This window comes from Pipra filicauda, unplaced genomic scaffold, assembly GCF_003945595.2.
Source record: "Pipra filicauda isolate LSUMZ 115617 unplaced genomic scaffold, ASM394559v2 scaffold245_size1146780_pilon, whole genome shotgun sequence".
Taxonomy (NCBI): Eukaryota; Metazoa; Chordata; class Aves; order Passeriformes; family Pipridae; genus Pipra; species Pipra filicauda.
The window spans coordinates 596,879-851,955 of NW_024104360.1; the positions used below are offsets into that span (position 1 = coordinate 596,879).

Below are 255,077 nucleotides of genomic sequence, written 5' to 3' on the forward strand. Positions count from 1 at the left end.
CATCTGGGCCCTAAAAATGAGCTATGGTACATGGAATATTGTAGTACCTAAAGCATCTTGCAAACCTGTTTTATATGCCTAGTAGGAAAACACATGTCCAGCTGTGCCCTTCTCTCACCAGATGCTGACGTACAATAGAGAAGGAAATGCTGATTTTAAATAAAGAACAAAGAAGCAAACCTAACCCGAGCTTACTCCAGAGGATTGAATTCTTATTTTCAATTACACTTCCTTATACTGTGGCAAATGTTTCCATGAAAGCACATTTGAGTAATTGGTTAATAAACTTTCTTTAAAAAAGTAGCAGTTGTGTACATTCCATTTGTTCTGAAAAAACCTGATTGCAGTTCAACACTTCTCTGTTAGTCCTCTGCCATTACAATTTTACAAGATATTTATTTTATTAAGAAATTCACTAGTGCTATAAAGTTTATTTTCATTTGAATTTAACTTCACATGTTATCAATGTTCTTCTATTTCATTTATTTATGCAAAAGTTCTATTAAGGATAATTCTCTAAATGTAATTATGTTTATTTGTCAGTCTTTTTTAGAAGAATAATATTTCATCTCTTAAAACTGTATATAAAACCATAGGGTCATTAAGGTTGGAAAAGACCTCTAAGACCATCGAGTCCAACCATTAACCCAGCACTGTCAAGTCTACCACTAAACCACGTCCACAAGTGCCACATCTACACATTTTTTAAATGTCTCTAGGGATGGTGATTCCACCACTTCCCTGGGCAGCCCGTTCCAGTGCTTGACAACCTTTTCATTGAAGAAATCTCTTCTAATATCAAATCTAACCTCCCGTGGTGCAACTTGAGGCCATTTCCTCTTGTTCTGTCACTTGATGCCTGGGGAAGAGGCCAAACCCCACCTGGCTCCAAACATCCTTTCAGGGAGTTGTAGAGAGTGATAAGATCTCCCCTGAGCTTCCTTTTCTCCAGGCTGAACAGCCCCAAGTCCCTCAGCCTCTCCTTATAGGACGTGTGCTCCAGACCCTTCCCCAGCTCTGTTGCTCTTCTCTGGACATGCTCCAGCACCTCAATGTCTTTCTTGTCATGAGGGGCCCAAAACTGGACACATGATTTAAGGTGTGGCCTCACCAGTGCTGAGTACAGGGGGACAAATCACTTCCTTGGTTCTGCTGGTCACACTGAGATACACGCCAGGATGCCCTTGGCCTTCTTGCCCACCTGGGCACACTCTGGCTCATATTCAGTGGCTGTTGATCAGCATCCCCAGGTCCTTTTCCTCTGGGCACCTTTCCAGACACTCTTCATCAGCCTGGAGTGCTTCCTGGGGTTGTTGTGACCCAAGTGCAGGACCCAGCACATTGCTTTGCTGAACCCTAAATATATAGTTATACATATAAACATGTATTTATTCCCATTCATAGAACTTTCTTTCAGAAAATGTATTTAGAATTGAAAATAATTCCTGCCCTTTATAACATTCTTTCTTTAATTCTTCTTATCAATATTTTGCTAAGATTGGTACTAACACCACAAAACTTCCTGAAAAGAATGAGCATTACACTTTACAACCATTCACTTTTACTGTTTTCAGTAAGAATATTTTGTATATTTGTTTGTCTAAAGCAGGTAATACTTTCTTTTGAAGTTTCTGACATTGTAAAACTTTTATGAATTCAAGCATATTCTTAGGGCAGAAAAAGGAGAAAAACTGAAAAAAAAGGAGGCATGGAAATTGTGAAAATATGAAGGGATGAGAGGCATGAAGTCCGAGTGGTCTTCTTTTTTATCTGTGTGTTAGATACATCACACGAGATATTTACAGACCCAGACGCTAGGGTGCACTGCTCCTCTGGGGCTTCCAAAGATGTTAGTTCGTGATCAAGCATTTGGCATTTGTAAATACAGAGTCTCATAAAGCTTTGATAAGATACAGAGAAGTTGCAGCCGTCCAGAACTTACTTAGAAAAATATTTATTGACCTATCCAGCAATTTTATTTCTGTTAGGATATGTGCCAGACACATAACTGATCCCATCAAATCTGCCAAAACATTCATAGCGCATCTCACATCTTTTTTCATGGTTCTTTGTCGTATTCTGCTGACCATGTACGTCTGACACAAGGAAGCAGGATAAAAGCTGTGGTGCTGTCTCAAGCACACCGGGCTATCAGCCATCATCTTAGAGGGCAATTTCTTTAAAGACAGTCTAACTCTCCTGCTGCTCTGTGCCATGGGACTTGGCATTCCTGATTCCATCCATTCTCTGTGCCCGAAGAGGATGCTTTATGTTAATCAAGTGACCATTTTACTCTGGTAAGTCTTAAAAATCAAAGCATCTTGAGAAGAAAGAGAAGGATACACTGAGAAACTTCCAGTCCTGACACTGTTGCTTAAGCTATACTGGATGCATCAATATTTACCCTTTCTAAACTGTTAAGTCTAAGTCTTACTCTGCTTAGGAGGAGGACAATTATATAAGACCTCAGAAGTCCCATATGAACATAAGCATAACTTCTTGGAGTGAAAAACTCCCTGGATATAAGCAGGGCTTTGCCTAAGGATAGGTATCACACCTTGTTACCATTTTAGAATCTGTTTCTTAAAAGATCAGACCCAGTGCCTTACTGAAATCTAGTGATTTGTCAGGCTTCTGTATTTGGGTGACAGCCAAGGGGAAATGTTAATGCAATACATTTCAGTGCAGGTGAACAAAAGCTGAGTGGTTCACCCATTGCATCTGTGAAACACTCATTTAAATGTCATTGCTGTGGTTGTTGAGCAGCTGCTCTTCAGTTCAAGCTGGGACATTCACTGCTAAGTCATCAATGATGATGTGGGGTAATGTTGCCAATAAAATTTATTTGAAGTACCTTTGTGTTTTTCTCAAGAAAAATGTAGGGAATAGAGAAAGTGCTAGTGTTGTACATAGTCTTCAGAGCTGTGTGGAAAACCGAACCCAAGAGATTCAGAATTCCATGCTCTGGTGCATTGGTTTAAAAAAAAAACAGACTGTCAATCTTTGGACAAAGTGATAGAACTTGGCTGTGAGAGCCTGGTACTCATCCTGTTTCTTATTGATTTATTATTTTTATTTAAATAAATCCATTTAAAACTAACAAACTAACTCAAAAAGTACCACAACATGATGTTGCAGTTCTAAAGGATTATTTAATTATCCTCACTTTACAGGGATACAGAAGTGGGATAAGACACAGAATAAATGCTGAATAATTTTTTACTTACCACAAAAAAAATAAGAAACCTTTTCTAGGCTGTATTTCAAGTGTTGAGCAGAGCAGGTTCTTTGGTGACAGCCAGGAAGCCACAGGGATGCCTTGAAATGACCTCACTGAGTCCAGCTGTTTTGTGAAGAGGTGACTTTTGATGTGTTTCCCTTCCTGTCTCATTCAGACACAAGACCACATAGAAATGCTGCAACACAACCAGGGGCAGAATTCAAGCAATTTCCCTGCAGAGGATATTCCGTTCACTCATGTGCCATTACTGTGTTCTCTATATATTTTGTTTGCAGTTTCATAATATTTTAGCATATTATTATCTCTAATATGAATGTATTTTCCCTCAGTTTTCATTTCCCCACAGACATATGCTCAAAGCTGTATAAGTTACATGGACACTAAATCAAAAGAAGTCACAAACAGTGGGATCTACTGTGTACTGTATTAAAACAGCACTAGCTGTGGAAGCCAGACAAAGCCTACTTGTAGCTGTGAGTTCAGTCCTGCCTAGATGAAGTCAAAAGGGTCTTTGTCAATGTCTCTGCTAGGAGTACATTTGACAATGTGTTCTTTGAATATGCGTGAAGATATTGTGATTTAAATGAAAATAAATCCATCCGCATCATAATTGAAATTTCTATTTATTAATAAGTGGTGCAGTTTTTAAAGACAGAACATAAAAAAATCAGTTAAGAAGTATTGTTTGCATAATATATTGAAATAAACATATTAAAGTTGTTCAAATATTGGACAGTGCCAGAATAGAAATTACACATACTGTTTAAAAATTACAATAAATAATATTATAAAGAGCACTAAAGGCCACTTGTATAAAAGTTGTGTTCCCTTGTCAGCCAGAATCTGAAAAAGCATCTTTGTAGCATGGAGAAAATTTCAGTGAGCAAGGCACAAATACTAGTAATAATAAGATGCTATAACTAGAAAACAAAATGCAGTTGGCTATGTAACCTTCAGTCCCAGCACGTTCTCGACGATGGAATAGGATCCCACTTTCAGTATTTTGTTTCACTTAACTTCAGAGGGAAGCTACTCAAAGCTGAATTTGGAAGAATCAATATTTACAGCCTAAATAATCAGAAGCAAAACTGATACCCAGGATCTTCATTCCCACAGCGCCCAGCTAAAACCACTTGAAAATGGCCCCTTATTCCTCCGTACCTCTGAAAATAGTCTTCCAGGGTGAACATCCACATTCAGCTGGGCTCCTGAAAAAGTGATATCCCACCAAATTCAGAAAATTTAGGTTTGCCCTCTTAGGCACCTAAAGCTTGGTAGTGGGGGCTGTGGGGTGCAAGAAGTCAAGATCCAGCTCTTTTTCACCTGCTCTTCTGTAAAGCAGTACGAATTTAGCTCTTACCTAAGCAGGTATGACACCTCTGCAGCAACTGGGCTCCCAGCAAGGCCAAATTTGCTCCTTACTCTGAATTTTCTGACTGCTTTAGGCTGTGATCTTGCAAACTGGTTGGACCTTGGTGCTCGCCTGAAGGCCACGAGGCAGTGGCCCCGCTGAGCGTGGGTTCAGGTCGGGTTGAGTTTGTGGTGCTCCTGGGCCACAACTTGGAGCAGAAAAATTTTAAACTACTTCCACTCTGAACCGTAACAATGCAGCAAAGTTACAGATAAAAACAGAGCAAATATAGCCGAAGTCAGTTTAGGGACTTTTTAATCAATCTCTTCACATATTGAATTCCCTTTTATTTTGATGGGAGCCAAACTGATTAATTCAGTGCAGGGAAAAGCCAAGGCAGCGACAACAACCATTACCTGACTAGACCTTTTTTTAAAGTTCTCCTTAAATAGAGCATAAACCACACTTTCTATACCTGCATACTTCAACTGAACATTCCCTTCTGCCTTAATCAAGTATTCCCACTTTGAATCTAAAGTGAGGAACCTCAACTGATAATAATGCTGCAAAGAGAGGCACACAATGTAAACACAGATTCACCTTTTTGAAAACTTTCAGATGTGTGGCATTCACTAGGGACTGAAAATCAGGTTAAAATGTAGCCCAGAAAAATGTTTCCAGATCAGTACTGTCTATCATACGGAAATTCACAAATAAAGGCAGGTTAGGACTCAGCCTTGCTCCCACTGCATCACTCTGAGAAGGTTTCTGACTTCACAGAGAACAGAGAAAAGCTCCACACTTTGTGATTATGAAAAATATCTCAAGGACTTAATTAAGAGTTATCAAAGAGTGGATTCCAGTGGTCAGTTCTCTTTTATATTAACCACATGTAAACAAAGTGTCAGTTGATATGCTAAAAAGATCTGTCCCGAAGAGCATTGGTAGCTCTTAAACTGAACCATCACACAGAAACAGAAGGAATAAATCTAATTCATTCCTATTGTGAAGACTATTGTTGACCCAGACAGCTCTCTCAAATGAAATTGTGAATTGCATGTGGAAAAAGATCCTGACCTCCTAAATGTTACCAGGGTCACACATAGTTTATTTTGTTTTGTCCAGTATCTATGGCAGGCACATAAACTGCAGTTCAAAGGTGGATGCACTCTGTGGACTCATCTGAACTACAGTCTGATGAAGTTCGTGTGCACATCCCAGACCAGGGATGGTCTCCAGATCTCTCCTGGCTGGTGACACCTTGACACATTGTCTGTGGTCATCACAGACAGCAGAACTGATGCACACCCTATTTTTAATCCAGATGATGTAGAGGGCAGAGAGCTGCTAAGCACATCACCCTTCTGAACAGAGCAGCGACTGGTTTCAGTGTGAAGAAGTGTGTAGGAAAAAATAAAAAAAGCCAATCAGATCTTCCTTGTCCCATTTCTTGGGTCTTCTCCACAGATTCCACAGATGTCCCCTGCAGAGGGTCTTGTTGAGTTTACCACCAGTGCTATTTAAGAAGAGGCAGACCTCATCTGGCCAGTCAGCAAATCATTAAATATTTCATGATGTGGCTGCTAATACCTGACCTGGTGCCTTTAAGCTGCATATAGCAAATTGGTGATGACAGGCCATAAAAAACACTGACTTAAAGGCAGTTGAGCTGGTAAGTGTGTACACTTACCAGAGTGCAGGGCAGCCCAAATCCTGCTTTCTCTGGGGCTGCAGTCTGTGTGCAGGTGAAGGCTCATCCAAGTCTCTACCCTTGCTTGGATTTTCTCTTGGAAAGAACATACCTTTATAATGAGGCTATTTATGGATTTTCAGCCAGATTTAATAGTAAGTGAAGATTCCTTTTATATCACCTGGCATGGGAAAGAATAGAAACTCGAACTGAAGAATTTAAGTGGGAATTGGACAGGGAACTGCATGGCACAGACACTGTCAGTCACAAATAAATTTCTCAGATTGTACCTGCTTTTTGGCTGCCTTGGTTTTTGATTGCTCCGATCTAGAAAGCATTTTAAGAAGGACCAAACTCAGATGAAATCAGTAGGAATGACAGGCCCTTGACAAATAAGCAGGCTTGTCTAGCATGCACTTACACCAATTTCAGAAGTGTAGCAATGTCAGAATCATTTTTCATTGTTTTTCATTCTCTTGTTGTGTGAGGGTTATATCTCATGATTTGCCACAGGCATCTATTCTTATATCAGAAAGCCTACAGCAGGTGCAAGACAGGTATTTCCAAGAATCATCAAAGCCCAAAGAATTCTTCTCAATATACCAAATTATAATGAGTTTGTGAGTTAGTTTTATTCTCTGCAAATTTAGCCACAAAAATTGCACCAAACAGAGATTATCTTTCACGTCAATGGCTATTCTGTCAATTAAGTAATTACCAAAATTGTGCCTCATGTTGTCATAGTTACTAGCCTCAGAACAGCTCCATGGACTCAGGCCAGTCTTCAAAGGCTGTAACTGGTCTGCATTATTTACTCCACTAACAACAGCAATTTGTTCTCCCTGAAGATCCATCCCAAAAGGATGCAGCATGATTTAGCAGAAGAAGCAGATGAAGTAAGAAGATCCTAATCCTTTAGATGTCTCTTCCAATACAGAATAAACAATGAAGATGAAGGCAATGCCTACATCTGGAAAGGAACAGAAGCTCCCTGGATGGAATTACTGTTAGGAGATGTCAACAATGCTGAGGAATTGAACATGAACTTTTCCTATGGTGGGCAAAACCCAACAAAATATCGTCTATTCAAGTGCACTCTATCCAGGGCTGTTCAATACCCAGTAAGTACTGGGAAGCCCAGTAACATGTTCTTGTGCTCTGACTGGGTGTGCAAAGGATGCTCAGTTATGCAGCTGCAGTATAATACCAGCAGTCACTACAGAAAGACCACTTTCTAACATCTTACATGAACCAAATGCTTGTGTCTTTGTTGGTCAGTGCTCTGGCCATTGTGTGGAGTGACAGGTGTCGTTTTGACGGGAGCCATGACAGAGAGGCTGCACCTTGGATCAGTGGGGTAGAGGTGAGAGCCTTCCCACTGACTGTGGGTGTCTCTGATCATTTGACATCGAAGTAAGTCACCCTCTGCTCCCTGTGAAGCTGGTAGTAATTTGGTCATTGTAGATAATTGAGTTAAAGGTGAGATGAATCTCATCCTAAAGCTGACGTGTGCCTTGGTTCTTGTACCCTGTGCTCACTGACTGCACTGCTTAATTTCCCACCAGCTGTAAAGAGTGTACAGCCATCAAACTTGAAATCAAATGGATGTTATTTTATGGACACCTTGATTGACACAGGTAAGATCTGCATAGGATATTCAGATAGGCTTAGCTTCACTAGGTTTTTGGGTACTACATTCCTGCTGGTGAGATCTTTGATTTGTTTCTTCCCAGTGGGTTGAATGAATTTCCTGCTCTCCCTCAATATAATATCCAATTTCTGTGAAAATAATATTTGGCCAAGGCTTAGGGAGCATCCTGACCCCTCTGCTGCTCAGGGACAGGTGACAAAAATGGTGTTTATTTATTCATACATAGATTTTAAATATGGCAAACATTCATGGATTTGGAGCAGTCTATTTCCAAGAGAAGCAGTAAACAGAGAGAAACAGATCCTGACAGCATCTCACACTGTGGGACTCACAGAAGACAGAACAATGATGTTCTGCACATCTGAGGAGCTCAAAGCACTTGGCAAATATTAGTGACTTGAGCCTTACAACCTGCGTTTACATGTGGAAGTATAACTCCCAATTAACAGACTGGGAAACTGAGGCAGTGTTACATTATGCATCTTACTTAGCAGCACACAAATCAGTAAACGAGTGGAGTGTATAAACCTGGACTTCCCTACACTGAATAACCTTATTTTTGGAACAGAAAGAAAATTTGGCCCCATAAGTAACAAATCGACTTAGCGAAAGATTTTCTATAAAATAGCACTGCAGTCACACTTTGAGCAATTTTATAAACACTAGTGAAGACTTTCAAAGTAGTTTGAGGGATTTATATTTACATTTTACAATAAATAGATAGCTATGATCAATCCCAGAAGGTGGCTTTGATGATTTAAAATTCTACCCTTAACTTAATTTCAGCATTCTATTTCAGGGGTAATTATATAAGAAATCACATGAGAAACACTTAGTTCAGAAACCCATTTCAATAAGGTCATACTTTGTCTCAGCTTTTTCCCTGCTTTTGACATTAGAAGTTCTTGGCTAGGTTGGTTAGATATTGACTTATACTGAAAAATGATTAACACATTATGTTTCCACAAAGGGATATTGCTCCTGAAAATATTTTTACTTTGCTGCTCTGTTTACAAAATATAGCAAGGACCACCATATCTTGCCTGTTATCAATTCACCATTGTTGTATTGAAGAGTATCAGATAGATATGTATCATAGAAGAAATCAGCTGTACCATTTATACAGGGTAAAGTCATGCAAACCATGCTCAAAACTAAGCTCCTTAGTTTTGGTAGCATGAAAAAAACTGCATTATTAAATCGTATGAAATGGTGCAGAATGACTACCACTAATATCACATGCATCTTATGCAGCCATTGGTGTTTGGAACTAGTAAGCTTTGGGTGTAGAGTAAGTGAGATATACAAAGTATGCTTACATTACACGGAGAAGTCAACCAGTGACTGCCCCCACATGCACTTTTAGACTGGCTTGTTCGAAGGGGTCCATATTGAATCTGAAATCCCATCTCCTGTAGAAGACAAAGGCATGGAGCCACTTGGTGTGAAAGGGTCTGTGTCTGTGTCTGTCTCCCCCTCTGCTAGGTAGCGTTTCTCTCTCATCCACGCCGATCCCCCGTTGGGGCCAAACGGGAAGTCGTCTCTCTCCTGGGAGATACTGAAGCCACTTGGGGAGCGCTCGAGTTCCTCATGGTTGACTGAGAGAAGGGACAATGGAGTGTCACTGTCTCTTGTTAGGCTCCTTCTCTGCCTTGGAGACACCTTGTCTGAATAAGGGCTTTGTAGGTCTCCTTGGGAGTGGTAGCTAACCTGGGAGTCCATCAGCGTGAATATAGGCAGAACTGTTGGCCTTTCTGCATACGAAGTTGAGGAAGGTGTGGCTTGCAGTTTGCCAGAGTTTTGCCCACCTGTTGATAAAGGTTGTGAATGAGTCATATGACCTCGTGCTGAGAAACCATAAGGACTGACTTTGTTGACTGGAACCTGCTGGAAGTTGTAAGGAGTTTCACGAGCACACTGCTCAGTGTATTTATATATTATTGTTTTTAATTCAGAATATTTGTTTTCTTCTCTCTTCTCCCTTGCAGGAGAAGCAGTTTCTTTCAATGGACTTATCTCGGCGACTTGTATTTGCAGCTGTTCCATATGATGCATATGCATATCAACAAGAAAATCCAGTTTCTTCCCCATGTCATTTACCTGAAAAATACCAATGTCATGACATTGCCTCAAGTCAGTTGTTCAACAAGAGAATCCACGCTTCCACACATGCACTGCCTCCAGCAATGGTGTGCTGTCATCTTTATTGATCATGAAGGTAATTACAGGATAATCATGAACTTCCCTCACAAGCTGGACTGCAGTGAATGCCAGCTTATCCTCTAACTGCCTCAGAATAAGAAGACTTGTCCCTATGAACTGTGCCGAAAAAATTCTTAGTGTAGCTGGATATTTAACAGTCCAGTAGCCACCAGCAGTCTACAACATTATTACAAAATCTTGATACCATATGGTAAATAGCCATTACCAAAATACAACATATGGAAGTACGTCTGCAGACAGACCTATTCTCTAACTCTTAACAGTCCCACAACATCAGGGTTACATTTCAGGACTCATTCCCTTTATCTTTTGATAGGGTCCAAAAATACCTTTGGGGGCAGTCATTTTGGGTGCCAGACCCTGCAGAAGAAGGGGTTGCTCACAACAGAACATCAGGTGTGATGAATATGGTGTTTAGGGAAATGAAAAAGTCCCACTTAAACGTCATGGTTAGGATCTTCTGCCATATATAATGATATTGATTCAACAGGTTTCAAAATGCACACATCCCAGGTAAGTAAATTCTATCATGAAAAACTAACAACCAGCAGTAGAATTCTTCCTGGGTCAGCCAGAGTCATACAGAATTTATGTCAGCTGTACCATTTCTGTACAAGCACCTCAGCCTCCATCATTGTCATGAAATTACATACCTGTCGTTCAACTTTGACAAATTTGCCCATCATACTTTGGTCTTCAGTGTCTGCTGTAGATGCTTTGGCTACATACGGATCATTTCTAAAAGGAATTAATAACTCTAATTAGTGCTCAATTTTTGCATCGCAGTAAGCAATTTCTATCAGAAACAATTCACATCTTGGTGATGCATTCTTATAGACCCTCGGAGACCATTTAGTTATTTATCATAAAAACAAGAGTAAAAATTCTGTGTGATTCTAATTCAATTCTAAAAATTGTACTCTTGATTTTTAATTTAATATTTTTTGTTCACGATTAAGATAAAAATTAAGAAAAAACAAAAGCAAAAAAAATTTCAAAATAATGTTGAAATTAATCTCTGACTTGGTGGAATAATTTCAGGTTTGTGACAAATATCGAGATAGTCTAGTTAGTGGGTCTGCAGATGGCCATGTGTTTTCAAATCTAATTCTTTATGATTAGTGTATTTAGAGACTGAATCTGAGTTTCAAGGATGAGGGTGGTTTTTTTCTCGATTTCATTAAACCAAATAATAAGTGGCAGAGACTGGAAATGCTGAAAAGAGACAGTCTGGCAGCAGATTCCAGAGTGAATTTTCATTTATGCAATTTCTTCCTTCCTGTCCACCATATGGACAAACTTCAGGAGGTAAGAAGATGATCTCTAACTAAAGAGCTTTGATTTATAACTTCATGGGAGCTAGGCTGCTCATGATCAAGTTAAAACTTTATCAAATGGTTTCTAAACCAACCTCAAAGGAATATGTGTCTTCCCATAACTTATGCCAAAGTTTAGGAAAACAGTTTCTAAGCACTTGCTCTTTAACATGAATTGTAACAAATACACTGTAAAACTTTTAACAGGTCCAGTTCTTTGCCTTCTGACAAAATCCAAAATACAGCTGTGATCTTACCAGAGCAGAAACTATAACTAAAATATGTCAGGTTTGCCACATTGAGTTATTGGTGATATGGGCTCATTCAGTTTTTGCAATCTGCTTTGTTTCCCAAATGACCACTGTCTCTTCCATATGCTTATGTCTCTCTCTTCCCATTTACATGGGTTCAGATTTTTTCCGGGGTGGATAATTTATTTTCTGTAAGATTGTTTTTGTTCTGAGCAACTACAACAGCTTTGGGGACAGATTGTTGATGGTCTTGTGTGGTTCTTGATGGGTATTTATTGACAGATTGATAGTTGTAAACAACAGAAGAAATGTCATTTATTATTGAATTCTTGCTATCAGGAATGCAGAAATACAATAAGATGCTGCAACTTTCACACCCAGAAACCTGGTATTACAATTTATTTTGAGCATCTCTCAGCAGTCATTGTTTTAAAAGCAGCAGCATTAAAAATCTTTGCTTGGCATTTGGTGGGGACCATAATGAAGCTTTTTTCACTTTGGGAAGATAACTAGTTTACTTTCGAACTACTGTTACTTTCAAGCTTTTAAGTGAGTTTACTAGTTGAATGTTAGAAATTCAGCACATCAGCAATCAAATGTGTGTAATTAATTTAAAATCATATTTCCAAACTGTGGAGAAGCTGACCTAGACAAATAAGAAGCCATTGCTTAGATTTCCATCATACTTTGTTTTTATGGAAGGTAATGACTTTCTGGCTCAACATTTACCCACATGCATATCTTACAGCAACATATGCTCTCAGTATCATCACTATAACTGTGGATGAATAAAGGTCATGCTTATTGGTATGAATAAACTTTTTATTTCTGTATTGGGCTGTGCTAAATACTAGGTATAAAAAAATTCACCTGGGAGACTGTTGTGAAGGGTAAGAAAAAGCTCCTCCTTTTTGGGATTTCTTATGCTTGGGAGTAGATGGAGGTCCAGGTGTAAAAATCATATCTACTCTGAAAAAAAGAAAAGTGCAACCGCATAAGTCCATCTCCAAATGCTAACACGTGACAAAATATGCTATGCATGTCTGAAGCAAAGATTCAAAAACAAAGCAGGTGTTGATTTGGTAATATGTTGAGGGTCATGGTGTGTTTGTTCTGTTCTGGGTCCACAACCAATAAACTGAATTGCAATTACGTGGTAATTTAATGGCAATTAAGTAATGCTCTAGCTCACAGTTTCCAAATTTCAACATTTGAAACACATGACTTCTTTTCCTTCAAAGGAACCAAACAGCATGATTGTCAAAAAATCCCCAATAGCAGCTGCTCTTTAAAATGTCAGGAGACCCATCAGGTTCTGTGCTGGATAATGAAAATCAGAACTTGGTGAAAGGTAGAATTCCTTAAATTCTTAATAAACCAAAGACATTCTGGCAGTTGCTGTATCTAATTGTCCAGTAATATTTTTGTATTTACTATTTTATTTTTTTTTTTAGTTTAAAAAACATAACTTTAAATGAAGTTTCACAATGAATCCTACTTGACTTTTTATTTGGCACAAAAGCAAAAGGACTGTTTGGAAGGCTCCAGCACATTTAATTACACTCTTTTACTATATCAAAATGTTCTTTCATTTGGCATACCCAGCTGCTCAGGTGCAAGCAAGGCTCTGTTCTTTCAGCCCACACCCCAAACTGACCTGATACCAGTCAGCACTAGTGCACAGACCAGCTGCTTGTATGATCAGACAATCCATGCATTGCATGGCTTCACAGTGCCCCGTGGAGTTTTGAAAATGGAACTTGAAAAAGCTCAAGGCAAGCCTCACAAAAATAGCTAGATATTGGCCAGGCCCCCAAGCACTGCTGAGACATCAGTCCATGTCTCCTCAAACTTCTATGGCCCCTTGCTATTCATAAACTCAACAAGTAGGATGCACCTCCCTGGTTGTGTCCAGTTGCAATCAGTGGAGATCCAGCCAACACGGTGAAGAAAATTTGTGAGACAGTAAGGGAGATTCAGCTGATCACATGAATACATCTGGTTTAAGCAGGGATTAGATGGGCCATAAAGCACAATTGTGCTGGCTAGCTCTCTGTTAACCATAAGAGGAATCTCATATGGTTTTGCAGGATTATGTTTTTTCTTCAAAGACCTCTAAAAAGGTCTGTATAGATGCAACATGGCTGTTGAAATTTTGCAGTTCTGCCACTGGTGATTCTTTATGGTGTTGCTGAGTTGAACACCAGGGCTGAGGCTGTGCTGTGATTCTTGCCCTGACTGCCTGGAATGTGACTCCATCCCCCAAAGCTCTGACATAACCACTGTGTGAGATGGACCTAATCATATCAGGCACTTTTAGTGCTGCCAGGAGTCAAGAGAGTATCTGAGAAGTGCTGTTGTCCAAAATCATGCAACACCTCAGTCTGAGGTAATGGAAGAATCTCTAGTATAAGACATATAGAACCTGCCATAGATGGTGGAGATTTCTAATATCATGAGCACTCCTCAACTTCCTGAGTTCAAGAAGATATTACTGCATTAAAAAATCTAAGCTCATGTGATGCAGAGCTCATTTTACAGAGTAACAAAGGTGGTTTGTGGAACATAATTAAACAAAGAAAGAAGTTTTTCTAGAGCAATAATAGTGAGGTAGGAACCAGACATGTTATATACTTGAAAAAGAGATAGCCCAGTACATGGAAAATCACTTCGAAATAAGAAATTACAATGTCCAACAAAAGGACCAGAGCAGCCTTACAAAGCCAAGGTCTGAGTGTGCAGCAAGGGTTGTTCTCCCTCAGCCCATTCATGAGAGGAATTGTCTGTGTGGCATTTTGCTGCTCAGAGTGACTGGGGGCCTCAGGAAACTTGGACAGTGCTGTACTGGGACTGAGCTAAAGAGCTACACACGTGCACACACGTGCACTCAGGACCAGACAAGCTCAGGGCCTCAAGCTCTGACCTGTGCTCATGGCTCAGGGTGTGAGCAGCACAAATTTGTGTAGACATGCCTCAAAAGCACATTGCGATGAACCGATTCTGTGAGGAAACAACTGCGGGGGAAGATTGACCTGAACAGTCACAAAGACCATTCTTTTTTCAGTTATGTCAATTTGCACCTGAATGAAGGGGATGTGAAACCTTCTGTGCTGAGGCATTTTTGCACTTATATGAGATGTTTCACTTGGCACAGGTCAGCAGAGAATCCAGCCCAAAGAAAAGCTCATGTAGAGCAGCTATTGCTTTTATTTATCATCTATAACATATGGATAAAGGAGAGAAACTTGATCCAGATCAAATAAGGCAATGGTCAGGAAAATTCACAAGACTTTAATGTCCTTGTTCTAAATCTGAGCCAGTGGCCTCTTGCTGCAGTTATCCCTGCTAGCTACTCACTTGCCTTTTTTCTTGGGTGAAAAAGTTTTCTTATGGACCAGCTACACTATGCAAAGTCATAGCTTCCGGGTGACCTTACACAAATAGGCCGAGTATGCCTTTATTTTGCCAGCAAAGCTAAACATTTTCCCCATTAACCAGAAGATTCTTACCTTGCCTGAAGGTATTTTATTCTGGAAAGCATATCAAGATGCCCTGCTGAGTATTGCTCTATCACATCCTTTACATCGTAAGGCCTCAAAGTCTCCTTGAATTTTTTTTTATAGAGACGAAACTGTAGTATTCTGCATAATAAACAGAAAAAAATATTAATTATATAAACTTCATAATGATAATTTCCAGCTTCATCAAATAATTGATAAATACACTGGGTGTTTGGAAATTGAGCACGTTATTTCCAAACAAGTCAATAAAATATAAGCAGAGAATCTCTAACATCATATCACATTTGGAAATACTTAATAGTTGGCTTTTCATAATTAATAGGATAAAACAAATGGTTAAAAGCTACAGAATCTTATTTGGAGTTTGAATTTGAACAATACAAGCCATGGGAGATTTTGAAGTTGTGAAGTTGAAGTTGCTTTTTAATGCTTTGGCCCATTACAAAGCTAATTTATAGTATATGTAATGCTGAATCATTTTCATCTTGGGTTTCATTTTGCACCTGGGAGAATTTTGGATAGGAAACGCAAATTAGATATAAATGTGGAAGTTAGGAAGTTAGCAGCAGTTCAAGTTGTGAAGAGAAGAAAAATTATTAAAACTGTTTGAACTGTCCTTGAAGAATCAGCAGTATAACATTTTTCTTGTTGTTGTAATGATAATAATATAATTGCTGTTATTATTGCGATTATTATAAAATGACCTAGTAATTAGTAACAGAATTCTTATAATAAGGACCACTGCTGGCCAGAGCACTTAAAAAATATTTGGCATTATTTTTTTTCATTCTTTTCTGTTTATACATTGTTTTAAACTGTTAAGTCTTGGTAGATTAAACAAATAGAAGAAACATGTTTAAAGAATGAAATCTTTATCTTCATATGTTTTAGGCTTGGGTTCTGGGGGTTTGTTTTCTCAGTAGTCTTCATGTTCTCATTGGTCTGAATTGGGGAATTCCTGTTATCTGTTAAGATTCTGACTTGTTTTTTATTTAATGTTGGTGGGTTTTTTAATGTTTTTAAAATCTGCATAAATTTTCATTTAGCAAACATAATTCTATTATGACTCTCTAAGGGCTGCTGACTCTTCAACTCTGTTGCTTATAAATCTTTCAAGATTTCAGAATTATATCTATGCCTATTTTAGCCAAATCATATATGATAACAGCAAAACTATACATTAAAAGAAAATGAATGAAAAACAGAAATCACACTGTTAGCAATTTCAATTTAAAATCTCCTTGGTCATGACCCTGAAATCCATTAAGTGGTGTTGTCTGAAAGAATTACTTCCCATTAACATTCAAGGTCTGGATAAACTACACAAGAAAAAAAAAATCTTGGCTCCTGATTGAGTTTAAAGGGAAATTGCATGAATCAATTAGATTTGGACAGGATGTGGGAAAGAAGTTTTGCAAAAGTAATAAGTAGCATGTCTCTGAGTTAGAAAGCAAGCAGGTATCAGGGAAAGAAAGGGAAAGCTATGGAGGACATAGGGATGAAGAAACTTCCACTGGGAGGGAAGCAGTCATGCGTAACACGAGCAAAGCCTGTGGGACAAAGCTTTCAACAGGCTTGAGAAAACTTGGGATTTTTAGTGGCTGGTTCTCCTGCACCCAACTGGAAGAGAACCAGGAGAGTATATACTATGGTTATATACATATAATATATGGTTATATTTTTACAACCATCTTCCTTGAAGTTTTTCTTAGATGATTTTGGGGCACTCCAGACTTGCAGTATTTCACCTGGAAGGTGATAAGTCCCTGACCCAAAACTTAGTAACTTCTGGAATAAAATAAACAGCAATTGCAATGAAAGCAGAGTATTTTCACATGGGAGCATTTTTCAAGGGAAAACAGAACATTGAGAAGTAACAGGGCATCAGTGAATGAATTCTATTTGCTTGATGTGCTAAGCACATTATCGAGACTTACTAGGAGTTTTCTAACCCCAGGGAATATCTCTTGTGACAGGAAAATAGAGGTGACACATGTCACAAGCCAAAAACTGCTGAAATGGAGACCTCAGCATCTATTAAAAGATGATAGCTGAAAAGTATATTGCACACTCATATGATTGTGAATAAAGAAGAACAGAGTCAGGTCAGAATTTTTTGTTTAGTGAAAATTCCAGTTTAATACAAATATTAGTTACTAAACTGAGTAATATATCATATTTATATAGTATTTTAATGAGGAACTGTATACGATATTACTTTATAATAAATGTAATTATCTTGCAAAAATGACATGGTCAATGTTATTGAAAAACAGTCTCCTTTCTGCATCTTTTCAACAGCCTTTGAATAGGGTCTGTCTTGTGCTTTTGAATGCAGTCAGAATTATCTATTCTATTGCATTTTAAAAAAAGCAATAACAGCAACAATGAATCAACATGTAGCAATATAGTAAAGTGATTTCTTGAAGCATAAACATTGGGAAAAAAAAAAGGGGGAAAAAAGAGAGGGGAAAAAAAATAGGCATTGAGGATCAGTGGAGATATTTACCTGACAGCTCGGATGGCTGTCTTGAATGTGGGGATCATATCTTCCATAAGAAAGTCATTACTGTCGCCTCTGTCTTCTGCCATGGGTTCCCCTGTTCCTGCATCTGCAAAGCAGGCCAAAAACCAGCTGTGTGAACATCTGACCACACAGTAATTAGAGGGATGTCTGTCTGACTAAAGCGCTGCTTAAAGTAAGTGCAATTTAGTAAAGGACCATCTCTTACATGTTCCTCTTTCGCTGTTCAGCTCTTGAAAGGGATTTAATAGTTCTGGGACATCTATAAGTCACATTATTTGAGGGATCTCCTCTCAGATTCCAGCATTTCTGAAATATTAGGAACATATCTTCCTTTACAGTGGATCTTTGCCCGAATATTTTACGTAAAGGCTAAAACAGGTTTAGAAGCCACAGGCAAAGCTCTCCTTTCACTTGCACTGCTTGGAGCTCATGTACCCTCATGAAGAAGAATAGTCAAGTTTCCAGTGTGGACACCCAGACTATATCTATGGTAGCATGTCCAGCACTGATGCCAGCTGGTTCAATAAAGGAGAAACTGTTATTTAAAGACCATTTGGATGCTATAGGCAAGAAGAGGAAAACGTGTGGTCAGGGAAGCTGAGAGGGAAAATGCCCTGTGGACATTTTTGTCCTGTGGAGAGGAAAAATGTGTGGACACCCAATGGAAATCTGCTTAGGGGCAGAGGGCCTGGGGAGAGAGGAGGGGAAGAATACCTTGACTCTATAAAACACGTTTTTATGAGATGGCAATAAGGAGATATTTGAGATGCCTGGACACAGGCTAGTGCAGGGCTGGATGCAGTCTAGGAGGGAGCTACCTTAGGATAGCAGCCCTGCTGATAAACCGAGCCATGATGGCATGTGTTTTTTAGGGGATACACATTCACTGCCCAGCGTGCCCTCTTTTTCTAGGTCAAATAGGCTGATTGCAACACTGGCTTTATCCCATATCAATTGCTGTTTTCATGGATGGTTCCTGTCTTTTTTCAAGCACTGTGTTGCCTGGACTCCAGGATTCATTTCTTGGGCTTCCCCAATTGTACCACGTAAAACCAGGTACCAGACGTGCTTAGCCCAGAAAGTCACAAACCTTCAACAGAAGATGCAGAGGAACAAAGTAAAATGGGGAGAACAGGGGATGCACAGAAACAAACCAACACAGATGGGCTACCTTCTGAGCTTTGCCAAAAAGCGTACGCTTTCATTCGGAATGCAGTGCGAAAACGCTCCTTATTATTCAAGACAACATTCTTAGGTTCTTTTGAAGGACTTTCTTCAATGGCATCTACATTCAGAGGGGTAAATAGCTTTCCTTTAGTATTGGTACCACGAACCCGATCCAAGAGACCCAGCTTTTGGCTACAAAATAAGCAAAAGTAAACATTTTCCTCCTTTGTACACTATTAATTTGTTTTCATGGTGCTTTAAGTATATAATGGGTTAAGTAAATGTTTTGTATACAAGGACACTGCTGGGGCTACCACAATAAATGAATGTCTTCATAAGCAACAGTTAAGCTCCACAGATAATTAAATGCTTTTTATGAGCACTTTTGTATAAATGTTGAAATTGTTAACAGAGGGTTTTGCTATCCTCTCCGTGCAGGTATCATAGTGCTTCAGCTCATGTAGCATGCCTGAAGCATTAGTTTTAGTATTAGGACAAAAACACCACTACTGCCATGAGCAGGGATACCTTCCACTAGACCAGGTTGCTCAAAGCCCCATCCAGCCTGGCCTTGAACACTTCCAGAGATGGGGCATCCACAACTTCTCTGAGCAACCTGTTCCAGTGCCTCGCTTCCCTCACAGTGAAGAATTTCTTCCTAATATGTAGTCTAAATCTGCCCTCTTTCAGTTAGAACCCATTCCCCCTTGCCCTGTAACTACATATCCTTGCTAAAAGTCCCTGTCCTGCTTTCTTGCAGTCCCCCTCTTGTTACTGGAAGGTGCTCTGAGGTCTTCCCAGAGCCTTCTCTTATCCAAAGGCAACAACCCCAACTCTCTCAGCTGTTTATTCATAGAAGAGCTGTGCATAGTCAGGAGTAAAAGAAAGTCAGATGTGCTGTGAACAAAGTAAATTACCAGCAAAACTCTGGCAAGGCATTGCCAAGCAATGACTATGTACATGGCAGGGCAGGTTGCCCTGTTCTCTCCAACATTTGCTGTCAGCCATCTCTCACTACCCCAAGAATTGAGGTGACCTATGTGAGTTGTAGTGAAGTGACATATTTTGTTCCTCTGATGATTCCTTACACTGTCCTCTTATAGATTTACTGCCCAAAGACACTTGTCCTTCAGTGACAACATACAGCTAGAATTTCATCTATCTGCCATTTTACCAGCATCACTAACCCTGACAGCCTGATGACTGAAACCATCTAAAAGGCAATCACTAATACTACTGAAAAGAGCAGCAGAAAAGGAATCTGCTACTGAGTATATAAGCTTATATATGTTCTGAACATTTTTTAGGTGATAGATGGTATAAGTATTTGGTTTGCTTGTTCACTTTGCTGCTCAAACATTTGTTAATTTGTTATTTAAAAAAAAAAAGCAGGGCTAAGCCATGGGAAGAAAGCCTGCCTTTTAACATATTCCTGGATGCTGAAGTGTGGGACAGCTCTAGGAGAGGTGAATTGTGCACACATGATCAAGAGGCAGTTCTGTGTGGGATACCAGGTCAAGCAGGTTGAGTGTGGGGGGAGAGGGAGGGAAGAAGCCATCATAGCTGGCAGGTTTCTGAGAGCCACGGGTGAGAGCAGAGCTGAAGGATAAACAGCCATGGTTACCAGAGGAAAGAGTTAATAGGTATCCAGTAAGGGATCTGTGCAGTAGGATCAGCTGAAGCCACTAAACCTGCTGGCAGGAGAGGCAAGTCTGGGGAGGGTCCACCATGCAAGGACATAGGAGACAAAGATGAAGACTTGGCTGCTGACCTTGCAAATGTGAAAAAAGCATCTATTTCTATCTGAGAGCTCTGTCTGTTGCAGTATTCCGCCATAATGGAAGTCCTTTGGAAATTCCTCTTAAAATGATAAAGGACAGACTTAAAGATATGCTTGATGGCAGCACAGCTTTCATAAGAGTGCTAACTCTAGTAAAAATACTGTAATTTACAGCATACAGAATTCACACCTGATCTGAGCATTGAACATCACAGCTGTTGCAAGTTTTTTTGTTGTTTTTTCTACATTAATTACTGAGGTCCTTATTTCTACTAGCTGTTTCTGATTAATATATCTTTGACCCTGGAAGTAATGAAATATGGGCTTCCCTGTCACAAAAAGATGAAAGCACTTAAGCTTTGGGTAGGAAGTTTTTTCAGCCCTTCTGAATTTTCTTGTTGATATGCCAATACTTGTGAATGCAGCCCAGTAAATTCAGACTCTTGTCCTGTCATTGCATGCATATGTGTGTACAAGTATGGAACTAGAAACTAAGAACGACTTGTGTATGGAGACACACAATTAGTCCTGATATATCAGCATTTCCAGGAGATGAAAGCCTGGATTGAGTGAAGAATTAGAACAGTCTAAGTGAATGATATCAGTATTACTCAGACTTTGCCCTATTGTCATTTCCTGAGGAATTCATGGCACAAAGTGCAGACAAATGTAACTAGCAAAAATCAGGGATTAATTACTTCTTTTTCATGGATGTCAACAAGTAACATATATTTTTTTACAAACTACGTTTTGGGAACCCATTTTAAAAATTACTTCCATAGTTCTTGCTTTTGGGTTGGAATCTTGATCTGATTGACCCACCAAGGTGCTCTAAATGGTGAGTGCAGAATGCCAACAAGTGTTCTACTCAGGAAGAATCCTGTGACCTCTTTTCTTTCACTTCTCTACTTCAGAGGCCATGTTTGGAGCAGTATTGCTTTACAAGACAGATGTCTTAACTCCATGGCATTTCTGTGAAATTTGCTTTCTTCAAGCACTTGGCTACCCCATGTAGGAAAAATATACAGAGGAGAAGATAACAACTACTGAGCAATTTTGAAAGGGCATGAAAAAATAAAGGCGAGGAAGTAAAAGTCAGCAGAATGATTTGTGTGGAGGTTTCTTGGGAGGGTAAAGGAGGGAAAATAAATTCACGTCTCAATAATAATAAAATCAAAGTTTGAAGGAGGAATCAATTTTGAGAAGGATGGTCAAGAAGAGTCTGGAATCATGCATATCACTGAAAAGAATTTTAATGCAAAGAAATGCACCAAAAATCTAGCTGAGTGATAACAGAATCAGCCAGGCAATATAAACTGATGAGCTAAAGGTGTTAGAGAGAATGAGCTTGTGAGAGTGAGCATTTCTTTAATATAAAGAAAAAAGAGCACTTAGGCAAGCATGGTATGGTGGTGATCTTTGTAGACAGAAGGAGACCGAAATAAGCTAAGCTACAAGAAGGAAGAAATCGAAGCAGTTTTAGAATGAGATCTGTTCAATGATAATAAAATGAAGAAATTTATCGCTGGATCTGAAAAAAAAGGTACATTCAAAAGGCTTTTTGTGGAGATCAGTTTTTTCCTGGTGGGAGGATTAACAGGTCACCAATGATAGATAATTGATAGACGAATCTCAAATGAAAGGAAGAGTGTAGTCCACCTATTCTTCAGGATTTTAAGATTCAGAGCTTCTGGAGAGACCTTATGGGATGAGAAGGATTAAATCTAGCAGTGAAAATCAGATGATTTCAGATGATGAGGTAATTTCCTCAAAGGCAAGAAGAGATCACATACTACATACTGGCTTCGAGCAACATATTAAATGTGACAAGATTTGAGTTAGTAACACTACAGAGAAGATCTCAAGAGAATACATTTAAGGTATGGAACCTGAAATATGAAGAAGCAGAAAAATAGATTAGAAAGAAGATTGCTACTGTTTATAAAAAGCAGTTTAATACTATACAAGAAGAAAATACTTGCCATTACAGGTGGTCTTTGACTCTCTCCCCCGAAACCTGCTTAGTGCTTCAAAATGCATATCCAGATATCCCAAAATTTCCCCCTTAAAACTCCTGTTATAATTGCCTTCCTTACCAAAACACAAGGAGCCAGAAAGTGCACTGCAAGGCTCTATAAGAATCAGACCAGAAAGAAAAGGGTCAGTGGATGATGCAAAGTATCCAAAACATTACTCTAGTGAATTTTTTTTTTCCAATGGAATAGGAAACATATGCAGAAAGCTCTGTCATGGAGCTATACAAGAATAGGATTGACCAAAATTTGATATCATTCTCATAGATCAAAACAGATCAAAATAATCCTCTGCATTCAACACAAAACTCTACTTATTTACAGTGACATTTTCTACTGGATATGTAGGCACATGCATTTGTGGGGTGCTTCTTTTTTTTTTTTTTTTTTTTTTGTGGGGTGGGATTTACAGTAGATAACACGAACTAAAAGCATTCCCAAACTCTTTCCAGGGAGTTTCTCAGCTATCCTCATTGATAAATGTCAGTGTAGGAACAAACTATTCTCCCAAGACTGTTGCTCTAGCATCTTAAATTTAGGAGCTAGAACTCATCTGATCTGCCTTAAGCTGTTAAAAAAGCTTAACTTCCTGTCTAAGATTAATCTTTAGACTTATTTCTGTAATCAGTGGGAAGTTAGCAACCCTAACCAGTGAGTGGGAAGAGTGTGGTTCAGCTTGGGAAGACTTTATGCTTGGGGAACTTGGCTTTTTTTACTGATTACAGAAAGATCTAGATGAGAGGTCATTTAAAAAGCAGGTCTCTAGTCTAAGTTAAAATTACCTGAGCTGAAGCCCTCCTTTTTAATTGAATCCTGATGATTAACCCTTAAAGTAACATTCAGATTCGTAACAGTATGTTTATGCAATAAATATGACAATTGTGTTCATAACCAGGCAGCCAGAGCAGTAGAATCATCAGAAAATAAATAATCAGCTTCACATCCAAAAATACAACAGTATGTTGTATACAAAAGAACCCAAAACAAAACCCAAGCTTCTTTCCAGATAATGACTAGTTGTCATCAGGAAAAGAAATGGACTTTATTCTCATTTCCAAGGGATGAAATCTGGATCTGCTGGGGTTTTTGTTTTCGTTGATCTTTTTTTGAAAAGACTTAGGCAACATTTGTTCTCATGACACAATCTCCTTCATTAAGGCAGCATGCGCATGGCTCAGTCCCGGGGTATGAAGCATGCGCAGGTCACATCATCCTCCATGAGAATGGCTAGGACAGTGGTTCCCACCCACAGCTTCATGTACTGCTGCCTGCCTCCTTCAAATCCTCCTGCTGGTGTTAGCTACTCTTCCTCCCCTTGGAACAGTGGGCCTGTTTCATTTGTCTCTCTTACATTCAATAAAACGTGATTCCCAGCTTCCAACACAGTTCCAGGAACATCCCAAACATGCTGCTAAAAATGCAGGGTAGTTTCTCTGACTACCTTGGATATGTTTCCATTGCTTGTCTTGTGTGCTATTGCATCCTCTCCCTCATGTGTTCCAAAACCTATGTGTTTGAAATGGGGGCCCAGGATGAGAATTCCTTAACTCTGTGGTAGATAAATAAAGGCAGGAAGGTGGAAGCAGTGCAGATAGCTTCTTCCTTCCTAAAGAAAAATTCAGCTCTCAAATTCTTTTTCCCCAAGAGCAGTGGGAATTATTTTGGACCACCTGAGGGATTAATTTGGTGGCTGGATATACAAGAGATGTCTGGCTTCTGCAGCACATGTTCTACCCTTGCTCAGAATAAAGAGTGGGAACCACTGAACTAGAAATACTTTTCCAGAAACAGACATGCAAAGAAACAATGCAGTTACATCCCATCATGCAAGCCAGATACTCTCCTCTCTGTCCTCTGCCTAGTATTGGAGTTTCATAAACAAATGGCACATGTATGAGGAGGAAAATAATAAATTAATGCTAACAGTGAATCAAACAGCCCTCTGCCATGTGTTTACCACTTTCACCTAACAAGAAATAAAAATAATCAGGGAATTTTTCCATATTTTTCACAGGTTAGCTAATCACTGGATTCAGTTAGTCTCAAGCAACTAGAAGCAAAAGGCAGTCATGTTTACTCCAATATTTGTATACCTTATCAGCTGAACTTATATGGGTGAAATTAGATTTGGAAAAAAAAAACATTCTGAATGACATTTCCAGAAGTAATCTGATTTGAACTCTTCTTAATAGAAATTAGAACAAAACTAATGTTATGAAGACAGACATGAATCCTGCAGTGAACGTGTTCAAATGATCTCTGAGAGTCCATGAGTTTCCTTAAGATAAAACAAAGAACATTCTGCACTTCCAAGGTACTTCTGAATTTTGGCCAATCAGCTTTCCCTTTTATTGAGTAACATTCTTTTCTGCAGAGAAGATCTCACAAAAATGTTTAATCTCAAAATAGTTGACCCCAACTTCCTGACAACTAAAATTGTCACTTTGCATCCTGAACCTTGAGGTCTAAATTTACAAGTTTCTAATGTCTGAGGAGGAAACATCCCTTCTAACTCAATACCTCATTGGTATTTAAGGCTGAGTGTGACTCCAAATCCAAACTCATCTACCACCCAGATTATCTACCCAGAAACAAGTCCAACTTGGGTTTAATTTTGATGCCCTTCAGAAAGAGAAAGAGACCTTGTGCACACTAAAGGCCTTTGCTTAGCCCCTTTTCTCATCCACACTTTCAAAAGTGATTGGGAATGGGTAAAAATAAACAATGTCACATAAATCTATGGGAAGAATAATCCAAATCCAATTCTTTGTCAAAACAGGATGGATATTTTTCACCAATGCATGCAGCCATTGTAGGTAGAAAACATATGGATGTTGACCCACTTGTTGCTTTGAAGTGAACATATCTCCATGTATCAACCACTAGAAAGCAAATCAAACTGCAAAATCAGTGTCTTCTGATCATTTTGTATGGGCAAATCACCAAATCAAGAAACAAAGAGCTTCACTAGCTGCTCTCCAAAAGTTGAAGAGCTTCAGCTAGAAAAGCTGAGTTGTGTGTTGATGATTTCATGTTTGTTGAATGAAGTGGAAATGAGAACAATGAGCTAAAGTTGAATGACAGCAAAGTGTTTGTATGAGATAGGATAAAATGTTTGACAATTCAGTCAAAATATTATTTCTAACGATATTTCTTTCTTATTCCTGAAATGAGAAGGATTATTTCTATGACTCTTTGAAGGAAGATAAAGTTCTTGCCCCTCATCTTAGGTCACAGTTCAGCAAGATATTCAAGCATGTCACTAACTTTTTCAGGTGATCAAAAGCATCCACTTCTTTTCCATTTGCTGAACCAAAACCTGCAAATACACATGCAAAGACGCTCTTCCAGTGAACTCAAATTCCAAGTAACTTGCATGAATTTGTGTTGGCAGGGTTGGGACTGCATAAGGAACAGTGTTTAGCTCTTACAGTATATATTTTTTACAGTAAATTTCAAAATGATTTGCAGAGTAGGTTAGTATCACTCCCATTCTATGAAAACAGAGAAAAGCACTTCTTTCTAAGCATATCATTGGGAGAGCCAGGATTATATTCCATATTTTCTGAACAGCAGAACAATTAACTATTTGCAAGGTCATGCAGCTTCCTTTTTATGCTTAATAACTTTTCAGTCTTATTGCCCCTTACTTTTGATGGTAGTAGGTGAACTACTGTAGTAAAAACAGAAAGTGCAGGCAGGGAATGGCATGCAAGAAATATGAAAAGAATAAGGCTCAACTGTTACTTGAATGTATATACCTAAGTTTTCTTGTGAGGCTTGATCCAAAGAATGACTCCCTACTAAACATGACATTACTGTAAAGTGAAGAAAAGTTATTAAGATGAGACGTTAATGATTACCCATGAAAAGCTCTATGAAAAAGAATGGGAACAGCCTTTCATTTGTAGTTAATGTAGTGTGGAGATCAGAGTGGCTTTTTTCTCCTTCCTGTTTTGGGCAGATGTATTAAGATGAAATGCTGACAGTGAAATTTTACACCTTGCAAAGTATGGCTTTATTTTCATTTTGTCGCTAACACTGACAATACAAAAATGCGCCACATTTTATGAATTCTTTCATACATAATAGGAAGGACTGGTACTGATTATGCCACTTAAAAAAAATGAATCAACTTTCCAAAGGCAGAGAAATATTATTTATCTTGTAGAGATAAGGAAACAGGGATAAATGACTTTTCTGCAATCACATAATAATAGATCAAGGAATGAACATGCTCTCCTGATGTCTAATTCTACAGCTGGAAAATGAGGATTAGGAACAGGACCCTAGGAGAAAGTTCAAAACTCTTCATTGAAATGCCTGTCTATTCAAGTGCTGAAGTTTCAACACTAGTCAAAATCAGTTGAAGAGCTGCTAACAACAGCACTGAAAAATTAGGCCCAATATTCATTACCAAACTTAGACATAAAAAGTTGGTTCAGAATAAACAATATATCCATCAAGCAAAGGCCCATCTTAAATGCAGGTCAGGCTACCAAATGTTTGCTAAATGATTTGCTGCACTCCAGTAGAAATGAGCATTAGTATCTTCTTCTCATAAATCTTCCTTCTTGAGAGCTGAACAGATGAAAAGGCTTTGCAATACTGGCAGAAGAGCAATTGCTACCTGAGATTTCATGGAGTTGGTAGGTTTAGGCACTGATTAAGGGAAAAAAAAAAGCTGGAGGCACCTCTGGCATAAAATCAGTAAACTCCCCACCAGTGAGCCATGGATAACACAGCCCCAGTTCCTCCTGGTTTGGGGAACTATACAGAGCCTATAGGGAAAATGCTATTCTTAACAGAGCTGCATCACATGTTCCTCTTCCCTTCATTGCTCACAGGACCCAGTCCAGCTCCAGGGCAGTCAATTGTCCTCTTCATCATATCTCATATCTTCACAGTTTTAGTTTAAAGGGAGCTTCAGTAAAGCCTTGAAGGGCTGCTGCCAAACCTCAATTGGTTTTCTACTATGACAAGTCGTTTCTTGCAGCCTTGCCTTGGGTTCCAACTTCCGAAGTGGACTCTTCCACTCTATGTGTCCTCTATATTTTTCCCAAATGGTCCAAGAACAAGGAGCTGTATGTAGCTGTGTCTTTTTCATAATGTCAGCTCCTGCTTCCAAGGAGTGATCATAGAAGGATCTGTCACAGTGTTTAACTCTAGAACTGTGGAGTTCCTAAAGAGTTTTCACACCACTCAGTAGAAACCCTGCCACTTAAAGTGCTCCCAATCCTCAAATTTTGAAACAGCCAGGTGTAATTTTTACCTTTATTAAAAGCTTCTGTGAAAGCTTTGGACCAATTCTTCTCTCTTCTTTATCAACCACTGATTAGACAATGCCATTTATTACTACAGCAACTTTCCCATTAAGTACCTAACTGATGGAAGAACCTGGAGACTGACGGCATTTATGGGCTGTTCTCTCCAGTAGTACCACGTTCCTTTATTGCTCATTTATTTCAGTACAGCCAAAGCACAAACTGCAGTGGAGAATGAGTAATACATTCTATACTAAATCACTGTAGGAGGAAGAAGACTTTCTTTTCCTTCTTTTTTTTTTTTAAATTATCTGGTCTGTAAATAAGAGTTTTATGAGAGATGGGTGGTAGGACTGTCAAAACAACCAGATTTTATGGCTCAGTCCCAGTTCTGCTGAAGTCAGTGGATGCTCCCACAAGTACCATCATTTGTCTGTTTACCTGGAGGGTTTCCAATGCCTTTAATTGAATGCTTCATTCCATAAACACATTCCTGCTAACAGGAAGGCTCCAAGGCAGGTTTACTGATGATTTTGCTGGAGGTTATTACATATGTAACAACATAAAAGCAAGATATATCCAGCTAGAATGAGGGGGCTTGGGATTATAGTTTTAAAGAGTTTGAGTTGTGAGTCATACTTTTCCATTTTCAATTCAGTGTGTCAAGATAAAATGATTTCTACTCATCTGAAAGCTACAGTAACTCAGAAACTACTCCACAAACTGTTTGGCTGCTGCAGGTTCAGGAGCTTCTCTGGGGGGCTGTGACCAACAGTCAACAGCAGCAGCCATTCACTTACCTAATTTTAATCTGCTGCTGCATGTGAGTCAGAACATTTTGACTCAAGGTATGGAATTACATGCTTAAAAGGATTTCAGCCCCTAAGCTCTCTCCTACATATTAAAAACCAGAATTCAGCTGTTGTTGACACTGCAGACGGCTGAAATCTCCAGACATCTATGTTAGTGACTGCTTAGCCTGGGCAGTGCCATGGATGTGGAGTACAAAAGATTCCTGAGGGTTCCCAAACTAGGTAGCTCCCATCCAGGCAGTCTTCGAGGAGTAGCAGGTTACCTCATGATTATGGTGGCAAGAGGGGGAAGACAACCTTTCCCAATAATTTGTCACTACAACACTTGCCTGTATTGTGAGAAAACTTGGTATAGGTTTTCCCTTTCTGTTAAAGGAGGTCTGAACCCTAAAAATTCAGAGAACAGCAAGTGTTAATATTTTTTTTCCAACTTCCTTTATTGAAGCTGTCGTGTGTTGCATGAAAAACAAACAAATAAAAGATAATTTTTCATCAGGCCAGGGACTGGAACTCAAGCCTGACCTCTGACTAACATTTTTCAAATATTGCTACAATTCTTGTTCCTTTTCTCTACACTGTAAATGGGGATACAAACAGACCTAGCTTCAGCAGGAGTCTGTGGAGCTGTTTTTCTTTTAATTGCTATTGAATTTCATTATGGATGATCCATTGATAACAGTCTAGATTAAACTTTTGCCTCAGAATTACTGTATGTGCCTTTGACTCTTCTACTTAGCTGAAGAGGATTATAAATATACCATTTCCATTTGAGACCTTGCAGGTTGACTGACAATGACTGCTCTGCTGCAGTCTTCAGTGACTGACCAGTATTAGGATTGATGACTCCTTCATTTTCATTGCTTGTAAATTCCCCAGTGTGATGGGGAGCTTTCTCATTTTTTTCAGCAGGGGTGGGACCAAAGCCTCAAATTTAATGTAGCTTTTACAGTACTGCCAGAGAGATTGACTATCCTGCTGTTCCATCCGAGACATCCATCTTAGTATTTATTGTTAAGAAATCTTTGCACATGGTAAATCAACAGAGACTTCATCCCTTACACCAGAACATTGCTCTATGCAAGACTATGAAACAACAGCATGAAGCAGAACTTTAAATTCCCCTCAGACCAGCCTGGATGCTAAACTCTGGCTCTATGTCACGGATCAGAAGAAATCTAGACCATGATTAATCATAACAAACAATAAAGCTGTTTACAGACAATCAGCAAGCAACACTGCCTTTGTACAGTTAGCATTTTAGCTGTGTTGTTATATTTGGAAAAAAGCAAGCAGTTAGAAAATGGATTGGTTAATAATTTTTATGGCTACCTGTGGTGTTAGTAGCATGTTTTGGTTAACAGCTCATGAATCCACAAAGAACTATTTAACTTGCGTCCTCCAATAACTGTATTAAAACATATATATAAAATAATGGCACCTACATACCTGGCAGTACCATCCAATTGCTCTTTCCTTTTATAGAAGAGAGGAAGCATTACAAGAAAGCAAGGAAAAAGGAGTCATATAATAAATTCAGCAATTTTTTAAATATAAATTACTAATCTACTGCTAATAGATTATACATCTTTTGTTCTGTGACCATAACTGACAGTAGAATAAAAGCTATATTTTCAACTAGCCATAAAGCAAAGAAAGTGATATAGATTCCTGAAACCAATCTGTGATGCTTAGATTGGCAATCCAGTCTTTGGTGAGAGGTGATCTCTTTTGCCCTCTCTCCCAGAGCCTTATTTGCAAAACACCTATTAAATTTCAGGTTATGTTCAAATCAGAGGAACCTACATACAGTGAACAAGCTTGAAGTCACAGTAATTAGTCTGGACTCTTCACGAGTCTGAGAATTCTCCTCTAAAAAAAGCCTGAGGTCCAGAAACCCTCTAGAAATTTCTCCATAATGGAAAAGGTGAGAATAGGCAGATAGTGAGAAAGGCTAAAGAAAAGGAAAGACATGTACTGAACCTTAATTAAACACTTATGGTGGGTTTATTTTTAGAGGTTTCCTTTTTGAAGTATATGAAATTGATCCTAAGAAATATATTGCAAATAAAACAAAGAGTTAGTATTTGCAATTTGCACTTTGTGAAGGCAGGAGCCTGAAACTTTTTAGGTCAGTTTTGAGCAACAGCTGGAGCTGCAGTATTAGTGCAGTGGGCAGAACTTACATGTGGAGAGCTCTGTTTGAGCCAAGCACTAGTTTAAGGGCACTTTTTTTTCTGAATGAGGCCCAACAGCAAGTCTAGAACGAAAGCTTAAAACATTAACTTGGATAAGTAATTTCTATTATTAGCAACTGATAATCTATTGCTAAAATCTCGGCTTTCATAGGGCCATATAGGTTTTTAAACAACATTTTAAAATTTAAGACCTGAGTGTGAGAAAGGTGCCTGTTTGACAGGCAAGAAAAACGAGAATCAGACAGACTCATGGCCATAAACACATGAGCATCCATTATATCTGAATGTCTTTATGTGTGGAATGCTTTCCAATAAACTCAGAAGTGATGAATGAAATAAAACCACAACCTCAGAAGAGTTTCCTTTTCCTCAGAACAGTTTTCTGGGAAATATTTGTTACCTACAAAAGCCTCATTGATATGTGTAAAGTCTGTGTTTCCTGTCCTGGCTGATACTTCATAGAAAATGATGACGGAGAGGCGGACAATGCACTTACCTGAAAAATGGAAATGATACAATTGATTCATAAAACCTCCAGGTAGCAACTAAATCAATCCTGTTGGGGTTAGTAGCATAGTATCTCCAAGCAGCCTGAATTACAGGGGAGAGAAAATAATTAGTGTCAAGTAAAGCTATTCCCCAGGCTGATTGCAGCCAGACTTTCAAAGAACACAACAATGCACCTGAGTGACTATCTAGAAATTAATTACTAATCAGCCATACCAAATGAGTAGCACTATATGGTACAACTACTGACACTGGATTATGATCTAGGAGGGCTGTAAAGGACACAGAACATGGAGAGAACCACCAATATCAACATGACATTACATTAGACTAAACTGGTTTTATTCTCCTTTCTGAGAGAGAAAGAGCTTAAAGAGCTTCAAGTGCTGCTGGACTTGTGCAGTAATTCTGGAAGTGCTTAAGATAGTTTATTACCTAATGTATCATCAGAGGAAATGTTGCTGAGCGATTTTCTATTTCAACATTTAGCTCCAATCAAAATTCTCCAAAGAAAATTCTTTAAGCACATACCTAAAACCCACTGTAGCTAAGCAAACTACCTGCTAAGGGAAGATGCTTTGATTTAAAAGATGAATTCCATTCACAACTCATGACTGCAGATCCTTCTGTTTGCTAAAGAGTGTTTTTAATGAGAACAGTGTAATATGCCACTCAGTCTGTTTATCATGAGGACTGGTTTGATCCTGGGCAGTCCTGAGCACCAAAACTTTCATCTGATATCACAGAAACTTTCTCTATCCCTCTGTAAAAATGCTTCTATTTCCTTCACTGCCATCAGGATGCGCTCCATATCTAGTAACTCCTGTCAAACTTCTCAGCACCAAGACTAGTAATTTTAAGCTTAATTTTCTGAATTAATAATAAAGGCTGTAACTGAAATCCAGGTGAGCTAAGGACTCTCTTCCCAATGAATTCTCAGATCATTCAGTGACATAACAGAAGATCCAGAGTGTGTTTTAGTTTTTTAAAACCACACATTCTATTTATTTGCCTTGATTGAAACAGTCGCTGTCTATTGTGTTACTTCTATTGCTGTTTTCACATCAATACCAGCGTAACTTTGTTTGCACATAAAAGCACTCTCTCAAGGGAACTAACAAAACCTGTATTTTGGAAAGAATATGTTTTCAACAGCTTGTTTTCTGTGATTTTGTGGCACTGATGCAGAAGTTAGTTGGTTTCCAGAACCTAGCAGATGAGACCCTTTCTTTAAAGACGTTTTTCTGAAAGATATTCTGGGAGTTGAACAATTCCTCAAAAACTGCAAGGACCCCTGGATTATCTAGCTCGGTGTGAAAAAAATAACAAACACAGCTTCCCACATCCTGGAATGGGAAATGAGAATTTGGGCAGGGGAGAAGTGGTGGCCCTTTTTAACATGATTGAGCAGTCTTCATACACAACACTTTCTCAAGGAAAGCGTAAGTGGCTGCAAACCTGAATGAGTTCAGCTGCTGGCTTTCTTCTTTTCTCAAAATGTTTTTGACGATGTTGCTCCTGGACCTTCAGTGCCAGCCCTGAGCCCAAAATGCCCTGAAAACACAGAGTGATACAAGATTTTAGAGAATTCTTAGAAAAAAATGGATTAATGATGAGAAGAAACAGGTCTGTGGGGGGAGATTGAGACAGCATGTCTTTTCCGCTGCTCCACTCATAAGACAGGAGATGTTCATGGTCTTCTCAAGGACCACAGACCATTTTAAGGTCCTTGACAGGCTTCTTCAATGTCTACTGCCTTTCCAAGCTGGAGGTGTCCATGTGGTGTATTACTTCACGCTCAGGGCAGAGTGAAACTGTGTTTTGTGGTACAAGAGCTATGCTAAACCATACTCTGGATTTGGGTGTGCAGGACTTGCCATCCTCTGTGAAATTCTTTCCAGGTCCCGATGTAAAGGAAAAGTATCCTAAAATCTGGGCTTGGGACACTTTCTGTTGCTATTCAGCCCATCTCACTCAGATCTTGTCTCATTCTCACCTGAGGACTTTGCTGGCAAGGGAAATACAAGGCTGGGTAAGATGGGCCCAATTCTAATTATCAAAACAATAGGTTGTAAATCCTTCAAAAATATGTCTTGTGGGGCCTATGTCAATACCAGTAAACTAACATGTGCCAGGGTACAGTCTCATGAACTACCTTGTGATTTCCCAGACTGTTCACTTGCTGGATTAATTCTGTTTGTGTGCCAGCCAGCACTGTCAGACAATGCCCACCCATGATTTGACGAGTAGTGGGGGTGGTATATTACTCTATGCAAAGTTGGGAAGAAACAGGTTTAGTTTACTGATATAGACACCCTCAAGTCTCTGAATTAATTCTTAAAAGGGGATTTGGTTCTACAGAAAGTTCGCTTTATGGTTTTTTTTGCAAGTCCACAGCACTGGGCTGTGTCTAAGAGAGGAGGGGAAAGGTACTTACTGCAGGAAGAGCAAAGAAAGACACTCCAATGAGAGAGAAGGTAGCTGCAATCAGCCGTCCCTCCCATGTTTTGGGGGTCTTGTCGCCGTACCCAATCGTAGCCAGGGTGATCTGTGGGCAGAATGAACAGGACTCCCCATGAGAAAAAAAAGCCAACAGCTCTGCTTTAAATGTCACCACAAAACCTTCATAACTCACTTTGCTCTGTGGGTGCTCATGCACAGCTCCTTGAAATAGGATCTTGATGATGGGCCAACCAATTTTCTTTAATGGTGTCACAGTCCCAAGGCATTGCACGGAGAATGCATTTAGTCCTGAAGCAGCTGCCTCTCTAGGATGCATTTGCTGCCAGGGAACTTCATGGGACATTGCCTGTACAGTGAGTTTCCCGCCCACCATCAGTGCACAGTTAGGAATGGGACTTGCCAGTTAACAACTTACAGGCCTTTAACAATCAGTCAGGACGAGCTCTGTGTGAGCTCCTGGTCTTTTAAAAACAAAGACGACTTTGTGAAAACTTACTCCTTTCCTTCTCAGTTGCTAATTTCCAATTGTGTACCTTTTCTCACCAGTGAGACTCTGTCTAAATGTCCTGGATATGAAAGGATATGAAAACATCCAGGTGTTCTATGCAACAGTACCTTTTGACTAATAATGGGGAGGTTGGGGAGATGCGGGGAAATATCTTGCCATTTATGAGTGAACTACATTAAATAAAAAATAAGCTGCTGAATTTTAGTTACAGCATTACATAGGATTCTCTGACTATCAGTAGCAAAGCAACATGAATGCTGGAATGACAGGAATATTTTGTGATCAAATAAGTTAGTGATGTAAACCAATAGTCCTCTCTTCATCAGAAGAGACAAGAACAGATGTATCAAAGGTCCCTCTTGTTCAGCATCCTATTACCTGATTTTTGTGGAATACATGTAAGACATGAGAATTGTTGAGTTAACCTTTCCAGAAATATTTTTCTACTTCCTGCATCTGAATCCAGAGACATCTTCAGTCACTGGCTCCTTAAGAACCAAACTTCCATGAATGTCTACCTCAACTGCCCAAACTTTTGGTGCTCTTTGCTTGTCCAACAGAACCATCCATTGGCAGCTCTGATTCTGCCATTTTCTGAGGGATGCAGCTCCCACAGGCAGGACACTGCTTTCATGAGAGCCAGGTCTTCCATAGGCATAGTGCAGTTGTACCTGAAGAGATATTCCTCTAAAAGAGAGGGTTCCCAGAAGCCAGGAGCACAGACTGATTTCTGAAGGAGGTTTAAGCACCTAAGGGCCTTTGTCTGACTGAAAATCAACCTGAAAATCAACCTGAAAATCAACAGGGATGTAAGTTCTGTTATTTGGTTGTAGGGTCACCCCTACTTTGGTAATTTTACACAGGTAACATGCCTTTTACCCAAATACAGCAGCCCTTGCACTATAGTCTCTAACATCAACATCTTATCTCTTCTTGGGTATGGAGTTTTTAAGAAGGGGATAAGGTATTTTTGGAGTCACTTACCAGTCCCCACCACAGTGCATCTGCATAGGTTTCAAACTCTTCTTTCATCTCCACTCCATTAGCATCTTTTTCAGGAACATCTTTTTCAACCAGATAAACAAGAAACGAGGATAAGATGAGCGTCAAGAACCCTATGTACCAAGCAGTGATGAGCTCCTGCAAAAGAAACAGATGGACATGAAGGGGCTGAAAACATCCTCAATACCCACAGTAGCAGAGTAAACATCAGGAGGAGAGAGAAGCACACAGGGTAACAGCAGAGCTGTCACTGCTGGCTTGGTCACAGACCCTGCCCAGCCCAGCTCAGCACTCAGTGGGAAATAATGCAGAGATTTACAAGAATTAGCCCTTACATGGCATCTTCCTGGGGAACAGCTCAGAGCAATCTGCAGTTGCAGTTCTGCGTAAAGCTGGGCTAAGGATGTAGCTGCACCCGTGACACAGCTGCTGCAGGCCTCTGTCCCTGACCTTGGCTCTTCACATCCCTTCTGCCCCTGGCTTGGTCAGTCTTAGCCAGCAAATCACAGCTCTGCCCTCTCCCTCCCTCCAGAGAGCCACAGCTGCAGGATGTGGGTGGAAGTGGCAGCTCCACAAAACCCCTGAAGCTTGAGGAGTTTGAAATATTGGATAGTGTTAGGCCGTTTCCCATGAGAACAGTAAGGCTAATTGGATGTTCCCATGGACACAGCCTTGAGTTTTAAGGAGTACAAGGACAAAGCTGTCTGTGTGCAGGTGTTACATTCCTAAGTGTTTTTGCAAGAATATATTTATATTATGTGTGTGAGAAAGTAGAGGCAAGCGAGCTCAATAAAGGCTGCCTGCTACGCTGAGCAGACTGACACCTCTTGTGTCATCACTCTGTTCGTGTGTGTGTGTGTGTGTGTGTGTGTGTGTGTGTGTGTTCTTTTCTTCACAGACCGAAACCTATCAACAGATACCCCACGACAGCAGGATGCAGTTCCTTCTCTTTAGCCATATCAAAGTGGATTCCATCATGAATGAATGATGTTTTCAACATGAATTCATGCAATAAGAACAGACCTTGAAAAGCATCTGTGTGAAAACAAAACCTGAGCCTTCCTGTTTTAGGGAGAGTGACTGAAGTGGAGTATGTGTCTAATCCTACTGAGGTGGGAGATGAAGCTACCCAAGTTAAAATCCCAACAATGTCTGATACAAAGAAGAAAAAAATTTGGTGAAGTTTTTCAAAAGTGGTTGAAAAAATCAATATTCCACTTAATTTTATGAGAACTGTATTGGAAGAAAAAAAAATAAAGCATTCAAGCTGAGAACTTCAAAATTGAATCTTGAGATAAGTGAACTTTCTCAGCTAATTTCTGGTGTGCAATCATAGAAGAAAACTGTTAGCAAAATTATTTCTTCATTGTCTCCAATAAAGCAAAGTTCTTAAACCCCTTCTTATCTCTCTGAGCCAGCTGAGATCCAAAGGGTGGTGGTGGGCAACCAAACAAGCAGCATGTGAATGAAATTCCACAAAATGAAGCCTTAAACAATTTCTAAACAATGTCTTTGCTACAAACTTCTTCCATGATCTGTTTCCCAGGAAACATTTTTGACTCTGTTTATGTGCCACCTGCCTTGTAGCAAGTTTATACAGGGAAGAAACAGAAGCTGGTAAGCAATGAAGCAAGGTGGGTATCCCCATCAGCCACCATGCAGAAGCAAAGTCTAATTATGCTGTACCAGCTGGCATTTTAATTTTCAAACCCCTCTAAAATGTCAGGAATGTCACTCATGGATAAGAAATAGCAGTATGTAGCACAGAGTCTATGTAATTTTTTTACACCCTTTGCAGATGAGAAATCTTATCTAGAGGATTATTATGCAGATAGTTTTTAACTTGTAATAATGTTTTGTGAAAATGCAAGAACACAAGTATCTGTCTGGTGCGAGACAGGGTGTGTCTGACTACAGCATCAAGTTAGACCAAAGAAAGATGATTTTAGAAATTTTCCCTGTCTCAGTTCACACTGTGTGCATTTCTGTATTGTCTGACCCATGCTTACACAGAAAAATTCTACCAGTAGTTCACTCTGAAACCACATTTCTGCTAATCAGCCTCTTGCCATCCCTTTGGAGTCCTGCTCCATCTGTTGATCAGACAAGTCTGAGAAGCCACTACAAACACGTTGCAGCTTCGCAGGCATTTCTGTCAAAGATTTCAGCATCTTTCACCATTAAAGGGTTGTCCCTGCTCTCATTCAGTGTAAAGGCAAAATTTCTGTTGTAAAGTGTGGGAATGAACATACTCTCCCTTCCCAGCACCACTATTGAGTGGAGAAGGGTAAAACAAGGGGCAGAAATGGTTCAGAGAAAGGAAGAGGGAATAAAACTTAAAGAACAAAACTATTTTTGGAACTACTAAACATAATCCCAAGGCATTGCTGTACCTGTGTATCCGTTCTCTTTTCCCTCAATCTTTCTCCCCAAGCCCCAGTTGAGCCCTGCAAGCTCCTCACTTACTTTGCTATGTGCACAAATAGCTGATCCTAAAAGTTTCCAAGTGCCGCCTCGCCTGTCCATTCGGAGCATCCGTAGGATCTGAAGGAAGCGGAGGCTTCTGAGAGACGTGGCCAGAACATTGCCCTGGTTCCCAACAGCAACCACTGGCACTGAAGCAATCAGCACAAAGATATCTGCAAGGTGAAAAGAACAAAGCCTGCCAACGAGAGTGGCCCTATCACCTGCTTCTTAATCCCATCTGGTTGTGCTGAAAATTTCCCATGGCAAATTTTGAAGCTGCCTGGAAATGCCTGCTCTTTCCAATTAAACAGATATCTGCACCTGCCACACAGGCAGCATCACAAACAAAACCTACCGGAAAGCCTCGGCATCTGTTTACAGATTGATGCACTGGACTTGAGACTCTGTCTGAGCCTGCTTAGGGATGCACAGAAACAGTGTCCTAAGGCTGACAGAAAAACAGACTTTTATTCATCTGCACCACAGGAACACCACAGTGAACAGGTCGGCAGACGAGAAATTCAGTTTTGATGGTACACCTAGTATTTGATTCTTTTGGCTGAGTTTTCTCATTAAAATCTCCAAGCCAGTGCAATTTTTTTTTTTGTTAAGTGCTCACAGGACCAATTTGCTGATCAACTGAAGAGGTTTGAAATGCAAAATCACATCACTTCTTGTTTTTTTCTCTTTTCCTTGTTTCCCTCTTGCTTTTTGGTTCTATACACATACAAGAAGAAAGTGGTACCAAACAGCTTCAAACATGCTCTGGGCATATATAAATAATAATATATAATTTAGAATAACATAAAATTTATAATAATATAAATTGTCTTTATATTCTATTTCCAGCCAAAAAGAGGGAATTTCAGATTTATTCACTTCCAATCATTCTCAAAACAAATTTGCAGCAGTGATAAATGAGAGATGATATTAATAAGTCCAAAATATTTTCTGTTCTTTACCCAGATATCAATGAAGATCCATTCTCAGAAGTGAGATGGCAATTTTACCAAGAAGGCATGAGACAGGGTCAATCCCATTTGCTCACACCACACTCTGCTGACTTCACAAACCTATTAGAAGTATAAGATGTATCTATACAACAGTAGAACATAAAAGAGCACTACCAAATTGAGGATAGCATAGATGCACAAACAAAATTTGTTAAAATTTTGTCTACAATTTAGACTCAAGAGGTGAACAAAAGGAGGGCGAGGGAAGAGAGGTGTGTATTCATGTGGCACCACAGCTCCCCAGAGTGCTGTGTGCTGTACAAATGAATGAATGGGGACGTGCAAGACAGGTGCTTGGGAGTGAGCTCCTAAATACTGGCTGGTTGGTCTGTGGTTATGATGAGGAGTTGCAGGAGGGGATTCAAACATGAATAATGAGTAGTTTTATGGATAGTAATAGGCAGTGCCTTCCAAGCCTGAAAGACAACATAGGTGAAATCACAAAGATACTTGTTTGCAAATGCAGACTGACAATACAACGATAAAACACAACGCAAACATGAAAGAGGGCTGGGGAAGATGGGATGGGGTTGGGATCTGAAGTCGTTTGAAACTGAAGGCAGAGAGTCTTTTTGGGGATGAGTTTAAGAAAAATGCAGTGGGACTCAGGACAAGGACAATGTGTTTGAAGAGTAGAAGGATTCATTTTTTTTCTCACTGACTAGATACCCAAGTGTCTCTCAAATTAATTATTGCTGGCTACTTCAAAAAACTATTCCAAGCAGGACACAGGTCCTAGCATAAAGGGCAGATCTGATTTCAGTGCTCTTTGCACTGCCACTCACCAGTTCTTCGACATTCCCCAAACTGGCTTAGAAGAAAAAGGACAATAACAGAGAAAATAGTAGTAGAGAGCTTGTGCCTACCCAGCATGCACAAAGGCTTCCTGGCGAATTTGAGTCTCCCCCTCCATCCTTTGTAGCGACAGCAACAGCCAGCAGCCCAGATTCTTAAGGCAAACTCTGCTCCAAAGATGAAAATGGCAAAAGTTTCCTGTATCAAGACACAAACTAAATTGTTAGTCTTATAACAAGTTTTGCAGTAATTCTGGACAGAAGGTCCCGAAGGAAATAGCTGAAGGAAATGAGGCACAAGTGTTAGGATATGTGTGAGAGAGAGAGGAAAAAAAGTGGAGGAAGAATACAGGTTGATGAAAGAGGCAAGGCAAAGTGGGAAATGCCTTTCCAGCCTTCTAAATAGTCTGCAGGAGGAATTTGCCCCTGCTGTTGGGTAAATGTGAAGTGCTCACCCTGCCTTAATGTAAGGGCAATTACTTCACAGAAAGAACTCGTTCCACACAAAAGGGGGAGATATATGTGAGTGGTGACTGCAAAGTCCTCAGTGCACTCTATACCCGTAACCCAGGATTACCCACCAGCAGCTCATTCATGCAACCATATCTATAGAGACAGGACAGGACACAGTATATTCATAGGGTGATAAATTTAAGGCAATGATAAAGACATATATAGGACAAATTTAAGGCATGTATTGTTCCCCTAAATTTTTGGTGGACAAAAAAATGGGTTTTTCCACCTTGCTCAATAACCTTTCTAAGTATGGGGAGGGAATGGGGAGGAGAGGGCTTCTCTGAGGTGCTCAGCAGAGATGGGCCAAGGGCAGCTTGGGCACGTGGTTACTCTTCCTCTCTGTGAAGAGCTGGCAAGGAGGAAAGGGGCACTTTTCCTCATGCTCAAACCCACAGCTCCTGGATGCTTCTGAAAACCGCTGAGAGCCACAAACAAACAAGCACAGAAGGAAGAAAAATAACCTCAGGCTTTTTTAAAGGTGAAAGATGGGCTATAAGCAGGGTAACAGAGACCAAAAGCAAGTTTCACATTCCCTAAGGGATGAGGGTGTTTTCATATAGGCACTTTTTGAGAAGGAACATGCAAGGGGAATTCACTTTTCGTTCCTTCTGGCATTTTGCTGTTGCTCAGATATACATGCCTCTGGGGGTACAAGGGGAAAGACAAATTGAGACCCCAAAATTAATTTTGCTGGGGATATTTTAGACAAGGACAGGTTAAGCGAGATGTTGTGCTCTCTATTTCATGACAGCTATGGGAGAAGAGGAAGTTCACTGTTAAGGTCATTTTCATAAAACTTTGAGTATGCCATGTTTATACTTAGTGTGGGGGGGTGTTCTCTATTTTTTAACTCTTCTGCCAAATGGGAGGCCTACAAAATAAAGTCTTGAGCATGAACTTCAACAGTCATAGAACCAGCATTCTGGAATATACAGAGAAAGGAATGTATTTGCTGCAAATACATTTTGTCTCAGAGGCACTGCCTGCAACAATTTCAGTTATGCTGTTATTGGGCACAAGCATGAGTCTGATTCTGATGACCTCCCTTGAAAGAAATACTGGGATTAGTAGACTACTATAGAGAGAATCAAAATATTTGAAAGATCCCCCCAAAAAATAGTTTTCAAATGTGCTTAGGTCTGGCATGGTTAATAGGAAATTTACTGATAATTTGATGGAAGGACTGTTAGGCAAATGCTCAAAAGCCTCAGGCTGGTATTTTTCCTCTCATTTTCTTTTTACTCAGGAACTTCACTTTCTTTTTAATCAGTTTTTGTTGACAATGGACTGGGAACTCTTCAGTAGGTAAGTGTATAGTCACTGCTCCAGGACCAATGGCAGAAACCTTATGACATGCAGAGCTGGGAGTAAGTTTCCATCCCTGCTGATGGGGCTGATTTCAATTCAAGGGTGTTACTGGAGTGAAGCACCAGCCACAGTCAACTTACCAGCAAGAGGAGCCAGTCTCCAGAAACAGTTTCATACTCCTTGAAAGTTGTCAGGACAGCTAAGATCAAACACCCCAAGACAATCAGAAACCTGGAATGAAATAAAAGAAAAAAACACAGCATTGTTACCCTTCTCTGTATTTGAATTGGAGATATTGCCTATAAAATCCATCAGGGGATGGCCCCTTCCTATTTGTGAGCAGAGAGATGGGCTGTCATGGTTTGAGAGCCCCAAAATCCAATTCCCTAGTTCTAGCCCCCCTCCCACATCTCAACCCAGTGTGAGATGGGTTTTCTAGACACCACACAAGACTCAAAATGGGGGGAAGGGATTATATATTACAATGACTGTACAAAATAAATACTACAATACATTATATACAATCTTAGCTATCTCTACCATGACATAAAAGTATTTACAATGGATCAAATCTCTTCTCCCCTCCAAATAAAAGTCCAGAAGGGAAGAAGGAAAAGATCCTTTCCACTCTCAGAGCAGCATTGTCTCTAGGGCAACAGGTTATCTCTTTTCTTCCCTGCAGCAGCTGTAGCTGGATCTCTGCCAGTACACACGAGGGGGGTATCCAAGCCCCTCGGCCCATCATCTCCAAGTGAGGGTCTTCTCTTCCATAGGCTGTGTTCACCCGGGCAAAGGTCACTTCACCACGGTCATATCAACGAAGTACAGGGGTCTTCGTGACGGTCCGTATCTTCAGGGGATTCAAGCCCCTTTGCAGAGCTCTGTGCTCTGTTTCAAGGTAGCGGGGGGGGTAAAGGTCACCCCCTCCGCATTCCTTCTCTGAGCTTTTCAGCTCTTCTCTCTGGTGCTGCAGCACTCCAGAACTCTTCTCAAGTAAGAGTCCATCCTCCTCCTCTCTCTAGGAGGGGTCTCAGAGGGGTTTGGGGTCTTTTGGTTCAGTTCTTACCCCAAAACTCTGTCTCTATCCATAGAGCTTAGTCCTGCTCTCTCTCTGCTGCTGGCTTTCTCTCTCAGACAACTCTGTGTCTTCCTGCTCGGCTGCATGTTCATTTACTGCTTCTTCAGTTCTTATCTGTTGTCTCTCTGCCACCATTTCTCCGTCCACCGCTGCTCTGCCGCCGCTCCATCTGCCCACTCACAATGGAGAAAACTTCTTCAGCTTTCAGCTACAGACACTTAGCCCAGTCTTACACTGTTCCAAGTCCCTGTAGCCCCCCAGGGGCTGGGGGGGCCAGAGCCCCCAACGGGGCTCCTGCCCCTTCTCCTCGTGGCTCTACAACATGGCTACTTCTTCTACAACTACTACAACTACTTTCTCTTCTGGTCCGCTTGTGATATGTTTATATTTTGCAGAAGCGCTCCTTGGCTCAAACTTTAAGGGTCACCACCCCCTGGGGATTTACCATTTTACAGCTTCAGGGGGAAAACTGTTTCCCCCCACCACATGGGCTTTCATGAAGATCAAGGATTCTCAGCCAGGATGGAGCAGGGGAAACTGGCAGTGATGGCAAGATCCTAAGTCAGAATATTCCTGGAACAGACATGCATTAATTAACTCATTTGCATTCTTCGAGAATGAAATGGGTGATACTGCATTTTTTGAATGAATTGTATGATATGGCAGAGGAGTATATTGCTCAGGAGGTCTATTCCAAGCTGACGTGCTGTGTGCTTCCCAGAATGGCACTGCAGTTACAGTGGAATGAATCTACTTGGCACTTCCTGAGACCTGGGAAACAGTAAACGCTTCTTTACAATGCAGCACCAGGACAAACCCTCCCTTGAAAACTGCACTGCATTTCTTTTTTTTTTTTCTTTTTCTTTTTGCACTCATTTCTATGCAGGTGAAAAGACGAAAAGGTTTGAAAGAGAATAGGAGAGGGTAAATTTCTGCTCTCCAGTAAACACAATGCATGATAAATCAGTCTGTCTGTGAGGCTCCAGAACGCAGAGATTTGACTGAAAATTTAACTCCCACTGCTGGTAAATCCAATTCAACCTCGTTGATCTGCTATTCCCAGGGCCAAGCTATTAAAAATCCTTTATATACAAAGAGGTAAAAAAATCAAGGGAGTCTCATAAGTGATTACTGTGAAGCTGAGTGGGCAAAGCTCATATTCTGGTACTTTGTGTACCCAGATCATGGGCATTTTAATGTGCTTCCAAAATCTGATCCACAGGAAGAGAGGGGCAAGTGGCCATAGAAATACTTTGAGTTTAGTAAATAAATTGGAAGGATGTCTCCATAAAAGCTCTGGATCCCCTGCTTTCATAGCTAGGGTACATCAAAGAAATGATAGGCATAAGGTACTGAAATCATCCAGGGGGAAAAAGCTTGTGAGGAATCAAGCTGTGTTTAGTCTGTACTACCTATTTTGAATTTCAATCTGATACCTGTAGTGTGATTTCATTTCTTGCTGAGTAAAACTCCACTTTGTTTCACTGGGTGAAATGAGCAGAGCCACGGCCTGCAGTGTGGAGGCAGCGTGCGAGGGCTCAGCTCAGAGACACGTGTCCTCTAACCTGCCTCGGGTTTTCATTTCCTTCATGTATGAAAAAACCTAGGGCTAGAGAACTGTGTTCTGAGAATTTGCAACTTCTTTGCAGGTGGAGTAAATGACAGAGTTGAGCTCCAGATAACTCCTGCTGCCTTTTGGGGGGAATTTCCATCCACTAGCAATCTCCATGCAAGGAAAAGACAACAGCGAAACACTTCACAGCAAACCCTGAAGGATTATTTTGCTGTGGCTTTCCTAAAATTAGCTGTTCAGACTGAAGTTTCCAGGAAGTTTTTCCAGGAAAATTTCAGATCAGCCATTCTGAGCAAGTTTAGAACAGAAATAAATGTGTTTTCTCATGCTAAATAATTTTTAATTTCTTTGACAAGTTTTGCCTTTTTCCACTCACCAGACACGCTCCGGAGCATGAGTTATGTAGTTGGTAGGAAACAGCTGTGGGGTCCAGAATGTGTCTTTTTCCATCTACCTATAACCACACTCCCACTGCTCAAGACATTTGGCCTTCACTTAGCAATTCTGTGATGCTCCTGTTATGTCCTCAAGCTTGATTTGTCACACCATACATTGTTGTCCCCACCTTGCAGTTATGAAACCAGTGGCTCTCTGGCTTGCCAAGACTCCTAATCCAGCTATTCTGCAACTCCATGAGCAAACTAGTGAAACCTCAACCAAGACAACGATTCCTTTGATTATCTATAAAGTCTTGATCTGCCACATTACAGCCATTATAGTAGTACCATCACTAACACTTCACTTAAAGCCTTGAGCAGCTGCCTCTTGGTACTTTCCATTACAGACATTTCTTTATATCATGTGAAAATTCAGTCACCCATCAGCTCACAAGCATCATTTAAATGATTTAATGAAACATGAAACACACTGAAAACAGTCCAAGGAAATGACATCATTGCATTACATCATTAGCTACTTAAACTAAAGGCGTGAATTTCCCATATCATCCAACAGAACACCACTGTCAGTTAAAGATGTACAGATTTTTGTCCAAGAGGAAGACAGAAGATGTTAGTAGTGAAATCGTCATCTTTTGCCTAAAAATGCCGGCGGTTTTACCACTAGAGGGTACCGGTGCTCCATAGAGCAAGGGGATAATGCTCGCTCTTGTTTTCCTTCCCCGTGAAAAAGGCTCAGGGCAGGTGATGTTCAGGTGATCGCACCCATGTATTTGATATACAAGAAAAGGAGTCTCACGGTGGTGAAAGAGCTTTTTCTTGCTCGCTAAAAATCCTAAGTGTTGATATTAATGGACAAGGGGTGCTGCTTGTTTGATTGCTACCTGTGGCACAGTTCATGCTGCAAGATCCAGTGCACGAAGTGAGAGCCCACCCATAAAAACAACAGATCATGCAGGACAAAAGCTCAGTAAAAACAGGGTGAGAGAGTGAGACAGGAGATCACAATTGACAATGAATAATTTTAAGGTCAAATCTGAGCAGGGAGTGTAGTCTGAAACCCTTGTTGCAGGAAGTGCATGAATGCACCTCAGAGAAGCAATTGCTGAATTTGCAGTCCCCAAAACCACACAGACCACACAGCCAGGCTCCTGCCCCTTCCTGCAGTAATCTGGGGTGTGAAGGGATGAAAAGCCTGTGTTTGTATACATAGCTGCAATCCATCTTGGAAGGGTCAGCTGTTCTCCTGCTGCACCATTTCCAAAGGATAAACACCAACTGCAAACACCCACAAGTTAATCAACTCAAATCTCAGAAATCCTTCCTGAGTGTTTGCAATTGCAACTGCGGTTCAGAGCACTCTGTGAATTTTATTTTGCATTGATGCTATGCAGCCCAGCCTCTTCTGTTTTGGATCTTGGTGTTTGTGAAGCCTGCAAGTCTTGTGTCCTCTTTCTCTGGAAGATGTTACACAGATGTCATCTTTTCTTCATAGTCTCCCTTGCTCAGCAAAGATGATAAAAAGGTACATCTTCCCCTTACTGCTTCTGCCCATACTGTGGGATTCATGGGACAAAGGCACCAAGGGTTAGAAGAAAGAAATAGGGTAAAAATCAAAGTTTGAAATGAAAATTGAGTCCTATTAAACCGAAGTTTACTGTTAAACAGTGTTTCAGCAGGTGGCAGTCCAAACTTCAAGACTGTAAATCACATATACCAAATAAGTACCTGAATGTGGTTCTTCAGCTTTTTAAAATTATCCTTGCTTTTATTTTACATAATTTTTCACAGCATATTGCATTGTCCCTGTTTGCAGCATTATGCCTAAAATCTGATTACTTTGTTGTATGCATAAATTGCAGATCACCAAATGGCAGTGCTCTTTTGTCACTGTCACACTAATATGTTTTTCTAGTAAATATTCTTAGTTTTACAAATCACGTATTTAATACTCATGTTTTCTAATTATGATGTTTTGGTGTATTAAAAACAGCATTCCAAAAACAATATATAATTTTCCAGAAAATAAGAAGTAATTTATGACTATGCATGATCATGAATCTAATGTTTCTTGGATGAGCTTCACAGACTGTTTTGTTTGGTAAATTGTTACTGATTTTAATATTTCCCATTTTTTGAGATTTTCTTCTCTATCAGCTTTCATTTGAAACCAATAGAATGTAGATCTAGCTGAGAACCTTTGCATTTTTTATATACAGGTGCTTATCATGTTTCCTTTTCACCATCCCTTTCTTCAAAATTGTAGGGGTAGATCACATTGTAATTTACCTGTAATCTATTCCAAACCATAGCAGTGCTTCTGAAGCTGTTATGAGGACTACATACATCATAGGCAGGCCAAATATTTGCATGTGGCATCATTTTGGCAAACTTTTGTGCTGTGTGACAAAATCTTAAATCTCAACAAGACTTAGTTGATAGTAATGTGTGCTTCTAGTGTTCAACTCCTGCTGCCTCAAAATAGAGAGCTCAAGCTTGTCAGAAGTATCTACAGAGGCCATTTCTCCTCTGTAAATGTGGGGACAGACTCTGGTGACCAGCTCCTATGGGGATGTTTCCTGTGTAAGTTAGCTGAATGCCACTTCTTATGTTCAGCCCTGGTTTGGATATAATTACAAGCACCACCTTTTAATAATGTTCATGTATTTCAACTACTAAAAGAATTTGCCTTCTGGCCACAACAGCCCACTTCTTACATGACCAGGTTTTTCTGAATTCCCTTGCTGTAAATTCAGGTATCACATCTACATGTGGTCAAGGATCCTGGTTATAAAATAATAATCCAGGGTCTGGGCAGGAAAGTCTCTTGAACAGTTATAAGTAAGAAATCCCCTGCAGTGTGACAGTGCAGACTTCTGCTTGCTCTCACTTCTTCAATACCATTTCTTGCAAACCATTGGGATTTCTTCTGCCTCCAAATGTTCATATGGATCTTAGATTTTTCTGCTTTGCTTCATTTCAAACTTTCATATCTTCCCTTAAAGCTTGTACTCTGGTTTCATTATGTTCTGCCACCTGGTAAATGCTAATGGAATTCTCTAAGATTGTGATATATAAGGAAAATCTGGCAATGTTTTGCTAAATTTTTGGTTTAGGGTACTCAAAGCAATATGGTTCTAAACCATGATTCCCACACACTTTCCCAAATTTCATATTGGAACAACCTTATTTTCTTCAACTCTTGGCTTTTACCCATAAGGATTAAAAATGCATCTTTTCTCACAGTTTTTTCAGTTGCTCTATATTCCTACCCACCATCTTTTTCTCTTCATCCAAACTTCATTTTTCACAGAACATCTGCAGTATCTTGCACTGATCGTTTTATGGTTGCTAATGAGAGGCTTGAGTTGGGATTTTTAACACTAAAAAAAAAAATGTCATTACCAAATATTTGAGAACAGCTCTTCAGAGAGAAGGGAATGCATGCCTGATTTCCACAGACTTGGGAATATTCACTGTTTAATATTCAGATCCTTGAATCTCTGTTCTTCCAAGCAATAGGACAGAGATCAGTACTGAGATAAGGTGACAGGAAAAATCCAAACACTTTGTGAGGCTACAAAAGTGCAGGGTGTGCAGGGAAAAGCATCAAGACACTTAGTGGAGGTCCTGGAGAAGGGAAAAAGCAGCAAGTCCTACAGGTAGGGATGTTCAAAGGTTCCTCTTTTTCTGGATTCACAGATTCCACTGAGTACATATGATTCCATGCAGGAGTCCCTGTTTCTATGCCATCATACAGCAAGGACAGGGTAGAAATGCCACACTCAGTAAGATGAATTACAGTCCTGCTCTGCTGCAGTGGCAGAGGCAGAGCAAGTTCCTCCACAAGATGCAGAAGAAAACTCTAAGAAGTAAAGAAAGTTCACCAAAAATACCCTAGTCTCACTGTCATACAAGCTCATCTGACAAGTGATGAGGTGGTAACCCAGAATGACACTAGTCCATTGGTGACAGAAGTGACAGACATTATCCCTTGCATGGTAGGAAGCTGAGCAAGAAAAGCCCAAACCCTCACTCATGCCAGGTTTTTGATGATTTTGTGTTCTCATTGGCAGGAATACCTCTGAATCGGATTCACTGCCCTTTCCTTAAGTCTGGAAAGCTTTTAAAATCAAGATCTGGGAGAGGAAAGCTGTGCTTCACAGCAGGGCACCCAGGGTGCAGAAGAACAGCTTTTATATCAGATGGTTCCTCTTTCCTTTCCTCTGTGTATAAGCCAAGACACGTTAAAGCCGCTTTGTCTTGTTGCTTTTTCTTCAGGTCCATCCTAAAAACCTTTTTCTTTGGTGCCTGTTGACTACCATTGCCAGCTTTCTTAGGGAGTCTGGCATGCTGGTACAAAGTTTTTTGGGTCAGCAATGTCAGATAGCACAGACACCATCAACCTGGATTTTCTGCTCCAGGGGACATTTCAGGAGAATGGCCTGACACATTTCCCAGGTTTGCTGGCATGAGACTGCAAAACAGCCCAGAACACTACATTTCCCTTCCTGGTTTTACTCAGCTTGGAAGACAAGAGTCATCCACCAAGATCCTATATCCCTCTTGAGACAAGTGTTAAAAGTGCTCCAAAAGGCCTGGCATATGTAAGTTACTAGGAGAGACCTAGACATCTCCTAGGTGACTGACTGGGGGATAGATGGCAGGAGCAAAGGAGAGGCAACGACAGAATTAGCTCCCAAGGAGTTGTCTTCTATCCTCCTGCAGCTTGAATAAAGACAGAAAAGCTTCTGACCATTGCAACTAAATATTCTGAGTTACTTCGTTAGGGGGTTTAAATTCTATTTTTATATTAAGTGAAGGGCATTGGACTGAACCATTGTTTGGGGCTTTTATCTGCCATGACCAGTATGCTTATCCATGGGATTATCTCTGGCTGGCAGCATGCTGCTAATTGAGTTGAGACACATAGACAAGGAAACACGGGAGAGCCATGCAGCACAGCAAAGCAGGGAGAGCACAGAGCCCAACTGCATCACCCAGCAGCCCCAGCTGCAGAACCCACAAATCAAAGGAGTTTCAGAAATGCTTCTGACAGGACATTCTCCAAAGAACATCAACAAACTTGTGTGAAGCCATTTGAAGGTAAACTTTAAGATTCATACATTGGTTTCTTCTAATTTTTGCAAAATAAAAGTGTAGGGCATTTGAAAGTCAGCCTGTAATTGAGCAGTCAAGTGCTCAGCCTTCAGCAACCCCTGTAAAGAAGTGAATTTACATTATATAAAGAGCCTAAGATAAGTGTGGTAATCATCCATATGAATGCTTAAACATCTGGATAAGAATTTCCATGAAGGTACCTTTTTAAATATCATGAACACTGCTGTGTCCAGAGAGAAAAAAGATCAAGGAGTCTACTTCGAACATGACAAAATCTCAGGGCTACACAAGAATTTGAATCTTTCACACAGACATGCACTGATCTTCCCACAAACCCTTCACATTTCTTTAGAAAGGAGGAAAGGAATGAGTTATATACTCTGAGTAAATTTTTAGAGAGCTCTAAAAAATGCAAATGGGAGAAACTTCTGAAATGTCTGTTGTGCCTTTTGCCGTGACTGAAAACACTGTCATTGACATTTTCTACCTTCCCATTTTAAATCAGTGAAAATCAAAAGACTGCAGGAGACAGAAAAAAAACCAAACAACCAGAAAAAAACCCAGTCAAAGAGCCCACCCACCCACTCTTTCTAGGACTTGACCAAATTCCCTTTTTTCACAGCCACTCACATCAAATATTTTAGGTCCTCCAAAGGTGATATAGCTGAAAGTGAATTTCTAATGTGAAGGCAGCACTGTCCAGAAATAGCCTCTGTAGTCTCTAATACAGAGTTTCTAGGTAGGGAATTGACAATATTAATTTGATGGTCAGACAGATTCTTACAGTGAGTCTTTGCTCTTTATCCAAGACTTCAACCAGTTTGGAAGTTTTGATAGTTGTGAGGTTTTTTTTCTATTTTTGACCCTACGCTGCAAAAAAAAAATACTTCTAAAAATTCCAATACTTTCAACCTGACATAGCACTTTCAGCCAGGTGGGATTGCCAAGTGATAAAACCATTTCCAGTTGGGACTGTATCTTCTTTGCATGTGCCTTCTCAAACTCCATCACACATTCACCTTTACGTGTGAACATGAGCACTTCATGCAATGATCTCAGTTTTCAAATGGAGTGGGACATTGAGAAGAAAAGTTGCATGCAATATCCATTCTCAATGGATATTGTAGCATGGTCAAAGATTTGCAGCTGTGTAAGGAAGAGCTGCGTGGCTGCACATGACCTGCACCCCACAACACTGCCAGTACTCTCCAGGTCCAGGTAACAGTTTAGTGGGTTTTCCATTATGGGCAATGAAGGGCGTCCTCATAATGAAGCTCCTGCAGAGCCAAATGTATGGCTCAATTCTCTCAGATTAAGTAGGATCTCTAGATTTTCTGGCATTAACTCCACAGAGAGCTCTATCATTTTGCACCTGAGGTGGTCATACATGTGGTTGTGACACAGGCCACCTGACTCAGGACTTTTCCAGCTAAAAGCATGAAGTATTACAGCTAGAATGGAAGAGAGTTCTTTCCCACACAGTGTTCAATCACGGCCTGCACTGGAGAAAAATCAGACAAAGGTCTCAGATCTTTGCTTTGAACAATCCAGTTGTTAGGTTTTTTTTATATCCGTGAGGACTTTCTGAAAAGTTTCTAATTTTTATATAAGTGAAGAGTGCAGAGTCATTGCTGCATCTTAGCCTATGTTACAACACTGCACATCAGCTTTCCTTAACAATCTGGTCTGTAGGCTATGACCCATTCACAGACCCAGTGGTACTGCAGAACAAGCTCACACCAATCAGTCATGGAAGGATTTCTTACTGTGCAGAATGCAAAGCAGATGAGCTACTCTCACTTTATCCACCGAAAGAGGAAAAGAGGAGAAAGGATTTGTGCTAAAAGATGCAAGGTCTAAACCCACATTACAGGAGCTGTGGATATAATGAACAGTGGTGGTGTGGAGGAGTGCTTTTTCTTGGAATACACAAATTGAGACAGACAGAATACTGTGTTAATAGACCCACTTTCCCTGCAAATTAAACCAGATTTTTAATCCAGTTTAACTTGATGCTGTTCCTGTAAACCTTTTCTTACATCAGATTCTTCATTTTTCCTTTGTGCTGCATAGATAAACAGTCTGTAGTTCGGTATTGATGATTGGTCAGGCAACAAGGATTCACAGCTCTGGCCCATTTCCAGTACCCCAGAAAATGGCATTAGCTGGAGGCCAGGGAAAGGCCACTGAATGTAGAATATTCTAAAATATCTCTCTAGAAAAGAACTGGGAATGTCTCAGAGGCTCTGGATTATCTCAGATACCACGTGAAATGAGCCATTTTTAAACATATCAATATAAGAGTCTTATCTCAGTCTGATTGCAAGGAATGGGCTTTTATCTGATAGTGATGGACTACCTGGTGCAACTTTTGGATGCCTTTAGGATGTTACCTGGGCAGCACAGTCTCCTAATCACACCTTCCCCAGATGGCTCAATGTTCTGATCGCTGCCATGTCCTTTCTCTCAGTGCAGAAATGAAACCACTCCCTGTAACTCAGACTCACGCCAATCAAACCACTGCCACAGGTCTTACACAGTTTATTACCTGCCTTTCAAAATGTATTTGAGGGCTTCTCTTCTCTGGTAGTTCTGTATGAACATTGGGATTTTTTAAAACATTTTAGTGGGAAGACAGAAGAAGGACAGAAAGTGGATTTCAACCCTAAAATGTCAGGTCCTGCTTTGATGGTTTAACAGGTAACAAGATATGTGATCTGGATAGAAATGTGAGGGTGATGATCAATTGTTTAGAGGCAAATACCTTTATAAGAGTGGAGGTTTTTCAATATTTTGCCTTTAAACTAATGAGAATATGTCAATAACTTTAAAGTGATTCAGCAAAGGTGCTCACATAGGCTGTGTCATATGGAATTTCTGTAAAAGCTGCACTTCACAGGACAGAGCACTGAAGGATCTGCAGATGCAGGTCCACAGTGCTAATGGAGCCACTGAGGCCAACACAGGAACAGCCGAAGTGTGTGGCACAGATAACTTATTTGTGCTTCTTTTTCATCTCCAGTTCACATTCATTAGTAACTGATGAGTTGTGTTAGCATGGCAAATGAATCACACCCCCCTTGAAGGTGAACTGTGGATAAGCTCTTTGGAGGTCATTGTATCCTCAGAAGTCTGATTTACACAACCAGGCAGTAACAATAGCACACGGTATTTCTACCTGTGTAAATTTGATGCTGTTTTAAAGTATTTCTGCTGTTTTGCATTACCATAAGCAATTAATCAGCATTCAGAATTCAGAACAATCATCTGTAAGCATGTGATATTTCATTTGAACTCTGAAGTCACTGGAGGAGGTTATCAGCCTTTTCCAGACCTGTCCAATTTTATTCCTGAAGTGTTTCACCAGCATCTGCAATAATGCTTCTCAACACAATGTATGATGGCCCTTTTGCTCAACTGACTCGTTAATATCTCAGATTACATTATCCCTGTTCAACCGGACAGGTTCAAACAAAGACAATTCTATGAAACCTTCAGGAAAAAATGGCAATATGGAAGGGAATATTATTATTTGTTTTTCTTTGAAGAAAGAGCTCTATTGAGTCAAATAAGTAAACTGAAATGGCACAGAATTCAGCATATGTAAAGTCCATTTAGAAAAATAAAGCCCAATTTGCAGGAATGAGTTCTTATTGCAGAATGCAATCTAGCAAAGCAGTTTAATCTCTGTTAACAACTCTGTTGGGACTCACACGTTTGTGTCCTCAAAATACATGAATCTTTGGGTCTCTCCTTAATGGAATAGCTATTTTTACTGAAGGATGTTCCTCTGTAACAGAGGAGAGCTGGGCACAGTGGGACACAGCCTCGGCATAACTTTCCTGTTCTTACTTGACATCCATGGGAACAGGAATTCCTATTCCTAATTCAAGCTTTGCCACCTCCTTCTGTTGTGGCATCAATGCAGAGAGTGGCCTAATAATGAATCTGTAAGAGTGGAGAGTTACATCCATTTTCAGGTATAGTACGACAGATCTGACCAGCCAGCAACGAAGCTCACTCAGAGAGCAGAACAGCCCTGAGCTGCACAGACTGTACCAGCTGGATTAGTGGGAGAGCAGATACTTAACTCATATGTGGGCACACAGATATTTGGGTGCCTGAACTGAGTATCTAAATCATCCATTGAATCTCATCTCATGCAGGTGAACAGAACAGAAAGCCTGGAGCAGAAAGCAGCAATACTGATGCTCTGCTTACAACTTCCAGTGCCTCTGCCAGTCCCGAATACTGGGATGATGGGGAAGGATTGCATCTGACATATAAAGCTTTGGCCTTTTCCTGTCAAATTAGGACTGATGCAGAGGGATAAATGTCAGGTCTAGGCTTTTACTGACCTCCCAGACAATTGTGATGGTTGACACAGGCATCTAAAGTGTATGGAAAGTCAGGTTTCCCTCCCTCCACATCCCACCAAAACATCTCCAGGGATAGGGTGACATACTTGCCATGTGACTACAGAAAACAGTGAGCACTAGGCTGTAACTCTTTCCTGGGTGAAAAACATACTGAATCAGATGATCCCTCCAGTATCTCAATGCTCTGATTACATAGGGATATTAGCCCTGGCTATCTACAGCATTGACTGTACATTTTTATCGGGTATAACATGACTTGAAGTTGTTCTCAACACTGATTAATTATTTAGCTCATAGGGTCTAACTGCTCCAGGGATGTTTTCTGAGTAGTCTTGATCAAGATGCTCATGACTGATTGCGCATTGATTTTTCCATTGCTTACCAGCAGCAGTAGTCCCACAAAGGTTCAGAATTCTGATCTATACTCACAGTAGTTCAATTTTTTTTTTAAACAGGAAATTAAGAAGCCAGTTCCAGGCGGCTTGTTAGCGGAGGGGGAGGTGGAGGGTGGGGAGGAGAGACCTTGAAACTATTAGTTTTCAAGTTATTAGAAGTCTGGGGGTGCTGTGGTAAATTTAATGATAAAGTTAATTACTCACAAGAACAAAATTTGAAAGGATTTCATGGTGAATACTTCACATTAAATTACTGGCACTATTTTGGTCATTGTGACATTTTAAAAGTAAGCACATGGTTATACTCAGCTTGCTTGCAAGGTTATTAGATGTGTCTCAAGATGCCTGCTTTAAGTGTGTACTAAACAGATGTAATGTGGCTGCGGATGCTGTTTATCTAACACAAGTGACTCAACATGCCCACAATAGAAAGCATGTAATTAAGTTCTGCACACACCACTGTTGGAGTTATGGGGCAGGCTAAGAAATATTTCATTCTTTAGACTCTTGAGGGAACTTGTGCTCCTTCTTCCAGCATGGATCACTATGTTCTTTCCTTCACAGGACAGAAGAATACAAAAGTGTGTGAAATCTTTCAAACACAAATATTTTTTTGCCAGGAATTTTGAGTCATTGTCCTTATGCAAGACATGTCCCACTGTGCACAAAAGCAGGAGCAGCTTTTCCCTTGGGCCAGCACAGCAGAAATTAATAATGCAATGGTCATTGTGTACATTCTGTCGCATCTTTCAACCTTGCTCCAGTGCTTAAGCTCATGTCAGCTTTATTCTTTCTGTAATTATTTAACGTGGAAATTCTTTATGTTGGACGATACTGTCACATATAAAAGTTTTCTTACCTTCTGAAAGTTGTTTCAGATTTTGTATTTATTTCTAGCACAGCTTTTATTAGTGTCCTAATTTACAGAGCATGGAATAAATTGTATGTCTGTCTATTTATCTTTTGTTACAGCATTAATCTTTCCATTTTCAGCTCAAAAGCAGGGTTTACATTGTAGCTATCAGATCCAGCAATGACTTCATAGGCTGATTTAGCAACAATCCCTATCACTTAATTGATGTCCCACAGATTCAAACATCATGAGTTGGATGATAAAGGAAGAAGCAAGAAATAACAGTTAAAAAAGGATTGAATCCAGGGGTTGCTGGTTCCTCTCCACTTGCTTTTATGGTACAGCAACCTAGGTAGATTGGAGTTACACTAACAATTCCTTCAGCTAATGTTCCTAATTGATAATGTAGTAATGCATCAGATCAGAAATCTTTTGCGTGCATGTTTTCCTTCATTCAGCTAGGAACAAATTAAGTATAGACACATTTTCTAGGATATAATTTATTTCATAGATATATATGAAATACATGCCTATGCTTTTGGGAGCTACCACTTCTAATATCTTAATGACTTTTTAGAGTCAGCATGCATTGGTATGGTTTGTAGGCTTTTGCCTGTGCCCTCAGGTCCTCCTCTCCATTTAGTCCCCTCCTCCTGCAAGATGGAATTCAGACTCCTCCAGGCCATGAACCAGCTTGCTTGCCTGGTGAGGAAATTCCAAAATGGAGGCAGAAAAGGTAATCCTTCAAATCCTATATGCTGTTTGATGGACTTAGGTGCCTCAGGACCTCTACAGTGTGGATAAAACTAACAGGTTGATGCAGAAGTGTCTTGGCCGAGGAATTTAAAAGACCACTTGAGCACTGTTGCATAAGACAGGATACAGAGCACCTCAGTGATCTGGAGACATGGCAAGACTCAAGCTTGTGCAGTCCACCTGCCAGCATTCAGGAGAACCAACATCCAGTGTAATGACATGACAAAGTTATCGTGGGTTAACTGTCTCCTGGTGATCCTCTCAGGAGTATCTTCTCTGTTACTCATTCATTGGTGCCCAGTCGGAACTCAGAAAACCTGAAATATTAACCTGGGCAGATTCAGATAACCTTAATTCTACCCTACTCTCAGCCTTATAGTCTGGACCTTGGCAATACTGGGCTTAGGGGTAGTTCAGACCACGTGAATCTGTTGCCCAGTCTTCACTAAGCACCACAAATTTACATTGATATCCCTCTAGTTACTCTGTGATGGGATTTCAATCCTGATTAATAAGAAAAAAATATTATCTGTGGTCCCTGAGAACAAGTTTCTCTACACACACCCTTAAATCTTACCCCGAAGATGGAGAACCAGATCTGGTCAAACAGCAGGCCACACTATTACTGTTACTTATTAGTACCTCTAATTTAATTGTAGGGTGTGTTAGTATGAAAGTGCTAGAATTAATGAATCTATAAAGGGCATTAAGACAAATGTAGCTGAAGTAGAATGGGTTAATTTTTCATGCTAAGAAGGAATTAATTAATGTGAGGGCACAAAGTCCTATGCTTTCACAGTTAATCTGCTTCCATTATCATTGTAGTGTAGATAAAGCAGGCTCAGGTATTTCTACATCCCACTGAAACCTGTGCCATACTTGTGTCTTTTGTTTATTAAAAGCAGTACATCTGCAAAGGCCATCACTGAAGGAGAGTAATGACAGCTTGAACAGAAGTGCATAAAATCCAGGAAGTCTTTGATGCACAGAATGACACACTTTATATATCTTACTTCCACAGTCTGAGTTAAGCCAAGCACCAGATTTGGCATCAGGTGCTTCACTCTGGCATTGAGTATTGGCTTAGGCCTAGATATTTTATTTTCTTTTCCCTGGAACATAAGGCATTGCCTATTTCTTAGGCTTATCTGGGAATTATTTTGTTATAGCAAGAAATGATTAGTGTCTCAATCTTCACACGCTTGGTCTTCAGTATAGGACTTTTTTATTTAAATGATTCAGACACATTGTAGAGATGACTTTGTCATTGTCCTGGTGAATGCACTGCATCTCTGATATCATCTGAAGAAAATAATTTTCTGTGACTACATATGACTGAAACTGTTGGTCCTTGTAGCCTTTTCCAGTGACTCTGGAGGCTGACCATCCAGCATGGAGGTGCTGGAGGGGTTGTAACTCCTGCACATGCAGTGGACACACCACTGAAATGAACATGGAAAGGTCATAGAATCATAGAATATCCTGGCTTGGAAGGGACCCATAAGGATCATCAAATACAACTCCTGGTCCTGCACAGGACAATCCCAATAATTCCACCATGTGTCTGAGAGCATTGTCCAAATGCTTCTTGAACTCTCTTGGGCTTGGTGCTCTGCCCACTGCCCTGGGGAGCCTGTTCCAGTGACCGACCACTCTCTGAGTGAAGAACCCTTTCCTAATATCCAACCTAAATCTCCCCTGACACAGCTTCATGTCATTCCCTTGGGTCCTGTCACCGTCATCAGAGAGAAAAGATCATGCCTGTCCCTCTGATTCCCCTTGTGACGAAGTTGTAAACTACAATGAGGTGTCCCCTCAGTCTCCAGGTTGAACAAACTAAGTGTCCTCAGCTGCTCCTTCTACGGCTTCCCCTCCAGACCTTTACCATCTTCATGGCCCTCCTTTGCACACTCTCTAATGGCTTAATGTCTTTTTTATATCGCAGTGCCCAAAACTGCCACAATATTCAAAGTGAGGCTGCCCCAGTGCAGAGCAGAGCGGGACAATCCCCTTCCTTGCCCAGCTGGTGATGCTTTGCCTGATGCCCTCCAGGACAGGGTTGGCCCTCCTGGCTGCCAGGGCACTGCTGACTCATATTCAACTTGCCATCGACCAGGACCTGCAGGTCCCTTTCCCAGCACTGCTTTCCAGCTTCTGGTTCCCCAGCCTGGTCAAACATCCAGGATTGCCCTGTCTCATATGCAGAATCCAGCACCTGCCCTTGTTAAACTTCACATGGTTGGCGATTTGCCCAGTCCTTGAATTTGTCAAGGTCACTCTGCAGGGCCTCCCTGCCTTTGAGGGAGTGAACAGCTTCTCCCAGTTTAGCATCAGCAGCAAACTTAATATACCTTCCGGTCCAAAATGCCTATCTTTCTCCTTATTCCATGTTTCTACACTCCCTGCAATTTTACTGACCAGCTCTTCTCCCTGGTTCCCAGAACAGCTGTAAGAAGCTGACATGACAGCACAGGATGTCAAGTGAAAAGTACTAAATAAAGGAAGCAGACATCAGTAGCTTCATTTTCCCCCTGTCAGGTTTAAAATAACTTTTGATGAATAGGGAGAACATCTTTTCATGTGAGCTAAAAATATTACAGGAAATTAAAAAGGGTTGTGAAGATGTTTAATCTGGAAAGTATATTCTATCATTATAACATCTTTTATGGCAGTTTTAGTTCTGATTTGAGCTCAAACCCTCAAACTAAACTTAACTTTGGAGCCCTCACAACATCTCCAGAGCGTATGCTGGTTGTTATATTTATAGACAGTGTTACATGAATGTTCTTCCCTCTTTTTGTGCAGCTATTCAGTAGATATCAAGGCAGTGGGTAGTACTCCGGAACACATCTGCTTGATATACCAGCATTATGGAGTCAGGAAGGTTTAATTTAGCAACTTTAACTGCATGAATTGTTCACAGAGCTTAGATGTGAGCAACCAGAAATTATTTAATTATTTTTAACATGAATACCAAATTACTTAGAGGCAGGTTTGTATGTGGGAGTGAGCATGTGAATGTGTATCTGAATTTATTTGCTGGCAACGAAACATCCTACAGATATTGGTTTGCTACTTCTAGGAGAGCTGAAAGATCTAAACTATCTTGATCATCACCCCTATCCTAAAGAGGATTTCCCAAAATGCTTGAACAAATCTGGCAAATCAAATTATTAACTGATTTTGTGAAGTGTTTCTACTCTTTAGCTAAAAAAAAAAAAAAAAAAAAGAAAAGAAATAGAGAGATAGAGAGACAAAATGAACACCTGTGCCTTGGGGAATGAAGCCTAGAAAGAAACATTTGGAAACTTAAGAAAGAGTATGAAAGGAAAGCCAGAGATTGATCTTATGCTTATAGAAATTACTGGCAAAACTGTCAGTGACTTTAATAGTTAAAGATCAGAGCTTAAAGCATGAACCCAAAGGGGAAGAAAAGAAACAGGCCAATGATGAAAGACAGTAGGCAGAGAGAAATGGTGACAGTCAGGCAGCAAAGCCTATAGTCAAACTCTTTCATGTGAAAATCTCCACGCTTCAGTGACCTAAGCACTTCTGATGTCTGGTGATTTCCCTCTTTGGGGGAGATGGCCCCAAACATACTGTCACTGTGCACTGAACTCAAGATGTTCAAAGTTGCTGATTATTTTTCTTTGATGTTTTCTCTCTTTTTTTTTTTTTTCCCCAGCCAATTTTTGTCACCTTAAGAATTTTTACCCCACCAATTCTGAGTACCTGTGTCTCTGGTGAATGTGAGACACCTTAAAGAGCAATTTAAAGAGATATCTTACAACTGTAAAAAAAACCTCTTCATTGTAATAGCTTGGAGTACAGGTGGCAAATTGAGCTGCCCCTTAGCTAATATCATAGTTTTATGTGCTTGCCAGCAGACAGATATGTACAGAATGGGAGAAACCTACTAAGGCAATGAAGGCTCAGGGAGTGGAAGCAGACAGGATTTAGCTAAGGTTTTATTAGGAGAAAGAGTTAGTTCTGAATTTTACCATGTCACTTCTGAAGGCCTGGGCCTTTAATCGTGCAAAGACTTTACTGTGCAATCTGTGCTGGATATTACACCATGATATATCATTCCCTGTTCACAACACAAATTCTTTTCTGACTGAGATTTCTGAAAACTTTGAGAAAAATAAAGCATATGATTCACCTCCCATTGATCAGCTGAACCACACTAGGCTGCAGAGCTTGTGAGGATGTAATCTTTTGGGGGAGTTAAATTTTAACAGACTGCTGGGGTTATTTTTGGTTTGTCATGTGCAAACTGACTGTAATCTCATTGGTACCCACTGAGAAGGCAGAAAGGATGAGGGCTGTGCTAGAACTGATGGTGAAAGGTTATTCTTAATTTTGATCTGGCAAGCAAGTTATCAGCCATCATGAATGACAAGATTCCTTCTCCCACTCAGTCAGCAACAAGCAGACTTTAAAACCTACTGTCATAAGAAAGCATAATTACAAAGCCATTTCAAAGTCAAGGTTGAAAACTTCAGATGCTTCATTGCCCCTTAGTATGAGAATATGAAAGAGCATCATACTTTTTCCTCCTTGCCTTCATTCACTAATACTCTAAACAAAATCTGCAGCTGTTCTGGGAGGCAATTGACAGTTATAGACAAGAAAGAATGTTTTATCTTAAAATGGAGAGAGAAAAGCTTTAAGGAAATGAGAGGTTTCTGGATATTTTTGGCAAAAGCAAGCTCTGGATCAAATTGTCTGGCAACAGAATGGAGGTCTTTACCATGACGTAAGAACAAATGATGCCACAGGCTGCTGAAAAAAACTGCTTATGACTGGATGAGGCTTTATGTTAATTTAAAATGTAGTGATTCAATAAACAGCAAAAGTGGGGATCATTTCATGGGTTTGTGGGATGACATACCACCACAAACTAACCAAGTAAAGTTTTCCATCAGCATCAGTGCTGATTTGAAACATCTGTTTTCAAAGCTAAAGCAAACCAAGAGAAAATTAAATAACAAATTTATTTCTTAAGTAAATGCTTCTATTTACCCTCAAGGAAATATTAAAAAGAGACATGTAAGAGGATCATTTGATCTAGTTATATAATGTGAACAAATCTCTGAGTAACAGCTGCAGCACAAAGAGGGCATCAATGTTAACTTTCCAGCATGGGCATCAATGTCTGACAATTGGCACTCATGGAAAACACTTTGTTGCATATGCAAAAACCAGTTGCTAAGAGGATCTGACAACTATTTAAAGCCAGAAAGTGGCAGGCATCTTTATGCATGCTCAGTGTTATGGTGTTTCTGTAATCCTCTCAACTTTAATGCAAATATTTGTGGGTGAGAGGTATCACCTAAGTTGAGTAAGATCTCTACAGTCTCACATGTAATGACAGAAGAGAGGAAGAACAGAACAGAAGAGTGATGTATAGCCCACATACAGAATGAGCCACTGGCTTCTATAGAGCCTGGTGCCAAAATGAAATGATTGCCTTTATTCAACATGTCCATGCTCAAACTATTTAAACCCTACTGCTGATGAAGACCTACTGAACCCTTGTATGCTACATGTCCTGCTGCTTTCCACAGACTGACAAATATGAGACATAAGGTTAGCTCACCTGCCTGATGTTTGCTTGCTGGTGACAAGAGAGAAACCTCAAGTGGGAACTGAAATTGTAGACAAAATGTCATCTGACACAAATACGTGCCAGAAGCCCTGTCTTGTGAGTATGAAATATTGTCCACACAATTCAAGATAAGATAATTCAAAGAAGCTGCTTGACTCTAATCACATTTCTGAAAATTATGCTTTTTTTGCTTTCTGGTGTCAGTCTGATATCTGACCATAAGCATACTTTAAGCATACACCTCACCAATTTCTTCTTGCAGACAGGAAGACAAGGTAACTTCACATACAGCCTCTCAGTGCAGTCTGGCAGTGCTCTTGTGATTCCCACAATTTTGAAACACTCTACAGAGGTAGGATCCAAAACAACAGAGGTAACATTTCTGATGGGAGGTTTCTCTTAGAACCGTATTAACAATAACCCAATAAATTAATCCTGCTATCTTCACAATTCTCCTGGGTGATGTCAGACCATACCTAATGCTGCCTTCCCCTGAGTTACACAGGCAACTGGAGCATGCAGAACAAATCCAGAGTTCTGCTGAAGGAGACCTTAGGAAGTGCAAATTTACAAAGGTTACAGGGCCAATATTTTCTGGAAATTTCCAGGACACACTGTGCTAACAAAACTTCAGTTAAGGGAGCCTTGTTGAGACACTCCTGAAGTGTGCTATTAAGAAACAATGGCTTGGTAATTTCCTTTGCAGGACATATTATTTAACCTGGAGCCAGCTTACAACCTTGGAATATGAATTACCTTGCACTAGTGCTATCAATACCAAACACACAGAGGTGTGCTTTTGCAGAGCAACTGGTCTCTTTATATAACCTTAAACTGAAATCATCCATTGCCTTCCAGTGCTTCCACATTAGTGTGTGATTTCAGCCAAAGCCTGACAGCGAAAAGCAGAAATTGAGTAGGAGATTAATGTTATCTGGTGACAAACAACTGTGGTGGATTTTCTAATAATGCTGATAATAGCTCATTAATCACAAATGAAACCCTGCCATAATACAGCCACTGGCTCATGGGGTAAGGAGGAGGTTACGCACAGTAAGAGCAATCACCCTCCCTGCACCCTTCCCAAATGCCATGCAGCCCAAGTGGTGTCTGCCAGCACAGCCCATTTTGATGACCACAGCTGCTGTCAACACAACTGTACCACTTCCAGGAGCACTTATTCTCCCGAGGAATGGGGAAAAATCATTTCTGGGACATGCAACACGGCATGTCAGACTAGGCAGAGAGCTCTCCCTGGGCAAAAGTTCATTTCTGCAGTGCTGTGAGCTCCCAGGCTGTGGGTGCGTAAACTGGCAAAAATCTCACAGGTAATATCATCACAAGGAAAGATGAGTTACTTTTGGTTACGCAGGACCACATCAAAGACAGCCACTCTTGGCTGTCTTGCCATTCTGAGATTTACCTCTCTCCACCCCACTGAGGCAAATAATGTTGACACTATGAATACAGAGGTAAAACAACTCCATCTAGTGCACAGTGGCTGCTGTGACCTTGAGGAATGAGACCACTTTCTGTCTGCCTGAGAGCTGCGACTTGCTCCCCCTCCTCTTCTCCATGGAAGTCTGGGACCTGCTTGTGTCAGTCCCCAAGTCCCCATGAACTCCAGTTCCTAACAGAGCTTTTGACACAGCAAGGTAGGATAAACTTTGCAAGGTGATAACCTACATTTTTAATCTTGCCCCTCTGCACTGTTTTTCTCCTCCTTGGTAATTCCTCATTACTTGCTGCGTGTTTCCCTCAGTCTCCCAGCCCACATCTGTTGGTCACTTTCTCTAAATCCCTTTAGCCTTGGCATTGTCCAGAAGCTGCAGAGCACAAAACATTACCTCCCAGCACAACCACAACCCAGAAGTGATGACAGCTCTAGGGAGCATCTCCAGCTGTAAACCTATATCTGGTATTTAGGATTCATTTTGTGTTATCTTTACACTGCAGACCAAGCAGCAATTTAAATACATGAGTAAACACACAGATTCAACATGTTCTCCTGGGATATACACAAAAGGCAACTTAGTGGTTTTTTTGCCTCTAAGGCTTGCCAGTGCCAAAAGACCTTGAAATTTATCTTGTAACTGCCCACTGCTCTTTTTTTCCATCTCATTGCTTGCTCCTTCCCACCCTGAGGACACACTGTACTTTGCAGTACAAAGAGATACAGAATTTGTCCTAGAAAAAAAATCAACACAAACCAAAACATTTTACTAGGAAAAAACAAAGCAACATGTTTCTATCAACTCCTTTCTCACCTTGGCAAAACATTGCTACCACCTTAATGGATGAGCATCTAAATGAATCCTTCCTAGTCTCCTTTAAACTTCAATCTTTTCATTTTAAAATACAGCCTTCTGGCTCTGAGGTATTAAATACTTAAAAGGGTGAATTCTGCCCTCACCTACCAGTTCCCATGGGATAATTGCCATTCCAATCCTACTGGGAAAGATACACTGGCTTTGGTCTCGGGTTAACCGATTCAGAACCTATAACGTGCAACTTCTCTCCCTCCTCAGGTTACAGCATTTTATTGACTTTTGGTGGCTAGCTGAGCAGACTGAACGTCTGTATATCTCATTGCAAGCTAAATCCAAGAATATATGGTGAGCAAAAGTCTAATACATTAATAAATAATAGCCGTGCAGAAGAAAGTAGGAATTCAACACCTTCTGCAAGTACTTGCAAGGGTAAAAGCAGTGCCCCCAGGCACCCCAGAATGAGCTGCTCAGTCTGACAGGCTGAAGAACCAAGGGCATGGTATGGTCATGAAGAAACAACTAGTGCTGCTCGATGACAGAAATTCATTCTTTGTTAATAAAATTTTATGGCTGAAACAGGTGATTTAAAGGCATTTTGGTGTCCCGTGTTTCTCTCAAGGAGGCAGCAGAAGTGTGTTAGTGGTAAGACAGCATGAGCCAAGTAAATGTCAAAGAGAACTCCTCGGAAGTTGTCACTTGTAGTGGTGGATGGACTCCAAGAGGTGATACAGCTGGACCTGCCTTGGCTCCTGCAGACAGTGCCTGGTGATATGTTATATTGGCAAAACCAAGAGTCCCCAAACCAGACAACCCAAAATAGAATTTGCAACCATCCTCAAAATCCATTCCTAGCACTGCAAAGGCCAAGGGCTTGGAAAAACTGAAATTCGTTTCCAGTCTAAACACTATTTTCTGTCTCAGCCATCTGTTGCTCCCCTGCTTTCCCAAGGGAGTTGTGCCAGCTGTCTGTGCTGCACAGCTCCCCACTGAAGGGCTGCAGCCCAGGGAATGGCCTGTGCTGGGGCAGGGAGATGGGGGGGCAGAAGGAGTAGTCCAGAGGGGCTGTGAGGGGCCAACCACAGCCCCATCCCCACCCGTGTACAACTCAGTGTGGGGGGGAAGTGCTTTCGGTCCATATTTCCGCAGAAAGTTTGGAAAAACCATCACACTGGTGGGTCCCATTACCCTCAGTGAACCAAATATCAGTTTATACATCCTGGATGTTTTAACATTTTCTTTATTACTTAATCGAAATTAAAAAAAAAAAAAAAGGAAAAAAGAAAAAATATTATTTTGACACTCATTATAGAGGAATTTTTTTTTGTTTTTGTTACTAACTTTCTGGAGTTAACAGAAATGACCACTGCCTGTCTGAGCGTCTGGAAGTCCAGTCACAGTCACAGTCAGGGGCAACCCTGGATGTGTGTATAGACTGGGGAATGAGAGGCTGGAGAGCAGCACTGCGGAAAGGGAGCTGGGGGTTCTGGTAAATGGCAAGTTGAATATGAGTCAGCAGTGCCCTGGCAGCCAGGAGGGCCAACTGTGTCCTGGGGGGCATCAGGCAAAGCATCACCAGCCGGTCAAGGGAGGGGATTGTCCTGCTCTGCGCTGTGCTGGTGAAGCCTCACCTTGGATATTGTGGCAGTTTTGGGCACCACAACATAAAAAAGACATTAAGCCATTAGAGGTAAGCAAAGGAGGGCCATGAAGATGTTAAAGGTCTGGAGGGGAAACCATAGAAGGAGCAGCTGAGGACACTTAGTTTGTTCAGCCTGGAGAAGAGGAGACTGAGGGGAGACCTCACAGTGGTCTACAACATCCTCATGAGGGGAAGCAGAGGCACGTTCTCTTTACTCTCGTAACCAGTGACAGGACTCAAGGAAATGGCATGAAGCTGAGTTGGGGGAGGTTTAGGTTGGATATCAGGAAAAAGTTTTTCACCAGAGGGTGCCTGGGCACTGGAACAGGCTCCCCAGGGCAGTGGTCACAGCACCAAGCCTGACAGAGTTCAAGAAGCATTTGGACAATGCTCTCAGGCACATGGTGTGATTCTTGGGATGTCATGAGCAGGGCCAGGAGTTGGACTCGATGATCCTGATGGGCCCTTTCCAACTCAGCATATTCTATGATTCTGTCTGATTCTTGATGAACAATTAGTGTTGTTCACATGCTATTGACCACTGTCAGAAATGTTTTTGTGTTCCTCACCTTAAAGAAAGATTATTTCAATGTTGTCGCTGTAACCCAATTACATCCCATGTCAGAGCAGAACAAAAGCAAACGTGATTTTGGCTTCAAGCCTGCCAGCATCGCTCAGTGCTTCAGTGATTTTATTTTCCCTAAGTCAGCAGTATTTAAATTTCTCTGTAAATTATTCCTGGTAGTTTATTCATATCTAAACAGCTGGATTGTGGCACCGTGCCCTACATTGTATCAGTGTAGGCTGAGCAACATGGAGCCACTGTGCCTCAGAGATCAACTCTGATTTATAGCTGACTCAGGCAGAATTTATTTTGGGATGACAGAGTGGATGATCCATTCCCAGTGGCCGTTTGACAGCAGGAGGAAAGCAGCCACTGCCTTGTGCATATGTGGGACAGGAAAAATCTCCACTTACATTGAGAAAAAAACACGGTAGATGAAGGTTATTTTAATGTAGCCAAAATTCAGAGTAGAGGTCTAAGCAATTGCTTAAGCCAAAGCAATCAATGCATCATTGTGTAACAGGTTATTGACTATCTGGGCATGGTAAGTGGCCATGCATACATCCATAGCCCTCTACAGTTGTGAGACAAAAAATGTTAGCTTAGAGCAGGAATTTCTGAACCATGGTACCATTAGTGATTTCAGCCATGGCTTTGGCTTTGGTAATAGCTTTGGTTAGGTTGGTAATTATGGTAACGATCTTTATTGTGCTCTCTTTTAGATAGTGTTTTTAGTGTCAGTATACAGGGTAATGTCCCAGCAGATTAATTTAAATTTTTATCATGTTCATATATAAAACCTGTAGCCACAAAGGAAAGCTGTCCAGTGTCTCTAAAAGATTTTCAGTTCCTAGTTCTGCTACAGATGGGCTTCCTTAGCCTCCACATACTGATCTGTGAAATGGAAACCTTATGATTTATCTACATTTCAGAACAATGAAATGTTTGCAATTTCAGCAATTTGAAATCAGGAAACATAACAATATTATTGTTGTTGCTACCAATGCAGGATATCTCAAAAAAAAAAGTTAAAAAAGAATCCTTACACCTTTTCCTACCTGAATGATAATGGCAACAGAGAAATGCCCCTAAAGAAGTTGCTGGAAATGCAGAAAAAGGAGTCCAACACTGCCTACTCCCCTTTCATGCTGGACTCACACACTGTTTAAAATCATTCTCTATATTCATCAGCCCAGAGAAATCCTCTTCACAGCACCTGTAGAAGCTCTCTGGGATGCCCCCAGCATCTGAGCATATGGGCTGAGAGTGTGTTTGTGCTTCAGCTCTTGAGTGCACTATGCACAGAATAAGGGGCTGTGAGACTCAGCACCAGCTGTAGCAAACATTGCTCAGGCAACTCCCCAGTTTCCTCTTCTTATGTACATTCAGCAGCAGCAGAATGGTAACTCCTGGGTATCACTTTCCAACCCCCAGTCTGACTCACTGCCTGACCCTGGCCAAATCAGTTAACCTCATTTTGCCATTTTATGCCTTGTGTTAAAAGAATGCAGCACTTACCCTCTCCTTCTGGGTGTTGCAAAGCTTTGGTAATTTATACTTATCAGCTGCTTTGGGATCCTTAGACCAAAGGTGCTAAAGGATCAATATAATATTTATGAGAAAGCCAGACCTATAGTATAATGCACACAAGTTGAATGCAGCTGCAAGCACTTTGCTGGGCAGTTTTACAGCATTGGGCCAATGGGTTTATTTCTGTTCACTTTTTACAGAGCATGATTGCAACTGCATCCTTGAGTGGTTGTGTCATTTAACAAGGACTTTATTTAGCAGTAGTTGCATGTTTCACAAAAAGAAATAATGACCTTGATATCCATGGTACCCCAAATGTTTCCCAAATCGACACACACATTTTGCAGAGGCACCTGAACACCTTGAACCTCAAGCCCTTCACTTCAGATCATGTATGTCCATACCCATCCAGAAAGCTGATATATTCTGTTGTGTGATAAAATGCTAATGAGGTACCTGCAGTTTGGTTATGTATGGGTAGATGTCCATTGGGGTGACAGGGCTTGTGCGTAGTCCACAATCCCCACGCGAGCATCCTCTGTCATATGCTCAGAACTTGTCACAAAATAAGATTTTGAAGCAATTAGCAGGTCTCCCAACATATAAAGTTGCTCCTATCACTTGATAACACATTTGATTGCACTTATGTGTCACAGGACATTGGAGCTGAGGTTGAGTGATGTCTTGGCTTCCAGTCAGATGGTCTGCATGGTTCCTGGGGACGACAACACCAGGGAGTACCTTCCTAAGACAGTTACTATAGGCTGTGGCTACAACCTTGAAAATGTGACTGCAGGTGATGGTCAGATGGTCTTTCTTGATCTGTTTCACAGGTGTGGCAGTTTGAGGACACCTCTGCAATATATAATTCCTTAGTTTCTTTCACATCCTTTACAACAAGTCTTTCCTTCTTTGATATGAAACACCGTTAGTCAAATTTTTATTGTGCTAACCAGAGTCCTGTCTTCCTAAGACTTTTTGCAGTGTTCAGACCTGCTTAATGACTGATTGCTAGGTCTGGACAGAGGGCTAATTATACACATCATGATTCCAGCTTTATAGAGCAAATTTCTGTATGACTGCAAGACAACCACGTCTTCTTGAGTGCCTGATTTGATAATAGAAGCCAACAGAAACGCTTCAGAGATTTCTTTCAATAAATCAGCCAATAGAGAGAGAGAGCTGTAAGTGAGAGTTGCTTGCCCAAGTCAGAGGGCAGACACAGAGTTGTGCTCCTTGCTGGCTTCAGGGAGCATCATGTGCTTTAGAGAATTGTTTCTCTGCCCTCCACCATGGGTGCAGTTCTACAGCTGCTGGGTACAAAGACCAGGTTATTTGCCTTTGTAGCTTTTCTTTGCCCAGGCAACCTTCCTTAAACAGAGTAGGAGCAAAGAAGGTGGTAAACATCAAAAACAGCTTTATGACTAGAAAAGAAACGGCTGTGAATTCGTTGGACAGAGAGACATCTCTGTCTCTCCCTGTGCTTTTTACAGTCTGGTCACATTCTGTAATTGCTCTGGTGATTTGTACTTAATCACAGCCATTATCCTTTGCTTCCCATTCCACTCCCCTGTCTGGCCCTGGGATGAAGTCATAGACTAAACCTGTAATGATGACAGTCAATGACATAGTTATAGGCAGTGTTTTGGTCTAACTATGACAGATCTGTGTCTTTACTGCAGGACTGAACAGGAGAAACTGAGCAGGGTACAGGATGGAAAGCCTTTATAAATTTCAAGGCAAGTAGCTCCTTTCCATCATGCTAGAGGATAAACACCCAAAATTATTAGCAAATACCCAAAACTAAACATTAAGGAGAGAGACATTTCTGAGTCTGGGGTATACTGTGCTTTAGGGATTTATGGGAACCCACAGTTCCATTCTCCCACTCCCCCAGGCACTCTTTTTCAATCTAATTAAGCATAAAGAAGAGTACATGCAACTTCAGGATGATGTAATGCATCTGCGCAATTGAGCACTGCATTGTGAAAGAGCATTAAGTGTAATGTTATGGATATTTGATGGAACAATTTCCACTATTAATATTCACTGAGGATTCCTAGAATTAACTGTAATTACTGAGGGAAAGGGCCTAGATATGGCTGAGCACAGCTCAAAGAAAACATCTGTTCAGTGCTCTGTGCTGGGTAACCACAAGGATGGTGTGAGGCTGCATTAGGAAAGGGCAAGGCAACAAAATATGAAAAGAGGCAATTGAAAAAGAGCTGAAATAATGAATAGCTTCAAAATAACAACCTAGTTATAAATTCTACTGCTGACCCCAAGAGATGGGAAAGCTGCAGACTATTGACCTAGAGTTACCTGCCTCTGTATGAGACTAGAGGATCTTGTAAAGCAAGCAAATCTCTGCTTTTATCCCAGAAAAAAAAATCCCAAAATTTCTGGTAATAAGTAGTTAACCTATTTTATGAACAAAGTGATATGTCACCATATAAATGTGCTGCATATCATAGCCCTAAAAACACACACCCCATACAAAGGAGGAGTGTGAGGGATTGCAGAATGTTCTTTCATTTATTACAAGAAGCCACACAGCACTTTTTGATTCATGAACAGACTAGGCCACAACATGGCAAGCAAAAGATTGTTGTTTGTCTCCTGCAAGCTTGTAAAGTTCTCGCTGATTTTCACTAATGTTTCAAAGTTTGTCAGCTCTAATGAATGAATTTTTCAAGTGAAGAGATGCTATAAAGGTTCTCAAAGGCACATATTTGACTAAGTAATTTTTTCTGTTATTGTTATCTTTCTAGCATTAACTTTTCCCATTGCATTAATAAAAGCTTGGTGCAGGAATGAGCTTTTATATTATGATTTTGCTACACCCATGACAATGGATCCTCAATGTTGTCAGCAATACAAAGATATGCAGGAAAGGGGACTGGTGAAGTGCCCATCCCCTAGTTTGCTATTTATTTTGCCCCCTGCACAAAACATAACTTCTTCTCTGGGTTGGGAGGCAAATCTGGTAGTCTGGCTAAATAACTACATCTTTTTAGGATTTCTGGTGGTTTGAATGTAGACCGGGTCTAACTGTTTTGGAAGGTCTCACCTACACAGTCTCTGACATCTGCCAGTGTCCAAGGTGTTGTGGAGTGACACGGTTTAGCCCTGTTCTCCCTGTTTCTAACCTGATTATGAAATTTATTCCAAGCATAGTTTTGGGATGTACATGTTGCATTTTTCTAAGGAGCAGGGACTCCTTATCAGCTGTGATCAGTCAGGAAGAGCATAGTTTACTCATTCTGGTGTCTTATTATAGATGGCCTTATAATAGATGGCCTGCCTTAAACTTCTGTCTTCCCAAATCACAATGTAGTTTTGGCCTATTTTGTTCCCCAGGAGTTTGCATTTTGCTGCTTATAGATTGGATTCACATGTGTGGAGGGTGCCCACACCACATACTGTTTTGTTGAGAACTGAATTCTGACACATTCTCACCTGATCTTACTCCCTCTGTAGATCTAGCCATTAAGTGAAACAAAACTCATTATGAATAGTTTTATCAGGTCATAAATTTTTAAAGCCATATGAAATCCTTTGAGCTGAACAATGCCATGTAAGGCTACAGTAAGATGTCATCATAACTACTACCACCCAAGCAACTGTGCCAGTTAAACTATGCTCTCTCTTGGATCTCAGGGAGGTGCAGAGTCTTGTGGAGATATAAAATTCTGAAGCTTTGCATGAAACTGAAACTCAAACACACAGGGAACAATTGTTATCTCGCAGTAGCAAAACATCTGCCTTAACCTTGATGGTACTGGGATTTTTCAATCTGACAGGTTATGGGATAAAAAGACCAGTGGGCAGTGAGGCAAATTACAGGAAAATAAAACATCTGAAGGAAATCAATCCCTTAGGTCATTACGTCCGTGCTCCCATGGGACGTCACATAATCCTGTGCAAAAGCAGGTCAGACTGCATCTCCATGGCTGTGTTTGTCTCTCCTCTGGTGTTTCTGATGCAGGAGTGTCACATAATCTTACTCCTCAACTAGTCATAACCCTTCTTGTTTTCAGCCTAAATTAATCATGAGAAGTACATTCCCATTTGTTTCTGCCAGCACTGTCCTGCCTGCTCACAATTGTGTTTGCCTCCCCAGTGATCACACACTGATGTATTGACAGACAGCATATATTTTTGCAGCCTCCACTTTGCTGAAGTTAAACAAGCTGACTCAGTGTGTCTCTCCTCATAAGATAATCCCTCTGTTTTGTCATTAGGGTGGAGGGTGGCCCACTTCTGCACCTGACCTAGTTTGAACTTCTCTACTTTCAATATGGATGGCCAGATTTGTGTATAAATATGGGCTGTAGCTTTCTCAGGCTCCATCTTTCCTGAAATTTTTGAATGAAGTTGAGGATCCTTTCCAAGTGCCCGAAAACAAAGCTGTTTTTCTGACCTGCCTTTTGTTCAATTCCTACAAATACTCCATGGACCTCGAATAAAAAACCACAGGTTTGCAGTATTTTAGATCTTAGTATCTCAGCGATACTTCCCCTTCCCCAGTGACAAAAACTTCTGCTGCATCCCACAAATTGCATTTGCTCTTTCTTAGTCATGTTACATTTTCTGTTTACCCCTGTCTTTTAAAAGAAAGAAACTCTTACAGCCCTATCTGCTCCTGAAGCCAGACTGCCAACTGGTATCTGCACAGATCACCTTCTCACCATTTGACTACAGGTAACATGTTGACTATTCCTCGTGCACCTACTTGCACTCAGTTTGATAGATTTACTGAAAACACTCATATGACGATCAATATGCCAGTTTTTTCAGGATTCTGGGACAAAGAGTGTGATGTTCTCCTGGTGAGAATGCCTTATTTTCTTTGGGTTTTGTTTCCATATTGGATCTGATAACCTGATTTATTATGTATTTACTTGGTATTTTTTTTGGCTTGTACTCAAATAATCTTTGCTCTTGGCCTCACTTCCCCTGCATTTCTGTTCTTAGTCTCTTTTTATTTATACTTCTAGAAAACCTTCTCTGCTTGCTTTCTATTTCTTTCATAATGTTTAAATCAGTTGGTTTTGCAGTTAGGACATCATGTCTTCATTTCCTGTAAAGATTGATTTTCTTGCTCAATTCCTTTTTTTCCCCTATTAATATATTTTTAACATAGATAGTTTAAATAGGTAGCAATTTTTTATCTTTCTGGGTTTTTTTCCAGATTGTTTACTTTCTTTGGGTTCAAACTGTCGATATCCAATTATACCTTTGGCAAAAGAAATATGAAGTTTATACCACATTCAGTTCACTGAGGTCTCTAGTCTGAATGGCTTTGGTGACTAAACCTCCACTTTTCTTGAGGAAAAATCTGTAGGAACAGATCTCTTTTCATTTGTTCCAAGTTAAATCATTGTAAGTCAATTAATTCAATAGCATTAAAAAAAATACAACAAACCCCATAGCCTTCAATAATGACCTTACTGTTTACAAAATGAAATTGAAAGTGGCATTACCTTCAACTAATTCAGTGACTATTTGGTGAAGAAATATGTCAGCTACATGTGCAGGAGTAGCCGGTTTTAACTGCAGCTCTTCTCCACATTGCACTGAGGATATTAAAATCTTCTTTACTGATTGACTTTAGGAGTTTTAGCAGTTTTCACCTCTCTAATAATTTCACAGAGTTCTGTGTATATAATTAAGATGGACCTACCCAAGGTGTCTTATGGCACGTTCCTGTGTCACCACCACTGTGGAGTCTTATACACAGCTATCAGTAGAATGATGGCAAGCAATGGCAATTTGAACAATTATTTCTTTGTGTTCAATGGAGTAAGAAGTAAAAAGAGAAGGGTAAGGAACAGAATAGCTCAGGTAAGTGATTCTGTTGAACAGACTTACAGATGCACTAGCTGAAGCATTACATTGAGGGTTACAAGCTAGAAGTGGACAAATGTAGCCAATGGCTTTAATCAAAGAACAGAGATTCAAAGTATTAAAAAGAAGCATAAATCCTTGGTTACTATCTTTACTACTACCTTTATTTTTACACCTGTATTCCTTGGACAGGTGATTGAATTCAGTCAATCAGCTGTATATCAATCATTACAGTAACTTCAGCACATTTTTATTTCTATAACTGTAGATTTGCTGTTCCCCATCAGCAGCTCTGGTGCCTCCTTTCTACTGCCTGGTTCAATAAAAAAATGTCTCAGTGGCTTCTCATTCTTTCTGGATCAACCTATCAATAACACTGTTTTGCCTAAAACATTTATGATCAATTTGAAATGTCCATTTGCTGTCAGGTAAATAATCAAGACTGAGTTGTTGCATCATTTTTCAGCAGGGCCTGTGTTGGTAGAATTAGCTTTTCTCTGTGTTCTTCTATGTGTTTCAGCCTCTGTTTTGTTTCACTTCAGGAGTAACCAACTGATAAGCTACACCAATGGTTTCCTTGTCCAAGTAAGAGTTTTGGTTGCCACAATCCATAATTTTACATATTTCAAAACCTTTTGACCTGAAATTTCAAATGCCATTCCGCCTCAGGTCTCTTTCTTTATTTTGAATTATTTTTTTCCATAGTTATGTTCTTAGAGCCTTTGTCACCTTTAGTAAGCTTCAGGATGTACAGGAAGATTTTTCCTGCTGGGAAAATTCTTGCTTTTTCAAGAATTGGTTTGCTGACTTTACACACCAGACCCCTCTATCGGTCCAGTCTGGTCATTGAAAGGATTAGCCTCCCTCACCACTCTTTTCCCACTGTATACAGGCTCGAGAAACCAAACTTTCCTGTGAGTTCACCTTCTTGTGTGATCTGTTTAGAACACACTTGCTCATGTGCTTGGTTTCTCCCGTGAGTGCAGGTTTCTGTAACACCATTTCATGTGCTGCCCATTCCACCAAAGCACTAAATGGAAACTACTTAAAAGTATTGAGAGTTTCAGAACTACATTTGATTCCTTTTTTTTCCTAGCTCCTGTGTCTTTTAGAAGCTGTGGCTTAAAACTTCCCCTCTGTCAATCTGTATTTTCTGCGTTTCAATGCGGTTTTCAACTCTTCTATCCTTCTTTCATAGTGTCCACTTCTTTTATTACACTCCAGGTGCCAATTCACGCTCAGGATTAACTCAGACTAAACAGATTTGCAGTGCTCTGAGTTACCCAATGGCCACTTTTTAAAGGACCGGATGGATTTGACTTAACTCTTACAGATTCAGATATGAGCATTAACCAAGGGCTTCTAAATGAAAAGAGCTGTGGCCATGGGAAGCCTCCTGTGTTATGGACAAAGCAGGATTGATTTTCTGTCAGAGCCTCTCCCCTGCCCAGGGTTCATAGCTGAATTTCAAATGAAGGCAGTATCCCCAGTGCAGTGCTAAACAACCAGCTCCAAGGGCATGTCAGAATTTAGGCTTTACTCTTCTACTCTTTACTTTTTCTTGACTAATTCACATGGTCATCTACTTGCAGGGACCTTACCCTCGGGTACCTAATTCTCCTCACATATTCTACCGCAGTCACAGGGCCTCACCTAACCAGTGAATTGAGCTGGTCTGGTGGGCGTTGAGGAGTATATTCTTATATGCTTAATTTTCTGGATTGTTCTCTCTGTGTTCACTGATTAGTTAAGTAAGAAATCAGAGTTTGGTGCAAAGGGATACCTGCAGAGAAATGGGACTAGAACCTCGTTGTCCCAGCCAATAATACTATCTGAAAAGAGAAATTTCTTGTAGCACCTCAAAGCTGATGGGTTATTTCAAGACATGTTAGGAAGCATAATTGTCGTTTTGTCTCTGTTCCAAATTGGAACAGATCATGAGTAATAATCCAGTGATGAAGACAGCCACAGAACTGTGGTCTTTGGTGTTAAAATTAATTTTAATTTAACTTTTCCTCAGGGACAGTTCTGGTTCCCTTGGGTCTAATATGGGTTTGAGAGTCAGGACTTGAGGATTCTGTTTCAGTTCTGATACCGAATCAAGCATTCTCTGAAAACTTACTGAGGCCAAAGTATCAATTTTGAAGCAAAATAAATTATCTAAGGTTCTCAGATTATTAACTGCATTCTGGTTATAAAGGACAGACAGCTTTATTTCCTGCTTGCTTCTTTTATCCTGGGAGTACTGTGTTGGATATTTCTTCACAGAACTTTGTAAAAAAACCTTAAAATCTGATTTCTTTCTAAACAAGATGCTCTGAAAAAGCAAAATTCAGAGAGTTCTTTTATGAATACAGAATGATATTGTGAGCCTTCTTGTCATTATAGGAATTGTTTTGACTATTGCTCAGCAGGATCCTTTCTTGACTTAAAAAAGAAGGTATTCAAGTATGAGAACACATGAGTTTCCATTTGAAGAATGAACAACAAATGGAATATATTACTCCACTTTGGCATATTCAGTAACAGTCTGTGAAACCTCCTTAGTAGTGTTCAAAAAGAGCAAAACATACTAAATCTGAGACCTGATTTTTACACATCTTCCCTAGTACTGAAAGGACATCAGCTGTGTTCTAGTTAAAGAATGAAATGGCTCTGTTTAACCAAAGTGCTTTATACTTGTTGACATACCTTTGAAATGCACTGTACACACCTTCCACAGGTGCATTTCATCATTTTCACCAAACAAGCTTCTTCCCACCTCTTTCCTTAATGGGAACAGGCTTCTGTGCAGACCTAAGGATCATGCCACACCTCTGAACCTGCCCACATTATTCTCAATCACAGCAGTCTGTGATCAATTGATGACATCTACTTTTCTTTTGGGAAGGAAAGCTGAAAGGCATTAGATTGCTCAGGATAACTGAAATGTCTTTTCTATTGTAGGTCATTTTGACAGAAACAGGACAGGAGGAGTTCATCCCACATCTTTTCCATCAGCCCTGTGAGAGTGATTCTCAGGTCAAGGTGGGAGGTGAGAATTCAGTTGAGGTAGGGGAAAAGGCAGTAACCTTCTCTGATATATCTCCATACAAGGCACGTTGTCTACAGTTTGAGAAGACAAAAACTTTCTCCCTTACCATTTTTCAGGTGAACTGCATGGTCTAGCTGAATACACAGTAGTCTGGAAAAGAGATATGAAAGAAGTGTCCTGCTAGCTCAGGCCTGTGATCCACTCAGGTGTTTTTTTTCCAGAAACAGGAGTAGAAGCTGTGTAGGAGCAATACTAAGAGTGCAACACATTTTCCAGTCTACTCTCTGCACTCTTCCAACATCCGCAGCTGCTGTATTAGCAATGTTGGATCTCTCCACCCCGACAGTATCCACCTAAAACACAACTTTCATAATGACTCCTTCCAAGAAGTTTATCCTGATAGCTCATCAAGGCTGATGTTATTATAGGTAAGTAAAATATAATCTGAGCATGAAAACTGGAGGGGTGATAAAACTGATATTGGAATTAAAAAAGTGGCACATCCAAATGTTTGTTGAGAAGAGCAAAAGGTCAATAAATAGTGGTTGGGGGGGGGGGATGTTGTAATGTCAAGGGGGACAGGAGGTGACCCACAGTAGAGACTCATGTTTTGGGCCATGGTCCTGATGAAGTCTGAAGACGAAACAAGGACTTGAGATCCCAGCTGCTACAGGCACAACAGGAGGGATGAATGGTTTGGGCTGCATAAGCTATAGCACAGCGACTGCATGGCAGACTGCATATTTTTTGGGCCCTCCAAGTTTCTCCTGAAACAGGAATAAGATGCAAACAGGCTATGGTGGTGGAGGTGGCTCTCTGCTTTGGCTCTGGAGACAGGCCAAACTTTGCACATGTTTCAAGTCAGTCTAAATGTCATCAGATAAAGCTGTCAAGTGTTTGGGGGTTGGCAGCCACAGTTTCAGAGATTGTCTATGATGTTGTACAGAAACTAAAACAGGAAAACTGAACAGTTGCACAATGTTCAAGTGTGGTCCCAGCACATCTCTCCAATGTCGTGACAGCACTATAACAGAAGAACTGGCAGTTCCTCCTGTTCAGAGCAGCCCATGAAAGTCACTCAGCACTATTTACCTGGTCACAGTAGCAACCCAGCTGTTATGAGAATTGCAAGTGTGAAAATGATGGCTCCTTCTTTGAAATAATAATCCCAAACAAAATATAATCATCAAGGCAGAGTTAATTCTCGGACTAAACACAGGTGTATACACCTATGTGCTCAGTCCACAGGCAGGCAAGGTGCCTATATTTACCCTTCCTATTAGTGGAGATCTAGGGCTTGGTTTATTTGAACTGACATGGTGCTGCCATGAGGAATTTTCTCTGTGTCCTTACCATCCCAAACTGATATTTTGGGTCATCTCGAATGTCACTAGATGCTTATATATAGACAATAAACTGGGTTCAAAATGGTAACTCTTTTCCCCTCCCCAGTCCTGTGTGCCTCTGCCCTGTTACAGTCCTCCCCAAATGAAAGAAAAACAAAACAAAAAAGTCTTTCAACAATGCATTCCCTCATCATAAGATGAAGACAATATGTTGATATCTTGCATCCATTTTTTACATCAAGCTCAGGCCTCGAATTTGGTCTCCTGAAAGTTGGGAAACCATGGGTTCAGTAGTTGCTCACACAACCTTAAATTAATGATGCCTTGATAGTATAGATGCTCTCATGCTAAGATCTGCATGAAAAAAGAGTATAATTGTACATATGTGTGTGTGTATGTGTGTGTGTGTGTGTGCATGTGTACATGCTGTTAATGAAGTTCTGGAGTTGAAATTCCCCCATTCTTGCTTTCTCATCTAGTGTTTGACCTTTAATTTTTGTTTGTAAAGGATGTTCCAGACTCTAGTTTCTTTTCAAGAAAGTTTAAAAATACCATCTACTCAGAAGTACCAGTCTCCTTTCTGTAAACAATAATTTAATTACATTATTTCTTGAGCTAGTCATAGCATGCCATTCTGCAAACCCCCTCATGTTATTGTCCTGATATAAATACATCCGCAGCTCATTTGCTCAAATCTGACTGTTTGCAATCACAGCAGGAGCTGGAAAATAATGACTTTGATCACACATTAAGGTAAGGAGGCTAGCCTAGCTTTCAGAGAGACTTTCTAAGTACAAAGCTTCCATTAACCCCCTAATGACATTTTCAATTGAATGTTTTAAGCCAGAGAATAAATATAACAGCAGCATGCCCGTGTTTGCTGGAAATAGGGTTTGTTGACAATATTCAGTTAACTTCCCATGTGACACAAGCTAGGGTGCTGTTTCCTGCCTGTGGGCTCCCAAGACCTGCAAAGAGAAGAGTTAACACTCAGATCAGAGTCAGTGAAGTGCCTAAGACAGTTAGCTGAGCTGGCTTTGGAGGGAAACAGGTGCCTCCACAGGAAGAGTCAGCGGATCTGAGATATTCCTCACAGGGTGAAATGAATTGCTGTATTGCAGCAATTTTAATTTGGAAGCCTCAAATTAATTCAAACTCACAACAGCCCCCTGGTGTGCAGCCGAGAAGTGGTTTCTTTGAAAACAGAAACAGAGGAAAAAAGAAAGTTAAGCTGCTTGTCTTGGACATCTTGCGAATCAGCAGCAGCTGGCAACTGATTTGACAAGCCTTGGATCCCACTGCAGTGATATGATCACTCTTTGGACATAAATCTTACCCGTTTGGAATCACAGAGGCCCTGGCAGGCAATTAAATGAGTGTCTGCAGATTGATGAGGCTCCCCATGTTGGCAGAAGGGACCCACAGGGGCCTCTCTGGCTGCTTACGGGGGATCTGGGTGGGGACAGTGGACAAAGTCTTCAGCTGTGCAGCTGGAAACAGTGATGGAAATGGGTGGAAAGAGGCTCATTCTCCATTGCATGAAGGGTTTTTCAGCTGCTCCAACATCATTTCAGCTGCTTCAAACGATCATTAACACAGAGTGGAAACGATCCTGTGAAATGTTCCCTGGCACAGCCCCCCGCAGTGTCAGAGGTTTGGCTTCAACACACCCCACTGCAACTGCTCCCCAGTTCCAAACTTAGGCTGTGCCTAATGCAGATATTCATGGTATAGAAAGGAGTCGAAGGTGCTGATCAGCCCGTAAAACCACTGAGAATGTGCTTCAGAAAACACAGTACTTATTTTATTGCTCAGATTTCAATTGCTGCAGGCAACCATGCACCCGCAGCCCCTGGGAGCTGTGAAACCCAGCTCACATTGGGGAGAATCCCTGCAAAGAAATTAACTGAGTGCTGGAGAGAGTTGAGTGAGGCTGCATGCGGGGGCAGGGGCACAGGGAAGAAAATCCTGCTTTGAGGTTGTCCCAGAATAACAATGATGGAGCTATTCTTTTGGATTCTCAGTCAAGGCACAATTTATTCTGGATAATCTAAGATGCATCTTGTAGATCTCAATTGCTCAGAGAAGCAATTCTTCTGGCAAATTCCAGCAGTATAACATAATCAGCATTTTTCTAAAGCCCCAGCTCCTTTAGTTATATGATTACTCAAGAATCTCTGCTTTTGGCAAAATAAAGGGAAAAAATGATCTGTTGATGTGACAGCTATACAGAAATATCTGAGAGTATCAGATATGAAGGCTCCAACTTCAGAAAGCTGCTAACTTTGCTTGGGTTTAGATTTTAAAATTTTATATTTTATTATTTTGGGATCATAATTTCATTAACACCACTGGGGTAGTGGACAAATAATGGCAGGAATCTTACCAGAGAACAGTTGTTCGTACTGTAGTGCCCATGAAAAAACATACCTTCTTATGTATCAGTATTGTTCAGGAGAAACAGTAAATAACAAGAATAAAGCAGATCTCTACGCTGTATACCAGAAACCAGAAACTCTGGGCCACAAAATGTGCTTGCAAAAGAACAAAGGCATCTTTACCTCTCTGAAAGAGAGCACTGGGTCATGCCTGCAAGCCTGGGGCAGCTTCATGCTTGGCATTTTGTTAATGAGGATTATGCACTCCAAAAGCTGTGGCTTGTGCCTTGGGTAAGTAACTCACAAGCACTGCACAAACCATATTATCTGTCCTAGGAGCTCTGAAGGCTCTAGCAGGGCAGAAAGTGGACTATACATGATTACATGGAGGAATGCAACCGTGCTTCTTGTCTGTGCAATCACCATTACCATATGCTCCCAATTCCACCTCCCTTGCAGAGGAGCCAACTCCTGCAACTCCTGGGCACTAGGAAAGCACAACTCAGCTCCACCTCATCTTCCTACCACCCCTTGCCAGGATTTGACTACACTTGCTAAGAGTCCCAGAGATATAACTGCTATAAACTCATCTCTGAGACCAAAGGCTTGCCAGACTTTTCTAGCTCACCTGTGGTTCAAATTGTCCATGAGTTTTGTCACAGCGCCCTTCATTTTAAAGAAAGCAGGTTCGATCATAATGAGATGCAGCAACACTGTTCACTGGGGGGGGGGGGGGGGGGGGGGGGAACAAGGTTGAATGAGACAAAATGTATGAAGGCTCTCAACAGAAGTGAGTGCGCAGATAGGGCTGTGTTAATGCAAACCAATTCAGTCAAAGGAATGACACCAAAGAGCATTCCCAAGTAAGGTTTCCTCACTATGTACCTCAGTAAGGAGTCTGCTTTTGATATGCTCTAAATCCAACAGGATTAAGAATCTCTAGCCCCAAAGCTAGCCAGCCAGAACCTATTCCTAAGGATAAGGGCACAAAGGAAGTTAGCAATGATTCTGCCATCCCTTGGTGTAGAAAACATTTTGGGGTGGGTTTTAATTCCTGGGGTGGTGGTGGTCCTTTCAACCTATCCATGCAAAGAGCCTGAGACCTTTTCTCAGGAGTAAATGCTATTAAATTGCAGTGCCTGAGACAAACAGTTGGGACGTTCCTGGCCTGATCCAAGAAGATCTGGAAACTTTTGTATGCACAGGCATATAAAGATTCCCCTGACTCAAACCTGTGTGCTTTAATTACATAACACTTCAGTGCTTGAATTGCAAATACTTTTTATTCTGCATCTTTATATTCTGCCTTTACCTGATGAAGAATTCATCACTTCTAGACCTGGCATAGTCATGCAGTTTTGCTGTGTTTTGTAAATAAATCACTTCTTTGTAAAGCTCTTAAAAAAAATTCAACCTAAATGTTTCTGCAATGTTATTTATGGTTGTGCCAGATACAGCTGTATGAAATGTGGCTTCTGATGCCACCTGTGCCCTATGAAATGCATGTCTATAAATCACTCAGAGATCCACTAGAATGAAAGTTCCTACATATACAAAAGAACAGTGCTTTAGAGCTTTAATATTTGAGTTCAAATTCATTAATGAACTTCTGTCAATTTACTGCAGGGAATGAACTAGGATTTTTTTGTAACGGCTATATAAAGTGACAGGAAAGTCTTAAAGAGGTTCAGAAGTTTAATTTCACTAGCTGTCTACAGCTCAGGTACTATGTTATTCTTTTGATCTGAAATGGTATTAACACTGAACAGATTTCCTCTGAAGTTTACCTCCCCTGTATATTTGACCACAATGACCTTCCGAACCTCCTGATGTTTTTTCCTTGTTATAATTCCTTCTTTCCTGGTAGCTTCCAACTATTTTACTTTGTGAAGGTCCAATTTTATTTTCAGGGCATAGCTATCATGCAGGGATTTAGTATCTCAATTTGCTTTTCCTAGTTCTTTTTCACACTTTTCCCTTCTTACAAGTAACCCCAAGGGTCTGCAAACTGCAGGTTGGAAACTGCAGTTATATGTTCAAAATAAAACAATTTTTTTTGCTGCACAGGCTGCTGAGGGACACCAAGGGAGTGAATGACAGAGGGAAGGAGAAAGGGGGGAAAAGGAGGAAGAGAGGAAGAAGAGAAGGAAAACGTTTGGGAAGGGAAGGTTTGAGAAGGGAAGGTTTGGGAAGGGAAGGTTTGGGAAGGGAAGGGAAGGACAAAGGGAAGGACAGATGGAAGGAAGGAAGGAAGGAAGGAAGGAAGGTGGGCATTGAGGCTGAAGAAATTCTAGAGAAATCCCAGTCTTAAAGAAATCCCAGCCTAATATATCTTACAAGGTAGTGGGACACTATACTGACACATAATGTTCTTCTAATTAGACCTTTACTGATTAAGCCTGAAGAAATTTTGTAGTAACTTAATTTCATAGTATTTCTGAGGTTCATTTACTTCATTTGAGGTAGACCCTGAAATTAATTTGCTATCTTTCACTGTGGATAAATTCTTACTGTGCCTTTCTAGCCCCCTACCCCACCCCTATGAGTTTGGTTCTGCTTTGAATCAGTTTGGAATTATCTCTACTCAATAAAACAAACAAAAAGAAAATCAAAAGGGGAGAGCAGACCTGCAGCACAGGCTTATTCAAGGTGAACACCCTTTTTATGTAAAAATCATCTTCGGAACTGTGAGGAAAGGCAGGAAAGACAGGAGCATATTGAGATAACTTTCCTTGTCATGAGCCTCTCTACGGTTCAAGGAAAGAAAGCAGCAGAGATTATCACCAGTGTGTTACCCTGCATTAGATCTGCGTGAAGGCGCCAACACATGGAGCCTCACCATGTCACCCACGAGGAGCCACGTCCCAATGGACAGCCTCTGACTGTTCTTTGGCCTCTCCTCCATATGGATCAAAAAGAGAGGGCACATTTTGAAGTTACCAAGAAGTTTCTATCACATTTCTTACCTGAAAGCCAGAGTTATAAATATTTTCTGGTGAAAATCACCAGGTGATTAGGATCTATTTCAAATTCCCTCATGCTACATGGATCTTGGGAGCAGCGGAGAGCAGATTGTTTTCTGAGCAGTTTGGCTCATTTCATTAAGCATTATAATACAATTATTTGGGAAACATCCCAGGCCTTAAAACTCTGTTATTAAAATAAGTCACCTTGTACAACTTGGCTGAGGAACCAAAGCTGTGACAACTAGCATTTTGTAGTGACTTACTACAAATTCTCTAAGGATTAGATTGTACGCATTTTCCTGTCCAGGTCAAAGGGCTGTACTCTTTAAAAATCTGTAAGGAGTTCCCTTGTACAACACATAAAGAAGGGCAATGACAGCAATGCTACACAGTTATTTATATAAAACAGGATGCAAGAAGGACATTGCCAGTCAGAACTGAAGGTTGAGGCTGCATTGGCAGAGTTTAAGCAAGTATGTTCAGAGGAGCTTCTGAAATAACTCTGTGTTTCTTTGCTTGTAGGGGAGTATGTGTAGGAAGGAAGAGAACACAGGATTCCTGAGACCAGCTGGGCCTGTACTCAGTCTTTGCAATTGCAGGTAATTATGGAGACATTTCGTCTGAAAGTACTCACAAAACCTCAGCTCTGCAAGTCACCTTTACAGATCACAATATTGTAAATGTACAAAGGATCAAAAGTAACCAGAACTACATAATATACCAAGGGAGAAGAGGAGAGCTTGAGGACTTCATTCCTTCAATTGCAAAAGCACTCAAGTGAAAATACCCTGTTCTTCAAGAGTGGTGGATTATACCCCAAACTACAGAAACAATAAAAAAGGAAAAAAAACCAACAAACCACACCAGCTTTTAATCCTCCAAAATGGAAAGAAATTCCTCAAAACCATATATCTGATAGTCATTTTAACCCGCATTGAATGAATAAAACTCTGGAACAAGACATCTAGCACCTGCAGGAACACCAGTGTGCTTCTGGCCATCATCCCATCTCTTGTCACAGCCAATCTCTGCTGTTTCACATAAAGGTGACAATTATTTTTTCCTATGAAATGAAATGACATGCCAGGTTTGGGAGACCAAGGGGGGAGGATATCCATGGTAGTTGTCATGGGCAACCAGTCAGTGTATGGGTTTGGAAAAAAATAAATGTCATAAATACAATAAAAGCTGATCAAGTCACAGCTGTCTGAGGACTATTCAGAGCACTGGGCTGGATCCTGTCCCAGGGTATGTATATCTGGATACTCGTGATGGCAGGACCTTTCCCATTACAAGAGGCAGAGTGTGCCCCCCCCACTGAGAAATGTGAAGGGCAAAACAAGAAGAACGAATAAATCTCCCATTTTCCTGCAAATTCTCAATAAAGACCAAAACTAGCAAGAGTGCAGGATAACCCCAATCCTTACTCCCTTATCAAATAATACAGCTTTGTTTTCACTAACAAATCTGCTTAGTGGCAATTATTCTGATTTGACCTTGGTATCAAGGCTGTTCATTACCACAAAACTCATGTATTCAAGTAGCCAAAATAGATTTTTAAAACCTCTTCAGCTGAAGTGTTTTGCTGTACCAAGAGACATGGAGCAAGGATACTGCCATCCATCAGAACACCAGAGGATACTGAGCAATTTTCACTATTAACACTTTCTGTTCTCTCCTGCAGAAATTCAGGCATACTGAGGTGGAAAAAAGCCAATACTAGTGACCTCCCCACACTTGAAAATTGAACTCCAAAAGCCTGGGAAAAAAAAGAGTCAGCCACTCTCAGAGTGAAACACAAGGGCAGTCAAGTTCAATAAAGTTCAGTGAAAAGAAACAGATTCTCAAAAATATTTCGAGCTTCTATATTTCAAAATATCCTTTAGCACAAAACACACAGTATTATGCAGAGAATAATGCTCCCGTATCAGGAACATGGAGAAAACTCACATCCATGCATTAGAATAGTGAAAGGGGGCACAGTTTACATATTTAGGAAAGGTAATTTTGTGATTCTAGAATAAGGAAGAAATTCTGCTGCTGTAGGTTCAGCTGTTGGTTTTACCAGAGATGTGGTGTATCTGTTGGCAGGTTCCATGGCCTGCTATGGAAACACTTGCTTAACCTACTTGCTTTGCACCAGGCATACTGGGCAGTTTAGGTATGTGCCTTAGTTAACTTCAAGGATATGCTTAGGATTGTACAAGAATTTAATATTTCTGCTAATTAGAGATAGGATGAGACATGCAATTAAGTGCTTTGCTGAATCATCCTTAACATGTTCAAATCACCTTGCTGTAAAAGAGCTTTAACAAAATTTTTCTCTCTCATGAGGAAAAGGCACATTTGATGGGTAAGGATTTAAGGTGCAACAGTGCTGGGTCATACTAGTAAACTGGCCCTAATTTGTTAGGTTGCCCCCAAAATGCCTAATTTTCCTAAGAGTGAATGAAGAGACAAGAAGTGCCTTGTGCGGTATGTTCTGCTCATTTATTGAGAAACTTCTTTTTGCCCATTCTTGCAAACTCTAGATGTGTTTTTACTTCTCCTCTGACTAATATAAGGAGATTAAAGCAAAATAGTTCTTGCCATACCCACCTTATATGCTCTAATTTAGACAAAATAAATTCTGGCTGAACAGGCAAGGTAATAAACAAAGTTGTTCACTATCTCACATTTTTGTCAGATATGATCTGCTTATGATTAGCAGACTTTCTATTGCTTCTCTTGTAGAACTACTCTAGTGTAATCAACAGCCAGTTTAAATTCCTTATGTCTCAGTGGCACTTGATTACTCCCTAATTTCCCCCCTCCTCCACCCACCAAATCACTCCCTTTCTTCTTTTCATACGTACATATATTTTCATAGCTTTCTCCTCATTTACCCATAATTTTGCAACTGAGTAAAACAGAAACTCTTTTGCAGACAAATTTCTGTAATAAGCCTACACTTTCCAAAGCAATCTCAATGCAAGTAGTTTACTCCAAAGACCCAACTCCACAAAAACAACTTAGGCAAGAATGCATCTGTAGGATGAGCATGGAATCTGGTTCAGAAACACGCAGTGTACCTTTTGAGAGAGATGTCACTGGGGTGCAGGCAACAAACCAAGAAGAGAAAACTTCCATTTGAGAAAAAGCTTTGTAAGGTCTATGGGGAACATTCAAGAAGAAAGGGAACTGGCAGAAGGAACAACTCTCACCTATAAGCCATAGGCAAAGAAACTTCTGTCACATGTGGTGATCCAGGGTCCAACAGCAGGAGCAGTTCTGCATTAGGGTTACCAGGTATGTATCCAGCAATACAACATGTCCCAAAGGTATATCCCTTTGATGTTTCACAGAATCACAGAATGGATAAGGTTGGAAGGAACCACAGTGGGTCATCTGGTCCAACCTCCCTGCTCCAGCAAGGTCATCCCAGAGCACATGGCACAGGGTTTTGTCCAGACAGTTCTTGGTATCTCCAGTGAGGGAGACTCCACAGCCTCTCTGGGCAGTCTGTTCCAGTGCTCGGTCACACACAGAGTAAAGAAGTTCTTCCTTATATTCAAGTGGAACTTCCTGTACATCAGTTTCTGCCCGTTGCCTCTTCTCCCATTGCTTGGCATCACCGAGAACAGCAAGTGCTAAAAAGATGTTACTGGTTAATAATCCTGTAAAAGAAGGCTACTGCTCTCCTCACTAATTCCTAGTGGTCAAAGCATATGACCTTACTCCCAAAAGTGAAATTTCATGTCTGCATAACACCATAAAATTATTTTGGTAGAGATATGTGGATGATGTTAAGACAGAGAGAATGAAAACATACAACATCTGCACATCAGCAGAGATGTCCAATACCAGGAATATACTAGTGCCAGTGACCATCACCATCACTTGAAGCCTGTTAAGGACCAATCAAAAATAATTTCTGTGATGCTAAGCTTTCCTTCAGGCAAAACACTGTCACAGTAACATCCCCACATCCCTTCTGGGCTGATCTTATACCTGTTTTTGGGAGAGGAGGATGCAAGCTGGAGCTCTGCCAGCCAGCTCTTTTCACAAACCTAAAAAATCTCAGTAAAGTAATTGCAATGGGTTCTGTAAAAGAAACATTTTGAAACTGAAGTAGACAATACCCAGATGCAAAGAGCCTACACAAATCTGTCAAAAGCACCTGAACTAATTTGGTGAATCCTCATTTCAACTTCCTTTCACATAGATGCTTGATCTTACTGTCTCTGTACTTTTAAGTGAATCAACTTTTGTAGCACTCACACAGAAAGGAAAAATTGTAGACGTGGCTGGAGGTACAGAGGAAACATCTCTGCTTTGTTGCATGTTCTCAGCTATCACCAGAGATCATGGTAATTCAATAGGAAAATGAAAGCCATTCCAAAAACTTGGGAGTGTTGAAAAGTGATGAAGTAACCAGCAGGACGTCAACTCCATTTAGAGATGGAAAAGAGAAAGCTCTGTAAAATAAAACTTCCTAGAAAGGGCTTATAAAGAATTGAGGTGATAAATAATGATTTGGCCATGTGAAATATTTCTTCCAGAATGAAATTTGATAACTGAACACTCCCTTAGAAAATATTACCTTACTAAATTAGAAAAAAGATACTGATATCCTCCTCTCTGTCTCACAGCTCTCCGAGCATCTGAAGAGTTCATATTCAGTAATGCTTTTTGGGTCCTCTGCTAAGGTAGTAATAAGGTATTAGCCTTATTTCACTAAGGATGAACCAAACCATAAAGTAGACTAAGTGAGCTACCTGAGAGTGCACAGAACTGTTGCCTGATAGGCTCATTTGATAGATATCCAGCAAAAATTGAACTGAGAATTAATCTCAGATCTCTTTAATCCAATCTACCAAATTAAATTTTATCAAAACTGCTACTGGGACTTTAGGACTTAGAGGTATGCACACTCTACTTGTTTCCCTCTAAGGCAGATGCAAGTTCAGGGTGATGTCTTGGCAACAGAAAAAGTGAGTAAGTAATGTGGTTGAACATAGATCTGATCAACCTGGCCTTGCTTTAAATTCTTTTCAGAAAACACTGTTAATCATTAAAGGATGAGCTACTGTTGGTGGCGTAAAAGGCTTCTATTTATTTCGGGGAAAACTTTGGGTATGACTAGAACCATACTTTGGGTATGAATAGAACTAGATAAATCATTAGAGCAACAAAATCATCCATAACTTCCAGGAAAACTCAGGCAGAACAATCTGTCCTGCTTGCATGGCACCACTGTTTGCACTCTTATGATGACCCGTGACAGCTACTCTCAGAGGAAGAAATCCCAGTCTTCATCCTGAGGAGTCAAATCCACAAGGAAAATCCCCCCTTGTGGCCCTGGGAGTCTCCTGCTACAGCCTGGCTCTCACCCAAGCTGCCATCTGAGGTGCTGGAGCTATGCAGGCCTTTACCACGGCACAGCAACTAGGTATTCTACATATCCATAAGGAGTAGCCAGGGCTAACTACTCAGGCTGCCTAAATCCCACAGTTTAGAGCAGTAAACAGGTAGATCATCTAGCCTGGAGCAAAAACAGCCTTAGCAACTGCCTAGCAACACTACTGCGGAAAAAGGCAGCGCCAGCCAGAGCTCAGCAGCTCCTAGTGCACAAACTGAACCCCAGTTCTGCCCTAGAAAGGCAGGAACTTTCTGTCAATAAAGCAATGAACACTCAAAATATGTTATAACCTTTCCTAAAAATCTGTTTTCCTCAGTTTTCTGCCTCACCAGGTTGAAAAACTTGCCAGGCAGACAAATTACTAGTAATTCAAAGGCTACCACTCACTCCCAAGACTGATAGGGTGGTTTTAATCTTTGGTACATATCATCATGATTTTGGTTTTTTCTTTGTCCTGTTTATAGAAATGACTGATGGGTTGTGGAACCGTTATGGTCATCTCAAATTCCTCCCTGGAACATTGCACAGTTGTAACTTCCCCCCTTGCAGTTTATAGCTTCCATAGTTGCTTTATTAACATTGCTGCAAAAGAGAAATATGACTTGGGCAGTATATTGGTGCCCATTAGTATTGCAGACTCAGTGTTATGCGTCACATTCTAATGTCTCTGATACCACAGCCAAAATGGTTACAGGATGAATGAGGCTATTAACTCCAGGGACTGCGAGCAATTTAAATTCAAATGCTGCTCCACCTTAAAAAAAAAGCCCTGCTGTGGGCTTGGAGCTTGCAAACCTGAAGTTAGTACTTTCCAACTGGAAAGGCATTCATATGAAAAACAGCCGAAAGCAGAAGCAAACTTAGAAATTTAAGAAAAGTGTTCACTTTGGCTGTCTAGTTGTCAAGTGTTTTTGTGTAATAGCAATTATTTGTGACAGAATGGAACGGAATAGAGTAGAATAAAATAGAATAGGATAGTTCAGTTAGAAGGGGCCCACAATGACCATCTAGTCCAACTGCCTGACCACTTCAGGGATGACCAAAAGTTGTTAAGGGCATTGTCCGAATGCCTCTTAAACACTGACAGTCTTGGAGTGTTGGCCACATCTCTAGGAAGTTTGTTCCACTGTTTGACCACCCTCTCAGTGAAGAAATGCTTTCTAATGTCAAGACTGAGCCTCCCTTGATGCAGTTTTGAACCATTCCCATGTGACCTACGACTGAATACCAGGGAGAAGCGCTCGGCACCTCCCTCTCCCTGTAGAGAGCAATGAGATCACCCCTCAAATTCCTCTTCTTCAAACCAGACAAACATAGAGCGTTCAGCTGCTTTTCACAGAACATGCCTTCCAGCCCTGTCATCAGCTTCTTTACCCTCCTTGGGACACATTCAAGGACCTTCACATCCTTCTTAACTGGTGGGTCCCAGCACTGGACAAAGGGCTCCACGTGAGGCCGCACCAATGCTGGACACAGTGGGATAATCACCTCTGTTGCCTGTCTGGTCATGCTCTGTTTGACGCACCCCAGGATGGGGTTTGCCCTCTTACCTGCCACAGTTTTGGAAAACTGAGTGCAATTATAAATAAATCTGTGAGGTAATGACTTGTGATTCATCTTCTTTTACTTAATATTGGCTTTGAAATTTTAGTTTTAGAACTAAAGTGGCAGGATGTCAATGTGATAGCAGGGTCATTTAAATTATAGATAAAAGACTGTAATATTTCACCTTTAGATTACTACCTATTGAAATATATTTATGCAACTGCATACAAGCTCTGACATTCATTTTTCCCTCATTCTTTTTATTTCTCATAATAATTATGTTTTGAAAGAATATGCTTTTACTTCTAAGTTGGCTCACGCTAATAGGTTTTTAAAGCAAAAATCTGTTGTCCTTCAAATGGTGAACTTCAGAAACTTATTAAGAAATCAAACTGTAACATCTGTCTTAGAAAGCTCTTCACATTTGCAGCTGGGATTTTACATCATATCATGGTAGGGGACACCACTGGTTTTTCTAAGTGTCTTGATTTCCACTTGGATGATTGTTGGAGCAAGGATAGATTTTTGCAACTATCACTGTGGGGTTTATTTGTGTGTGTTTGTTTGTTTGTTGGTGTGTTCATTTCCAGCCTAAATCCCCCCTGAAAGCTCCATAAAATGGCAAATTTAAATTGACACTTTGCTTTAATTGCTCAATGCTGCATATTTAAGCAGTGAAAAATAGTCTGAGCAGATCCTTTATCCCTGATACAATGTGCTGTAATTGATTTCCAATCTTTTTCTCAACAGATGTTGGATTTGAGCATACACTGGTCTGGATGGAAGGCAGGATGTCCATCAGGACAGTTCCCACAGAGACATGTAACTGTGTAACAGAAGTGAAGTGCCAGAAAGCTTCCCTTGGTGTCATCCTGAAATATAACTCCCACAGCCTGCAAATTACTTGCTTTTGGATGACAGTATCAGATTTTATTTCATTTACCAGCTTAATGCAGATATTTTCAGTTTCAATTGCTTTCTGTATAGATTATTTCTTCCAAACCCCACCGTATGCAAAGGCATAAGTGACCTTTCACTGTGTAGCTGAGTACTGGAATGAACCTGTCAAACATTTCTGTTTTAATCTAAACTACATTACAATGGAACATAAGCTGTCAAAACCTGAAAGTGGTGGAACTTGTTTAATACAGTTGAATGCAAAATGTTTCTGAATGTTTTTCCTGCTTTATAGAAGACAAAGAATATAACATTAAGGTTTGCAATTTTTAGATCACCCCTTACTCCTCTCACACTTGGACCTGAAATGCTTTTCACCTTCTCAAAACTGCACAGATGTTAATACTCAGTATTTCTGATCCCCACTAAGACCTCTCTGTAGTGTTTTGTCTTGGTAACCCCATCCTGATAGAAAGGGTGAGACAATACCCAGCTACTCATATATAGAATTATTCCTTTTCTGAGTTTGCCTTGAATGGAGCAAAGTAATGAAAGATTTAATAATTGCTGGGAGCAGAGTTTTCAATTTCCACAATCACCAAGCTTTCCTTATAAAATCCCTCATTAAAAATACAATTAATGCTATGGATTCAATTCATGGATTGCTTTCCCTGAATGTCAAAATGCCAGGTAGTTTTCACTATAATCTTGCTTGGAAGCAATGGTAAGGATTAACAAAGCTTACCCAGTATTATGGCTGTGAAAATGGCTGTGGATTCAGTGATGTGCGACGAGGAAGACAGGATGTTTATCTGAAAATGACAACTAAAAACGCTGTAATCTCAGTCTTTTATTAACTGCTAAACCAAGTTATTATTTCAGAATCACAGGTAGTTCCATGATGCTATTTCCTTGCACTATTTAAGGATTCTGCACTCTGCACTGCTGGTTTTTTTCACTCTTCATATAGAAAGGAGGCAAGTTACAGAACAACCTAAGACCTCCAGATCTATCTCTTCTGTTAGCCCCAGACTAAACCAGGTCTTAAATCAAGGAAGTTACTAAAATAGCTGAAAATAAAAAACTAACGACCACCTGCAGCATTAATTGCAGAGAAGTGGGAATAGGACTATGGAAGTCCCATGAGTTTGTAGAGGTGAAAGAGGCTGACCCCATCATTTCACTTGGGAAATCAGTCTGTACTTGTTGGATAAGCACAAACTGAGACAGCAGGAGGGTCAGGGCTCACTGTTAAAAAGTAGTTGTTTACTGTCTTACACCAATGGGGCAGAGACTCAGGGGGAAAAAGTGTTAAATCCTTGTGTAGGTCAGACTCTCAGTCATGCTGCCGGCTTGTGCTGGCAAAATCCAGTGTAAATCCAGACAGGATTTAAATATAAAGCTGCATCTTATAAAAGTGCATCTGTCTTCTTGTTACCAGTGAAAACAAACAGCAGGGCAAGTGAAGGAAAAGCCAATATCTAAGAGACAAAAAATACAGACTGAAAATCAGGAAAACAAAGAAGATATGCTGGGCCGTGAATCAGACTCACCTTTAACCAGTGTACTCAGAACAGGTAAAGTTAGTGTAGACTATTCAAAATATGGTAAAGAATAAATTTGTGAACAGCTTAGAAATGGCTAAAGGACAGACAGTTTTGACTTCAGCAAGCTGTTGATCTATGTCCTTATGAAGTGGCATTGCTACCGGACATACTGACACCAGATCTTGCTGCTTCTAAAACTGCAGAGGCAACAAACATCATCACAGGCTTCTCTGTGCATACTGAAAAGAAAATCTCTTTTTTTAAAGTCATATGAGGGGATTGTTGATACTTCTATCTTAGAAACATTCCATTTTAAGTTGCTCTTATTAAAACAAATGTCTGCAAACCACTCCCCCAAACTTTGGTTTCCAGTGTATTTTTTAATATGAATGCATTTTTCAGGGCACAGTAACTTACATGATGATGTACTGGTTTTGCAGGTGAAACTGGAATTTTTTTGTCCTTCATTCTAACTCCAGAATACATAGCCAAAACGAGTATAAATTTATAACTTTAATTCTCCCATCAGGATATCTGTGTCTCTTAGTAAAATATTCTTCAATGTTAATAAACTAATATTTTCAAATATTGTCCTAATTAAAAATGTATATGGCAACATTCAGGGAGAAGGTTGGATTCATAATGACCCAAATTATAGGGAAAAAAAATCATTAATAGTAAATCTGCCAGTCTCTTTAGTAAATAAATATCTGCATATGGGCTCAAAAGACCAGATCCGACACTTTGTTCTACCAGCAGCCTCACAGTATATAAGGAACTATATTCAACCAACAGTCCAGGCATAAGTTACTCAACTGCCATTTCTTTGGATCTGTAGTGATAAAACTATAAATTGGGAAACATTTCAATCACACGGTTTTAGCTCCTTATGTTTATATGCACCTACCTGACTTCTGTTCACTGCCTCATTCCCATCTGCTTCACTTTGAAAGCAAAGTACCCAGATCAATTGTTCATCTAAGTCCCTGTGGGTTACAGTTTGAGCAGTTATGGACACTGGCAAAACCCCACAATATTTATATTGGCCATAAAAATCTTCTATTAAAAAAATCCCAGAAGTTAGGTTGAGTGTCAAAATAACAACGTCAGCAACAGCTGAAGACTCAACTCTTCTTGTCAGTGACAAAGAAGCATCCCTCAAAAAGCAGCATTCCAGTTCTCCAGGTCCTTTTTATCAATGAACCTCCATAAATCTCTGGGGCTCTGGGATAAATTAGCTCCTGCTGCCTTAATCTAAAACCCACATAAACATGTAGTAGGAGTCCCATTTGTTCCAAGGAGGTTTGAGTCTGACCCTTTGTCTATTTAAATATTGGCTTTTCTGCAGAGTGCTTCAAACATCCTGACACTCTGAGCCAACAGCCCTAGGTGGTGGCAAGGCAGGTTGCCAAAGCAAAGAGGTTGTCCTGATTTTCTCACTGGGCTGATATAGTACAGGGAAGTATTGTTCCTGCTGTGATGGCTAAAAAGGATTTCCCCATGATCTGCTTTCCAGGTTGTGAAATGCTGGAGCCATGGCTTTATATGTTTGTTCTTTCACCTTTGGCTGTGTCATTCTCATGTGATTTGTCCCCAGTGCAAGACCGAGACAGAAATGTAAGTCATATCATACCTTATTTCAGGCTCAGGCCATGTACTGCCATGAATAATGTTCACCTGTTTGGGGATTCCGAGTGATCTGTAGAGATTGGCACTAAATCAAGATTTATATTTTATTCCCAGAACCTCTGTGCTCAGTAGAAAATAGCCAGTAAAAACTGAGCATTCTAAAGCATTAGAGCACAATGTCACTAAGAGAAATAACATCCTTCCTAGAAGAACAAAGAGGTGAGAAGGCTTTTAACTTCACCCATAGTTACAACCATCTTACAGATAATTTTTCTGGCCTATCTTGTCACTTCTGCCTTGACACTTCAAAATTAGACTCCCCTCTTTGTCAGTGGTCAGCCTGCTGCTCTTTGCTGTCGTTAGCAGATATGACACGTATTTTCTTTAGAAACCTTCCAGCTGTACAGTGCAAGGTACAGTACAGCCTGGCTCTGGCATCAGCCTGTGCAGTGCTGCAGCTCCTCAGCTCCTTCCTTGCTAAAAGACTTCCACACCATTTCTAGCCCTCTCACTGTCCTTGCTAAGCAAGTCTTTCACACAGCCACATATCTCACTTTCAATGCTCTGGTCTCACACCATTTTTATTCTCTTTTGTGTACCATTTATTTTGATCAATATTTTCACTCTTTCCTGTCTGCTGTGGAGGTTCCCTAAAAGCATCAAGCAAGTTTGGCCTTTTTGCATGTTTGTTTTTGCTGACCTGCTTTTGGTACTTGTATTGGCTGCCTTTAATTACTCCATCTTACCCAATTTTGTACAAAAACGAAAAGCCAGTAGTAATTATTCATTTCTGGTGCTCTTGTTGCCTGGCATTTAACATAAAACCTCCAATAAAAAGTCTCCTATACTGAAGAGGAATGCCTCCAGATAGAAGTGAGCATAGACATGTCTACAAATAATTACAGAACCATTAAGAATAGAAAAGATCTCCAAGATCGCTGAGTCCCACCTTCAACCAATACCCCCATGCCCACTAAACCACATTGTGTAGTGCCATGTCTACTCATTCTTTGAACACTTCCAGGGATGGTGACTCCACCACTTCCCTGAGCACCCTGTTCTGGTGCTTAACCACTGTTTCAGTGAAAAACACTTTCCTAATATCCAATCTGAGCCTTCCCTGGAGCAATGTGAGCCCATTTCCTTTTGTCCTGTTGCTTGTTGCCTGGAAGAAGAGGCCAAACTCCACCTTGCCACAATCCCCTTAGGAAAACAAGACTCAGGGGTAAAGTTTGCATAGCTCAGTCCAAATGCCTCATTACCATACAGGGCCAGTGGCTGCAGAACAGAAGTTATTTTAAAGCAGAAAGAATTATGGTTTTTAGTCCTTTCCCATATGGGCTTGAAATAAACAGGTAAAATGGTAATGTAATGTAATGTTCCCCTGTAGAGTAAAGGAAATAAAGAGGAATATTGAAACTGTAAAGTTTATTTCAGCCATGAAGGTGAACAGTTACTGAAGTGATAGCACTGAAGAGGCAAAGATTCCCTCTCCTATAACTTCCATGTCTGCCTGGCCTTGCAACAGCATTTCTAGTGCTCTGCATTTAGGCCTGTTAAAGAATTAATGTTCAGTTCTCCTTAATAGGATAATTCTAGCCATTTCAATGTCAAGACTTAATTTTTTTTTTGCAGTGATTTGATCTGGAACATCCAGATAATGTTTATCTACCGCAAATGGATTTTGTTGAAAGAAAAAGAAAGTTTTAAACAGGCGTATAAGTGAGAGGTCAGTCAGATTAAGTAGGTATTTCTCTCTGTGTATTTAAACGTGCCTGTCCTTTTCTTGTCTGCTCTCTCCATCCACTGTGGTGACAGAAAACTTTCTGGCTGAAGAAGGAATGTGTCTGTTGAAAAAGAGATCTGTGACGTTTGGAAAATCCTCTGGCAACGAATGTGAAGAGGCCTCAAAGAGGTCAGGTTTGCAATTTATAAAGATAAAATTGGTTGAAATCATCTCCATTGGCTTCACTTCAAGCTCTCCAGGCAAATTTCTTGTAGCATGGACACCCTTAGAGAGCCCTGGAATTTCACTTAGTGGTTTTTGTGATGTCTCTATTTTCAGAACCTAAATGTTGGTCCTGATCTGAGTGGATAGGGCTAGGCAATCACTGCAGGGCACTGTAGTGATTTTTGTTGTGTTTAAAAGTTACTACTTCAGTTGGAAAGCAGCTTGTCTTCCCTCAGCCTATTAAGAAGCAGGGTGCTAATATCCCGGGTAGCTAATTACAGAATCACAGAACATGCTGAGTTGGAAAGAACTCACAAGGATCATTGAGTCCAGCCCTTAGTGCTGCACAGGACCATCACCAAACCTCACACCATATGCCTTCAAAGGCAGCTCAGGTATTTCCAGTCCTATGCCGTGGCCTTTTCTATCACTCAGTGTGGACTTTCCCTCAGTGTTCCTGTATTTAATACAGTCCGTGCTGGGGACTGTGAAAAAATAAGTAACCTTGTGTCTCTAGTGATACCGGCACTATGAAATCTGATTTCTGATGCTAGAATTCCTAGAGAGCTTTCCAAAGCTTGAAGAATGTTTCATTTTTAGGGACCCAGCTTCTAAATCATATCTGCCACTGTAAAAGTGATACACATTTAAACTCTATACTCTTCATGCATTTTTTAATATTTCTATTTAATTATTTGCTTGCTTGCCTGGACCAATTTCTTTTCTCTTAATAAGAACAAAATGAAGTTAAAGTGTATGCATTATTAAATTTAATGGGAAGTTACAATTGAATTACAAAATAGTAGCTATTTCTCTTATTTATTATGATGTACTGGTCTCTCTCTTTCACTCACAATGGATCTGCTTTTTCTGCTTGTAAGATATGGGGGAAATGGCCTAATAAGCTGTCTTTTACAGCTGAGATTTTCAGAGCAACTTCAGATGTCTGAATGCCCTCATCCCATTTAATTTAATGAGGCCTGAGAATCAAATCCCTTAAGCAACTACAAAAACTTCAGACGGGAGGGAGGATATTCCAGCAGCCAGAGCTTTTGTGTGCCAAGGCTGCCTGGTCCATGGGAAACTCCCTCTGTGACTCAAGGCTTCACCTTGCTTTCCCATTGCAAAATGTGGATGGTGCACTTTGTCGCCTACAGTGGGGACATAGGGGTTGTGTGGGGATGAAGACATTACAAATGGTGAATTTTTTGACTGCACAGAGGCAGGGCTGTGTACCAAAACCAGAAAATCACTGTATTTCAGAACTATTTCCTTGCATTGACACTGCAGTCCTGGCGTTTCATACATGCCAACATGATGGAACCTGCATTATTTGATACCAGAAACCATCAATCCCCCTGGACAAGAGAGATGAAAATAATGATTTAGGTAGAAATAATGAGAAGAAAAAGAAGCTTTTTAGGTTAAGAGATCATCTTCTCCCAGAGATTTAAAAAAAAAAAAAAGGTAAATATTGGCAATGAAAATTTTAGGCTACAAAATTGGTAACAATTTTACGGCGGCAGCTTTCACTCAGTCTTACAGAAGGATTGATGGAGACAAAAACATGAAGTATGATTATGATTTGGATTCCATAAAGTGTAACATCAAATGATTTGATATAAAAAACAAGGTCTCTCTCAATCCTATTGTACTGAAAACTGTAAGATTCCTTTCAGCATAAAGCACTTTTTATAAGCACAGTTACCTCTCTTATGTAATTTCCACATGATTGTGATTGAGAGAAGCGAAGGGGAGTAAATGTGCATTGGTTTCTAAGGCATTCTGAAACTGAGGGCTATAAGAACGAAAAGAAAAAGAAATGGGAAATGTTAATCTATTAAAAAAAAATGAAAAAGAGGTTGTAAATCTGGTCAGAAAGTACTGACTGGAAATAATACACAAACTCCTTAACATGAAGGAGTGGCACACATCACTAAGGTAGGTGGACTGGATTTCCCACTGCAGAAAGATCAATCTCTCTCCCACTGTTGTAGGTTTCAGAGGATCCTTCCAGGTCTTGAAGTTCATGCCTGTGCATATGAGGAAAAATATAGTAATGATGGAGTGACTCTGATTTAAAATTTTTCTCTTGTCTTCTCCAAGGAATACAGAGAGCCTAAGTGATGCAAGATTAATGGAGGTAGAATTAATTTAATAGTGCCTTGTAAAAAAGAGAAGAGATTACAAATGTAACTGCTGTGAATCTGAAATGAGCTTGTTTTCCCACTGAACTTGAGAAAAAGAGAAGAAGATAAAAAAGGGAAGGGGAGGGGAGGGGACAGGAGGGGAGGAAAGAGATCATGGCTCAGTTACCTGCTCCATAAGAGCAGAAGGAGCAAGTAGATGTGACTAGAAACCAAAATTGATAGGACAGGTTCAAGGTTTCACTAAGATATAAACGGCAAAGATTAAACTTTGATACAGCAGGGCATGGTCCTGACCTTGTGTGCCTGAAAACCCTGAGATCTGGATCATACAGTGTTCTGTAGCATTCTGAATTTACCTGAAACACATATGCTATTCTTCCTGAAAGCCCTGACTGTGGTCCCTGTTCTTTCTCATAGAAACCTTAAAAACTTCAAGAAGTACCAGCCTGGTAATAAAACTCTGCTTTTCTGAATTTATTTGCAGGATTAAGGACTGTGAACCCATTGCACTAGGGAATACTTGGCTCAGATGCTCAGCAACACATATAGATATTTTCCCATGTAGGTCACTGGGCTGGATCTGCTCCAGGTCAATAGTGGTCAAAGGTAAATGTTATTTTGTTACTAAAATGTAAAGTGGACCCCATTAAAAACTTTAAATAAGCAATTACTATTTCACCCAATTTCTTATGTTAAGTCCAAAAATGTCTTTAAAATATCATGACATAGATGTTATTAACTTCAAGACCAACTCTCAGTTACCCAGGATAACAGTGGGTTCAGACAATTGAGTTAACAAAAGGAACTGGTGATACCCATGCAAGTTGCAAAGACATCCATCAGGCTCTTCACAGAGTAAGTCTGGGTCCCACAGAACTCATTAGCTTTCAGCTGCAGCCCTGCAAGATTTGGATTAGTCCTTGTAAAGTCACTCCAGTGCCCTGCAGTCCCAAAGAACAGTGAAGGGGGATATGTCCCACTGTACAAATGTACAGAACCTGTTCCCTTGCAGTGCCATGCTGCATTCCCAGAGAAAACACTGGGAATGCAGTGCAGAAGAACCACCACTGCTCAGCATTTGCCAGGGCTTTCATTGCAGCAGCTCCACACAGAAACACTTGAACTGCCTCTGTACAAACCCAGCTTGGATCAAGCACTGGAGATCATCTTGAACTTCATCACATATGCAGGTGCCTCCAGCAGACCCTGCAAGGAGCACGGCTGTGCTTGGGCAGGCTGACTAATGGACCTGGCAAACAGGGACTGTCATTGGCAACCCCATTAGTGAACAGCCCAGGGATCTGACCAAGGAAGGGGGAGTTGCTCATATGACAGCAGTGGAGTGATTTAGGGCAAACTCATTTGCAATGGACAAACCAACACCATGCTTAGCAACAGTTTTCTCCCTAGCTGGCCCACAGAAGTTGTTATGACAAAAAGGCCTTCGGTTTTTACCAAAAGTTGCTGATTATTATATTTCTGAAAGTGGACAAGCCTCCCAGCTTAAAAAGAGGTGAAGAGCACAGGACAGGAAAGGAGTGTATGTGGTTCAGTGCTCTCCCACTTTAATCCACAGTGCCTGGCTGCTGACAAGATAGGCTATTACAGCTCCCTTAGAGCTCTTCAGTGTGGTTGTGCCAGTTCCTAATCCACGGATCACTGAGATGATGGAACATAATGGCAGCTTCAGAGTCCCTCATATTTTCAGTTGTCAGATTGAACACAGGGAGATGCTCATCAGCAGAAACTCACTCACTATAATGCTACTTTTATACATGTTCATGGAGCTTTTATAATCTTTCATACCAGAAAGATACAAAACACACTGCTCCAGATTTTCCTAATTGCAAAGCCAAATTACCAAGTATAATGAAGCAAAACGATTTCATTTTTATCTAATTTCTGAGCTAAAATGTTACAATTACCAGACCATCAGAGATTCAGAGTACTACTTTTGTTCCTTTCCTTAGTACCTCATTAGAAAATACATTTTTAAAGCCTGCTTAACATTGCTATGCACCATTACAACTTTCCTGACAGATCTCACTTATAAGCACATTATTGTTTAGAGGTGAAGAGTTACAAAGTAGAGTCCAGAAGGGCATCTGAACAGCATTATATCCAAGATGCAGCCTAAAAGGGCAGTACCCAGAGCAATAAATTAAATCACGCCTACTTCTACCTTAAAAATTTCAGCACTATATTTCAGATCTCTACACTACCCTTCAGATGTGTAATACTGCAGTGGATAAAAGTTGTCAGCCCTGGGATGAAATGAGTGACAAGCTGAAATTTGATTTATGGCCTAGCAGGTAAGAACAACAAATGCTAAGTGTAGTTTTATTGCCAAAGCATTGATGGGCTTGTCTTGTTTCTGGCTAAAGGAGAAAAGAGTCTTTCCTACTTTTTTTCCACTTAAAAAAGTTCAAAAAGGGAAGGCTATAGCTTTTTCCTCAGAAGACAGAAATTGAAATGGAGAACTTTTATGGAGGTCAGGATCACTGTACAAGCTCAGTGAAATGAACTCAGCCACCACCATTGTCTGATTCACTTCAGCTTCTTTCTCTTGTGTCTGAGCTTGTCCCTTAAGATGACAGCCTTGATGACAACATATTGAGAGCCACTCCAAAATAATTTAAAGCAATATATAATTACCGTGGGGCTGAAAGGTCCCACTTTACAGAGCAGTAGCAGCTGTATGAGATGTAGCCCATCTCCCAGGATGATGGCTCTGAAAGCTTCTCCAGCCTCCTTTGCAAGCAAATAGCTTACCCACTTGATCACAAAACAATTCACTGGGACTCCGTAGTATCCGGGGCCCAGCTGTGTCTCTCCCTTGTTCTCCTTGAGGAACAGCATTTCTCCAAGGACAAGGAATCTGCAGTTACTGCTACCAAAGCAGTGAAAGGAACAGGATGGGCCCTAGCAGGGTATGTAGGGAGCAATAGAAGCAGAGCCTCCTCATGCTAAGCATAAACCTGATATTAGAAAGATCAGCTCTAATGTGGAGCTCAGTCCTTCATTTATTTGCTGAGAGGATCATCAGAGAGCTTTTCCAGGCATTCGCAATGGTGCAAAGCTGACATTCAGATCCAAAAATCTCTCCTTACATGCATCTGATTTTATGGTTCACCAACACTGCCAACTATGTCTACTGTTTAATCTTCGCATTTTGGATCCACCTCAGCATGTACCCCATAGTCCATTAGAAAACAATAACGTTTAGCCATCACTGTCCAGAACCAGGCTTCAGTTCCCAGCTGAAGTTTGGAGTTCCTCTTTGTAATCTTTTCTTTGTGGTAACAGGAGATGCATTGGTTACTGGATATGTGTTTTGAAGCAATGCTGGTAAATAGCAATGACTTTTGTGATCCCTACCTAATTCACCTTGAAAATTATTTTGTTATTACTTGAACTTATCTGTTCTCTCTCTCAAAACTCTCATTCAGTATACACCTGATAAACCTCCCTTCGAGCATGTACATTACTCAAATAACTGTTTTAACAAGTATTACATATTGATAAGTTAAGAGGTGACTGTTGATTAATAAGTAAACAGATGGCTTTTCTCCAGAAGTTATATCCAGAATGACAGAACTTAGGAACAGAAGCAGCTTTAGTGATCAAGTAAATTATTAGGTCTGGAAAACAGCAGAAGTCCACTCAATTGTTTACCATTTCAGAAAGCTCAGCATGAAGTCTTGTTCCCATATCCTGTTCCTGTACTCTGACTAAGCTGATTTTCATGTTTCTCTAATGTTCATTTGTGATAACTTGGAGCTATAAAGCAGAACATCTCCAAGCTCAGGAAGCCATACATGCTGCACTTGCTAAATCTGATTCCCTGCCCAGTCACCAGCAAAAATGATAGGAATCCAACCCCTGCCTTCAGCAGGAACAAAGCCATCCTGGTTGGATTTGTCTTACATGAAAAGCAAACCCAAACTTTACAGTCAGTCTCACAACACAATAGGTGCCGGCCTGTAAGTACAGTTACACGTCTCAGATCTTAAAAAATCAGAAGATAAAAGTAGTAAGAACTTTTTTTTTTTCATTTATTAGACTATTTTGACACACAGATGTGCTGTCCAAGGCAGGTGCCTCACAACCACAGAGATCAGTGTGTTCTGCCTAGGTTGGGCCTGCATGAAGGGAAGGGATTGTTCAAAATCATCCTGTGCAAAAAATGTCTATGCCTATGGCGTGGGTTCCCAGAGTTGACAAAACAACACAGTTCCTACCTGTGCCCTGTGATTCAAAGGAGAAGCCTCCTATTATGCTAGTGAGACCGCACACTGACAGAGAAAATGTCAGGGTAAAATAGCAGCAAACCTCTTTTATGCTCTTGAATGAGCTATAATTACTGCGTTGTCTAGAAAAGTAGCTCAATTAACAGAGATACATGCATGGGGGATTACTGTGGTAAAGAACACTCTCCTTCTAATGACTTTCTAGAGAAATTCTTACTCAGAGGGGATTTTAAACATATCAAATGCTGGGCAAAGAGAGAATTGCAGGTAAAGCACAGCTGCATTATTCAATTTTGAAAGAACAATTTATATTACTGGAACATTTAGAAACAATTCGGGCACAGATAATAAATGCTTAATGACTGTCAATAAATGGTTGGTCAGTGGTTATGACAGTTAAGAATCTAAGAGGTCCACAGATTTACTAATGTGATGGAATTATACCACATAAAAAGTACATGCTACTCCTGTTAGCAATATGCTTTTAACACCTCTTTATTTTTCTTTAACCTTCTCCAACTATTTATAATGACAAACTGAATAGTTATTAAAAAAAAAAAAAGAATCATTGGGTCCTGTTGGTACAATGTTTTTGAACTCCTGCTATTCACTTTCGGCTGCAAACAAAGGCCAGAGGTCAGTCACACCAGTGACATACTGGTCTGGTGTGTCAGGAAGAAGGACAGCTGAAGCAGACACTTGTTATTTATTCTCTGATGACTTTTTCAGTTTGCATTGGCCTTTGTACATCTGTGGTCCCTCCAGGTTAGTCCAAGAGGGAATTCTACCTGCCTCTGCAGCATTATGGTCCTCTCTATAGTCCTCTTTCTCCTCCCTGCACATTCAACCTTCCTTGCTTGCACTGCAAAGTCACAGTTACCCTCCACGATTGCAGGGATGGATTCAGAATCCATCCCCACCAAAGCAATACATCGAGGACCAGCACACTCCTTCATGGTTGGGAAGCACCATTCCATGGTCACTGTCAGCCTTTATTTAGCTGTAAATGTGATTCACTCTCCCTGCTATGCTGCTGACCTTTTCAGAATTACACCCACAGCTCAGCCTGAAGCCTATAAGCTTTTGGTGTGAAGGGAAATAAACCCTCCTTAGCCCATTGCAGGACTTTCTAATTATATCTAAAATGTCTTTGCTCTTACGGCAGATCTGGATGGTCACTGTACGATGGAGCTGACACACGCAAAAGCTCCTCCCCACATCTGTGGGAGCTACAGACTGTTCTAGAATAGGCTGACAATGTCAGGTTTATTTCTGAGGACAGGTAGATGCAGATGCCACCTGCATAATATGCTCAATATTCCTATTACCCTGCTGCTCGGAAATACAGACAAAGATGACACAACTGAGGTGTCCCAGCTTTGTTACACACGAGTTATTGTCCAGATCTTCAGCACTGAATCAAAACCCAAGACAACAGAGTCAACAGGGACCAAATGTAGTTTTAGGATAAGGAAAATTGCATCCTAAACTCTACTGATGCCACTGACCAGCTCTTTCCCTGGATATAATGGGTAGGCAGGGACAGTTGCTCAGATCTGGGTGTTCATGTTGCAGATAAACACATTACCCAAGCGAATTTCACCCTTGTTTATTAACTATCGATGGAAGAGAAACAAGATTTCCCACTGCAATTTCAACCTGCTTTGAAGGGCTATGTTGACTTCTGAGGTTTAATCTCCCACTGCTGTATAAAATGCTGTTGTTTCATGAGCTCTACACTGGACAATGGTTTTGTGAGTGTCTTATACATTCCCCGCCCTGTAAATACCGAAGCAAAGATTTTTCACAGCTTTTTTTTTTTTTTTTATGCAACCAGGCTGTTTGTTGTAACAAAAACTAATTAAGACAAGATATTGTTAGGAAGATTCAATTTTTTACACAGCAGGGAAGATACTGATTGACAAAAGTCAATCAACAAATCTTGCAGTTGTTAACCCTTTTCCTTAGATGCCCGGCTAGATAGATGTATATTCTCTCCCACCTAGTCACTAATGTAGCTGCATAAGCTTCATGGGGTGACTCCAAATTTACCTAGTAAATACACTGACAGTCCTGCAAGACTGGAACAGGAGTAAATTTTCTTTAGCTCCTGGCTGAATAACCAACCAATGTGTATAGTCAAGTCTACACTGCCTGTCAGGCTCACAGGGAGGAAGGAGAGCAAGGCTCAGTCCTACAGCAATACAGGCTTTCAATAATCCTTCTTTCTGCATGAATGGGGGAGGCAGCTTTTCTACCCATAGAAGAAAAGTCTTCCTTTGAGGTGAAATGCTTCCCTTCTACTAGGATATTGTTGAGAAAATCTGGGCCAGACATTCACTGCTTCTGACTCCACCTCCCTACCATGGAGGAAACCTCTGAACTCGGGGTTGTCTGATGTCCTCAGTTCCTCCTCAAGGACTTGATTTCCCTGAGGATCCCACTTGGGATGACTTGGGATTCCACTTGGTCTGTCTCGAGATCCAAAATGCTTGAGTGGCATTCCCAGCAGTGTCAAACATCCTGGGCATAGGCGGGGACTGCAGGACACTGTCACTCTGGAGAAGGAAAGGTTCATTCCAGTGCCTTAGGAATTGAACAGATCTGGTCCCAGACTCAACCTGGGCAGCTTTAAGCACCTACCTACATTGTGTGAAATAAGGATATTGTCACTTTAGGTTCTATTATAAGCCTGTACTGTCAATTTGGTTTGGTTTTAGTTCCAAGAACATCCTTCGTGCACTGGTGATGACCAAAAAGAAAACATAGATGGACTCACAGATTGCTCTATAGTGCTTCAGTTGGGGTGATTTAGGCTTGAGACACACAGCAGGAGCTCATAAAAACCTGTGCAAGCTCAGTTCCTGACCCTTGAGAACCTCAACACCATGCTTTTCAAGTGAGAGCTCAATGGATCCCCCTGAAAGGTAACGCTAATACCTGCTGGATAAGAATTCCATTACTAAAATGTTCTATTACTGGTCTTAGCTCAAGATTATGGGTGTGTTATCCTTGCCAGTCAGAGACTGTCTGTTCAACCCAGTTAAAATTGAGGATAGAGGGGATCTGGGGAAATTATTCATATTTTTTCAGATTCAGGTACTTTTTGATTTCTGTCTCTACTCATTAGGAAGTGAATCAAAGGCAGATCCACATACACAGTTTCTAAACTGCTGCTGTGAAAAGAGATAGCAAGATAATTAAATTGCATGCTGTACTTGAGCTAGAACAGAAACTTTCTGTGTTCCTTAGGTTGTTAAATTGGCCAATACTCAAACTTCTGTTAGTTTTAGGTAAACTATAAAGGCTCCTCAGAGAATGCACAAATTATTCTTTAAAAGTCCTTATCCTATCTTTAAATTCAGAGAGCATATCTCTTTAGGATTAGCTCCACTGCATGCAGTCCCTTTACAGAACCCTACAGAGCTAAAGAGTGCTGATCCTGAAATGCCAGGTCTTGATTCCCGTCAGGTCCTTTGTTTTGCTCTTCCTGCATGCTGTTGGCCTGTATACTTCATATGCCAAATTATTTTTTTTAACTAATTCCAGATTCAGTAATCACTACATCTCTTAAAATTCAACCATTAGCAAGATGTGAGCAACAGAAAATGCCCAGCAAACAAGAGCTGCAGTTTCCTCTAAAGAATAATCAAATTTAAGACCAAAGTGTTTTCCATAGCATCCATATATCCATTTTTAGCCCTTTCCTGTGTTTCAGCTCTTCTCTTTTGTAGTTATTTAGCCTTAATTCTGTCTCGAAATATTAAATGTTCAAGCTGAAACCTGGCTGCCCTGGAGTTACACTAGTTAAAAATGTATCTGAATTAAAAATGGCATATATTGGGGAAAATCAGATATAAAGTAACAGCTCCAGATTTTTTTGACTGTCATAGAGATAATAGTCTCTACAGTAGCCAGTCTGGGGTTGTGGTTTGGATTTCTGATGAAAACAGTGCTGATAATGCAGAGATGTTTTTGTTACTGCTGGGCAGGGCTTACACAGAGTCAAGGGTTTTTCTGCTCCTCACCCAACCAGTAAGGAGGCTGAGGGTGCACCAGGAGTTGGAAGGAGACACAGACTGGACAGCTGACCCCAGCTGACCAAAGAGATGTTCCATACCATAGGTCAGCATATAAATTTGAGGGAGAAGGAAGGGAAGGTGGTAGAACAGCTAATCATTGCTTTCTTTGGAAAGCATGCTTCCCTTTTTCACAAACATGCATTTGTAAGCATTGTAAGCATAACAGATTTGTAAACCAACCAAGTAAATAGAAGAAAGGAAAAAAAAAAACCCAACAACAAAACCCAAGAAAACTTTATTTTTTTACATTCTAAGTTTTCAAGTCTGCAAATCTAAACCTGGGTGTTTCAGGCAGATTTTATCAAAATGAAAGATACTTTATTCTCTTACGTGTTGAATGAATGCTTTATAATTTGCTGCCTAACTCATTACAGTCATTGCAAGGTAGATTCTCATTTCATATATACGTGCTTAAGAGATCTATCAGTTTACTAAGTATTAATTTATACACTGAAGTTTAGATAAGTACCACTGTTATTTGTTTTATGCAGCGTTGAGCACCCATAGTTATTTTCAATGACAGGATACAAAAGATGCTGGAACGACTTTTGGGAACAAGGCCGTGTCTATCTCTACAGCTGATCCAGCTCAGGTGCTACTCTTTATTTGCTCACATTATCTTCTAGCTATACTCCCTCAAGGATAATTTTTCTGAATGAAATAGGAGATATTCAGCATATCCAACCCTGGTCTCTGTTGGGACAGGCTGTGAGGTTGCTAACTGGCATGGAACATAAAGGCAATCTACTTTGGAGAGCTGTACATCAGGAAATGCTACAAAGTAAAAACAAGTAAAAATGTTTTTCTAATTTCTAAATCAAATCTTCTCTTTGAGATATTGTCACACATGGAATGAACATGGAGAGTAAACTAGTTTTGCAGCAATCTGTCATATGTGAATGGGATTGTTACTACTAATAGCATGGGATGGTTACTGTCCTCCTGTGTCTGCCCTTGCTGTAGGAGCATGAGTTTGGTTATTTAGTCAAGGACAGATTCACACCCACTGCAATTTTCAGAACTTCTGCAGATTTATTTTCTCCCACTTTTATTTGCATAGTTGAGACTCTCTGCCTAAGGGCTATATCTGCAACCTTTGCTGCCCTGTAATTTGACCATTTTCTTAAAAAAGTTACCAGATAATTTCTTTTCAATGTGACTCCCACCCACCATTGCGTTCGGTCAATCCCCACTTGGTGGTACCTGCAAACTGCCTAAGCAGGTTTCCTATTTCATCCTCCAGGGTATCAGTGAAAATAATAATAGACCAGACAGGCCAGTCAGCTCTTTAATCTCACTCACTACAGACCTTCATTCATAAATTAACCATTTTTTGCATGTTTTTCACGCTATTATACACAAGTGTTCAGGCAGTTTTACTCAAACCAAGTATCTCTAGATCTTGCATTATCACTAACTTGAGTGAGGTGCCTTGACATGTCTTCAAAATCAAAACCTTAACATTTCTTTCTCCTCCAGGTTCATTTAATGCTCTCTTGATTATCCATTCTCTGTCTACATCTTTCCTGAAACACTACCTCTAAGTTTCCCATTTTGTCAGACTGACTCTCCAACACCTTTTTTCCTTCTGTAGTTTGTCTTTGATGTGGGCTGTTAAGTCTTTTGAGTGCATCTTTTCATTGGTGTTACTGACTCAACTAGTCTACTAGAAAGCCCTTATTCTTTGATTTAACACTTCCAAAAGAGGACTTACACACACAAATAAAGTGTTTGCACTAAAATCAAATGGGAACCCAGCACAAAAATGTGTTGATTGAGGGAACTTTTGTTCTTTTTTTATATTATAGGTGGGATACTGCAGGAAAAATACCCACCCTGCAAATAAAGTTAACTTCTTGGCATGGATTTGTTTTCACCATAGTTGAAATTTCACCTGTGCTTAGAACTCAACCATTTATCCTGGGAAAAAGCCAGTGTTGTCTTGTGTGGAAATCAGTTCAAGAATAAAGAAACATATCTATCCACACAGGTGCCTGTCTGAATGCTGCACATCTTAAGCTCTTTTTGCAGCAAAGACATTCAGTCAATACAGCCAGTGGGGCCTGAGGAGGGAGTTGGTCATGCAGACACCAGCTGCCCACCCCAGGGTAAGCTGAATTACTTCTCTGGGCTGCACTGATTTCACTGACTGCATATCCAGGGACAGGAGTGGGATCCTTAGGCAAAATGGGCTCATTTCAATTGTCCATGTGGGCCTTTACCCAGTGTCTTTGAGATGATCCAGGGTATTATTCATTTGCTTCTTCCTGGGGTGTCCCATACAGCAGTAAGCTAATGCATCACTTCTTCATATGCTGTTCTGTAAAGGTAAAAGCTCTTCACTCTTTTTTAGTCTGGAAGACCTAAGCTAGAATAGCTGAACTGGGAAGAGAAAACTCTATTTTCGGTGGCCCTTCTCTAGCATATATGTCACACTTCTACATTGACTCAGAAAGCCAGAAAGAGCTGATGCAGTGATGAACATGAGGTCTCTACCCTGCTTGCACCTCTCCCTGTTAAATTGGCTGTAACAACCTGGAGAAAAGCCCTATGTTATGGCCAGGTCCCAGAATCCTTGCCTAGCAGTTTACCGAGAAGCCTGCTTCCTTCTTGGATGCATCCCTTAGGATATCACCCTGCTGTGTACTGGTCTTGCTTTACTACACAGTAGGGACAACTGCACAGAGAAACCCTCTGTATGTGTCATGCATCAGTAAAAATGATCAAATTTAATAGGAATGTGTGTCTGAGAAATATGTCAACCATGGAGGCCCTTCTGTCCCCCTGCAAAGCAAATAGCACTCCTTGGAAGTCACTGGCTTAGTAGAATGAGGGTAACTAATGATGCTGTATAGGAATTAACTTTGAGGAGCCCAGGGCTTCAGCCTCACCCCGTTGATCAGTTCACTTAAATGACTTATCAGAGGCTCAAAAAAGAAAGAAAAACCTGTAAAAAACATCTTCCAGAAGTAGATGTGTTGTTGGGGTTCATAAGTAAGTCTTCTCCCTGGATGGCTCTTCACCTGTCACCTTCCCTTGCTTTGCCTGGCTGTTTCTGAGGTTTGACCTATATTTTATGCCAAAAGCGAAGTTCTGTGCTTTTAACAGGAGAGTCACTGATGGTAGTTAAGTCACTTTTGGCTGATATCAGCAGAAAGGTATCCCATTAATCCCATTAATTTGTGTATTAGCAGTGTGAAGGAATGATTGGCTTTAAGAAACAAATACGATGACCCACAGTCTCTGAGGATACTGTGTGCTAAATAAGCTTCCTCAAATTTTCAGATTTTTTTGGAATGAACACCCAGATTCATAAAGGTATTTTACTGCTTGAATCTCACTGAAATTCATGGGAGGTCAGAGCAATGGTGCCAATGTGCCTGAACTCCAGTCCAGCTGCCAAGGACTAGAGGCAATGGCAAACTTCCCATAAAGATCAGTGGAACAGGCTTCAAGAGACTGTTATTGTTAAACCCTAATGTTAAGGCAACTCCTCAGCTGAAGTAAATTGTTCCAGGCTTGTAGAAGTCAGTGGATCTTGCACAGCTGAAACAAGCAGGGACTCACCCCACTTCTTTCATTGTTTTGTGAGTTGGCTGTCATGGTTTTTTTTAACGGGGCTGTTGGCAGAGACCACAGTTGGGCTGTGGACTGTTGGGACTGTTCCTGGGAATAGTGAGACAGGTGGAGCAATCTCTGTGCATTTTCCTTACCAGAACACACTCCCATGGAAATGGAAACTCCATGCAAATGGAAATGCCAAGAGAAGATCTTAAGGGTCCCTTCCAACAAAAGCAGGAAGACAGAGAGATAGAGAGGTCTGAGATACCCTCACATTTGCTGAAGTCTCCAAGATATTAGAATCTTCCCACAGACACTTTGAAAAAGTGGATCAGTAAGTAAGAAGCTACAAATCCAGCTGAAAAACAGTACCAGGTTGTAGCATGCCTCCCCATCAGTTTCCCTGCAGAACATTAGGTAATCAACTTTTAAATATTTTATTTGCTGTGAATTTCAAGAATTTCCCCAGCGTGCTGAAATGTGCCAAGGATTGTGGCTTTTGATATTTAAGCCAAAACCCAATAATCTGTTGACCTGTCAAATATGACACTCCAAGTGTTTAATAATACTTTTTAAAATCCTGTAAAACTCAGTTCAGAAAATATTCCTCTTAAACAGACACTGGTGGCTGCTTTAAACCCCTCACTTAAGGGATGTGTGGAAGAGAATTAGAGATAAGACCAAAGCCAACACATCCTTTGAGCACTGTGATCAAAGTACATAAAAGATACTTCAGCAGAAGTATTTTGCTGTCAAAATACTGCTGCTACCCTAAAGCTCTCGCAGTGCACCACTGGAGAAACTAGTGAAGCACTGTTTTCTTTAAAACACCAGCCTCTCACCAGTATGAAGCACAGTGGTGAAGCCTAAACCCCACAAACACCAGTGGAAGTCTGACCAATTGATAAGGGGGGGGCTGTGGGTCAGATTGCTTATGGCCTGATTGGGCCGTTCATTTAAAATTTTTGCAAGGAAGGAATGTGTCACAGTCCCATTGATGGGAACAGATTACTCCTGGCATGTTGAATCGCCTACACACAACTCCAGAGCAGCCAGAATGGGTTGGCAACAGTGTAAATTTGTACCAGCGCCTCCAGGGAATAACTGCATTTTTCAGACCTGAGTTGCAGGACAGATGAACTTTGAAAGACTCCTAAATTGCTGTTCCCATCACTGAATGTATCTGTGGGTATATGCACAAGCAATGTGATGGTAACAGTCCTCCTTGTCTCCTCAAGTAAACACTTATTTTAGATATCTAAAATTTTTTTTAAGTCCTAAGCACATTGGAGCTGAACTAGAGACTAAAGAGATTGGGGTCTTTTAAAAGCCTACACTAATAGACAGCAGAATAATAATTTGAGTTTGCTGAATCTGAGGATGTGCCTTAGGTAGCAGACTCCATCGTTGCTGCAATCACAAGCACGACCACATTGAAAAGGTAATCAGAAAGGGAACTTGGTAATATACAATATGAGCTTGATTAATAGAAAGAGATTGATCAAATTTTGTATTTCTAACTCAATTAACAAACAAATTTAAATGACCTTCCTAGTTGGAAGCAAACGCCATCTTAAATTATTTCCACTTTAATTAATCAAGGTGGCAATTAGTAAAACTGGTGTCTTGTGGAATTAGCAGGGATTTAGAATGAGTTATATTTGTACCGGGAAAGTGCTCGTGATTTGTGTTTTCTGAATAAATAGGGAAAGAAGAGGTTCCTGAGGGATCCAATGATGGCTAAAAATTAATGCCTGTGTACTAGAAATGCAAATCAAATCCTAAGCCAAGAGCATGGACTATGGGTTTCCCTTTCCCCATCCACGACGTGGGGGAGCCCAGCTCTAGTTCCTTCTCCGTCTGAAGAACCATTTCCGACGTCTTGTGGGACGGGGAAGGGGGACTCCAGAAACAGGGTTTTTCAGGCCCCGAGCCTGGAGGGGAGAGGTGCCCTCCCCTCCCCCCAGCACCCACGTGGCTCCATGGCAGGCACAGAGACAGCACACCGGGCGTGGAGAGGAGGCAAGAGAGAGTTTATTGTTGGGAAGGGGTTTATAAGGCTTTTAGGAGGGTCAAAGGGGAACCAATCACGAGTTCAGGGTCACACAAAAGAAACCATCAGGTAAGGGGTCAACAGCCAATAGGAAGGGGTTAAACAAAGGACCAATGGGACACCTCAGGACACCTTTCCCAGGACATTCCTGCATGGGAGATAACAGTTGCTGTGGGGGGTGTTGGGAAGAAGAAACACGTGTTTGCAAAGGGACCACAAAGAGCCATTTTAAGACATGTTTAAACAAGTTTCTCATCAGGTATAGTGCTACAATGGACCAGTGTGCTACTGTCTTCTGCCAACTGCAATAAAGCCTGGACAGAAAAAAATCCTAAAATTGCTCACATTTGAAACGGGGTTATTTCTGAGATCTCTAATGCCCATAATATGTGCCCGGAATAGCCTGAGTCAGGGAAAGAAGGCAAGCTAGGACAGAAGATATTTGAAGTGTGTTCTTCATCTTGTTTGGTTTCCTTATCTTTCCTGTGTGATGTTCAGTTCTGGCTGGACATTTTTTCTCTCTAGATTGGTTAAGCCTCTCTGTGCAGATGGTGTGCCATGTCGCCTCCACACAGAGGAGCCTTGCCCTCAGCTCAGAAATACAACACATTGTCTCCAACAAGAAAACTGGCTTGGACTACAGGGCTGATGTGCACATAGCATCTTTCACTAAAATAAGGTTCCTAAAGCATACTCATTTGCTTTTCCTGAGCATATCAGAACTGCTATATCAAGACAGAGAACAAAGAGAGAGTATATGCAAACAATAAGAAGACAAATGCTCCTTATAATGTCTATCTGAGGGGAGACTAAGGCTGGTTATCTCTGAGAGCAGCGTATCAAAATGAAAACACCTTGTGGGCAGTGCACCAAACCATGTTTCAGAGCAGCACCCTGTGAGCAGTCACTCCCAGCTGGGCTCCACACAGGAGCTGGCTTACACTGCAAGCAGGTGGAAACCCCAAGGTTTTAAACTTCTTTAACAATTGCCTTCTCTCACTCTGTTTCTAGTCCCTGAGAGGGAAGAACAGGGCAAAATGAATTAGGAAATGCTGATCCCTCTTCTTCTTGGCTACAGGTGCTCCTTCACAACCTGTTGTGTTTTTCTGGTGCTTTCAGGTCTCAGACTCCATTCAGCAGCTCTTCAAGGGATCTAAGCATAGTCCAGCTGGCCAACCACCAACCACTGCAACATTTGAAACACCTCTCACATCTACCCTGCCCACTGGTAAAGCACAACTTTTGAGGCACTCTGACAAGTTACCAGTGCAGGGTACCATGACTTCTAGCTCTCACCCTCACCCAGCCCTTTTTGTGACATTGGCATGGGTCTGAGTCTCTTGGCTCCTCAGTCTTGGGCACTGAGCTCAAAGTACCTCACCTTCTCTTAACTCTGGCAGGAGGTTGCTCTAAAACAAGGCATGGTCCATAAAAATAGATGACCAAACAATCATTCCTTGCTGCTCAAGGGAATAAATCAGCAATGTTGTGGGGTTTGGAAGTCCTCTCTGTCTGCCAGTCACAGAGCAAAAAGTCCCTCTGTGACCAAGGAGTCATTAAATGGTGTCTCCTGCTCTGCAGGAGCCTCTCAGCAGCTCATGTCTGTGCTCTGTGCTTTGGTAGTTCTATCCAGTTTGTCCTTTTGATAATGTCTCAGGGTTTTCCTTAGTGGAAGTTCAGAGATGCTGCTGCCATTAGACATCTATTTTCTCCAGACAGTTCCTGAGGATCCACTAGCTACATCTATACAAGTATATAAAAGAACTGGGACTCATTTGCTGTCGCTTGTGTAAGGACTTAAAGAGCACAGTTGCCTGTCTCAAATACTGTCAAGGACACAGAAGGAACCTGCCATAAGATAAGCCACCACAGTGAGAACTTGAGATAAGCACAGAAGGGAGGAATTTGAGACAGGAAGGCGTTAATTCCAGGCCTGGTGGAGGCCAGATCTGGTTAGTGCACGCTGTTTAATGCATCTGGACAAAAATTCCCACTATGGAAAAGGAATTAACTGCTCGGACATATACCACTCCAAGTTATGGGAATGGCATCTGCGATTGCCCCATGGACACCCAGAACTTGGACTGCATAAAGGTGGTGCCCCCAGAAGAATGAGTCCGGGACCCCCACCATCGGGAAGCTCAGGATGCCTCTGGATTCATTGGTGGTGACTATCTTCTGCTTGATATCTCTCTCTCTCTCTCCCCTCTCTTTTCTATTTCTTTTTATGTCCTTACCTCACATTTATTGTCAGATAAAATCCATACTGTTGACTTTGGCATATGGTCTTGTTTCCACCTTAATTTGGGCAGAGGCATCTTCACTAATGGATCTTAACACCTTGGCGTAGCATTGCACAGTTATAGCACGGCATTACAGGTTGCCCAGAGAGGTTGTGGAGTCTCCCTCACTGGAGATTCAAGAACCACCTGGATTCAGTCCTGTGCCATGTGCTCTGGGCTGACCCTGTTTGAGCAGGGAGGTTGAACCAGATAACTCACTGTGGTCCCTGCCAACTGTATCCATTCAGTAGTTTTGTGATTCTATGCCCCATATTGAAACCTCTCTCTCCCCTTGCCACAGGCTAGCCTCATCCCTGCTCCTTACTGGGAATCATGGTTGCATGTACTGTTCCTGATGATGTGATCTCTGAGGAACCTGCCCTGCTTGCAGCCACGCAAGGGACATGATAATTTTGCACAGTCTGGACAGTTCTTGTACTCACGTCTTAAACCTGTTAAGTTTATTATTTCAGATATAAACACTGAATCTAGCTTAAACCATTAAGGCAAGATTCTTCAGACTTAATGTCTAGGGTAAGATTCAAACACATTTTTACTTAAAGAACAGTCTACTGAAAGTGGAGAAATGGATACATACCACTAGTTTTAAATATGTCAACATATTCTTGTATTTCCTGCATGATAGATGATTCTGCACATGGATCACAAAAAATAACTATGGGATGTGCAAGTGAATACAGCAGGACATGATTAAATGCTCTCTTCTATTTCTATTTCAAAAGAAATGTCCCGCAAGATTTTTTAATTTAAGTTTTTCAAATGCTGACACATCTGTATTTGAAAGCTTCATTCTGTCTGTTAGTAAAATTGAGAAAGTTATTTCTTCATTGCTCTGTGATAAAATTTGCCAGAATAGTAAAATGTTTTTCTGAATATTCAGTATTCATTGGATTTCTGATACTGTTAGTGAAAATATGAGCATGACCAATAAGTACTTGAGGTGAGACAAGAAGTTTATGTGCAAGAGACATCTTTCAACCCCTGAAGGGAAATTTCTGAGATCTACAGCTTCTTCCTGAAAATTCCCCTTGCTGTAAATGGTGGTGATGCACTGAGTGCATCCAAAATAACAGCAATTTCCATGGAGGTTGACTGTCAAGCACACAAATACAGACAGCTTCTGTGAGGCTGATGTTGCCAAGCAAGTTCTTAATTTAATAGGTAATAAGAGACCAGCCATACTGGCTCAGAGCATGTGTGTAAATAGTGAACAAGAGCTTTATATTGGATTTGGATTTGGTAAGGGCAGAGGGAACATCATATGGCCATATGCAGCTAATGAGATGAGGGACTACATTCAAGACTTCAAAACAAAAGTGAGAATGACAGAGTCAATATGAAGGGTTTAAGTCAATTTACTAAGGGCTTATTCATGTCAGAGAATCAGGTTCCCAGCCCACACTTGTGAAAAATGCTCAGGACAACCAACATACATGACGTGTCACAAAAAGATGAGAGAAAGCAATAGAAGTGATTCCTTCTAGCTTAACCAGGGGAAATGCTCCAGCTCAGCTCAGGTGTCAGATCAGGGTTTTATTCCCATGTTGAGTCAGAGGAGAGCAGGCAGACAGGTGCATCTGGCTACTCAAGAACCACTGTTATTCACCATTCAGGAACAGCACATCACACTGTGCCTCAGATTTATGCACTAGGAAAAGCTACCAGGTAAAAACAACCCTATGAAATCCCCTCACTTCTAGACATATTTGTGCCCCTTCCTGGGCTTGTGTTTTAAGGCTGTTCACCTTGATCTTTCCCAGAAGACATCAGCCTTCAATACATCAGAGGCTGCAGATATATGCAATGTCACAAACCATTTACATCTGATCCACACAGATCCTGATGCAAAGGGCAGTGAAGTCAAGGACAGACTTTTCTTTCTTTCCAGTGGCACTGGATCAGGCTTGTGAAACTCAAACTTGCAGTGAGAGAGAAGAGCCTGAACGGGTGGTTACCCCTGAATTGAAAACACATTGCTTTTACCTTTCTGCTTTTAGAGGTAGTTGAACGTGTTTTTGCAATCTAAAATTATGTTTTCACCCCAGAAACCAGGAGACAGAGACACACTTCTATACAGCCCAATTAGGACACACAAGCCTTGGGCAGTGATGCATTAGTCACAAACATTAATATTGGTGCAAAAAGCAGGAGGAGGGCTCAGGAGGTCTGAAATTTTGTTAATTCTAAGTCAGTAGCAACCTTTCACATTGCAAATTACTCTTGTTTATTCATGTGGTTAGCTTCTGCTTGCAGCTTGTTTTCCTTTGAGATCTGGTGATTGAAGCTGGAAAATCTCAGGTTTGGGAAGGTCTGTTTCAATGGGTCTGACAGACAACAGCAGCAGCAGAAGAATTAAATGAAGAATTAAATAACAAACAAGAGCTGAGAAGTCAACCTACTTAGCCCTCAAACTAAATATTTTTGGGACGTTCTTGACTCCTGTCATTACTTCTCTTGTTCAAACAGAAGAGAGCAGGAGAGAGGCAATCACTGACCTTACTGACTACCAAAACGCCTATGACACGTGCAGCTGGTGAGCCAGAACAGCGACCAGCTGATTTCCTGGAGATGCTGGTCTGGAGGAATGGAAATCAGAAGAGAAGTTGCACATTGGCTGGAGCCACACTGCCCTGGGGGATGTAAAAGGGAAGGGAGTTTCACTGAAATGACCATTTCTCTTCATGTTCATGGCCATGTCCTCTCTCTTGTCACCGGGCAAGGTACATGGCTTGATTTTCAGACATGCCCTGTCACAGAACTGATAGTTTGGATCAGAGCTATGCTGGCCCTCAGGAGAATGAGTAAGGGGAGAATGAACAGGAGGGGGAAAGCAGTGAAAACATTTCATAGTAAAGTATTGTCAGATTTTGAAATGTCTTTGGAAACCAGCATCCCTCATTTTCCTCTGCAGGTAATTGCTACACAGAGCCTTTGACATCGAATACAACAGCCTCTAGGGAAGAAAAAGAGAAGATGGGAATGATCTCTGTTGCTCTTATTTGGGTCATAGGCAGTTTCTTTGGACAGAATAACAACAGGATACACATAGGGGAGAAAAAAGAACAGCAAAGATAAAACCTGCCATTTCTGATTGTGGTGCTAACTCTTGTAAACATACTCACTGTAGGAGACAGACAGACACAACATACTTTCAGGCCACCTGGAGACCTGGCAAACTTATGTCATTGTGGTGCTCTTTAGAACATTGCTGTTTAGCTGCCTTTTTGGTGATGAGTTCACAGCCAAATGTTCTCTGAGCATGATCCATTTTTTAAGCACATGGCAAGAAAAGATGAGAAAGAGAAAAAGTAAGTGTAGAAAGGGAAAGAAAACATAAGATAAAGAGAGATAGTATAATCGCTATTCCTTGAGTTGTTCAAGCCAATTGACAAAGGAGGAAAAAAAGCTAAACAGATTTCTTCACATACAACTTGCCCAGTCGTGTCTCAATATGAATATATGAAAGTTCAGTAACATCTATGATGTTTGGAGTTCAGCAGATGGAGGAAATAATGACTCTCATCCTTTCTACCTCTTCCCCAGTTATCATTCCCATAATTTCAAACAAATAAGCCCCAAAAAACTTATTAGGTGACGCACGGGAACAGGCTTCCCAGCAAAGTTGTGGACGCCCCATCCCTGGAAGTGTTCAAAGCCAAGATGGACGGGACCCTGGGCAACCCGATTTAGTGAGTCGCATCCCTGCCCATGGTAGAGTGGTTGGAACTAAGTGATCTTTATGGCTCCTTCCAACCCAAATAATTCTATGATTCTATGAAAAACATTATATGTTCCACTGGCTCATTTTCTTCTTTGTCAGTTAGTCCTACTTCCCAATACACCAGTTTTAGTCTGTTGATTTCCAGTTCAACACTTCTCTTGTTTACAAAACAAGATTTCAGCACTGTCCTTGATTGGCATCCATAGACCCTCTATTTGGATAAAGCTAATCTATCTTTAGCTCTTGCTGACATATTTGAACATTCCTCAGTATCAATCTGAATCAGTGTTTAATTACTTTGGATGATGTGAATTCTAGACCTCTACAGTAGTGTTATGTTCTTTGCTCTAGCTTCCTCTATGGTCTAGGAAACCATCTGAACCCTGTAGTATTATTTTCTAGCTGAAAAATTTGGAATATACACAGAAGTCCCATCTGCTCTAGGAATTCTGTTAGTGAGCAGAGAAGTGATACCAAGAGCATGCTGAAATCTCTTCAAAAGTATCCATTCTCATGAGGGAGCAGATGTTTTACAACCCGGCTGTAGTCCTGATCAACTTGAGTTAGACTAGTTTGGTATCTAATTTAGGACACCATTGTACTAGCCTTGAAAAAAACCTACTGGCAAAACCTGTTTGACCCAGTGAACTCTGCATTCCTCCTTGTTTCTTTGCTGTTTTGAGATGATCATCGTAGGGAATGGTTTGCATACCGTAACAGTGAGTGAGGACTCTTAAGATCCAGAACATACCCCATACCCAATGTGGGGCCAGGGGTTGACTTTTAAACATCTTTTTGTTTAATTAATCAAAGAGGAACTTGCTCTTCCCAAGAATTTTCAGATCCAGGGTTGGTGAGGTGAGCTGGATCTTTTGAAATGAGAAATACAGCATCTTTTTGGTCTGGAAGCTGCTCCTCAGCACCTGACAGAAAATAGCCACCAACTGACCCCAGCCATAAGGAAGTAAATCCCCACCCCAGCATGCCTGGTCTCTGCTGTCACCTGATCAATAAAATCCATGAGCCGCATAAAGAGGATGGGGGGAATCATGGTCAGACACAGGATGGCTGAAACTCCTGCCTGTCTTAAGGCACAGAGGTGATAAGTTAAAAGGTGCACTGGAATCAAGTGCAGGTTTCCATTATAGTGGGGTCTTACTCTCATCATCAATATTGCTTCAATATCAATGCATTTCACCAATGTTAAGGAGAAATATTATCTTTTCTTGTGAAAAAAATTCTCACAATGTCTTAGATTTTTTTTTTCTTCTTTATTTTAATAATGTTATAAGAAAAGAATTAAAAAATCAGAGAAGAGGCTCCCCATTCTTATTTTGGGATATAAATTTTAGCATAGCATTTTCTTTTATGTTCTGTCACTACCCATTTTTCTGAATTATTTCTATTTTAAGTAGCCTAATTATAAAAATTTCTCATTTATGCTATAATTAGGGTGCCTCTGTTAAGAAATCATCTTTATTTACTTTTCAGGTATGCAATGAGGAACAATTAGATAATGATAGCAAAGGTTATTGAGGATGGAAGTGCCAAGGCACATCAGTATTACTGCTTAATTCTAGTCATGCATTGGCAACAGACTATACAACCCAGATTACTAAAATTCACTGATTCTCAAAATAATAGTTCCTCTGTGTTTATTTTCTTCCCTTAGGAGTATAGAGTCTTGCTCTGGAAGCTTTTTCAATATTATATTATAATAATATATATTATATTGGGTACTAGTTCTCAATTTTTTTCTGATTGCACACTGATACTTAACTGGGATGGTCGCCTCTGCAACACTATGTCTAGGTGGGGTCACTGATGTTCCAGAAACAGCAGTCCATGTTAAAATAAGTCAAAGACAAATTACATGCAGAGGAAAATAGAGGCTCATCTAAGAAGAGAGTACCAGGTAATAATCTGGTTGGTTTAGCTAAATTAAAGTTTTTTGATTCATCAGGAGAGTAAATAGAAGGGAGCCAAATGAAGGATTCCACCCCTAAGCCAACATCAACAAAAAGTAGGGGGAATAAAAGAGTATATAGACAAAGGTTTTTAAGTATCAGATAGGAAGCTCCATGACTGACATTAATTTTGGAGTTATGAGAGTGAAATATTTAAAACCTTTTCAGATTGAGCTTGATATCTGCGAATAAGGAGTTGTATGAAATAGCAGCAACTGGAATTGGTCTTGGGTAAATCTCTCAGGTGTCTCCAGTCCATAAACATAGTCCTTATTCTGAAAATGTCTGAATGAGATGAACAAGAAGATGTATGAAAGAGGCAGACATAAGGAGAACCCGTCAGTAAATATGCTCAATTTGCAAGTGAAATGATCCCCACATACATGCACCAAATGCCAGCCTTGCAGATGTAACTGGAGATCTGAAAGTCAAATTGTGACCTTTCTGCCTCCTTCCCCTTTACCAGGAATAAAGATATTTGTGATCAGAATTTAGCTGATTTGAGGGGTTTTTTTTGGTAGTGATGCATAAGGCAGAATATCATCATCTCCTTTATCTAGAGACATGTTCACTCTGTGAAAGTCAGATTCAGAGAGTGGCAGACGATAAATGTGCCTGAATCACACAGAAAAGCCAGATCTAATGACTCACAAAATACTATTTTTACCCAGACCCCTGGGTTCTTCTTTTATTTTTACAGCCACTTATTGCAGGATTTGTGTTTAAATCCACTACAAGATAGCTCAGAAAGGCAATATGGGTCAAATTAGAGGCTCAGATGAGTTTTCACTGTGTGACTGATTCAAGGCAAAGGCACCTAGCAAAGCACAGAAGACAGACAACTGTCTGATTAACCTTGCTCTGTTATGTGAATTCACTGCTGAACACTCCAACATATCCTCTCTACAGAAATGTCTACGGTGATGCCTCCATGTATCACCTACACAGCAGCTTTAGTAATGGCAGAAGTTGTCCTAGATGACCTAACAGGTATTTTTCAAATGCAGACTCTATGAATCTAAGATGAAACTACTAATCAGAGACAGAGAAAAAAATATACTGGAATAAAAGGAGGGCAAAATGGGTCACAAGAAGTAAATTAGAAGTATGATGTCAGTGCTGCCTATAATGTGTTCTAATAATAAATTAATCAACTGCATGATGAAAACCTATGGGGAATTCTGTTAACATAAACTAGGCAAAATCTGACTTTGAACGTCTTTCATAGAGCAATTTCCTGGGTTAGTATGTAGGTCAAATGACACACTGAAGCTCAGCATTCACTAGAATGGCAAAATGAATCATACAGCAACTCCAGGCTCTTTTAGTCAATAATCCATTAATGTAGAGAAGCTGTGCTTGATTCATAGCTACAGACATCTGGGGGCATGATTCTGCTGTCATTGGAAGAATGGAACATAACTCAGAGAAAGTTAAAGGAAAATGCAGCAACTGACCCCTCTGTGAGACAATGTCTGCAAGGAAGGTGGAAAGCTGTAGTTCTTCCTGCAACTCTCAATCACAGACACAAACACAGGAAAAAAAAAAAAAAAAAAGGATGTTTCTAGCATTGATTCAAAGGCCACAGCATCCTAAAGACAGAATTCTGAGAGCTGTCAAGTATCTGGCCTTTCAGTGTGGTGTTGCCGTGGGATTTATGGTGATGAAAAAATCTCCAGAGCAGTTAATTAGGGGTGAGATAAGAAAGGGTTTATTTTGCCAAGGCTAAGATGTTCCAAGACGCGCGCAGGCCGTGCCTGAGATGTTACATTTTATAACACCATCCATCCAATCCCAGATGTGTCCACCCTGTGGCCTTTACTCTGGTCCGCCCCGGGTCCACCCCCTGAGAATTGAGTCGAGGGGCTTTTGGGACCCCCTGTTCATCCCATCTTCCTCTCCCTCAGAGCACAAAGGGTACATAGTTACCCAATTTTTGACCGTGTTCTGTGGTTTAGGCCCTGATATGCTGTTCTGCCAACAATCTAGGCCTTGCCTTGACAAAAGACTAAACATTTCTGCTATATTCAGGGGTATGAGTGATATAGGGAGCATAGAATGGGGTAAGAGGGTTAAGGAATGTGTAAACAAGGGCACTAGAGAGAAAGGGAAAGGGACAAGGGACAAAGCAGGGAAGGTTGCTGCTTTTAAAATCTACTTACACTACTTATAAAACTTATAAGGCTTACCAATATTAGAAAAATAAAAAACATTAGGGGCTTAAGGCATCAGTGGTTTGACAATAACCTCACTTCCAGAAAAAAACATGGACCATTTCTCAAAATCAATAAACCTCAGGCAGGGTTCAGATGGCAGGTAGATAAGGATGGACAGGTTGGTCATAATAGAGAGGAGAATAAAATACAATGTACAAACTAATCTCACCTATTTCAGCTAAAGGAAAAAATAATCACAAAAACCCAACAACTAAATAAACCTAACAACAAAAAAAAAAACTAAACCAAAGATTGATTCTCACACTGAATATTATAAAATAATGGCATCCATTATATGCTTCTGAAGGAAATTATTTTTTCAAGTTTGAGAGAGGTAATGTAGGGCATATACTTAATGATTTTTATAGTTGTGGAAAACAGGCATTGGAATTTAGGTAGCTAAATTGGTCTATATCCAATCTATCTCACTCTCATATTCAGAGGAATCTGGTTTTTTTATATGATCCAAATTTATATGCCTATGGACACAGTCAAGAAAATGACCTTAAGAAAGCAGGAGTTTTTTTAAGTGTCTTCAGTCAAATTGCTTACATACATTCCAATTTGTTTTACAGGGAGAATCATAAAAAATAGGACTGGAAAGGTCTTTTAGGGGGTCATTAAGTGTACACTCATGTACTAAAATTCACTCTTATCCAAACTTCTTCCAATTACAGCATTCAGTAAAATATATAATTTAGATGTGTCAGCTGCTCACGGTACACTATTTTATTTTTCTAATGTAATCCTCCCAAGGTCCTTGCTTTTGGTTGAACTTTAAAATATAAAATCAACACATTTACTGAATTTAAAACATCTTACGGAAATATTTTTACATGTTCAATTCTCCTCATTTCAGAACAGAGGACATGAACCTAATGCACTTTTAGACAGACTGTAAAAACTCTAGACAATAAAAACCTTGGAGAGGACCTGGGAGAAACTAAAGCAGCATTATTGGCACTACTGAGCTTGAGAGCTTGAGCAGAATAGGAAACAGCGCAGCAAGGCTTTGTACATTAATACTTTCATCACTATCTTTACTTTCTCACTGAAGAGAGACAGATTTCTGGAACAATTTTCCTTATGACCTTGCAGATGAGACAAAAAAACTATCCAGGCACCAAAGCAGTGAGTATGCCTTCACTGGGTTTGCAACTAAATGCTATTTTTAGCCTGAAATGGGCACCAATACACTCAAAACACAAAGCTTGAAGATATCTTCTTCAGAGCCAAGCAAACAAAAAAGAAGGAAGAAAGTAAAAAAAAAGAAACCAAAACCAGCTTTAAAACAAATTTCCTTCTTTTCAGTGCAGATTTCTATAGTCTCCCTTTTTCTGTATTGCTGTTTGGATCAACATCAGTGACCGTATTTCCTTTCAAACAAAATGGCTCTTGGTCACCACACGGCTCCCTGCAGCACAAGTGCCCTATTTTCTGACTACAAAATCTGCTACTATTCACCTGTCCTAGGGCAGCCAAAAGTCTACTGCTCAATAGTCCTGGTTCCTACTGTGTCTGCCCTACTTTGTGACATCAGGGTATGCTGTTATCAATCTAATCTACCATGATTAAAAGGAGTGATGTTATTAGCATCTTGCATTTCTAACCACAACACGAGTAGCATTTCTAGAGTCTGACTGAGATTCCATTAACAGTTCTTGGGCCATACTTAAATTCTTGCTGTATCAAAGGTTTTCTTTCAGAAGCAGGTCCTGATCCTTTGGGATTGAAAGGTATTCTTTTTTCCTTCTGCATTTCCAGACCCCTGCATGAAATTAAACTTCCTAGGCATATTAGATAACCAGCAGCCTTAGTATCAGGTGGTAATGAATACTATATTTTTAATCTAAAAATGAGAACTCATGGTTCTGCATCCTCAAGTCTTGATATTTGCATGTACTTTGACAACCATTCTGCCTCTCAATGGGAAAATGGTAATCCAACCTCTTTCCCTACAGGGTGATCAACAGTTTGCTTGACAAGAAACTTCAGATCAATTGAGAGATAGCATTCCTCTTACTCCACAGGAAGATCTATAAATGTAGATGTCTGCATCTGAGCAAGTTACCAAAGGCTTCCCTGTAGTCAACAGAGATCTAACCAGGGTGTTCAATGGAAGTTAGGCTGAGATTCAACTTAAATGAATGTTATTATTCATATAATCTATGAGTTATAGGAATAATCGTCATACATGATGAGGTGAACTCAAGAAGAGATCAGATGATTGTCACACCCTACCTGCATTGACTATAACAAAAGCCTCAATTAAATCTCAGATGCAGATATCAACATCATAGATACCTAAAGATTTTTTCAGGCAAATATACCCTGGATATCTAAAAGTGTCCTTATATGCCATAAGTTTCAGCTTATGGAGAAAGGCATCATGATGAGAGGATATGTTCAACTGTGTCAGACATCCGCCTTGAGATCACAGCCCCCCAAAAGTACTGGGCTTTGTCCATGGTTATTCCATGATCCTAGATGAGCAGTGCAGATTGGGGACCTACCTATCAAAGAGATTGGGGACCTATCTATCAAAGACAGGTGAGATGAGATCTGCAGTTATGTTCTGTGACTTTAATGGACACAGACACAAAATCCAGTAAAAATACTGCTTTTAACAAATGCTTATGCACAGCGAATCAGCCACAGTGTGGTTCCAGTCCAGGAAATGCTGGTTCCTCAATAAATAAGCTGTGCCATATTTTTTTTCATATAGTACCTCTTTCCTTCTTTGAAAGTTTGGTGGTCACCCTATTTTCAAATGATCATTGAACAGAACAGCTTCTAGTGTCAACACTGTGATTCAATGTCTTCCTTCTTAACAGAATGAGAGGGCTATGGCCAGCTAGAAAATCTGGAAAGAGACTCCCTTGGCTCATCTCTTTTCAGAAAAACACCTCACACTTCCCTCTCCTTGTCCAGCACATATGCAATCCTCTCTTCAGGCTTCTTAACATTGCTGCCTGCTCTGGCAGTTCTATCTGTCTGCCATTCTGCTCTGAATTTAAAACACATGAAAACCATGACAAATCATAACACCCTCAGTCCTGCCAAAGGTAAAAGAATTAGTACACAGTTAAGATTGCATTTCTAAGAGCTGTGGTTTTGCAGGTCAAGAACTAAAAAGAGTATGCAATGGTATCCTTTATTTTGTATGAAGGACTAAAATAGAAATGTGAAGCTTTGTTTCAGCCTTGGTCATATTTAGTTCCAAAATCTATATTCCGCTATTGCTACTTTTCTTACTTGAATGACAATAAGTGTCTGTGTTGTCTCACATCTAATAGGTGCAAAATATTTCTATCTAATTATTCTTTAAGGTTTGCATGAGAAACTTCATAGAATCACAGAATGGTTTCGGCTGGAAGGGACCTTAAAGAACATCTAGTTCCAACTTCCCTGCCATGGGCATGGACACCTTTTACTAGACCAGGTTGCTCCAAGCCCCATCCAGCCTGGCCTGGAACACTTCCAGGGATGGGGCATAAGATTCTGTTCATGGAAACTGAGGTTGTCAAGCAACGCAGAAGAAATAAGGGCCCTGTTTAGCATGGTGTCGGTAGGTGCTGGATGTGGTTCCCTGATTCTCCGTTCCAAGCTCCATGGAGAGCAGCCAGCAGACTGCAACCCACTGAGCACCCAGTGAGCACAACAGCGCTGTGGCAGCTTCTCCCTGCCACAGCCTGACAGCAGAGCAGCAGGAGCACGAGCTGGCCTGGCACATCGGCTGCTGGGGTGGTTGGCACAGAGCTCTGGAGAGCAGATCGAGTGGGAGCATCTGCCCCTGAAAGCAGGAGAGAAGAAAGGAGAATGGGGATAATACAGGCACGCTCTTGGACAGAGCAGAGAATCCTACTGATGCAAGCACAGGCATGAACAAAGGGTCATTCTGCTCCATCCCCTGTAATCCAATCAGCTAATATCCCTTTTTAATTAGCTACAATCAAGTTAGCATAATGAGTGCCTTGTCTGTTTACAAGCTTCATCTGTCCTCTTCCATTCTTGCATCCAAATCTGCAGTGTAGTTACGGCTGGGTTTTGGCGATATTTGCTAAACAGCTTGACTGAGGGTTGTCCCAACCTCCCTGTTAACCTCAGGGACACTGAAATGCACCATTCTTAACTATTAGGCATTGATAGAGAATATTACACTACCTTCATTCCTATTCAATGTTTTGTCCTTCAGAGAACATCCCCCACCTCTGGAGGAATATTCATATATTGTCAATAATCTGATCAAATATCTCAGGGATAAGAGAGCCTTGCACAGCCCTTGGACCTGTGCACAAGTAGAGATATGAAGGACATTCAAGGAGCATTCAGGGGACAGTTAAGAAGAGCAGTTGTCCTTGAAACCTAAAGGGTCACCCATGTTTATTTGTACATAAAAGGCATTAAAATATACAAGATATTTCTGAGACTTAAAGGACATTTGTAGCAATAGTCGAGGACAAAATCTGCTTTGTAATAATTTGCTATGGATCCTCACATTAATGCAACAAAATAATTCATTTCACAACTCATGATTCTTTGTCAGATTATTGCACAGACTGCTTTTTTTATTGCTCAGTTGCTTTTAATTGGTGTACATTGTAGGAAAGGAAATATCAATTCAAGAATGACTTAGAAATGCAAAATAACTAGGTTATTATCCTATTTTACAGTAAGCCTTCTTTTAATAGCCACTCATTTCTGCTGTTCAAGCAGCCCCTGTGAAAAGGGATTTTGTCCTTCAGCCAGAATAAAAGACAACTTGATGCTAAAAATAAAAGAAATGGGAATCACTTTCCGGAGCTGGAATCCTCCCCTGCAAGAAGGCTCTGACAGCACTGAGACTGGCAGAGGAGCATCACGATGGAACAAAGGCAACAACAGCCCTAAGACATCTACCCTGCACAGCAGGAGGAAAAATTGATAAGGGTCTCTATTTCTTAGAAAACATCCAGTGGTGATGTGTCTACTCTCAGACTCACTAAAATAAGGCAAACCTTTTCCTCAGTTTCACCAAGCTTAGCCAAAATTTTTTAATGACCTCCTGTAAGCTAGCACAGCCCAGCTACAGCAGTGCAAATGGGGCCAAAATAATGTTCTGTGGGTTAAAAAGTGAAGTTAATTAAAGCAACAAACTGCCAAAGCTTGTCCTTTATTTTGCACTTTCCTTGTTGTCTCTTTTAATTCCACCCGCGCCCCCCCCCCTTCCCCGTTTTCCTGAGCCAATATGTATCTGCTGCTGAGATAAATCAAAACAATTCCTGGCTTCAACAGAGCAGTATTGGTAAGCAGTATCTCGAGATCTGGCAAATACAAAATCTGATATTCCTGTTGTGAGAAATATTTGCCTGCAGACAGTCTGCACCTGCGCTCAGACAAAGAAAATTGCTAAAATGGGAGATTCCTCCCTGTAAACTGTCATCTTTTTAAAACCCAGCTAAGAAAGCTGCTTTATGTCACTGCTCAGCCACCAAGTGCACAGCAGCTAATTAAAATGCGCAGCTCCAGCTAGGAAGCTTGTTCTGACTTCTGGCTATAACTGGCAGGTTTCAGCCTGCTCAGATAAAGGGTGATGGGAACATGCAATGTCAGACAGCTCGCTCTCCTCGGCTTTGTTCCTTTTGCTGCACCCATAAGGAGCCAACATGCAAAGAAGGGTTGAAAGTCAGTAGCTGCCCAGTCTTTCTTGTTTTAGATAGCAAACAGCCTTCCTGTTCCTCAGCACTCATCCTAACAAGCAAACCTAATTCAGATAAGTGAAAATCAGTTTATTTCTGGTGATGCAAGAAAGCCAGAGAAGTACTATTTACAAGGGCATGTAATGACAGGACATGGGGAAATGGCTTCATGTAGGCTTAGATTTGATATTAGGAAGAAATTCTTTACTGTGAGAGTGTGAGGCACTGGCACAGGTTGCCCAGAAAAGCTGTGGATGCCCCATCCTGGGAAGTGCTCAAGGCCAGGCTGAATGGGGCTTTGAACAACCTGATCGAATGGAAGGTGTCCCTGCCCATGGTAGGGGGGTTGGAACTAGATGATCTTTAAGATCCCTTCCAATCCAAACCATTCTATGATTCGATGATTGGTGTTCACAGAGGACAGTGGAAAAGACCAGGAGCAACCTGACTGAGGGTCAGGTACTTGTCTGTGTTATCTGGCATTTCAACATCAGTCTTGGACATATCACTCAGAAAACTGCCTCTATCAAGCCAATAACATGAAGCTTTAGAATGTGAACCTGCTTCTAGCCAGGCATCTCTGGAAGACAGTATGACCACACATGCAATGCACCCAGCTGCTGGGTCTAAACACAACAGTGGAGTCAAAGGTGGTGCCCAGCAAAGGTCTCATTCCCATTATGTGATTGATGATCGGCAAATAGCATCAACAGTCTCAGAGATATCTTGTATGAAGACATGTCAATTTTAACATGTCTGAAATTCTTTAATTTCTCTGTAGCCTCCTTCTCTGGGGTAAACAGAGAGCAAACCAGAGTCAGAAAAAGCCTGAAGCAAAGAAGTGTCTTTCTCTGAGATGTTCTTCACTCCTGCTATGGCTGTGTTGGACATGCAGGAATGCACATTCCTGCTGGTCCCCTGATCTGTACTTGAAAAGCAGGTTCACTGCTGCGTTTCACACAGCACCTGCTGCATGACAAGAATTGCTCAGCTGCCATTGGACAGAGTTTAATGAAAGAACCTCTGTAACGTAATTACACAGCAATACATCCCTTCCTGTCTTCCAGGATTAATTGTAAAACACAGGTAAGCTGTAACTCACCACTAATACAGTGGCACCTACAAATATCTCATTGTTAATCCTGAACTCCATGACTCCAAGATGCTCATTAATATGTGAGATGTTTCCACCTTTTCTCACAGTAACAGTTAACTCACAGACTACGGATTGATTCTTGCCTGCTCAAGATCAATCTCCACTTGATTCTTAAATCAAACTTGACACTAGCACCACTTTCTGTGTTGGGTTTTTATTGTTTGGAGGGTTTTTGTTTGTTTGTTTTTACCTCAGCCATTGCAGAGATACCAGCTCAGATGAAATACTCTTGAAGTGACTCTAAAAGCATGGGGTGGGCCAGACAGAAATACAGAAATACATCAAGACATTCAGAGTCACACTGAATGAAAGAAGTTAGAAATGAGTTCAGAGAAAGGAATGGTCTTGATCTGCAAGAAAAAACAATCTCTATTTTAGTGAGGTCTGCCTGCCCTGGTTCCTCTCTAAGGAACTCTAAAGTTCCCTAATACCTTTCTTGGCAATTCTTCCATATGATGGTATGCTGTTAGCACACAGCAGGGACACAGATTTCCATGATGCAATTTGCTTATTTTTCCTTAGTCCCTCACTTTGTTTGTTTAACTTTGCCTATATGCTTCCCATGGCAATCTCAACTTCGATGACAGGATTATTAACAGTGGTGAGGGTTGATAGGGAGTCTCAAGCAGAGTAAACACAAACATATACTGTTGTAGCACAGTATTTGTTATTGCATGTGTCATGGTAAAGCTTTGTGAAAAGAAAAAGAAATGTTCCAGTTCTTATAAAGCTGGTCTCATGGGACACAAACTATTCCATCAAGAAGCTCTAAGGGGATATTGTAAATGAGCCTTTTGGCCCTAATGAACTGTTATTTATTACCACTCATGTCCAGAAATATATGTGACACAATAGCAAGATTTAGGGTCAAACTATTCAACTGTCAAGAAAATACCAAAAAATGTAACAGCCATTTAACCTTCCATTCATTTTTATTCATATTTCATGGGTACTGTGATAGTCTTTAACAACATAATCACAGACTAGTTTTCCCACTGGGCCCCGACCTCATTCACTGCACATAAACATGATGTGCACTGACCAGGTAGCTGTTCAAAACTCCAGTTTAATGCCACTATTTAATGGTAACTGCATCATTTTTGTCATGACTCATTCAAATTCTGCACAGTCGGAATTCATTATTCACCTTTTTTTCTGAGTGCATCATGATTGTCCTTAAGTGCTCCAAGAGGGACCTATTTTCATAAGACTTCAAGAACATTAATATCCCCATTTTAAATATGAGGAACCAGGGTTGAGGGAGATATGGTTAGACACACTGTCAACTTTGAGAGCCCAGTTTGTTATGCCCACAGACTGATTTTTCTGAATACTTAACATTTTTGTGGCATTTCTGTCCACAGTTTGTTACACAGACGCTCATGAACAGAGTGTTTGTCAAAGAGGAGAACTAGTTTATTGGGATCTTGGTACAGGATAGCACTCATGTGAGGAATCAAATCTCTCAAACAGAGGTACTTGCTTGTTGCCACTGATGATGGGAGTCTGTTGCGAATATCCTTGCAACGACATCTTCATCCAGATTGGGTAAGGCTCTTCTGCTCAGTTCCTATATTCCAGCTGGCCTGTGGTTCTTCTGAACACCCCAGCAAACATAATGTATCACTACTTATATATCATTAAAAAAACCCTCCAAAATAAATAAACTAAAAAGACTGTCCAATATAATCAATTCTGCACCTGCAAAAATAATTTCTATTTACAAGTGTGTTATCTAAACACAATTTGATCACTTCCAGGAATCTCCTGCCTGGTCATTCTAACCAGGATCATAGAATCATAGCCAATTATAACTAAAAAGCTTGATTTTCATACATTTTCACTCACCAGTAAGTTCAGCTCCATAAATCTCATCACCTGTTCCCACAGATTTCAGCTGAAGAACCCAGTTCTTGACCTTCTTCCTGCTGAATACCAAGCCCCAAGTGTCACACACCTCATGAAAGAAGAGCACTTTGGTCAAGGTACAATTTACCACTCTATAACAAAGGTAAGATTCAAGGCTCAATCAGAATCTAGCTAACCAGGTAATCTTGTTGTTATACAAATTATTTTTTAAAGAGCCAGGATTCACAGCCCTAATATCCAGCCCTTCCAGAAAAAAGGCAGAGTTCCTTCCTCTCTTCCTCTACACTGTGTTGGTAAGAAAATGAGAGGCTATGAGAACACTAACAATTGTCTTTCTGCTTTTGAGAGCTTGCAAACAAATAGCAGTGTCAAAGATCAGGAACCAAGGGGACAAATCTTTCTGGGCTCTGGCATTTGTTCAGTGGCATGGGGAATGGGCTGAATGCCAATCACTATAACACAGTAGAAGAAGCAGAGGAATGACAAAGTTTAGCATAGTTAGAACTGTGGGAGAATTCAACTCAGACTCCAGGAGGATCACAGAAATTAAGATCACAGATCTTTGACAGTTTCAGGCAATTTTTCAGAGATTTCAGAAACACCCCAACAGGAGGTAAAAACCATGGCTGACACCTGCCTTTCAAGGCAGGAAAGCCTCTTTCTATAATCTGCTTCTCAGGAAACTTCTCAGGGTGACATATAACAAAGTACCACCTCTTTCTGTGGGCTTAATCTTCACATTTGCAGCTGACAAGGGCAAAGCTCCTCACAAACTCACTCAGGAGAAAAGAGTATTTAGCTGCTTACCTTTCCCTATGCAGAACTGCATACAGTGAAATCTGGGATCATTACAAAGTGTATGTCTGAGCACACAGAACCTTGGGCTAAGGTCCCTGCTCTTCTGCAGCCTTCCTTTCACGACTTTCAGAAGTCCCATAAGCCCAGAACTTCCAACTCACAGCTGAAATGCCTGCTTTCCTCTGGATCCCATTTCACCTACATACCTTTGAAGATCCATGTTTTATCCACTCTGTTTCAGCTTCCCCTCTGTGAGATAAAGGCAGTATTCCCTGAGCTTATGGCAGGTTGGAAAAGATAAATGAACCACAACTAGTAACATGCTCAGTAACTCACAGGCAGACAGGAGACTGAGGAAGTTCTGCATATTATTTGTGTCAGTCCTAAAAGCATTTTAATTTATCTGCATGCATTACTGCCCAAGATGGCTGGTAAATTTTAACCAAAATAAAAGAAATGTAACATGGTAAAATTAAATGAACAACCATGCAAATACAAAAAATAAAGAAGGTAGGGGGGAAAAGTGAGGGGGAGGTGTTGTAGTTCATGGAAAGCTACTTGCTGCTCCTCCACAGTCTGCTCCTCCCAAGTTTACAGCAGGGATCTAGGGAATCTTTTACCACAGCTGCCCTGTGGTGAAAAGACTTCAGTGTTGGTGGATGCTCTGAAGGCACATGGAGCCCACAGGACATGTAAAAGAGAAAGAATATGTCATTACATAGTCTCATGCATTGAGATGGAGGTTACTTGACTGACTGGGATTTATGAGAATTTATTAGGACATTTATGATTTGCATTAGGCAAATACACACACAGCTGTGTGCTCCTTCCCTTCTTATTCAGTTTGCCGTGGGTGAGAAGGAAATGATTTGTTTTGAAAAGGATTCCACAGGAAGAAAAGGACTTTTAGTCACCAAGTGAAGATAGACCATGTCTGAAAAGTGCAGCCCTACAGAGGCCTAGCCTCTGAGGAGGAGGGACGCTGTGATGGAACACGAACCTCATAAACCGAGACCTGATGTCTGCAGGCTGCAAGAGAGGGAGTGTAAGGTGAGCTGCTCTCTTAGACCAGGGCAATATGGTTGCACTATATCAAATTAAAATAAAAATGGAGATTAATGTGGCACTTACTACATGACCTCCTCTTTTTCCATGTTAAATCCTTTCTCCTACAGGTCTAGGTTGTCCTCAGTTTTTCATGATAGGAGCTGTTTCGAGTGATAAGAGTGTACTGTTCTTATGGCATGTGTCCTGCTCTCTAGTATGGAGTCAGGTATTACTTTAATTAACAGCAATGGTCACTGTGACTGCCAAAAGGGGAGAAAGCCAGCTAAGAGCACCATTTAACATAAAAATACATTAAACCTCAGGAAATGGGGCCACAAGTACATAATACTTTATGGACACATGCTGCTAAGCAGATAGCTCCCCTGACCCAAAGAGATTAATTTAATGCATGTATGACACTCCCCTTTTAAAGCATTACTCGTATAAGCACAGTGTTCTTCTCTATTCTTTTGAGTTTGTGCCAGAGGGAGAGGACAGCCAAGTTGCCCAGCTTTAAGAAAAATAGACCTTCAAACACACTATCAACAGATTTCTGCACTAACATATTTTGTAGCAGGGCTGGTAAACCCTAAACCCATGGGCCAATTTGTGTTTTAATTCATACAGCAAATTGCCTTGTGACAAACTCAGTATTAACTCATTTATCATCTCTTTTTTCTGCTCAGCTCACCAGCTACAGCTTTATTTGCCGCCTAAATGCCAAACTATAGATAGCTTGAGAGGCAGAATTTGAAATGAAAAATGAATGCATCTTACAAACCTAGCACCTTGAGCGGTGATCTTGTCAGCTTTACAAACTAAGCAGAATTGGGTTAGGCCTGCACTGAAAGGAGAGCTATGAAGAGGGAGAGGCAAGGGAAAGCAGAAGGTGACATTCAGCTTTACTTTCACCAGGGTAGGGGAGAGAAGGTTCCCTTGTGTAGCTCAGGGTACGTGTCGAAGAAAAGCCAACAGCTGGAGCTTGTTAATATTGTTAACTTTGGTTTCCAAGGCATTAGAGTTCTGCATTGATGATTTATATGATTGCAGGGGTTTGGTTTCTTTTTTTTTTTTTTCACCAGATCATGGATTCACATTGCATCCTCCTTTTGCAGTACTTAAAGTCAGACTTTTAGCTTCTGACCAGGGAGGCAGCAGTGCTCATGTCTATGGTAAAGTCCAGTGCTGTCCATCTCAAGCATCTTAGAATTACAGAACGGTTTTAGTTGGAAGGGACATTTAAAGGTCATCTATTCCAACCCCCCTGCCATGGTTGGGTTCCACTAGACTAGGCTGCTCAGTGTCCTGTCCAACTTGACCTTGACTGTTTCCAGGGATGAGGTAGCCACCACCTCTCTGGGCAACCTGATGAGGATCTTACCACCCTCATCGTAAAAACTGTCTTTCTTATACCTAAGCTAAGTCTATCCTCCTACAGTTTAAAACCCCTTGGCCTATTGTAACATACCCTGCTAAAATGTTTGTTCCCATCTCTGCACTTGTATGCCTCTTTTCTAATAAAATAAAGGAAAAATGCAACTGCTGCAAAGCAGAGACACCAGAAACTGGCTCAGCTTAAAAAGTAAATGGACTAGAGGAAAAGAACAATGCAAGAAGAAAGAAAAATAAATATAAAAATGCTGTGGTGATTTCAAGCATATACAAGATTGAAAAGAAAAAATACTATTGCTTAGACAATTTTTTTAATCTATTTCTATGTTTAACCATATTTAGATTTTATACAATGAAATCAGCCTCTTTGTTGTCATTATCACATCCCCTCATATTAGTCTGATTCCCTCCACCCTTTTGTCCTAATGCATTTCAACCCTTTTCCCACAGCTTTAAAGATGAGATGGACCATCGTGCCTATTAATGCCTCATTGTGGGGATGGATTTTCACTCCTATTATTGCTATTCCATGAAAGGGAGGCTTTCCCATAATTTCCTGCTATTCTTTATGATTAACTTCCACTGCTAATCAGCAGAAAAACAACAAAACCTCCTCAAAAGAAGAGAGCTCTGAAAGGCTAAAACCTCTGAAGTCACCAGCTTTCACTTGAAGCTATATGCTGTTCCTGAAGTCTGGTTTCTATTTCCACAAAATTCAAGAGGTCTATAACAAGCCAACCTCTTTGGCATGCACATTTTTATATAACAGGCTAACAACAAAATGCTACTGCCTCACAAAATTAAAGAGGATGGATGGTCTCAGTAATAGACACAACTCCAATTCTTACCAGCTTCCTCAGCAAATCAAGTTATGTCACTGAGGTAACTTTTCAGCATTTGCCCCTAACAGGAACAGCAAAGTCCTCAGACAGTTTATCTGGCATAACAGCTGACATGAAACACATGGGACAATTCATTACAATAAAAACTGCATAGAGGTAAACTGCTTTCTCAGATGTCTTGGGACAGTCCTCAGAATAACACAGAACTCAACACAGAAAAAAACTGTTGAAATACAGACTTTGAATTACCTCTCACAACTCAGAAAATTATAATGGGGCAAATAAGGGAATCTCTCAGTGCACTTCACCCCAGTGTAGACATCTATGAAAGTTTGGAAACACTAAGCTGTCCGCATGAAAAGTGAACCTGAGCAAAAAGAAGGAAATAAATCTTTGCAGACGTAGAGTTTAATGGGACAGATGGAGGTGTGACGGTGCTATGGGAAGCAGCAAGAGCTTCTGGGTGTCAAAGGCAGGAGGGAGCCTGAGGTAGGGGAATGGGGCCTCAGGGAAGAGGCAATCCCAGCTGGATGTTCTAGTAGTTTTCCCTGCAGCAGCAAATTCATCCATTTGCCTGGGGGGAGAACCCAAGACAGTGCTATGAACTTCTTTAGAACACAATGGTGCTGCTAAAATACCATGTATTTTATCTTGATAAAACTGCTCCCCTAGGTAAGAGATGCTGACACTATCAGGGGAGGTATCTGAAAGGTATCTGATGGCATAACTAGTCCAGAAAGAGAGAGAGAGAAAGAGAGAAGTTACCACATTGTTAGCTGTTAATTACAGCCTTTGCAGAGTATAGGGTGTTTCGGGATGAATACATGTCATTTTTCAGTCTTTACCTTCCAGACATCGGAAAAAATTAAATACATAAAAATGTTTTAATCATTTTGACTTGACGAAATATGGCCTTCAAGTAACCCAACTTCTCAGGTATGCTTTGTCCCTGTTTTTTGACTTAGTAGATAACTACAATTATAAGGACCCAAGAAAGCCCTCTTGCCTACATATTTGCATCTTAATAGTGAACTTCTGAAGAATTCTCTGCTGTATTTGTGTTTAGAGACTCATTCTCCATCCTCACCTTATCCCCAATGCACACTGAGAGTTGCCAAGGGGCAAGGGTTGTAGTTTAAGGCAAAACAGGTGACCACATTTTGTAGCCACATTATTGGTTACAAAAGTATCACACGTCTGTTGTGGACTCCTCCTTTGTAGTGATTTCTGTTTTCTCCTATCCTTACATACTCATCAAATATTTCAACAAGATGCAGCACCTGAGACACGGCTCTCCCTGAAAGAGAGCCTGCTGCGTAAGCAGGTAAGAGGCATAGCACACATTCTGAGAATGAAATTTCCAAAGCAATCTCAAAGATTCAGATACATATCCATTGAATATAACATATACCTAAAATCTGACACTGCTTTGGAGATCTCAGCCTTTTTTATTATTATTTATATTTTTATTATTTTTGGCCAGGATTATGGTATTTCACAGTTACAAGCCTGTAATTTTCTTCTGGACAAAAAGCAGAGTTTCTTATTACTGTGGTTATCTGCTTAGCACACAAGATACACTGAGATATTAGATATTTATCTTTTTTAAAAGAAAAACAATTAGTTGTGGACAGGGAACAAGTTGGTTTGGGTTTACCTATGGGAATATCTTTGAAAGAATTATGTGGAGTGACAAATTTGGCTCATGGGATACAGCTTGAGGTATAGAGAAAGGGAGGGGAAATTTATGACATGTTCAGTCCAGGTAATATCACAATTCATAGAATTGTAGAATCATTAAGGTTGGAGAAGACCTCCAAGATCATTGAGTCCAACCATTAACTCTACACTGCCATGCTGCCACAACCCACCCCGTCTCCAAGTACCACATCTTTATACTTTTGAACACTTCCAGGGGCTGTAATTCCATCACTTTCCTGGACAGCTTGTGCAATGTGTGACTGCCTTTTCAGTGAAGAAATTTTTCTTAATATCTAATCTAAAACCTCCTCTGGTGCAACTTGAATACATTTCCTCTCATCCTGTTAATTGCTACCTGATAGAAGAGATCGACACCGACCTGGCTACAACCTCCTTTCAGGGAGTTGTAGACAGTGATAAGGTCTCTCCTTAGCCTCCTTTATTCACATGATTAAAAAAACATTTCCTGACAGCTACATTTAGAGGCTTTGTTTGGGGTGATGCCTTTATTTGGATATTGTTTGCATGTCCACGTGCATCTTGGAAGAGGTGCTTTCCCAACAATGTCTCCGGGTTGTAAGTTGAGGAACAACAGCAGCCAAACTTGATGTGTTTGCTGTGAACAGCTTTGTTCAAAACTCCCGTCCATCACTGCTAATGAAACCAAACAGAACAACACAAAAAAGCCCAACAGACTCAGAAAGTCACGAGGTATCTCATTCAAAACAATTGCTGGACACGGTATGGAAAACAATCCCTGAGAAAGCAGGGTCTGAGCCAAGCATGGATTTGAACCAGGTCACTTCTGCTATTGGTGAACAGAGGCCATGAGCAAAAGCTGCTGCCAGCAAAAGGACAGATCTTTACTAAGCAACAGTATGTCCTGCAAATATCAGGAATTTAGTACATCTCAGAGAAGGACTGCAAAGCACTTTGAAAAACACAGATAAAGCCTCATCATATTCAGAAAGGCAATCAGTGCAATTCATAGAGGAAAAAACTGTTCAGATTATCTTGACAGTGGTCATACATTACCATCAGTAGTTCTCTACTGTATCATGACTGATTTCCTGAACCCCCTGAAAGAAGGAACTGTGTACAGATTAATGCTTTTACCCTACCGTATTTCCCCTCTTATGAAGTTTTTCCATACAAACTTTGTGAGGCACACATGGCGGGCTCTTGCATTCACTGCACAACCATCACAACCACAAGGCTCCCTTTGCAGACTGATGGGGGGTCCCCAGCATCTCCAGAAGAGGTCATGCAGCCTTCACTGCTTAACTGCTCCCAGAAGAAAATGCTAATCTAACAGAAGCTATTTAATTTAGTCTCTTAATCAATACATCAGGAATATAAAATACTATTTAACTAACCAGCATAGGAAGGATTTATAGCAGCACTAAGTTCTAAAGATGAATATTAAACAACCAGACTCTTCCTCAAATCAGAATTTAGACCCCAGTCCCTCAAAGGATGAAATATGTGGTCTGTACCCTCACTTACTATTACTGAAGTGTCCTGTTGAATCATTAATAAATCAGGATGAATTTAACTATATTTCTGGCAATTTTGTTTTAAAACCAATGGTTAATTATTTTCACAATATATTATAATCAGCACTGTCAGACTATTCACAGCTACTGTTTACCATGGCATCACAGATGACTGTTCAGTGGTGACAATGCACAAAACATGGTTTTTGCTTCTACCAGCCACCTCCTGGGGCTGGAGCTGACACGTTCATGCTGGGGGCAGCCCAAAGCACAAACATGACCAGCCACCACAGCATGTGTTAAGCTGTGTGCTAATTCACTCCTCACCTCTCCCAAGGCTGGGCCTCAAGCCTCGTTGTGTGGTTAGCCCAAGATCACACAGAAATTTTGTGACAGAAAAAAGAGCAGGCTGCAGGACTTCCCTGGCTGGTGACAGCATTCTTGTCTTGGGATCATCCTTCATCTGTAATTGTCTCAAAGGAAACCTGGACAGATGCAACACTGGCAACTCCAATGAATATAAAACACTGGGGAGAGGTCACCCAGAGCTCCATTTTTCATAGTTCTCCCCTAGCTGATGTCTCTTTCCTGTAAATCTTCAGTTCAGTACCCAAATGCATCCCTGACAGTCTGATTTCAAACTGGGACCAATGCAATAGATAATGGAATACAAGTCTCTAAGTATATTTGTTCAAACTAATTCATTCCCTTTCATGTCCTTGACATTGAGATAGGGTGGAAGAAAATGTGTCATTTGATGACACATTACTTTTCCCCTTCTCCATCCATCTTCCCCAATGCTTATTCAATAGTTACATGGCTTGAATTCATCACGTCAAGTGTACACTAAAATTGAATTAAAACATTTTGAGTCAGAAAGCATACAGATGCTTTCCCACAGCTAAGGACATCCTGTTACAGTTGTACAGCTGCAAATTTTGAAACATTTAAAAAGAAAATTGCTTGACATGGGGAAAGGGGAGGAGAGGAAAGATGCTTGATTTTAAACAATTCATATTCTGCATTGTGCTGTCTGGTATATTTTTGAAGTTTTAGAAAGGGGGATGCTGGGTAGAAAGCAGGAAAATTCCATTAGTGTCTCCATAAAGGGTTTTAAAGATGGTCTATAAAGTGTTTCAGCATTGAAGAGCATTCTTTAGGCACGTTATGCAGGGGTAAATTAGACACATTCTTAGTCCACTGAGAATTTAAAACAGAATTAAAGAGCACATGTTTACAGAGGCTTTAAGAAAGGTATTTCTAATCTAATGTAGGTGACAAAAAAACCAACCCAGCACTAGGATCAGATTCTCAACTGGAGCAAACTGGTGGTGTAACACAGCTGAGAACCTGACCGTGAATTTCTGATCAGCTTTCATTTTTACATGTATTTCAATGAGGGGGAGATTCTTTTGATTTACTGTTTATTTAACAGCATGAAGAGCTGACCAAAGGCAGAACTCAGAAGATACTCAAAGCAGAATTATACCAGGGAACAAGAACCTGACAGTAAATAATATTTGCAATCAAGTCCTCCTCCACATAATTCCACAGCTCTATAACAGAGAAATACAGCAGCAGTAACCATGATGCAGGGTTTACCTCCATGGGTTTTAGTCTGAGTCTCTTTTCCTGATGAGAACATAGGGACCCCACTTGTTTTTTGCACGTTCAAGCCTTTGCCTTTGTATTGTGTCTGTGAGCAAGGGTGTCATTTACTTCTATCATTTCCAAATGCTGACACCTTATAATCATCTACGTATAGCTTCTAATTCATTTATCATTCCATACATATAAATAGCAGAGTATCAAAGCATTCCTCTTGCATAATTTCTGATTTGTGCTAACCAGAATCATTGTCAGGAGAATGCAAATGAAAATCTCAGCTTCTCCAGAAACAACGGCTTTTGTCCTTGTTTTCAGAGGTAACGCCAGAGAAAAGGTGAAAAACTTTGTTTCAGCTCTCTGTAGGAAAACTGCTGTGGAGTTCTGCTGTCTTTCATGTGTTTCTTTTCCACGGACTGCAAGTGAAAGAAAAGGTTGAGAAACTGAACAGGTTAGGAACCTGTGGGAGTCCCCAGCCCTTTCCCCTTTTTTACTCTTCTGACCATCCAAACAGCTGGTTGAACACCCATTTACTTCCGACAGTAAATGAGTATTCAACCAGCCAAGTCTTTTGTCCACATCTTTGTTCTTTGTTACAAACTGCAACAGGGAGAGAACTATTCATAAGGTTCACTCATCCAAGTGTCCAAATCACTGCTGCAAGCAGCTTCTTGTTCCAACAACTACAGACTGGGGCACAGAAATCTTCTGTAAGAAAACGACATCATATGTGTGGTTTTAAAAAGAACTTCTCCCAAGGATCCAGGTGATTTACATGATTACTTATTTGTAGGGAGTTGACTATGGCCCCTGTGAAGAGACCTGTGGAACCCAACTAGACTGGATGGTTGTGTGTCCATTTCAGCGAGAAGATTTCCCTTGGCCCCAGAGGATTTGGCCCTGGAAGTGACGAATGAGGGCCCAACCGCCCCACTGACACAAGTGTGACTGTAACTCCAGATGCCACAAGGCCTTTGGAAATGGGCCGGACCATCCAAACCAAAACTTCCTCTTTTGGAAAATGCATCACAGGGTATTTAGTGAATGTGTATCTCCAGATTAAGGATGCCTGGCATCACAAGACAAGAACAAATGCAAGACTCAGCAGTCTCGTCCAGCTGACACATATTAAATCATCAGCCTGACCTGAGAATACACTCAGGATTAATCCCTAACGGTATTTTTATCCAAGTTCTAACTTGGCTTGCTATCAATTAATTTGGGACATATAAAAAGATCACAGCAGGAGATGAAATGGCTGTATCTTCACATGCCCCAATTCTTAACTATCGAATTTTCTAATTAAAAAATGCATAAATAAAGAAAACATCCAAAAGCTTCTAAGTTTTTTTAATTAGAACATACAAATAAAGCCACACAAGAACATCCAGAGAAATGCCAGTAATGCTAACCAAATGTGGATTCGTTAAACAGTTGCTTAAAGCACATCTGGAGCTCCTTTTTTATTCATATAGATAAGGATAAAAATTATCATTGTCTGTAAGTGAAAATCATGGCAATAACTTTCTTAAGCTGAAGTATCTAAAAGCCACCACCTAATTCCTCATGTGTGCAGCTTCATAAAGAAGGGTTAGCTTTCAGTGGTGTAGAGCAGAATCACTTGGCTAAAAGGAGGCAGAAAATGTCACCTGACATGTCCTGGGTTATCTGATCTGGCCTTGAGAAAGTCCAGAGCGGATTTCAAAAGCCTAGGTCCCCTTCAGACCTCATTTTTGCCACCCTATGTAGTTATCTTGGATAACTCAGGGCTTCTCACACTAGATAACAGTGTTTAGGCAACTGAATCATTTCCATTGAACAGCACTGCATCTTCAGGCAATGCTGATCACTCAGGCATTTTAGGGAATCAATACTGGTTCCTGACCAAAGAAATTGATTACTGCAAACAAAATTTTAAAAGTAAAACCAATTACATATACACTCCACTTACTGACAAAGCAAATCTATAACATCTCCAACAAGTATGGTTCATTCCAGTATAGCACATATATATCCTCCCAAAGTACACCTTTAGTCTTCATTTGAGGAAATTCTTCATTTGTTTGCCTGGAAATGAAACAACTGATGTGAAAAAGCTCTGTGATGTTGAAAGTCAGATGGAGACAGCGAAAGGGTGAACAACTTCCAGGTGTCTCTTCAAAAAAAAAAAGAAATAACATAAACCAAGCAAGTTCCTGTTAAAAAAGGCAAAGAAAAAATGAGAACATTCATTACATGCCATGTTTAGAGGTGACTGTAGGTAGAATCCATTATATAATGGGAGAGAAATCAGGTGGGCTTTACAAAGAAAAAAAACTAGAAAATACTGAGCCAAAAGTCTTAGAAAACTGGGAAAATATTCTGGAAAAAGATCAGGATATAGTTATCTTAGTCTTAATCTCTTTCTTTCCATTCAGTTCAAGTAAGTATTGGGAAGAGGATCCTGAGCTTGTAAATATTTTCTGATAATGAATACTGTTATATAAGCAAAATGCAGGTGTAGTAAATGCTGAAAGTGTTCCCTGGGAAGAAAGAAATATTGGTGACAAAAACGACCTAAATGTTCCTGACCTTTTCTTAATTATTGCTCTAAGTAATAGGGTGCAAATCAGTATGACTATAAAAGACTTAAGACTTCCTAGTGTAAAGAAATACCATCTAAACAAAACTTTTTCCCCTTGACAGATGTCTCAGTTGTAGACAAGGTTCTTGGTATTTTTCTGACCTCACAGCTGAGATTCTACACATTGTCTCCTTTCACAGGTGACAGAAGAAGGATTATAGGACAGAGCTGGAGTTGGGAATGTGAATTAACCAGTGGGGTTCCTCTGAAGTATCTTCCCAGTCTGCCTGCTGCAGGGCCTTCCACAGACCAGGGACAACATGGCTTTGTACTCCAAAAGCAGAGGACAGAGACGGGTAAAGCCATGTGAGTCTCCTGCCTACCACACCTCATCTTTATTCTAATTTCTTTCTTTTCCAGGAGGACAAACATATCCTGTCCCTACAAATGGTTGAGGATTAGGAACTGCTTACACGAGACATGATGCTACATATTTCATCGTCTCAGGGACACACATGAAATTTTGAATTTATAAGTTTCTCTTTTTCCTTCTGAAATAAGCAATTCTTGCAATAATCCAACCTCTTCACTCAGTTCGATTTATTTGCCTGTGCTACCACTCTGCTTGTCCAATGCAACTTCCACTTCTGCCCTTTCATGTACATCCTCAGCTCTACATGATCCCTCTGCTAGTGCTCAACTGGTCAAACCTTTGACATACCCATTGCAAAATTAATTCCCACAAGTTTAAGTGTAAAGGCTACCTGCTCCAACATCATCAGAGTTGGACTCTAATCCCCACAGGAAATGGCTACAGAGAGTTATGTTTAAACCACAGGAGTCAATCACCCAATTTGTGCTCATGCAGCACCCAGCACAATGGGGAGTCCCATTTAATTTCCTTCCTATGTGCAGCACTGTAATAGAAATAAATAATAATAATATTGCAGCACTGATCTTGCTGTTACCTGCCACTACTTAATAAATTCTCATTATTATATTAAGGAAATCCAAGTGTGTGTGTGTGTGTATTCTGTAATTAGTCATCTATCTGCCATATATAATAACTAGTCCTTACACTCTCCCTAATGATACAGATGCTAGCAGGGGGGCTTACAAATGCATTCTCCTTTAAAGACAAACTCTATATGTTTCACTTCTTTTAATTATCCTCATTTTAAGGTATGTTAAATAATGGTACTTTTCGCATCTGGTCCTCCTATAATTTTATCTAACGGCTCCCCACAGCCTTAGAAGGGAAATCCTTCATTTTAATTGCATATTAGAGTTTATTTCCATAGGGGTAGACAGCTATTTATTCGTTCAGCTAATTCCTCTCAGAAACAAAGCAGTCCAGTATTCACTGAGTTAAGTGTAGGGTAGCTATTGCCGTTGTCTATGACACATTTATAATCTATATTCTTCAAATTCCCCTGTGTAAGTCTAGAGCCTCTCTACCAGCATTAGCAGAATGATGGAGAATAGGACTGCTGGTACAAAAAGGCCATGTTTGGTCTCTGATTTCTACTCTTGTAGCTCCTGCAGCTAAGCTTATCATCTCTGCCAATGAGATATATGCCTATTTATCAGTAAAGAAATAAAAAGAGTCTGACAACACTGGAAAATCTGGTGTGCTATAAAATACCTGGCAATGCAAAGCATGATTATATATGCAAGCAACTCCTAAAAATACTATAGTTCTTAACAGAGGGTTCATTACCTAGACAGATGAAATAGGTTTTTCCCAAGACAAGCACTATCTATATTAAAGGAAAGAAATTAAGTCTGGTTATTTTGACTAAAGAGAGGGGAGGGAAGAGGAAAATGAAGAGCAACCAGGAATAGAGATACTAGATGAAAGGACTGAAACAGCCCCTGGTGAGAAAATTGCCTCATTAGATGTCATAAGCTTATTGGTGCCTGTATGATGTCTGTATCTAAAACTTCTCCCAGTAAGTCTGCAGTACTCACAGTTTTGTACATTACTGACTGATTTCCTGACAGACATCAACCATCTCCGTCCCTGTGAGGTCAGTCTGCTCAGGTGTGTTTCTCACAGCCCCTTCTAGAGAAATGGGTGAGTTGGGTGTCAGTCAGAACCTCCTGACTTGGAGGAGAAATGGCAAAAGCCCAAAGAATCACCACAGGTCGATTACCAAGAGGAGATATTGCTGTGCATGCTGCCAAGAGGTCATGAGTCATTTCCTAGGCAAAGCCAGACTCTCTTGCAGCCAAAAATCATCTTTATCTTTAAATCTTTGTCTTCTTTCCCAGTGGCTTTCCTAGGTTTTTGTACTTGCATTTGGGCAGGCTTGGCCCTTGCAGTGTATTCCCCTCGAGGAATTAATACCTGCTCTGCTACCAGAGATGAGCAGCTGGTCTTCCATAAGGAGGGATTGCCAGCAAGCAAAAGGATTTTCCAGCATGTCCCACTAAAATGACTTTTGGCAGGAAAATGAGAATCATTCACAATGGAGCCATTTTTAAGGGATGCCTGTACCAATTTCAACGGAAACAAAACATTTGATTAAAATGAAAAAGGCAGAAAGAGACAGCACGAAGAGATTGGACTATAAGCCCCTTCAGCAGCCAGGCTCTACCGGGTCTCTCCAGCTTCCTGTGGGAGTTGCTCCACTTTGCATACATAATCATTGCTAACCCAAAGAAGAGAGGGAGAGAGATGCTGTGCATTTGCTACCATGGCCTCTTTTGTTCCCCATCAACCCCAGGTGCTGTCACACCACCTGTGACATGGTCCCACAGTTCCCACATGTAGATAAGGGTTATTTTAACCCTCCTTTTGTGGTTCTTTAATTTTAGCTAAGAAAGTAAAGCTTGGAGGTCAGAACCATGACTTCAAACAGACAGAACAGAAAGCAGAGTTTCAGGTCTCCTCTCCTATCATTATCCTATCACCTGAGAAGATTCCCTCTGAAAGGTTTCATTAGTTCTGATGAGAGGCAGGGAAGTCTGGCTTCCCACAGACTTCTTCAAGTGGGAAATCACTTCTGTAATAGTTTTAATTTCTTCTAGAATTACATTAGCAATTAGATTCCAGTGTAGTCTGACTTCAGACTGAAGATGTCCTTTCCAATATTATATAACTTTGCACGAGCATAACCACTTGTTTTACTCTAGTAATAGCCACAAATTCTCTTTATTTAACAAACCTAGATGAAATTTAGATGGCTTCTTGATTTCTTATCTCCTCATAACAGCAAAACATCTCAAAGAACAAGAACTTTCCTTACAGAAATTGTACTGTTGATCAATGATGCTACAGTTTTTTATGTGGGAAGGACTGCTCATCAAGTTCAAATGGCATGAAATTGCTCTAAGCTATAGCTCCTCCTTTAATGAGTAACTCAGATCTCTGGTGTATAGACAACACATGGAATACCTTCAGTAAATCTAAGGTTTCCTAGAAGAGCTGAATTTACTGGACATTCAATGTATATTGTATTGTACAAGCAACAGTACTTCTGTTTTGACCTCAGGAGCTAAAATGATCAGTGAACCTTGCTCTTCAGAGTATTTTGGAGTGAGGCAGACAGCAGACAGAGAAATGAACTGTTTCAGTGGTGGTAACCAGCTCCTTGCTCTCCTTTTTCCGTGTTGCCAGACACACAACTATCACATGGCAGGCATAGGACCAAAAAAGAAAACTGGATTGATAGAACCACTCTATAAACACAGTAATCTGTTGCTGCATGACTTTTCCTTAATAGACAATTCCTTGCCCTTTAACAAGGTTCTCTGCTGTCCATTGCAACAAAAAAACATTAGTTCAAGTAAACCAGAGAACTTCTCCATAGCCCCATCATACCAATGCTCACAACAATGCCCTCACAACCTGCCTACACCTTCCCTTCAGCAATTCCAGCCTGTTACAGATAATTATACCACCCTGTACCATCCTCTACAATTCCTCTTCCTTCTTGCTGTTTACACTTCTCAGAGGTGCGTGGGTTGACCACAGCAAGAAATTCACTCTGGCTCATTACCATTTGAAACCTCCAGCAAAATGTTTACAAGGCTATTTTTCTTTTAAGGTAACTTAATGTATGAGGGGTTTGTGCAGTTAGATATTAAAAGAATTCAAAAATACATATATTGACAGGAAAATGGAAGACATAATAAAAGGAATAGAAAGAGTTTCCAGCATTGCTAAAATGCAGCGTGGGTTCTCTGTATTTTTATCTCTCAATTAGCTGGAGTGATTGCTATCTTTAAACTTAGTTTACTCACCATCAAATAAGACAACATCAGTGCATTCTGGTCTGTGTCACAGGTTTGCTGTGGTCCAGTTACACTCAGTATGAAGAATCAAGTCTAAATTGTGAAATACAGTGATCATTTTATAAACATATACAACAAGATATTCCATCTGCTCTGTTCATCCTACGGGTCTGTGTGTTTCCTTATGTGGTGCAGTCACAAACTCCTGTTGTTTCAGTTATGCAAAGAGTTTGCTAGCAAGGATGTTCTGGAACAAAAAAAGCCCCACGCAAATGCTCTACATGAGACACCCAAATTCTCTGTTTCAAGCTCTCCTATTAAGAATTAAAAAGAATTCTGAAACCAGAAGCATTTTTCCACACAAATATTGTCCTGCTTTCCATAAATCCTTGAATGTCTTATGCCACACAGGTGTTCAGCTGTAACATGAGAGTGCAATGAGACACGTGCACAGAAGAGACCTCTGCCAGCAGCTACAGCTGGCAGATGCCCACAACTCACCAGATGTTGCTTGCTGGGGCAGCTGTGAAAGGAAGGAAAAGTTTCCACATTTGCCAAGGAAATCCAACTGGGTGAAGCAAATAAACTGAGTCAGCCAAGGAAAGGAACAAGCACATGAAGGTCAGCCATGGTCTACAGGATGCTGAAAATGTCTGTTATCTGTACAATCACAAGCCCAGTCAGCCACAGGCAAAACCCTTCTAACCTAGACCAGTTTCCACGTTTGCCAAGGAAATCAAACTGTGTGAAGCAAATAAACTGGTCTGCAACTGGTCTGCAACTGGACTGCATGAGCTGCTGATCTGCTTGCCAGTAAGTGTTAAAAGAAGCCATATTTTTGAAGAACACAGTTCAGAAGTTCAGCTTCAATTCTAATTTCCTGTATTTGCAGCAGGCTCTTGTAAAAATAGGTTCTTAAAATGTGGACAAGAGGCTTAGTTTCCTGTTTCAAATAGAAACCCTGAAAGGTGCATGGAGGAGTACAAATGAATGATACCAACGACTCAATTCATTTACCCACATATGGGTTTCAGGTGCCACTGGAGATGTTCAAGGGAATAGGGATCCACGGGACTGGCTGGTATGAAGGACAGGACCAGAGTCTTCCAGAGAGGGCAACTGGGGGCAGCCACGATGCCCTAGAGCATCTCACATGGCCCATGTGGCTGAACCTGATGCTGATGGATGAGATCACCTCATTCTATCTATAAATGTCTGTATCTGAGCAAATTGCTTTGGCTTTTTTTTTATACACCGTGAAGAGAAGCAGGTGCATGTAGATCACAGCTTTCACAGTTTCTCTGCCCTATTTTAGGGTGAGAGAAATATTCCCCAAAAGACCTGTATCTCTTCATTGATTAGACGGGAAGCTCAGATGTGGGGTAGCCTAACTAAAAGTGGAATTTCTCAATTGCAAGCACGTAGTGCCATCTGAGCAGTATTTGCCAGGGATGGCCACAAAAGGTGAAGGCTCCTCTCTACGCTCCCCTTCTAGCTGAAGAAAGGCTTGTGTAGCCACAAGTTCAGGGTGTCATACATGTCAAGAGTAGATGCTTGCCTAAGATGAGTCAGGCCTTTGCATTTGCTCAGACGAATATTGCCTAAGGCTCGGTCTAAGCCTGGGGCAAGAAAAAAGTACCAAGAAGAATAAAGATTCACAACTAATGGAAAATGAGAAGTGCTGCTGGAGTTCCTGAGGTCCAGCATTATAAATTAAAGGGGTGAGTGTTCACACTGTGTAGCTCTAAGTGCTACATGAGCTCACCCACACTTCTTAGGGTGGGAAATGTAGAGAAAGCTTATGGGAAGGAAAAAAGAAAAGGAAAAAAAAGAGAGGAAACATCACAAGCAAAGTGAAATTTTGCTGTTCCTGAATCTCTGTTCTCACCCTTCCAAAAGTTTTGGTCAAAGTTCTGAGCAAATCAGCTTTTTAAATGAATCATTTAGTACTTACAAAATAGTAAAACATCCCACAGCATTAAGTTAGCAGTGATTAATGTTCTATAAAAGATTTCTGCATGTGTGGATATCTCATGCAATATTTATCACAGCCCCACGAGTGGCTGGGTCAGCACTTTTATGATGAACCTCTGGAGTCTCTCATCTCAGATGGGTATAAATCAGGAATAGTGTGAGAAGGAGGGTCATTATCTATTCCTCCCCTGTGTGGGAGGGCTACAATGTTGTAAAAATATTAAGTGTGTAATATTTCACAGTTGAGAACTTAGAAAATTAGTCTTGAGTCTTCCTCATCAAGAATTTAGTGGAGAGACGAGGTAGTGTCCACTTCATTTCACTCACTGAGTAAAGGAATGCATTTCTTTTCATTAGTGCTCCTAGTCTGAAGTGCTTCTGCACTCTCACTAAGGAGATTTAGTTGGAGAAGTTTAAACTGAAATTCAGTAATTAACTGCACACACTCCCTTGGTGCATTTCAGAGTTTACTAGAGAAGAGAGTCATAACACACTCCCACTTCAACCTGACTCCTGGGCAGGAGACACAGATTTAAAGATACACGTGCGAGGCTTACGTCAGCCTCTCATGTTTGTGGGTCTCCATGGAAAACCTGCAATTGTACCACGCCTCAGTTTCCCTACCTGTTGTATGAGAAAACACAGAAAATAATTGTGGTCTACGGTTGAATAACATGGCTTGTCAAGGTTCTGTGTCATCTGGATGTCCAGGTAACTCTTTTTGACCTTGCAAATATAATTATAATTTTCTGAGATACTTACAGATCAACTTTTCTCTATTTTCACCTAAAGGGATTCCAGTTTCTAGAAAGAGTGGTTCTGAAACTACTGGCCTTGATAGAGTTCAGGGAGTCAGGTAAGTATCTCAACAAGTAGATCATTGTTCAGTGCAGCCTTCCAGTAAATTTCAGAGAACGATGCAGATTTACCCACTCACCATTCCAAAAAGTAGGTTAGGAGCAGGTGTCAAAAATTTGCCCTGGTCTTCTAGTTATATAGAAGATGAACTGTGTTGTAAAAGGATTTCCTGTGACCTCTTCCCTTATAAATCAATTTTATGAACGATTTGCCTGCCAAACTCAGATCAGCATCAGGGTTGGAAGGTAGTCAGAGCTAGTGGGAGTCACCCAGTCACGGCTGTTACAAGCCACCAGGTTAAAGGGAATAGTGATGTTCCTTCCATGCAACACAGTGAGCCCATCCTGTGCCATCCTGTGCCATCCTGGCTCTTCTCCCTTGTGATTTCTCAAGAACGACTGCTAAACAAGGGGACAAGACTGTCACTTTACCGAGTTGCAACCTGGACAGTCAGGGTCTGGTTTGCACTAAGTGCACCACAAGTACTTCCCCATCTGTTCCTGGCTGAGCGTGCAGGGTGTGAGAGCTCGGATGCCCCCCGGGGGCTGCCAGCTCCAGACTGAATCCTCCATGGAAACATCTACAGCAGAGATGTCTGTCTGGAAGCAACATTACGGAATGATTATGAAGTAATTCAGCTCACCCACTCCAGTATCTGCCAGCCCCACAGAGATGCTTCTGACATCCAAGGGCATTTCACACACCACTGTATGTTTGTAGGTAGACAAATTCAGACCTGAGTCTCTATTCAGTATGAGAGTGTGGACACCTAGAGCACACTGTAGATATCCAAATGTCCACTTTTGAAGCTGAATCATACCCCTGGGGCTCAGCCTAAATATAGGCTGCTAGTGCCATCTAGATGCTCTGAAGTGCCTGAGGACCTTTAAGTGAGCCACATCCTCTGGACAGGAAGCTGGAGGCTGGGCTGTATATCCCTAGGTAGCTCTGATGGCTCAGAGAGTTGAATGGTGTCCCCAGCATCACTGGTCAGTGGAGTCAGCACTGAGACCAGCTGCAGAACTGGTCTGTTTGGGAGATTTGAGTCCCTTCATCTTTTACTGTCAGGCACTGTGAATTTAGTTATGTGCATTTGCATATTAAGGGGGTAGTTGAGCCTCACTTAATTTATTTTCCACAGGAAAAGCTGAAAGCACTAGTCCGTGCACTACAGGTTGGTAAAAATGAACTATTTCCTTTGGGTGTTAAAAAAAAAATACCATCATTAGAAATCAAAAAGGTTTCTAACAAAATGTTAAATTAATAATGTCTCTTTTTACTCGTCATGCCTTTTCTCTTTGTCTCATCCTTTCTTTTCCAGTGATGAAAAGGAAACTAAAAGAGGAAACAGACGGCAGGATCACAGGAGAAAACATAGAAGCGCCTGATAAAATGAGGGGGGAAAACTGGAAAGCAAATACTTTTCTAAACTCTTTAGATCAATCACAACAACAAAAGTTTCCTTCCAGAGCCCACTGAATTCACAGTAGTGATTCCAGCTGTCTGCTTGCTTTTTGAAAATAATTTTTTTAACAAGCTTTCAGCTACTTTCAGGCTCAACCAAAACAACATTCAGAAAAGCTGATCTGTACCAACCACCTAAATGTGACTTCCAGTGTCAAACACAGCTCCGCCTTTTGCTACAGAAGACCTTTCTATTGCAACTAATATTTATGGACATAACAGCAAACCAGAGAGGGGCTGACCATTAAACAGGTAGTTCCCAAATAGAATCATAGAAGGGTTGGAAGGGACCTCCAAGATCATCAAGTCCAACCCTTGATCCACTACCGCTGCGGTTGCTAGACCCCATATGGCACTGAGTGCCACATCTAGTCTTGTCTTAAAAACCTCCAGGGACGGAGAATCCACCACTTCCCTGGGCAGCCCATTCCAATGCCTGATTACCCCATCTGTAAAGAAATTCTTTCTAATATCTAACCTAAACCTCCCCTGGCACAGCTTAAGACCATGCCCTCTTGTCTTACTGATAGTTGCGTGGGAAAAGAGACCAACCCCCACCTGGCTACAACCTCCTTTCAGGGAGTTGTAGAGAGTGAGGAGGTCTCCCCTGAGCCTCCTCTTCTCCAGGCTGAACAACCCCAGTTTCCTCAGCCTCTCCTCATAGGACTTGTGCTCCAGTCCCTTCACCAGCCTCGTTATTCTCCTCTGGACCTACTCCAGCACCTCAATATCCTTCCTGAACTGAGGGGCCCAGAACTGGACACAGTACTCCAGGGGTGGCCTCACCAGTGCTGAGTACAGGGGAAGAATCACTTCCTTGGACCTGCTGGCCACACTTTTCCTGATCCAGGCCAGGGTGCCACTGGCCTTCTTGGCCACCTGGGCACACTGCTGGCTCATGTTCAGCTTCCTGTCAATCCAGATTCCCAGGTCCCTTTCTGCCTGGCTGCTCTCCAGCCATTCTGTCCCCAGCCTGTAGCGCTGCAGGGGGTTGTTGTGGCCAAAGTGCAGGACCCGGCACTTGGCCTTGTTGAACCTCATCCCGTTGGAATCAGCCCAACTCTCCAGCCTGTCCAGGTCCCTCTGCAGAGCCCTCCTGCTTTCCAGCTGATCGACACTCCCCCCCAGCTTAGTGTCATCTGCAAATTTGCTGATGGTGGACTCAATTCCCTCATCTAAATCATCAATAAAGATATTAAATAGAACTGGACCCAACACTGATCCCTGGGGGACACCACTAGTGACCGGCTGCCAACTGGATGCAGCTCCATTCACCACCACTCTCTGGGCCCGGCCCTCCAGCCAGTTCCTAACCCAGCACAGAGTGCCCCTGTCCAAACCGTGGGCTGCAGCTTTTTCAGGAGTGTGCTGTGGGAGACGGTGTCAAAGGTTTTGCTGAAGTCCAGGTGGACACATCCACAGCCTTCCCCTCATCCACCAAGCGAAATACCTGATCATAAAAGGAGATCAGGTTGGTCAGACAGGACCTGCCCCTCCTAAACCTGTGTTAGCTGGGTTTGATCCCTTGTCCATCCTGTAGGTGCTGTGTGATTGCACTGAGGATGATCTGCTCCATAAATAATCAGCTTTGCAGTCATGGTGGCACATTTATAAGTTTATAAGTGGTCAGCTGCTGGTCAACAAAGCACTCCTGACTTTATAGTGCAATCAGCTGTATAAGGCTACTTTTTCCACTGTAGAACCAAAATTTCTCTCCCTTCTTTTTGTATCTTCAAGGAAAAAACATGTCCTAGGATACTTTGTTTAGAAGTACTTAATAATAATAATAGAAAAAAAATTATTTTAAAACCATTGCTGAAGCTTTCCACCAACTGGCAAGTACCAAAACAGGGCCAATCCTACTTTGCAGCTATCGAAAGACAGTATGTTCACGTTTTTATTACAAACTTCATTTTCTTCTGGTTTGGTACTTGTAAGCTTCCATACTCCCATGTTTTGATTTTGAAAATGCCCATTGCACTGCATATTACACAACGTCTGCTCTCTGACCTGAAGGAACATGGGTGTGATGGAGGTTGAGGACCTGGTGACACAGCCTGTGGTTTCTCAGTGATCTCTGATAACAGAACCTGGACCCTCTAACCTGGGTCTCTGTTTTCAGCCTCTCTACAAATGCATGTGCCCAGAGGCCACTGTGCACTTAATTAGGTGCTTAAAAGGGGACAATATCTTAATATATGCTGAAGCATACAATGTGCAATATGTAGGAGGACCCCAATGTAAAATGAATGTGGGTGTACCAGCAAAAGGCAAAACAAATTCTGATGTTACATCCCATTAGCAAGACACACAAGTCAAGAAAGAAATATATAAAGGAAGTTGTTGGCTATTTGTTAGGTCAGAAAAAACACCACATTCCTTCACACATATTTCTCCTCAGAGACATTAGTTTTCCCTTTGCAATAAAATGAATGATGAGGCAGATTGAAAAACATTGTGTTCCACTTAAAAACAAGTTGTTAGGATATACCTTTAGGTAAGGTGAAATGAAGAAATGAACATCTGTTGGATGAGAGGAGGGCTACTGCTCAGCTAAGGAGTGGAGAGCAAGGTCCATAGCTTCTTCTTGTGGTCTAGCATGGCCTTGGTCCAGAGAAGAAATCAAAACCAGCACCACAATTATCAATCCAGATCTAGACAGGAAATTAAGTGATTGATTTGCAGAAGTATTTTGTACCTAATATATGCTGAAGTTTTCAGAACCTGTGTCCACTTCTTTTGCTGAGCTCTGTAGACTTGGTCTCACAAACAGAAGTGGTCTTGTTGGTCTTACTGCGTTTAGTATTTATTCCTAAATGTTTAGTTCTTCTGATAATGTTTTGAAAAACTGGTCTTTAGTCAGGCTTAAAGGATGTTTGACCTCCACTTCTTTCAGGAATGAGTTAATCCACAGGTTATTAGTATTTACTGCTCATTGTTTGGGAACTACCTATTTAATGGCCACTCCCTGTCTGGTTGTAACATAAAGGGCTTTTATAGCAAATAGTGGAACTGCCTTTGACCCTGGAAATCACATCCATAATGTGTGATTTGTCTCAGTTTGCAACTCAGATCTCCTGTTCCTCCTTCTGACTTCTCGATATCACACTACGTGGTCAATAAATCTCTTTGAAACATCTTGGTTTAAAAAAAAAAAGAAAGAAGATAAAAAACTCTACTGCAGAGAAATTATTTTCATACTATGAGAAAAACCGAAACTTTATCAAACAAAGGCAGCATTACGCAGAGGCAATGAATCTGAAGAAAAACACCATGACTGGAACTCTGCATAATGAATAATGACTTTGTTCTTTGTTCAAAAATCCTCTGTCCTGCAATCTCAGTAACAGAGCTGAGTTTATATTATACTGAATTTACAAGCTATAAAATTAGGATGTTCCCTGTTGTAGTTCTATATGTTATCCCAAATCAGGTTACAGTGGCAGCGAATATAGCAATGTGACAAAACCTTTACTATATTATGCTATATTAATCTCCCTGTGAGAAAATAAATATTGTGCTGCTGTTCAAGTGGATCTTATTCATGGAAATAAAACAACCAATAAAACATTCTCAGCCATGCACATATCCTAAGAACTCCTTGAATTTATTAATGCAAAAGAGGATAATATGGTAATGCAAATAATACTTCAATTTCATCAGATCTTTTTCTTAAAAACTATAGAGAGTGAGCTCAACAGAACCTGTGAAGTCTGATATCTTAGAAGTGATTTGTCTCTCTGGTCTCAGTGTACAGGAACATGCCTCAGGATATGTGTGGTATCCAGGAGAGGGAGAGGAGCACAGAGTTGGCAAGAATTCCTTCAGGCAGCACAACACATGAAGTCCACAGTTCATTGTCTGCTCATTACTGTTTCCTGCCTTTACATCTGTTCACAGGAACTACCTACCACTGAGACTGAGATACAGCTGGTAAACAGTTTTCTGTCAACATCTCATTTTGATGTCAAATTGGGTGTTCAAACCAAGCAAAAGAGATTTGAGAAAAATCTGATTTTTCATTTGAAAACTCAAGTCTCAATTTTTGGCACATTGGGACTGTAAAATTTTCAGGTTTGGAGAAAAACAGCTTCTTTTGATTGGTAGACTATCCTGCTGGGGTCCATACAATACAGAGTGCTCTGACCCACTGCACTTCAGAGATTTTGGTGACAGTGTCATCTTGTCTACACCACAACTACTCCTATGAGCCTCCACATCCTGACCGGGGCCCAAAGAGGTAAAAAATAAGTTATACTCAGAAAATCAATGGAAGACTCAATGACAACGAGGTTTTTTGATTTCAGTTCTTTTCCAGATCACTGATGTCCTAATAACCTTCCGGATGACTCCCTAATAAACACAGCAGTGCTATGACTGTGTGGACATTTGAAGACCCTGCTGTCTAAATTGTCATCATAATATAATCTCATGGTTGAAACATTAATACATTTAATTAGCTTCTAAAAAATAATTCTTATCTGTATCAAGCCCATTTGCACAATTTAAGGTCAGGCTCTCTCTAATGAGACCACCATCCACAGTTGCACAGACTGAAAATTTGCTTTTGATATTGTATTTTCTCAAAGTCCATAACCCTAATAATTCTAATAAATATGATTTGTGCCCAGATCATCAATTTATTTTCCTGCAGGATGTTTCTTCTGCTTTTATTCTGGTCTGTTGTTATTTGTTGGAGTTACTTTGGAGCAAAAGTCCAACATAAATAAATAACATGCAATGCAGTGTTCTTCTCTTATTAGATTCTGGGCCTCTGGAACTCAAAAAATAAAATTATGTTATTGTTACAATTCTTATCTTTCTAATGGTTTATTAAGCCAAGCAAAGGAACCTTTGGAACAAACTTCACTCAATGTTTTTGCACGTCCTGCAACTAAGAAAAACCAACCATCCAGTAATATAACATAAAAGCTCTTAAAATTACCTCTATGAAATGGCCTATAAGCTAGGATAACTGTCTGAGAAAAGTTCTGCTTATCTTATTTTCTCATTTTATCTTCACCTTTCAGGTACCTGCTTTGACTATTGGTCATGTTTGGCTTCTCAGATTCCCTGGGGCAGTGACTGTGCTGTATATTTTATTCTGTTTGCACAGTGCCCAGTGGATAACGTCTTTGCCCTTGAGAAAGGTCACTGGGCACTACTGCCATGAATCCAAGCAGCACTGCCAGGCATCCTAATGTCACTTTCCTCTTTGCCACAGGCTGCTCTTCCTGTCTCTAATTTGAAAAGAGGAAAAGAGGGTAATGTAATACCATTACCTGTATGAAACATGTTATGTGCCTTACATGCCCTGGAAAGATGAACCTGAATATCCATATCTTTTTCTTTGTGGGCCTTGTTGCTATATTGGGAATGGCAAAGTATGGCACACCAGAATTTGTCCATATGACTGCCTTTTCCCACAGGGGTTTTCTAAGGTTTCCATGTCGGCTGGTTTGGAAAAGAACTCGACAAAGACTGAAAGCACTGCGCACAGATGCCCACGACGGATTTCATAGAATCACAGAATGGTTTGGGTTGGAAGGGACCTTAAAGACCATCTAGTTCCAACTTCCCAAGTCATAGTTAGGGATTCAATACGCTAGAACAGGTTGCTCAAATGCCCATCCAACCCAGCCTTGAACACTTCTAGGGATGGGGCATTTGAGTTGCTGCAGCAGTAAATAGATGCTTTCATGAGGTCAGAGCATTTGCACCCAATTCACCTACAGTGAACCAGAGAGTTCAGCACAGTGATTTCCTCTTGGCTCAGGAAAGGTCACTGCAGACAAACACAAAACTATTTATGCTGACATAACCTTGCCCAGGGCTCTCAAATGGTCCAGAAAAACAGTAGTGTTTCATACTCACACTGGGAGCACAACCTGACTTCTCCAGTGTCCACTGAGAGTCCAGGAATGCAGTAACTGATTTTACAGTGTGCCATGTACAGATGGGGATTATAGTTAGAGGGAATCAACTGCCCAGCTCCCTCCATTGTGTTTGGATCTTTCTTACTTAAGTCATCCTTTCAGGCATATCTCAGCCTTACAGAGCTTTCTGTGTATGAAAAGTGGAAGGCAGATACTGCTTTTGCATAACAGCGTCAACTTCAGAAGTCATAGGTAAAAAAACATACAGGTGAGGCTAAAAAATATCTGTATGAGCCTTTACAAGACAGTGAAATGCAGCAAACAAAAGCATAATGTTTACAGCTTTCCTACACTTAAGGTAAAATTCCCATTTCATTGAAAGCAGTGGAAAAGCTAATTTTATGTGGAGTCAAGATTTCACCTCTTTTTCTTTTCTCCAATACTGTGTCTTCACACAAGACTACAAATTAAATCCAAATGGTCCTTATTTGATATGAAGACATATCAGTTTCTGACATTTTGGAAAGGCCTCACTATCAAATTTTGTACAGGCGTCCAAAGAAAAGGTTTGTTAGAAATTTCCACAGAAAAAAGCAAGGATATTTTTCGTTCAAATATGGATGAACTTCACAATAAATTATAGTACAGGGCATTTTTAAAGCACATGAGTTTATACATATGCATAAACATACAATCACACTGCAAACTGGAGCTCAAAACATTATTTATTATGTTTGATCGGGTAAGACCAAAGAGCCACCAAGAATGGTGGCCCTGGTGTCACGTGGTGTAGAAATTCAAAGCAGTTAGTGGTCTCTGCTCTGCAGAAATAAACTAAGAATTATTTTCACATTCCCTTTCCTGAATCCAGAAAATAAAAAATTAAGTAAATACACCTAGTCTTAGTAAAGAAAAGAAAATCATGTTGGAGGGGTTAAGAATACTTCTGCACTGAACAGTATTACAGATCTTTTCCATGACTCCCTACATTAGCCTGAACCTTTTCTGCTTTAGCAAGATGCTGTAATTTAGACAGATATTCAATAATTGCATAAACCTAATAAACATGCATAAACCTTCATTTGCCTCCCCTGTGCTCATGCATTATGATGAAGCCTTTAATTATAAGTGAACATATATTATTATTTTTACAGGTTTCACAAGGCAACGCAGAGGACGAGGTACACTGAGCAAACCTCTGAATAGTATTTCCTCATAGCTGCACACTGTATCTGCACTGTGTATAACCTTGCTGCACACTTCAAAACCCTGCTAGGAAAATAAGACTGTTGGTTTCATCACACCCAATGCTACAAACTCCTGCAAGTTCCACAAAGATGCACAAATTTCTTTTCATAAATCTGCTGTGACATCAGAGCAGTCCTGGATTTATTTTATTGAGAGAAGAACCGAGGCCGGGAGGACTGGATCAAAAGAACAATTTAATTTTTGACATCTCAGAATAAGGACACCATATTTCATTTTTCTATTCTCAAGGTTTTTATCAGTCCACAGCACAACTCTCTCTGACTTTGTCTGCAGCTAGCAGCGATGAGCCCTTCTGCAAGTCAGATGTGCTGTCCCATTTCCTCCCACATGCACACCCACTCCTCCTCCTCCCTGGGGCATCAAGGAGGAGAAAGTAAGGCAACCCTCCTCTTCCAGCCTCCTGAAACACCCTGGGAAGAAACTGTCTCTGGGCAAGTCCAGCAGAGACCATCCATCTCAAGCAGAATCAGAGTCAACAGAATCTGGGAAGAAATCAGTTGCCAAATTTCAATGAGTTTCTTGTAAGACACCAGAATTTTCCAAAACTCAGTTTCTCCCATATGGAAACTTCTACAGGAACAGTAAATTAAATATCCCAGACATAAAGGCAATGCTTCTTACCAGTGCTAAACCGACAGTCATAAAGATGCTGTAAAGTTTGATGTAGCATCCCTTTTTACAATGCACAAAAAATATCTTCAGATTTCATTTTCTGAAATGGCTTGTTGTTTTTGTTGAAAATTGAAAAAGATCTGGTGGCAGATTTTTGAGTGGGGACAATGGTCAAAATTTTGCCAGTAGTGTCTAATTAGCATTAATGACAGACATCAGTACCAGTCCTGCCTGTATGTGATACAGAAGGACCTGCCCACTTACTGTCACTAGGGGATACAGATGTGCAGCAATTTTTTTTTTTTTAAACAGATCCCTCTGTACGTTGAGTCTCTTGTTTCTCCTAACACCTGCCAAGAGGCAGGAGAGCAGCTGAGATCTGAAGTTTTAAGGTACCAGAGACTTAAGGAGGATTTTGCACCAAGACTGAGAGGGCTATGTCCTCACTCCTGCCTCGCTGCATCCCCACTCCCTGTGCACAGACACTGCCAGCTCCTACCATTCCTGCTGATGCAATTACCCCAAAATACAATGCGTGACTTTCTTTTCAGGTAGTCAAGACTCAGCTCATTAACTAAGCGGTAGCATCACTTCCAGCTGCCACTTCAGTCAAAGGTGATTCTCTACCCAGCTTTGCAGGGAAATGGGGCTGGGTCCAGGAAGGACATGTCCTCAACCACCTTAAAACAAGTAGAAAAAGGGACTGCAGAAGAGCTAACAGTAACATACATGAAAAATGTTATCTGCTTGTGGGTTTGGAAGTGTCAGGTAACTCATGGAGGTCACCTGCTCTGAAAATCGTAGAATCATTAGGGTTGGAAAAGACTTCTAAGATCATCAAGTCCAACACTTAATCCAGCACTGCCAAGTCCACCATTAAACCATATTCCTAAGTGTCACACCTGCACATCTTTTGAACACTCCTAGGGATGGTGATTCCATCCCTTCCCTGGGCATCCTATTCCAATGCTTGACAACCCTTTCAGTGAAGAGTTTAGATAAACTTGTATTTGGTTGTTTGTAGGATGCTGTATATTCATAATATGCTAAGCAAAGGCAACATGCAGAGGACTGTGAACCAAGCAGGTGTGGGTTTGTCAGTAGATTGCCCAGCTAGGTACAACATTGTTCTGCTCACCCTGAGGCAAACAGGAGCTGAGTAGCAGCAGCACGGCCCCAAATCCGAGCTGAGCAGCCTGCTGAGATGGGAGCATTAGCAAGGGCTGCTGCACAGTTGGCTTGGGCTGAGCAAACAACTCCTACCTTCCTGCAGTGGGCCAAGGCTTCCTCTGTAGGCTCTCACAGTGCTCTTTCCATCAGCACATCTGAAGCATTCATGAAATGAAAGCTCCATATCCCACCTACGCCTGGGGGAAACCAAGGCACTCTCTGGGCAAAGCAGCAGGGCATTGGCAGAGCTGAACACTGAAAGCTGCTCTTCCAGGCTGAAGTCAAGGGCACTGAACTGTGAAGTACAGATGCAGTGCTTGGCTGGCAATATTATTTTACTATGTGTTTTGGTTTTTTTTGTTAATGAGCCTGAGGACATCTAGGTTTGCATTAAGGGCTACTTTGTGTGAGTACTTAAACATCAACATTCAGCTGAACAGAATATCTTCCATAAGAATGAACCTGTGCCAAATTTGTGCAGCGCCCAGTCTTCAAAGAACATCCTTCTCACCTCTCATGAATTAAAAGTCATTCCCATGTGGATCCCCTTACACTATAATTTTCTGAGTCTTAATGTTTCAAAGGTGTGCCTCTGCACTTACGCACCCATCTTCCACATGGGGAGGCACGTGGCATGCTCTAGCAGAGTATGGGAGAATATTCAGGGAAATAACATTCCCTAGATAGTAAGGGATAAATAATACAGTGGAAGGAGATTCACTTAAAATAGAGTTCTTTGGTTTTATTTGATTTCAATGTGCCTCTACTGTACTCTGGTTGATATGAGCAAGAGCCTTCTGTTTACTCTTATCATCTCTATCAGTATTTATGTTTGGGGATTTTCACAGGTAATAAAGAGAGAAGGGTATTCAGACGGAGAGGGGAAAAAAGGTGCCTGTGTAACACCTCAGATATAGTCCTGCATTTTGTAAACTAAAGTTTTTATCTCCATCACCTCATAGCTAACTGTTAGGTCTAAGAGTCAATGATTGGGAAGAGGTGGGAAGAAAAGTCTAATCTGTTGATTTATTAAAATATGTTAATCCTTTATATTGTAAACCTTGAACAGGATGTGTGTGTAGGCAGTTGTTTGTATCTGCTGAATGCCCTATTCATGACTGCATGAAGTGGAAAGGAAGGCACTGGAGGGGGAAGCTGGGCATTACTTTCACCCAACTGACATAGAAAATGCAGCTTATACTGCCAAAAAATTAAATGTTCTTGTTCTGTTGGACACTTTGAGTACATTTATATTGTCAGACAGCTTAGTATCACACTTCATGCCCTGGAGATCACTTCCTGGAACAGCGGTCTGGATGCAGCCCTTAAGATTGGCTCAACTTTGATCTCTGAGGAGCTCTTAGGGACTTGCTTCTCCGGGGCAGTACTTCTACATCTTGTCTCTGGTTCCTTCTTCACTCACAAAAACAACATTTAGTACTACTCTCTCAACTGCAGGAAGTTGGGGATGCCAAAATAAGATATTAGATGCTGATTATTACAGGTCGACATAGGTAATTGATATGAAAGTGCATTGGGAGCAAAACCTAAGAGGTAAATGCAATCATTCCACTCTGCACATCTCTGTCAGGCTCTCTCAAGCCACATGGAAATAATGCAGCATCAGTGGTCTGGTTCACATTGGGAGTTTCCCTCCTGCCAGCAAAAAAAGCACAGCCAAGGTGTTTCAGTTATTTTCTTTTTTTTCCACACAAAGATCAAATTTTAGAGTTTTTGACCACAGCTTGAAACTCAGTAACAGTGGTGATGTATCAGCTGGCAACTTTACCTTCAGCTGTGGTTTGGTTATCTTTGAGACATCTCAGCTGGGGACTTATGGGACTCTTCATGATCTGCTTTTAAGGTCTTAAGAGGAAATTTAAGACACAACTTTTGCTTTGAGAACACTGACACAAGCAAAATAAGACTGATGTGGCAGCATTTTATGCTTCCCTCAAATGTGCTTCCCTCAAGTGATCCAAAGAAATTTAAATTCAAGAACATCAGTTCCAACTAAAAAACATTTGCAAATCAGTATCTGAAACACTCAATGAGGAATCAACCATCTTCTTCCGTTTGGTTCAAGAACTTGATAGTTCTTGTTTTGGTGTTTCCCATTCAAAATTTCCCCGAACACTTCCAAATACTAAAAAAAAACCCAAAAAAACAACAAACACAAAACCAATCAACAAACAAACCCCAAACACAAAACCAAACCAACCAAAAACCCAAGAATATAATTTTTACTCCGAGTTCCAGTTATTGACAAGTACACAAAAACATGAAACTTGTCATAAAGAACAAGTTTTTGGTTGTTTTTTGCTTCAGCTCAGCTGCTGCTATCATCTGGTATAAGACTAGTGAGGATTATGCAGGCTTTTTTGCTCAGGTAAATGAACTTTATTAACTGACCAAGGAATAACAAGCCTAGAAAAAGAATTAGCAACTGGCAGAGAAGTAGATGATAGAGAATTTAACAATCTCAGAACGTACAAAACAATTTGTAATTTAAACTTATTTTTCTCATAACACTACTGCTGGTGCTCAGTTGTGTTTAAGGATGCCTTTACCCCCTCTCCCAAGAAGCGTCACCCAGAAAAGGCTCAGCTCTCAATCTCTGATGAGAAGCTTTCAAACAGTGAATGGGGAGTGGGGCAGATGTTGCAGTAAGACTATTTTATTCCTGCATGGACCACTTCTCTGCAAGCAGTATACAGAAAGCTGCTGTTTTCACCTATAGCTGAGAGAGGTTCAAACCAGATTTGATTCCTAGAATGACCTTCACTATTAAATGCTCCATGAAACATCCCTTCTGCTGTGTGAAAATTGCTCATTTCAGATGTATCTCCACTAGGTCTGTGAGTGTCACAAAATTTAACAGAGAGTATTCAGGGTCATGCTGTAAGTGCAATACATGTCCAAAATGGAAAAAATGTCTCTGTGACTTAAAATTGCAATTAAAGAGTCTGATCCTGCAGCACAGGCAGTTTCTTACCCATGCCAAAGATGTGAAATTAGCACCTTCCACTACACTTTATAATTTCTGATTGCAAGGAAAAGATATGGGGATGAACCTTGTTCTGGGATTAATCTGCACTGTTCTGCTTATGTCACAGCTTTGAAAACAGGGAGCCAGAGCAGCCTGGTGGCTCAAAGAGACTGGTAAAAAACAGCCACACGTTTTGTTATCTCCTGACTTTTGGAAATCTCGTGATGTTTGTGCACTTGGGACCTGACTCCTCAAAGCCTGAGAGGTGCCTTCTGAGCCCTTATCGTGGTCCTGACATCGTTTACTCTGCTAGGACCTCATTTTGAGTGGCAGGAATTTTCTTGGAGCCCTTTGGATCCAGATACTGAAAAGCATCCTCAGAAAAGTCAGTGAGACTATTGGAATAACAATCTTGTTTATGATAACGAATCTATTTGAATATTTGCATAATATTTGAGAAGGGCTGAAAAGCAGACAACCTGTGTTCTCCTCTCATGGATCCTTAGAAATTTTGGGGATGGAAAGGAAAAGTCAGAGTATAAAATTGCCCTTTCCAACTTCGATGATGATCCACAGTTGAAAGGGATCCCACAAGTTTCCTGACTTCATCACACCCTCATCCCTGGACCCAACAACCCACCAGGATTAAAGTCCCTCCATCTGTATGTACATGAATGACACAAATCCAAAACCTACACCTGCCCACTCTATGGGAATGTCTCATACTCTGATATGCCCACACAGAGGCATTGTAATTGAGCCCCAGACAACTACTGACAAAAATGGGAGCTGAGACTAGTAGGCATCTCCACTTAAGTGTTTTAAATTTAAACTGAATCCCACCCTTTTTTTGATCCTTTTGTTTGTGTATCAGTCTTGGAAAACAGGAGCTAACACAACCAAAATAGCACAAAACAAGTATGCCAAGAAGGATGTCCTTTTCCCCACAGTGCGGTGGGTTTTAAGTGGTTGAAGTGGAGACACTATAGCACAAAACCTGTGTGATTCATTCAGGAAAACATATAAAGTAGGAAAAGGGAAGTTTCTCTTTCCACAGATGTTCTCTTGAGGGCACCACAAACAAAAATGTTGTCTTGGTCTGTTACAACACACCCTCTGGAAGAAACAAGGTTTTATCTTAGATACATTAAGTTTTTAAGCCTTGAAGGAGCCACAAGGCCACATAGGGTGTTCTGACCTCCTGTATCACACAGGCTCCTCCCACAGAGCTGGCTTCAATCACCAGTGTCTATTTGACATTATGCATACCATTGTGGAAGACAAATACCTTTAAACCAGCTTTAAAACCAATGGACAACCTACCAGTATCACATTTTTCATTACAAAATAGCTTTACTGTGTCTTTTTTTCATAGAAGTTGACTCAGTTTCTAATCACAGGCTCATTTTTGCTTTTTCTGCCACAGCAGTCAAGTCTCAGCAGTATCTTCCCCATGTAGTTTTCCACAAACTACTCTTTAATATTAAGAGCTTAATAAAATCTTTTCCTGGATAAATTAAATATTTCCATCTGAGGTGTCTTTCTCAAAAAGACATTCTGAAAACCTCCAATATGTCTTGCTACACTTTGCCAAAACCTGTTTTTTTCAACAACCTCTTTTAAAGTTGGACACAGTACAGTGCCTACCAAATTAAGCTGCCTTGCCTCCTTAATATTCTCCTACTTCTACAGTCAGGATCCTATTCTCCTTGTTATCTATTGATTGACTAAGAATTCCCAGCAAATTACTCTGAAAGTAATTCACTGGAGGAAGTATTTCACTACATTCTGCACATGTAATTACCACCATTGTAAAACTGAGAGGGAAAGAGTTGTTTAATGAATTCAACAGTATTTATCATACTGCATTCACGAAATTAATATTAAATGAGACAATACTGTATTTAAAATTTCATTTTCTCCTCTCTTTCCTCTAAGCTTTAAGCCTTCTAACACAAAATAGAAATGGGTCCAGAAAGCAAACTAGCAGATACTCAAGGCTGTGTTAATTGGGCTCCCTGCCACAGCCACACATAACACTATTTACAGTCAGATGCTAAAAATTAATTGTATCTGTGGCTGAATGGAAACCAGCAAGGAGCTTCAAATGGGAACAGGAGAACTGAGATACAGAGGTTATCCCGTTCATACGTCATTTGACAATACCCTGGGAAATCTTCCACATTTCCCGCAAATAAGCTAATTAAAATGAGGGGAAGAGGGAAAGGCATTTGTCAAAATACATGCTGGAATTATGTAAATAAGTGAGAGAAAACAAACCTCTGTGCTTGCGCTTGGGAAAACAACAAAAAGCTGCCTATTTACAGCCAGCTCCCCTGGCCTCACGTGCTCTGTGCAAGGACTCTGCTCTGTCCCAGCTCTCTTCACACTTTACATCCAGTTTACCCAAAGTTAGTATCACTAATTGCAATGGTGTCCCTCCAGCTGGAGAAGGAAATCCCATCCCTGCAAGTGTTCAAGGCCAGGTTGGACAGTGTGTTGAGCAACCTGATCTGAATTTGGGTTGACCATTGTTGAAACACTGATGGGGAAGAAAGTGACCAAACAGGTGAAGGCACCTCTAATACTGAAAGAGTGAAATCCTGGTGAGGTACAAGGAGTAGGACAAATTTGGATAAAGAGTTTTGTCCTTTGTAGAGTAACTGCAAGATGCCCTGTTGTACATACAATTTAACTGTGGGTGAAATTAGTAACTGTACTTACTTAAACTGGGATACCTTAGCAAACCAAAGGTGTTTATTTCTGGGAAAAAAGGTCCTGTAACCAAAAAGCTTCATTACGAAAAAGCAGCCAGCATCTAATTATCTTAGTTAGCTCTTTGATGGTATTTAAAAATTACACGGAAAAATGAAGCGGTCCTGCCTGTGCATTTCTCTGTTTGTTTTCTCCCAACCCAGACCTATGAAACCTTTTTGTCACTGTGGTTGGCAACATAAAATTCAAAACAATGTCTGCTTCAATTCTCACACAGTTCTTCTGAAGTATGAGCTGAGATGAGGTGGTGGTCAAGCATTGGAACAAACTCCCTAGGGAGGTGGTCACGGCTCCAAGCCTGTCAGTGCTCAAGAAGTATTTGGACAATACTCTTAGATATATGGTTTAACTTTCAGGTTCCCCTGTGTGGAGTCAGGAGTTGGTTTTGATGACCTTCGTGCATCTCTCCCCACCCAGGATATTCTATAGCAGAAGGTGTCCCTGCCCATGGCAGGGGGGTTGGAAGTAGGTGATCTCTAAGGTCACTTCCAACCCGAACTATTCTATGATTCTATCAAATCCTCCAAGAGTGTCAAATATTTCTTCAGGTGTCTCATTATCAAGCAAACAGCATTCACTGGAGTACTGCAGGATGGAGGAGCTTTAATCATCCCCTTCATCATCCTGCTCAAGACAACTTAGCTGTGATACAGTGACAAGGCAAACTCCTTCCCTGCCCCTGCCCTCCACACCCCGCCCCAGTCTGAAGCAAAATAGCCCTTTGGTCAACTGAGCAGTCCTGTTATAAATTTGTTGACCGGGAAAACAGAAGAAAGTCAGCTGGCAGAGTGATTGCGTAAAAGAATGATTAATGACAATATCTGAGCTATTTTCTTGCAAAAGAGGTTATTGGGAAGGACACATCGAAATTAACTTTCTTCACTTACTTACTCCATCTTCAGGAATTGATTATAGTTCCAGAAAGGAGGAGATAAAAGCCTGTGAAAACCATAGAAGATCTTAAAGAAGTGGCTACAAGCCCAAGCCACATACTATGATGGAAGGTTTCAAGCTGCATGATAGGGTAAAAAATCAAGGTGAAGGATAGATATTCAGATGGTAAAGCCAGGAAGATTGCTGGACTGTTTCTCCTGAGGCAATATCCTCAGGAGCTTATTTCTCTGGGCTAACAAGATTTGGGAACCGTCACTGGCAGCAGGACTTTAACCAAGAGTAGCAGAGGTGGCAACAACAAGGGATGCACCACTGTGGAACTCAGGCAAGAGCTGCATCACTCAAACTGAGCCCTGAAGGGACTGTAACGGATATTTGCACAAGCAGGGCACTGTTGTGCTGGGTCAGGTCTCATTTATGCCACAGGTCTGAGGGGTCAAGCAGAAAATGAAACGTTTTTGTCCCACAGCACCCCCAGACCCATTATAGGTCAAACCCCGAGCACAGGGCTCACACAACTGTTTCCTCCTTTCCAACCAATGCCTGCACCTTACACACTTGCAGTGCATGGTTACGACCTCTCTCATGCCCCCAAATACCACAGAATAAGCAGAAGTGCTTTGCCAATCTACCTGCCATCTGTCTCCAGCATGCAAGGGAAAAGGCCCCAACAGAAGTGGTATTTTTGGCAGGAGAGAAGCATGGCATGCACAAGACCTGATGTTCAGGAGATGCCTCTAGAGTGGACCATTTCCCCCACTTCAACATCACCACCAGTGACAGCTTAGAGGTGTCAACACTCTCACGTCATCTGGCTAGACATGGGTCCCACACAGAGACCACTGCAGTACCATCCCCTGAAGAAGAAAATCCTTCAGAGCTCAGACCCCAAAGTGCACAGGGAGAGGAAATTTCAGACATATCGTGCAATGCCTGAAAGGGAAGCGAGAGAACACCAGTAGGATACAGATCCAGGGGCTCCAGCGATGGTCATCAATGAGCACAAATATTATCAATGTACAGTAGGACTGAGACTATTTGTGAATGCAGGAATGACTCAGCCAGTACCACAACAGAGACTGTGCAGCTGATATATCCTCTGCATACAAGATAAAAGCTTCAAAAATAAGTCTACAGACCTAAAAACAAAGGCAAAATCCAATGCAGACTCTGACTGCAAGAGAAGAAAACATCCAGAAGAAACTTTGTCATTTGATGAATGCAAAAAAACAATAATCCAACATTTTTTTAAGCCATGTTCAGGGAGATTTAAAGGCTTTGGAAGAGGAAAGTAGATAGAATACATATCTAGGATTGACAAAGTGAAGAGATCAGTAAGCCTGATCTACACTTTGCGTGCTTGAAGAGTCTACAAGAGATTATTTCATTTTGAAAAGGGGACTATCTACCTGTATCAATAGTGATTGTAAAGTCACAATCAATCAAATCTCAAAAGTATGAAACTGCATCCTTCCATGGTCAAAGGAGTAACAGGAAGTGTTAGATCAGTATAAAAACACTTCTGAGATGGGCAATCGTCAGTTTTATTGGCAGATGAGCCTGGAAAATATGAGGTCCTAGAAGAAGCACTTACAAGGTCACTATCTGAAATAGCATCAGAACTTGAAATCTTCCAACAACTTCCATCTAATCCCCGCCTGAGTGTCTTTTACCCAGTCTAGTCCCAGCTCCAGTGTGTGTTTAATTGTAGGCTACATATTAAAGTTCAAATGTCCAAAAGCATCTCTTTAACAAATTTAACAAATTCATGTCTGACTGCTTGTGTTATCTGGATTCCATGGCTCTTTTAAGAAGCCACACAAGGTCAGCAGGACTTAAAGACATCCTCATTTCCTTTGTGGGCGAGATCTAGACACACGTTACATGCATTTAAGAGTTTTGCTGATCTAAAACTTTAATCTCCTTGTAAAACTTAAATCTCCACCTCAAGACTGGAGGCAATAATGTTTTCCTTCCACCATTTGTCTGTCTTGTTAATTGTAGTTTCTTTGGATGTAAAGTCTTTGTTTGCAAGGACAGAAAATTCCCTAGAGCAAGAATTGTATCTCATTATCTGTTTTAATAATGCATAAAAAAAGATTGCAGAATAACCTAATACAAAAAGCAAAATCAAACAAACAGAAACATAACAAAATTAAACCCTTCTCAAATGTACATTCCCCGTTCCTCAAAAGATCAAAACCAAATGGTTTTGAAAATAACTGTGAACAGATAGGAAATCTATCTCCCCAGTATGCACTACTCAAGGAAGAAGCAACAGCTCTTAAAAAACCTGGGAGCTCCACATGAATTCTGCAACATATCTATGGGTAATGCTGACTCATGATGTATTTGCAAGCCATGTACATAGCATTTCACCGGGCGCACCATGCAGCCGCCGGGCACGCCGGCGGGGATTGCACCCTCGTGGGAGAGGAGAGCGAGAGCTTCAGAGCACACAGAGGTTTGCTAGTCCAGTTTGGGTGAGGGGAGGGGTGTCGAGCAGGCCGTGGGGGTCCTCGGACTGGCAGGAGGAGGGGTGGGGCAGCCCTGTATGGAATATGGCAGGTGAGTGGCACAGGGGAGGATCTGTGGTAACACAGTGGGGGGGGATAAGGTCAGGGTGGATAGTGGGTTCTTTTGGGGGGTTGGGGCGTTTTGGCCAGGCTGGGGCCATGGGAGGTACCTGAGCCCCGGGTGGGTGCTGGTTTTGGCTCACCTGTGGTTACTGCCCAGGTTCGGTTTGTTTTGGATTTATTGCATCCTGTAAGGGTGGTCAGGACAAAGGGATGTTCCTGGGTATTTCCCTGGCATTGAGTATAGTTGGGTGGCAGAAAAGTAGGGAGTGAAAGGCTTGCCCTAACCGTTTTAGTGGGAAAGAAGCCTGTGTACCCCTATGCGGTTGTGAGCTATGCTGGCGATGGTACATGCCTTTGGTAGGGTCTCCCATGCCAGACAGGTCAAAACCAAAGGATCAGATAAATATGTCCATGGGCAGGATGAACTCGTTAGCCTTCTGGCAGTCATCCTAAGAGAAGGACAACTCTAATTCCAAACCTAGGCAGATGGAGCTCACTTAGCCCTGTAAGGCCATCCATCTAAGAGAAGGTCACTCTAATCAAACCTACATCCTGAGGATCTCGCTGCCACCGTCCAAGCTCGCTCGGCCCTGGCAGATGAACCTTAGGATTAAAGGGCGGGTCCAGTTTCGCGCATACTGCATCTCACCTAAAAAATCCACTGTGCAGGCTTGAACATAGCATTTGATATTTAAAAGCGAAAACAAGAAAATATGACTGAAAGTTGAATTAATATGTTCTTCTCAAAATGTACCCAGAATAATACCTGTATTTCTGTATTTCAGTCCCAGCATAGACATCTCAGTACTATTTCTTTTCAGCATTATAATTCTTCAGGAGATTAACCTCCTATTTAACTTTGATTTGTGTCCAGAAGGTCCTGATTCTCTTCCAGAGAGCCATCAGCTCAGGCAATCCTCCTTTGCGCCAGACTAGGCTATTGTAAGAGTCTCTGTGAGGTATGGGCCACCAGTCTGGGTCCAAGTGCTCCTCTTATACTTGCCCATATATGCCCCCTCTTCCCTTGCCTGATGCTCCTTTTCCCACCCTCTTTTCCTGTAGCACACACCAGCAATGTATCTCTGCTGGGCCACAACGAATGAAAAACTGTCACATCCCCAAATGAAACTGATGATTTCTCTTTTAAAATTAAAACAAAATGGGGTGCATTTTGGAAGCTCACAGTTGACCATCCAAGCCCTTGGGAGGGGGTATCTCTAGAAATTACTTAGGCAATTTCACCTAAGTGCCTATGACACTCGTAGTTTCAAGGTTCCCAGCGGTTTTTGGGCAAAGTCCCTTTTTCAAACCTCAAGGAATGGAGCTATTTCACTCAGGGCCTCTGCTTTGAAGGTGCTTTGTGTTAAAGCTTCTATCCCTGGATTGAGGATTAGGCCTTATTCTTCCTCTGATATTTTGCTAGTCTGAAAATATTCCTGAAATCTACTGTCCTTTTCAGTCCAGGAGCACTGGCAGGGCTAAACCCTGGGTCCTTACACTCATGGGGACGTGGCCTCATAGTTAATCCTATTTAAGACCGTGACTAAGAATTTCTTATTTCCCAATAAAAATACACCATTTCCTGACACTCAGCATCAAACTGAGTCAGGCATTATTGCTCTACTTAATGCCTCCCACCCAGGACGTTAATTACTCAAGTTATGGAAGTACTTGTGCAATAAGGAAACTGGGGCACAGAGAGTGAGATGTGCAAAGAGACATAAGAAAGGCTTCTGCTCTTTTCCCAAAAGCCATAGTCCTACAGGTGAGGCATCTATAATCATTTTCCCAGTTTCAAACTGGAGTCTACACAATTGGCCCAAACCTCCTGTACAAGGAATTCAGATACCTCATTTCAATTTCTAGAGTTAACCTACAGTAGCTGATATCCTGAGAGGTGGTGCCTGCAAGGATACAAACCTGAAAAATCCACTTCCACTCCTACCTGCATCACGTGAGCTTCAAAGGACCCAAAGAAAATAATTTTCTCTTAACACATTATTCTCCTTGGAAAAACACTTTGGGAAACCTTGCAAAGCAGGGTTATATACGAGCTAGAAATTATTATTATCATTATTATTACTAGTACTACTAGAAGCCCCCCAGATAGGCTTCATAGCCCTGCACAATACAGCACTGAGCAGTAAAAAAAGAGGTTTTGCACCAAAAAATACACTTTAAAACAAGCATAGTGATGAACCACTTAACCATCACATTTTGCTTTACCATTGCATGATTGCATGTAGCATAAAAATATTAATTAATTCCCACACCAGCAGGAGGGGAGGAACTGCCAGTTCAGCTCAGCCTTAGGTCTCCGTAGTTACAGCATCTCATCTCCCACAGGAGAGTTCAGAGGAAGGTACAAGAAATCTCACAGCTACCCAGAACAGAGGAATCCAACCTCAAGGAAATTCTCCTTCTAACCCCGTGTTACTTGGAAGCTAAAGCTAAAATGATAAAGCATTGTTCCTCATCCATGGCAGACAGGCAGCACCTTGTCAATCTGACAGCTAAAAAAGAAAGGGATGCTAAAGGATTTGCCTAAGGCATTAGGTGTTTGCATCGAGGAAACTCCCTACAACGTGACCACATCAGTGAAAAATCTATAATGTAGTCATCTGCATTGGTTTGGGGCAGGGCTTAAACTGCTGCAAACCCCACTAGAGCCTATTTTCAGATTAAAAGACATCATCTGTATGTGCAAACTGCCTTAGGGGTGGCACAAGTGACAGCTCCCAGTACCAACCACACCAGACCAGTCCTGTGCTTGATCAGCCAGAATCTCAGCAAAACCCATGTCTGGTTGTGTAACATTTTGATTCAGCTGAAGATCATGTTGTGATATAGCCTACTGTAAAAGCAAACCCCTCCTATGGGGAGAGCATTCCCTTTCTTCCCCTTGCTGTTCCTTCCACTGCGCAGCATTGCAGCAGCGAGCAACAGGCTGGCCTGTGTCACAGGGAAACCCCTCTGCTCTCGTCACAGATTCATGGCTGCCTATCACAAGCAGATGTATCTTTAGCTTTGGCTCAAAGACATTTGTGAGGCTGTCTAAATAATTCATTTTTAAGGGCTCATGTCAGCCTTTCCAAGGGCAGGCTCCATCGGGAGCTGCCTCCTGCAGCTGACAGCCAGAAGTTCCCACAGCGCATCAAGCTCGTACGGAAAACGTGCATCGAGACCAAGGCAGCTCATCACACTGCAACACAAACACCAGGCAGAATGCACAGATTCAAATGCCTGAGACAGAGCGTTGTCTCATTTTGCTCCTCTGTCTGCAGTGCTGCTGCTGAGTTGTTATTTGCACAACAAACCCAGCCCTGATCTGCTCAATGCGCAGGAATCGATACCGCTCTTTGGCAGGCTGTGCAGTTATGCACAGTAATGAAAGTTGAAAGAAGATAACTGGGGCTTCCCTGGAAAATAGAAGGCTATTCTGTCATCATCAGGAACCCACTGGTAAAGGATTGTTAACAATATGTTAATAATTTCTTCACCAATTTCATAAAAGCACTACTACAACACGAGGAGACACTAAACTGTGTGTAAAGATTTCAAATGACAGAGGATCTTCCACACTCTTACTAAACCCCAGAAACCTCCTCAACCCTTTTCACGGTATGCCACAAAGCCATTACCAGCAGATCCCAGAGAGAAAAACCGTTTACTGGACAGCAATTTTTTTCAGAGTGTAAAAAATAAGTGAAGAAGTTGAATTAATTGAGGAAGACATTGCCTCCAAGCTGACCAAAACCTGGACTAGGTTCACAGGAGAACAAAGCCCCACCACTAAACTCAGAGCATTGATTCTGAAAAATTTAACTGCAGCTCCATTTTCCTTTGTGGAGATTTTTCCTGCCTCATTCCAGACAGTCCATTTTCATGCACACACTGCCTGCACAGCTACGTGGCAGGGAAACCCCCATCTGCTCCCCTTGGATTTACACTCAGCCGTGACAAATGACTTTAGCTTCAACTTTCTGCTAGGAGATGCATATAGAAAATGAGGTCAAAAAGGCTCATTTTAAATTATTCATCGTGAAAAATTCTCCCTGTCTTTTCCAAGCCTGTGCAGCCAAAGAGGAACCACCAACTCCCTGGAGCCAGAAGACCTGATCCGTGCATTTGCTCTGCTGCCTATGGCTCTGCTCTGTATGAGGGACAGCAAAGGCAGCACCACAGCAGGGGTGTGGGAGTGAGGAGATCTGGATTACTCTGTTCCAAGCACCAACTGTCTCTGTGTGTCAGCCTGGGAGAGTCAGAGGCATCAATGTGGAGATCAGAAGGGATAGGGTTGGGGCTGGAAAATCTCCACAGTGAAATCCTTGATCCAAACAACATGAGAGGTCAGGTTGATTGATCATAATGGTGGGAACACAAGAAAATCTCTGAGGGACCATTAGGATCATCTGCCCTGATTTTTTGGCATAATGCAGAAACTGGCGTGCAAATTTTCCAGAATCCTTTGTGTTATTTTGGTTAAGAATGCAGAAAGGAAGCCATTCTCAGTGAAAAGACTTGCTGGCAGACAGCATTTGGGCTCACAGCCTTGGTTCATCTGTCCTAGCAGCTAATCGCTAACACTCTGAATACACAGACTTTTCCTTCAGTACGAACTGTGTTGACATGATTTTGCCTGTCCTTGTGTTCAAGGGCCTCACTCCCCACTTCTATCCTGGTTTTACTCCAGCACAGTGCTTCTCCCCTGACTGGTAGAGATGGCACCAGCTGTTGCAAGGCAGAAGAAAAATCTTTAATTCAAACAAATAAACAAACAAACAAACAAAAACCAAACCCTCAAAAAAAATCAAAACCAAAACAACAAACACTTTTGGTTCAACATGATAAAAGGCAGAGGAAACTCTCATGAAAGGATGTGCTGGGCTGGGAAACACTGGGGCCATAAAATCAAATGTCTGTAATCTAGAGTAGAGATGTTGTTCATGCTGTCATGTATTTGTCTGGTTTGTTGGCTATATCTGCAGGCTCACTATCCTTCCAGCTGTGCTTCTCTTTCCAGAGGGACTGATTGACTCTCTCATTTTTCCTCAGGCTCCACACACTCTTTTACAAGCATCTTATGTGACACAACAACTTAATTCCCATTTATTTGTCCAAGGAAATGATATGTCTGCAGTTTGGTACTTGGCAGCTCTAAACTGAGCAACTGCTTTGGTATAAGACAGTAAGTTATTAATGTCCATTGGGAACATGCAAAGGGTCATTCCAAAGTGCCAGTAGCTACTAGGGTTTTGTTACCTTCAGAAACCCTCCACATCTCTCTGTCAGTCTCTTGTAATTGTGCCATTATTAATCTGGTTTTAAGGAATTTTAGTACATGCATGTGATTTCATCTCTGCCTATATCAGTTTATTTTGAGCATCAAGACAGATAAGTCCTAAATAATAAAAAAAATGTGGGTTTTTAAAAACAGATTAAAATATTTCAATTTTTTGGGGGAACCACCTCTTGATCATTTTTTTGCGTAGGACATCTTTTTGGAGACTCAGACCTAGAACACACTGATTACAGGGGTGTGCTTAATTTTAAACTTACATATAAGTTTGAAGAGGTCTACTCATGCATGTGAGAAAGACTGTCTGGAAAGGAACATCATCTGGAGAAGAACTGTTTACAAGGGTAGTGATAAGAAAAGGGGGAATGGCTTCAAATTGAAAGAAAGTTTAGACTAGATATTAGGAAGGAATTCTTCACTGTGAGGGTGGAGAGGCACTGGAACAGGTTGCCCAGAGAAGCTGTGGATGCCTCATCTCTGGGAGCGTTCAAGGTCCAGTTAGATGGGGCTTGAAGTAACCCGGTCGAGTGGAAGGTGTCCTTGCCCATAAAAGGGGTTGGAACCAGAAAATCTTTAAGGTCCCTTCCAATCCAAACCATTCTATGATTACATGATTTGACTCTCTTAAGCTGTTAAAACCGAAAGAAAGCAATGCACATGCTGAGTGTTTTCCAGAGCTGGCACTCAAACACTAATATCAACAAGCACATAGATTTCTCCTGGGGGATACAGGGTCTATAGCTATCTTTTTAATGAATTCAAAATAAGCATTTTCTGTAGAAGGCTGTTTTGCAAATGATTTACAAGATAAGAAAAGTAGAATCAGTAAAGTTTTTCCAAGTATAAATATTAGAAGAAAAAAATGTGGAATTTTGACTTAGCCCAGCATTCAAAAACACTCCCCTACATGGTGTATATACTAATTTATTATTCAGAGAATGAGTGTGAACAGTGTAGTCCATAACAGGAGCTGGACAGACAAAGGTACTATCAGTCCTGCACTGAACATCATCAGTCATGATGGGAATGGACATTAGAAACAGTCTCACAACTTTTCAGGCTTATTCAGGGAATTAGAGCCTGGTCTTGGAGGGCAGGGACTGTCCCCAGTGCCATTCATTTCAGGAGAAGCTGAAGAAATTTAATACTGTCTGGGAGGCACAACTCTGTACATGAGATTGGGCTTTTGCATCAAACCGAGGGCAAAGGAAGGAGGGAGGTAAAATAATGTTATATTGATGGCCCCCAACTAGGCTTTATTTACTCTCCTGGAACTACATAAATACCAGTTTGCAGTCAGCTAAATGCATTGCCTGCTCAAGCAGTTTTATAAGCATGAAATTTACTCAGCTGTACCCGTAACTTAACAGGCCAATTATTGATAAGAACACACTGTCTACATTAGAATTAAGAGCTAAACATAGATTTTCTTAAAAATGCATCAAGAAATTAAAAAGCTATATGGTCATTATTGTTAATAGTATGAAGGCAACGCCTAGAGACATCATCTCGGAATGGAAACGAGCACGCCAGGAGCTGTAAAAATAGAGAATAGGGCAATGTACACCAGAACAGGCTGAAAATATCAGAAGAGACATAAGAATACGGGGAATGAACAGCAGGCAGCAGGAGAGCTGCAAGGAGAGATGCAGGTGTCATCCAAGGGTCATGAATTGTCTATGCATGGGTTTTTCTAAGGGGTTGTGATAGTTTTCACTCTAGGCCTTCCTGGAGACCAGCTTGTAACCAGGGAGGAACTAGGAAGGTGACCACGGAAGTATTCCATGCTATTTCTTTACGTAACTTCAGATATAAATAAAGCCAACGGGAGGGACCTCTCTCTCTTCCTTTCCGGCGAGGTTCGAGAACGGTGGGTCCCTGTCTCGGTCTGGCTTATCTGGAGCTGAGGCCTGCAGTGACTGCTGTTATCTGCCACGCCTGAGGGGAGAGCGCTGGGCCGTGTCCAGCCGTCCTGCTTCTCTCAAGGGAAGTGGTGAGATTTTGCCAGTTCTTCAGTTTGTTGGTTACCGGGTTTTTAGATTGTGTAGACCTGTTTTGGTTTTGTCCCTTTTCATCCTATTTTGTCCTTTTTCCCTTCTCCCTTCCCCTTTCCCCTTTAGGAAGCTATTTAGGGTTTCTGGGGTTATAGGTATATAATATTCTCACTGTACATATCTGTTTCATATGTAAAATATATATTTTTGGTATAGCTTTGGCTGCTTGGTTTTTTTTCTTCCCTCTCTGGGAAGTAGACCCTGTTGTCAAGTTTCGGAGACTTGGCGGGAAGCCAGCTCGAAACTTGCACAGGGGTGGCTTGAAGAGAAAGAGTGTGGAAGTTGCTGGGAAGGCAAAGGGGAGCCCAAACGGTAGAGGGGCAATGATGAGTTAGAAAAGACCAGGAGGAAGGAAATGGGATTACTGGCAAATAGAAAAATTGAAGTGAACTGTTAGTGGAACAGTCAGGAGTTGCGATAAGGACAGTCCATGTTCCAGCACACAAAGCCTTATGGAACACACAGAGCCATGCAGAGATCAGAAGACCATGTTGGCAATTTCTCACCCGCCCACAGACTGGATCTCCTGGGAGCCTGAGGAGGGTCTTCACAGATTCACTTCTGTTAAGATCCCCCAGGCTCTCACACACTCCCAGGTGCTTCATTCCTGTTGCCTTTTTTAAGCTCTCCATGTGTCTGAGCCTGGTAACACTTCTGCTTATTTAGCAGTTGCTTTTCCTCCTTCAGCTGTCACACTCCTTTTGTGCCTTCCCAAGGATGCTTTTCTCAGCTTTCCTTATGTCCTTTCTGTTTTGTTCAGGGAGTCCTAAATCTCAGGGTGCAACTTCTCCTCTCATCACAGGGAGGTGGGAAGTTCATCACCAGTTACAAACGTTGCCTTCTGCTGCTGACAGAACTGCAGGATAAGCTGGATGTCTGCTCCTGTCTGTCAAGCAAAGCACCTCCCACCATCAGCATCTCAATCCCCAAATGGACATGCCTTAAATAACATGTGAAAGTGTGTAAGTGCTGGACCCTGAGGAGGTCACTTTGTTTCTTCAGCTCTGCCAGTGCTGCTGCACAGTGCAACATCAATCTAGATCTGCTGTCTGTCCACACTTTGCACATACTCCTGGGTGACCACCTGGTATTCTTGAAGGAAAAATATAAGCTCACCCTCCCCAAATGATCCACAGCAGCAGTTTCCTGGCTGAGGCACAAGCCTGGTACTCAGCTCCTGTTGTCGCAGAATCATCTGTCCCATCCATCTTTATAGCACTGTCCTCTTGACTGATTTCTGGCAGACACAAAGGCTCCCTAAATTACCCTGAAATTTGTCTGCCATAGGGTTGCTAGGATTTGGACACAGGCTAACGTAAGGGTTAGCTTAGGCTGCCCACACCAGTAGCACAAGGTGCAGGTGACAGGAGCTTAGGTATACCATACTGGCTAAGCCACTGTGTCTCTGGTCTGCCACCAACAAAGTGAGGCTAAATTTTTTACTGGTCTTTACCCCTTTGTCTTAGCTGGGACTGAGTTGGGTTCTTTTTTGGAACAAGAGTGTCGCCATATAAGCTACATGCAGCACTATCTCCAGACAGTCTAAGGCTTGTTTTCCCACCACAGGATTCACTCCAGAACCTGCTACATCAAGGACCATCTTCCCAGACAACTCTTGGCCCATGTCATCTTTCCTCTCCCACTTGGGGACAAAAATGAATCTCAAATGACTTCCAAGGAACACAAGAAAGGATGACTCATTGTCATTTTAAGGTATAAGGCACTGGGCACATCATTATGCATGATGATCATCATGCGTTGCATGAATGCAGCTGTTCAAGCTACTAATTTGCATATGCATTAATTCACATTATGTATGAAGAAGTGGTACTTGCAGAGACAAATTAGGCATGCAATACAATGGCTAAATTGTTTAAATAACATGAATGTTTATCATTCAGTTCCCTGTGTGAAAGACTGGGCTGTTAATAATTAGTTCCCTACCTCCAAAAGAGCACGCATGTTAATTAATTAATAGTTTCAAAGTACTTTGAAGTTGCAAAGCACCATAAGAAAGCTATCCATTATTATCTATAGTAAATGTACTTCTAAATGAAATAATTTGCTTATTTAAAAGCATTCCCCTCCCCAAATCCCCTAGAATCCCTTATCCATAATATTAATTAGCATCTACTAAAAAAATGTGTGTTTAAATATTCATTTGGAGTTTCAGGAGCAGAACTGTTTTTCCACCCCTGGTGTGCCAAGGATAAGACAGACTGGCATATTCAAGTGCAAGCAGATACAGTTTTATGAGCAGAGCAAAACAAAAGATGTACAAAACAGACTACAGGGTTATATTGTGTCAATGTGGACCAAGAGATGCAGGTGCTCCTGATGCTGTCAACAGGCAACCAAGTCTGGAGTTCCATTTTACCTGTTTTCCTAGGCCTCATATTCACTGTAGGTGACCTCACTTGAGCTCCCCTTTTTGGGAGAGTGCAATCAGGAATTAAACTTCCCCAGATATTCTAAAAATAACAGGTAATTTCTTGGAAGAGAAAATCTTCTACCTAGCATAGCGTAACTTAATACTGGACCTCATTTTGATGGACAAAGGAAAATCAATTGATGACCTAAAAATGAGTGGTTGCTTAGGTACTTAAGATTATGATGATGATCTGTTTACATTTATTGTGTGCAAACAGAACACACCAGTAACCAGCAGCATAAGAATTTTTGAAAGCTCTAGTGTTTGCCAAACTAGTGAGATTGTCAGCATCACTGACAGGGACAGGAATTTAAAGGAAGAAATTCTAATAGAAGACTCCAGTGGGAATTATTCTCAAATTTCTTATTGGAGGCTCCGAAAGCCAGAAACCCACAGTCATGGCAGTGCTCTGTTGGGAAAAAAACCCAACTTCTTAAATATTGAAAAGGCATATGGAAATGGCAGTAAGGCATAAATTTTTATATATGTGTAGAGTCAGGAAGGAAATGGTAATTATAATTTACAAAACACTTGATTGATGATGAGGAAATGAAGGGAACAATAAAATGACCAATACAGATAGAAATAATTATAGCATTTTTTTAACTGTGAGTTATTGTTTACAGACACACAGAAAAACTGTTCTTAGGCAAGTAGAAAAAGTAGAAATTTTCAAAGGATAGATATTTTTGCCTTTATATCAAACTGAGCAGGAATTTTATACTGAGGGTGGAACAGAAAGATTGCCATCTGTGATGAAAAGGGGATGTGAGGTAGCATTTGCTAAAATTAAACTTTTTTTAAAAACAACAGACACATATCTTCCACCAAGAGCCTTTAAGGGATGAGGAACTCTCCCCATAAAGTTAATTTCACTAAATCTTGAGAAACAAAGAAAATTTAAAATGACTGCAGGACTATCAACATCATTTGAATATTGAAAAGTATAAAAGGGATGAACTAGAGAATTACAAACCAACCAAGCTGATGCTAATCCTGGGTAGATAATATAATGCTGAATTCTGGACTATATCAACAAAACTTTGAGGAATAAATGTAATTAAACCCTTCAGCACGATCTCGCAGCAAGTGGTTTTTTTAAACTATCCCTTTTTTGTATTAAAGAACAATTGATCAATTAATTATAACACTTGTATTTAAAAGCATGTGAATTAGTACCATGCAGCATTTTGACTTTAAAATCTTTCGGTAACATACAGTGAGTGGGTTACAATTGTCTTATTGGCAGTACTCAGAAGACAGATGTCAATAAGAGATAATTTTTTAGAAGCTGTTCCCAAGAACTGGTCCTTGGTCTAGCACTGTGGTCACTGACAGATTGCTTTTACCAGGGAAGTCTGCAGTGATGCACAGATCAGTAGGTAGAAAGAAAGTAGAACAAGTCACTGCTACAAAATGCATCGTCTGCCACAGCTGCAAAATCAACCATGAACCCAGATAAGGTGATTCAGATGGAAATTTTTCATGGATTCTTGCTGCAGTAATAAAAAGGAGCGGGGGATGTGTGATTTATAAGAGCGATATCAAACAAAAGTGAGTAGAGACACAAATGTGGGAAGAAATTGGTTCCAAATAGACTTGGAGAAAACTGTCCAACAGGAAAGGCAATGAAATGGAGGTAGATGGTCTAAGGCATTATTCACTCAACATGAATTCTGAATTTTAAAAAGAGATTGGACAAATACCCTTCACAAATTGCAGGGATATGCTAATGTGCTTTGGTTTCTGGTTTAGCAGTGCACAAGGTGACCAGCTAAGGTCCCACACAATCTTACATTTTAAGGTTATGCTGCATATAAGGGAGACTGTGTGGTCTTGAATACATCTACTCTTGGTGTTCAGAAGAACATGAAAAGAATGGGAGGAGTTCAAGGAAGTGCTTTAAAAAGGTAAAACACTAAGAGGTTTCACAAAGTTTTCTTCTCAAAGTCCTCCTTCCTCCCTTACAAGGTAGAAAAATTACCCTCAAGATGGTTTAATAAAACTAGACTCCAGGAGAGAGAAAAGGTTACTTTTCATATGTTTTTCCCAACCCTACATACTACAGTGGCTTTTTAATGTTCCCAAACTCCACATGACATCTAGTGAAGCTCATTAATAACACAGGATAATCATCCACTGGATTCTAATGAAATTTTAGAAGCTACTTACAAAAAAAAAAATTAAAATATCTTGAATGCCTATTAGTTACTTGGGGTTTCTTCCTCCTCCTTCTCCATTAAATCATTGGCCCCAAACTTAACACAAAAGGGCCAGTCAATCACAGCCATTTTTATCTGATCTCTTTGTCATCATTTTTCTGCACAGTTTCAAAAACAAAAGCTGTACGAGGCAGCATCAGATGCTTCCCCTTTGTGCATCGCTCCCATCACCTGTCGCACTCCTCTTGTTAAATCTCTGACGTGAGTCTTCAGCATTCCTGCAAAATAATTTATGCATTTTCCCCACCTCTGCAACTACCTTGTGACAAGAACAAGAAATCACAGAGGAGGCTGTAATTAATGCATTTCCACTGTCTGAAATCAATGCTGTAAAATCAGTGCCCAGCCTTGTCACAAACACAGTGACGACTGACAGAGCAGCACAGTTACAACCTGGATTACTCTGCCCATGAATCACCAGTGGATCTCAGTCACACCTTAGTCCATGTCTGTGATTAATTCTGCAGTTTATGGTAAAGTAAAACTATAAATCTGACATCTGTACAAAGATAATCTCTTTGACTGATCCCTTTCTAAAGCCAGGGCTTACCTTCACTGAACAATTCCACGCATTGAATCCTTCAGATGTGAAGTTAATTTAAAATAAAATAAAATAAAATAATTTTAAAAAGTTAACTTCTCCCACTAAGGTTATCACCTAGAGGAAATACTCATCTGTTCTAAGGAACACGGAAAAGTGGGAATCAAGGACAAAGGTACCTAAAGATGAGATGTTAAAAGAAATTGATTAAGCAAAGAGCAAAACATCACCAGAATTATACCTGGAGCATCTTTAAACAGTTTGGAGAAAATCATAAGGGAGATGATGCAAATTCATAAAAAGCTCAAAGGGAACTGCTAATCAGAGAGGCAAATTCACTGACACTGCCTCAAGGGATGAATGTTGTAGCCTGCTTTTGTGAAGCAGCTGAGCCAAGACCTGTGGGCTTTGCTGCAGATGCAGGTGAGGTGTCAGTGAGGAACTAGCCACCAAGGGACTCTCTAGTGCCATTGGCTCTGCTTCCCAGCACTCAGGTAACAGCTGGACTGAGATCTCAGGAGTTTCCAGCAGCTGGGCTCCAACACATGCCCGAGAACTTCTCCATAGTAGCAAAGATTAACTTTGACATTTCCAATATTCTAAGGTATAAAGTAAGAAAAAGAACAATCTGCATATTTTTAGTCAATCTTCTTGCCTATACTATTTTTCCTATAATAAATCATAAGGGTACAAAAAGAACCCAACTTTAAATCTAACTATTTTCAAGAAACATTTAAAAGGAGTAAGCATATCCATTAACAGAGTCTCTTCTGTTCTGTATTTCTGTTGTGTCTCTTATTTGTTATAATCATAAATGGGGCAGGTGGAAAGACAGTCCTTGTTCCTAGAAAAATTAGAAGCCTGGTCTTGATTCAGAACTTAAAAACATTGATGTCAGTAAATCACAAGACACTAAGAGTCTCTCTGAGTAAATTTTTGGCTTGTATATTATAAAACAAGGTGGCAAAAATTGTGAAGAGATTCCAAAAAGGGATCACAAGGTTGTTTTTAGGGTTTTTTTCCTCTTAGATCCACAAACATGATCTTTTCAGCAAGCTGTTAAGATAGAAGATGACTGTTCCCTTTAATTATGCTGGGAAAGTGAGGAATGGGGGAAGCAGAAGAGCTGTTTGAACTGAAAACCAGCACTGGCAAAAGACAGAAATGAATATACACAGGCTGTGCATAAATATAGATATGGAATTGAAAGGTTTTGAGCCACTAAAATAGCAAAAGCCTTCAACAGTCTTCAAATAGCAGCCGTGGGAGCGAAGCAGCAGGATCCATGTACCCGACAGTGATGTGCAGATGTGCCCAGGCTCTCGGAGCACTGTTCACTCTTGGGAACTGCCTGCCTACAGAACCTAGACCTCACTTTGGGTTAATTTGCTCAGTATTCCAGCCTTTTTCCTTCCTTCTCAGCCTCCTCCATGGCCCCTGTGGAGCTCCATTCTCAGCTGCTACTGACACCTGAGCTCATCATTCCAAACTAGTGCCAGTCCAGTAGTGCTCTGCAGTCCTGTTCTGAGCCCAGTATGGACAGATTCTAATTAGCTTTCACAAAGACACTATTCACTTAAGGAAAAGACCACATTATGTTCCTACCTCAGATAGAACAGAACTCAGTCCCTGCAAAGATTTCCTTCCTGTCCTGGCTTCTTCTATTGGTGCTTGCTTCTTTTCAGAGAAACAAAATCTTCTGCATCCCCATACTTTTGTCATTAGCTTGCCAAGTGAGTCTGAAAGCTATAAAGTCTCTTCTGATGTCCAGGCAGAGGTGCCCAAGCAATGAGGGAAGGACCAATTTTACCCCATGGCTGCACAGTGCGCAGCCCAAAGTAGTCCCCATTTATCAGGTGAACCTGTAATAACACACAGGTAAATGGGATATTGTCTCACACAATATCTACTGAACAGACTTGTCACTTTTTCCACTTCACTGTATCAGCTATTTCTCCTTTGCCCTCCTAATTTCACCCACACCATTTTTTTTTTTTTTAGACTATGAACCTATTATGTTTCAAAAAACTGCCTTTTTGCTCTTCTGGAGAGATACAATAGCTGCAGCTTTTCACAGGCAAAATCAGAACTGAGTTCCCAGGAGAAATGAGAAGATTATGATTTCTATTTTTTCCAAGTTTTTTTTTTTAAGAAGCAAATTTGGGAAAGCTGGAAGTATTCATTTCCCAGTTTGTATCTTGGAAAGCTTATACATACATATAGATCTCTGTGACTGCTTGGTAACATAAACCTTCCAAAGGCGAAAGGAATAAATAAAGAAGATTAACATATATGTAAAAAGCTGCTATAATTATCACAAAAGGCCTCTTGTGATTAGGACTGCAAGAAACTCTGAAAGTATCTTGGGATCTGTACTCAAACTGGGAGTCAGAACCACTAAGAGACATTTTTTAAGAGACAGTCAGGTCATCTGTAATTCCAAATTCAATAAACAAATGTGTTTAAATTTCTTTTAAAATGTTTCTGCCTAATTGTGATAAAAGAGAGACAATATAGGTCTAAAGATTATTCTTTTTAAGATTTTGTTGTTTGTTTGTTTGTTTCTAATTAGGAGCAAATACATAAGATTTCTTTGTAAATGGCTTTGCAACTCTAAACTCCTAACCAGGTGCTAGCAACAACAGCTTTGAAACTTATTTGTGTTTCAAAAAGAAAGATCCCTGGGTTTTCTCCAAACATGAAGATACAGGCAAAGGAGAAAAATACAGATATATCTTAAAGATTGTGGTTTTCTATTTTAACAAAGGTTCTTTTATAATCTGAAGGGAAATTGCAATATTTGACTGATCTTTATACAATCTGCTTATTTTCAATATCTACCTTTTCAGCTTCCTTGGCTATAAATAGTCCTCCCTCGCATGACACAGCATTCCCACAGATTCCTCGCTTCTCTACGTGCTGTAGATACCCCAAGAGTTCACAAATCGTCCCTGAGCTGTCCAAGTTTCAAGAAGAACATGGGCATGGGCATGGAGTTTTCCAAAGGGACATGATCTCACAGGCACACAGGGCTGACTACACCAAATCTCCCCTCTGCTGCTTATCACTTGCTGAGAAGAGATGCCTTACAAAACCATAATTAACATTTAAACCAGCAGTTACAGTAAAGACCTTCTTAGAAAAGATACCCAGACCTGTTTTTCATAAAAGAATTTTTATTGCCTCAAAGGTTTTATTAAAATCCCAACAGATCAATTACAGTTTATTGTTTCAAGCCTCTACCTGCCTGGTTATCACTCAGCCCACAACAGTGAAAGACGTGTGCTCCATTACAGGTTCTCCTGTCCCTCTCTTGTAACCACTCACTATTGTTCCCCAGTGTGGTGGTTTGGTCTAGGCTTTCCTTGGTGACCAGTTTGTAGCCAAGGAAGGGCCCAGATTTACCCAGTATTCCCTACAATTTTTACATAAGTCAGACTATAAGAAGAAAGGAGGAGAGGCCTTCGCTTCTCTTTCCTTCCGGCGGCTTGCAGGTGCAGGTTCCCTGCTGTTGAGTCTGCCGTGTTGGGGAGCGAGGCCTGGGAAGGCCTTGTCGACCTTGGGAGGTGGAGGTTGCCGGCGATCGTTCCGGAGCAACTCTCGGTTGTCCCAAGGAGAGTAGTGAGATATTTCTTTGCTAACTCTTTTAGTGGATAGATATTGGGTTACTGATTGGGATATATATATATATATATATATATTCTATTTTGGTTTTGTTCCTTTTTTTCCCTTCCCCCTTCCCTTTCCCTTTTCCTTGTAAAATTGTATATATATTTCAATTGTATATAACTGTAACATAAGTGTAAATATATTTATATATATATATATATATATATTGCTTTAGCTGTCTCTCTCTCGTTTCGGTTTTCTTGGTTGTTTTTTTCCATCTTCTCCCTGAGGTTTGGGGGGGGACGGGGGACTTCTTGTGGTAAGGTTTGAAGACTTGGCAGGGAGCCAGCTTCAAACCATATCACCCAGGTAGTCCAGCAAATTTTTAATATCTTTTGCTAACAATAGTCTACCTTACATTGAATTTAGGTGCTCATATATCAAAGGGTTTGTGCTGTATAAAGCAACGGAGAAAGTCCCATCCCCCCCAAACAAAATACCTCATGTCCAAAAAATCATTGTATCCAGATAAAAAAATCAATTTATAGAAAATGTTATGTTTGAAAAAGCACTGACAACCTTAAGCAGAAAATAAAAATTCTGGGTAAGATATTCGTTGCACTGGAGACTTACATCACCTAAGGAAACAGCCAGCAAAGCCTCACCATTCCCATAACCACCCATTCAGCTCTTCATGCCATGGCAACAATGGCATTAAGTTCACTATCTTGTCACACAGAAGAGGCTTGTAAGGAAGCACTGCCCTGGGTCCATCAGAGGCCCATGGCAGACAGGTAAGGCTGCAGGCACCAGAGCCACAGCGGGGGGCTCCAAGGACGTGGCACTGCTGAGAGGGACCAGGTCCCTGCTTTGGCTCAGCCATCGTATCTCCTGTTCCTGCCAGAGCCAGAAAGGGGTCTGAGAGGTGCAGTCATATGAATGGCTGAGGAGGATTGAAGGAAATGTGTAAGGGGAGATGACAACTTGGGAACTTCTCCTTTTGAGATGTGAAGGGCTGAGTCTGCTCCTTGCAGGTCTATGAGTTTACAGGCTTGTCCCAATTTCTACCAGTGACCGTGCTTGTACAAGTACATTACACACCAGGAAATAAGTTTGATAGTTACTATCCATGGAGAGGGATCACTGTACTGGACTTCTGGAAACATCTACCTACGTTGTGTTTAGTAGTGGAGGATAATGGCTGCTTCAATGACATTGCCTTAACACAGCAAAATGAGGAAAAAGCCCAGACTTTTGTTGTTTATAACGTGTGTTATCCAGCCAAAGTGTTCAACATCAATAGAGTCATTTGTGAAATCAGTGGTGACATTTAAAATGGTTACACTTCCAAGTTAAAGCCGTATGTAGACACACTGAGCAGCTTCTCCTGGTACCTCTTCAGTTTGCCAAGTCAGAAGTGTGGCATAAAAGCTTTCTATACCTTGGAAATCTTTTGGGGTTTTTTGAAGGGACCTGTTTGGTTTTTTAACAGCTGACTACTACAAGAAATGATGGAAATCAGAAAGACATTTTATCCAGCTCGCTTTTAATGTTTTTCAACCGTGTCTCCAGAATAAGCTCATTCCTCCACAACCAGCAATTTTCTAGCCAGAGATTTAAATAAACCGGTGAGCAGTGGTGTGCCATATTGGCATTTCTAAAATTAGCTGCACAATTATAATTCTGATTTCCCACCTCTGCTCTTCCCTGGAACAGTCAGGCTACAGAGCCAAAGGACACAAAACTGGATCATGAAGATAGGTAGAATGTCTTACGGCTTTGCCAGAAACATATTTTTGGCATTCATACACTACAGGCCTCTCTGCAGCCAGTTTCTCTCTTAGTTAACTTAATCTTCACCAGAACATTCAGCCAACTTCCAGCTCAGTTTATGATACACGGCAATGACACTGTTTCTCTGAGTGCCTCCAGCACATACTATTCAGAGCTGCTCACTCATTTTTCCTACCGTTCATGTTGTCAGGGATAACCTCCAATGCATTAAGAGACTAGAGAAGGATCCTTCTAGAAGATTGTTCTGCAGCTGAATTGACAGAGGTACTTGGGTTCATGGATTTTTTTTCCTGGGGCACACCACTTTCCAACAGAAAGTGGTCATTTGTTCACTACCCTTTGGACCCTGCAAGGTTCATCCAGGATTTATCTCCTGGTATTTTGCATCTAAGACTGAGGAGCTAATATGGAGCAGAGGTGCTCCTCTAGGACCACCCACCATGTTTTTCAAAGCACAGCACACTGCCCTTAGGAGAGCTTTACCACTAAGGGCTGGGCTTCAGCACTGATACTGGAGTACAGCCCAAACACTACAAGACCATCTTGACAGAGCAGTGTACCCCTGAGTCATGGTTCCTCCTGTGCTTTCCCTTGCCTCTTGCTGGGAATAGCAGTTTTTCCCAGATCTGTGTCAGCCCTTATTGATTGCATGACAGATCTCTATAGCATTTATCCCATATGTATTTATTGCTTTGGCATCCAGCTGGAGGAGGCAAAGATGCATGAAGCTGCCTCACTAATAGCCTTCTTCAAATAATCTATTCCTGTGATATATATAACATTATCAACAGTTTATGCTGAGGGCAAACTGGGAGTACCACCAATGTTTCATGTTTCACCCCTTTTCCTCTGCATCCACCTGTAAATTCCCCTCTTACACTGAAATTGTAAGGTCTTTGCACAAAGACCAGTTTGTTATCTGCATTTGCAGTGAGATCACAGACCATAACAAGGTTCTTGCTGATGCTACAACACAAATATTTTATATAAAGTACTACTTCACATGAACTGGTCTTCCACTTTCCTTGCTTGCTCCCTCTTCCCTAATTACTGCAAATTAGCAAAGTTCAGCCATTGCCCCCTAAATTGCAGTTATCAGTGTCATGCCACTGTAACAAGTGTTGACCATGGAATGACAAAATCTGCTTTCCCTTTCCAGCCCTTCTAGCCCATCTCTCCTCCCTGTCACTTTCCTCCCCAGTTAAACCAGACACCTTGCAACCAGATCCACCTGATGAGAAGGTGCAGATTGATGCCTACGAGAGCTGGACAGGTCAGTAGCATCCAACACCTGTGTCAACTCTGTCCCCATTCCCTGCCCCCAGCAGCACCACATACAGGATCCAGAGACAGAGGAACAGGTTTTGCTTTCCAGAGTTGCCCAAAACAAAGCCAACTGCAGCCTGTCTGCATAAATCAACAACATAAACAACATACAGAAGCTGAGCACTTGCCAGCAGAAGGATCACAACCCACCTTGAGGTTTGTGCATATGATTTAGCCCATATATCTCCCATATTGAGCCCATGGCAGCAGCTGCCATGAAATGCTATTGCTCAACAGCTCATAGTGGCCTAGAAAAGGAAGAAAACCTCAGTATTATACAATTCTATCTTCTTGATCACCTCCCTAAATCCTCTGCATTTCCATCAAAGATGGAGCAAGAAGGACACAGATGAGACAGACCACAGGTGGGGGCAGAGGAAGCACATAGGCTACATGTCTTAAACTCTCCATTCCTCCATTGTCAGTAGGCCTGGGGAAATAAGAGAGACCCGCAGAGTTCAGGTTAAGTGAATTAAACAAATCCACCTAATCTACCTGGAGCTTGTATATGAATCTGAGTGAAATGTGGTTGAAAAGCATGGTTGTGAGAATAAAGATGGATGGGACCTCCAGATTGGTCAGAAACACAAACCCCACTGGCCCCAGCAAACAAGGTGTATTAGACACAAATATTGCACCCCCTCACAGGCTCTGTATGAGCAGCTAGCTGCATGGGAGTACAGCCAGTGGCATGATCATGTGTGAGAACCCAGCCATAAAACAACACATGTTCTTGGATTAATGCCATCAAATTTTTTACTCCACTCTCCCCAGCACTATGAGCAGAACAGTCCCCAGGTTCCAAAGTTGGTAGCTCCTTCATTCCTGGTGAGCTGAATTGATATAAAAGAAGCTGAATTAGCAGCCCTGAAACACGACAGCCTTCAGTTGATTTGTCTTCTCTCCCTGGGAGTGAAAATAGTATGATTAACAACAGTTTGTGTGCCCACACCTTGCACTACCACTGAGCCCCACCTGGGCTTGGATTCCACACTCTCAGGAACAGTGACAAAACAGAGGTGCCCTTTGCACTAGACCTTTCAATCATTTAATCTGTGGCGTAAGTGAAAACACTACCAGTGAGGATGTCAGCTTTGGGGATGGCTTTTGAATATCATTTCAAGGCCAGTTAGAGGGAACAGTCTCTCCAATGGACCATGACCTTTATTTCCCAATGTCTTCCCAGAACAACCATGGACTGAATCCTCAGTTCTCAAAGAACAGTTACTAAAATCGAACCATTGCTTGTTCTGGAGTGACACCACTCTCTTTTCCACCAGTGATACCATCTTCTCCTACTTATTGATCCACTTTTTCACATTCTCCTTTTCACTCTCCATCCCTTAAGCAAGAAAGGAGCAGTCTGTAAGAATCAGCAAATCCAGCACTTTGCTCCTTCCAGTCTTCACTTGTAGAAGGCTTGTCTCTGTGCCACACATGCAAAACAAAAATAATACTGGAGCACTGAGACTACTGATTATTACAGCAATTGTAACCGGTTTCTTGTTAAATTATACCTGCCCCAGCTATCAATCACTGTCATTTCTGTGTCTTGTTGTGTACAAACTTGGACCCAGCCTGGCTAAGGATCCTCTGTGCTCTGTCTGGGCAGTGCAGAGCACAAGGGACTCAGCTGGGCAGGGTGGACTGCATCTCACTGAGGAGGTCAGGTGTGTCTTTGCCTCATCAGCTTCTCAGGAAAAAGCTGGATGTTTTTATGGAAGCAATGTGATGGGACTTAAAAGTGCTGGAAGTAATCTGGGATAATCTGGGAGGTACAAGGATGCACAGCCTAAAGGACTTTCATCTCTGCTTGTCCCTGAACATGCTTCTATAGTGTGTATAAATACATTATAAATAATTTCTGGGTTAGTAAAAAAGCACTTACTACATCTATATGTAAGCCATGTATTGAATCTCCCATTACAGTCAAGTGATACCTATTTATTTGGTATCATCACTGGTAATCAGGATGTGATATATCCCTGTCGTCATTTACTTCAGGATGAGCTGAACATCAGCAATGCTTCTGCAGCAGTGGTTTATACCAGCATCTGAGGAGATTGAAATGACACATTTAGATATTTACAGAGAAGACATAACTACATTTAGTTTTAAGAATTCCAGCCCAATCACTATAACTGCTACTGCTTCTGTTATGTTACATTATGATGTTAACAATACAGTTAAGATATAAGTAAATATCTTTTTCCTGAGTCACTTCATTTCTCATTTACTTATCTTATTGTTGCTAAATTAGAAAAAAAAATATTCCTAGTTATAACTTTAAGTCTTGCCTAATCATCAGCCAAGAATATGCAGAATTATTGATTTAGCCCATATTTTGCAGCAAAGCTATAGCCTACAGCTGTCTTCTAGAAAATTCTCCAAGTTTGGTTTAAAAATGACAAGTGGAAAATCGATAATTTCTTGTGCAAATTCTTCCAGCAGATATCTGTTCCCCTATTAGCCTAAATTTATCTTGCATCATCTTCCAACCGTGTTATATCATCATTTATGCAATCAAAAAGCCCTCTAGTATAACAGAAACTCCCCGTCTTCGTAGACTGGAACAAACATTGATGGAGAACTCAGATTAAGGCTTATAAACACATTATCTACTTCAAGTTGCTGGGAAATTTACTCATGGTAGAATAAGTGAAAACAAGCACTGCCAATGAAGACAGGTTTCCATCTGCTCAAAATCTCTTTTCTTCACTCATCCTAATGATGTTTTCTTTAGAGTTACTGTTTCCAGAAAACTGTAAGATATTATTCTGTAACAGAAGAGCTTCCCTATGGTGTCCAACAAAATGTTGTTTCGGAGGTGATTATGTCCTGCTTTGGTCTCTGGGAGCAATGTTCTTTCTCATCCCATTTGCTGGAGAATGTGGTGATTCAGGAATTCAGCCCTGCCTATACACTCAATTGCTAGAGAAAGTTGCTGTTTGTCACACCAAGAGCTCCCATCTTTAATTTCTTGGTTATCAACACCGATTGCAAAGGGATCTGCAAACTAGGACACTGTGTTATCACCTTGACTCTGGGAGCAAAAGCTCAAGTTGTGTATGTAGTAACATGCAGATCATGGATTAGCCTGTATGTCATGCTCCTAAATCACTTCCTCCTACCACTGAGACCAGGAACAGATATTAGTTCAGTTTGTACCCTTTCTGGGAAGAGAGATGGGTGTCCACCTCCACTTCATGTTCCCTCTTTCTCGAGAGAACAGCTGAGTCACCACAAGAAAGCTGTTACCTACACAGGTCATCAATAAATCAGTCCTTCCCTACCACCACCATCACCCCTGGAGCAAAGAGTGATCAGGAGCCGTGACTCAGAAGTGTGTGAGTCTGAATTAAAACAACTCTTCTCCTACAAGGATGCTGTTTATGTAGGGACTCTCACTTTGGGCTGTGGTCAAAGTCACAGGCTGGCCCAGCGGAAGCACCTTAGCACCAAATGCCATATTTAACATCAGGGAGCTGTGCAAGCAAAAGAGAAACACTAATGAAACACAAGGTGATTCAGAGATAATTCCTGCACCTAAACTACCTTTCACCATATGGACAAAGTAATTCTTGTTGAGTCCCTACTCTGAGGGAATTTGAGGCAGAGTTTTAATCCTGACATGGGTGAACTCAATGTTAAAATCCAATAAGTTAAATAAAAAAGTGTAAAAAAGACCAAAAGGTAAATACAGCTATATCTGAGTAGGAGACAATTTGTCATGTCGGCTCTGTCAACCTGATACCAGCACTTAGGTCCACAGATTTTAAGTCAAACTGAACTCTGTTGTCATAGTCAAAGTAGGAGAGGCTGAGGAAAGGCACAAAGAAGAGCTGGATGATTCAGTGATGGGTGCCGTTCTCCAGTAACCAGGCTATGAAAGCCACCAAGGGAAGGAGAGAATACGGGATTGAGTGAGGGACAAGGAGAAAGAGATGGGAAAGTATGAAGGAGTTGTAGAGTTGAGAGACTGAATTATTCTTCTGAATAATGAAAATTTGGTGGAAATGTCAAATTACAGTTAAAAAAAAAAAAAAGAGAAGTCATTGGGAAAGGTTTCCTATTCTCCGTTACCTGTACTGATTACACCGAAGGTTATTCCTAGCATCCCCCAGGGCCAGTGCTGCAAACATAGGCAGTGTTGGCGTTAATTAGCCTAGCGGCACACAACTCTCTTTGTAGCTAAAAATTTGGAGCATTTTTTCCTCCACAGTGGGCTGACCTGCCCAGCATCTCTGTCCAGATGTTACATCTCACTTCTGTCCATGCATACTCAGGATTGAATGGAGTGGGGTAGGAAGAAGACTCCTGGTCTAGAAGTCTACCTGTTATAAGAAATGCATTAAACAACATATCTGTGAAGAGCAACCAAATTTATCACTCCTCACAATATAAAGTAGTTCAGCTCTTGGAGATGCACAAAACTCAACTGGATACAGACTGAAGCAACCTGATTTGACTGTGAAGTTAACCCTGCTCTGGGGACTGGACTGGAGGCCTCTAAAACCCTACAAACTAAAAGGTTTTATGGTTGTAATTGTCAACTCCCTCCTACAACTCCAAGATCAGACACAACCTTCACCAAGAAATGGGCAGAAAGACAGTGCTTCACTTGCTTAACTTCCCCAGCTTATCTGCACTGAATTTGTTAACCAAATAACTGGATTTAAGAGGTAGGAAAAATCCTCTTTCATCTTTGAGGAGCAGAGAGGGAAGGAAGTGTTTATATAAACCAGCTCCCAACATGATGAACACCATGGTGTGAATACTGGCAGCTCTGGGACAGGGTGGTGTTCACTTGTTTTCTTGCCAGGGGATCTCCATCTCTCCTATTTATCCCATTCCTTAAGCTGGTTTACCTAACTGAGAGGACAAGTCTGTTGTAGAAGGGAAGTACCTTGCCAGAGGTGCAGGACCTTGACCTTGGCCTCTGGTATGAGCAGAGAGTATTAGTAAAAAATGAAAAGATTTTGTAGTAAGTCCAGAACAAGTTTGTGGTGCAGCAGCCAAATCCAACTGTTCTTCTGACTGTAATAGATTTACTCTACATTTGCACTGACATGACTAAAAGAGGTTGCTGGCTCAGTATTTCTGCAAAAACAAGCAAAACGCAAACTAGCAGCTGTAAAAGGAACACACCACCACCCAAAACCACTTCTTTATGTCAGGGCATTTGCATGCATCCAGATTTTGTACAGTTCTCCGATGATTTCAGTATTAGGTTCAATTATGCTGGTTTTCTGATTCAGCTGGTGTATGAAAGTGAGCATGCCCTTGAAAATACTGAGTGGTGCCTACATATCTGCAAAGTCTCCAACTTTACAGAGAAAACTGTAGCACTTAAAAAACGCTCTGAGCTTATGAATGACCCTCACAATCACCCTCATTCACAACAGGCCATTCAAATTGACCTTTTACACTTGTTACAGGCTTCAAAAGGGCGATGTCCAAACCACTCACAAAGTGTTTTCTGGGCCCTAAAAGACACCTGCTAGAAAGCAGTGTTGTCTTTGATTTGGTGAGGCAATTTTGAGAGACAGTCAAGAGAAGCAATGTAAATGGACAGAAATGCAGGAATAGGAGGAAGCTGGCCTGTTGCTGGCAAACTCCCACCACAGTAACACCTGTGCCCAGGTAAATCCTGAATGGCCACAAGAAGATGGAGGGAAAACAGAGTCAATCCCAGGTTTGGATCTGAAGCTCAGTACAAAAGGTAGTTATGTCTGGATTTGAGTGTGACCTCAAGATCAACTGCAACTATGATCATAAACCAAGAGCAAATTTATGGGAGGGCTCAGGGAGATGAAGCCCATGGCAAAACAAAGAACAAAGGGAAAGTGGAAAGGTAAGCTCAAGACTCCCACTAGAGAAAGATATTAAAGCTACTGAAATCATATGTTCTTTGGCATCATGTCAGGGATGACCGTAGGCTTGTCATGGCCTGGGATAATAAGTAGCCACATATGTAAAACTCTTGAGGAAAGGGAATTAGAACTGAGCCTAATATTAATAAAAGCCTACGTAATAATATGAGTCATATTCCTCTTGCCTTTAAAGGTTTGACTTTTCTGTGTGATTGTGGCTTTTACTACAGACATTTACCAGAGATCAAGTCACCTCAGCTCCTGCTATAGACAACGGAGAGCTGCTCAGTAGAGCTGAAGGTGTAATTTATCTCCATGTAAAGCAGACCCACACATCTGGTTGGATGAATTGCACCAAAAAATCCATTGACTGTATTGACTAGATCTCCACTGACTATAAAGAGAAGTTAAATACCTACTGAACATGTTTAAATTCAGCTGTCTCAATGTGGTTTTGATCCTTGCCTCTCAGGTCAGGCAAAAAGTTTCCCATTCCCCAGGTGTTTTCAGTGCAAATACCCAAATTTAAGTTAGTCACATGAGGTCTCCTTTGTAGTCAGCAGAAAGTTTCAGGCGCTGCAAGAGGTGATTAATCTCACCTAGTTTAGAACTGTCTTTAGAATGAGATTAATTGCACTCTAGAAAGTTCCATTTCCTGTTTTTCTTTAGCATCTATAAAAGGATTCCAGACAGCTTCCTCAGATAATGTGATAGATGGATGGATCCCATTGTGACTGTGGAGAGACTGACGCTGGAGCCCTGAGGAAAAGCAGGGAAATGCAGTTCGTTTAAGTAATTTAACACTGAAAAAAGCAGTGTATTTGACAATGTACTATGTGATAGCACCATACTCTGAGAGCAGGAACTGCCTCTGTCAGATCCCACCTCTGCACCCAGAACCTGACAAGGTAATGGAGCAACATCTACAATAATGAGACAAACTCAGGAGAAATACCCAAATATCAGCAGCAACACAACTAATAATATCTTCTTCTATGTTTTACACAAGTAAGAAGCTTGATAATGAATGATCAGAGGGCTCTTCCTCCTGGATTTGTACCACAAAAATGTATTCTTTTGTTAATATGCCAAGACGTGGGGGTGAAGTGTTGAACCTCCACGGGAGTTTGATCAGCACAAGGAATGTTGAAGCAGAAAAGGCAAAAGCCATGGCGAAGTCCCATGAACAGGAAGAAGAAAAGATATACAATATAAAATGTGTTACTGGACACACACATAGGGTGAAACCTGTATTATTTCAGTGGGTTAGGATTTCTTGGGTCTTTATCTAAGTGAAGGGTCTTATTCCACGGGTCATGGTTTTAAACTAAAAGAGTGTCCATTTATATTAGGTATAAGGAAGAATTTTTTACAATGAGGGTGATAAAACACTCGCATAGGTTGTCCAGAGAGGTGGTGGATGCCTCATCCCTGGAAACATTCAAGGTCAGGTTGGATGAAGCTCTGAGCAACCTGCTCGAGTTGAAGGTGTCCCTGCCCACGGCAGGGGGGTTGGACTAGATGACCTTTAAAGGTGCCTTCCATCCCAAATTATTTTTAAGATTCTATCCCAAAAAAGTGGCTTTTTGCATAGACCCAGGAGGATATTCCCAAATTGGTAAGATCTCATATATATAAGAATTACGTCTTTTCTAGTAACCCAAAAATGCTCAGCCCTGCTCTCTGTCCATGAGACCAGCTGGCATGACCAATGTCCATATCATTGACCTCACCTGCCTCCAAAGCAGGGAGCCCCACTCAGACTCCTACTGGGAGTGGTCCCAGGTCTGTGGTAACACTTGATCTGTGCTCAGTCACTCAGAACAAAACGATGGGACAGGTCATCCAGCAGTGTTATCAGTCAGTGTGTGTCACTGCTTGGGAACATCCCTGGTATGGCTCTGCCAATTAGTCTAGACAGTTAATGCCTACTCTAGGCATGAGGAAAGCTGCTGTCATAGCTGTAGAGCAAGGCTGGTCCTGAGCTGTGGCCCTGTGCGTCTGGTGGCACGGCGCAGACGGTGCCTGAGGTGTGATCAGGGAGCCTCAGCCAGCTGTGTGCATTGAAATTCTTCCAGCACGTCTCACAAGAGCAGCAGTGTTAGCAAAGGTAGAAGAGCAAATTCCAGTTCGTGTAATTACCTTCCTAAATTAATTCCCCTGCAATTTCAATCAGCTGCTCTTGACATTCCCTCCTCAGGGTGTAATCCCTCCTCATAAACGCTCTGAGCCCTGCATGGGGAGGCATGAGGGGAGCAAAGATAAGCAGAGCTGATGCTGCACTGCTGAGAGCTGGTGGGCAGCTCCCCACAGGGTGCTTTGGGGATTTCACTATCAGTCCCTCAGCAGCTGTACTTGCTTCTCCTCCATCCCCACTGAAAGCAGAAAATTTTAGACTCTGAATTTACAGTCAGTGGGAAATTCCCTGTAAAGAGTCTTCTGGTTTAGTATTAATATCTCTGTCGTTCACCTAAAGTTAGATACAACCCAAATCTAATGGCTTCTATAAAATGTAGAAGAACTAGGACCTGGATGGATTAGGACATTTAAGCTTTCAGCATTGCTTTAGCTCTGCTTTAGAGGTGGATGGTACGAGGAACAATGAATTATTTTGTTGTACGAGGTACACACCATGTCAAAAACATGAAATATCTGAGATAAGAAGACAACAATTAAATGCACATCACAGAACTAAACAGATAAACAAAACTCAGGTTTGAACAAAAAGAAATGCGGAACTATTTGCAATTTTGACACAGGTGCAGTATCTCATAAAGTCTTTGTTTTAGTATTAATTCAGATGACCATGAGAAACACCATGACATTAAAAACTGGGTTCAGAGATATGAATAAAGTCCTAAAAAATGATATCGCATTAACGGGGGAGGGGAGTTTTTATTTAGTGAAATGCTGAATGGAGTTTCTTAGTTCTGGCCTTATTAAATACTTCCTTAATGATCTGGAAAAAGAAGTAAAATTGAATGTTAGCAAAAAATTATAAGGTACTAATATAGGAGGTGACCAAGACACTAATGAGGACAGAATAAAGTAAATATAAAAAGCACCTGAGATTAAAACACAGCACAACATGACAATCACAAATTAACACAAGTTGGCAAAGAAATGTAAAACACATTCATACAGCTCCCAGCCACAGCTCTGAAAACTGGGGGGACAAGCAAGATGTAAGTATCCACAACATAAAACAAAGTGTGTGGACTCAAAGTAAAAGACAAGAGCCAACCCAGAAGATGAGGAGTCCTGCACTGCTGCTGGCATACAATGGATCTGAACTGCTCCACCACCATGGACCAGCATCCAAGAAAAAGTAAATTGGGAAGGACTTTGGCAAGATTAATGCACGTAGGAGAAAGGAGAGCACAGGGTATCTCAAGAGACACTGGAGGCTTCTCATGCCAGGGTCGCAGCATCTCTCCAACTGAGATTTAGCAGCGTTAGATATATTAAACCTTCACCTCAGCATGGTTTGCACCACTAAGGAGGACAAGGTGTTATCCTGGTGACTACAACTAGAGGTGGCTGTTAAGCTCTGGAAGGGATGAAGACCTGTGATGGATCCTATAGAGAAGTGGAGCTTAGAAGGATCTCACCAGGCCTGAACAGAACAGCGAGCTGGTTGTGCAGAGGAAGATGATGATACTCGGTGCTGCTTTCCACCAAATCTCAGTCACACTGTTCTGCTTTGGATTACCTCAGTGCCACCTTGGATAGGTTCCTCCTGACATCACTTGCTCCAAGTCAAACAGACTTTTAAGTAGTTTGCTCACTTAAGGCTGGGGAAAGCAATTTATGGATTTCCAGCCTGGAAGTTCTCCCAAAGTGCCTTTTTCCAAAGTAGGTTACCATGAATCCAAATATCCCAGGGCGTGTCCCTCTCTTCACAGAAAACACTAAGTTTCCCAGCTACCATCCTGAGACAGAAGGCAGCATACACTTAACAGCTCTTGCAGACCACATTGCCTGCAAAGCTATTAATATTTAAGTTATTCTATTTAATACAGTATCTGCCAGAAGCAATAGCAGATGCAATGTCTCCATGGCTCCATTCCTTCTGTAAAGTTCCATGCACAAGAAGAGAGTATGGCACTATTAAATATGAGAATTGAATACAGCATTATTAAATACAAGAATAAACATTATAATTTATTTATACCATGCAAGGCTGATCATGGTAGTACCCAGCCACTCAGCTACCTGGCTATGTCTAAGGTCAACAATCTATTATGTTTTTAAAAAGATATAAATGATCTCAACACTCACTTGACTGATTTTGATTAGAAAGTTTATTACAGCTGTTAAATTTGATACAAATTATTCTAGTTCAGACCTTGTCCTTGAATATTGCACATGCATCTCAATGCTACAAAGGACTTTCTGATGACCAAGAGATACAGAATCGTGTTCAACTTAAATGCACAGGTTTGTATGCTGGGTAACCTATAATTAAAGAGGATTTAATCAAGTGATATTTGAAGACAGGGAGTCCCAAAAAAAGAACAGAAATGTGCAGGGTGAGTAGCTTCTGAGGTGACCTTCAGGAGAAGTAGGAATTGCTGGGGCACCTTCATGTTCACTTGCATACATTCAAGCACACTTTGTCATATGGCTGGTGTTATATAAATGTATTAGTTTTCTAATACAGCTGTTAATAGTCTTTAGTTACTATTTTTCCCATTAAATTTGTTTTGAGTGTTTCTACATTTTACAGCAAAATGAGCAAAATGGGCGTGGAAAGTTTCTCCCTGTTCATTTCTTGTACCATTTTCCTAATCTCCCTCTCAGGTTAAAACAGTAAGTAAAACCCAGGTGCCCTCTCCACCCAGCAGCTGTTCCAGAGGAGCCCAGGCCCTGCTGTGTCCTGTCATGATCTAATGTTTGCTGCGAGGAACAAACAGAGGCACATGAGGAAACTGAGATGAACAAAGTGGTGCTTCCAACCACAGTCCAGGCTGGAGATACTGCAGTCAGACTAGTCCTGGCCTTAACTGCTGGCAGTATCTCCAGAACTGCAGGGGTGGCACTGAGATGGTGCTGCTTCTCATACCAAGTTCATAAAAAAGAAGAAAAAACTTGATTTGCTGGCTGCTGGAAGGGCTTTGCTGTATCACTGCTCAACAAATGGATGAAATTTGGGACTGTTCAGTTTTATAGACATTACACCAGGGACTATGACTTCTTTTTGAGAAGCTATTATTCCTAGGCTGAGCTGACAGCACTGAAAGACCAGCTGCTGAGTGTTTGCTGACACTGGCAGTCCTGATGCTCTCCCACATGTCAAGCCCTCCCTCATGCATTGCTGACCACGGTGGATCTTGACACTCGTCCAGACAAGGCTGCATTGCGTAGTTTGAGCTGGGGATTTGACTTGCCAAAAGGGTGCTGAGGGACCTGCATCCCCAGGGGTTTGGGGGACACTGAGGCACACACCTGTGCAACATGGAATCGTGCCTGCAGCTCCCACGAGCCCATTGAGCAGGCACGAGCAGCACCAAAACTCAAGTTACCAGCGGAGTCATGGCAACGTGGAAAGAGCGGGCAAACCAACTCAACTTCTGCGGGTACCACCACAGAATGGGTCTTGCTGTCAGCACCAATGCCCAAGCACAGAGATATGAAGCTGTAGATGAAAACACACCTATTCTCACCGAAGGTCTGTAATTTCAGAGGTAGTCTGGATGCTTAAACAAGCGTTGGGCACCTGCGAGCTGCTGAAGTGACTCCAAAGCTATGGCTGGGAATCACAAGCCACTCACGTTACCCAGACAGTGGCTTCCCCAGGCTCTGATGCCCCTTCTCATTCCTCCCAGCAAACCCCTGGTGACCACAGCCTGTCATGTTGGCTGATCCCAGTGACTGAGGTACAGTCTCATCTCCTTAAACCACACACAAACACAGGGCAGCTCTGCAAGTCTGGAGCTGCAATAGCAGAGGTGTGTGGTAAGGTCTCCAATGACTAAGACTTCATTATTTTTTACAAAGTATACTGCAGAATATTTATCTGTGCATTATGATGAATTAGCATAAATAATTAAAACAGAACTCAAATTGGCAAACACATAAGCAAAGGGCACTCACTAATGGACCAGGCTCGCTCTGCTGCTCCAGGGACTCACTTAGATACAAGTCCTTGCCAAACAGGCCAAGGAAGGATTCCTATTTGTCTTTCTTTTTATTCTAAACCTGTTCCCATCTCACCCCAAATGTCACACACAGGCTGGAGGTGGGTGAGCACGTCTTAAAGAGCATCTCCCAAAGGGGGAAGAAGAAAATAATGGAAAGCCCCCAAACCTTCAACCTGTTCCCCAAGTCCCATGACACTCTTCTCTGCAAACAACACACCTACGATCAGTCATGCAGGAGGTGCTCGCTGGTGCTTCCCAGAAATGCTGATGATTTGATGGGTCGCATGACTCTGCCTCCTCTTTTTATTCCAGGTATTAAGCAGTACTGAAAGAAGATTACATGGCAAATAGAGAAGGGTTCTCTCATGTTCCCCATGGTTTCCCCCTCTCATCAGCAGGTACACATGGTGATCTACACCAGCAGAGTGCAGCTGATATTGCACACTTTCCCAAAAAGAAAAATCTAATACCAAACCTTTTCCTGGTCTTATTTTTCTGTGAAAGTAAAGGCTGCAGTAGTCTCAGAAGATGGTATGAAAACGAGAATATATCCTAGATACCTCTCTTTCAGCCTCTATTTTCTTTGTCAGATTGAAAATTTTCCGCAAATTGCAATTCCAAACTTGATCTGTATTATGTTATCTTTCTGGACTCTGTTCATTATCCAACAAATACTTCATGCTTACAATTAAAAATAAACTGGAAAAATCAAAATCTTACTTATTTTCAATTCTTCATTCTATTCATTAATGCTTCAGTGCATAAATAAAGCATTTGGATGGTTTGTGGAGGTGGGCAGGTCTTGAGTCTGTCTCCCTGTCCAAAGTACACATCCCATGAGGCACAACCACAGGGGTTTCCTACAATATATTGTGCTGCCTAACACAAAGGGAAATACAGTACTTCATGGGAACATCAGTTATTCCTACAGCAACAGGAGCTCAGGAAAGAGCAGGGATAGATTGTAGCCTGATCTGCAACCCCCAAGAGACATGTCCAAATTAAATACCTCAAAGGTTAAAAGAGAATTATTTTTTTTATTTTATTTCATTTATTGAAAATGTTCAGGAGGAGTTTAGCCTTACAGAGGTGAAATTCTTCTTAGGAAAAACAAATTTCTCTTACCAACTATGCCACTAAGACATTGCCATATTGCCAAGAAGTCCATCAACCCTGGTGTCCCAGCAAAGCGGAACTTCATGGGTGATACATAAATCTCCTGTCCAGTAGAGCTGCCAGAGAATAAATGTTTTCAGATAGGAAAGGAAACAGAGTCAGCTTCTTTAGGGAACGACTCCCCAAGGATAGGCTTGGACAAACTCACTTTTGCAGAACAAGAAAGAAGGAAGAATTACGAAGAAAGTATCTCATGCTACTTTCTGTAAATCACTGCCAGTGAAAGCTGAATGTTAAAGTTGCCATCGGGAACCTTTCCCTTTCTCCCTGCATCTTTGTCCCTAGGGCTTGGTAGGGCCCGATCACGTTCATGCATTCTCCTTGAATTATGTCAATAGACTGAATCATTTCAGTAGATCTAACACCACCTGAACTAAAGCAAGAGTTTACAACAGGCACTGCTCAAGTCTTATTTATGTGCACATTATAGGAATGAGATACACAGGGGATCATGACCCCTTTGCAGCCATATGTGCATCACTCTATGATTTAACAAGATCTCATCTGTACCACCCTTTTAAAAGTTCTAGCACCCAAAGCTTTTACAAAGACCTTGGCAAAGCCCCTTCCTGAGCCCCACACAACATCCTTGGCACGTCCTGAAGGTTGCAACCCTCTTCCATCAGCAGCTTCCCAAACCCTGGGATATACACAGCACTGGAGTCCTTTGTATAATTTTTTCATTAAATATCTCTGAATGCTTGGATCTATAAGGAATTAATCACATCCATCCATGCTGCAATCCCTTTTGGCTCTCAGCTGTTTATTGTCTGGTTATTTGTATATGAGAGCAACCATCTTACTGGTAGTTTTGAGTGCATGGCATTTATTGCAAAGTTACTCAGAAAATGAGACAAAGCGTGACATGCCACTAAGATAAGAAAAATGGGACTTTTACTAAAGAGTAACACAGGATCAAATTTGTCTATTTTATGGAAAGATACGCAATCTCTTGCCTTCCCAAGGAAAAGTGTAAACTGTTCTAGTGTGAAAAGTATCACCGGGGGACTGTTGGGATGGCACTACACATTGTCACAGCAGCACCTCCAACACGCCTTTAGAGAAGGAAAAAAGGTTAAAAGACAATTCATTTGAAAGCAAGAACAAAGACTTTGGATACCAACTTAGATGCTGTTTCCCACGGCACTTCTGCTCTCGAGCAGATCTTCATTCTTCAGTGGCAGGAACAAGCTCTGAAGTCTGTCAGCAAGATCTCAGCACACTCTGCCATCACTCTCACCAGATTCCTTTTTGTAGGGTTTGGTCCTACACTGAGGTGAGACTGCATAACTTCAACTGAGTTCAGAAGGAGCTGAGACTGAACAGAAACCCAGTGGGGCCAACTTGGACTGCTGAGCCCCCTGGGGTGTCCTGGGAAGAGACAGGGTGTTTGTGCTCAGCTGACAGACTTCTGTGTTTTACTTCCTTTAAGGATAAGGACTTCTAAAAGTGTTTTGTTTCATTTTCATTAATATTAAACTTGGCATCAATGATTTTAACAAAGCTGTTATTGACTTCTGTGAGAGCAGGTCAGACTCACATTTCAGTTTTGCAGGACTGAGTAGTCACCAAAGGGAAGTTGACCACACAGTGTCAGGTCCACTCCTAAGAAGGACTGAACCATCCAAATATCCTGATTTTTTTCCTGTTCTGTGAATCATATTGCATAAGGATCTTAAGGTCAACCACACATGTGGAGAGCTACCTAAAATAAACGTTGTAACTTGGAAATTCTTATACCACTGCAAATAAACGTGAATCTCTCAGCTCACCTGAGCCTCTCCACACATATCCACTGTCCTATTGCCTATATCCAGACTCAAGCCTGGGCACAGATTTGACCCAGCTGCCACAGAGGAATGCCAACTGCTCACAGTGCTCTGCCATGTGCCAAATCCTCACTGATGCAGTGTGTGTGTGGGTTGACTAAGGCAGGATGAAAGGGGTGCCCCTCCGTCCAGACATGGCTCCCCCCAGCAAGAAGCAGCATTATGCAATACTGAGCACGACTGAACAGCAAGCTCTGGTCCAAAGAGCCTTCCCAGCGTAACACACTCCAAGTGCTGTCGCTCCCTGCCTGCCAGCAGAAGTTTTCCTGTGGCAAAAAGGAGCGAAAGAACTGAAAAAGTGTCACAGCACCCAGTATCCGCATATTCATAGAAATTAATCTGGAAAATAGGACCTGTGTCCCAAGATGTACTTTATAAATAAACACTGAAAAGGGGGGAGCAGCAACGAGTGAGTGGCACGCAGCAGCACACCAGTAGTGAACATTTCATTTTAATTCTTGTCCAGGGTTAAATCCTTGCCAACATCATGAAAAATTTGCCTGAAGGTAAAAATCACAGCCCTACACTCAAGGTGTTTATTTGCAGGTGCAAAGACTATGCCAATGATTAGGACTTCCCAAGATCCAGCTCTAGGCTACAGCCCGTGCAGCCTAGAGAGCTCTGTTTATCTTTGCCAAGTAAACCAGTTTCAGAAATCACTGCTTAAATCCTCTGTCACATAGAGCTGCGCACACCTAACAGCATCAAAGAAAAACAGTACCACCGTGATCACTGATAATCCCTTGGGTTTTCAAACACATTCACAACATTAAACCTCACATTTATTTTAATAGGACTCTACCAACTCCATTCTATGCTGTACACAGAATTATTTTTTCCTATGAAAACTTAAAGGTACAGAATTTTTAGGAGTGCAAACCATTCGCCATTCACTTGACTTGTGAATGTCACAAAACGAGTTTGTTTCCTCTCAGTTCACTTGTGGTCAGTGTAACTTTCTACCTGACAGCGCTGCAACGCTCAGGTTTCATGCACTGCGAGGTGATGCTTATCGGACCAAAACCCGATGGTTTTCATTTGACACTTTCAACTATTGAAGGCGTCGGTTCGCTCGGGGTTTATAACAGTGAGTTGAACCACACGCGGTGCTCTGAGCTGAGCTGAACTGGCCGCGTTCCCCAGAAGCACTTCGAGCCTTAAAACCGCTCAGAGCTTGGTCTTTCTGGCATCCCTTTTCCAGCGTCTCAGACATAGAGGCTCGGGAATGCCACTCCAAGGCAACGTGGGGGTACGGACAAGACAGGGACTCAGACTTAAAAGCAGCTGCTCTTTTTGGAAAACCCGACGACAGAAAAGAAAGAAATAAAGCCGCTCAGCAGCACACCTCGTATCAGACCCTTGCTCCCACAAACACCCGGCGCCGGAGCGAGCCCCTGGAGCGCCTTACGCAGAGAATGATAAAGCAAAACGGTGTCCCCGGGCGCATCCCCCCGGGGCAGCCCCCGGCATCCCCCCGGGGAGCACCGCGTACTCACACGAAGGCGTGATAGAGCAGCGCCCAGCCGCGGGGTCGTTCCAGGGCGTCGTAGATCAAAGTTTGGATGCGGCGGTACCTGGCGTGGTTCCGCTTCACCGGGCGGCTCAGGGGGGTCTTCGCCAGCAGCCCCAGCCCCGGCGGGCTCCGCTTGCCGCCCTCCTCCTTCCCGCCGCCCTCCAGCAGCAGCGTCCCGTCCCGGTCGCCGCCGGCGCCCAGGGCCAGCGAGCCCTGCTCGGGGTCGCCGCCGCTCGCCGCTCGCCGCCCCGCCGCCGCCGCCGCCCCGCCGGCCGCGCTACCGCCCGCGGCGCCGCGCCGAGCCTTCAGCCCCATGGTCGGGCCCCGGAGGCGAGCTGCGGATCGGCGGCGGCGGCGGCAGCCCCGGGAGCCCCAGGGCCATGATCCGAGCTCCCCGCCCCTCCCCCCAGAACGATTTCTCTATGTATTTATATATATATATTCATCTATGTATGTATGTATATATATATATATATATATATATGGGGGGCGTAAGCGGCAGTGGGCTGGGGGAGTCGGTCACATCCCCGTCAGGTCATTCCCGCCGGCGGGCAGCGGGCAGGCAGGCGCTCGGCGCGCACCTGGGGCCGGCGGGAGGGAGGGGAATCATCGCGGAGTTTATTTACCAGCCTGATGCCCGAGCCCCTTCCTCCCCCACCCCCCCCCCCCCCCGCGCCTTCCCTTCCTCCTCCTCCTCCTCCTCCTCCCAGCTCCTGCCTCCCCCCAACCCTCACGTTAGGGAGTGGCCCATTGTATGCAGCCAGCAAATAGCCGGGCGCCCGCCCCCCGCTCCCCCAGCCCCGGCTGTCGAGTCATCTGCGGTGTGGGGGGCACCGGTCCCGGCCCCCTGCCACGGGAGTCCCCCTACGCCCCCCCAGCCCCGGACCGACAGCCCCCCGCAGCCGCCGCCGGGGCCGCCGGCGCCGAGCGGGGAGATCCCGGCAGCCGACGGAAGGGGAGACCCCGCTCGACACCCGGGGATCCCCCTGCAGCATCACAGCCCCCCTCCTCCGTTGCGGCTGGAGGAGAGGGGGGGGAGAGGAGGGCATCCCCGGCCCCCGGCGGGGGGCTGCTTCCACCGCCGACGCAGGAAGGAGCGGAGGATGGGGATGAAGGATGCCGGGAGAGGCGGCGGGTGGGTGGCTGGAGGCGCTGCTACTGCTGCGGCTCGAGCCGAGCCGAGCTGAGCCGGAGCCTCCGCCCGCGGAGCGGGGTTTCGGGGGCAGCACAGCCGGGCAGCCCCAGTCCCGCCGGGGAGCCCCTTTTTGCACGGGGCTCTCGCGGGAGATGCTGCCTCTGTCCCCTCCCAGGTGGCTCCTGGAGGGAGCAGCGCCGGTCCCGAGCCCGGCTGCGGACCCCAGGGGTCTGCCCCGACCCGTAGGACCCAAGAACTCCCCTCGCTCCGCTTTGCTATGTGTACCCACTCCCTGGTCCAGACTTCGGACCTAAAACCTGACGGGATGTGATTGACAGCCTGTACCCTTTTCCTTTCAGTTTCTGGGCTGCAAGAAAGACGGGAAGCGACAAGCTTTTTTTTTACCCTACACTCTTGGTGCCCTGGGATTTCTGGCACAACGCACTAGAAACAACCCCTCCGAGACGTGCTCTTGAGTAAAAACCTGTCTGCAGGGCAGTGCGTTCGCATATCTGCCCCTTAGGAGGAACAAAGGGTCTAAAAATAAAATGCAATAACATTAAATAAATTATTCAATTAAAATAATAAAATAAGATTCAAAGCCTTACAAATTGCTGGTTGTTTTCATGGGAGGTTCTCCTCCTCCAGATGGGGGAATTTTCCTGGTATCTCCTGAAGAGATGCCAAGACACCCAAGAGCCCTTCTAGACTCATAGGAGAAGCAGATTTGCCACCTACTCTAGCTGCTCCTGTTCCATTTCTGAGGGATGTGCAGTCCTCCTGTTTCACACACCAGGAAGGACAACAGATGGAAAGGGAGCTCCTGGAGGTGATTTCTGGACCCACCACAGGCCATGCTATTTTGGACCCGAGTCACTCAAAAGTGACACTTCTGCCATTGCAGTGCCGGGTGGAAGAAGGGCTGTTTTCCCTACCACATTTCACCTCTGAGGTAATTCTCTTGAGCAGAGTCTGTGCCAAAGAAGAAAAACCACCTCTGCCTTCAGCTCTGCAAGCTCCAGCTTTAACATGTCTCAGTCACCATTTGATTTTGAGCCTTTGCAACCCCGTGGGATTTGTCTACAAGCAGCTGAGAGCAGACAGCAACGTATCTCACACACATCCCCCAATGTCTGCAGCCAGTGTCAGGATAGCTGAGATCTCCATGACATTTTCAGCGAGGAGAGGCTGGCCTGGGCGCAGCACCGGGACCGCACACGTTCTGCTGCCTGCTCAGCTCACATCTATCAGCATCATTTGAATGTCATTTATAGCTGTATTCCCAAGGAGGGCTGTGGGAGGCTAGGAAGTTTTGATAACTAGGCCATTTATCTCTCTCCAGCTCCTGTTCTACCTCAGTACAATAGCGATTACACTTCCCAATACCACAGGGGAGCTATGAGCATTAGCAAGGATGGATGGGGCACTGAGAGTGGAGCATTTCCTTCAGATAACACCCTATGCCTTAACCTTCATCCTAGTGTTGCATTAGGAAGAGGTGGGAGGAGAATGGGAGAGGAAAGAAAATTTATAGCTAACCAATTCATCGCAGCTTTGAACCACAACAGTAAATGTTCAAACCAAAATGGGAATGGTAAATAATTTTCATGGGGAAAGGCAGTAAATTATTTTCACTTGCAAAGGGTTGTACCAATGTCAAATAGCAATAGGTGATTGATAGGCAGGCACACCAGGAGTGCCTTTTATAGGCCTTGCACCAGGGACACAACACTTTTCAATATCAATTACATGTTGGGGGTTTTCAGTTGCAGGTTTCTGGGACATTTTCAAGCCTCAAATTACAACCGTACAAAACACCATTTGAGACCCAACAGGAAAGAGTTTCCATCTCCTCTCTAAAATTAAAATCCCGTAGCTCAGTGTCAGGAATTCTCCTCCTCCATACTCCATCTGGGATAACTGTTGCACAGATGTAGCTGTGCTGGCTGAGAAGCAGTGTAACGCAAGGGGAGGTAGCTAAATTCTTCTAGATCAATCCAAAAGACACACAGCAGTTTCAAGGGGATCTGAATCAAAACCCAACAGTAGTGCTACTGTACATGGTTGGCAGTACCACTGCTTGGGACCCCAATCCTATTGCACACCTGCTGGCAAAGCTCCCGCTGATGTCGAAGGGAGTTTGGCCAGATGGAGGGCTCCAGGCTATGATTTGGCTTAATGAGCAATTACACTCCATTACTATTATTTATGATGTGTTGCTGGCAGCACCCAGCGTGCACAGGTTTGATATCCACCTCCTTGGCTGACACTGGAGATCTCTGTAATCAAAAGCAAGTGCTTCTGCTGAGCTGGAGCTTGCAGCCAGGAGGCTGTAACAGGCTCTGCTGGGAGCGTGCAGAGGGACTGCTGGTAAGCATCTCCCAGTAGGTTGTGCTGGCCCTCGTCAAACAGGAAACTGCTTCAGCCAAAGAGTTTATATCTAAAATCAGAGAAAACCAGCAAGAGAATATATCTGTTGGTCAATATAATATGCCTTTATCTTGGCTTTTTCATAGATCATCTGGATTCTTGTGAATGACAAAGCACAGGAGTGGTTGGTAAACCTCACACGAATGCACAGAGTGTGTCCTAGTGGAGCCACATGAACATTCAGCTGGAACATCTAGATCATGTTTACAAGAAGGAAAAGGGCAAACAGAAGGTCAGTTACTGTGCGAAAGACTTCAGAACCAAAATGGTCGTGAGATCAGCTGCTCATGAGCTTCAGTGACAGAGGAGAGAGATTTGGTACTTGAAAAACTAGTCAGGAGCTCTCTAGGAACCGGGAACAGAAAGCAACACTGTCTACAGTGTGAGTGAAACTCATTAAAATGTCTTGTCCTACTTTAGTAGGACGTGCTTTGAAAAAGGTGCTGAAGAGCAGAACTACAGGGAACATTTCCTGGGATGAAGGATTTGAAGCTTGAGGACCTCTTGACCCAGGAGTCTTATATATAGCAAGACTCAGTGCATGGAGGGTGAAGCTATATAACCATAGAAGTAAGTGGGATCTCAGTTTCAGTGTAAGCACTGATGCTGAATTTTGTTGCCCTTCTCTTTCTATCATTCTTCTGGTTCCTCTATTTCATCAAGCAAAATTTTTGCAGTACTTTAAGGCTTCTAGTTTCTCCTTTAGGGTGAAAAGATCTAATCTTGTTTTTAGTTGGGGGATCTAACACCAACCTCCACTCAACCTTTGGTATAAGCTCCATTAAGCACCCTCATGCTTTTTTCTCTGAAGCTCCAAAGGAGGACTCCGTCCACAGACAAAACTACCTCAAGATCACTTTCAATCACGTAGTTAAAACTCACTACTTGGATGCCCACAAAATCTACCAGTGTGACTGAGCATGGTTTGGAAGCTGCTACTGCCAAATGCCAAATGAGACAGTGCAAGTACAGAGTCCAGCACTGACACCACAGCTGATTCAGGCAGCAGGAGTGGTTTAGCTTTAAAAGAGACCTGAAGCCCCATGGGGACTGATTTAGGGAGTTGTTAACCCAGATATAGATTGTGCTGCCATAGCTGTGTTGTTCAAACACCCAACCTAAATCTTGTACTGTCACTTCTGTGTTTAGCAGCATAGATATGCTCATGCATTTCCTCTCCCCTCTTTGTACATCCATGTCCTCCTTCTTCCTTACAGCTACATGTCAAATTCTTTTTTTCAGGGCTTGTTTCTTGGGGATTAGTATTGGAGGAACCTAAGCTGTGCCTTAAACTAACACAAAGTGAAGCCCAACAAGTCAGAAAAACCAATAAGAACAAGACAGAACAGCCTAGTCAAGCATGCAGCACTCTTAGATTGGTCTTAAGTCAGAGTTGCAGTTTTGATCTTTATTTTTTAAAATCTATGGCCTAATTTTACGTGAAGCTATGGTCTGTGATCTGCAGGTGGTCAAACCGATAAAAATGTCTCCTTCTGGCTTCCAGATCATTGCATGAACTGCATGAAAACAGGTCAGGCAAAAGGACACACAAGAATCATGTTGGGAAGACTGAAAGCAGTATCTTCTCCTTAAATCTGCTGATAGAAGAGTGGTGGTGATGCCCATGAAAACTCAAAGCTGTGCAGAAAAATAAGTTAGTTATGACATGCAGACCTTCCTTCCCGAGACTGCAGATGAGCCTAACCCTAACCTGTTGCCTCAAAATGTTTTCTCTGCAGTGATAAGGTCTGGCTGGAAGCCAGAGTCTGTATTAGCTCTTGTTCAGGGTCAGAATAACTGTGGGGCTGGCGCTGATGGTCCTAAAGTGAGCAAAATTTATTACAAGAAAAAAAACAAAACCACACACACAAGAACCCCCCAAAAAACCAAAACAAAAATCCAACTAAACAAAAAAAACAAACACAGAACTCCAAACAAAAACACCACCAAAAAACAAACAAACAAGAAAAAGCCCCCACCAACTGTAAAATAACTTAAAAGAAACAGTGCTCACTTGAGGGAAATACTTACCAGGACAGGTCCCCTTGCCCAGGAGCTAGCAGGGCAAGTATTCCCAGACTTGCAACTGCAGCAGCTCTGTTCCAGCAGACAGTGGTGGAAATGAGGCCACAGAAATCCCCCATGCAAACTCTGCTCTCCCTAACCATCGAGTCCCCTGGCACTCAGTGATCCACAGAGCACAAGAGTGCCATCCATAGGAATGGGAGACCAACTTCCATCTGCCACTGGCCTCGCCGCCTACCAGCTTCACAGAAAACATGAAATGGAAAATAAATCTCCACCACTACAAATTACTGCATGGGTAAAGAAAATCAATACACTGTAACTTCACACCGTCTCAGTGCCATTAAAAGATCGTTGAAAACCAATCAAAAGGGCATCCATAATTCACTCATGCTCACCTTACTGAATCCACGTCACAGTCAGGAAGCATGTGTGCATCCATAACCTTGTCCCATCATTTTGCACAGTCCCTGTCTTTGAGACAGGAAGAGGGATTTCAGCAGCAAGGTTCATGTATTGTATCAGTACCTTCAAACCTTGGGTTCTAGCTCAGCTGAGCTCTAACCATCCCAGTCCTTGACTTCCTTGAAAAAACTATTCATCCTAAACTTCTTTGTTTCTCAGCCCACTGAGCTTAACCCTTTCACATGGTTGGATCTGCCTTACCTTGATTCATTTTCGGGCATGCCCGTTTAGCGCACAAGACAAGGCAGCACTAAAGTATTAAAAGTCAAAGTGCTGCCCGAAAAAATTCTTCACAGAAGGAAAGCAAGCAAATAAAGATGGGTCTTCATGGGTGTTTTGCTTCCTCTCCCCTAGTCTCATGTTTTACGACTTTTTCTGAGCCTCTTGGAATTTCTCTCTTTCCCTCCTGACTATAAGGGAGTGAAAGTAAGGTGAGAGTCTCCCTTCCAGGTGTTGGGACATCACACGATCAACCCAAAATACTGACATTTGAACTCTTATTACTACAGTTGGCAACTCCGAGGAATATGTATTGGAATCATTACTGACTGAAATGATTTCTCCTTCCTCTTTTAGGTAATTTTTAAGGTTCCATAATGTTCCTAATATAATACAGTCTCCCCCTGTCAAAATGAGTCTGTCAACTGGATATTTTTCCTTAACATCAGAATAATCAATTGGAATGTCAGTAGTGGAAATCTGATTGTGCTATAGATTCAACATCAAACAAAGTTAGTACAGAGTTACTTGGAGGTGCAGCCTGTGACTGATTTTACAAAGGGCTCCCATCAAATTCCCTCTTTACCTTTAGACCTGAAGAAATCACGCTTGAAAGAATTGTCTTGCAGGGAACTTACCCACTGGTTTCCTTTATGCTGCCTATTTTTATACAAGGCAGCAGCCTGGCTTAGCTCTTTTGGGTATTTTCTAGAAATATTTATCCAGTGCTTCTAATGTTATGCAGAACAGAAATGTCCATGTGGCACAGTTTGAAGTAGAAAGTCCCTTCTAGTGGAGCAAGAGAGAAGAGGCCTTTGCTTTGGGTGTCTTGGGTGCCAGAATTATGTTTCTTCATGACATGGATTCCATCACTGAAGGTAAAATATGAGGATGATTAAATAACTGGTACAACTTCACCACCAGCCCTGGGTAGGACCGCAACTGGTTGTATGAAGCACCACATAACGTGAAATGGAGATGTTGTCTGTCAAGTTCTCATGGCACAGTCTGCTTTACAACAATAGTCCTATTCCAGTAGATTCCTGATAACTTCAGTTGGAACCATCTCTGATGGATAGGAAGCAGTCTTCAGATATTCATGGAATCACAGAATCAAGGACTGATTGAAGTTGGAAGGGATCTCTGGAGGTCATCTAGTCAAGTCCTTGTACTCCAGCTAAACAAAGGATTGAAGAACCTGACATATATTTTAATTTCAAGGAGTTTAACCCAGAGCTACAGCATGATTGACAGCTATCAGTCCTTCACATGTGGAATCCAGCTCTGGTTTGCATAGGTATCCCATCCTTATTTACATTCAGCTCTTGAGAGGAGAACACCCTATGGGCTGGCAGTGATCCTCCAGGCCAAATTTCTGTCCACTGTCTTTGGTAGCTGCAAGATTTCACTCCAGTCTTCCAAGGATGCCACTTATCACTTCCCTAAAAAGAGGAAGAAACTGCCCTGTGTTAGGACAACTTCTGTCTTCGCAAATGTAAAACTGAAAATCTATTTCCAGCCTCCTTTTCCTTGCCCACTCATCTCCAAGATGATACTTCCCTCTTCCATTGAAAGCAGTCTCTAACAAGCTTCTCCAGGGCTTTCTGAACACTACAGCTCTGAAGGACCAGCAAAAGCCTCCAAGTCCACCCCCCACACATATCCAAATTTTCAGATGGCTTGTCTGAGGGTGGACATTCTCCTGCACAGGCAGGCACAGCTCTCCAACTCATGTAGTTTCTTCATGTTGAAAGTAACAGTGAGCTGCACAATGCCAGGAGCTCACAGATTTTTTTCTACCTGCTTTTCAGCTTACCAGACCCACCCCAACACACTCAAGCCCTTTGAATGATGGTCCAAAATTTATGGCTTCTGTTGTTCTCAAGTGCTGCCTTTCTGTTTCATAATTTGCACCTCCCCTATGTTAGTGTTCAGAAGGAGAAAGGGAAAATCATTGACTGTATGTAACTGTACTTTATTGCACAAAGATAAATGTTGATTAGCCTGCACAGTACCACAGTTGACTTCAGACAAGAAACCGTGGTGTGGCTATAACTTTGTGGCAGCTCCCAGGTATCGCATAATTCCTATAGCTGAGTGAGTAAGGAATGCGCTGGGAATCTGCCAAATTAAATATTTATTCCCCTTTTCTGAACAATAAATGTCCATACCTCCAAGCCTGAAGGATGTGGAGCCCTGCACTATCAAAGCAACTTGTTCCTACTACTATTATCTTTCCTGTTCCTAAAAAGGGTTAGTTAGGAAGTAGCCATGAGAACACGGTCACAGGGCTCTGCTTTGGAGTAACCCTCTGCCTACCCAGCAAGTTACCCTTGCAGGAAAATTGCAGATGTTAGTTTGGAAGAGTCCAGGGTACCTGAGCAGTGACAACATGGAGGTGCTCCTTAAACCATATTATTTCTTAGCTTGATTTCATAACAGAAGATTCAAAGAAACTGTGAGCAGAGACAGTGTGTCTAGAAGACACAGAGAGAAGGAGTAGGATTTGCTCTCATCTGTTCAGGAGGAGAGTTGAATTGGAAATTAATATGTGGGTGTAGCACTTAAAAGATCTTGCTTTCTTTTTCTGCTATTACTTATTCCTTGTGTGGCTGTGATCAGTAATACTCCATGTACCATTCAGGGAGCAGCTGTTTGTCTCAATTCCTTAGGCTTTGGTCCTGTGCTTCATTTTCTACCAAGGCCAGTGCACACAGTTCACTGGAGCATTAGGGCTTTAGTGCTTTGGGAGTACAACGTCTGGTATTACACAGGGCCTGGCATGATGAATGGGCTCCCTCAGCGCTGCAGGAACAGACGTGCTACATTATTAATAAGCAGGTGAACGAGGAGGTGGATGGCAGTGCAGTTCTTAAGTGTGTGGACTGAGGTACTGACAGTGAAAGCACATCTGTTAGCCTCATCTCCACCAGATGGTTCCCTTCTGTGCCCAAAGTTACTGTAATTTATTTAACCTATATTTTAGTTCAGGGCTAGTTGAGGAGTGGACACACCCCAGGTAGGGGAATAGTGGTCTAACAGCTGCAAACTTTGATAGGAACATAAACCCATGGAAATTCTTCAACAATAAGTTAAAGACTCTCAGAGTTTTCTTTTGAATGGATGAACTGATTAAAAAAAGAGAAACCAATTTTTTTTTTTTAAATCAAAATGTGCTAACTTAAGGTCTTTCTTTTTATTATTATTCTTTCTTGGAAAGAAGTTTTATAAGTTTCTTGCTTGGGAAACAAGTTTTTTGCTCACTAAAAATAGTTTGAAAGCTGATTCTATTTCAGCTTAACAAAATAAAAACAGCAAAATGGAAAAGTTTGGCAAGAAGTTGTTAAAAGGTTGAGCAAACAATAATTCAAGGTTTCAGTATCTCAGCAGTTCCTCGTGCTCAGAGCTTCAGGGAGGTTTAAACCAGAGCACTATTTTCTTCTTGGGTTGGACACTGAGGACATACGTGACCGGCCAGGGCAGCAGCACAGAACGGCAGGGACTGAACAGGCTGTTCCCACTCAGCCAAAGATCTGTTTGCTGACCTGTGACCCTGTAAACAGGGAAGATTTGATACGTTTTTAACTGAGGTTCAGTAGCAAGGCCACATGTCCCCACGTTTGTTTGAATCTTCAGACAGCCTGAACTCACACTCGGTGTTGTAATGTTTCACCTTGTAAAGGAAGTGTCATAACCTCCTGGGCTCCCAAGCTAAACATCAGTTCTGTTCTGATGAAAAGAGAAAATATTTCTTCCTTGCATGGCTGTGTGTTCATCTTGCTGTCCCATCCCATTTTCACAGCAGCCAATGCTTGGGCTGTGACTGTGGCTGGAGGTTGGACGGGACTTGGAGCAAGCTGGTCTAGTGGAAGGTGTCCCTGCCCATGGCAGGGAGTTGGAACTCGATGGTGTTAAAGGTCCTTTCCAAACCAAACCATTCTACGACTCTGTGGTTCTATGACTGTTTTATTGGAGACTGAAATCAAACTGAGGAACACTCAAGCTTAATTCCAGCTTGATCCTCCTTGTTAGGCAGAAGATCATTTGTGATATCCAGGTTCACTACAAACCACAATGCTGAAGTCTTTGGTAGACATTTCTAGCAAGCTATGAGAACAAAGGCATTGTGAGATGAATGGATTCAAGCTCTTGAATTCATGATGGGACCACAAGTTGAGCTAAGGGGAAACTTTTTTTTCCTCAAACTCAAAAAATATTAACAGGAAAATGATAACAAAGATAAAATTGGGTGGAGGGTTTTTAACTCTTTTGCAGAAGCTTAAACAGAGTCAAAAATTTTCTTTTGAAGATTTGTTTGAAGTGTATGTTTTACCATTTCAAAGAGGTTTTTAAGAAGTTCAAACCAGTAGCAACAAAATTAGAAATTTGGCCAAAGCCAAAATCCAGCATTTTGAACAGTTAAAAACAAATTTCTCCCACTGTTTTCTGAGTTTTGAGATTGCTTGCAGTACTGCTGTAGTTGCATGAGGTTCTTTAATGGGGTTGAATTTGCAGTGACTTTTTTTATGGCATTGCTCTGCATTCAGTAACCTGACAGCAGCCAGAACCCATTTCTTGTTCCTTTCCAGTGCAACACCTCTTTCTCCCTGTGTTTGTAGTGAAATCCATCTGCATAGTTGCACTATCGTAACAGCCTCAAACACCCCAAACTCCACCCAGCAAAGACTGATGATGGCTGAGGGGCATTGCTTAAGCAGCTGAAATTCAGGGTGCTGTGCCTTCCTCCCTAGTTCACAAGCAATTTAGATTGGCTACAGAGAAATAAATTTCAACTCTGCTCTAGTCATAGATTTTGGCTACCTGAGCTGGCTGTTGCTCTGCTAAGGTAAAAAGACATCCTTTTTTGGTTGCAGAACATATAAGACAAGCTAAGAGCCTGGGGGATCTGATGGCCGCTCTTTTTTGCCATAGGGATTTGCCATTCCAGATGTTTGATCCTAGTGGGGACACCTTTCTTGGACCAGTGTTCAGGCACCTTTCTGTAGTTTCAGAACTCTGCAAGCCCACTTTTGTAATTTCATGGGGGGGGGGGGAGCAAAAAAAGCAGGTTAAAAAATAAGCTTCCACTTTCTTTTCATGTCATAATGTGAGGTCTTGGAAATTACAGCCCCTTGAATGGCAGAGGCTTTGAACAGTGCAAGGTCCAGACCAAGACTTTGCTACTTCTAGCAGATGAGCAATGTTACAGCCTCCAGTTCAGCACCCTCTTGCAGCCTCTTGAAGTTTGAATCCCACCAATTTAGCATATTTAAATGTATTTAAATGCCTTCCTGGGTATTTTCTTGTTCTTTTGAGTATTGGTGGCCCGTGTGAATGTAGCAGAGTTCAGCACAGATGCCAATAAGTGAATAAAACATAAGAGCTCAGAGGAAGAGATGCAGACAAGGATCCATTTTGCCAGATCACTGTCTACTTTAAGGCCAAATTACAGCTGATCTGCTCCTATCTTGACCCGATCAATCTGCTATTAAAAGAATGATCTATCAAAGAAAGTCTAAATATATCTAGGCTTTGAGAAAGAACTTCCAGCAATTCATCATGGAGGCAAGAGACAGAACAGTTTAAAGGTATTCTCAGTGCAACTCTTTCACCTGTGGCTGACCTTTCTGCTCAAAAAGAGACTTAATTATTTCAGACTGTCAAGACCTTATTTATTGGAGGCATCACTGTTCACTAAAAGGGAAAATGCCTGCATCACAAGATATTTTTGTCCTCACCAGGAAGCTACAAGAGCATTAATTTAAATGCATTAATGAGACGATGCACATTTGTGATGTTGGAGGGAAGCCCACGTTCCTGTTCACTTCCTCAGCTGCCTTTCAGCATTTCTGTCTATGACAGGGCTGTGCTGGACCAGAGGTGTGACTTGGTGCTTCTGGAGACTGAAAGATGGAAGGGCGGGAGATCTGGGAAGCTGAATCTGGAATTTCTAACTCTTACCCCAGCAGCTCACAGCACAACAGGGAGCAAACCTCTTGGCCCTCATATTCCAAAGTTTGTCCTTGTTCACCCAGGCACAAGCTGTATTAACCACCAGAAGCTCTGCACAAACAGAACTAATGGAAAGTTAAGGGCAAGCAAGGATTTCTTGGCCAAACCAAAAGGCCTCAGTCACATCTGAATACCTGTGTATTTCCCCAACAGATTTCCAGCAAGCTTGGAAAGAGCAAAACTCTGGAATTAGTTGGAAAATTTCAGTATGGATTTCAGTGCCTAAACTGGGATTTGTGGTGTTTGAAAGCCCCAGTGCTCACTGATCCATGCCTTAATTTCCCTACCTTCAAATGGAGATGATGTGGCAATAATTAGTATCTGGAAAGCACTTCAGATGTTTATACAGTCCATTCCCTAGAGCCAGTTACCTACAATCAATGGGGTATAATGGCCTCATATTATCACAATAATTAAATACTTCCAACTCTTCACTTAACCAATGTTTACAGTGCAGCAGTGAGACAGAGGAAATCTTAACTTTACTTGGTTGACAGAGAACACATGTAAAGGAAAAAATAAGTAATTTTTTTCAGAACATCTCTATAACATGTAAAATATGCACATGTGCTTCTGAGCAATTAAATCCAAAGAACTGTTAGGCAGCTTAGATCACTTAATTTTCAGACAGTCCACTCTGAAGCTCAAAGAACTGCAGCCTTGCACTGCAGGTCTTACTCTTGGATCCTGATGATCAAAATTATACAGAATGTGATTGGAGCAGCTGTACTTCTGCAGCCCTCTCCAAAACATCCATGATCTATGTTTCTAAATACAGACCTTCAATAAATTGTTGCTGGGATAGAAGGAGAAATAGTCATTCTCTGAAGCATCTGTCTCAATAGCCAAAGTCTTTTGCAAATTTTTGGTATTACACTTCTGTTAACAAGCACATTTTAACCCACATATAATTTTGGAGAATATTTTTACCTTTATTACACTTATGTTTCTATCAAATGTAAAAGCCTGTACTGACTGGTTAGAGAATAGGTGATAGAGGCATTTTGTAAATAAAGGTATCTAACATTGAATAGGGGGAAAAAAATCCCACAATCCCAAAAATAACCTTCTAGCATTTTGTGCCTGAATGGCAGTTCTGCCTTGTCTTTCCTTCTTCCTTCAACCTGGAAAAGATCTGGAGCAACCAGGCTTATGGTGTGGTTATTTATATATATATTCCTTTTACTATGAACGCAGGTTAGAACCATAATCATAAGTGCTGTCTCACCAAAACCTGAACTTTTGATGACCTATCCCTGTGTTTTGTGTACTTGAAAGAAAACAGAGACTAAAAAGATGGATCTGAATAATACAACATGGTCTGTGCATAGGATGGTGCAAAGTGCCTCTCCAATGTGATTACCAGGAACCAAGTGGGACTGTGTTATTTCAACCTGATTTTGAGTCATATAATGTATCCCCCAGAGAATTTACTGCAGCATAAGTAACAGCAGACAGGGCATCCTGCGCTTGGAAAACATACTCCATTTGATGCATCTTCAGAGTAGTACTGAATAATAGAAGATATTGTGTATCATCTTAATTTTTTATGATGAAGCACCACAATACAGGTCAAATAGAAACATTCATTCCTAAAAAAAAAAAAAAAAAAAAAAAAAAAAAAAAGCCAGTGGGAACTTTGTATTGACTTCTGTAAACTTTGTGAGATCAGGCTGCTCATATTTTTATTAGTTCTTCAAGTATGGCACCTGAAGTAATTTTCTAGACTTGAGATGAAGAAATCAGACTCTTAACAGCTTCTGAATGAAAAATGAAAAGAAATTCTGCTGTACATTTGTTTTTACTTCCTCTTGTTACTCTCATATATAAAATTGCTCATAAGTGTTCACAGAGGAAATACAATTTAACCTCAAATAACTAGAAATTTGGAATCATAGAATGGTTCAGGTTGGAAGGAACCTAAAAGATCACCTAGTTAAAGCCCACTGCCATGGGCAGGGACACCTTCCGCTAGACCAGGTTGCTCAAGGCCACCTAATAATTCCACCATTCCCAATGGATTTTCCATCAGATGCCCGAAAAAAGTTTGACCAGAAGGTACAGTAAACTCAGTGCTACTTTCAGCAGTGCTTGGTAGAGACCCTTGGCCTTTTGTAAGATACCCTTGACCCAACCTTATGTTCTACATGCCGTAAAATCCAAAGCTCCAGTTGCTCAATAAATCCCCACTTTTGGTTCAGAGGGCTAAGTCACTTTACATCAGTGCCATCAAGAGACATGAGCCAAACTCTGCTTTATATGAACAACCACAACAGCAGAGAAATTCTTTTTGGCTTAAAGGGGTGCTAAAAGAAAGGGGAAAGATATAAAGACCTCCACTTCAGCAACATCTACTATGTCTGTGCACAACATGTGATTTGAGAAGCATTAGCATTTTGGTTTGTTTCAGTCTTGTAATTAGGAGGATTGTGCTTCATTATCCTACTGTAGCTCCCGCTGTGACACAGTCCTGGTTATCTTTCCAAAAGCAATATTTCATACCAGCATCCAATTCTGTCAATTGATTACAAAAGCTTTGGAAGTTTTTCCATTTCTTATGTCAAGACAGTATTTAAAAAGAAAAGGAAACTGCCCCCCCCTCCCTTTTTCCTATGGAGTTATTACATTTTTGGAAATTATATAAGGAAGCATTTCAGACAAGGTTATTTATTTCCATGGAGCTGAATACCTGGACTACTGAGGAGAAAGATATCTTTGAGGGGCTTGTTTTTTTCCCCTTCATCTTTGCATGATAGCTCTTATTAAAAGGGGAAAAAAAATCCAGTCCACTTTAATTAACTGATATAAATGTGATGGGAAGGACAGGGTTGGGTTATTTCATTTTTTTTTCCCAAAAAAGCCCTGAAGAGCTGTTGTATAGAAATATGTTTATATAGAAACAAGCAGGTTTCAGTCTAAGAAGTCTCCAAGATTGTCTCTATGAACTGTATCTAAAGAGCTACACTACCTACTACTTCTCCTCACCTCATCTGCCAGTATCCTGCCCTTCCTTTAACAATAAGAACCTCTCCTTGTACAAAGCATATGTTTGTAGCTAATAAGCTGATGTTGTCAGTGATACATATAATCTTATGATCCTGTGTGCATATGTTACCTTCCTTCAGTATTTGCTTGGAGTATTCTTATATTCAGAAGGAAAAAGGGTTTTCCTATATTTATGCTAATTAGCATAACATACTATACCCAGAATTCATCATATTCTGCTAAGCTCTGCCAGAGAAAATGTATTAATAGCTGAACTGTTGCAATCCTTTATTAATATCAGCACTGCAAGCTCTGTAGCAATTTTAAGCTTATCAAGAAGACAGGATTCTTGTCCTTATTCCTTAAATCTTTCCAAGTAAACAGAGATGATGAAAAAATTTCTCCGGGGGAAGCAGTTTGGGAGCAAAGGCAAGTGGTGTTTAAAGGCAGACTGGGTTGTTCTGTCCTGTAGCCACTGGATCACTGATGTGATTCTAGGTCTCATCTTAAAAAAAATGACCGAATGATGCTTCATCAGCTCCCAAACCTCCATGAAGGAAGGATTCCTAAAGACAGTGAGTTCTTCCGAGAATTGCTTTATGTGAGAGGAAACTACATATACAAAGTGGAAGCAGGCCTGCACATCGCATCGCGTTGGCTCTCTGCCCTCTTACAGCGGGGAGTGTTGTGTCCGCGTTTAGGAGAAATGCAAAAATTGGAAGTGACAAATACCTAGAGACCTTGAACAAAAACAGAGGTCACGGCAGCACTCTGGATTCTTGTTGCTAGGCAGATGGACAAGAAAACTACAGGTTTATTAACAGGATATTTCTTCAGCTCCAATTTAGGGGAACATCATGTGCTTCCTCATCCCAGATGATACCTATACCTTCAATCCATGAAGGCCTGGGGAGGCCCTACTGATAAAAGCACTTCCAAGAGCATCCAAAGCAGAGATGTCTGGCTCCTTGGAAAGCTCTGGTGGATGCTCTGCCTAAGTGGGGGTAAAATAGCTCAAACTTTTTTCTATTTGCAAAAGCTTTTGGTGGATGGAGGAGTGGGGTCATCCTGCTTTTGGTGTTGAAGAATGCTGAGACCAGCCTGATCCATCAGTCCCAAAGTTAAACATTCAGAGGATGTGAAGAACAATGTTTTCTAGCAGAAACCGGCACTGGTGAGGATGTGGCCCACAAGGCTCCTGACAAAGGAACCAACAAGTCATAGTACTCAGGACCTATCTAAGGCTACTGAGCCAAAGGCTGCTGAGCTGACACAGCTCACCTGGAAATATCTGACTGACAGTCACTTTATCCTATAAAAGTCCATTCCCCCTTTTTAATGATAGGGACTTTTAACACACCCCTCCTAGGACTGGGTGGAGATTCCCCCTTGACTGGGGACTCCCCTCAAGGTCACTCCTCAAGGCTGAGTGAAAGAGATTTGCCCAAAGTCATTGACATGGGTGACTAACCTCAATCTCTACTTCAAAATTATTAAGCTAGCTTTGAAATTGTTGATTTAATAAATATTGTACTATACTAATAGTTCTAGCTACCTATACTGTGTAGTAAATAATTCTGATTAAAGCCTCATAGTCTAATCATTATCATTATCATCATCATTTTAAATAAATCATTTTTTTAATCCATATGTTTGGCTTGCCATCCTTAATCCTGTGCAACAAAGTCATATAGAGGCCCAATTACACCTATATAATCCTTTAGACATAAATCATTGACCAAGTCTGTGATTAGAAGTGGATCCAGCTACATGCAGGCTCCTTTCTGAGGAGTTTAAAGAGCAAGAGGGTCCTTTCTGCACCTCATGACTCAAAAGGACAGTCTCCCTGATAAACCTTGTCCAAAGCCTCCATTCAGTCCATGACATCTGGTCTGACACTACTTTCTTCTCACAATGACTCACTTTAACCTTCTCCATCCTTCACTTCACTTTCATTTTTCCCTTGCTGCTCCCACAGTTTTAGCACTTTCTCTGTATCCTTCACTCGTTTCCTCAAGGTTTCAACATCTCTTACTGATCTACTACAGCTGATCATCTCTATCTCTGAGCTGCACACCTGGACTCGGGACACAATTTTTGCAGAGAAATGAAACCAGAGAGAGTTCTAACACACCATGTGTGGGCAGTGCATTGTCTAATATGTCATATACTCTCTATCTGGGGGATCTCTTCTGTTGACAATTTTTATCAAAGGAACTGTTTTGACTGCATGCAGAAAGGACTCATTCTTCTTATGTTCCTGGGTATAAACTGACACAAATATGATGAATACAAACCACCAATAATTACCACTTAAAAGAAATCATCGAGCTGTATAGGGAAAATGTGAAAATATGAAGAGGAAAAGAAAGGGGAAGGAAGTGCATTATAATTTGAATAAGAACAGATGCATGGCTACAGAGCAGAAAGACAAAAAACATGAAAAAACTGCAAAACATCGTGGCATGTGAGTTACTTTCTAGCACATCTGTATTTGCAAAAGAAATCATTGAAATGATTGTGGCAAGGCCTATGATGAGCACCATACCAAGGAAACATCCCGCTCTAGGCAGAATTTTCACCAGTTGGCTGCACTGGCTAAGAACATGAAAACCAGCCACGCATCTTCATCTGGCACAGCTTTTATAAGTCAGTCAGTGCAGAAGCGGCTGTCCTAGCAAGGCAAACCCTTATACCTGCTGGAGACACACACTTCTGTTTCCCAAGCCCTAAGATAAGGACTGTCTCCTCAGGTGCCAACAATCTTCCTCTGCCTCTGTTTCCCATTACAATCTTTAATCTGCCCTGAAAGGGATTTTGAGATCCCACTGGCTTTCATGAGGTCTGAGTTTCACTAAACCACAATCTTTCCCACTCTATTAATATTTTGTTGGAGAACATTAGTTTTATGAGCTGCTGACTCTTTATCTTTCCCATGTTTCTCTGTTTCATCAATATAGCTCATTTTTAAGGTGATTTTTTTTTTGTGAGTGTTATTCGTTAAGGTTTTATATGAACAGGGTGATATGCATTTGAAGGCTGCTAACCCTGACCATTTTGCTTTAATAAAATAAAAATAGCTTACTTTTAATAGAAAACTTGTCAAATACAGTCTCATTGGGATCACAGAGTTGTGGTGGGACAGTAGAGATGGCTGGAGTGCTACAATGGATGAGTAAAGGCTCTTTGGGAGGGACTGGCTGGAAAGTCAAGCAAGTTTCCCTGTGTGTGAGAGCAGCAGAAAGGCAATAACCTCTGTCTAGGGGTGGATGATGAGCCAGCTGAGAGCTCATGGGTCTGGAATGGTGGTCAGAAAAGCACAGCTGATATGGAGCTGATAAAAGCATCAGATGATGCTTCTTCAGAAAACTGAAAGAAGCCTCACGTTCATAGACCCTGGTCTGCAGAGGGGGCTTGAATCACTCTGGTATCCTCTGAAGGGGCAACACAGGAGGTCACAAGCAATCCACTTCCAGGCTCAGTGTTCTGTTATCAGCAGCAGCTCAGCCAGAGGTCAGTCACTAGTGGTGTAAAACGGCTTTGATCCTGGCCCAAATATTATTTGACATCTGCTTTACTGACATAGATGACTTGACTGTGCAGCCTCAGAAGATTTTCAAGTGACACAGACTGGAAGAAGTGGTTGATACACCAGAAGGTCATATTGCCATTCAGAGGTACCTGAACAGGCTGGAAAAATGGGTTGACAGGAATCTAGTGAGATTCAACACATGGAAATGTAAAGTCCTGCATCTGCCAAACAACAACCCCATGCACCATAATAGGCTGGGTGCCAACAAGCTAGAAAACAGCTTTGCAGAACAGGATCATGGGGTCCCTGGTGAATTCCAAGTAGACCATGACACAGAAATTTGTCCTTGCAGCAAAGAAGACCAGTGGCCTCCCGGGCTGCAGTAGACAAAGTATTGCCAGCAGGCTAAGGAAGGTGATCCTTCCCCTCTCCACAGCACTGGTGTGACACACCTGCATTCTGTATCCAGTGCTGGGCTTTCCAGTGTGAGAGAGACATGGTCACATTGGAGCAAATCCATTGAAGGACTGTGAAGATGACGAGGGGGTTGGAGCATCTCTTGCACAGAGAGTTTGAGAGAGCTCAGACTATTCAGCCAGAAGCAGAAAAGGATCAGTGGGATCTTATCCTTGGTTATAAATACGTGTTTGGGGGAGTAAAGATGATGGAGACGAAGTCTTCTTACTGATGTTCAGTGATAGTAAAAGAGGCAATAGGCACAAATTGAAATACAGGAAATTCCACTTAATATACGAAAATACCTTTGTATTCTGAGGGTGGTTGGAAATGGAATGTGTTTCTCAGAGAGGTTATATAGTCTCCATCCTTGGAGATGCTCAGAGCCTGACAGGATATTGCCCTGGCAGTCTGATATGTGACCCTGTTTTGAGCAGGGAATTGGACTACATGAGCTCCAGATGTACCTTCCAACCTCAGTTGCTATGTAATTTTGTGAAGCCCAACCTGCCCAGTGACTGGTTGCAAAAAGTTATTCACATATTCTTTAGCTGAAAGTCAGTCACTGTGTAACTTATGTTCTGAAGATACATAAAAGAAGGGGTGGCAGGGGGGTTTTGCTTGGTGCTTGAATAAAACATTCTCTGGAGTCACACTTGAAGGTCACTGCCTCCGTCCCAGGTAAGACCTGAGGACCTGTACTACCGATCTGACACACTTAAACCTTTAGAACACACAACAGTGCTACTTAATTCTTAAACATGAGACTGTTCAGTTCTACTGGAGTGGTGGGCAAAACAAGTGAGACAGTGGGTCAACAGCTTTCCCGGGAGTTAGAGCCAGTCCTTCAAATTTAAGGTCAGAGCTCCACCTGTGAAACTGGGACAATATATCTGACACTGGGATATGCTTTTGTGATTACTCTGATGGCAGTTGGCTGAAATGGAAGCTCCATAACTCAGGCATCTTCAGGTGCCTTTGTTCAGACTTGAGCAAGATTTGCCCTCTTGCAGAACAGCAAGAGGATATTCTGAGTTTATGGTTTTAATTAGACAAGAATAAATTGCTGGGGGAAACCAAATACTGTTCATTTGGTGTCTCAACACAGTAACTCTTTATAAGTCAGCACAGAAGAGTACACAGATGGAATTGAAGTGGCAAATATATCCACAGACACTGCCATGTTTCTCCTTGCATCAAAAATTTTTGGGAGAGAATTTCCTCTGATATCCATGACTCTCCTCTTGCAAGTATTGCCATAATTTTTTGCATGCTTATGGTACAGTTTAGAAAGAACAGTCTTCTCTAGAATTTAATTTTCTTCTACTTCTGCCTAATGATTTCCTGATCGTCCCCAGCAGGGATTCAAACTTAAACTTCCTAACAGCCTATATATAGTAGCAAAAAACCAATAAATACATTTTGATTACTGCAGTGGTGCTCAGCTGTGCCTCCATACAGTAACGAAGGGGAGATGCTGTCTGCAATCATCTTGAGATGGTAAAGGAGAGGGATTAGGAAGTGAGAACCAAGGTGCTGAGAGTCCTGTGGCTGAGCAAAGGCAAAGGTGTTTGCAGTCAGCAGACTAATGTTAGATGAAAAATTACTTTGAACGTCTCAGAGCAGCTGCAAATGGCTTTGTGCATGACCTTGCCTATGTAGGACCATAACTGGAGAGTCTGAGAGAGACATGCTGGTGGCTGTCCACAGTCCCAAGTCATCTAGGAGTGACTTGAACTGTCACAGCTTGTCTGCTGACAAGTCACGAAATGTGTTGCAGGTCCCTGAGGTCTTGGCAGCGTTCTCTGACCTGTCAGGGAACAGACCTGGAGCACCCAGAAGCCTGTCCAGCAAGACATGAGGAGGAGACTGAGTCCATTAAAAGAGTTATGGTTATTAAATAAAGAGTCTTGGCTCAAATGATGTAGCATTTGATCCCTGGACAGGAAAGCTTGGCCAATGTTCAGTGGAAAATATGAGTCAGGCTATCTGTTTCAATGCATGGGCCATTTCAGGAGAACTATGTACTGCAATTAATTAATGGGGAAGGAAAGAGAATAACTGCTGCATTGTGAGATTCAGCCCGTAAGTATGAAGAGGAAGATATAAAAGCATTGCTTTGGTGCTCACTAGCTCAGCCTTATGCTTCACTGGGTCAAATCCATCCCTGGGTTTAGCACATCTGGAGACAACAGAAAGAAATTTATTCTTTCCATTCTCCAGAAGCAAGCTGTGATCTTTAAGTTCAAATACTCACATCAGAGAGAAACTGCAGATCAAAGAGACTGAACGCTGTGCTGTTCAAGCAGGTGAGTTAATTAATGTTCTCCAGTTTACCACGAGGTTTGTGTCTTGCTCCTAACAGTTGTATCTGAGCGCTCCTCATAGTCAAACATCCCTTCTCCTTTCTGTCATACAAGTACTTTTCCAGATGGGTTTATGGAGCAAAGAGGACACTCAGTGGCTGGCTAGGTTATCACAGGTATGTGTTCCAGCAGTTTTCCAAAGGAACTACTCCTAGATGCTGTTGGCAGAGGCTATTCATGGAAACCTGCAGTGCCATGTTGGGTACAATACCAGATCCAGATTTCCAGCAAAGGACAGTACCTCTCTACTCCAGTCACAGGCATACTTAGGCAGTGATGTACTTTTCGTGCATATTTTTGACAAATGCCTTTTTTAGCAGAATTTCTTGTGGTTTTTAGGAGATGGAGAGGAAAAGATTTGAGAATGTCTCAACGGACTTTTTTTCCTCTTTATATTCTTTGTAGAAAACAGGATTACCTGCTTTTTGTATTCACAGCCACAGCTTTCCCTGTGCTGTTAGGAAGTGCCTCCACTGCATAAACCCAGAGCCCTGTGTCAGCACTGTAGGCACTGGCTTACCCAACGTGCAGCTGAGATGAAGACTTACAGCCCCAGTGATGCAGCAAAGCAAAGGGACTTTTTTATGGGCCAAAAGAAGGATCCAAGCCACCATTTGCCTAGTATGGAGGAGAATTGGGTTTCAGGGGGCTTAGCCTGTGTCGCAGTGCCCTCCCACTGCCATGGCTGATGCAGCACATTGATGTGAGAGTAGAAGACATCTAACTACTGTGTGAGCAAAAGACCTCAACAAAAAGCCACCAGCTGTATGGTATGTACTACATACAGTGTATATATGCTGGTTAACTCTGCAGTGCATACTCATCTGCCTCAGTATCTTCTCCTTCCACGTGGTCCCCCTCACAGACAGGGAGTTATGAACAGGCTCTTGCATTTATTAATGTTGTCACACAGCTTCCACTCCCTCCCAGAAACCCCCAGAAGAAGGCTGCAAGCAGCCTGGAAGTTCAATAACAAGTGTGATTGTCTTTACTGCTGAGTTTCCCTGACAAAATGAGCTGAGTTCTCAGTCTCATTTCTCAAAAAATAGCTGTCTGTGTCCCATAATGAATGTGTCCATGAGTCTCCTTCATTAGCAGCATAAACAGAGGGAAGGCAGAAATTCAATTCTATGTGCTCCCTGCAGGTCCCTGGCATTGGGGAATAAGGAATATTAGCAGAGGAGCAGAGGTAAACTCTACCACTGCTGCCTATGGTCTTTCTGGGTTAAAAAAAAAAAAAAATCTAAAAAGCTGGAGCCTTCAAGGCTGATCTGACAACATTTGCTACCATTAAGCTGATGTATCAATAAGTGGGGAACAGTGGGTGGACAGAAAGAGTGTAATCTGTAAATAGAGTAGTGCTCATTTGGATAGTTACTGACACTGGGAAGCGATTGTCAGTGTCCTTTTTGGTGATGATCCTCAGGCTGATAGACAGCAAGGGAATTTCCCACTGATGTCAAGCAGAAACTTGAGCAGAGATCAAGGGCAGAATAAAGTGTTCCTTCAGTGAGTAAATTCTGAAAAAATCTTTATGACTTCTAACATACTGCACTTGCTACAATGGCCAATATGCTTTGCAGCACATCATCAGCATTATCCTCCCTTCCAATCTGACTCAGATTCCCTTGCCTCTTTCCTTTTTTGTCTCTCTTGCAGTCTCCCTGGGTGCCCCACCTGGTAACACAGTCACTAGCAAAACTTTTATTAATAGTATCTTCTATTAGTCAGCTATGGGCCTTAAATAGGAAACGTGTCTGATTAAAGTTATACTTCTTTGATGCTCTTTAGCACAGGGACCGTGTTTTGGCCCTGTACCTGCAAGGCACAGTGAGTGATAGCAAGTCATATTGGAACTACCCTGATGGAGAAAAATAGTGCAGCTGCTCTCAACAAGGATAACAGTGAGTGGCAGGCGCAGACATCATTCAGAGAAGGTGTTTTGGTCTGCCTGCAGAAGAAATAGCTAATGCTGCAACAATGTATTTGGGAAGGTTTTTTTGGTAGACATGCTAGTGACTTAGAATACATAAAGATTTATATATTTATATGCTCATATATGTATATAATCTTATATATACTTGATTGTTCACACTATGCAGAATAACTGTCAGGTAGAGTGAATACCTCAATCTGGACAAATCCTTTTGCCAGACTTAAGTTTTGATTTAGCATATCACTGGGTTTTATTGTTTTTACCACTTGACCTTGGATCAAAATAGATATGACACATTCTTCTCATCCCTTCAAAACAAACTGCAATAAGGTGGGGCTTCTAGACTGTATCCCTTTACATCCCTCTGGGACAGCACTTCCCTTCCATGTAAGCTAATATGAAACCAAATACTGATGTATTTTCTTAAACCCATATTTTTGGTAAACTTCTTAAAAGATGTTCAGGTGTCTGACACTACTAAAATCAAAGCAAACTAATTTTCTAAATGCTTCCAAGTAACCATTGTTAAAACAGCTGCCTGAGACATCACTGGAGGTTTTTCTGCAGGGATAAGGACTGACCAGGCTATTTTAGGATTTGCCTTATTATTTCATATTGTTTGCCTTTAAGTCACCAATTTCAATCTAGCCCCGCTGTGATTGCTTTGTCCTTCAAAACTCACTTCTCCCTGCCAAAATCTTTCTAGCATTATGCTATTACTTTTTTCCAACTTGCCTAAAATTTCTGAAGTTTAACTGGATGCAGTTCATTTTGAGAATTAAAGCGATAGAAGAGCATAATCAATGAGCAAGAAAAAGCAACATTATCCTTTCTCAGTGTGTTGCATGCTGCAAAAGTCAAACTAGACCAATCTCAGTCCACAATTACACATATTCCTTCCAGTACACCCATGAGAACTCCATTAGGGCTGGCACCAAAGACCAGAAACTTTCTGAGAGTGTTTTGAATGTGGTTTGTGAACATAAAAGTCCTTCAAACTTTAGCTAAAATTTCTAAACATGACTTATGTAGACTTCATAAGAATTTGGCCTGCATGTTAGCAGAACATTCAAAAAGGTTTCTGTCCTTATATTTGAACAGATTAGAATAAAAATGCCTAAAGAATTCTGAAATTAAAGTGAAATCAATATATAATTAGATTTGAACAGAGGGACACAAGCTCATATTTGATAATGTCAATAGGCTCATGAGCCCAGAAATGGGCAAATGGAAGGAGGAACATATTAGAGAGAGTAAAGCTTGCAAATAATAAAGTTGGGAGCTGCTGCTTGACAACTACTTACTATGCAATCTGGAGTAGGAACCTGGGTCTCCAGTCCAAAATTATACTGCTTTCTTTAAAAACCTATACTTCCCCTACTGCTTTTCAGGCTCATATATGATTCACTGCTTGCAGTTCCCTTATGCCTCCCTCATTGTCATTGATTTCTCAGAGTCTTTCTCCTATTCAATGTTTCACCTGATTTCTTTCTCCCCCATATGTCCTCTTGCACTATCATCAAGTCCAATTTTCCTATTTCCTGCTCTTATTTTTAACTTCCAAAAGGGCTTTACCCAGCAAAGGGTCTGTGCTTTGCGCCTATTGTAGCCCATCATCTGTCATTACTGGGATCCACAAGGCCCTAAATGCCTCATTGTTCTACAGTTTTCTCTGTATCTCATGAGCACTTGCAGTTGCTGGCACTGCATTTCCCAAACTGAGTGCAAGAGAAGTAGAGCATTGAAACTGAAACACTTTGTCTTACATTCTTTCTGTATACTGAAAAGACATATCCAAAGTAGGACAGTTCTTTTCAGTCTAGATCTTTATCTTTGGCAAGGTTGACTATTAAAATATCACTGCCTTCCCATGCTGCCCTTCTCTCTGTACTGGCTGTCAAGTCATTGGGAATCTTCCTTAGTCCTATGGTTTGGGAAATCTGTTTCCCACACAGTGACTGAATACTAGCAATGACAATAAACCACCTCACTCCTTGGTTTCATCTTCTTTAACAGAACAAACCTTTACTCATCTCCCTGGTGCAGTTTTTTAAGAAGGCCTAGTGCTGGGCAGAAGAAAATTGCACATAGCTGAATTCAGCTGCTGGAGGTGAGACTACCTTCCACAAACATTTGCACAGCCCTTAGGAAAATTTATATCTCAAATTCAAATTTAATTCAAGTTTAGTCCTAACACAAGCTTTTAGAAAGAGTAGCTAGATCAAGATGTCCAAAGAAGAGCAGTGTTTCAGAGAAAGGATCAACTGGGAAGTAGTGGGAAAGTGTGGCTGAGCCTTTTAGGAGTCATGGCATACAGGCAAGGTGGCTGTGGAAGGGATAAGCAATATTTTCTGCTCAGCAAGGGCAGACAAAATGGTGCTGCGTTAATCTACAGCATGAAAACAACGTGGCCATAGACGCTGCTTTTAAAGGCACATTAGGCAAACATCTGAGAAAAGTTTGGGTATAGCTGTTCTGATCTTGAGGAACTGAAGCAGTCTCTAATATGTCCTCAGTGCTTTAATTCCTAAGACTCTGGGGGACCCCACAGCAGCACTGGGAACCAGGTGCCAAGCTGGTGTGTGGGTGGGCACAGGAAGGTCTTGACAGCAGAACCATGCTGGGACGCGACTTAAAAGCTACATCCAGGATGAAAGGCCATAGACAGTCATGCCTCTTTCCCTAGGGGGTAGCTGCTCCACAAGGGAAGTGGAAGAGGGGCCTCAGAACCAGTCACTGCTTTGCCAAGGCTTATTCTGCTGGCATAGTCTCTCAGAGTCATCAGTGATACTGGTTTAATTGCATTTACATACTGTGCTATTTCTGAACACCATGCACAACAGCCCTAATTTTGCTCTCAACAAGACGTGATTCTTTGACTTCACTGACAGTCTAAATTGCTGACAATCTAAGTTTTAACTTACAAGTGACACATAGTCCTGGCCTGTGATCATGTCACTCAGTACTTATCCCATCTCTTTTTCATAACAGATCTCTCTTCCGTTCTTTAGATTAAATAATCCAAGATGACTCCAGTGGGAGGACTCAATGGCTCTTGGAGAATTGTAACATGACTGACCTGACCTCCATTTGCAGACCGAATTCTCCCTATTTAAATAGAAGTGATTTCTTCTCCTGCTCTGCCCATGCAAGTGACACCCGCAAACAGACTGCAGAAGAGCAGTGGGGCTTGTCTGCACTGCCAGTCAGGGAAGTTCATGGTGGTCTTCAAGAGGAATTCTTAGTAGGAAGTAGAGAAGCAGGGCAAAGGATGAAATTCAAATTATGGGGAACCTCAAAGCACCTCCCTCAAAAATGAAACAATTTACTCAATGTGTAGAGAGGGAAGGGGTCAAGACACAGCAGGGACCACAACTTAACTTAGAGTTGACCTATAATTTTTATAGTAGAAGGCTCTCAGCCACGGTTTAAAGGCCTGTAATGATAAAAGACTTTATTTGATTTATCATGAAGTTGGTTAATTGCCCTCTTAGTTAAACATTAGCCTTACTTTTCCATTCCTGGCAATGTGGCTTCAGTTTATAGTCCCTGGGCCTCTGTACCTTTGCCTGCTGGATCAGAGGGCCCGTGGTTGTCCATCATCTCTGTGAGGAGCTGCTTATGGACTGCAGTGAGTGTTCCAGCAATGCCCGTGGGCTCCCACATGGAGGCTGGGTCTGGGGCTCTCACTGCAGCCTGTGGTTTTCAGAGCCCAAACCTCACTCAGGCTGTGCTGCTGGCTCTCACAGAAGCCTCGCTGGGCACCTTTCTGTTCTCTGAAAGACCAGATGCAGCCCTCATTAAAGCACAATTCATACACTTGTGAGTCTAACACAGGCATTTCAATCCCTGACTTTGATTGGTTCCCTATTATCACTGATTTGTAAACATGGGAGAAACCACTAGTTGTATATGAAATGTTCATAAATCTCATAATTTTCAATCATTGTGTTAGTGCAAATCTATTTTTTTAATTAAGTTTTAACCTCTATTCCTCTTTCTTACTGTTTGATTTTGGAATAAGAAATATGCTTAACATCATTTGATAGCTGAACATTGAACATCTAGTTCTATTAATAGACTGAAGTGTTTCAGTTGCTGAGGAAGATTAGTACAACCCTGTTTGCTGAATGAAAAGCAAAATAAAAAGAGAACATTAGCATAAATGAGAGTATTTTCATTGTTTGCTACAGTTGTCCTTGGTAATGAAATACAAGGTGAAGCTGTAGAAATAATATGGTCTTGAAAATTATAGTAAATTTGAGTAACTGAAGGGGGGGCAGGTAATCTATATGAGGGAATAGTTTCTTGGTGGTTTCCCCAGGGCAGTGTTCCTACATATCGTGATATCCTCATTAATGCAGAAGATGTAAAGCTAAATAAAGTAAACACCTCCCTGATTTTATAACAGGTATGACTCTACCTCTTAATTTTTGACTAAATGAATCCAGAACTTCATACAATAACTCTGTGTAACAGATCAAAATCTAAAGTAGCAAAGTATCAATGGAGATTTGTGTAACCTCTGATGACCAGTGATAGGACCCTAGGGAATGGCCTGAAGTTGTGTCAGGGGGAGGTTTAGGTTGGATATTAGAAAAAAGGTTCTTCCCCCAGAGGGTGGTTGGGCACTGGAACAGGCTCCCCACAGAAGTAGTCACAGCACCAAGCCTGACAGAGCTCAAGAAGTGTTTGGACAATGCTCTCAGGCACATGGTGTATGTCTTGTAGTTGTCCTGTGCAGGGTCAGGAATTGGACTCAATGCTCCTTGTGGGTCCCTTCTAGCTCAGGACTTTCTACGATTTTATGGTTCTGTGATTCTGACCACAAAGAGCAAAGTCTATAATAGTTTAATGAAATGTGTTCTGTTTAGACTTAAAATGAGCAGTAACATACTTGCCTTATATACTTTAATTATATATCATGAAAATGTTTTAAAGGTGCGGGAGTATCTTTCCCAACTAACTCCTGATGGAAAGTGCCATGGGTAAGAAACATTAAAATGCAATCTATTTAATATTCTTAAATAGTCCTGGTGATCTGAAGTCCTGTTATTTTTTATTTCAGTGGCACTTGGATTACAATCTCTTGGCTGATTCTGAAAATATCTTCCATAAAATTTTTGTTTGGATGGTTAAAATGTCCTCCTCATCTTTTTATAGCATATCTACTCAGACTCTAGAAAAATCACACTCTTCTAAACTGATCTGGGATTGGCGTCACTGAAGCTGATTTTCTCCATGGCCTTAGGTAAACTAATATTATCTCTATCCTATGTCAAATTGAATTTCACAAACACATACCCAAAGTCACAAGTATTTCAAGATTAGCTTTCTTTTAATAAACCTTGGAAGAAAAATATTTGAGCACTAAAAGGCACAAAGTGTATGAAATCTGAGAAATGTCCAGGAATATGCTGTCACCATGTCACTGGTCAGTATCTATTTAGCTTTAACTCTCTTTCCTTCTCTATGAAGGTCAAAATCCTAATTCTGTTGTTAGTGTGTACATCTTAGTACATCTATTGCTAGATGCAGTAAGATAAACACTACAATTTCTAATACAGGCGTGCATTGAGCACATGATCAGGTTCCCGTTCGCTCTAAGTAATGCAGATCAAGGGTTGCACAGTAGCTGCAACATATTGAACTTGTTTTCTAGGCTGTCTAGATTTCTGCCTGCCAGGCCAGGCTCAGAGAGGATGAACAGTGCATCAGAACTGCAGAGGAATTCAGTTCTGTTGCTGCTGACAGTACTTTCCTTTTAATCTCACTTTACAACACATGATGCTTTTACTTGATTGCCATGTTTGCCCTTGCCATCAAAGAAATGTTGTTCCGTGGAATAGTTTTTTTATTAGGAAGAAAAAAACCATTTCATCTACTCAGACACACAAAAGCCATTCATGTGGCTGAATGCAGACCTCTCCAAAGCTGACCTGTACTCTGGACCAAGTCTCTCAGGTTGTGTCCACATCCCCCTGTCTGACACCAAGGGCAGCTGCCTGCTCCTGTATGAACAAATCCTCTGCACTGGGAAACAGAAGAGCTGCATCCATAGTCCCATGGAGAATGACCCTGGCTTGTGTTAGCTCCTCAGATGAGTCTGGGGACTATGTGGGAGCATGTTAGTTGGTCCCAGGCAGAATATGCATCAGGAATATTTTCCAGAAACTGTGTGGACAATCAACACCGTTAACTTAATAGCACAGATGTAGCCTGAGAGTCCTCTTCCAGATAAACTTGAGAAACAGACACTTTGTCATAAATGCCAAAAGTAGATTATTTACATCTTTAAGCAGTTTATTTTTCTCTCTCTGACTTTAAAAGTGTGAAAAGTGACTAGGAGAGAGATAGACATCTATGTGGTAGGAATCTAAAGGTAGCTGGGGTGAATCTTCCTGAATTGTCTGACAGCTAGACTTGGAACGTAATGTCCCACATTAAAGTCAGTGGCACTTAATTAATAGTTTAGTTTTACACATGTACTTCAAATGTCCTTCTTGCCCATCAATAATTTCTAAAATCAAGGCCAGTTCTTTCAATCCTGGTTTCACTGAAGCTGAGGGCAAACTCCCATTTTCCTCATTGAAGCTTGGATTTCCTTGTTGAGTTTCAAGTCTCCAAATGAGAGATGCTTGTTTTAATTGGATTACTTGCCAGTGTCTCTGCTGATAGGCAGCAGAGACTGACAAAAACAATTATAACTCTGGTATTCTGGACAGCTCTTCTACTCTAGCTCTCCTCCAGCATCTGAAGAATTGGCAGTTCTTACAAGAAAGTCCATACTAAATTAGGAAACGTTCCTTTCTGCTCTATATTAACAGCTTGCAAGCAGCAGGAGACCAAGGAGTTTTGCTCTAAGAATTTTTTTTTTAAGTGCAGAGAATTATTTCTTTTCTTGTTTTCTATTTTTATTGCAACACTTTTGCCAAGACTCCATATGCCAAGATGTAATTAGCTTTCAGAGAAGACATTTGGAGATCTGGCGCAGACCATGGATAGTTTAACAGCTTCTTTTCTCTTTCTTCTGAATATTAAGCAGGAGCATATAGTTGTCTGTGACTTCTTTCAAGGCATCTCTGGAGTTTAAATATTTTTTCAAAATTAAATAAATTAAAAATAAAAATAAGATTAATACAAATATTATTCAAAGAAGATATTTTAGGCATATACAAACTCAGGAATTCCTACAGTTATGATAGTTCATTTCAGTGCAAATCAACCCTATCTTTTAATTATACATATATTCATTCTCTTTCTATATAAAGATGAGAAAGACTGAATAAAGACTGCCAGGTGTGTGCACTAAAGAAGAGCTGATTTTTTGAGGGCAACCATGTCTTTTGGTATTCCTTGTCTCTGGAGTGCTTAATATCCCATTTATTTATCTTTATATTTTGTGGCTTTTTATTTGCTCAGCAATTTGGTGCTTACTAGACATCTGGAACTAGCACAATATTTGCAATGAGCTGGAGTCACTGAAAATTTTTACTGATATCACTGCTTTTCATATCACCCAAAAACTGTGCCTGCTCTCCATGGTATCAGCCATAACTACACTGCTCCTCATCTCCTTCAGGCTGGCTGATTCTTCCCATCATTTTCTGAGCCTGATCCAAAGGACAAAAAACCTCACAGTCATGGTGATATTCTGCCCCACATTGCATATGGATCGGAGTGAAGTAAATCAGCCTTGCTTTTAGACAGATTGAGGATAAATTAAGATCTGGCTGTACCCACAGATCCACAGATGGAAGGTATTTTGCCAGTGATCTGTTGACTGGGGATCTCCTCGTATGTCTTGTTTGCAAAGGGCCCCTCTGACTAGATCAGCTCCATGAACAACTTCTGCAAGTGTGTCTGGGTCTTTTTGGTGAGTTTTCCACAGCACATCTTCAGCTTTCAGTTTCCTGGATCATCTTCATCTCTGTTCTCAAAGGTGACTGGCATTTTGAAGGGCCTTTCTCCATGCTCCCAGTCTGGCTTCTCTGTACATTCCTCCCCTGGCTCCTGTGCAAAAGCAAGTGCCAGCAGAACTTGCAATAGCTGCTCTCAATGGCAGTGAACTCCCTTTAGAGTTTCCCAGCACAAAAAAAAGATTGGAAGATATTTTACTTCTGTAAGACTGTTAGGAGCTGCTCTCTTCCAACTCAGGATATTCTATGATTCTATGATGACTGTCAGTTTTGGAAATGCACAGATCAGATACTGTTGGAAGATACTGAGGCATGGGGGGATGGGGTGAAGAGACCTTGTGTAGGTCGTGCATAAGGCATGCTCTGTGCATGGCCATTCTGCAGGAGAGCTCCTACGATGTGCTGCAGCCTGTGCAAAGACCTGATTGTTAAGTTTCATGTTAGTAAAATTTGGATGAGGTAGGAAAAGACACTTGAAAAATCATAGAATGGCTTGGGTTAGGAGGGACCTTAAAGATTGTCTAGTGCCAACCCCCCTGCCATGGGCAGAGATGCCACCCACTAGATCAGGTTGCTCAGGGCCCCATCCAATCTGGCCTTGAACATTTCCAGGGATGGGGCATCCATAATTTCTCTGGGCAACCTGCTCCAGCACCCAGTTAAATAGGCCCTCAATTAAAATGGAGCATTTGCATGTGTCCAATTTAAAGGCTACTTAGTATTTTAAACTACCAAAGGTGACTTGGGATGAATTCATGTAAGACATAACCAAATTCAAATTCTTTCATAAAATACTTACTGAAATGTTCTGCTGCTTGACTGCACCTTGGCAATGCACCCAGAGGCAAAAAAAAAATTAAAAAAAAGTAAAAGGGATCTTGGTTTGCTCAGCAACTAAATATGCAGAGCTATCAAACAAAAAAGATGTCAGTGTTCACTGACCTGGTAACAGAGACTAATCCATTGCAAGGCTGGAAGAAATGTGTCTTGGGTCTCACATAATCTGGAAAGCTTAGTTTCAAAGGGATGTATTTTTACATGTCAGAAAGCCAAGCTCTGGTTAATAAGGTATTTAACATAAATGACATGGGTTTGGCAAACAAAAAGTGACAAACAAGCAGAATGTGATGCCTTCCCTACCCTCTGGCTCCCTCCAAAGATGTCTTCAAATCTCGGGCTAATTAGATGCATGTACAAACAATTGATGTGTCATGCATTTAACAAGCAAAGGTTTGTTTTCTATGAGCTAATTTCACCAAAAAGTCATGCAGATCCTCTTGTCTTATCAAAGGGAAGGGTTGCTAAGGGTGACTGGGTACCACATGTTGTGGATCACTTGCCTTCTGGTGTCACTCACTAGCCGACTCCCACTGCCTGGAGAGAGCCTGGAGAGCTCAGGATGAGGCACCCACTGTCGGACTCCATCCACTACTACCAGCCAAAAGTCTTCAAACAAGTGCCCAGGATGCTGCAGTCTTTCTTTACCTGTCCTATATGAGCACTCCAAACCAGAAGGCTGGCTGTCATCACCAGAATGTTAGGCTATGGATATTGCAGTGTGTCCTAGTTAGAGCAACCAGGAGCAGTTCATCACTGTGTGGGTGTGACCTAAACTGTGTATTCTACACCCTCTGTGTCATTTCCCAGGAACTGTTAACAATAGACCATTTACAGCAGCTGCCCAGAGCACACCTGACCCCTCAGGTTATAGTTATGGGTGATGTTAACTCTCCTCCAAGGAGTCATTAGCACCTCCACACCCAGCCTGAGGGGTCACCAAGGATTCTAAAAATATCACAAGACTCACAACCACCCACTGTGAAACTTCCCGCCCTGGGGGAGGTACTGGGCATTCCCACTTGAACCTGAGTGTATATGATCTTGGGGTCTTGGGACTTCTGGTACCACTCGTCGGATCCAGAGGAGGACCAGAACCTCAACCAGACTGTGACCACCACCCTCGACCAGACTGCGACCAGCACTCTTACCAACCTTTCCTTTTGCTTTGGACTCAGGGGGACCGTGTGGGGCTCAGCACAGGGGCCAACGAACACCGTTCTGTTCATACCCCAGAGTGCTGGGTTATACATCTGGGTTTTGTGGGTTAAAACCAATTGCTTGTCCGTATAATTGTACTATTGTATTATTTTTTATTAAATTGTAACTCTGACTTGTGGTCTCTTTTGAGTTGGGTTCATTTCTCCTGCTGGTTTACCTTTAAACCAGCACACAGTGGGAAGCTTGTAGGAAGTCATGGATCTAAACTATCCTACTTATGAAATCCAGCATAAGCCAACCAAAGGTTGCCAGCACACCCAACTCCCCCCTCCCACTTACCTTCATCCTCTAAATGTCTATAGAGTGTAGAAAATGGTAATTTGTCAGACTGCCACAGTATGGGTATTACAGTGCATTATCACCGCTGCAGGAAGAAATTTTGTTGCCTTACAACCCACATATTCCCACTTTGAAACAGGAAGCAGAGGGAGTGAGGACCGGGATCAGGTAACTCCATCAACCCTGTGAGGATTATAGAAATGCTTGATGGGAAAGAGGTAGGTAAAAGTGATCTCAGGAAGCTTCATGGTATATGTCAAGTCAATTCTTCTTGTCTCACTTCTGCAGGGTTTTACAAATACAACCTTAGTGGTGCATCAGTGGATTAATATGCATAAAGTCTGCAAAAATTTATATCAGACCTTGTTTACAAGGATTCAACACTTATGCATGGAGGTGGAGATGCAGTTGAATTCTTCACAGCCTTTCTTGTATTGGAGGAGACCAATAAAAACTACCCAAGTTCATAAGGATTTAGTGGAAGAAGAATTAGGACCTGTTTGCAGTTCCTGTATTCAGACCATAACTCCTTCTTCTGACTGATGTTCTCAGGTTCATTGATGTATTTGCCATTTAAAATGCTATATTTGGACCCCCAAGTCATGCTTCACTCCAAAACTCTTTACAATGGAATTCACAATGAGTTTCCTGACTAAGGTCTAAACAACTCTTGCATTTTTTATGGTCTGCCATATTTCCATATCACACTATCAGAATAACCAAGGTTAAACTGTCAAGGTCTGAATCCCCTGACAGAGTGCAGTAATAAATTTAATGGAGACACTGTAATTGCTTTACCCTGAAATGCCAATGAATATGTTGAATATGGTAAAGCTTCTCACTAACCTCTTACCATTTCCCAGAAAGATACATCGCAGATATTAATTTGTTAATTGTCATGCAGTCAAAGGTATGCAAATGATGTACAAAGTGGATCTACTAAAGACTATTGACATGCAAATGGTAAATTCTTTCAAGTCTAAAGGGAACAAGAACATGCAGCTCTTTCGAGTTCTAGTGTAGAATAAGAGTTCATTACCTTTAAAAAAAATCAAAAAGGAATTTGCAAATGGATTTCTAAAGGTGAAAGTCAAAATTTGCACTGCTAGCTGTTGGAGAACTTTTCTGCTGGAATGACCTTCCAATTGAAAATGACATTTTTGAAAACCATTGTACAGCCAGATTGCTGTGGAAGTGAAAAGGCCCCAGCAATTTACTCTCAGGCAGTGACATGGACAAAAGTGCTTGAAGGGTTTTTGTCCTTAGTGCCTTTGGAATCTCAGCATGTTCTGCTTCCTTCTCAACTCCAGTCCAGAAGAGGGGAGGACACTCTCTCCTCTGCTTTCTCTGTAAGTGGTGATGTCTTTTTTTCATCCTATCTGCCTTCATGGGAAAAAACATCTTGTGCGTTTAACTCGTTTAACTGCATAAAAGCTGGATGGGAAGCAAGGAGTGCCTATTTTGTGTGTTTTGAAGGACATGTGTTTTTGAAATTCTCACCTTTGTGTTTTGTGACCGGTTTCTCTTTTCAGCATAATCAGAAATGCCACTTTATTCTAATTTCTGTTTGTACATTTCCACATAGCTTAAGAGTTTTTAAGCAAGAACTGGCGTGTTCAACTTTAAACTTCTCCAGGGTAACGACTAAAGGGTTTGGTCACTTACTGAAAAAGTGAAAAAACACTGCCCTCCAAAGGCATCTCACATTAGATACCAAATACAGAAGCAACTAAAATGACCAGTCACTTGAAAGTTTTTCTGTCAATATTTCAACTCAAATAGAAATACTTTTAGTGAGTATATGGGAAAGGATGTTCCAGTTGATATAATGCATTCAGTTTTTCAGAAAGCTTTTGACAAGGTTGAAAGATTATGAAGGGAACTAAGCTGCCATGTCATAAGAAGGAAGGTCACCCCAAGGATTAAGAATTTCTTAAAGACAGGACAGAGTAGGAATAAATAGTCAGTTTTCACAATGGAGGATTATCTGTGGATCCCTAGGGAGACCTGGACTTAAAGTTGAGCCTCTCAAATGGTCCAGAAAAAGAGATGAACAATGAGATGATAGTATTTGCTAAAATAAATTTTGAGGTGATAAAATAGCTTGCATATCATATCTCAATCATATCTCAAACTGACTGAGAAGAGCAGAAAAATGTCTGAAAATCCCAAGGAGTTGAGTGACTGAAGGAAACAATAGTTTAATGTCTCTAAATACAAAGGGGAAAATAACTCTACCTAAACCAGCTTGATCTGTCAGTACATAGTGGCAGGTTCTTGTCTAGCTATTAAAACTCAGGAAATAAAATCTGAGCTCCCTGTAGGCAGTTTTATAAATATGTGGGCTCAGTGCTTGACAGTATTCAAAAGATAGGAGACCATTACAAATCTGTAGGAAAATGAGAGATAACATGGGGCTGTGTGAAACTACAGAACAAGCACTTCTTGGATTTTGTCCTGGTCATTCCTCAATGTTTAGAAGTAGAAAAGGTTCTGAGGAAAACAACAGGATGAATCAAAGGAACTAGGAATCCCCAAGGAAATGCTGATAAGCTTAAAATAAACTAAGGTCAATATTTGCAGGATGCATAATTGAAGCATGAAACTTGTAGCCACAGGATACAGAATGGAGGTTTATAAGCATAGTTAGTGTGAAATAATGACAACATAAATTCACAGAGGAGTGTTCCATCAAAGATAATTGCATGTTAACCCTTAGGTCAGGCTTTCCTACAGCTGCTGACTGTCTGAGATTGTATCAGGGAAAGATCACTTTTTTCAACATTTCTTATACAGAACAGGGTCAAGTGCTCCCAGCAGGGTATGCAAAATTGAATTTTGCCTCTCCCAGGATGAGGAGGAAGGGGTTGGAGTGTGCAAGAGAACCACAGTGTCAAACCTGCCTCCTGCAAGGGTTAGCAAGTGTGATGGGGCAGTCACACACAGCCCTCCAGAGTGGTGGCTACATTGCTATTCACTGTATTCACTGGCCTATGAAAAGTCCTGCTTGAACTGAGCCACATCTTGGGCCAAATGGACTCCTGATGGGGCTTCAGCTGGTCTTCCTTACACCTACTGCTGTGGGTCATTGCATAAGAAATTTATTGGTGTATTTGTGCCTCCTACTCTCAACTGAATGATATCCTCAGGTGATGGGATTCAGAATTATATCCTCAGCTCTGCCACTATTGAATTGAGTTACTGAGGTTTGTCACTTTATCTAAAATTCTTCATGTGCTCACCCATGGGATGGGGATATATTTTCCCAGTTTTGACTCTTAGTTCACCAGTAATTTCAGCATCTATGAAGCTGAGATATGTTGGGAAGCTTTCGGGCCTCCTCAGGAAGTGAGTAGGGACTAGATAAACCAATAGAGCTCAGTCCTTTCTGGGAAACTGTGGGGTATGATCCATGGGGTCCTGGAGTAAAGGACCTGTGGATCTGAGTGCTGGGGATTTCTTTCTGCAAAGGCATTTTTCCGTAAGTGACTCATCTTGACAATAAACCATGCTAGATGCAGAATTTAAGAGTTAGTTTGCACATCAAGCTGTTTACCCAAATTCCTTTGGCAAAAGCAAATGGCAAGTTCCTGTGAACCAAGAACTCTAAAATCAGCATGAAAGGTCCAAACCAGCTCCACATTCACGAGAAGCAATAGCCTGTAAATGGACTGGTGGAATCTGGCTTAGTTCAGGACCGAATGGTACTTTTGAAGTGAGTGTCCTGCTTGTATCCATTTGCTGTTCCCTTGTTTGCAATGTCAGGCAATAGATTCCTAGAACCACCTGAAAAGACCCACTGTCATGTCCCAGTATGAGCAAGGAAGTACAGAAGCATCGCAGTACAAGCAGTGGGGAGAACATTCGTACTTGTGTTCCCACATAGGTGTTCATTCCTTGGACACACTGAACAACACTTTGGATCCTCTTTCCCAATCTGACAAAAGCTCCAGGTCAAAGAATACCATATAAAGTTTTTACAATCAAAGAGGGAAACCTTGAACCTCAGTCTGTCTGACCAAACTATGCTTTTTTTTTCCTGATTGAAAGGCCCAGTGACAAATTCAAGAGCTATCAGGTGCTGAAACTAACTCTGTAGCTCATATAACAGGCAGACTTCCCTATCTCTAACTAGGTGTAATAATTTGTTTTAACCCCATGATTCAGATATTATATCCAACAATAAAATCTCTTCTAATTCAGATTAGATGGTCATTTTTGTCAACTGTCCTTGAATCTTATACATTGAACCCTGAACTAATACAATGGGAAAGAAGAAAGAGCTTCTTTGTCTATCAAAAGATCATGAACTAGACATCAGATTTTCAGTGATATCAGGGTTAGGTTGACCCAGGGAAATTCATTTGTCTGAATAACTGCAACTTCCATGTCACACATTTCTCTACTATTTATGAGCAAATATTAAACTAAGTAATCTATTTGACACAAGCTTTGAAAAGCTTCCTTCAGTCATTAAATCCTTTCAATGCCTCATTAATTCTGGCAGTATAATCTAGTTTTGATTAACCAGGTTGTTAAGCATCCAGTGTCAAACACTGATAAAGAGGGAGAATTTGCTTTACAGATCACAGGCATGTAATGATGTGTCTCATCACAGCTGACAAAGTGTGAGAAATTACCTCCAGCCCCACAAAAATCCCCCCATCACAGTCAGCACCAAGTAATCTGATGACACATTCACACCTTTAAGGTACACATTAACATGCTGCAGGAGCCTTTGGCACTTCACTACCACTTTAAGAATGTTCAGGCTGCACTCAAGATTTGTGAGAAGGAAACTGAAAAAGTTTAATTGATTGATTTAAGATCCTGTAGACCTGTACTTGGAGGCGCACTTGGAAAAGTTTTAAGAATGTTTGACAGTGATTTAGTTTCAAACATGAATTTCCAGATTGAGCTAAACTTTAAGCAAAAATTAAACAGACATATATTTTTATTTAGAATATTGAAAAATAATTTTAGTGAGATGAATATAGCTTTTACTATAAACATAAGGGAGGGTGGAACTTTTTTAAGCATTTTAGTAGCTGAAGCTGTAACTAGATACTGAGCATAAGCACATGTAAGGAAGTTCTGAAAATGATGCAGGATATCAGCATCTTTAAATGTTCACAAGTACAATACAAAGTCTCAGGTTCATGGAAATTAAAATAAAATGAGTGAAAAATAGGGACTTGATTCCCTTGGAGGATTTCCACTGCAGAATGTAGTTCGGTGCAGGAAAACCAGACAGCTTGGATTTCTTCCATAGCTGATGTCATGCTTCACTTCAGCTATGCTTCACAGGTGACTGATAAATCTCCATGGATGTTTTCCCTTTGAAAATTTTATAATGCTGATGCACTTTCATTTAAATATGGAACCATATTGGAACTTTATTATCAATCTCAGTTAAATCCTTAATTAAAAAGTCACATGGCTCCCTGCTTTGTTGCAAAACCAGAAGAGCCAACACTAATTTATGTACACTGTCAAACAGGCATAATTATGCTGCTGGTAGACTTGCAGATGGTTAGCACTGAGAGCACAACAACAAAGGTCAAAGCATAGCCACAGCTCACATCTTTCTAGCCAAATGTTCCCCAGTCAACTCTTCTATACACATATTTCCTGTGAAGTTTCTGAGGAGAAAGATGCTTAGAGTTTAGAGCTGTGGAGCTTTTAAGTGCTTCTGTTCATATGATGCATGCTATAACTTCTGAGACTTTTTTCCCCCAGACACTCAGGCTGTACCACACTGAAAGCTCTGTTTTCAGTACCAGCAGTACAATTCCCAGCGCAGACTTGGTTATCGTGATTTTCCAATGCTTTTGTTAAATATGAGAAGAGTCCCTTATAGGTTGAGACGGTGCCCTATACAGAAAAATTGCCACCGTGCAGATCTGAAGTCATTCAAGGGCAAACTATTTATTATGCCAACATCCAGACAAAGCAGAGGGCTGCTTCTGTACTATCCCATCTCCTTAAGGGAATGGGCTTTTGACTTTCAATCCCTGGCCAATTCCCACCACATCAGGGCTTCCCTATGGAGGAGCTGTAGAGTAGTTTCTTAAACTAATGTGTGGCTCTCTTTTAAGCTTTGTGTTAGTCTGTTCTGTGGCAGGGGGTCGTGGCTGTTGCCTATAGGAAGGGCTTGTAAGGCAGAAGAGACTATATCCAGACTTTCTAACTTGCTTTATGTTAAAGGAAACAAGGGACAAAGTAACATCTCCAGTGGTTGGGTTAATGGGGGACATTATTTCCCTTGCTTCCCTGTTCCTTCTAACGTCTAAAGGTTTTATAACTAGCTCAGCTAATCCATGGTGGTTTGGAAACTGATACAGTTAACAGTCCCAAGGCCTGATGTGGCTTTCATAGTGTTTTAACTGTGACAGGTTTGATGCGGGAACAATTTGTACAGAACTTGCCTCAGAGAGATCCCAGTTGATTATTAGATAGTTTCAGTGCACAACTGCGCAACAAACAGCAGCACTTCTGCCACTAATAATCTATTTGATCATTTCTGCTTTTTAAAAAGTAAAACATGAACTGTCACTCTCAGAGTAAGCTGTGTTTTCTAAATTATGTCATACCTTTTGTCTTTGTTATTTTAGATGCTGTTTTCTCAGATTTCAGCTTCATTGAGCTTTTAGTCTGCCTGGTTTTATCAGAGGTGGAAGGAGACAGCTGGATTCTGTCAGTATCGTTTAAGTGCTGCAAATGAGAACAATAAGCTTCAGCATGCTACAGATGACTCGATAACAGAAGAAATACATTTATTCACAAATAATTTACAATTAAACAATAAATAGGTGGTGTCCAGTGACAGGACCAGAGATAGTGGGCACAGACTGAAACACAGGAGGTTCTCCCTAAACACCAGGAAACACATTCTTACTGTGAGGGTGACCATGTGCCTGCACAGATCACCCAGAGAGGCTGTGAATTCTCCATCTCTGGAGATATTCCAAAGCCATCTGGACACGGTCCAGGGCAACTGGCTCTAGGTTTGAGTGGAGAAGTTGGACGAGATGATCACCATAGGCCCCTTCCAACTTTGAACATTTTGGGATGCTGTTTTTGTTTGGGTGAAGTTAGTTACCCAGTCTAGCTCTGACAGCAAACACCTGGTCTTTAGCAATTGTTCAGAAAAAGGCTTAATGCTTGGGCCACTCTGCAGCTTTCTTTCAGTATTCATTAACCAGGAAGAAATGTTATCTGCTACTCACCAGCTTCCCCTTCAGCTTCCCCTTATGGCAAATATCAGTTGAAACATGCAGTGGGAAAGCACATTTTGTGTGTCCAATGCTGTTACCCATACTGAGTATATTCACAAATACATCTAAGACTGTAAGACAAAAGGCAGTTTTGAACCAAGCTTTGCTATTTTATTGCATGTTGCTCTACAATACAGCTGTAATTGTGAGTGCAGGATAGCTTTACCCTGACATAGTGTAACAGATTTACTTCTGCTTTTGCTTTTTTTTGACTAAGATGAATCAATTTAGTGCTGGAGGGAACTGGACACCTTCTGTTTTGTGCATCAACAAAACCCTCTTGTTCTTACTGCAAATGCCATCCCAGTTATAGAACAAGAGTAAGATTTTGTGGAAATCCAAGGGCACTCCTGAACCATTACAGATCTTTCCTCTTAGTACTGCTAGAATTTGTCATTAACCTCATCCATCTCCTGTCTAACGGATGATGAATTGTTCCATCCACTGCATACTGCTAAAATTCATCCAGTCATCTAGTTAGAGGTGAAATATCACAACGCACACTGCGTGCTGTCTGAAATTTTAATCTACTTAACCCAATTACATAGTAAGAGATAATGCTGTACATTCAACTGCTGAGTCTGCAGTGACAGACTGAGGCAAGTGGCAAATCAAAAAGCAGCTCTTTGTTGCCTGCTCTAAGTAGGAGCATCATGCTGCAGATGCACAATGGCTTTGATCAGCTGCCACGTCCTTAACTGGGGGAGATCATAGAATCATAGAATCATAGAATCGATTGGGTTGGAAAAGACCTCCGAGATCATCGAGTCCAACCCTTGGTCCAAATCCAGTCCATTTACTAGATCATGGCACTCAGTGCCACGTCCAATCTGCGTTTAAAAATCTCCAGGGATGGTGAATCCACCACCTCTCTGGGCAGACCCATTCCAATGCCTGATTACTCTCTCTGTAAAGAATTTTCTCCTGATATCCAACTTAAATCTCCCCTGGCGGAGCTTAAGCCCGTGCCCCCTTGTCCTATTGCTGAGTGCCTGAGAGAAGAGACCAACCCCCACCTGGCTAGAACTTCCCTTCAGGTAGTTATAGACGGTGATGAGGTCACCTCTGAGCCTCCTCTTCTCCAGGCTAAACAACCCCAGCTCCCTCAGCCTCTCCCCATAGACTTATGCTCCAGTCCCTTCACCAGCCTGTTGCTCTTCTCTGGACCCCTCCATCACCTCAATATCCTTCTGACTGAGAGGGCCCAGAACTGAACACAATACTCAAGGTGTGGCCTCACCAATGCAGAGTACAGGGGAAGGATCACTTCCCTGCTCCTGCTGGCCACGCTATTTTTGATACAGGACAAGATCCCATTGGCCTTCTTGGCCACCTGGGCACACTGTTGGCTCATGTTGAGCTTCCTGTCAATTAGTACCCCCAGGTCCCTTTCTGCATGGCTGCTTTCCAGCCACTCTGTGCCCAGCCTGTAGCGCTGCAGGGGGTTGTTGTGGCCAAAGTGCAGGACCCGGCACTTGGCTTTATTGAACTTCATCCCATTGGAATCAGCCCATATGATGATGTTGGAGTTTCCTTCTTTGCTCTTCCTTTTCCTGGTGAGGGCTGTGACTATCTTTTATTCCTTTTGTTATCTCCTTGCATTTTCACTGTACAGGGGATATTTTATCTACATTGGCCACATGTCCTTTCTCCTCTTGCTTTCTTTTCTCAAAGCTGCATTACCTTAGTGATCAGTAATTGATACTTAGTGAGGTGTGTTTATGCTCCTGTGGGCCATTGGTGTCATCTTGTGTTTGTGCACTTCATTTCTCTGTGATCAACCTCTGTTCATGTTCTCCCTGGCCCATACATGCACTCTGAGAGTTTTGTTGAAGCTGATTCTCAGAATACACTCCATTTTCAGGCTGGACTCAAAATTATGATACCATGTGAAAGAACTCTTTCTTCGGTAGTTCCAAGTATATTTTGGTATCTGCTATTAATTCTCCTATGAGGTGTAATTGTAGCTCAATGCAGTTTTTTGTTTGTTTGTTTTTTCCCAAAACAGCAAAATATATTCACTAGAAACTAGATGAAAAAGAGATCTGAGTTGGAATGGGGAAAGATCCAGTTGTGTTATCCTTCGGTTTGGCAAAAAGGATCAATTTTTAGAGCTCTCTGCTTATGAAAAAAATAAAATAATCATACATGACCAGATGCCTGTTTTCTACAACCTTCTGAAACTCTTGACAGGTTCATCCAAATTTGCAGAAGGTCTGAAAGGTGGATTGTCCCTACATGACTTTCAGAAATAAGCAATGAAGAAAAAGAGGAAAACCTGCAATGGGTTCAACTCTTAGAAACTTCAGAAAATCCCCACAGCAATCAATGAAACTACAGGAGACAAATTTTTGGATGTGCTGCCAAAATCTACTGATTTTTATCCTCAAACAGGTGGTGGAGGCTTTCCTCTTCACCCATCCCAAGGTCAGCAATGAGGTGCTGTTCAAGGCACGAACCCCACTCAGACACGAACAGGTGTCAGAGCAGAATTACCGTTTATTCAAACTGCCAAGGTTTAAATACCACACCTGAACATGTCACGTGACCCTCTAACCAATGACAATCAAATATTGTCTGAGAACCTGGGAGACCACAACTCCCATGGTTCATTGCTACATTCTTCCTGCCACATCTCCCCCTTCTTTTTATTAACAAGTTGAGAAACAATAAATTTTTAACATTCTTATTATAACCAATCTTATTTCAACTAATTATAAAAAACAGGGCCTATCGTCACAAGGCCTTTATTGAACTGTTTACAACTTTATTGGTTCATGCAATATTCAAACAATCTCAAATTACCCAGGGTTTGTAGGTGTGGATAACCTTTTATCTGAGGGTGACTTTGTGTAATGGCATCATCTTTATTAAAAAGGGAAATGTGTTGGGTTGTAGATGTGTCTGACGTGGTGTTGTTTGAAGTAGTGTTTAAGACGTCTTGCTATAAAGTGTACTTGCGTTCACACACACATACATGCGTCCTCTCAACTTTCTCATTCATACTCCGGTGGCCACCGTTTCATTCTCTCCTTACACATGCACTCTTAAACCCTTATTGTGTTTGACTCATGGAGTTTTGGTTCTGTATTGGTTACTGTTTATATGTTTCTTTTGGTTCTGTATTGGTTACTGTTTATATGTTTCTTTTGGTTCTGTATTGGTTACTGTTTATGTGTTTCTTTTGGTTCTGCATTGGTTACTGTTTATATGTTTCTTTTGGTTCTGTTGTATCATTTATTGCTTCTTTGTGATTATCCCTGTTTTAAAGAAATGTTAATGTAGATTTACACACATAGGGAACAGACCCATATCTCTTTCCCCCCTTTTTTTTTCTTTTTCCCCACTGTGTGATGTGTTTACTCTTGTTGGTCATGTTTCTTCTAATCCAAATCCTTCACTTATTTCTTCTGGTGGTTGTTCCTGTTGTGGTGGAGGGCTAATATAAGGCCTGACACATCTAGAAGGGACCCATTGCAATTTGGTACCCTTGGATACACAGGCATATCCCCTTCCCCATGTTATGAGATCTGCTGGTCCTGACCATTGCCCAGATATTAGATCTTTGATCATAACTGGTGGTTTGGAAGATGAAAGTATTTGAGTTTTATGTTGCCGTTCATACCTGCTATGGTCTGTATCATCACAGTTTAAGAAATTTAGGACATATGACGCTTTCCATAAGCGTTCCTGGGGGCTATATACCGACTCCCCTCTTTTTTGTCTTTGAAGCATTTCTTTTAGTGTACGGTGAGCTCTTTCTACAATCGCTTGTCCTGTGGGTGAATGCGGTATACCTATGGAATGGAGTACCCCCCAATCTGTGAGAAATGTTTTGATTTTTTTAGAACAATAAGCAGGGCCATTGTCAGTTTTTATGGTTTTTGGAATTCCTAGGATTGCAAAACAACTGAGCCAGTGTCTGATAACATCTTTGGCTTTTTCTCCTGTGTGTGCTGTTGCATTAATGTATCTGGAATGTGTGTCTACTGTAACATGGACATATTTTAGTTTACCGAATTCAGCTATATGTGTAACGTCTGTCTGCCAGATTTCATTGGCTGTTATGCCTCTGGGATTAACCCCTTCCTTAGCTGGCATTGGGGTAATTCGCTGGCAGTCAGAGCATGACATAATTATGTCTCTGGCCTGGTTTATTGTAATTTGGAATTGTCTCTTTAATGAACGTGCATTTTGGTGGAAGAACTGGTGTGAGAGTTTAGCCTGTTCCAGAATTTTGGGAACTGTGGTTACCATAGCAGTTGCATCAGCTTTTTGATTGCCCTCTGCTATGGGTCCTGGAAGTTCTGTGTGTGACCGAGTGTGCATTATGTAAAAATCAAATTTTCTGTGGTTGATAAGAAACCATATGGTACGAATTTCTGTGAATAAGTGAGGATTAGTGACATCTCGAAGGAAGGAGGCTTCAAGACGTGAGACCAACCCTGCTGCATAGTGAGAATCTGTGACAACATTCATAGGTTGATCATGGAACAATTCAAATGCCATGCGGATAGCTGCTAGTTCTAAAACCTGTACAGAACCTTGGTCCAAGGTTTGTACCTTATTGTCCCATTGTCCTGTGGCAGGGTTCTTCCATGTCACGACGGCTTTTTTCGATCGTCCAGACGCGTCAGTGAAGACTGTGATTCCATTTACTGGTCGTAGTTTGCAGCGACGCGTGGCCATCAGGGGTAGATTTCCTATTTCTGCCCAGAGTTTATGTTTTGGGAAGCGAATGGAAATATTACCGTGGAAGTCCACTAATGCAGTCTGAAACCCAGCATCCTCTGCAAGAAGCCAGTCTAAGTTGTCTTTTGTGGTTGGAATGTAGATCGTCTCAGGATCCCTTCCATCCATCTCCTGCAGACGTCCTCTACCTTTCATGATGAGCTTAGCAAGCATGTCATTAATGGTCCAAACAGTCTTAGGTGGAGAGTGGGGAAGAAATAACCATTCTAGAATTCTCAAAGGGTCGGATTCTACCTGATCCCATTGGAAAAGGACAGCAAAAGGTTGGAACTTGCTGGATATGATGGCGAGGCGAATGTGCAGGTCAGGGTGTCGTCGTCTGCTTTGCCTGTTTTCGACAGCTTGGGAGCATACTTCCAGAGCTTGTTTTGCTTCTGGGGTTAGGGATCGAATAGATGTGAGAGTTGGGTCACCTTTAAGTAGCTCGAAGAGGGGGTGCAATTCCTCTGTTGTGATCCCCAAGACAGGCCTCAGCCAGTTAATGGCTCCTAAAAGCCGTTGCAAATCATTCAGGGTCATAGTGTCCGTTACTTTGAAAGTCAGTGGTTGTGGCATGATTTCCTGTTGAGTGATCCTCCATCCGAGGTAGGTCCAAGGTTGGGTGCGTTGAATTTTTTCTGGGGCAAGCTGCAGACCTGCTTTTTGGAAGGCGTCAGTTAAGGCAGTCAAGGTGGATTGTAGTTCGGTCCCGTGTTTTGCTGCTATCAGGATGTCATCTATATAATGATAGATGATGGCTGAAGGGTGGAGTTTTCGAACAGGGTGTATGATGTTGGCTACCACTGTTTGACAAATCATCGGGCTGTTTTTCATGCCCTGAGGCAGTACTGTCCAGTGGTATCTTTGCATGTTTGTATTTTGAGTGGATTTAGAGGTGTGTATTGTATGTTGCAACTTTGTGGAGCATCTTTGGGCTTGTGTTGTATGAGGGTTTTGTTTGTTTTGCTTTCTCAAGGCTCTTGCAATGACTGTGTATAAAGAGTTATGTGTTTCTGCAGTTGAAATTCTAACTGGTTGTCTGTTTGCTACTTGTTTAAGTTTGGCTTTCCATGTTGTGTATGGCATATTGTCCAACAGCATTTTAAAATAGTGAGAAGTAAATACTTGATTTGGGGCCCCTCTTATTATTATTCTTACCCCCTGGAACACAAAAGAACTTTTTATAATAGCAGATAATCTGTCAATTAGTAAAGTTGTCCTTTTGTGACTTAGAAAATTAAACATGGTAGTTGATAGCTGTATGTCTGCTGTGTTTTGCAATGTTACCTCTAGGTTGTTGGTTCTGTCAGGAGGTGGATGGTGTTGTTCCAGCTGAAATTCTCGCAGTACAAAACCAACAGCTGTAATCGCCAGCAACGCAGTCAGTACATGTGCTGTCCACTTCAACGTCGGTAGCTTTGACTTTGCTGATGGTCTGGGCTTGGGTAGGCAGATGTTCTGTGTGCTTTCCCAGTCTGCATCTTCTTCCTCGAGCTGAAATAGTAGCTGTAGCCATGTTTGCTGTTCTTCCTCTTTTGCAGGATTCAAAACTGCTTGTCCTTTTTCTGGTTCTCTTGTCTCGCTGAGTTCAGTTTGCCACAGCTCAGCTAAACTTTCTAGGGAGTCAATATCTCTTCTTCCTCCTCCATCAGGCCATCTTCGGTATAGAAGCTGTTTTGAGGCTGGTGAGGGCTGTGGGTTGGTTTCTGGGTAGGAGAGCCACAGTGATGCTTTAACTGTTGTGCATTTGTTGTGAGTTGGTTGAACTGGTGGTGACGGAAGAGGCACTTTCACTTCCGCCTCACGGTCAGAGTAAGCTTGCTGTGTCCATGTTGCTGCGTGGTTGTTCTGCAGTGGTCTCATGGCTGCTGCGCAGCCAAAGGGTGTTAGTGGACCGCCCTGGCTAAAGGGAGCTAGGAGATTCTCTTCTGTGTCCTCTATAGACTCGCTGTCCATTTGTCCATCATAGTCATTCTCCCCCCTTCCCGGCGAAACACTTGAACCTGGGGGAGGTGGCCTCACTTCCGCTGCGCGGGAGGGGCAACATGGCGGTGCCTCCGGTGCCACTCTCCTTCTGCACGTTGACTGTGCAACTGCTGTGTAACGGTCACCCCGTAACGGTCCAGGGGTGGACGCTGCTCTGTAACGGTCCCCGGCTCCAGCAGCACTGCTTGCTGCTCTGTATGGCATGGTCTCAACTGCAGCCATGGGCGCTGGCATAAAGCCAGCATCCCCCCCTGCTGCCATGCTCATGCTGCCAGCCCCCAAGCCATGCTCCTCCACACCACACGCTGCCACTGCACTGTTCCCCCCAAGGGCTCCTCCTCCCCCCCATCCCCCCTGACCAACGTGCATTCTCCCCCTGCCCCACTCGGTCGAAGGGGGGGCTGGGGTTGAAGGGGGGGGGTTGAGGGGAAAAGAGTGAGGGGGGGGGAAGTCCACTCTCCCGGGTGCATTTGCCTTTCTGTAGTGCTTATTCAAGGCTATCATAATGTCCTTCCATGTAGCCAAATTCTTGAGGGCGTCTGTTTTTCCCTCACTGGCTTTTTCAATAATTTTGTTCCCTATTTTCCTCCAAGATGACACTTGACAAGGTCCAGTCAGAGGTAGTGCAGGTTCATGCAACGAAATCCAATATAACAAGTCCCATAACTTACTTTCTTCTATGGTTATACTCTGTTCTTGTAAAAGTTGAGAGATAGCTTCAGCTGTTTGTTTGATTTTTGGAGTATTTCCCTCCTGACGGGTAAACCACCCTCCCATATTCGCCAATTTTTGGTTACCTCTGTGCTGAAGCTCTGTTGTCCTTTCTTCTGGTCCTTTTTTCTTCCTTTTTTGTTCCTTTTTGCAGAGGTAACCCAGTGCGCTGAATTCTTTCTTTTCTTCCTTTTGGTTTTGGCGATATGGACACCCCCGGACAGGTTCCCCAGAGCTGCTGCTCCTGGTTGCCGGTAACCTGCTGAAGTCCCTTATCGGACGGCCATTTGAGGTGCTGTTCAAGGCACGAACCCCACTCAGACACGAACAGGTGTCAGAGCAGAATTACCGTTTATTCAAACTGCCAAGGTTTAAATACCACACCTGAACATGTCACGTGACCCTCTAACCAATGACAATCAAATATTGTCTGAGAACCCGGGAGACCACAACTCCCATGGTTCATTGCTACATTCTTCCTGCCACACAGCAATATTCATACTCCCACACAAGATAAAAAGAAATAGACTTGAAAAGAAACAAAAACATGAATTGCCCATCTGACTGGTAAAAATTACATTGTTGCTTGTTTCCCTACTAGGGCTGCACAGTTACATAAAATAGCACCAACTTTTAGGATCCCCCAGGCTTCAGGGGGGTCTCTGCTCCAGTGAAGTCTTCCTGGGGCTGCCAGGGGGTGATCCCTGCCCAGGACCTGCAGCTCCCCCCTGCCCTCCTCCTCCTCCTCCAGCTCCCCTCGGGGTGCCTCTGCTGCAGCTCCCTCCTTGGCTTCTCCTCCTAGGCACAATTAGGCATTTATAGTGAATAGGGACATATTGCAAAAGCAGTTGATGTTTTTATACTCCATTAACCAGAGCAGAGCTAATTAAATAGATTTCAGGACCGAGAGGCTTGTATCATGGAAGAATGTATTCTGGAACTGGAAAAATTGAGTCAGTTCATAAGAAAAATCTGAGATGATATGCCAGTACATCACACGATGCTCAAATTCCACTTTGGTCTATGTCTTTGTAATATATAAACTTTCTTTTCAGCTCTCAGTATAGGCAGCATTAGTATGAAACTTCATTTTTTTAATCCTATATCCGTTTCAAATTGCAACCGAAGAAAATGCATCAGTTCAAGCCATCAGCCTGAGTTGATGGGTATATTCTGCTTCTCCTCAGTGCACTTTAAGATAGACTACTTATCTTTATCTTATATTAAACATCTGCGAAGAATCGTAAAGCACTTCAGAGTGGCTAAAAATTCCCAGAATTCAATA

General features: G+C 41.4%; 1 protein-coding gene and 1 long non-coding RNA gene across 4 annotated transcripts; one reads left to right on the forward strand and one right to left on the reverse strand.

The window, feature by feature from the left end:
• Positions 1 to 6,549: 6,549 nt before the first annotated feature.
• Positions 6,550 to 205,895, reverse strand: KCNQ3 (potassium voltage-gated channel subfamily Q member 3). 3 transcript variants are annotated; one of them, XM_039381880.1, is made up of 17 exons: positions 205,254 to 205,895; positions 41,740 to 41,830; positions 39,848 to 39,974; positions 37,969 to 38,141; positions 35,485 to 35,640; positions 33,967 to 34,077; positions 32,988 to 33,083; positions 31,519 to 31,613; positions 30,274 to 30,300; positions 26,513 to 26,569; positions 22,815 to 22,850; positions 18,943 to 19,130; positions 17,754 to 17,856; positions 15,233 to 15,364; positions 12,594 to 12,692; positions 10,810 to 10,894; positions 6,550 to 10,033 (listed from the first exon to the last, which is right to left on the reverse strand). In XM_039381880.1, the coding sequence occupies exons 1-17, from the start codon at positions 205,583 to 205,585 to the stop codon at positions 9,296 to 9,298; spliced, it is 2,646 nt and encodes an 881-aa protein (XP_039237814.1). In that variant the 5' UTR covers positions 205,586 to 205,895; the 3' UTR covers positions 6,550 to 9,295. The 3 variants fall into 3 exon arrangements, with proteins under 3 accessions (XP_039237814.1, XP_027567836.1, XP_027567837.1); XM_027712035.2 differs by lacking the exon at positions 22,815 to 22,850; XM_027712036.2 differs by lacking the exons at positions 22,815 to 22,850; positions 26,513 to 26,569.
• Positions 205,896 to 206,176: 281 nt separating this feature from the next.
• LOC120323367 lies at positions 206,177 to 207,006 on the forward strand. Its single transcript, XR_005563735.1, has 2 exons — positions 206,177 to 206,405; positions 206,765 to 207,006. It is a non-coding gene; the product is annotated as an uncharacterized LOC120323367 (long non-coding RNA).
• Positions 207,007 to 255,077: the final 48,071 nt, after the last annotated feature.

Bases quoted from the DNA above. Each gene is read 5' to 3' on its own strand.
- KCNQ3 (XM_039381880.1), bottom strand. From the start codon at position 205,585: ATGGGGCTGAAGGCTCGGCGCGGCGCCGCGGGCGGTAGCGCGGCCGGC. The intron at 41,831-205,253 runs GTGAGTACGCGG...ATTTCATTCCAG, and splicing joins CTGCTCTATCACGCCTTCGT to GTTTCTGATTGTCTTGGGGT. The intron at 34,078-35,484 runs GTAAGTGACTCC...TTCTGCCCACAG, and splicing joins ATGCACTGTGGTGGGGACTG to ATCACCCTGGCTACGATTGG.